The 288,358-nt window shown below is 36.9% G+C and overlaps 5 protein-coding genes across 6 annotated transcripts; 2 read left to right on the forward strand and 3 right to left on the reverse strand.

The window, feature by feature from the left end:
- Positions 1-29,561: 29,561 nt before the first annotated feature.
- LOC145671363 (uncharacterized) lies at positions 29,562-96,851 on the forward strand. Its single transcript, XM_081740425.1, has 6 exons — positions 29,562-29,640; positions 34,768-34,858; positions 45,402-45,511; positions 52,434-52,607; positions 73,806-74,790; positions 94,611-96,851. The coding sequence occupies exons 2-6, from the start codon at positions 34,794-34,796 to the stop codon at positions 94,711-94,713; spliced, it is 1,437 nt and encodes a 478-aa protein (XP_081596551.1). The 5' UTR covers positions 29,562-29,640; positions 34,768-34,793; the 3' UTR covers positions 94,714-96,851.
- A 4,229-nt stretch (positions 96,852-101,080) lies between these two features.
- Positions 101,081-168,518, reverse strand: LOC145671720 (neither inactivation nor afterpotential protein G-like). The gene is made up of 10 exons (XM_081740921.1): positions 168,431-168,518; positions 165,614-165,736; positions 162,063-162,265; positions 141,654-142,070; positions 136,552-136,728; positions 130,110-130,260; positions 126,556-126,680; positions 123,667-123,850; positions 106,273-106,492; positions 101,081-101,271 (listed from the first exon to the last, which is right to left on the reverse strand). Exons 1-10 carry the CDS (start codon positions 168,516-168,518, stop codon positions 101,130-101,132), a joined length of 1,830 nt encoding a protein of 609 aa, XP_081597047.1. The 3' UTR covers positions 101,081-101,129.
- Positions 168,519-204,458: 35,940 nt separating this feature from the next.
- Positions 204,459-206,063, reverse strand: LOC145671721 (putative glutamate receptor). The gene has a single exon (XM_081740923.1). It carries the CDS (start codon positions 206,061-206,063, stop codon positions 204,459-204,461), a length of 1,605 nt encoding a protein of 534 aa, XP_081597049.1.
- A 14,579-nt stretch (positions 206,064-220,642) lies between these two features.
- On the forward strand, positions 220,643-274,522 carry LOC145671957 (dnaJ homolog subfamily B member 3-like). Of its 2 annotated transcripts, none has more exons than XM_081741150.1 (6): positions 220,643-220,802; positions 228,018-228,107; positions 252,231-252,340; positions 254,985-255,143; positions 263,916-264,018; positions 273,896-274,522. In XM_081741150.1, exons 2-6 carry the CDS (start codon positions 228,043-228,045, stop codon positions 273,996-273,998), a joined length of 540 nt encoding a protein of 179 aa, XP_081597276.1. In that variant the 5' UTR covers positions 220,643-220,802; positions 228,018-228,042; the 3' UTR covers positions 273,999-274,522. The 2 variants fall into 2 exon arrangements, with proteins under 2 accessions (XP_081597276.1, XP_081597277.1); XM_081741151.1 differs by having other exon boundaries at positions 220,643-220,790; positions 228,019-228,107.
- A 12,493-nt stretch (positions 274,523-287,015) lies between these two features.
- Positions 287,016-288,107, reverse strand: LOC145671722 (glutamate receptor ionotropic, kainate glr-3-like). Its single transcript, XM_081740924.1, has one exon. It carries the CDS (start codon positions 288,105-288,107, stop codon positions 287,016-287,018), a length of 1,092 nt encoding a protein of 363 aa, XP_081597050.1.
- Positions 288,108-288,358: the final 251 nt, after the last annotated feature.

A 288,358-nucleotide genomic window follows, 5' to 3' on the forward strand; every position in this document is an offset into this window, starting at 1 on the left:
CCTAGACTTCGAGTTTGAGTTTGTTAAATCCAGTGAGAACATAAGTGATTACCACTCTAGATACCCTCCGCACGTGCAGGAAGACCTGAGTATGTGTAGGAAACCTGTCTTACAAGAATCCCTTATGGCAATTCTGACGGAGGTTCCATGCGAATTGCGTAATCTCATCGCAATTCTTCCAGAGATGCAATCCTCTGATCCAACTTACGGGAAGATTAAAAAGGGTCTAGAGGAAAACGTGGACTCACCGAAATTGAAAGGGGATCGTCATCGATACCAATTGTTAAATGGACGTCTCTGTAAACGAGACCGGGATGGAGTCAGAATTTGCATTCCAGAAGTGTTAGTAGCTCCGCTGCTTGACTATTACCATACAGATCGGGGGCACATGTCGGCCAGCAAGCTATTACCACTTCTGTCAGAGTATTTTGTATGGCCTAAAATGCGTGCATGTATAAGGAAGTTCTGTGGATCCTGCGTAATCTGTCAAAAGGCCAACCCACCACACTGTTACCTCCCAGGACCTCTTAATCCGGTAGTAGTTGACCGCCCAAACTATTTAGTGTGCATTGACTGGTGCGGGCCTTTGACTCGAGGAATTGGAGGCGTCAACTATATTTTGGTCTTCTATGATGCTTTTTCTAAGCTTGTGTCGTTGTATGCTTGCAGAAAAGCTAACGCTATCACGGCTCTTAGGAAACTAAAGCAATTTCTAAAACTGTGTCCCGGTGTGGAAGTCGTCCTCACGGACAAAGGCTCTCAGTTCACCTCGGAGCAGTGGAAGAGAGAAGTGTCAAGTTTGGGCATAAAGCATGTCATGTCAACGCCATATTATCCGCAAGGAGAAATGGCGGAAGTGGCAGTTAAGGCTACAGTTCGCATACTTCGCAAATATTGTCACGACAATCAAAAGACGTGGCCTAAATTTCTAGACAAAGTCGAGAGATGCCTTAATTCAGCGAAACACTTGTCGACTGGCGTCTCGTGATACGAATGCCATTTTGGTCAATCCATGTCTCGTGACATTGCCAGGATCTTCGATATTCCGGAGATTGAGAGACGCCATGACTTGCAGTATTACGTTCAAATTGCAGGTAGGAACCTTGCGAAGAATGCTGCTGCACGCAAGAAATACTTTGACAAACACCATCGTACAGTCGAGTACGAAGTCGGAGAACTAGTGTTGGCTAGAATATTTCCTAAATCTGATGCGTTAGCCGGTGTATCAAGGAAGTTAATGTTGTTATTTTCCGGTCCATCGCTTATAGTGGACAAGTCAGACAAAAACGTGTACACATTGGCTGATCCAGTTTCTAAAGAAACAAAAATGAAGAGAAATGGCTACTTAATTAAACGCTTCTTGCAAAGGGACAATTTAGCAGTGGATCGTGTGGAGGAAAACAATAAACACATGACAAGACAGTAATGTAATAGTAATTTACAGTGTGTTGAAGAAAACTAGGAGACATACCTGAAAGGAATTGGCAAGTCTAGGAATTATACAAAATATGTAAGCATATTTGCGTTAATGTATATACTTAGAATTTCAGTTTAGACATTTTAGGAAATTTATTGTGATTTTGTATATTGTTCAGCTATGTAAAAACCTAATGGAGTAATTTCACATACTATTATTGCTTGTTGAATCATTTAATTTCTATTCGATATTTTGTGGTACAGTCGTACAGGTGAAAACTCTGGAAATATGAACTGTTGTAGTTACAACCTTTCAAATTTCCAGGGGGGGAATTGTGAAGTGCAGGTCTTCACCCTATACTAATTTGCATTCCAATATGCGAATGATTGAATTTGCATATTAATATTTAAATGAAAATATAAGTAGTATTTATTTATCATATATTATTTTTTTAAGACTGATATTATTGGATAGGTTGTTTCATACGACTGCAACTATTTTGTGTAAATTGTTGTATATCTATTGTTATTAAGCCATAGTGACATAATTAAGTGCACAGAAACTGTATTGATTATTGTATGTTTCAGATCTATCTACCTCGATTCTTTAACATGAGAAGCCACATAGTGAATTATTAATCTTGATATTATTTTTTATGTAAAAAAAAGACTTCTTATATACTATTTTATTCAGCATTGGACTTGAAGAAATCTAAAAGGTTTTTTTTTCTTTCCTCGTTCACAGTTGGGCATCTAGAATACGAAACAAAATGAAGAAATAGTAGCCACCTACTCATGCTATAGCCCACTAAATAAGAGGGGAATTACTATAATATCGCATCTGAGTTAACATGGCTACAAATATGTGGAAAAGAGGGAAAGGTTAGCACTACTGCTACCAACTTGATGTAGGTTTCGGTAATATCCCACGCACGATGCCTGTTGCATTAGCACTTTTCGAAATATATAGCACCTCAAAGGAGCAATGGTTGGTTTTGTCAGCCGTCACTGTGGTTGTCAGTGGTCGAGGCTAGCTAATAGTTGCCATGATGCACGTGACTCTGAAATTTTGTAGCTGTTTACTCTGTTTTACTAAAATATGTAGAGGCAGTAGTGTGAAGCATAATTATTCTTGGAAACATATCACGCACGTGTATGTTGTATTTGTATTAACACGGGTCCCGTCGATAAGAATAGTTTATATTCTTTTCTATTTAAATAACGTTTTTGAAAGCTCTCCTCATGTCACCCTCTCCCAGAAGGTGGGCGGGGTCATTGAGCGGACGACAGTGAAGGCCTAGCGACTCAAGGAAAATATTTTTTTTCATAGTTTTTGTGTATGTCATATGTTGTTTTATATTTGTATACTTTATCCATATTCCAGAGATTATTTCTTGTTACCAATAACCATTAATTCTTTGTACAGATTTTAATTATTTCATAAATCCCATATAATGGGTATGTTTGGCATCACAGCAGATGACAGGGGTGGTTTAAAAACAACTGTCTTGTGGGGAGAGATGGCAGCACATACTTGGTTGACTTTGGTGCTGTGAGTTTGGACAATATTTTATATATTTTAAAATGTTTGCAGCGATTTTTAGTTACTGTATAGACACCAACATATGAGTGAAATATATTGCTGGATTCCACAAAGCTCAAGAAAGCAGGGTATATATAGACTTTTCTGTTATATACAACACTGGCAAAGATATTTGGGATAAAATAAATCCATTTGTATTATTGCTTGTCGAAAGCCTTTGTACTAGCCACCTAGGTAGAACGTGGCCTGAAGCATATTGCTTCTTGCAGAAATGACAGGACCAGGTCGAGGCTAGATCTTCCTATTGTGTGGAAAGTTAAAGATAGACGATTGCCGCGGGAAGGGGGAGAAAGTGAGTTTTTTTGGTTGGTGATGGTTCACAGTACTTGTGGTGCGAATTGTTTTTTTTCTCGGAAGTGGACGAGGGGAAAAAAAAAAGAGACAGACGGGCAGAGTGTGCTGGTTTTTGGAAGTGCTGTGGATAGCTTAAAGATTAAATCGGAGAGTTCTGGTGTTGTTTATTATGATGAGTGGCCAAACAATAATCGTAAAGAGAATACCAACAGTTCTTGCATCCGGTTTCAAATGAAGTGACGAGATGTTTTTAAAGGATTGCTAAGAAAAGTGTGGTTGTTATCGCTTGAATCTCTCTCTCTCTCTCTCTCTGCATTTACATGGATACAGTGGTATAGTTTGTCTTATTATATGTGTGGTATAGAGACACCTCATTCAGTAGTTCAAAAGGTTGAAAATGTTATCTCAGTTTCACCGTCAACAGCATAACTAGTGTTCGCCAGCGCAGGCGTTATCGGCACAATCCAAGACAACGGACTGAGCCAGAGCTGTTGTCTCGTCTCGGGACTAAGTCGACAGTGAGCCATACTCTTGGACAGCGTTATTCCAGTGACTTACACTTCACAGTCCCTGGAAGAGTTTGTGTTCTTCAGAGATCGGCGGTCTGGACTAAAATGTATCAGAACCCCCCCCCTTCCAAGACACCACAGACTAAACTTGGAGGTCTCATCTCATTAGCAGCAATTGATGAACGGTAGGATGCTACCATCTTTAGTAGAAAGAAGAAAATCTCAAGAAGAACTTTCACGACATCTTAAGGGGGTCTCGAAAATAAAGCAGTAAATGCCAGTGATTAAGGGAATCGTTGTGAACAATATTAAGCTTGTGGATTTTGGATTCATAAGTAAAGTACATATAATTATTGGGTGACCTTTAGATATATACATGTAAACATTTGAGAAAGAATATTATTATTATTATTTTAGTGGTCTCAAGTAGTGAAACGTTTTATGTGGCTTGTTTTGGGTTTCGTTGGATCCAGACCACGAGTGAATTAATATATATCTGTACCAGATGATTGGTGTGAGGCTGTGCACGGCGCAAAATAAAGAATAATAGGTGTAAAGTGTTTCTGAACTGCTTGTCAACATATTAAAGGTTTACATATATATAGCAGACATACTGGTGTTAGTTGCTGTTTTTCCTTCTACGAGTCCGTAAGTACCTTCAGTTTACTGCTCTATGATTGTGTTTTCCCTTTCAGGAGAGTCTACATGGGGAGAATTCCCTGTGTTTTCTGTATGCTGTAGAACTTCCCAAATTAGGCATGGGAAGAAAGGAAATAGAATCCAGTAGTACTGGAACAGGTAGTGGTGGTAAGAAGTAACAAATTGACACCATATATAAAATGTATGCACCTTTTAATTAAGAGATAGTGGAGTGGAGATTTTTTTTTCTTTCTTTCGTTTACCCCCCCCCTTTTTGGCTTCTTACTGAACTTCATCTAGACAGCTATCTGATTCATTTTAAAATGGTTTTGGTGTCACCAGTACTAGCCCTGAGTGTAGTAAATGTGGACTACAACAAGTATAGTGCATTATACTGAGTAGTGGCGGCTCTGAGGGAAGTCCCCAAGGTGCAGCTTCTTTCTCGTTTTACTATAAATCCCCACTACATGGTAGATGTTAAATTTGTGCCTACCTGGAAGAATGCACTACACAGACTGCAAATTAGTCTTCACAATCATCGCGTGCCAGTTTTCAAAGCGGCTATATTGAATTTATTATTTTTAAAATAGGAAAAGGATTGCCAACAATTGTTTCTTGAATTGGATGTCTAAACCTCAATCCTTTTCGGTTTTTTTTTTTTTTAATGGATCCCATACAGCCGCTTTCAAAACTGGCAGGCAACGATTATGAACACACTGATATCCAGTTTGAATCTCGTAAGTCACATAAGACACCCCAACATATATGCACGACGTGGCCACATACCAGTAGCACCAGTGGAACACCCAGAAACCATTTGTATAAATAAGATTTTGAGTAAAAAATAATGCTTAAAATTATGAGAACAAGCTAACATTATTGTAGTTACAATTTACACTCTTTATTATTATTACTATTATTATTATAATTTTTTATTTTATTTTTATTTATTTATTTATTTATTTATTGTCTGAGTCTGTGGGCCGCAATGGTTTTTCGTCATGAAGACAGAGTGAGGCAAAGGCGTCTAAGCAGGTAAAATTGGACAGAAGAATATTATGTTTTCTTCCAGCTGCTATGTCACAGTATGGCCGCCTTGTTTTCGACCCACTATTTGTTCCCAGCAAGAAGCCATTATATATACACAATGACGCAAAAGGCTGGAGCCCATAGGCCAACTCGATTACTATTGCAGATATGAAAACAAGGTAAGATATGTAAGGACACTTTTAAATTCCAGCAACACTTTTGTTTTTGTACTAGTGTACCGCTCAATAAAGAAAATGCGTTACCATACATCATGTTGGGCTACACGAATGAAATAATGTGTGGTTTAAAATTAGCTACACCGAGAAGAATTGAAAGGAGACACAGTGAAGAATAAACATGCAAATGCAATATCTACGCGAGTGGCGTAGCAACCACGGTGTTGGGGGGGGGGGGGAGGAAGAGCAGATACGAAGGACGCGAAATTGGGTCTTGCACTATATTTTTCATTGTGTCTTTCCGTTCCCTTTGGTCCAAATAATTTCAAACCACACTTTCTTTCATTCAGTGTTATTCAACAGTGGCAGCTTTGTACTTCTCGTTACTATTGGGCGGTATACTAATATAAATACAAAACTTGCTGCATTTTAAAAATGTCCTTCTATATCTTACCTTGTTTCCGTATCTGCAATGGTAACCGGGTTGGCCTATGGGCTTCGCGTTTTATCATGTACAGAAAATATTCTGTAAATATTTTGTCATGTACAGAAAATACTTGTCATGCACAGAAACTATTCTCTAAATATTTTCTGAGATGTACAAAAAATATTTACTAAATATATTTTGGCATATGTAAGAAAATATTGTCTCTGTTACTGGTAAATAATTTTAAAATACTCCATGAGAAACATTTTAAAAACCATTCCGTTAACATTGTATAAAACGTTTCAAATACATTTTCAGTAATGTTTGGAAATCGTACAGGAAACATTTTTTGGAAATCTTCTCTAACGGCGTATAAAATATTTCTACAACGTTTTTGAGTATATTCAGAGAATGTTTTCAGTATTATGTGGAATATATGGAATTTCAAAAACATATGGAATATATGTCCTTAAGGGAAGTAGGATACATTTTCTGAAGGAAAATGATGGCACGTTTTAGAAACGTTTTGAAAATATTTCATTGCTGTGTGGGACACGGGGAGAATACGTTTCATTTTGAACATAAAGGGGTGAATTTGGATTTAAACGGCATCGGAAGTGTCACTGTTCATCTCAGCAACCCCAAAAACTGTGGATTCGGCACTAATATTGGTCATTTTCGATCATTTTTCTGTCTGCCCCTCCCCAAGTTGCAGGGCTGAATTTGGATGTAAACGGCATCGGAAGTATTACTGTTCATCTCAGCGACTCTGAAAACTACGGATTCGGCACTAATATCGTTTATTTTCTATCACTTTTATGTCTTCCCCTCCCTAAGTTGCCTGGCCGAATTTTTATTTAAACAGAATCGGAAGTGTCACTATTCATCTCAGGGACCCCAAAATCTATGGATTCGACACTAATATCGATGATTTTTGATCATTTTTAAATGTTTCCCCCTCGTTTCAGTTGCACTGTCAAAGTGAAACGATAAAAAAACATCCCAGGCCCGAAATTCATCTGTATGTCAAATTCGATCGAGTAATTTAGCAAGTTTTATTAATTTTTATGTATCTCCGCCTTCCCCTCCCCTACGTTGTATCGTCAAAGTGAAATGATAACATTTCTCCCAGGCCCGAACTCATCTATGTTGAAAATTTAATCGAGATCGGTTGGGTGGTTCAAGAGTGATTATATCACAAACATAATTACTTTCGTTTTTATATGCAGTATATAGATATAAGCAAGGGGTTAAGCAAGTGGAGAGTGTATATGTAATATTAAAAAAAAAATCTTTTAGTGACTGTAATTTGTTACAGGAAAGAAGAAAGAAAGAAACGACACTGTAATATACAAATTTTAAATGTTATTGCATATATTTTAACGAAAGATAACAACGCACAATATTTGGTAGTTCACATGATCTTGTGAACTGCATATTAAGGCGAATATATTGATTATATGATAATAAAACAATATGTACTGCAAAATGATATTGTGCAGTCAGTGGTCTCCATATCACATTTTCAGAAAATTTCTCAAAAGTAGAAGAGCAATATAGATATACTTAGTTCATTATTTTTATTTTCGTTACTGACTTGCAATTATTATTAATTTCAATAACAAAAACGAAGCAAATTTATATACTTTCTAATTTATTAATATGTATTAGGATCAAAATTACAAACTGAAATATAATTAGTGTATACAACAATTAACAAGTAAAACCCTGAATTTTTAATTGAATTTAGATTGATTCATCTATTGTGTATATTGCTTTTTTTTTGTCTGTCTACTATTACTACTACTACAACTACGAGCATTAATACTACTTTTTTCTACTTGTTGGCACTCAAACATCGTAAAAATTTAACGTTGAGAAATGATGAGAAAGTTGTCCTTTCGTCCATTGTTCAATTAGCGAAAGAAAGTTCCATAATGCAGAGCCAAAATTATTCAAAGAATAGTCCAAAATTCAAGCCAATTTTCCAAAGAAAAATAAAGGAAAAAATGTATCCCTTAATGTCAGAAGATGGAAAGTAATGGTGCTGCTAATAAATCGGGATATAGAGTGGCACTGGAAAACTCATGTATAATACTCCCACCACAGCTTCAGCGCCTAAGATGTTTGTCTGCAGCAAAGTCTTGCGGTGAGGTTAACATCAGCCTTTATTATTTCCTTGTCTTATGTGTTTGCTCCTCCGTTTGTAAAAGTGTTCATTTGGATTTAAATCACTGTGTTATAACTTCATTTTATTCTCCTCAGAATATTTGCTGGTATAACACTGATTAACTTTCCATTACTCCATGACATTTAGATGTGTATTAGAAGTAATCGCTCCTCTCTATTTTGGCATAGTTCAAGATTGTTTCAGATACACAAAGACGATCTTCTTTGGTTCCTTATTCTGGTGGTTCAGCAACATTTGATAAATCGGCGGAAGAACCTCCGACACCTGTTTCTAAATCTTCTTCTGGAGCGTGGAACATTTTCTGTAGTGGAAACTTGACGTGGTTGCTCCCTTGCAGATAAATCAGAGTAGACTGTCGAACAGTCAACTCTGCCTTCTTGTTCTCCAGCTGGAATCGTCTTCTGTTCAGATGTTCCGAACGATTCGTTCTTAAACAACATAGTTGCCCAATTTCTAAATAACTTCGGCTTTTTTGCTAAGCCACACTTTAACAATCTGCTGGTTCTCAGGTCGAATAAAACAAGCAAAGCCGTCCAGTGACAAATGTCGTCTGATTCTCTGGTTATTGGATGTATTTTAATTCCCAGTAGGTGATCTCGTACAATCCATTGGACAAAGGAGAACAATGCAACTGGGCCGTAATCAATAATGGTACAACCAACAATAACTTTGTAATCAACAACTGTGGGAAGACACATTGTTCCACGCCAATCACTTCCAGCAACAATGACGAAATCTTTGGATAGGTCTAACAAAATGCTAATGCGGTCAGAGAAGGCATAAGGTAGTCCCTGGTCTCTGAATTGTTCTTCTGAAAAAGAAGGCAAGATGGAGAGCTGGCCCATACCTTTCAACAACGTTTCTCCTTTTATGATGAAAAGTGTGTTGATCGAGGAAACAGATCTATATGTGAAAGTCCATTGCATCCGATTGATGATCTTTCGGAATAGTGTTCTTCTTCTCTTTTTAAGTTGACATTTTGATATCTCGAATGCCTCATGTTCTTGAATGTTATCCAGAATATGAGACTTAAATCGTTTTCTCCATCTGCCTATCCATTTTCTGAATCGAGGAAACAATGCTCTCATAAACAATTGACTTTGATGCTTGTTCACAGATCTAGTCATCGAATCAATAGGGTGGTCTTTCTCAGTTTCCGACGTAATTTCTTCAGATGCTTCGAATGACAATAAGCTCACCCAATTCCTAAATAACTTAGGTTTCTTTATAATACCACATTTCAGCAGCCTTCTGGATTTCAGATCGAAAATAATAGCAGCAGCCGCCCAATGACAGATATTGTTAGATTCTCTAGTAATTGGGTGGATCTTAATTCCTAATAGATGGTTGCTTAAAGACCACTCTATGAAAGAAAACAGCATAAGAGGTCCGTAGTCGATTATGGAGCATCCAATAGTGACTTTGAAGTTTTCGACAGAAAAAAGGGACACTGTCCCACGCCAGTCACTGCCAAGAATTCTTACAAAATGCCTGCTCAAGTCGTAGAAAACGTGCAGCTGGTCACAGAAGGTATATGGGAGACCTTGGTCATCAAATTGATAAGGTGAGAATGTGCGTAAAACTGAAAGTTCTCCCATTCCAAGCATTAATGTTGTTCCCCGAATAGTCATCACATGTTGGGTTGAAGATAGACATCTATGAACAAATGAATATCTCAAATGATGGATAATCTTCTTAAGGGCTCGTCTTTTACTTTTCGTACAATTGTTGATTGAAAGATGGCTCTGTGATGTACTAGCTACTTCATGGCAATTTCTTACAGTCATAGCAGTAATAGGTTCAGCAGTGTTTCTCATTCGTATACGGGAAATCACTCTTTGCATCCACGCTGTGCACCTTGGTAACCAGCGGCGACAAGATAAGAACCGTCTTTGTGTTGTACAATCAGTTGTACTCGTATTCAGCAGGCCAGTAGAGGAGATAGTTTCTTCATGTTTTACCAGCGTTGGAGGTTGATTTAGTAGCAAACACATATCGGCTGATGTAGAAGAGACCAAGATGGTATTCGCTGGTCTCAAATTCACCGAAGTGAAAGAAGTAGATGTGCAGGAATTCATTATATTTCGCGCTCAAAAAATTTCACGTGTACTCTATAATATTCCTATCGCTCATCTGTTGCTTAGAGATTTTAATTCACAAATCTTATTTCTGGATTATTGTTGCAATAATTTAGTAATATGAATCTTTTATTCTGTATTGTTGTACAAATGTTTTATTTATTTATTTTTTTTTAATATGGCTTAACATGTTTTAACATCTTCTTTTAGCTGCGAAGCTGTATGATTGTGGACCTAGAGTTGTGGGGTACGAACCACATGAGCTTCCACAGGGAATCGAACCCATACTGTCCCGCTTCAATAGTGCTTGTACTAATCATATTGTAACATGATAAAAATCGCTTAAGAACAATACTTATTCTTTTGGTATATTTAGGATGATTTGTGAAATATCCTCATTTTGAATTTCATAATAAATTGTGGTCATCCACTGGTGCTACAGGTAAACTCTTACCAACAAGGTAACACTAATACACACACATACCGTCGGTTGGCTGACATAACGACGTGTCTAATTTTTTACGTAAATTTAGTTATTGGTCTCTGAGTATATATACGGGTACTCTACAACACCTGACGAGGCGACGTAACTCAAAACGCAAAAACACAGGAGTTACAGCACTTAACGCCCTATCTCAAGTTACGTCTCTTTGTCAGGCAGAGAAAATTTAAATTAAGTTTCAAGATAGGCATATCTCATAACATTGCGCCAGTAAAAGAAAGGAATACATCAATCGTAGCGCTTCTAGTAACAATAGTTCCGGTAAAAAAATAAATGTTTTATTTTCTCTTTGTCGGCAAGAAGAAATAATATTAATCTGGTTTTGGTGTAGGTGTAAGTCTTATACCAGTGGCGTATTTAGGGGGGCTTCCGGGCTTAAGCCCCCCCGAAATCTTACCTACTATAGTAAAGTATATGAAGTATCTTGCAGAATTTTCACATTTTGAGGCAAAGCTTCCCCCGAAAGTTAGCAAAGCCCCCCGCGAAACAAAATCGTAAATACGCCACTGGTGTATACAATAGCATAGCGGTGGTAACATAAAGGGATGTATCAATCGTGTCGCTTGAGAACTAACAATTGTTCTCATATACAAAAAGGAGCTTTATTTTTTACTACATTTTTTCTTTCTGTTTTCAATTTTGAGTACACATGTACTCTATCACATTGAACTTCATTTTGCGGTTGCTGTTTGCATCGTTACGATGGATGTCTTGGTGAAGTGGGAAGACGGCAGTGAAAACGTCGTTAGTTCTGAGGAACTTGCACCAATAGGAAGAGAAAAAGTCACACGACTTGGGGCAGAAGTTAAATTTTACTGGTCATAGGATAGCAAATTTTACAAAGGAACAGTTGTTGAAACAACATGTGAATCTGTATCATCTGATGAAGATGTACCTCTTTCTGTGATTGCAAACAAATTGGAGCGCCGACGGTGCGAAGCTCCGGACACGTCTACCAGCGATAGTTTCTCTGATGAGTCAATAAGTGATCCTGATGATCCTGATTACAATCCTACATCACGTAACCGTAACGTCTGCGAAAGTAGCAACTGCAAGGACGAGATATTTTCAAGTTGTACCCGCTGGGATCATTTCATTAATGATACAAACTGTAAACATCACACTAACAAGCATCGTGTGTTATTTAAAAAGAGAAGTAAATTTGGCAATGCAAACAAAAGTTTTTTTTTTTTTTTTTTTTTTAATGCAAACGTCAATACATGCATTCCAGTAACAACAGTTTCACCTGAACAGTTTCAAATAGTCGGTTCTCCAAAAGAAAATACGATCGCGGCTATTGTTCGAGGTTCGAAGAAGGAACGAAGCCAAAAGTTACGGAACGAAGGGCACGAATATGTCAGTTCGACTACAGGAAAAGTTGTTCCACAGAGAAGAGTACTAAGACCTTCATGCTCAGGTTGTACATCCTAAGAAAGAAAATGTTATTTTTTAACATCCAAAGAAATAAAATGTTATTTTTTAAAAGATAACCAAGAAACCAGAGAAAATATTTTGAATGCATATTACAACACCGGAAATCTGCAGGCTCAAGGAGAATATAAGCCGACATGTAGAAATTGTCGAAACTCTACAAAGAACTACAAAGAATATAGGATCTCGACGTACAAAAACCATGTTTTACTATCTTTCAGTAAAAGGTGAAAGAATAAAAGTTTACAGAAAGATGTTTTTGAACACACTTGGTATAAGTGAGCGCGTTGTTCGAACAACAATTAAGAATCTTCAAGAAACCGGCGTTTTGGAAGGCGAGAAGAAAGGAGGAAGATACGAACATTTGAAAGAAGAGGACAAGAAGAAACGATACAATAAAGGATCACATACATCGATTTCCGAGATTGGAGTCTCATTATTGCAGAAAGGATTCATCCAAGGAGTATCTGCATCTTGACCTAACGATTCTGAAGATGTGGGAAATGTACAAGAGAGACGAAACAGTTTCTAGAGTGTCACTGCGTACGTACACAAGAGTTTGGAAGGAAATGAACCTTGCATTTCGGAGTCCCAGAAAGGACCAATGCGGTCTTTGGAAGACCTATTTTGAAAGTACTGTGGAGGAGAAGGAAGGCCTTCAGAATATTTTTAACATGCACGTGGCGGAGAAAACTGAAGTAAGAAAACTCAAAGATGAAAGTAAGAAAAATGATTCCTGTGGACCTGTTGTCTTTGATTTACAGCAAGTAATTTCACTGCCAATTTCTGATCATTCATCCTTGTTCTACAAGCGATGTCTGTCAAATTACAATTTAACAATTTATAATTTACGTACAAAAGAATGTCATTGCTTTTTATGGCACGAGGGAATCAGTGGGCGTGGAGCATGCGAGATAGCGACTTGTCTTTATCCCTATCTCATTATTCTTGGTCAACAGAAGGAAAGCACAGTTCACCTCTACTCCGACAGTTGCATTGGTCAAAATAAGAATAGAATAGTGATTGATGCATTATTGTATGCAATCTTAAAATCTACAAATTTGTCTGAGATTGTATTGCGATTTTTTGAACCACACCATGAACAGAACGAGGGTGACTCTGCACATAGTGCTATAGAACAAGCAATGAAACGAACTGGGGAAGTGTTCGTCCCTGCCCAACTGGTACCAATCATACCCTTCGCACGACGCAAAAATCCCTATATTATTCACACATTAGAAACTGAAGACTTTCTGGATTTCAGAACCATAGCTGAAGAAATGCGTCTTTTCAGTATTAAAAATACGGATGATGATACAAAGCTCACATGGAAGGATATCCGTGAACTAAAATGTGTTAGAAGTTCGCTTAATGTAATTTATTTGAAAACAAATCATTTGTAAGAAGATTACAAGCAAATCTGTCTAAAACGTTTTGACATTCAGCATTTAGCTTCAAGAGAGCTGCAACCCTACACCAGTAAGAATTTCAAAGGAAAAATACGATGACCTGCTTTCATTATGTTCAGAACCTTTTCCTATAATCAGAAATGCTGAGTACAAGCAATTTTATGTTACTCTTCATCATTAATACAAATATGTTTCAATAATGATTGTAATGTTTATATTGAAGTATTATTATTTGTCACTCTATCCACTCCTGCAGTTCCAAACAATATTTCATTATCACAGCACCTCTTATGTTTTCAAATCTGATAGGTTTACATTATATAATAGTCATATTTTATTTTTGTAATGAATAATTAAATGTAATGTTTATTTGGGTACAGAATAAAAATAAAGTGTATCTGTACAAAATGAAACAATTTATGAAGAAGGAATGTAATCTTCTGTATTAGATGATCTTTAGGTGCTTCATTGCATTCGGTATTGTACTTATGTACATACTAGATATTCCACTCGGATAAATTTCGTTGATTTTCATGACTATTGACATTGTTTCAATTAGTTTTATATTGTTTCAAGTAATTCAGTAATTGTTTCAAGTTGACGTAATGAGTTTTTTTCTTGTTTATATATGTCTATAAATATGTTGTTGTAAGAATATAATTTGATAACGAATTCGCCCGGTATTTCTTATGATGTTAGTATGTGTATAATCAGCAAAGACATGTATGTGGCAAATTTCATGTCAAAAGAGCAACAAATAAGAACAACAAAATATATTTGTAGTAATCGTGAACCAAATACAAGATAAGTATAATAAAGGAAAGAAAAGAAATTTAAAAAAATGTAATTATAGTAGATGTTATCTATTAAATATAAAATGGAAACAAAGCATTTCTTTCTTTATATTATTATTGATGATGTATATATTTTTTGTTACTATTAAAGTCTCTTATTAAAGTTTCTCGTGAACTTTCCTAAACAAAATACGTACACATTTGATTTTCAGATTATATATGCTTATACGTATCTCATATTTATCGAATTCAAATGTAATAGGTCTAATTACGGGCAGACATAGTGACGTATCTCTCTGAAAATTATAAAATTACGGAAATCCAAATGTAGGTAGAAGAATGAAAAATACGACGGATATAAGGCTTATCATTATATTTTTTTTGGTACCAAATATAATTCTTATTGGTTAAGATCTATTTAAATTACAGCTTCTCAACGAGAGCTCAAAAACTACTTGTTTTGCTCTCCTGTAAAATCGACAAAATTGAGATACGTCGTTATGTCAGGTAACCGACAATATATTCTTCATACATAAGACATTTCTAATAAGGAAACAACAATGGCGGATATAGTCTGGGGCCGGCGGAGCCAGTTTTTTGAGCAACAAAAATAATTTTAGCTTATTAATTATATATTTTTGAAAGTTTATACTAAACTCATGATATACCTATCATAATCTGGGTTCTGACTGCCCCCCCCCCCTTAGTTTTTACCTTCTAGATCTGCCACTGGGAAACAATATGTAAACTTTCCTGATTCGAAGAAATATAACTGTCTTCCTGTAAGATTGTAAAATAGAAAATAAAACTTCGTTAGGTGGAAAAACACCAGGCCATCTATACCGGTGCGGAAGATTGGTGGATGCAGGCACGTAGGCAAGGGGGGATCCGCACCCCCTCACTTCGAGACCAAAAATGAAAAAAATAAGGAAGGATGAAACAAAATGAGATGAGAAAAAGAAGGATCAGCGTTAAAAAAAACTACAGGAAGCTTTTGGTTACTCTTTCTTATGACGAGATTTGTATTACTTGGAATACATGGTTGCGAGGTGAGCGAAATATCCTGGAAGAGTCAGGGAATTTGAAATTTCTAGAAAAGTTACAGAATTCTCAGAATTTCTGCTACTAACAGGCACGTAAATAGGATTTCGTGAAGAAGGGGGGTCCGTGACATGAAATACTGTGGTCATCACACCAGGGGCTCGATCATTCTAAACTATTTTACTGAAACATATATTGGTTCGTTTAGCCAGGATTCCGTAATGAGGGAGGGGAGGCGTTACATGAAATTCTGAAGGCTCAGGAGCTTGATCGATGTAAACTACTTTACTATCAACATATATTGGTTTGTTAGGACAATAAAATGAGAATATGTTGGTATGTACTTTAATAACGAACTATGAAGAAATCTCGAATAAAAAAAAAAGAATAAAAAAAGTATTGAAAAAGATTTTACAATATTTATGTTCCTTTCTTTGTTGATTCAAATATAACAATTTTCTTTTCATCTGAGTTTTTTTTTATCTGAGTGTCGAATTTCCCTCTTGAATTTGAGCCCAAAGTAAAAAATCGAGATTTTTCGAGTTTCGTATTTCCCTTTTAGTTTTTTTTTCAGTATAACTTCCTTCGTTTTAGAGAGATCTACTTAGGGCTTGTCAAGTATATACGTACCTCACATAGATACTAATTTTTAGACCAATTGGACCAACTCACAATCAGTGTTTCGAACTAGAAAAATTAAAATTTTCCTATTTTCCGGTCAAAAATTCGAAAATTTTCGAAATTTATATTTTTAAATTTGTACCTACACCTACGAAAGCAAGTCAACTTACACCAGTCGAACATCAGTCCTTACTGAACAAAAGCAAGTACAGATCGCAACAATTGGGTAATTAGGAGGCGTACGAAAAATTCGAATTTAGGTTCTAAATCTTGATTTTTTTACTTTTCTCTTTACCATAATCTATTTTTTTAAAAATTACAAGCTTCGTTTCTTAGATATCTACATGATACTTGTAAGATATGTTAGTGGTGTATGAAGTTTATTTTAAGATAGTTGCGTCTGTCTAGTAGCAGTGTTTCCAGGCACAGAAAATTTTGATTCTCTATTACAGGAAGTACAGTTGAGGTTTACAGTAGATCTTGTTCTTTAAGCGGAAAGATAATTGTGATTTTTTAGATCTTTTTTAATGACATGCTTAGTTTATAAGATATCATCGTGATACTTCTAGGATATATTAGGGGGTACCAACGTTTAAGATAGTTTGCGTCTGTCTGGTAGCAGTGTTTCCAGCCACGGAAAATTTAAATTCCCGAATACTCGAGTTTCACAAAAGTGTTTTATTCCTGGCGAAAAACGGAGAGACAGTGAAGGACAAAAAGTAATTGAAAGAGTCGAAGTGTCATTGATCTTTTAGCAGCAGAGGCCAAATGTAATCATAACAGTTACAATAGCTTCTTTATTGTCGAGAAAATCAGCAAAGTTGGGACACCTGCGGATGAAATTGGACTCCAAGCCTTCAATACACTCACTTAACATATTGATAGTAATGATGGATATCTGGTTACTCTGACAAGCAATTGAAGAAAAAGCCTATTCATCACTATGGAGAGGGATTGGTTGTAACAGAAGTTCATATTTAAAAAGTAATATTCACATTTAGAGACTATACCAATAAGTTGTTGCATGAAGCACGGTAGCCATAGACAAAAAGATAATAAATCGGAAAAACTTCGAATCATACCAAAAGCAGTAGAAATTATTAGAGAATACATCCGAATTCAACCGTACTACACATCTTTGGATGAATAAACAAGTCGTGATGAACTGGTTCCTAAATCCCTGAAACTTTTGATTCGTGAAATAACAAAGAAGAGGAACAACGATGACAGTTCAGATGCTAACTGTAAGCGTTCAGTGATAGCTCAGCTTATCATTTCAGGTTAGGCCTAGATCATTTAAATCTCCCCTGAAATTATAGTTATGTGTTCGCTGCTTGCGTCATTACGCATCTAGACAACTAATAGATATTTTGACTAGTCTTGAAATAAATGTCCCATACCAAGAGATAAGACGATACGAATATTCAAAAATAAATGCAAAGGAGTCAACAAAAAGTAAGTTCATTTATTCAATTCTCATTTGACACTGCAGATTTTAATACAAGGATATTTGACTGTCACAATACGTTTCATAGTATGGGAGGAATAAAAATATGCACACCTCCAGAAGTAGTTGAAAGAACTACAATTTTCAGAGTCACTGAAGTTCCCAAATCTGATCATGTTGCTAGTCTTTGTAAATAAATAATCAAAGTCTACAAAATGCCAGCTGAGTTAATGTGGGAATCAATAGTTCGATAATGAAGGATGTATTATCAGGGACATATGACAAACTTGATGTTAAAAACCTAGAGTTTCTAGACAATATATGGTTATGCACTCGTTTCTTAATTGTCTCCAACCCCTCTATGGAGTGGTTTTATGCATATCTTGAGAGAAAGTCTCTACAATTCACTGGATAAGGCACGTTTCATTGAAAAACTTACTCCATTGTTGCTGTCTCAGAACATTAACATTTTGCAAACGGAAGGAGATGCTGATGAAGGATTGTGTCGACAACTATTGATATGTGTGCTACACAGCTTGGTAACTATGATAGGACGCTCAAAACCAGAAAATCACCTGTTCTTCATAAAACCAAAATCTACCACGAGGGAAATTAAGTGTTACGATTTAGGATGATTAGTAAGAAAATGGAGCCTCTTTCTGCTTTGATATCTGCATTACACTCATTAACAGGCTGTGACTCAGCATCAGTTCTTTTCAAAAAGGACAAAATGTCTGCTCTCAAACTGATTGAAGCATATAACGAATTAGCTTATTCTCTAACTCTTTTTAATGGTAAAAATCAATACGTTGGACTTATAATGGCTACAGAAGAAAAAATCTTGGTGAGACTGTACGGTGGTAAGGAAGGCGAGGGTCTTGATTCCCTTTGATACAGATATACAAAAACACTCTTCGGTGACGGTCGTTCTTCTTCACCTTTGATCTTGCACACCTACCTCCAAAGTCTGCAACCGCCAAACAACATTTACTAAGAGCATACCTTCAAATCCTGTTTTGCTTTGGAAATAAGCTCGAACCCACAGAATGGGGTTGATATGTGAAAAATGAAAAATTGGTTCCAGTATTACGGTAACAACTTTTCCAGCGGTGCCTGGTGAGTTCTTGAATCAAATTAGTTGTCAATGTAAAATATCTCTTCGTAGTGATTGTTCCAGAAGATGTGAATGTCGAAAAAATAGACTGTTCTATACTAAATTTTGCAAAAACTGTAGTGGAATGACCTGCATTAATGCTCAAGAAGTTATTTCTGATGAACCAGATGAAGTTGTCGACGATGTCTTATAAACTACACTTGTAGCTCCTTGCAATTATGAACTATTACGTTAAATTGTTTCTAATACATCCTACGTTACTGTAAATACATCTATTCACATTAAGTATATCAAATTCTTTGAAAATTTAAAAGAACTTGAAATTACAATTTATTATTTACAATTTTGGGATGGCATTTATATTTATGAACAAAAAAAAGAAAGAAAGGAAAATAAAAGACTTTTACTCGATAAAAATTTCTTTTGAAAATTTATCTATCTAATAATTAACATCAAATATGCCATTTTACTTTGCGTATTTAGGCGTTTAGAAGAGGAAAATCCATGTATACTATATTTATTCAAGTTATAGGAATAAATGTAAGAGAGGGAAATTATAGAGAAAAAAATTGGATATTTTCTGAATTTTCCACCTGTAATAGAGAATCAAAATTTTCTGTGCCTGGAAACACTGCTACTACACAGATGCAACTATCTTAAAATAAACTTTGATGCACCACTAATATATCTTACAAGTATCATGTAGATGTCTAAGAAACGAAGCATGTAATTAAAAAAAGTAGATTATAGTAAAGACAAAAGTAAAAAAATCAAGGTTTAGAACATAAATTCGAATTTTTCGTACGCCTCCTAATTACCCAATTGTAACGATCTGTACTTGCTTTTGTTCAGCAAGGACTGATGTTCGACTGGTGTAAGTTGACTGGCAATCGTACGAACATAAAGTTCGAAAATTTCAATTTTTTGACCGGAAAATAGGAAAATTTTAATTCTCCTAGTTCGCAACACTGATTTGAGTTGGTCCAATTGGTCTAAAAATTAGGTATCTATGTGAGGTATATACTTGACAAGTCCTAAGTAGATCTCTCTAAAACGAAGGAAGTTATACTGATAAAAACTAAAAGGAAAATACAAAACTCGAAAAATCTCGATTTTTTTTTTACTTTGGGCTCAAATTCAAGAGGGAAATTCGACACTCAGATAAAAAAAAAACATCAAGATAAACTATGATCCAACCATATTTGGCATAGAAAAAATCATCTCGGTATCTTACTTAGTGTTCACACAGGAGAGGATTAAGAAGTGTCGCTACCGTTGGTGACACTTTGGCCATCCCGTCTTGAAAGGGTTAATCGAAAAATTCAATAAATCTTATCTTCCCGTGACGTGAGATCTTTATTTATAGTTAGAACGTAGACTTTAAAATTAAGAAAAAGAAAACGAAAAAAACATTTTATAAGATGAAAATCCATGTATTTTTGTTCAATATATAGAAACAAATGTACAAGAGTAACGACTTATTGTGCTACCATCTTTAGACGTCAGTTTGAAAGTAAATCTGGCGTGGAATCGATGGGGAATTTTAGTATGTATGGGGATATGTACCTTAAAACCGGACCTTAAAGTACCGGACGGTTGGCAACCCTGGTTGTATGTACTGCAAATTCATTGTGAGAAATCAAGGAATATTTACTTACCTAGTTAGACTTGAAGGAGAAATCATTAAGATTACAAATCATTCCAAAGAAAACAGAAAAATAACTACATGAATCAATTCGCTAACTTGGAAATATTGCGTTCCTTGTCAACAGTGTTAGCACCCTTACGACAACCTGGGGTCCGATGATTATGTTTCAATTTTTCTTCAATTTGTCTTCAATTTTTTTTTTTTTTTTTGAATCATAGGACATTTCTTTCTATGATGTTTCGAGCTCATTTTTTAAAATAATTTTTCTTATTATGCGTTGCTATTTACAAATTAGGCTGTTTGAAGATTTAGTAGCGAAAGCGTTTTTTGTCAGCCTGGGTTCCATTGTTTTTCTATATGGCCCGAAAATGAGAAACGACGAAAATTTACCTATTATTCTCCATATATTAACAGTTTACATGTTAGATTTTCCGCATTCAGCGATGAATTCATGTTTTTTCACAAGGAGAACTTCACAATTTCATGGATGTATGATATGTTTAGAAAATCAGGGATGCTAGCAATTACATCTGTACCAAAAAGGTATAACGTCGGATGTTACATAGTATATAAAATTCCAGAGAAAACAAAACATGATCCTTCTCACGTCAACACCCCTCAACACCCGACATTTTGTCAATCGCTACTTACACAATTATCCAGTTTCTGCTTTCAGTCTCTATACCACTGATAAAATAGCATAAACCATTAAAATATAATTTTTGAAAAAAAAAAAAAAATGGACACCCTACATTTTTACCTCTGAGCTACTGAGATTATATATGTATCAGTAGTGATCTATATTTTTATTTATTTATTTCTTCAGAACAGTTTAACTGCTAATTCAGGAATGTCAGAGCCTTGTCTATGACAAGCCTGGATTCAACTTGATATGTTTTTTGTTGAGAGACTGTCGCTACTGGGAAGGTAATAATAAACACAACTTTCCTATAGAATGTTGTTGACAGTAGTAGTTATTGGCAGCAGGTCATTTTGTTATTATATTACAACTAGGATGTTTTGTTTGTGGCTATGATTGATATTTACAAACCTTGTTTCACTACCATACAATGACTTTTTGGTGACATAATAACATCGAGGAAGTAGCATCTGGTGAGAAAATGTTCGAAGAAAGTATTTTGTACATGTTGGAAAATAGGGATAGCAAGACGATTGGGCTCGAAGAGAATGACAATGATGCTGAGTATAAAGGAGAAACTTCTGAAGAAATAGCTACTAGAATACCATGCACCTAGAAAAATGCCACTTATGCAAAAGGAAAACTGAGGATTTTACCTTGATTAGCAGGTTAAAAATCCTCGACTGTTCAAGTATTGGAACTATGGCCCTTTTCCATGGAAGTCACAGAACTTAATGTATTAAATTCCTATATGAATCTTGGATGTAGAAAAGTACATATAGTACTCTATTCGAACTAGTTGAAACAAAAATATGAGACCACAAACAAGAATATAATCACTGAAGTACGAACTGTTGCAAAAGGAAAATGTCGGACTAGTACCAAAAAGGGGAAAAAAAAAAATCACAGTACATAAGCTGAAATGATCCATACTCTTGGATGACTAAGTGGTCCTCAGGCTCGCTGGGAGCGCTTTATCAACAGCAACACTGACAAATTGAGTACCAATAATGTGTAAGGTGCTACAACATTACGTGCATCAGAAACGTGAGCCTGTTAATCAATTGTCAATCCAAGAGCATGCATCATTTCAGTTTTGTATGTGGTGTTCGATACTATTCTGATTTTCCACTTGGGGAAAACTGCTTCGACCCTTGTTTTCATACTTCATAGGTATCACTTCATCGTCAAGACTTCACATATATGCTTCTATTCCTAATTAGATTTTCTAGATGTTACAATTTCTATTTTGTGTCATTTAACAAAACTTCACTTTGTGCTGAGTTGGCAACACTGCATTACATATGACATTATTGAGCATGTCTGTGGGTACAATGGTTGCTTAGTATATTGTTGTGTTAATGTCATTTTGATTAACATTTTGAAGTCCTTTCTGTGTCAGTGTATCTTTTGCATTGCTATCTTCACATGATTCTAGATTCTTCTTTCCTCTGTATCCAAAGGCGCAAATCTGTCTTCAACATTGGGGGGGACGGGTAAGACGTTCCCATATATATATATATATATATATATATATATATATATATATATATATATATATAAGCGATGTTCAAAATATTTATGAAGTTGAAAAACAATGCTGTGAAGGATCAGGGGAGCAGAATTGTCTTCAGTGACGTATTTAGGAGACTATCGGGCTCATTCTCCCCTCGAAATAATTTGTTAGTTTTACGCATTCCACGTACAACAATAATCCTTCTTACCATTTCTAAGAATGTCATTGACTTTCCATTTTCTTATGCTTTTTGTTCAGAAATAATACTGTATTTGTCAAATTTCATTCCATGTAAGAACTGCGTCCTTAATTGTTCTTTCTGTCATCCTTTCTATTTTTCTGTTTCTTTTTCTTGACGTTACTACTTTCATTTCTCCTATCATACTTTATCGACCGTTGTCAGTTGTGATTCAAGTTGGCCGTCATCAGTAACACCAAAACTAAGAGGAGCTGATAAGCGAAACTAGTGCGCGGATTTCCACACCAACATGCGCGGATATCAACATGACAGGACTTTAGTTATTATAACAAAGAAACAATTATATCGTTTAGTTATTTTTAAAAGAAGGAAATGTTTGAATTAAAGAAAATCAAAACGGGGGAATAATTAGCCCGGGAAATTAGGACGGCCAAGAGGATGCTTTCTTTTTCTTGTATGAATAGAATAAAGGGTTAGATTCACTTCTAAATTTTTGTATCATATCACATAGGATTTATCGATCTGTGATTCTTGCCATTATAACTTCAATTTATGCATAAATTAAAATATATTTAATTCTCAAACTCAGGTGGGCAATTGCCCACTTCCTTCCATGTGTTGGGCATAGAAAGAAAATCCTAAATACGCCATTGGTTGTCTTCAACATTGGAAGGTGGGCAGATTTGAGGCTTATTCTAGATAAGGGAGATGAAACTCATATTACGGTAGATGAATCTGATCAACTGTTGCAGAGTATATTAGGTGATGTAGATGAAGTAGTAGTACATATCAGTATTACAAATCACTGCCGTGAAAACATTCTGAAAACTGAATACATGCATATTTATAATTGGTATGTTTCTAATTAGGCATCCACAAAGATCCACGTTAAAATTGTTTTATAGTAATATAATAATATAAATGACGACTTCCCCAAAACTATGAAGAAAGAATATCAATTATGTATGACGCAACAATACTCTTTGAGCAAAATTATTATAATCTTAATAACATTACAGGAATCGTTTCAGAAATCTGACGCATAACATACTTTTTACTTAACAGATGTAACCTTAAGATTATAGAGAAAAATATTCCAGCAATTGAATTCTTTTCTTTGCTTACGAAACATCCTCTCTCAAAAGAAAAAATGGGACACGCGGAAATACGTAGGAACAAACCATGGTTCGAACTAGCAGAGAAGAGAAAACAGGCAAAATTACGTTGGCTACAAAATCCGAATGAAATAACTACACAAAATTTCGTAGACATCAGACGAGGAACTTCCAAAACTTTTAGAACAAAGAAACGCGATATTTTGAAAGCTAAAATTTAGGAACTTGAAGATAATAGTAAAAATAAAAACATTCGGGACATGTATAAAGGGATCAACGAATTTAAGAAAGGCTATCAACCTCGTTCTTATATATGAAAGAAAGCTGATGGAACAGTTCTCACTGATACAGATAGCATTTTAAATAGATAGAAAGATTTCTTTGACGATTTGCTTAACACGCAACCAAAAACTAATGTGCGTGGAGAAAGGAAGATACACACCGCAGAACCATATATTCCAGAACCCAATCGAATAGAAGTAAAAATCGCTATAAAGAAATTAAAGAAACACAAATCTCGGGTGTAAACGAAATTCCAGCTGAGTTAGTTTTAGCTGGAGGCAAAAAATTGTGGAACAAGATACACAAACTCATTCTCCTTATCTACAACAAGGAAGAATTGCCACAAGAGTGGGAAGAATCAATCATTGTTCCAATCCACAAGAAAGGCGACAAAACTGACTGTAATAATTATCGAAGCATCTCTCTTCTGTTAACATCCTATAAAATCCTTTCAAACATTCTATTAGCAAGATTGACCCCATACGCAGATGAAATTTTTGGAGATTATCAGTGTGGATTTAGACGAAATCGATCAACTATCGACCAAATATTTACCATTCGCCAAATACTCGAAAACAAGCGGAAATACAGTAGTCCGGCACATCAACTATTTATTGATTTTAGAAAGGCTTATAACTCGGTTAGGAGAGAAACATTGTACAACGTTCTTACAGAATTTGGAATACCGAAAAAGCTAATTAGATCAATTAAGGCATGTTTAAATGAATCCCAAAGTAAAGTCCGGGCAGGAAAATTTTTGGCCACGAGCTTTCACGTTAAGAATGGCCTGAAACAAGAAGATGCGTTGTCGCCATTATTATTCAACTTTGTCCTGGAATACGCTATAAGGAAAATCAAAGATGGCAACCAGGGCCTAGAGCTGAACGGTGTTCACCAGGTTATGCGTACGCTGATTATGTAAATTTAGTAGGGGATGATAGGAGAAAACTAGAAAGAAATGCAGAGGTCTTATTAGATGCGCTTGCATGGACATGGGTTTAGAAGTAAATGCAGAGAAAACTAAATACATGGAAATGCGTCGGGACCGTAATACGGCAAATTATGTATGTGTTAAAATATTAAATAATACTTTTGATAAAGTGGATACTTTCAAATATCTAGGATCAATATTAACAGACGAAAATCATATTCACGAAGAAATTAAATGCCGACTAAAACAGGGAATTCGTGTTATTATTCAGTTCAAAACCTCTTGTCGTCGCGAATTCTGTCGAGGGATTTGAAGCTTAAAATGTATAAAACGATAATCATACCTGTTGTTCTGTATGGTTTAGAAGCATGGTCGCTTACTGAGTGCAGAGCATAGACTGAAAGTATTTGAGAACAAGATCCCGAGATAAATATTCGGACCAAGAGGAACGGGAATGGAGAATGGTGGAAACTTCATAACGACGAACTACGTAAATTATACGGCTTACCAAACATTGTTAAGGTCATCAAGTCTAGGAGGCTTAGGTGGGCAGGACATGTAGCCAGGATGGAAGAAAGTAGGAACGCTTTCAAAGTGTTAGGGGTAAGACCAATCGGAAAACGACTATTAAGAAGACTTAGGCGCAGATGAGAAGACAATATTAAGATGGATCTCGCAGAGATAGGAATACAAAGTAGAAACTGGATCCAGTTGGCCAAGAATAGAAGTCAGTAGAGAGCTTTTTTGAACGCAGCATTGAACCTCCGGGTTCCATAGGCTATAGAGTTAGTTAGCTTACGAAGCATGAGTAGATGCCTAGGCTGATACTACAAATAGATTAAATGCGCATTTACTGAAAAGATGGGTTCTATTGACATTGGATATTCTATATACTCTTCGTGTGCTAGGGCCTAGGGGAGAGGAGGAGATAAGATTTCATATCAGGTTACGTCACGCACAGTCGCACGCCTTCATTTTCATTAAAAATGGAAAAGCCAAGAGAAACAAATTTCATCTCACTTTCCTATGTGGCAGTCGGACACAACTCATCACAGTTATCTGCAAAAAGCACTTTTCAAGCACTATTGGGAGAGCCTCCAGTTCCAATGTTGGGGGGGACATGTCTCCCCTTTTCCCCGGAATTCGTGCCCGTACCTACAGCTGAGACAACTTTCCAGCATGAGGAGAGGGGCATATCCTCCTCTGGCATTTATTACAATTTGTGCCCAAATAGCGGAAGTGGAATTAATACATATTGATGAGACTACTAAACTCACTACAGCACGAAGTTCAGTTTGAAATACTACAGAATACGATTCTTTTTTTTAAAAAAATGGAAAAGCCAAGAGAAATCAATTTCATGTTACATTCCTTTCGGGCAGTCGGACACAAATCATGACACTTATCCGAAAAAGCACTTTTTAAATCAGATTATTGGGGGGGACAGTCCCCCCAGGTCCAAGATTGGGGGGACATGTCCCTCTCGTCCCCCCCGGGATTTGCGCCAGTGTCTGTATCTCCTGTGTTTCTGAGTGTCGGATCGTAAAAACTTTTCTTCACTCTTCTATTGACTGCGCATTGTTTGATTGGGCAATGCTACTATCAATAGTGATGTTCTTTTGTTAGAAAAAAACTGAGAAAGGCGTGAAGTAAACAATCTTCAGAATAGTGATATACGTATATTCATACAGAACTTTAATCATTGCACAAATCATTATCACACTGTGTGCAAATAGATCTAGCTATGAATGAAAAACACAAATTTTAACAACAGAATTCCTACAGTTCAATAATTGTGGACTTACCTTTGCACATTTCACGACAGTGTGTTCTCATCTCACACAGAAACAATGGCGATAACAAGCTTCGTAATACTGTTTGTGAATTGTGAATGGATATGTATGACTTCCTCCCTATCGCTAAATCCTATCCTACCCTCTGCCCCACTTCCTAACGGATAGAAACGTAAGACAGAGGGGGAATTAGCAAGGGAAAAATCGATGCAATTAAAACAAACAGGATATTATATCTTTTCTTTTCCTGAAATGATATGTTTTTAAAAATATTCTACCTAGCGAAACGGACCTTGTTAAGCGAATCTACCTAGCAAATTTTGTTAAGTTCACTAAAACTAAAGAATGTTTCTCGTCAGAAGGAAGATATTCTTAATGGAGAAATGAATGAAGAATAAACTCAATTTTTCAGGAGTTTAGTTTACCAACCAAAATTAGTTTATATTTACTATTTTACCATGTCCGTCCGTGTGTCCGGCCGGCCGGGAAACACAAAATCTCCGGAACTACTTAATAGATCACCATCAATTTTAGCAAAAGTGTGGAGTGTCAAAGAGTTAGGAGTTCAGTTCGTTGATGGAGGTGATCCGTTTACCGGAAGTGGTAAAAAGTCAACCATTTCCGGTTTCAAATGTGAATCACTTTAGAGCAAAAACGGTAATAGATAGCGGAAAGCGGTTTCTTGCAATCAAGTAACCGTCTTAAAAAATACATTTCAACTCCATCCTTAACTATTAAAATCCGTAGTGATATAAAATCCAGTGCAACTTCCTGTTTTGTTATTGATCTACATAGAGCAAAGACTATACGAGGTAGCGGGAAGGGTTTTTAAAATCAATTTCACCATTTTCTCTCGTAACTCAATATTCAGAATGGACCGCATTTCGGATTCGACGTTAATCAGAAGAACCCGTCTCATATAGCCTCGCCGCTGAAAGAAACGTTAAAATCAACTCAACTCTATGTTCAAACTGGAAGTGGACGTTGATCGCTATAGATCTAAAACAGTAATAGATAAGCGAGAAGCGGTTTTCTGCCGCTAATTACGCATCACAAGAATAAATTCCATCTCCTTTGTAATCTGACTCCACTAAAACCGGAAGTAGTAAAAATCGACTACCACTTGCGGTTTTCATATAAATTGAGAGAACACATCACTCCAGCTGTAAACTCTGTGCCGAATATGCGAGCTGTACACACAAAAAGTAGGAAGAATTTGTTCTCGCACGAAAAGAAAATTGACTCATATTGTTTCAAGGGCGAGGCTGTAGATTTTCATAGCATTATATTTGAATTAGGGTGTTCATATACAAAATACGATAAAGAAAAAAAATAAAATATTGTCTTAATGTATTATACAACTTTGGAATTCAGTATTGCTTTATGTATATTTTACGTAACTTTTTTTTCTTTCTTTTGCAAGTGTTTAGGGACTGAATACCGGTACATATTTTTGAACCATATTTTAAATTGAATTGCATCTGAAATGTTTGTGTGAAAGCATGTAGAAATATACTAAGCCGCAGACTAATATGTAAGTATTACAATTGTAATTAAAATAAATAGTTATAGAATGCCAATAAGTAGAAAATATCAAACTGACTGTGAATTTTTAAATGTTACCAGGATAACATAAACGTGAATTTGTGTCTCACGTTTTATTAGTCTGTAGGTCAGAATTATCGTACAATTGAGCACAGACTAGAATACATACAGACGAGCAACTTTCTATGTGGGCTATTGAAATCAGTTTGGATTATCTGCACAGCGAAAGAATCAATCAACGCTCTCGGTGGGCCGGATCTGTGTCGCCGTGTGTGGATGGCGTTGCCATCGGTCTTGGAACTTGACGTCATAGGTTGTCATAATAACCGGCAGATTATTTTGGTTTGCTTCGCATCTCAGTTTTAGTTGTAGTGCAGAAAGATCAGATAAGCTAATGTTCACTTTTTCTTGCACTGTCTCTGGACTGGACGTCCCTTTCCAGCTTTTTATATATATATATATATATATATATATATATTAATAGAATTTTCTTCCTTTTAAAAGAGTTCACTTTGAAATTATCTAAGTTCCGCGAACTACGTCAACAAAAAATGTTCCCCTAATGCAACTAAAAGAGCGAAAGAGTAATAGTTTGTAATAAAAATATAGATGTTCCTTCTGGAAATGTGATCTGATAAGTTCTTATCCAAACTTGTATCAGTATACACTTAATTCTATGTACATTGATTGACAAATATGAAAGATATATTTCATATTTAATTTTTTTTTTTTTAGCAGAAAGATTGTATACTGCATATCAAAAATATCTCACGGTTTTTGGTGCAAGCTGCAATTACAAAATATTGCGTCTGCGTTGTTGTTCAGAAACTTTTTGAAAGGCGAATACTACTATCCAATATTACGATTGTATACCAAAATAGAAGAAAAATAATAAGAAAAAATAACCTAGTCTGTGGTTGCTTACGAAATTTCCACGTATGTGACGTCAGTTCGACTGTTTAGTTCCGTCGTCGTGTGTTAGAGGCGCTACTGTCGCCAAGTTTCCAGTTTTTCGCTGAGTTTGCAGTCTGTATATTCTAGTCTGTGGATTTGAGTTAATTGTCAAGATTTGAGTTGATTGTTGTTAATCGTTATGTCGACGAATCATCATGTTTAAGATTGGAAATAAAATCGTGTGGCTATTTTTAAATTTCAAGTAGTGCGGTATTAACCCAGAAATTTTTGGAAATACAATTTGAAGAGAGCTGAGAAATCACATCTTTTCTTAAGTTTTCGGATTACAACAATTAGTAAGTAGAATCTTGACCATCTACATTTTTTTGTAACAAGGGAACTTATTACAAGTAACTAAAGTTCACTAGTAGTTATTGGATCAATCGTTCGTTCAGTGGTTTGTGCCAGTGCGGAAATGCAAATTAAACTGCATACTTAGCTGTGGCGCCGATTTCTGTATAAACATTTGAGGGAGGCCATTCAGGTTTGTCCGATGTCGGTTAACAAGACATCAGTGAGGATTTGAATACAAACATGGAAGTCGAAACAAACTTTAGGGTCAGGCTGCACCCACAGGGTTATCGCCTGTCAAGCCTAGATTATCTTAGTTCCTCGTCCCACAGAAGAAGATGGTTGTTACATGAGATCACTACACAATGTCCTAGAAATGTATAAATAAGTTATCAAAATATATTGATCATAATATAATATATCAAGGTAACAAAGAAAGTTCTGTCGCTTTTTGTGGAGGTTTGTGTTCAATTGGTCCTCACACCGTGAGTTAAATGCCAATGAAGGCGAAGGTAAGTTGTTGGTGTGGGTATATCGAACATATTACCTGGTGGTGGCTGTTCAAAATCATACAATAATCTTACTTAATGAACTTTCTGTAGAATTATAGTGATCGTGGTGAGTCGTGAAGCTTGACCTACATTTACCAATTTCAAGACACAATAGAACGCGAGCGTATATCCCAATCGTAAACCCTCACGCATGAAATTCTGCCAGCGTCGTCTCTCCGTCTCTCACGCTATATGGAGAACATCTCATGAGAGTACAGTGTTGTCGGATTGCCGCTATGTTTTCTTTTATTGTTATTGTTTGTCGTTCCGTATTTTTGCTATTATTATTGTTACCGTGTAATTCGAATAACTGTTAGTTTTCACATTATTGTTCTTTAAGTGATGTTTGTTTCTTCGCTAGTTTGCTATGTCTTCTAAGTTTGGCAACGTTGTTGTTGCATTTGTGTGTGTTGTTTCACATTTTTTCAAGTTCGAAGGCAGCTCTACAAATCGTACCGAATACTTCCGATGCATCAGGCGAAAGGGAAAGCAGTTCTATGATTCGTATGGAGGTCAAGCTTCACGAGTGACTATAGTGTGATATATATTGAAATAATATTTACAGCGGAAAGCACAGAATTTCTTAAAATGCATGGGTCAATAGTTGGTGTAAGTTGCTTTTGGTTAGAATTGATTTAATGTACGAGGTCTGTCCAAAAATTAATCGAACTTCCAACAAATACAACCAACGAAACTATTCTTGACATTCTGTTTGCCAGTGCCGCGTAGTGTGATTCTTCCCAAGCATTTTAATGGCAATTGCATTATCCTGTTACGTGTCATCGTGAAACTGCAAGCGTTTCGTGTTTCGTTAAATGGTGTTTCGTATTTGTAGTGATTTTGTGGTATTACGAAAATGAAGATTTTAGAAGAGCAGAGTGTGTTCATGAAAGTTTCTTTCAAATTGGGCAAGACATTTACAGAAACTTTGGAAACGTTGCATGAAGCATATGATGAAGAATGTGTGAGGTCAACTCTTGTTAAGAGTGACTTCAGCGTTTCAAAGCAGGAAGAACATTCATCGAAGACGAAGCAAAACTGAATGTCCATCAACTTCATGTGATGATGTTCACTTTCAGAAAGTTCATGATATTATATGGAAAACTGGTTGCTTGACCATTCGCGAAATAGGCGAGGAAGTAGAAATAAGTAAATAGTACTGTGATGTGCTCTTCGTTGAAAACCTGAATATGTATTGTGTTGCTCCAAATTCATTTCACGGATGCTAACAAACGAACAAAAAGAAACACGTGTAGAAATCTATGAGGGTCTTTTGAATCATGTAATCGAAAATGATTCCTTCTTGCAAAACATCATAACAGGTGTCCAGACTTCGATCTATGGCTATGACGTTGAAACATAAGACGAGTCATCCTAAAGGATGGGAAAATCTTCACTAAGAAAGGATGTCATAGTTGCTCAAACGGTAAAGCGGAACTTATTCTTTTCTTTGAGTTTCGTCTTGTTGTTAATTATGAATACGTCCCATGTGGTCAAATCACCAACAAAGAGTATTATTTAAAAGTGATGAGACGTTTGAGGGAGGCAAAGAGGAAGAAGAGACCGGAAGATCAAAAAAAAAAAAAAAAAAAAAAAATTACATGGATTCTCCACCATGACGATGCTCCTACCCATTTGACGCTCCTAATTAGAGAGTTTCTGGCGAAGAATAATACGACTGTTGTACTCGAACTACCCTTCCCATTTTACCTGGTTCCTGCAGACTTTTTACTATATTCCCTAAGTTAAAATCTACCTTAAGAGGTCGCCGTTTCCAGTTCATAGAGGAGATAACAAGAAATTCGCTACGAGACTTCCAGGTTATTCTTAAAGTGCATTCCAGCATGGAAGAAGCACTGGGAACGAACGCTATATTAATAGTGGAGAGAACTAGTTTGTGCAATGGAGTCTTTAGGTTTTATGATGAGAAATCTAAATTTACACATTTGTGCTGCCAACATATTTGTTCTTTTGATCCCTGCATTCATGAATCTTTGCAAAACTGTCTCATATTTGTTGATACTGTACAATTTCTTTGACCATTTATCGTCGTGTAGTGTGAACTCCGTACATTCGTAATCTTAAAGTACTTGTCTATAATCTCTGAAATTGCTTCGTGTACTGTGCAGTACTTGTGGCCTTGTCAAACCAAAGTAAAATGAACGTGCTGGGGATTCAGAATTGACAATCCATCCTAGGATTTTGTAAAGTAAAAATTCTAGAGAAGAGGTAATGAGTTCGTGATCTGGGTTGCTTTTACAATTCAAATTGAACACATTTTAATTGGAAACAGATTGTGATGTGAGAGGATGATGAAAGGGTAGAATGGAATAAGGATATATTTGGTAATGAAGTCTACACAGCATACACAGCACTTGCCGGGAACTCTTGGCGATTCTCCATCCATGACTTTCTCGGTAAGTTGTCTTCCTCCAAATATATAATGTCCAGGTGATGGGCGGCCAGAAGCTTGAATTGAAGCTCGCCACAGATTCAATGAAAATCGAATCAATTTATGGCGTTGAACAATTCGGAGTAGGACGCTCTCTTGACAATAATGTCATTCCTGTCGTAGACGCAAATGCATGTATTACCCTTAACAAACATGGGTAATATATCGATTTCAAAACCAAAATCGCGAATCGCTTTCATACATCCTCGTGGTAGGTCGACTTGGTCTACCACTCTTCTACGTGTCCTCTCCTCTTTGGTTTTGTTGGAAGGTGTCGGCCATTGAATTCTCCGTTCAATGAATCGGCAAGAGATTGATAAAATGCAATGTGTGTAGATTGAAGTCAGATAAGGTGGTCATTGAAATGTGAGCTAAGGAACAATCTGTGTGTTTATTCATTAAAAAATACATAAAAGAAAAAGAGAGAACACGAAATAGATTTTTTTTGTGTGTCTGAGGATGTAAATGAACTTTAACTTGCGCTGAAAGAAATAGAAATTAAAATATAGTTTTACGTCGTAATATTGATTTAATAATGAGAATTCACTGTCCATGATTTTAAATAAATAACGTTTATCGCAGAATTTTAGTCCAATATATTACATGTCCAAAACTTGATATAATTACTATTATGATTATTAATTCACATCATTCATCGCGTTGGACAGAATATTTTCACAATACTTTCCAAATACACTCGAAATACTTATAGGATTTTTTGTTGTTGTAATTATACCGTAGTCTAATTAGTATTGATTGCTAATCTGCTCGCATATATAGTGATTATTCATCTGGTCGTCTCTCTCTGCTGAAACAACTTGACACTGTTTATCACCTGGAAGTTTCACTAGCTATAGGTGCTTTGTGCATTTGTCCTGTTACTAGCCTTTACGTATAATCACATCTGTCTTATGGCTTGAGAGACTGCTTCAAAAAATAATATATAGTTTGAGGTTTGTACTATTGATTCCACGTAAACTTCTTCTGTGGAGACAACTATATGCATCGCAACATCGATGCAATGTGTATAGTACGTCCGACTCTACCACAATCTCATCGCGAGTGAATGTATGGTCGTCATGGGCGCCCGAAGGGGGCTAGAGCCCCCTGGCTCACGAAAACAACTTTATTTCTTAAGATTTTCTTAATACAACTAAAAATACCAAATGTGATATAGCGACCCCTCGTACAAAATTTTCTTCGGGCGCCCATGGTGGTCGGCTATACGTTTTTATACTTCTGTGCTGTTTCATTATGGCCATTCGCTCCGCCAAGGCTCGAGCTTCAATTATTGTCACATACCAAACATCAAACAATTACCCAAAATGATCGGACTTCTGCTAGATCACCGCTACAATTTTAGCGTGTTGTATGCAAATTGTTCTAATGATTTGAATTTTATTGGCTGACCTTTGGCATAGACGAAGCTTAGAATTTATTCTGCATCACCCGTGTTCAATATTGACTGCTGAATTAAGCTTGTCATATGCCAATGCCATACATTTTACTTCGATCGCGTACTCACGTATCTGCACTGGGTCACAAAACGTTCTTGGAAACTTGCAGAATGACGTTAGTAAACACCCTGTTGTGCAAGATCTTCTTGTTAAATGACTTCAGCTTCAGCAAAAGGTTGCGTTGTCATTGTTTGTTGGGTGACAAGACATGGCGGCATTCGTAGAAACGAGCAAGCCTACATATCAACCAAGCAAGGCGAGTTGGCAAGTATTTCGGTGGGGTTTCCTTTCTTCTGTTCTACTGTCAGTTTGAAACGGATTGGAATTAAGCCAACTATAATATCTAGATTCTTTCAAACCTATTTTGAGCAATTAGTGAGTGTCGTCTCGAACTGGTCACTGAGAGAGTGTTACTGTCCTCTTTCAACACCGTAATTTCACATATTCACATTTAGTTCCCTTTGTCTTGTAAAGGCTGCAACATACGCGTATCGCCTGGTACGCGGGAGATTATTGTAGAATATCCACTCGAATGGAATATTTACAATTATCATTACACTGCATTCTATCTTTGAAGAAAGAACCTTCTTATTTCCCACATAGTAAAAATGCAATATATTCGGTTATGTACGATTAGTTTTTATATTAATATTTTGTGTTTTTAATCTATAGGAAACTACAGCGAGCTTATCCGCATAATGAAGGATTTTTATGAAGTTCTTGAAGTGTCACGGAAAGCTGTCAAACAAGAAATAAAAAATGCGTAAGTATTTTGATTAACAGAATGTTTACTACCTTCACATGCAGGCACGTAGCCAGGATTTCGTAATAGGGGGGTCCGTGACATGAAATACTGTGGTTATCACACCACAGGATTTCGTAATGAGGAGGGGTGACATAAAATCACAAAGGGCTCGATCAATCTAAACTATTTTTCCTGGCAACTGATTTGTTAGAATAATAAAATAAGGATATGTTAGTATCTTAATAACAAACTCTTAAGACATCTCGAGTAAAAGGAATATTTAAAAAAGTATTGGAAAATATTTTATAACATCTACGTTCCTTCCTTTGTTCATTCAAAAATAATAATTTTCCTTTCATTATGATTTCAATTACTATATAATGTACATATTTGCTATTTTAAAAAGTACATATCCAGAAATGTTTTATAAAATATTTTACAATATCTGCATTCCTTTCTCTGTTGAAACAAATGTTAAGAGAACTTCCTCACAACATAAGTTTTTGTTTTTATTATTAAATCAACTACTGTCTGTTCCAAATGATAGGTTAAAGGAGCAGTAGAAAACTGTTTCTGAAATAACGTTTGATACTGCAGAGAAGGGATAACGAAAAATTATGATAAAAATGTCCTCATTATTACAGAACGAGACTATGTTTTCGAAAGCTTGAAATTTCCGTGACTTGTAGCAGAAATTCTGAGAATTCCGTAACTTTTATAGAAATTTCAAATTCCCTGACTTTTCCAGGATATCCCGCTCAATCGCCACATGTATTGCAAGTAATTCGGCCAATGCGTTCCTCGTAAGGCTGGAGTGGAGAGGGAACAATGAGAAAGGCACATGCTATTGTGCTGCCAAAATGTCTTGAGCCGTGGCAAAAATGCGAACTAAGGCTCACACCCCGACACCCACCCGCTGAGCCAATAAGGGTTCAGCAGCTGCTAAGCGAGAGAGCCTTAGCGAAAGAGAGTGGAATTCCTTCATCCGATAGCAGCGCCTGAAACGGAAGACTAGGTGTCAAGTCAATGTGGTATATTTATAACAACGCTGGGGTCAAATTTGCGTATCATTGGCTACTGCTTATTTAACTTGTCACTACTTGAAAATTTCTTTAGCAAGTGTAATTGGAAACTATGTTGCCAGGCTCATATTATTGGTGATTGTGGGCATTTCTTAAGATACCTGACAGTCTATCCGATAGAACCGGTTAGTGATGAGCAAATGCAAGACCAAGAGCAAGACCCGAGTTATCTCGGTCTTGGTTTTGCACTGGAACCTTTGGTCTTGGTCTTGCACACTCAGTTTTGGTCTTGTTTGCAAGAGTCTTGCATGTCTTGCTTTTAAGAAAGCTTATGCTTTTCATAGATAAATTTTACTCTAGATAGAAGGGATAGTAAAGTCTACAATGGGCCAATTGTAACGGAAATACATTGTATGTTTCTAAATGTAACATAATTTACCTTCGTGTAAGTATGATTATAGTGTACAAAATAGACGATGAGTGCCCACGCTTCACTACTTATAAGATAAATCACAACGTGTCGTACTCTTTTTACATTTTTTTTTTTTTACCAGATCCAATACTCCACTGGCTCCCAAACTGGGGAGGCTACCCCTCGGACGCATGCAAGAAAATCAGAGCGGCACTGATTACTGAAATACCATGAATTGGAAAATTATTTTTACACTCTAAAGGCATCAGATTTTTTGCTTAATTTTCAACCGCTATTAACTAATCTTTGTATTGAACAAACTGACAATTAAATATTGAAATTTTGTTTTAGTGATTTCAATATGTATTCTATGGGGCAGAAACATGGACATTACGCGAAAGCGATAAAATAAAATTGGAGACTTTTAAGACGTGGGTATGGAGAAAAAGAAGAGAATTAGCAGGGTTGAACGGAAAACGAGTGAGAAGTTATTAGAAATAGTAGCAATAGGGCAGAGAATAAAAAACGTAGATGTAATTAAGAGAAGGAAGAGGAACTGGTTGAGACCATGATAGAAAGACTACAAGGTGGGTGCAATGCGGTGCTAAATTCTTGTCGCTCTGGCGCATGACGTCATCTGGGTGGCAGATGGACTTTTAACTAGCGCTTGCTCGCTGGTGTCTCATACGCGAACTTCGCTTGTATTTGTATTGGTCTTCAACGGAGTGAAACTTTTAGTACAAACAGTAATTATATGAGCGTAATGTAATCAATGCTTCAGTTAAGTGAACTCAAAGGAATATATTTACAATAGCAAAAGAAACAGCAACATCAGTTCATATCAAACAACTTTGAAGCTTGAATAAACTAATATTGCTCACTACATTGTTTTCTTTCTCTCTATTTTCTTTTAGCATATGAAGTAATACACTCGAATATGTATAGGCCTGAATAGTCTAAAATACAGTGTGCCGTTAATGCACTTCATGTTTTTATATTTATGTACGCTCAAGTATATTCTCGCAACACATTGATCGGTTTCGATTTACTATTATTACTATTTTGCTTGAAAGAGAATTCTTTACAGATAAATTTTGAGAATATCCCAGGAGCAAATTCGTTTTTCGTAAACTGAGGTGCACATACGTATATTTTCGTTATGCTTGGACATTTTTTTTAAAAAGAGGTTGTTCCCATATAAGTTTCATCAGAATCTCAGGGGAGGTTAAAAATTTTATTGAGCAGGGACGCACGTTTGAGAATGAAGTACCGTATATTTACGCCACGACAAATTGTATTGTTCATCATTTGTACGAAATAGAACGTTATATATACAGCTTTTTAACGTGTTCTAAACATATATTGAAATAAAATATGTATATACAAAGCACCTCCAACAAAGAAATTGCAAGAACATAAGCGCTTATCTCATTTTGTAGTTAATTTATCTTCGTAGGACTGGGTAAAGGAGTTGATAGTGAGCAGATAGAGTGATCACACAGGACTTGACAGAATATTCACAATAAATTCGGGAAACAGTGATAAGCGCAGTTAGTACTGTTAGAGATGCTATAATGATACGTATATACTTATTGTACCGTTTTTCGATTGTACATAAAACTGAAATTATTAGTTTAGTGTTCCATGATTATGTCCCGTGGACTAACGGAGACAAACGATAAATGCAAGTGAAGGATTGTGGGAATTTTGTGGAGTATGAGAAACTCACGGACACGATGTTGTCCAGCACTAATTCACTTGACTGGGAAGCGAACCAATACCTCTTGCAACAGAGGTGAGCGTTCCGCCACTGACCCATCGTGCTTCCTTGATTGTTCGAGAATCTACCATATTTCTATATTTACTGCAATCATTCTTAATTTTGTAAATCTAAAGGGATCACCTAAATATGTACAAATAATTATCCAAAGTTATAATTAAAATAAATAAAAATTTCAAAATTTAAGTGTAAAAGTGTTCCGACAATGAGCCATGACATGCGAAATGGACACTTTATTCTGTTGGCCCCAATACATTGTTATATATTTTATAACCGTTAATCATTATTACGAACCTTCCATTCGTTAGTTAATTCTTGATATCGTTTAATCGAACACATTCTGAATATCACTTAAACGAACACAAAAGAATTTCCATTTGTCACTTCCAGCCGAGCATTTTCCCGTTGTCCCTTGTCACCAAGGTGACGTCACAGCTACGATAGCACTCAAGGCCACATGCGCGTGCAGCCACCTTGTAGTCTTTCCACCATGGTTGGACGTTGGCTGAAGAGGAACTGTATTATGAGGGACGTGCTAGAGAGTATGGTGGAAGGAAAGAGAGGGAGAGGGCGAAGGTGACTGTAGTTGAAGAAAGGTATTAAAACAGAAAATTGCTACATCAAGACGAAGATACCAGCTAAGGACCACCGTAAATCGAACTTCTCAGCTGCAGCAAATAACCTGCCAATAATGGCAGAATAGCTATGATAATGATGATGGTATGTTTAGCAATATTAGCCAAAACAGAGAGAGAAAAATTAAAATAATAATGATTATAACCAAACCTCTTAATATTTTAGAATAATTTGAGTGAAAACTGAAAACGACTCAACTGTAGGGTGACCATAATTTTAACAGCTGAACGAGGCAACTAAAAAGAAAGAAAGTAGTAGATCACTGTGTATATATATATTAGCATCCGGCTGACCAAAACTCAAAACTCGTTATACCACTCCACATAGGAATAAAACTATATAATGAATTACCAAAATCTGTGAAACAAATACCAAATTTGCAGTTTAAAATTCATTTTAAATTAATGTAACAGTATCAGCTATTTTGTACCATAGAGGAGTTGCTCAATCAAACATTTTTTTAAAAGATAAAATTTACTTCCTGTGTCGAGCAAACGTACAAACGGCAGTAATTGAAATGTTTTGTATCGCGTAACAAAAGTATAAACTCAAGAATTCCTAAGACGGATAATTAATTGAATACATAAATTATTCCAATCGTACTTGCTTGAAGTTCCTATTCCATTCAGTAAGTCAGGTTTACTAACTTTGGAGGACCAATGTTGCCATCTCATGAAGGTGCTCATTATGGAGGGGGGAATGAGCCAACTAATTCCGAGTGTACTAAGCATAAATTATTTATCAGAGTGTAGGAATAGCCAGAGATGATAGGAGAACAATAGAAAGAAATGCAGAGATCTTATTAAACGCTTGCAGGGACATGGGTTTAGAAGTAAATGCAGAGAAAACTAAATACATGGAAGTGCGTCGGGACCGGAATACAGCAAATTATGGACGCGTTAAAATACTAAATAATACTTTTGATAAAGTGGATACTTTCAAATATCTAGGATCAATATTAACAGAGGAAAATCATATTCACGGAGAAATTAAATGTCGACTAAAAGCAGGGAATTCGTGTTACTATTCGGTTCAAAATCTCTTGTCGTCGCGAATTCTGTCGAGAAATTTGAAACTTAAAATATATAAAACGATAATCATGCCTGTAGTTCTGTATGGCTGCGAAACATGGTCACTTACTCTGAGGGAAGAACATAGACTGAAAGTATTTGAGAACAAGATCCTGAGACGAATATTCGGACCCAAGAGGAACGGGAATGGGGAATGGCGGAAACTTCATAACGAGGAACTACATAATTTATATGGTTTACCCAACATTGTTAGGGTCGTCAAGTCTAGGAGGCTTAGATGGGCGGGTCATGTAGCTAGAATGGAAGAAAGTAGAGACGCTTTCAAAGTCTTGACTGGAAGACCAATCGGAAAACGACCATTAGGAAGACCTAGGCGCAGATGGGAGGACAATATTAAGATGGATCTCGCAGCGATTGGAATACAGAGTAGAAACTGGGTGCAGTTAACTAAGGATAGAAGTCAGTGGAGAGCTTTTGTGAACGCGGCATTGAACCTCCGGGTTCCATAGGCCATAGAGTTAGTTAGTTAGTTAGTAGGAATAGCCATAGCTAAGGATCACTAATTTAAAAATATCCACGTGTTGCCCTTCTTCCACACGTCTGGAAATATATACGATTCCTGTTTTCACACTTAAATTGCACAACAGACTCCTCGGACGCACACGATCCTTAGAAAAAAAAAAAAAAAAACTTCTGTAGTAGACAACGAACACGTTTTACTGACTTTTCCAGTGTTGCCAACACTCAACCAATACCCTCGCCGCCAGCTGCCAAGCTACCAGCATCTCTCGCCATGCCTGTAAGGTCTGGGTTTGTAATTTACTTCCTCCACTTCCATGAAACGGGACAAATACTACATTTTTCCTTCTACTGACGGGACGGCCGGGACACGCCCCGAAAACGGAACTGTCCCGGTCAAAACGGGACGTATGGTCGCCCCACTCAACTGTCTATGTCTTTTGTTTAAACTGAATTTATATAAATACTTTTGACCTATATCAGAAATACAAAAACACCGTGTGCGTGGGTTTTCTCGGGGTTCTCCCGTTTCCTCCCACTTTCTTCATTTCACCATTTCATTCATTACTCATTATCACCGTCTCCTTTAGCCTAACCGGCATAACCGTGGGACGTAAAACTCAAAATTTCATTTCATTACATTTCAGAAATACAAAATAACGGCATCAAACTCCAAGTTATTTGAAATAACTATAAAATCACTCTCAGTTGTGAATATGGATTATTCATTGTTGTGTAATGTTATATCACTCAATCCTCGATGTGCCGTATACCTAACAAAGGAACATTACGATTTGGTGAATTCAATGGCTGAAAATGATTGCTAGCACTGGATTCAACACCAAAAGGAACAGAGAAAAATGAGGTGTTTAGTGGCAGATAAATGAGGACAAAGTGCGAAGATATAATGTAGAGAATGTCTAGAAATGTCATGTTAATTTTGACAAGTAGAGAGATTGAGGTCAATTGATGGACATGAGCAATGCCTGTAGAGCTCCACTGAATAGGCGTAATGTGAATCATGAGGGACATCTGAAGAGACGCCATGTTGGAATTAGCGCAAGAAGAATACGTACACGTGGCCCCAGAATGTAAATGTACATCCCGGATTCCACGCATAGCACCGGCTGCGTGTCCACGGGTGGTACATGTGGCTCCCTCAAGTAAGTATGGTGTGACCACCGGTGGTACACGTGGCAGCGACAGTGTTAAAAATACACATTAGGTTCCTTACAAAAGGAGATTAGAAAGTACAAAATACCTCATCAGGGCATTCTTCTGACCATATTGGTTTTGAAGCTACCGAATTTCTGAATTAGTCCCAGAAGCGACAGTCCTATTAGCGACAGGAACTGTTATCTGTCCTATGAGTGACCGATTCATTCGCAGTGAGATGATTGAAGATGATATGATTCCCTCTCGTGAAATATGTTTCTCTGGCGTTATTAGCGCCCGAACAACCTTGCTACGAAAAATGTACGTGCCAGTAATACAGTTCATCAAATATATTTTTCCCTCTACAGTGAGTGCAAATAAAACTTATTTTAATTTTGAGTTAGATTTAATATTTTTTTTTTCAAATAACTTAGTGAGACAACAGGGATATTTCCATGAAAAGTATATTCCTATGTAATTATTGAAAATCCAGTTGTAATATCCCCTTTCTTCAAAAGCTCTGTTTTCTGTACTGAATTTGATTCAAATCTAATTACTCACTAAGCACAGTAATATATTTTATTTTGAAAAACTTAAACGTGTAACAGTTTCGCCAACTATCTACTTCTTAGACTTCCAAAGACACTGAATAAAATAAAAAAAAGTCAATGATAAAAGACAGCTTTTGAGATCCCTTACATCTGATTGGCTATTCTCAACCAATCTCGCCAATTACAATGCAATTCACTCTAAACAATCCAAAAGGTAAACAAACTCTTTAAACTACCTTCCTCCCTATTGTAAGCTACTAAAACGTAAACTAATTGCTTAATTTATTTGCCTTCCTCCCTTGTTTTGACTTATACATAAAAGCTTGCCGTATAGCAATCTAAAATAATCCCTTATAACTAAACGAACTGTTAAGTCCTGCGAGAGATTTGTTGTGTAATAATTTCTTCGAATACACCGTGCTTTCAGATTTCTTTGATATCCTCAAGTGAACACTCTCTTTCCATGGGCGCCCGATGGGAAGGCAGGGATCGCCTCCTGGCTCACGAAAATGTATACGTAATATAGCAAACCACGTATATTAAATGACAGATATACCAGACGTGATACAGTAACCATGAAGATGCCCTTCCCTAGAAAATTTTCTTCGGGCGCCCCTACCTCTTTCTCATTTCTTTCTTATGCCATAAACATATGCAATCTAAACTTAAGCTCCGCATCATTTTAGCATGAAATTTTTAATTATATTAGAATCATAGACAAAGTCGGAGCTACTCTAAATATTTAGTTAGTTTTCCCCTTGATATAGTCAGTGTATTCATAGAAATTAATTCAAAAATATAATATTAGGAAAAACGTATAAAATATCGTTAATGTAATGAGAGCAGTCTCACGTATTAAATTCAGGTAGAGCGAAATTTTTTATAGTACATTTTGTTAGGTTCTAAATCACATTAGCATGAAACAAGTTAAAGGAGAGAGAACCTTATCTTCTTCCATTATCTTAGTATGAACGAATCGGTGACTCATAGGGCAGTTAACAGATCGAATCGGTCGCTCATAGGACAGTTAACAGTTCCTGTCGCTAATAGGACTGTCGCAAGTGGGACGACACCGAATTTCAAAACGGATATTACGCCTCAATCCCGCTGCTAATCTAGAATTTGTCAATATTACAGAAAAATGTACATGTGTAATGTCGTTTTCTTCGTGATTAATCATTTCAGCAAATAGTGCTAACCTATATTCATTATGTTAGCAGCTGTTGTCATCAGAAATAGTTCATGATTTTTCCCTACCAACTTGCAAGAGTCCTGACGAATGCATAGTGAATTGATTTGCGTATTATGATGCACGTCACAACGTACATTAACAGACCGTTTTTTCGAAGACTAAGTCTGACTAATAAGGTGTTAACCAACATTTTAACAAAATACCACAAATAAAATCTTGTTTCTTACCTCAGAGTCAGTGCTTTTGCTGCTCGATACTCCAAACACATACTCTGGATAATCAAAGCTGTTGTCACCGAGTAGAAACGAGTAGAAGGACTCCTTTCCATCAAAATCAGTAATCTGTGCGGAGGTGCTCTGTAGATCTTTCTCGATAGCCACCATTTTCCTGCGGCTTCAAACTTTGTTCCATACAAAATTAAGCCATACCACGGTTATTCCGAAAATAATTTTTACCAAACGAAAGGAGCTTTTGTTGCTGACTGTACGTTCCTTTTGAAGAAGGGTACCACGTGACTGCGCGCGAAGGCGACGCAACATCAGCACCAACTGTTGGTGATTGAACCAAACGTTCAAGTCCCATGTACTACACTGTGTATCTAAATTTTGACAGAAGTGATGGTTAGCTCCTTATTGCACCGAATATATATATATATCTTGTGAACCTGGGTTTTCCGTTATCAAAATTGGGTAGAATGTTAACTCTTAGAGAGTCATAGGTAACCCAGTTTCCACTTGTTAATATCTGGAACTAACAGTACATTTTAACGCACCTATGATGTGCTGAGAGGTGTTGATAATTTAAGGATGTCCACCATTGTTTGTTTAACGGCCAAACAGAACCGTGATAAAATGAAAAACAAGCCATTGAATTTGTAAATGTGTATTCATAATAAATTGAATTTAATGTGTGTTGTGTTATTGTGTAGCATGTCTGAAAGATATTAATTCCAATATGTGTGTCAGGCTTTGGTTGATAGGTACATACCTTCACCCCGCGCCGTGTAAATCACCTGGTGACGGAAACAACGTATTCAGCTTCAGCTTTCTGCAGAGTATTAATCTCAAACTTTTAATAGGTTAAATATACTATTGAGTAAACGAAGTTTTCTCGTTAGTAGGGTGGTTGGAGAAATTTTTTGACTTACTGAGCCTGCGCAAACTATTCCGGTTCATGTTCCTGTTCCTGTTCCGAATCCTGTTCCAGTTCCGTTTCCTGTTCCGGTTCCCACTCCGGTTCATGTTCCAGTTCCAGCACCAGTTCCGATTACGCAACGAGTAGCCTTTTACGACCCCTTTTTTCAAGACTATGACCTATTATAGAAATTACACAAGAAAGGCTACAAGCAGCAACCCCTAGAGTGGGCTACAATGAACATATATTCCAACACCAACTCTAGAAAGACTATGAGCACATGCAGAAATTACACAGACTACAAAGGCTAGGCGTATTTCCCAACCCCTAGAGAGAGCTATGAACACATATTCCAACTCCTATTGAACATAGTAGAAATTACATTCAGTCTAGAAAGGCTATGACCACATGCAGAAAGGGTGTCTTTACGACCCCTAAAACACATACAATGTCTAGCAGTATTTGTGTGAAAAAAAAGACTATGGCAACATAATAGAGCAGAGATTGTTGTCCCGTTTCCCCCCACTTTCTTCATTCCATCATTTCATTCGTTTCTCATAATCACCGTCTCTTTTAGGCTAACCGGCATAACCGTGGGACGTAAAACTCAAAGATTTGATTTTCATTTCATTTAGAGCAAAGATTAAAAAATAACAACACCATTTAACAACATAGCATGTGTCTGGTTATTCACACACACATACACATGCATGATTTACGGAAAATTAATCTCGCTTCAGTGACCAACACACACACACACACACACTCATATACAGTGCCGGCGATTGGACGTTAAAAGTGGGGGGGCAAGACATGATTTGAATATTTGTATATCAATGTTAATATACAAATTTCTCTGGTTGAAACTATATACATTAATAGGCCATTTCAGAAAAATGGGGGGGCAACTGCCCCCTTTTGCCCCCCTAATCGCCGCCCATGCTCATATATATATATATATATATATATATATATATATATATATATATATATATATATATATATATATAATACGACCCGTCTCATAAAACCTGGCTACTGAAAGGAAGTTAAAAAATCAAATCAAATTAATACGAAAATGTTCACCAATAATTTTTGCTTTTCTGAAATATTAGTTATTTCATTGCAGGTACAGAAAACTGGCATTAAAATGGCATCCAGACAAAAATCCAGATAATCTAGACGAGGCAAACAAACGATTCAAGGAAATCTCACAAGCGTTTCAAGTCTTGTCAGACGGTATGCTTTGTTTAGGTTCTTTATTTTGGTAAATTTTTACTGTTTAGCTTAATTTACACTCACCAAATTGGTGTGCTTAATAATGTTATTTAATATTTAATAATAGTAGATGTTCGAAGGTGTGCTTGGATATACAGGGTGCGGCACGTAAAACCGGCCTGTCGTAATGTCATGGTATATTGCGTTTCTGGCGATAATTAACTTATTTTCAGCTTCCTACCAAGAGATAGCGTGTCAAGCCGGGGTCGAGGCACGTATCCTGTAGGTGCACGTGTAAAGCAGCTGCAGTCGCAGCCAGTAAAACGTGTCCAAACCAGTTGAGAAGTAGGTCTCGCTGTGTGAAGTCGGGTGAGTGTGTGGTAATGCCGTATCCTATAACCGAGCGTGTTGCCATTGCCTCCTCGGTCACCAGACTTATTCACTTGTGACTTTTACTTGTGGGGACTGTTAAAGGGAAGAGTAGAGCCTATATGATACAAATCCACAAACAATTGAAGAACTCAAGACCTCAATCCAGGATGTAATCAACTGACAAGTGTATGAATCTCTTCACATATGCTCAGAAGTGTGCTGAAGTGGGCGGAGGACAATTTCAGCACCTGAAAACATTTCATTTCATTTTATGTGTTGAATTTGTTTAATCATTGATTATGTTCATCATCTGATGTCTTATAAAGGGACGGGCCGGTTTTACGTGCCGCACCCTGTATATAAAGGTAACCAAGAACATTCTGTCGCTTTTTCACTCATCACCTTCGAACATCTATATGTCATCTAAGACGTACCTGGAAGATCAAAAATAGTCCCCATCAACATCAACGACCTTCTCCCAATGTTCTGGAAGGCCATGGATTTCATTGCGGTATAACTCGGTGGGCGTGAAGCGAAGAAGGTATCAAGTGCATTTTAGACATCTACTAGGGAATTGAACTATCATCATCAAAGATGATTGTCCAAGGAATGGAACAGGTGATAATCAGACGGTGCAATGTCCGGGGAGTGTGATGATGCATTAGTGTTTCCCATCCAAGGCGTAAAATAGTGTTCCGGGTCATTCTAGTCACGTGGGGCTTAGCGTTGTCCTGTAACAGGAGGACCCCTCCAGAGTTTAGAGTTTTCTTGAACACGGCTCAACTGCTGACAGTACACAGTTGCATTGATGCTCTGACCAGCTCGTAGCAGTTCCCGATGCATTATGCCGCGAACAGTCCACCAAACACACAGGAAGACTTTCTTCTGGTGCAGTGCTGGTTTTGGTTGTTTTGGAACCGGTTCATGGGATGCTAATCAATCATGACGGCGCCTTAGAGCTTCGTAAAGGACTCACTTCTCATCACATATCAACACCCTGTCCAGAAATGGCTCCTTCTTTAGACGAGACAACAACGAAACACAGGTGTCTGTTTGTGTTGCCTTCTGGCTCGGAGTCAAATCATGTGAGACTCATGGACACAACTTGTAGTGCTTCTCAAGTTGATGCGGGTGCCTCCGACTGGTTTCTCCACTCACACTGAATCGTAGTCCCATTTCCTCACATGTCTGGCCACTGGTCATCTCAATTGATGTCTGCAGATCTTCATTTTGTACATGTATTGGTGTTCCGGCACGGTGCGTCTTCGAGCGTTTCGTAATCGTCCTTAAACTTGTTAAACCACTGGTGCACTGTCCGCGTAGTCATGACACCCTCACCAAAGACCTGGCACATCTTCCTCCCTGTTGCAGCGTCGTTTGACTCCAGTTTGCACGCATATAACATACACACCCTTATGACGCTGGGTGACGGTCCCAAGTTTACTGTATCCTTACGCAAGTTCACGGTGTAACTGAACTGTCACAAGCAGACAGTATGTTGGATATACCCACACCAACTACTGGCCTTCGCCTTTCCTCCATTGGCACTCAACTCACGGTGTGAGGTCCAAATGAACACTGACCTCTACAGAAAGCGACAGAACTTGGCTGGTTACCTTTAGTTTTTATTTAATTGGTATAATAATAATTTACAATAACAACGTCACCGAAATGTCAATTACAATTACAAATACATTCGAATATTAAAATACAGAAATCAGTGTAAAATAATTGTCGTAAAGAGTCCGGTGGGCAGGAGGATAAAGCCCTCTGATCTGTGCTGATTTTGGTCGCCTCAAAACGAAAGTGGGCTTGGAGGAAGGAAATAGAATGACTCATAATTTCAAAGGCAACATAGCTTCGCAGTACGTTTTCGAGGAAAGATTGTATTTTCTTTACCACACTCGTATATAAATTATTGTGGAGAAAAAATAAAATACTTTCTTGATATAAAAAATACGAATTATTCTATTCAATTTCTTGTTGGTGTAAAAGAGAAAATAAATGTAGCCGATAATACATGGCATAAACTTCGGAAACACATTTTGCAAACTGCCAGTAAGCAATTGAGGTCTATTCCGGAAGAAGGGCACATGGATCGTTTTCGTGAATGCTGAAAAAGAGCCTTAAGGATTTTATTAGAATATATAACAATAACATAAGCTTGCAAATACTTGTTATAGGTTTCTTTAATATAAATTATCTTTTTGCCTAATAAATAGCTTGTATTAAATGAAAAATATATACTATTTTATGTGTTTTTAAACACATTTGTATAAAATGTTATGTGACCTTTTTTCGAAAACCCTTGTTGGTTGAAGAAATAGCACACTATTCATGTATCACAATAATGTCTTTGTTCTAAATAAAGCAAGTATATGCTATTACACATGGCAATATATGTGTTATGGATTTAATCCTGTTCATACTATTTCAATATAAATTCAGTCCAGTCGCTGTCTTCAGGTGACAAGAACTTCATTAAGGACGGAAGATCTTTCTGTTCGCTCACTTCAACAGAAGGGACAGGCTTAGGGTCAATATCTCTCAATTCTTCGATATTACTTTGTGGAAGATAAGAAAATGGGATATATGTTGGCATGTACATACTAGACTACAGCAGAACGCCTGATACAGTGTATTTCATCATTACATATTGCACAATGGTGTACTTTGAAGTTTTTGATGATGGGTTGGAACGAAAGAAAGGGGCAAGAGCTATGTTCCAATCCTTAATCAAATCTTTATCCATTGTCAGTTCAAAAGGAGATGGATTCTGTCGACAGGTAACGATTTATTTTGTTTCGAACAAACCCAAAGTTGTGGTCACACTGACTAAACGAGTGTCCACGCGCAGGATATAAACAAATTATTTCCACTTTATGAACTTTATGGAACCAAGAACAAAATTTTGTAATTGTAGTATTTCTGTTTTTTCCACCTGAAGCTTCTGACAACAATATTACTGTTCTTGTCTGGAAACTTTCTGAGGTTCTTTTTTGAACAGTCAAATAAGAAAGAAGCTACTGAATTTCCATTTTTACTTTAATGAGTTTCCATATGGCAATAGAAATATGATGTATTGTCGTTATATACATGTATATTGAATACATACAACCAAAGCATTCCTTTGCAGAATTGACTGTTAACATTAAGCCGAGGGATTGGATAGTTCTTACCGTAGTGAAACTCCAACACTAAACGAGATGGACTTCGTTTACCTTGACTATTAGTTGAAAGTGATTTAGAAATAAACTCGTCCTTTAAAGTTTTGCGTCTATCAACTTCCCTTTTATGAACTTGATAATGAACTTTACATGGGTCATTAGAATCGCTAGACAGTTTTTCGTCACATTCAGCACAAAAGTCACACTTGTCAGTTTTAGGTTATAAAAATCCATATCTAAACTGTTCCTGAATCATTTTAAAGTACTTCACATACGATCGTTTCAATGGTTCGTTGCTTTTGTTCCTATAGTATTCTTGAAACATTGTGTAAAATGTCATGATATTAAGATGTGGGTTCTCAAAATATTGACTAAAATTACTTGGAAATAACAGCAGGTGACTCTCCATCAGTTCTAAGATATTGTCTCTTAACTTGTGTGAACGATTACTATATGTACCTCGTCTTTCTTAGAAATCAGCTCCATCCAATATTTTGAACTGAAGAACTCGCGAACGTTTCACTGAAATATTAAATAAACTAAGGATAAATTTCTGACACACCACAGTAGCTATTCCACCATCCTTAACACAATACATCCATGTATGGAGCCGTGGTTTCTTTTGCTCATGAGCACATTTTGTGCTTTCTGACTTATGGGGCGTTTACACTTGGTCGATTTAGTCGCACGACTAAATCGACTCGGCTGCATTTGCCACTAAATCGAAGCAACTAGGCCGAATCAGATCGATGGATGTGTTCAATTATTTCAACCACAGAAAATAGAACGTCTTTTAATTTAGTTGCCAGTCGATTAGTCGCCTTCGATCAACAAGCGATTAAGTTGAAGTCCCGTTTACACGGTCGATTAAGTTGTAAGTGACGTCAATTCAACTGAATCGAACGCAAATCGACTAAGTGTAAACGCCCCATTACTCATGCACGAAGCTAGGAACGAATGTTGAAGAGGCTTTTCTTTGCCACTATAAAAGAAATGATACAAACTACACTGAGTTTGAAGGGTAATTTTCTCATAACACTTGTTTTTACAACACTCACAAGTAAACCTTACGTTTGGGTGAATCGAGTTGCTGACTGAGACACATATGAGAAAGTAGTACTAAATGTGGTCAGTATTTCAGTGAAGTTATAGGTGCGAAGCTCCAGGGGTTTAGGAGATACAGCTACCAGAACATCACATGGAAGTACAGAATAGTCTTCATACAGTTGGAAGTAAAAGCTCTGTAAGACATCTTGTAACGACAAAAGGTGAATAACAAATATATGGGTACATATTAGGACTAGGGGGAAATCATATAGTAAGGTTATACCTGACGGCGGCCATCTTGAAATCCGCCATTTTGAATTAAGGTTAAGTTTTTGAAATAGGAGTAGGGTCATATGATACATGATTTAAGGTGCAAATTTAATCAGAAGAACAATGGTGACGTTAATTTTGATTTACGCGCAATTGGTAAAAAGTTACAGGGAAATTAAATATTGTTGTAGCATATGTATTAGTCTTTTACCCCACCTTGTAAATTTTGTGTTAATGATAATAATTAAATAAAAAACAGGTGGATAAATATTAGGTCTATGGTAAAAGTTGCCTTGATGGCGGCCATGTTCAAATCCGCCATTTTGAATGAGACAAAAGTTTTAAACAAAACGCATAAGAGTGACACCTTATTAATGGCAATTTTTATCATAATTCCAACGGTATAACTTTTTTTGCTTTATCATTAACCAGCACAAAACTAAATGGATCGCTCCTTACGACTACTGCTTTGACGGAAATGTTAACGACAAATGTATCAAGTGTAACTCGATTGCCTTTGTCAGGTGTGCTCACTGTGAGCAGAGCATTTGTGCAAGTCATGCACTCTTTTCTGAACTACATATTGATTGTACTAATTGAGGATTTTTCTGGAAGAAAGACCCAAGTTCAATTATGACTCAATTCCACTTTGGTCATTTTTCTTTAAATTAGCAACTTGTTTATGCGATAACAAATGCTGGTTAATGGTAAAGCAACAATTGTTATATCGTTGGATTTATGGTAAAATTTGCTATTAATAAGGTGTCAATGTTATGCATTTTGTTTAAAACTTTTGTCTGATTCAAAATGGCGGATTTGAAGATGGCTGCTATCAAGGCAACTCTTACCATAGACCTAATATTTATCCACCTGCTTTTTATTTAATTATTATCATTAACACAAAATTTACAAGGTGGGGTAAAGGACTAATACATATGCTGCAACAATATTTAATTTCCCTGTAACTTTTTACCAATTGCGCGTAAATCAAAATTAACGTCACCATTGTTCTTCTGATTAAATTTGCGCCTTAAATCATGTATCACATGACCCTATTCCTATTTTAAAAACTTAACCTTAATTCAAAATGGCGGATTTCAAGATGGCCGCCGTCAGGTATACCCTTACTATATGACTTCCCCCTAGTCTTAATATGTACCCATATATTTTTTATTCACCTTTTGTCGTTACAAGAGGTCCTACAGAGCTTTTACCTCCAACTGTATGAAGACTATTCTGTACTTCCATGTGATATTCTGGTAGCTATATCTCCTAAACCCCTGGAGCTTCGCACCTATAACTTCACTGAAATACTGACCACCATTAGTACTACTTTCTCATATGTGTCTCAGTCAGCAACTCGATTCACCCAAACGTAAGGTTTACTTGTCAGTAACCAAGGGCAACACTTTAGCCGATACTTCATTCTTACTCGAGTTCAAGTATTTTTCACCACGAACCCTTTTAGTTTTTGATCACGTTACAAATTCGTGTTACTATAAACTACAGGCCTCTTCTTGTACACAGGTTTACTTTCAGTATCCATTTTACAGTATTGACACTTTTGTAGGTCAATAATATTGCAAGGAGCACAGTAATAACCTCTGCAAGAGTCTGAATGCAAGCTGTGCGCCTAAACAGTGGTGCAAAGGTTTACGAAAACAATATTGCCAGTCTGCCAAAAATAAAGATATCGAGGTGAAATTTTCACACCACCTACAGTATAACATAGCGGTTCGTTTTAAATAAATCCGCAAAAAGGGCACAAAGGTCTATGTGCTCTTCTTCCGGAATAGGCCTCAATTATTCTGTCATAGTTCGTCATCAACATTTTCATACTAAAGTTAGTGTTAGCCACGACTTTCATTTTAAATGGAATTGAAGTGATAATGTGTAAAAATCACTTTACACGTTCTTTACTGATTTACATCACATTTTACATATTCTGTTTTTATGTAATGTGATGTTTTCCTTTCTTTTCAACATGATTACAATTGTAATCATATCTATATAATATTGTTGAATTGTTGTGTTGGATAATTATTGTGAATACTGCATTTGTTTCGGAACTGTGTGTGTTCTTTCAGATGAGAAACGCAAAGTATATGATCAGAATATGAAAGATTTAGCGAGTGGCGGAAAGCCAAGATATTGCGACGGCCGCCATGATGAGGACTTGGAGTGCTTTGGCGGATTCCGAGATCCATACGACGTTTTCAGCGAGTGCTTTGGCAGTGAATTTGGTGATCAAGTTTTTGCTGGTATGTAAATATAATGAAATAAGTATGGCTAAACTGCCGCAGATGGCGTCCCCAGGTAAAACCCACATAAATCTGTTTTCAACGTTATATTACAACTTATCTGCTCTTACTTTCATATATCTTATCTACAATTTCATTTCTGGCCTTCACTATTCACTATTAATCACTAATATTTATTATTTTCACTCTTCTTTTGCTCTTTTCCACACCCGTATACATCAATATAGTACTACTGCGCAGAATTAGTATCTTGGAACTGTTAAGTGTTGCAAAGTACACACTATTCATTAATGACTAAAACAATGTGGCCGATTAAATATCATGTCTTCCCAAAGGGTGAAGTTAAATTTACATTCAAGTTGCACCATCCGAGCGTGACGTAATGTGACGTGGTATTTAGTCCACTTTGCGCACAGAACTTTATTGATAAAAAAGTGCATGCAGTTTTACTATACGGATCCATAATGTAAGTATTAGTAGTAGGAAAGGGTTTGAAGCCCCGGAGGGCTCGTTTGGTTCCACCTTGACCGCCATGAAAATACAGCAGGATAATATCCTAAGTTAGTTAATAAGTAGTAGTAGTAGTGGTAGTAGTAAAAGTAGTAGTAGTAGTAGGAACAGGTTAGATAGTAAAAGTAGTAGTAATAGTAGTAGGAACGGGTTAGAAGCCCCGCAGGGCTTGTTTTGTATGTAGTATGCAGTATGATAATACAGCAGCATACATATCCGAAGTAGTTAAGAAGTAGTAGTAGTAGCAGTAGCAGTAGAAGGAGTACGAATGGGTTAGAAGCCCCTCAGGGCTCGTTTTGTTCCACCTTGATCCCCATAATAATACAGCAGTATATTTCTACATATCCTAAGTAGCTAATAAGTAGTAGTAGTAGTAGGAGGAGGAGGAGGAGGAACGAGTTAGAAGTCTCGCAGGGCTCGTTTTGTTCCACTTTGACTCCCATGATGACACAGCAGCATACATATAGGATATCTAATAAGCTTATACAGTATAAATCTTCTATAGTAGCCTCGGTCTAAAGACAGCCACTTGCTCCGAGCTGTTTTTTAAGGGAAAGAAGGAAAGAAAAAGGATCATTGACAAAGATTAGACAACAGTTTGGGTTCAGTTTATTGCCTATCAGTTAGTTTTCAGGGGAGAGAGAAACCAAACAGGACAGTATGAAAAAAATCACACACGGTGGCGGCTTCCCTTTGTGAGCAAATGGTTGTCTTTAGACCGAGGCTACTATACCAATAATTTGTGGAAATTCCACTAACTGGTGTTTAAAATATGGATCTAAAACTTGTTGCAATCGTTCGAATCTACCTAATTAAGTTAGTAATATTGCATTATAGAAACTTTTTTACCACATTAATGTCAAACAATTGTGCTCTAAGGTTGAGGAAAAGGATGATGATAATAATAAGTTAAATGATGGAATAATGAAATTGGAAGAAAACGAGAGAATCACAAGGAAACCCACTAGTTTACAAACTGAGCTTTGAAATTAAGTATAAACTATCACAAGATAATAATCAGGAGATGATCAGGAAGGATTAGAACTTAATCAGTCATGATGTTATACAGGATGTCGCACTTCAAGGTAGTCCTATAAATTGTTGTGTAAGAAAAATAGGGGGATGAAATAAAACTTGTACATGACATACTTGTATCTGTGATAAATAAAATGAAATCAGAAGAGTTGCTGGAAATGTTCTCCCCAGCTAGTAAACACATTGGAATACGACGTTGCAAGTTTGTGAGTGTGGGTGCTAGAACATCAGGTGTCTGTCTGGATTTCAAGGCTTATGTTCCCCGTGATTTGACAGCAGATGCTTATAACAAACATGCTCTCTTGAACGGAATAGGGATATATAATCACTACGAGGTGAAAACAAACAAGAATATCACAGTGTCACTTAGCGCACTTTACTAAAAACACGAGCGCGCCAACAACAACGACTCTCGGAACTTGCCTATTGCCTCCCTTCCCGGAAGGCTTCGGAGTACAGTGTTGTCGCCTCATCTTTCTCATGGAATAATAATTTCTCTCAAAATATTCCGGTAAAATATTTATGCAATGCTGTGGCTCCTTTCGGGACTACTTTCCAGTGGGACACCCGTTATTTTAATATTAAAAGTTAAATGTTATGCATTTTAGAACATTTAAATGTTAGAAGTCATGAGATAACGTTTTGAATGATGCAATGTTCAGATAAAGATTTGAGAATACGTTACAACCTTTAATAGCTACGAAGTGTCACTTTGAGAGATAAATTAAACACTGGCCGGTCTAGCTACGAATTACAAAATTTATCGTAGTGTGAATTGGACATGACATGGAATTTTAAACTCATGGAAGATTTCCATTGCTGAAATTGTGATAATATTCAGTGTATTCAATCCATGTGTCACATATATTCAGAGAGTAATACATTACATTAAAGATTACAATCTACCAGAACAATCTGTCTGTTTAGAACTGACATACAGTAATAACAAGCAGTGGCGGCGTGAGGCAAACTGGTGCCCGGGGCCAGTGAAGTAGATCGGGGCCCCTTTTCGAACAATCGTGATTTATACACTTCTATTTTTGACATTCATTTACATAATCATTTTTCTGTTTACTCCTCCCCCTTTTCCGTTGGTATGTGTGTTTAGATCATTTTAATCTTATATATATATTAAACAAATGGGGTGACATTCAGCATCCCTAATTTTTTAATACTTAGAACCGCCTTCAGGCTGGTGTCTAAAACTAAAACTGGATCAGGACTATCATTGCATATTGTTTTCTTTTTTTTATTCATTTTTAAACAAAGGACACAATAGAAAATGGATCAAGGATAGAAGTGTAACGGAAACTACAACCACGACAGAAATAACAATCTTAAGAACAAACAAAACTTAACAATCAATAATTATATCCATAATATAATATCAATAATATAATCCAGAATTTATCCCACACTTATACCATCCTAGTATCAACGCGTACTGTAATTAGACGGAATAGTGGAAGTAATGCTCCTAATAATACATTTAGAAACAAATTTACCTACAAAATGCAACAATGAGCTGATATTGCAAAAATTGCAAATAATAATATAACCGATGCGATTTCTAAATGTAAGCTCTATGTTTTCTAGAAGTCTTTGTTCGGTTCTCGCCTTTGGTGTTTCTCCTGTGCAATTTCTCATATGAGTCAGTTTATTCATAGTTTCTCCCTGTCTGAATTTGCGCTACATGGGTTTTATTTGATTAGATTTTTCTTCTACAATTAGCCCCATTCACTTTAACATTAGGTTCCTCTCTAGTGATCATACACAATACTTAAAAACTTTTTTTTTTTTTTTTTTACCGAACTATCAATAAATAATGGCTAGAATAGATTTCTCTCCTGCGTGTCTTCTTCATTTATCTTTCACTTGGTTTCTCCAGTGATAATGTACGATCTATTTAGTCCCACTACTTTTGCCGAAGTATCAATGAATAGTTAAGCACTAGAATATTTCTTTCCTGCTTGTCTATTTTACTATTGTTTCCAGATTTCACACTTGTTTTATGATTATATTATTTTGTATTTAATAATTTAGTCATGTTTATATTCTGTCACTTATGACTATTTCCATTACCTCTTACTAACATAGTATTAGAATATAACAAAAAATCCTGAATGTATTGAATAATCTATATATATAAAAGAGAACGTACAAATCCTTTGTTCCCTCATCACGCTAATACGGCTGAACCAATTTCTTTCATTTTTGGGGGGTTATTAGGATTTGGACCCTAGATTGTTTTTATCATATCACTTTAATTTTTAATTACCAGTGTCTTGAGATAATTGACCATTCAAGTGTCCATAACGTACAAATCCTTTGTTAGTTCATCATAGGTAAAAATAAACGTATTTATATGCAACCCGCATGACCGTGTCACTCGGCGGGTTAACATAAATGACAGGCGATATAATGTTAACATTTACTGCAAGCATATTTCACGGGTATTAAACACATGAGATATGGAGTTGTGCATTTAAATTTTCATTTCAACCCAGCGAAGCGGGTAATATATGCTAGTTGGGGATATATTATAGATTAAATATGTAAGCACAGAATTCTACTACGGGTTATACCATCCCACTTTTCATTACCAGCTATCACCAGTCAATTGACAGGTCTTAACGGCTTTTTATTACTCTTTTAGTACTTTTGTATTTTTATTGCCTTTACTTGAAACATGAAACTACTTTCGACAGTAGTTCCACTTCCATATTAGCCTGTGTTCCACCAACACTCAGAATGATACCTTCCTTGCTTTCGTAGCAGCGAAAGTCTCAACTACATTATCAAAATCTTAAGTGGATGCTAGTTCACTTTCGATAGAAAGAATGTCCAGATTCGTGAATATTTCTTGACCCATTGTGGAACCCAAGTATGATTTTATCAATTTCATTTTGCTGAAAGACCTTTCACACGATGCGACAGATACGTGCAGTGGTATCAAAATCTGAAGAGCGGTTGGCAAACTTTAGTAAATTTCAAGCTCCATTGAAGATACTGTGAAGTATCTGTCTATTGGAAATGAAGTGACTATGTATTGGATATAAAGAAGCATGAACTTTTGGAAACTTATTGAAGAAAACTTTGACTAGAAGTGTACATTCTCAGACACCTGTTGTAAATGCATATTTGTTAAATAAACTTCGACTAGCTTCCTTCTTTCCTTTCCGCATACCTTCGAGCACAGCCTGATACTTCCCGATTAAGTCATCATTCTTGAGTTGGACAAAACTAGGAGGAACAGAACAACAAGGGGTATTCGACACGCGATCAAGAGAGGTGCAGGATCATCGGAGAGAAGCGGATCCCACCATTGGAGAACCACCGACTCCACAAGTCAAAGAGTACCATTCTGACGGTTCATCGCCGCAGACACCTTCAAGTTTGTCATCAGAGTAGTAGAATGAAGATGTAGAAGGACATTATCGTAAGACGCTTATCGACGCCCCTTGCAGACCAAAAGGATTAAGACTCAGATGTTGACTGTCACCAGCTAATCCAGACTTCTCCAGATATTCATCATTCCAGATGACCAGGACGACACCAGCTTCGTTGGATATGTCAGGCTAGTGCTCATTCCTATTCTTTAATTACAACCTTTCTCTTTCTCTCACCCTTTTCCCCAACTAGTCATTTTCTAAATTAAAAACATTTGAATTTTATTTAAATTCAACCACAATTTTACAGTTAAGTACCGTGTTGTGCATCAGTTCCATCCCCATTTGGTTGCATCTATTTATTGCGTATTCTGAGCTATAACTGATGACACAGCACCGGCACATGGTGGAGATGTTGTGAGGCTTACGCCTTTGTTACGATCCTAAAATTTCGATAAATTAAGATTCTAAATATTCGGTAGATGCTTTAAGATCCCAAATTTTGAGTAATTTGTACTGTGTAATTTTAGTTTGTCGTCAGAAATTAAGTAGAGTTATTTTTAACCCACCCGCCCACCCTCGCTACTTTATTCATTTGCTCTGTTAGAGTAATTTTTTTTTTCTGTTTCTTAATCGAATGATAAGTGGGTGAGAAGAGAAAATTTTGCTAAGTTATTATATTTTGTTTTTCTTTGTGTTAGTATATAGGAAGTGTTACTTACATTTTGGTGTTGGATATATATATATATAGTAGTATAAGATATTTCTCTCAAGTGTGATTTTGAAAATAGATATAATGGAGAATACTAGTGTTATGTCTTCTGCTATAGATCGTTTAGTAGAACCCCCCAAATTTTCCGGCAAATTGAACGAGTCAGTTCAATCATTTTTTAGTCACTTTGAGGATTTTTCTGTCCTTCATAACCTACGTGATGTACAGAAACGTCATTTGTTGCCGTATTGTTTAGAAAACGGGGCTCGTGCTTATCTGTTAGCTTTACAATCGACCGCAGAATATGATAATCTCATGTATGTTCAAATTAAGAAGAAATTAATAGAGGCTTATGAAGATAATATAGTTTCGCAAGTTTTAGAGCAAGAAATGAGAAATAGAGAACAGTTAGATTCTGAATCTGTCCTAGATTACATTTTTCATAAATGGAAATTAATACTTGAGTACGATCCGAAGATGCCAGTGACCGAACAAATTAACTTGATAATCGATGGGTTATTGCCTTCATTTTATTCTGTAGTTGTAAGAAAATCGTATAAGACTGTTATTGAGTTAGCAAAGTCCTTAGGTCTAGAGGAAAGAGTTAATTTTCTTGTCAGCATGCGTAGTCAGCAATCGAAGTCCTTGGCAATAACAAACGAATACAATATACATCCTGTTAGTAAGAATGCTATACAGCAAAAAGAAAATACTTTAGATGTTAATATTCAGAACGAAAATGAAATTGTAAGTCAGCCTGAAGAAAAAAATACATTGATAGCTCAGTTGGACGGTATCAAAGTCCAGTTACAAGATCTTGTGCAAAGAACAGCGCTCGCAAAAGTCTCTCACGCACACAAAGGAAAATCTGTGTGTATACAATCTTATGAGCATTCGCGTTTGGAGCGAAGAAATCCCATTCATGCATCCAACGCATCCTTTTACTCGTTGCCTCCTGTTTCCGTCAATGCAGGCAATGTAAATGAGAATGTTAAATCGAATAATAGGAATAAAGTAGACAATAATATGTGTAATAATGTTAGAAATAGTAAGCGATATTATGTTCCTATTCAATATGAAGCTGATTTGCCTCATGTTAAAGCATATATTGATAATAAGCCGCATTTATTTCTATTGGATTCAGGCAGTACTGTTAGCTTAATTTCTGGTAATAGTTTAAGCAATAAGCATAAAATACTCAAAGGAACGACTTTTATTCGTGGTATCACTGGAAATTCTCAAGGAAGTGATCAAATCGCTTTAGTGAAATTTAAATTAGGAGGACAGTATTTTACGCATCCTTTTCGAGTGTATAATAATTTTCCGTATAATAGCATAATTGGCCAAGATTTTTTGAAAAGTCATCTTGCAATGGTTGATCACAATAAGAATTCTTTTAGTTTTGTTAAATTTGGTATTCCTCCAAGAATTGAATTGCCGCCATACGTTTCTTTTGAAGAAATATCTAACCATATAGCAAAATTATATAAACCTCAATTTTTAGTGGCTCGCTCTGTTGTTTTGCCTCCAAATTCAAGTGTTCAAGTTACATTAAAAAAAGTAAATGATCTTGCAGGAACTCGCAATTTATTAGTTCCCAATGAGTTAATAGATACGCAGGCAGAAATTTTTGTGCGTAAATCAGTTGTAGACGAAATTCATCCGGTAATATCTGTGATTAATCCTACCAAAAGTAAACTTTACTTAAAAAAAGATGTTGTGTTGGGTTCTGCCGAACATGTTATCAGTGATACCAACTTCAAGAAACAAAATAGCACTAATAATAAGGTTCATCAAGTTAATGCAGCAGATACGAAATCTTTTCCTGAAGGTTATGATAAATATAGAGTAAATGTTAACCCTGAATTGTTGCCACATCAACAGCAGCAATTATATGATTTAGTAGAGGAATTTTATTCTAGTTTTTCTTGGAATGAATTTGATTATGGTTGTGCTAAAGGATATAAGCATAAAATTGAATTAGTAGACAATATCCCAGTAAATCGACCCCAATTTTCGATACCATTTCATCTACGGGATGAGATCAAAAAACAAGTAGATATTTTATTGAAAAGTAAGATCATTGAACCTAGTATTAGTCCGTACAATTCTCCAGTAATGCTTGTTAAAAAGAAGAATGGACAGTATAGATTTGTGCAAGACGCCCGTTATATTAACCGGAAAGTGGTTACTGACAGCTATCCGGTTCCTCCTATCCAGGATATTTTGACTAATTTGGCAGGACGCAAATATTTATGTTCTAGCGACGTTTTTGGAGCGTTCTTTAATATTCCGCTCACTGAAGAATCTAAACCTATTACAGCTTTTTCGATTCCGGGCGTGGGATCGTACCATTTTAATTTTTTGCCCCAGGGTGTCAAGACATCTACTAGCGGTATGAACAGATTAGTGAAACTCACCTTAGAAGGTCTTCCACAAGATAAAATATTTGCTTATGTTGACGATTATTTTTGGTCTAGTGATAGTTTTGATGAAATTTTGCAGTTAACTCGTATGTTGCTTCAAAGAATAAAAGAAATTGGTTTAAAGCTTTCCCCAGAAAAAACAAAATTGGGATATTTTTCATTAGATGTTTTAGGTCACACTGTTAGTAAAGATGGTTTGTCTATTTCGAAACGAATAATTAACTCAATTTCCAACTATCAACGTCCCAAAACAAAGAAACAAGTTAAAAGTTTTTTAGGATTGGCTTCTTTCGTTCGTTCGTATTTACCTAATTTTAGTCAATTAGCAGAAGCGTTACTTTCTTTGTTGAAAAAAGACGCTCCTTTTCGTTGGAAGGACGCACAGGAGACAGCATTCAATAATATTAAACAAGCCATCATTTCAGCACCTTGTCTCATGAGATACAAGCCTGATTATCCTCTGTATCTCTATTTTGATGCCAGCAAACTCGCTCTTTCTGGACTAATCAAACAACCACAAAATTCACCTGACGACACAAATCTAGTTCCTATTAGTTATTGTAGTCGTGCAACGTCTCCTAGCGAGAAAAAATTACACCCATATCAGCTTGAATTACTAGCATTATTGTACTCATTACGTTCATTTAGGTATTTTCTTTTGGGGCGTCATTTTTATTTGAAGACAGATTGTCATAGTTTAATTTATTTGAAGCAAACAAAGAATGTAAGTAAGATTTCTAGATGGTTGAGTGAAATCGAATCGTACAATTTTACTATTTCACATATCAGTGGCTCCAGTAACGTAGAGGCAGACGCCATTTCACGTTTTTCTAACCCCCCTAGAGATTTGGAAGACGAGAAAAAGAATCAAGAAGATCCGAAAATTTTGTATACTCAGACCACAAATTCATTTTCAATTTTAAATGAATCAAATCTGGCAACAGAACAGCGTAAAGATCCGTTTTTTAAAGATATTTTTTCTTGGTTGGAACAGAAAGAAAATAGAAATCCTAAAATAGAACGCCAAGCATTATATTTTACTATTAAGGATGGAATTTTGTATAGAAAGCAGAAAACTTCTCAAGGTATAAGATTTTTGGTTGCAGTTCATACTTCTTTGCGTTATAAAGTTTTTAATGCTTGTCACACGTCAGCATTGGGATCATCTCATTCTGGCTATTCTAAAACCTATGATATGTTAGTAAAAACAGTGTATTTTCCCAACATGAAGAAATATATATATCAGAAATGTAAAGAATGTACGATATGTCAAGTATCGAAATCAAAAATTGGTTCTCCATATGGCACATTGCTTACTTATCCCTCCGTACCCCCCTTCTATCGCATCCACATAGATGTAGCTGGGAATTATTCCCCCAATAATATGTTAAATCACAAATATATGATAGTTGTAGTAGACAGTTGTACTAGATACATAATTGCAGATTCCCTTCCTGATGTTACAGCAAGTACTTTGGCTTCATTTCTTTATCACAAAGTAATTTTAAAGTTTGGAATTTTCTATGAAATTGTCTTAGACAAAGGCAGTGCATTCACTAGTGGACTATTTAAAGAATTATGTGCTATGATTGGTGCTAACATGCGTTTTGTAAATGTACATGGGCATTATAGTAATGGTGTTTGTGAAGTTAGTATTAGGAACATAGAACAACGATTGAAATCAGCTTTATGTGACAAAGATTTAGGAGAATGGATTGACTTATTACAGCCCATAGTTTTTTCGCTTAACGTCACCAAGAATTTATCGTCTCAAATTTCACCATTTGAATGTCTTTTTGGCTTCAAACCTAGGTTACTTCATCAGGCAATTTTAAATACCCCGTGTCAATACGAAGAAAATGCCGTTCGTTTACAGCAATTACAAGAGATTAGAGATAAAGCGCAAGAAAATCTTTACAAACGTCATAAAACGGCGACAAAATTTTTTGACAAGAGACACACGAAACCTGCTTTTAAAGAAGGAGAAAAAGTTTGGATTTTAGACACCACAAGAAAGAAAGGTCACGCCAAAGCATTCAGCGGAAAGTTTATTGGTCCAGGCATAATTGAACGTGTGGAAAATCCAAATTCGTATTTTGTTAAGTATAAGACCGCCCGAGGATCATACAAGATAGACAGCATAGCAGTTCAGAGATTGAAGAAGTTTTATGAGAAGGAAAACCCGGAAGAGGAAGACCACCTTGAAGACTCTGATGAAGAGATGCCTATCAACGTCTGCACGGAAGACCATACGATGAAAAAGAAGAAGACGAGTCGCGAAGACCATCAAGGACCACCAACTGAAGAGATTTTCAACCCCAGGAAACAATGTTTGGAAGAAGAAGTTTTCATCCCTTCTCTTCATATTAAGGATGTTGTAATTGCCGAAAATCTACCAACGTGGGCAACTATAGGGAAGAATTCTACAGAAGAAAAACCGAAATTTGCTTGTAATACTGACATCAATCAGAAGATTAGTATTTATAAAGGTAACATAGTGGACATAAAAGCAGATGCCTTAGTAAATCCAACGAATGAAACCTTAACTCCTTTAGGTGGTGCAGACAAAGCCATTCAAGACGCAGCTGGATCTGAATTTTTAGAAGAATGTTTGACCATATCATCATTGAAGCCAGGAGAAGCGAAAATTGCCAATGGTTATCGTCTACCAGCTAATTATGTGATTATGACATGTGGACCACGGAATTCAGACAAGAAGATTTTACGAGAGACGTACAAAAATTGTTTTAAAGTGATGTTGGAGAATGACCTATCTACAATTGTATTACCTAATATTTCAACTGGAGCATTTAAATTTCCGAAGTTAGAAGCTGCCAAAATTGCCTTGGCTACAACAAGAATATTTTTAGAGGAACATCTTGATGACGTAAACCGTGTCGTATTTTGTGTTTATGATAGAGAGAATTGGGACATTTATCAGCGATTACTCCCCATATATTTTCCCATTGATGAAGAATCTGTTAGTCCGTCTGTCCGTACGTAACTTGTATGTGGATTACTTTTCTTGAAGATTAGATTGTGCATAGGAACACCTTGTAGATGGATGATGAACTTTCTTTTAGCACTGGCCACGCTTAGAAGTTAGTTTATCTTGGTTTTGATTTGTGCATCCAAATCCACCGGTGGTAAACTTCGAAAACTTAGAACACTTTGAAACTTGGAATACTTCGAATTTTGGAACATGTTAGTATCTTCAAGAATTGTACCATTTCATTTGGTTGGACAGCGTATCACTACAGAAGTTTCTTACTTTTATTTTTTTTCAAATGTGAGTATGTGAAGAATGAAGAAAATCAACGACACGTATATGGATAGATATTTCGATGGATATATTAAGAAGATGTAAGAAGATTGAAATCAAGATCGCAAGAACCATGCTCCATCCCTTCAGATGTCTAAGATTCGATGCCATGATTGATGTTCAGCATTCGATGCCAGAAGAGGACAAGATTCAAGAAGAAAGAAGATGAAGATAAGAAGAATTTATATGTTAGTTAGGGTTGTAGGTTATATGTGGTGAATAGTTCTCTCGTGCTGATTTCATATAGTTTGATTACAGCCAGTATATGGGGCTATAACCATATCTTGGAATTCTTTTCCAGTCTACGGACGCTTTAAGCTTAAATAACTTAAAGCTCATTTTTCTCAAACTGAAATCAGTACCCTTCTTGTGCAGTTTAACTTTACTATCTTTGGTTAGCTAGATAGTATTACACCGTTTTTTTTTCTTTTCGCGTATTAGTCACGTTTGATATTGAAGTTATTTTTTTTCTGCATTAGAGGAACATATATATATATATAGAGGTCTACATTGGATTATGAAATATTTATTTATTTGATTATGATTTTTTATTATACGCATCTAAGTTTTGATAATCTGTGTTAGTGATAATTAAATTTAGTATTATTCCTACCTTTCATTTCCCCTCCCTGAGCACTTAACGGAACTCCAAACTAACACATGTCACTCACAATGATATTATGCAAGCACTAATGTTTATTTTTCTTTTTCTTATTTTCCATTTTCCCAGAGACGCTGTCGTCATATCTTCAGGTTACCTAGTAAACTATATGAACTGTCTTAGGAACGCACACTCAGCATTTTGCAGTTTGTGGTCAAGGATTAATTCAAAACAAACAATATGTTACACAAAGAACTCTCTTACCTTTAACGAACAATTTTTTTTTTTTTGGACTTTCTTCAATATTTTTATTTTTTCTTTTTCTACTACGGAAAATTAAAATTTTCGTGTATTTTGATTTCGAGGAGGGGGTGTGAAGTATCTGTCTATTGGAAATGAAGTGACTATGTATTGGATATAAAGAAGCATGAACTTTTGGAAACTTATTGAAGAAAACTTTGACTAGAAGTGTACATTCTCAGACACCTGTTGTAAATGCATATTTGTTAAATAAACTTCGACTAGCTTCCTTCTTTCCTTTCCGCATACCTTCGAGCACAGCCTGATACTTCCCGATTAAGTCATCATTCTTGAGTTGGACAAAACTAGGAGGAACAGAACAACAAGGGGTATTCGACACGCGATCAAGAGAGGTGCAGGATCATCGGAGAGAAGCGGATCCCACCATTGGAGAACCACCGACTCCACAAGTCAAAGAGTACCATTCTGACGGTTCATCGCCGCAGACACCTTCAAGTTTGTCATCAGAGTAGTAGAATGAAGATGTAGAAGGACATTATCGTAAGACGCTTATCGACGCCCCTTGCAGACCAAAAGGATTAAGACTCAGATGTTGACTGTCACCAGCTAATCCAGACTTCTCCAGATATTCATCATTCCAGATGACCAGGACGACACCAGCTTCGTTGGATATGTCAGGCTAGTGCTCATTCCTATTCTTTAATTACAACCTTTCTCTTTCTCTCACCCTTTTCCCCAACTAGTCATTTTCTAAATTAAAAACATTTGAATTTTATTTAAATTCAACCACAATTTTACAGTTAAGTACCGTGTTGTGCATCAGTTCCATCCCCATTTGGTTGCATCTATTTATTGCGTATTCTGAGCTATAACTGATGACACAGCACCGGCATATTTCAGGATGCCTTGTGGGGAAAAGTCAAGTTGTTCTTTAGCTTTCTGAGCACACCTTAGTAAACGAATTATATCCTTACAATCCTGAAATAATTCTAAGCCATCCAGGTCATTCGGATAGAACAAAGCCAAATCAGAGCAACATGTTTTTAGCCTTTCCTCGCTCTCATCATCTAGCTGCTGCACAACGTTGGCCATAGAACACAAGAATCCAAATCTGTCGTTGAGGTCATCCATCTGAGTAAAATGATCATACATTTGTTGTCTCATCTCGTCTAGAATTTCGTTGATAGAGTGCTTCACTTTGGCCTGTGCAGTCAGGGGTTCATTCTTTGCTTCTCCAGGCATGCATTTATTTCTCCTGTGTGTATCCACAGTTATGTTCCATGCCCTGCAACTTCCTTCAGCCGCAGATATGATTTCCTTGCCCAGCTCAAGTCTCCAGGTATCAATGGTGTCAACCAGGCTCTGTAACTGAATAAGAGTTTGATTGAAACTCATATCCTGAGATTGAAGGCATTTTTGGATCCGATCAATATATGAGATATCTGCAGACCAGAAATATAGTAAAGCGATGAAGTTAAATGACTGAATGCTTGCAAGAAGAAGACCAGCATCTCCTCTAGATCAAGTGTTTCAGTCGAAGTATCACGCAGATCTTCCAACAGATCAATTACTTCATCCAATTGACAAGAAAATGCCTTCAAAGCTTCTGCTTTTGAACTCCATCTAGTGTCAGTTTTACGTTTCAGACCAATCTTTGCGTGATTTTGCAGCACATTCCATCGGTGAGTAGATCTAGAGAAGAATACCAAAAACGTTCCATTGCTCCAAATAAAGTGTTCGCCAAAACGTTAACGTGCGCAACATGTAAGCCAAAAGGTTCAATGAATTATTGTTACAAGGAACGAAAATGGCTAAAGGACTTATATTCCGTATCAAAGTTTGAACTCCAGAATATTGCCCGGTCATTATAGGCTGATTTTATCACAAGATTGGCCTCTGCAATCTTAATATCAAGCCTATCACGTTGTAGTTACTTCAGTCAGCAGAAATACTCTCAGCATTCTTTCCTTTGACAGAGATAAAATCAATAAATGCTTCCCAAACTTGAACAGAATCACGTTGTATGTCAACAAATCGAATGATTTGTGACAACTGTTCCACATGAGAACAATCAGGAATTGAATTAAATATAATGCTGAAGTATTTTGAATATTTGAACACTTGTTTCCTTATTGAACATTTTCTTCACTCTAAATTTGCGGGCTGAAATGAAAATTCATACGCCAAAAAGCAAGAGCAGAAATGGGGAAACCAGCTAATCAAAAGAGTTTCACTCGCTGAAAATTCGACTTGTAAAGGACAAAAGAAAAAGAAAGAAGAAAAACAAGTGAATCTGAGACTATAGCGTCTGCACCAAAGAGCTTTCAGTTAGCAACAGAATGCTAGTACCTTAATAAAGCATTACGTTCATTCCTTCTTTCCGAACTAATATGTAAGTAAATAAATAAACAGTGATGTTTTAGGAAGCAGGCTAGCAGATGGGGCCCCATTATTTGCATCATAAGACCTCAGAATGTAAACTACACAATATACTTTGACTTTCTTTTATTATATTTTAATCTACACAGCTTTTTCCTTTAAATTTGTCTGAGGTTATTGAACAAAGTGAAACTTTTATTTTATTCAGGGACATGCGCAGGGGGTGGGTCCTAGGGGTCCGGACCTGCCTCGAAATTCCAACTTTTGTGTAAATTTAGCCTAATTTTAGGGACAAGTTTAGGAATTCAATATAAAATACCCTGATATTGAGGTTGGACCCCTCCCGAAATAAATTCCTGCGTACGCTACTGATTTTATTCATATTTTAATCCACATACATTTTTTCCTTTAAATTTCTTTGGGGCCCCAAGAGAGTAAAACTTTTATTTTATTTATTTTTCACCTACATTCAACTTTTTTCTTTGATTTTCTTGGGGTCCCAAGAAAGTGAAACGTTTACTTTTTTTTATTTTTCACCTATATTCAGAACTTTTTCCTTTAAACTTCTTTGGAAGCCTCCAAGATAATGAAACTTTTATTTTATTTATTTTTAATCTACATTCAGTTTTTTTTCTTTAAATTTCTTTCGGGTCTCCAAGAGAGTGAGGCCTGAAGCTTATAGCTTGTATAGTTTATACGGAAATCCGGCACTGGTTAGCTTTATTAGACAGATATTTCTGTTGTTTCATCCGTCATTTGGTGTAATATTGATTGACAATTAATTGCGTTTCCTTTTAGGGAAGGTGTGGATAATAAACCTTGACAGCCCTTTTACAACTCATGCTAACAAAGTTCCTTTGTAATTATTTTTTACCTACCACCGGGGGCCCCAGAAAATGGAGCCCGGGGCGAGGGCACCGCTCGCCCCGCCCTTACGCCGCCACTGATAATAAGCATGTATACTCCTATATTGCTCAGCGCCTAACGCATGTAGTCCTTGGTTTGATTCTCAATGGAGATATTTGCCTTGGACACAAACCAGGCTCAGATTCCACATTGAACAATAAGTCCCGTCTCATATAGCCTCGCTACTGAAAAGAAGCGTCTCATATAGCCGCGGTTAATTCCCTGTAACAAATAAGCATCACAGGTCGCAACCACATGTAATGAAGGGGATAACAAATGTGAACAGTAACTCAATATAGTACCATAAAGTTAGTGTCTGCCTTTAATAGGAGATAAAGACCAATATTAAAAGATCTAGACAAATTAAGTAGCCAAGCTATATTCTTACATAATAATTGGATAACTTGGGCAAATATGCCCCACTTTTTCATTATTTCCCATTTTCCACTCCTCCAATTGAGGTGAACTTGTTGAATTTATGATCAATTAAAAGACTGATGTCTTGTTTGTAATATCTCGAAAGACCATCTTATTTCAGTAAATTTAAGAACTTAAAATAAACCATTTACAACAACCTTTCAGTGGGACATCTTCGGCATGCATGTGGGGTAAGATGCCCCAGTTTCACAAGTTTTTGAAATATGTTCCTAAATATCATAGAAGCAGGCAATTATGCTTTTATACTACTAACATTACTAACTTTAATTTCTACTATCTATCTATCTAATTATAAAGACAATTTTGAACAAAATGACAAATATTCTGCGTGTATATTTCCTAAATCCGTTTGTACACAATGGATAAAAATAAAAGAGAAAAAGTAATTGTGGACCTTACATGTTATTGTCATTTGTTCAATGTTTTCAAATTTGGATTCTTGCAACCACAATTAATGCAGTGACATGCAGTGAACCCACAGTTTAAATCCAAACCACCGTAATCGTTCAAATTTTCCAAGGCGTTCACACCATGAATCGAACCCGGGACTTTGTGTACCAAAGGGACACGTATTAGCCAGTAGACCAGAGGGGAGGACGGCTTTCTTTTAATATGTCAAAACCTGCCCTTTGTAAAAATAATGCCTTCCCTTATAACAACTTGCTGGCTACAACACTGGTACACCTATGATGATATCTGATAGGTTAGTGGAAATACTCTTTATTTTGCGATGAAGGCATATTTGATTCACCCAGAGATTTACGTTTTCAAAATAATTAAACCAGATAAAGGAAGTTGTGACAAATCAAGTGTGTCGCAGGATCCGTTAAACAAGGATACATTTTTTTAGTATTTTGAACACCCCTCATACATATTCAGCTCGCACAAATGGCTTAAAACTCAACCCATGCACATTCTTTTGATTCAGCTTGCTAACCAACTACTGTCATATACATTATGTGAAATTCATTCAGTCCAATATTGATCACGTAAGGAGCGAAAAGAAAGTTTATAAATGGAATATTACAACATTGAATGCAGCAACCCAGCCAGGAGACCAAATTCTTGCTACAAACGGGAATTTACCGTTTGCTTCTGAGTTAATAATTTATTACAGGTTATTACAGAACAATTAGTGTTTGATATTCAAACCAAACATTGATTAAAACATAACGAACGTACAAATCCTTGCAAAGAGGGGCATTTTTCTACGATTTCACTGGGGCAACTTTCCCAATTTTGAAGCAAGGACGTCCCAGTCGATCACGTGACATGCTCATGGACGCCGGAACACCACGAAGCATATTAACGTTTGTAAAAAACTGAATTTCTGAAGCAATTATGTTTTATTCATGTACTTCTATTTAACTACCGTCAAGGGTATTACTACGTTTCACTCTCTAAAATTATAGAGTGCTTGGGGTCCCGGGTTCAAACCCTGCTCCCGCCAAGTGAACTTTGTGGTGGACAAACACCGTGTGCGTGGGTTTTCTCGGGGTTCTCCCGTTTCCTCCCACTTTCTTCATTCCCCCATTTCACTCATCTCTCATTATCACCGTCTCCTTTAGCCTAACCGGCATAACCGTGGGACGTAAAACTCAAAAATTTCATTTCATTTCATTTTCTAAAATTATAGACACTGAAATAAGAGTAACTTAGCTTTGTGAACAGGCCTGAACAAAAGCAGCTTCTTTCTCCGATGCAACTTCCACATATATTTACTCAAGACTGTGTAGCCTTTCACGCGCATGGTAAGTGCTGTGACCACGAGTCACAGTCCTTGAGCAATTCGAGCAGGGGCGTCGTCTTCACTCAGTGGGACATCTTTACCCAAGTTATTATACCCCATATATATATATATATATATATATTAGAGTGTCCCTTATATAAGGTAATTTTGTGTTACGATATGCACACCCGCGAAATGTATTCTATGTGACTGTAAATATGCATTAGTGAAATAGCAACTTCTTACGAGAACGTTAACCCGTGCCGACTTGATGACAAACTCATGAAATGACGTTTTCCCACTATAATTTAGAATATCTAACCGTGATAACGGAGGAACTAAAAGAGACAGGGAAACGAAACTTTGCACGAAGCAACTAGGGAAAGGAGTACACCTGCCAGTGCATTGACGAACATCACCGGATGAATAGTGTTGCCAACTCAAGAGAAAGTTGTGTTTTTTAAAATCGAACTACCTAAATTCGATATCATCATTCGGAGCAACACTGATAATAAAGACGAAGGATATGGTAAACGCAAACCAATGTTGCAAACTTTTGGAGCAATAACGCGAAACATGTGTTAAATGCACACGCCGTTGACGCACATAGGGAGTGACATACTAACGTTTTGTCCACCTTAAATTAAATATTTACAATAACTGTTTACGCTGACTCCAAGTCTAGAAGTGTCCATTGAAGAGTGTTGCAATCAATAGAGGAGAAAAATTGAGTTTGGAAAAGGTACAATAACTCGGAAAAGGTTACTAGTGCAGTATTATTTATAATCTGTAATGCAAGGCGGTAGAACATGAGGAGCAGTACTGTGGTTATGTGAGATCGATGTCTCGTATTGAACAAGATATTCGGTATCTTGTTAAAGCTCAGAAGTATGTTTTGTAAAAGATGGCAATGCTGCGTGCGTCAACGGCGTTTATATTTAACAAATATTTCATGTTATTTCTCGAAAAGTTTGCAACACTGGTCTTCGTTTACCATCTGTTTAGTCTTTATGTTCGTTGTTGTTTCCAATCATCATATCCAATTTAGGTAATTCGATTTACAAAAAAAAACAAGTTTCTCTTGAGTTGGCAACATTGTTCATCCGGTGATGTTCGTCAATACACTGGCAGGTGTCCTCCTTTCCCTAGTTGCCTCGTGCAAAGTTTCGTTTCCCTGTCTCTTTTAGTTCCTCCGTTATCACGGTTAGACATTCTAAATTATAGTGGGAAAACGTCATTTCATGAGTTTGTCATCAAGTCGGCACGGGTTAACGTTCTCGTAGGGAGCTGCTATTTCACTAATGCATATTTACAGTCACATAGAATACATTTCGCGGGTGTGCGTATCGTAACACAAAATTACCTTATATAAGGGGCACTCTTCTTACTCGTTCACTCAAAGATTTACTCGTTCACTCAGAGACATTGTTTATAAAGAAAAGAATTAACATCTGCGTGTATTTTCCGTCGATATACAACGATGTACCCCTATTTGTGACAAAGTACCGTCTTTGGGAGAAGATTAAATGAAGGATTCTTTTTATAGCAATATTTTTGCATAGCTGGAAGGAGGAAGAGGGAGAAATTCGAAGATTAAAGTCAATATTCTTAGTTTAATAAGGATGGTATTTTATTTAGGGAACAAGGTAAATCCAATAACGTTTGAAATCTAAACTTTTCGATAAAAACATATGAACTAAATGTCTGCCATCAGTTATTCTGGCACACAATTTGACGGCCAATCTTTCCTCTGAATACTGTCCGTTTTAATTACTTCATGGTTTTCGAGCTAGAATGCTTCCCGGAGCTGTTTCAGAGACCTCATGTTAATTTGAAGAAAACTCCGAACGATTGCGACTTCAGGAAATTCGCGAGAAACCTCATGATAATGGTTTCTCAGACACGATTGACAAACTAAATTTTACGATAAACGTCATACTAAACGAGCTTTTAAAATTGGAGACAAAGTTTGGATTTTAGATAACATTATGAAAAAAGTGCACAAGAGCTTTTACCAGACGATATATTGGTCCAGGAATAATACAGCACGTTGATAAACAAAATTCGTATTTCGTCACCTCGAAAAATTCAAATTCATCACCGTACAATGTCTTAAAAAGTACTAGAAATGGAAAGAAAACGTAAGAAAGAAGAAAAACAAGGAGACATCGAAGACTTAGTTAAGAAGAAATTCCTACCAACAATGTATTGCGGAAAGAAAAACGAGAGAAGGCAACAAACAAGAGCGACGCTGGGATGTTCTTTTCAATCTTTCTTCTAAATTGATAGTCGTTTACGTGGAAATCCTTTCTCTTAGTATTCGGCAAGTTTTAGTTGCAGAAAACTTCCTACTTGCGCGAAATAGGATAAAATGATGCGAGATACAAACTGACGTTTGATATCAATACACCAATCAACGAGAAGATCAGTGTCTTTCAAGGAGACATTTTTACTATAAAACAACACGTTATAATAAACTCCACCAAGAATTTTTAATTTTTTAGAAGTTGCAGACATCAGTATTCACAATGCTGCAGGTGATGAATTTTGTAAAGATTGTTTAGACTATCTTCATTGAAACCCAGGATATGACCTTTCTGCTGATTATGTTTTGCATACATGTGGAACAAGAAATGGTAATAAGATGGAAAATTGTTACAACAATTATTTGAAAATTCAATTTACAAATATTATGTTTCCTTGAACTGTATTATGGCGCATTCGTTTTCAGCCATGAGGATGCCGTCCACATTGCACATTTGACCAGAAGAAATTTTTTGGAAGATCATTCGAATTATGTCGAACGAATTGTTTTTGCATGACAAAGATAATGAGAGATCTATCAGCGCTTGCTTCCGATATATATTATCTTTGATGAATAAGAGAGAAACACCATTGTTCGTACGTGGAGTATAAAAGAGTTACGTTTCTTGAAGGAAGAATATTGGATTAGGAACATCTTGGAGTTGGAGACGAATATAGTATTGGTACTGGCCACACTGATATTAAATGAGCCATGAATTAGAATTGTATCTACGTTTACGTGCGCATGGATAGAAAAAGAACATCTTCAAGTTCATGAAAGGGAAATTTATTTTTTCCCTGAAGAATTCTTAGAACACTGTTCGTTAGCTTTTAGAACATCTTTCTCTTGTTTTGTGTTGTCATTGTAATATCCATGGAGTTATCGAACATCTTTTATATATTTACGGTTCCGGATGAATATTCGTCAAGAAAGAGGTATACTTACATACTTCTTCTCTTTAATGCTTTTTAGAGAGATTCATCATGAAAACACCTTAAAAGATGGGAATTCCAGGATTTTTCTTGAAGATGCATCCTATCTAATACCTTTGCCAAACGACTGTCCATATTTTCTGGTTACTCCATCGTTGTGTCTGCTAATATTTTCGTATTTAAAAATATTTGTACTTCAGAATTATGCCTTGCTTCCTTCTTATAACCTAATAATGCTTTATTTTCCTTTCAGAAATGGATGGCCAAAGCAATGAGCGACAAGCTAACAGAAATACTGGCAGCAAAGTACCTCATTTTAGTGCTTCCAGACCCGGAGGAACATCAGTTAATATCTCTTCAATCAGCACAAAGGGAGAAAATATTTGTACCTCCTCAAATAGTGCAAATGGAACTGCAATTCAAGTAGGAAATCTTTGCATCAACTCTGGCGGTGGAGCTGGATCAAAAATTAGTGTTACTGGCACAAATGGAGGTCTTCGTATTGCCTCTGGTGGTGGATCTGGATCAAGCATTAGCGTTACTGGCTCAATTGGAGGAGACCTTCGTATCACCTCTGGCGGTGGAGCTGGATCAAAAATTAGTGTTATCGGCACAAATGGAGGAGGCTTTCGTATAGCGTCTGGCGGTGAAGCTGAATCAAATATTAGAGTTATCGGCACAAATGGAGGAAGCTTTCGTATTGCGTCTGGCGGTGGAGCTGGATCAAAGATTAGTGTTACTGGCTCAAATGGAGGAGGCTTTCGTATTGCGTCTGGCGGTGGAGCTGGATCAAAGATTAGTGTTACTGGCTCAAATGGAGGAGGCTTTCGTATTGCGTCTGGCGGTGGAGCTGGATCAAAGATTAGTGTTACTGGCTCAAATGGAGGAGGCTTTCGTATTGCATCTGGCGGTGGAGCTGGATCAAATATTAGTGTAACCGGCACAAATGGAGGAGGTCTTATTATTGACTCTGGCGGTGGATCTGGATCGAACATAAGCGTTACTGGGTCAATTGGAGGAGACCTTCATATCACCTCTGGCGGTGGAGCTGGATCAAAGATTAGTGTTATCGGCACAAATGGAGGAGGCCTCCGTATCGCGTCTGGCGGTGGAGCTGGTTCAAACATTAGTGTTACTGGCTCAAATGGAGGAGACCTTCGTATTGCCTCTAATGGCACCTCTATTAGCACCTCTATTTCCACTGAATTTATCAACGGAAAGAAGATTGTTACTAAAAGGTAAGTTTCTTACATAGTTTATCCTTAATGTAACCGTTGTAACGTTCCTATTTAGATAGGAGCTCGTTACTCGGTACGGGTCTCCCACCGGTGAAGTCCCGCCACATTTGAGAAACAATATATATATATATATATATATATATATATATATATTTTCAAATTAAGAATAGTTACTACAAATCCTAAGCACCTCCATATGTTCAGCTTAAATATAAATACCATATAACCTTCCCAAAAATTAGGACAATCGCAAATCCATAAATAGGTCAAGGATTTTAATATTTGTTTCGTTAAGTAATAAGTCAATGATTTAGGAAGCTCTTCTTTATAACAAAATCAATCGACATTACAAATTTCTTTACAAGTCATTAAACTCGCTGGTACTGATTGGACACATTAAATCAAATGCAAGTGAAATTAATATGAGTCCCAGCAAATCTCAACTTAATCGTGTTCTTCGACAACCAAAAAGATTTGGAAAATTGTATCGAGTTTTCAAATATACGTATATACATATATCGAATACAGGAAGTTATAAGTATGGTAAACACACAATTGTCTATATCCCATTTAATCAAACAGATTAGTTTCCATTAGAACATATATGAATTTGATTTAAATTTAAGAAAATTATTATACAACTCACCAGATTATTAAGTAAATAACAATCCACACTTTGGAATGTCCAAGTGAATTCACTTGTAATATACACACAACTCTAATAGAATAATTTACTAATTTTCGACAAATAGAGCTTACTATTTCAAGATTTTACCGAGTACATTTCCAGCACACATCTGATGAGCATAACTCAAGTGCTGGGTGAAGTATCAACAATCGCCACTAGAGGCGCTATATTCAAAATTTGACAAACGAAACAAGGTTATCGAAGGTTCGAAATAGAATGAATTTATATAATATCTTACAAGTTTTTTTTTGTAACTAACAGAGTGTCATGTTACACACTCGTCCTAGCCAGGAAAAATAAAAATAATGCTAATTATTTTTATTTTGAATTATAAATTATTTTGAAAACTTGTCCAGGTGTAAGTTAGTCTAAGTCTCTCTACTAATAACCTTCCGCTCAGGATTCATACCAACTAAACAAAACTAAACTAAAAATAAAAAAATCCCCCAAATAAAACATTCACCATCACTCATCCTTCTCATTCACCCGATTTAACACCATGATTAGCTGGTCTGAAGTCTGTAGTCCATATCCAAAATAATTTATAAGTTTACAATCTCTTGTATTGAAAGTGTGGATGCAAAAATAATTTAAATTTAACCATTCTTTACAAATGGGATTTTTTTTCTAAAATAAATAATAACAGTAGTAACACTTACAGTTTGACAATTCTTTTTGTGATACCTATGCGGGAATAGACTCCGTCCGGCAGATCTATTCTTCCATACAGCAAGTTTACATAGAGAAGTGAAGTCCAACCGATCACAATATTAAACATACATTTACGGACGAGCTACAATACCAGGAAACAACAAACATATATTAACATTCACATATAAAAGATACAAACATAAAAATTAAAACTTGTTCATTTTCATACATACATATATATTAATAAATTGAAATTTCAGAATAACTAGAGTGACGATAGTTCGGTTTAAAAAAAATGATTTATAGCAAAATATAAATTTAACTTTAAATGCAACCTTAAACCATGGATTGATTTTTTTCTTTGCCTTTTATTTGTTTACTGTACAATTATTTACATATTGTTCTCGTCTCTCCCTGTAAGGTTTTGTTAGAGCAACATGAGTCTTACGAACGTCATTCTCATTGCTTAGAGATTTTACTTGAATGCTATTTGCGTTCAAAAAGCGCAAGATCTGAAATGGTCCCTCCCAGCGATACATCAATGATTTGTTAAGCTTTTCGGCTAGAGAAGATTTATACTGGGATTTAATAAGTATTTTATCTCCAACTTCATAGGTGACAGGAATTCTACGCTGGTCGAATATTTGCTTACGCCTTCTCCAAGCCTTCGCCATGTTACTCATGGCATTGGCCAAAATATTGGGATCACGCTTACGTAAAAGTTCCTCTATTTTCCATTTAATATCCAATGGATCACAAACATTATAAGCTAATGTTAATTCCATCGGCGAACATTTTAATTCCTCATGTTCTGCACAATTTATGGAAAATTCCAATTCCGATAGTCCTTCATCCCAACGAGTTTGCTTATCATGGAAATATATTTTCAGGGCATCCTTCACCAAACGCCAGTACCTTTCCGAATTATTTGAGGCACTGTGATAAGGACTAATTCTTATGTCCCTAATACCCTGGCTATATAAGAAATCCTTAAAAACTTTTGACACAAATACGCTGTGGTTATCCCTCGATAAGCAATGTGGGAATCCGAATCTGCACATCAATTTGTACAGTTTATCAATTATAGTCTTGCTATTTAAAATCTTTATAGGTTCTAAAAATAATCGTTTGGAGCACGAATCCACCACTATAAGGCAATATCGACCAGAGCGTGTAGGACTAAGAGGACCAGCCAAATCTGTAAACCATACAGCATTAATCACTTTTTCATATTGAGAAACAAGTTGGCCCATCTGTTTAACATTGGAGCTCTTGCTTAATTGACAGTCCTTACAGGTAGAAACGAAATTTCGAATATCCTTCCACATACCATTCCAATGATACCTCGAACAAATTTTACTGGTAGTCTTGGTCACCCCTAGATGACTTCCCGGAAGTAAATAAGAATGATAATATTCAATAATTGAATTTGCCAAAGATTTAGGCAAACATACCTTATAGGGATTTCTAACTGCCCTAGTATGTTTACATAATATGCCCTTTACTAATTTATATCCTGGTAAATTTACCCCCGATTCAAGTTGCTGTATCAATTTACTTAATTCTACATCTTTTCTTTGATGTTCATACACTGAAACATTTGCAAATGGAAGACTCCATAAATTAACCTTACAATAATTTGTTACCTGCTCTGACCAAGGTTGTTCCAGTTCTACCGGTTCAAAATTTTCCGTATCATGGATTCTAGAAATAAAATCTGAAGGAAGATTTAAAATTCCAGGTACATGTTTTATCTCGAAATTAAATCCAAATAATCGATATAATAAGCTGCCATATTTATTTATCTTTCTAATATTTCTAATCGCATAAGCGAGACCTTGATTATCAACTCGTAACTCAAATTTAGAATGCAAGAATGGCTTAAATCTTTCCATCGATTCCACAGCCGCCTGAAGTTCGAGAACATTTATTGGTTTATTAAAATCATGATTTCTAAGCTTTCTCGAAAAATACATAATAGGTCTGAGAACCCCTGAATCATCATATTGTTCTAACGTCCCTCCTAAACTTCGAGTACAAGCATCAGACGACACAATGAACTTTTTATTTAAATCTGGCAAACGAAGAACTATATGAGTCTCGAATATTTCTTTAATTTTCTTAAGAGCCACCTCTTGCTCTAAATTCCATTCAAAATTTACCTTAGAAGACCTTAATCTACTAATAGGCTCAACAACTTCTTGAAAATTTGGAATAAATCGAGAATAATAATTCAAATATGATAACAGAGATAACACTCCCTTTCTAGACTTCGGTGGAGGTAACCGACGGATTATTTCCAAACGACTAGGATCCATATACATATCATTCCCTTCAATAATATAGCCCAGGTAAGATAATTTAGTTTGGAGTAATGTAGATTTACTAATAGATAAAGTTATACCAGCATCTCGAAATTTACTCAACACCTTTTCTAAAAGAATTTTATGCTGTTCAATTGTCGGCGTAGACAAGGCGACATCATCAAAAAAATATTGTACCCCTTCTGATTTTAACGGATACAAAATATCAGTCATTACCTTAGATAATACATGACTACCACTAGCTAAACCAAATGGTAAAACAGAAAACTCAAACAATCCACGGTGAGTAAGAAAGGCAGTGAATTTAGATGACCTCTCAGTCAATTTTACTTGTAGATAAGCTTTCCTGATATCTAAGGACGATATAATAGCACCATAAGACAATTCAGATAATAATTCTTCTATCCGAGGAGTATACTGTGGGCTAACGTGTAATCTTTCATTTATTTTTTGGAAATTAATAACTAAACGCTTATCTCCCGATTTATTGTTCACCAAAAAACAAGGTGATGCCCAAGCGGACGTACTAGGACGTATAATACCCTTCTCAAGCCAATCATCTAAAATAGCATCCATTTTAATTTGATCACTCCTAGAGAGAGGATATGCTTTTTGCTTAATCGGAGTTTCATCACTTAACCGTATATCATACATTACATTCTTAATACAACCTATTTTATTTGTCAATACATCGGAATACCCAGCCACTAAATTGTCTACATACCTTTGTAAGGAAGCATCTTGCTCCAAAAACTTGGAATCCACCATAAGCGGGTTAACAAAAGTCTTTGCCTCCTTCCCTGTACTCTCCAAACTCCCGTCAGTCGATTTTTGTGCTGGCTGACGTGCCTCAGAGCCGCCCTTATGTTGCCGTTGTCGGGTATATTTACGTTGCAGACTAGTACGTTGACTAACGCTACGCCGCTCCTCCGTCTCATTCCCTTCCTTTCGACCACTATGAAAAACAAAACTGGAAGCAGGATCACTTTCTTCATTTTGAGGGGGAGGAGTCTAAGTTAGTGGGATAAATTGTCTTCCTTCTAAAGTCAAAAATAATTTATGAGCTACTAGATCCAAATTGGCTTTCATCTGACGAAGCTCACGTATTCCTATTATAAACACTGGTTTTAAGTTTTCGACCAAAAAGAACTTTAAATGGTAAATCTTAAAACGAAATTTAATTGGAACTATTACAGTCTCACTAAACTCGATGGTTTTATTATCAACACCAATACCACTGAAATGTTCCTTTCTAATCTGCAATGGACGCGTCAGAGTTTCATTCCACTGAACAAATCGCTGTTTATGTAACATTGAAATAGAGGCACAAGAATCTACAGCCCCAAATTGCCTTTTTCCCATAATAAATCCGCACACAAAAACAGCAACAACATTTTTATCGCTCAATGCAGTATCAGGTAACTCACTATCAGTCTGTTTATTTACATTAATCGCTGACGATATCACTGGTCGCGTCGACTGCACTACTGACTGAGAGCGTCGAATCCCGGAATTAGGTTTATTCCAAGCTCGGCTCAGAATAGGTTCATTAGCTGTCGAAGCTCCTTTTACTTCATATTTTAAGGGACACTGTTTATAAAGATGATTTCCGAAACAACCATAACACTGTTTGGGTTTCTTTTCTACAACATTTACTGACGTAAGTCCAGCATACACTAATAGGTCCCGGCAATGTAGTTCATATCGTTCCACAACAGATAACAACTCATCTAAATCATTAGGTAAGTTCCCACGAAAAAGTTCGTAACGAACCTGAGGCCTCATCCCTCGAAGCACAACCCGCAGCACCTTTCTTTCATAATCAAACCTTCCAAACAACAATAAATATGCTTTCCTTACACCATGTATGTATTGCCAAGTATTTTCATGTGGCTGTTGTAATCTGTTAATAAACCTGTTCTCAATATCCATTTTTCCTAAATCTGACATTAATTCCTCTATAATATTGTTACTAATGAATACCCAGTCTGAACTTAACTCATACAATTTCAATATTTTAGCATGCAATCGAGTGGAAGACTTACCCAAAACCCCAACGATTACAGCATGGATCGGCTACACATCCTGATCTATGATATCAAACACCGCACACAAAAATTTAAACAAACTTAAATGATCATTTTCATCGCCAAATGGTATTCGTTTCAAAGCTTCATTAAAACCAACAGTAGCTGCATTCACAGTTATTTTGCTCAGATCGCAAAAGAATGGCTTACGAAAATCAGCTGTTCGCTGGCTGAAGTGTTCCCCCACTCTTTTTTCTTTTTCTTCGAAAGCAATGACCTCGTCAGGTGTACTAGTTTGTACAAACACAGAACAAGTTGGTTTGACATGCGTTTCTTTATCGCCTTCAATGCCACCTGCTCCTGCGACCTTGGTAGATAAAGATCGTGAATTTGCTATATCACGATATGCCGTAGTGTCCACAACCCGATCGTTTGTGTTAAACATTCTGGATTCAACATTTACGTCATGAACGGGACTACTCTCAAAAAATGACAAATCCAGCATAGAATAATCCACAGGATGTTTTATGATTCCAGTATCTCCATTTGGAAACGAGTTCAAAACTAACTGAGGCCTAATTGGGCTATCTCCCACACGTTGCATTTTGCTATTATACCCAAAAATTAACTCACAATTTAAATAACTGGATATTACAAAATACGTAACTATTAACATCTCACAACCTGTCATTAAAGAACAGTCTAATATACAGTACGACCAAAATAATTTATTTTAGTGCCACCAATATAACGTATCGTCACTAAGTCTGAAATTTGAAACGGTATATTTTTCTCCTAATCTAAAGAACGGAGCGAGATGTGTGCTGGAAAATTGTGTAACGTTCCTATTTAGATAGGAGCTCGTTACTCGGTACGGGTCTCCCACCGGTGAAGTCCCGCCACATTTGAGAAACAATATATATATATATATATATATATATATATATATATATATATATATATATATATATATATATATATATATATATTCAAATTAAGAATAGTTACTACAAATCCTAAGCACCTCCATATGTTCAGCTTAAATATAAATACCATATAACCTTCCCAAAAATTAGGACAATCGCAAATCCATAAATAGGTCAAGGATTTTAATATTTGTTTCGTTAAGTAATAAGTCAATGATTTAGGAAGCTCTTTTTATAACAAAATCAATCGACATTACAAATTTCTTTACAAGTCATTAAACTCGCTGGTACTGATTGGACACATTAAATCAAATGCAAGTGAAATTAATATGAGTCCCAGCAAATCTCAACTTAATCGTGTTCTTCGACAACCAAAAAGATTTGGAAAATTGTACCGAGTTTTCAAATATACGTATATACATATATCGAATACAGGAAGTTATAAGTATGGTTAACACACAACTGTCTATATCCCATTTAATCAAACAGATTAGTTTCCATTAGAACATATATGAATTTGATTTAAATTTAAGAAAATTATTATACAACTCACCAGATTATTAAGTAAATAACAATCCACACTTTGGAATGTCCAAGTGAATTCACTTGTAATATACACACAACTCTAATAGAATAATTTACTAATTTTCGACAAATAGAGCTTACTATTTCAAGATTTTACCGAGTACATTTCCAGCACACATCTGATGAGCATAACTCAAGTGCTGGGTGAAGTATCAACAATCGCCACTAGAGGCGCTATATTCAAACTTTTACAAACGAAACAAGGTTATCGAAGGTTCGAAATAGAATGAATTTATATAATATCTTACAAGTTTTTTTTGTAACTAACAGAGTGTCATGTTACACCGTGCAGAGAATATTTTCGTAAGACGATAAATACCAATCAATGCATTGACATTTAACACCCAACAAGACCATCGGCTGCTCTTAGTAGCATTCCGATAACTGATGAGTGGCTTTGGAATTGCAGCTCGTCCATATATATAGATATGTATGTATACATCCTGCTTGCAGTTCTGATAGCTTTTGTAAGGGTAGCATTTATTTCAGCAGCCATTCTTGCACTGTAGTCTTCTCATGTTCTGTCACAATCCTACATAATATTCCAATGTAAATCCCTCCACACACACATTTTCGTTCACTCTGGTGTTTCGTGGATGTAGGTTTTCCAGTGCTACTACAGCATATGTGATTGTACTCTTGTTGTACATCACAATACAGTAAATGCTTCCGGTACCTTAACAACGGAGGTACCCACAAATCGGGTAACAATACTTTACTTGCCTTCAATTCTTTTAGCTTTGACATGTTTCACTGGCAGTTGTAAAAAATGCTGTCTCGATTACAAATCAGGCTTGAACGTGTTGAAGATTTATTGCTTGAGTTGGGCGTAATTGCCATATACTATTTCTGCTATATTAATAATAATAATAATAATAATAATAATAATAATAATAATAATAATAATAATAATAATAATAATAATAATAATAATAATAATAAGAATCACATACATTTCACGAAGTGTCTACTTATTTTTGTTCACCCATATTTGTTATAAGCCCTGTCACTCATAGTCGTTAGATTTTCGTTACAGAAGAAAAGAAGAGAAAAATCAAATATAAAAGCAGAAGAGTATGAATGGGAATAAGAGAATCGTCTCAATTCAGCTTATACAGGGTGTCCCACAAAACAAGTACGCCTGACGTGCCGGTTAATCATCTGTAGTTAAATTGCTTGTGGGGTAACAACACTGCCTCGAAAGTTGGCTGCACTGCATTTTATCGGAAAGTTAACTGCAGCAGCAGTGTTGCCACACTTGGTACAATTGTACCAAATTCAGCCCTTTTGTCAATCATCTGCTCGTTGGTACCACGCTGGCATTTTCAGCCCCTTTTGTGAAAAATTTCTACCCAATTCAACACCATTTAACAAATACTTGTCACATTTTCAAAAGTGTCAGTAAGACTTTTCCTACATCTCACGTTACTCGTACTGTGTGTTGGACTCTTTAAGAAACAAAAATGCTGGTTAATATTCATTCTGTGACGTTGCACCGCATAACGCTACTTACTTTGTGTGGAAGATTTGTAATTTAACTATATCGGGAAACAAAATGACGCTAGATGGGCGCATCCCGTGTTATAGAGCCATTTATTACACTAGTTTAGCCGAAGAATCACTGATTGTATATGTTCTTCTTCTTCCAAGTTTAATTCTGGAAAAGATTCAGTATCTTCATCTCCTGCTTCTTCACGTGTATGATGAGATATAACTTCATCATTATCATCATCAGAAATATATATTATTTCTTCAGTGTCACTCCATGAAACATCGGAGTTCCACTCAAATTCGTTGGCTACTGCAATCTCACTTTGAATAATCGCTTCTTCAGGTGCCATACTTGCAACGATACTTTATATTTTTCAAAGCAAAGTATTTAAAGAAAAATCTAAGCTGACGAAATCAATCATTTGATGCGTTCACAATAATATTCTTTTCCACGGTCATCCGCCCGCGCCCGCATCGCGCACCCCGCGCAGTTTCCGGGACCGGCCGTCAGGGTGCGTGTTCAAAAAAGTTTTTCCCGCCTTCCGATAATGTTAACATACTATAAATCGTATAGTGTTTTCTGTGAACTCAAGGTATACGTATGGTAAGTAGACGCGCGGTTTTTCATATACATCAAAGGAATATAATATAATAGTAATCATTAATTTTATTACACATAATTTAATTCCCACTTAATTGTATATTAAGCAATTACTTAACTATAAAAATGTTTATAATAACAGCATTCCACTCATAATTAGTGCAATAAAAATATGTGTGTTCTTACTATGTATTCTTTTCTTTTGCATACGATAATTTTATTATTCTTATTATATACTTATCGAATAAACACAGTAAGGGTAATAATATTTTATAATAAACAAAAAACATGTATACGAGCTTGTTACCTATGCACCCTCCCTTTCTTTTTTATACAATATGTTTGATTTTTTGTGATTACCGCTTAATTATAACAAAGCTTTAAAATGTTATATATGTTTACATTAACATATTTCGTGTCGAAATAATTCGTCAATTCCATATATATTATTATTATTGCGTGAGTCCTTTCATTTCATATGGAATGCAGTTATTATTCTTTTTATCTTTACCGCTTAATTATATAAAAGCTTTAAATGTTATTTATAATTACATTAAATAATTTTCTTTCCAAAATTTCATACAAAGAAAACGCTTCCCTTTTTCTTTTACAATCACCTAAAGGCAAACAGCTGCGTTCTAACAAAATATATTTCCATCATAAACCAATTCCATTATTCCTTTATTTAAATACCATCAAAGCCTAACATATAAAATTCTTTCACCCCCTTATATTATTCTCTAACTATAAAAATATATATTTTGCAAACCTACAAAATTCGAAGTAATTTCAAAATGGCTGATGTAAAGATCGGCAGACAATCGTACATCTATGGTATTTCCTAATTGATATCGTCGATTTCCTGCCCTATACGAAGGCTGGATTTACCATTAAGCCCGGACGTACGGGTGTAATGCAGGGGTAAAAGTGAGGGGAAACGCGGTAGGATTCCATCCCTCCACATCCCAAAAATTTGTACGACGTCCTCCCAGTTCTTAAATAAATTACAACGGGCAAAGATAGGCAGGCAGACGGCGTGACCTCATGCCGCAACCTACAATCCCCCTACCTTTTCAGATTCACTTTTAACCCTACTTCAATGTTCCTAAGACGCATGTTGGACAATATTTAATTACTAGGATAGAAAATGCAAGAGTTTAATAATAGTAATAATAACATAATTAAATCCAGAGTAAACGTCCTCCAAATCAGTTATTCTTTTCACTGATAGCAGAGTGGTTAAATTTAATCCAATTTTTGTTTTAAAATCTGAAAAAGACAAAAATAGCATGACCTTAACTCTCATTAACAAGATTTTTCGTAAGGTTGATGTGGTTGATATTTATTCAAACACTGACATAATCATAAGAAAGTTCATTATCGCTCCTGACACCAACTACACAGGAGAGAAATCATTCTCCAGACTTCATCGAGTAAAGAATTAATTTAGGATCCTCAACAAGCCATGGTACACTCCGCATCAAAAAAAATTGCATCAGCTAACGCCGTGCAGTTAGGCTACCCAATATATACCTTCTTATCCCATAATCGTGTCAGGTAAAGACTCCCCTCTCTCTCCTACTTTCTTCTCTCCCATACTAAAATTAGCTAACAACATGAAGGCAATTCTTATTTCAAACTACACATGTATTAGCTTCGACAAAATGAAATTAAAAAACCGAGACGAAACAAGATTCATAGGTTGATGTAGATAGAAACTGAAATACACAATTAAAACTTGAAACCAATTAATGTCTACTACACAGAGATTCAGAAATGAGGCAGAGAGAGAGAGAGAGAGAGAGAAGAAGATAAAGGAAAAGGAAGAACAGATAAAATTGTGGAATTCAAACGTAGTAAGAAAATAACCTAACATTATAAAGTTCCGTTTCCAGAAATCCAACAGTAATGTATATTGTCTTTACATATTTTTCAGAACTATTCGAATATATAGAGAATGCTTTAAACATTCATTATGTCACTTTCATAATGGATAACATACTCAGTTTCCGGTAGAACTGTATATCTCCGAGACACATCTAGGATAATCTCAAAAGTTTAACACACACGCTTTGTTTCCACGTAGTTCGATTCTATAATTCGGTAGTGTTCATTGGGCGTACTGATCCAAAACACATTATCATACACCCATTAGATAGCGTTGGTCATATCATCCATTTCAGACTATTAATGCAAACTGAACAAAAGACAAAAACAAAACAGAGAAGAAAAGAAAAAGAAAGAAGGAAAGAGAAAATTGAAGAGTTCCATTTTACTGCAAAATTTCTATCAGAAATACCTTATATTAAAAGTCCAAACTGTATCATAATGAAAAGTTACAAATGTTCGAAAGGAAAAGTTTATGTTCCTCATAGATGTAGCATGTTTCAAATTTCAGCGTGAATAAAACACATTGAATTATAGGATGGGAACAAATTTTGTGTCGAACTAGTATAAATAAAATTTTGTTTTCAAATACCCAAAGAGGCTACCATTTTCTAATCTTTTCCGAAGGTGTATCTGTTCCGAACACTCAACATTGATTTCATCTCTTCCGGATATAACGTAATTTGCACAGATAGAATGAACACGTTAAGAGCTCAAACGGATCATTGTGTCAGTCGGATGATGTAGAGCACCACTGGGTCGAGGATTCACATCCGTAGTGACCCTGTAATTCGACGGAGACTCGATAACCCAGAGGAAAAAAGGAGATATTACTTATTTCCTTTCATTTAAACAGTATTTCTGTCAGAGGTGACCAGGACTGGGGATGTTATCCCCAGAGCACGAAAAACACGACGCCGAAGTTCCCAGTTAATTAGATTCTCCAGACCAGGTATATCGAGCTCTTGCTCCGTTTTAACTTTGGAACATGAAGTGCGTGTGTGTGTGAAAGACAAGGGGAGAAGTGAAAGATGCAAAGACAGGATAGGGAAACGTCAAGAAAGAGAGAGAGGGGGACGAATATAAATATGAAACATACCTATCATTCCAGTGTATGATGTAGAATTCACACACTGTTTACTCGAATTATCGTCAGTGATGCTTTGTAAGTTCTCCACCACAAGATGAATCTCTGTTCACAGCCATTATTTTATGCGAAAAAGATCATACTACTAGATGGGAATCGAACCTAGATTTTCAAGGTGGAAGTCTAACACGCTACCACTACACCACCGATTGCTGTAGCCAAACTTGGTTTAACAAATGGTGTAGTGTTTCTTTGTGAGAACGATAACACGAAAAGTGTATATTGCAGACCAACGATGTCTTTGGAATGACCTGGTAATTTCCTGCCCTTTCTCAACCAACATTCGTAAATCGTTTCTATCATGATACAGGTGTTTGCTTCCACATTCTTACGTTTTGTTTGTCCAGTATGATAAGTCGATTCTTCACAATCACTTTGTAAAAATTTAACTTTGGTGTGAATAGGATTTGGACCTATATTAGATATCTGTATTACTCATAAGGTCATTACGTTACTCCTACACTATCGTGCCATCTGCAATTTTAAGCCAAATATTACTTACTTTAGCCCTGATCTTTGGAACGAACCAGATTTTTCCTGTACTGTTATTTGCACGAAAGTGCACAACGAAATGTGTAAAAAATGAAAATGAAAGCGACTGTCTTTGTGGCTTCATCACTCTTGAACCACCCGGCCGATCTCAATTAAATTTTCAACACAGATGAGGTTCGGGACTAAGATGGTATTTATATATTTACTTTGACGATATAACTTAGAGATTAGGGGGGAGGAGTTAAAAAGAATAAATAAAACTTGATCACTCGTGAAGCAAAGGATAAACCTCGATCAAATTTTTAACACAGGTGAGGTTCGGACCTGAGATGATTTTTATCATTTCGTTTTCACGGGAGAACTTGGGGAAGGTAATGGGAGGACGAAATATATAAAAGTAAATAAAACGTAATGACTCTTGAACCACCACTCAAATGTCGATCAAATTTTCAACCTAGATGAAGTTCAAACTTGAGATGATTTCTGTCATATCACTTTGACGTTGTAACTTAAGAGATGGGGAGAGTAAGCGACATTTAAAAAAGAACGAAAAGGACAGGTATTAGTGGCGAATCTATAAGTTTTGGAGTCGCTGAGATTAACGCTGACACATCTGATCATGTTTAAATCGAAATTCAGTCCTGCAACTTGGAGCAGGAGGAGATATATAAAAATGATCGAAAAAACCAATATCAGTGTAGGATTCATAGTTTTCTGACTCGCTGAGATGAACAATGACGCTGCAGATGCCATGCCCCACAACATAAGCTGAGGAGGAGATATATAAAACACATCGAAAATGACCGATATCAAAGAGCGCTATAGTAATACTGAACTGACTGAGTAACGGAACATATGACTATTAAATTTAATCCAACGAAGCGGGTAATTGATAATAATAATAATAATAATAATAATAATAATAATAATAATAATAATAATAATAATAATAATAATAGAGAACTATACTGTGAATGTGAACATTTGTTGTTGTTATTATTATTACTACTATTAATTATAAAACTCATCGACATAAGGTCAGACATAAGGGTGGATCTTAATCTTACCCTTCTGTCTGACAGATGTCGGATCTTTGACCTGAAATTTTTTCATGTTATTCTGAATAGTGATTTTGTTCTGGAGAACTTTTTCCCTTTAAAAATTCCTTACAAAAACATTAGGAAATTTGTTCCGTTTATTATTAAATATCTAATTAGGTCTTCAATCTGTAAAAGTATAGAAGCAGATAATAATATTTTTTTCCGGTCTTTGACTTGTTCCATAAGAGTTTCAAGAAGGTGCGTGAATTATTTTTTTTTTAATTTTTTAAATAAACTATAAAATGTCTCAAAAAATTTTAGGCTTGAAACTGTTTTTTTCTTAATTTTGTTTTGTATTTTCATTAAATACTGTATGGATTTGTTTTTTTATATATATTGTACTTTTTTAAAATCAAATTGTAAGAACCTTTTTAATTCTGAACAGGCGTACACATGTTTGTTTCTTATTTTTATTATATTTCAGGGGTCATTTTATAAAGTTTGTAAGGTGCCATTTGAAGGATCTTTTTATTTTTGTTAGGTTATTTTTTATTTATTCTCTCGTCTTTTATTTTTCTATCATCTTTTCTGTTCTTCAATGCTTAATTCCTTCCTTACTACGTATACTGCACTTTTTCTTTAAAAAAAACAACATTGGTCATGGCTCTTTATTTGTATCATATGTAATTTCTTATGCTTATTTTATTTTCGTCATTATTACTAGCTTTACGAATCACCGTATTTTACTTGATGTTTTTAACTTAGAAATATTTATTTTCAATTTGTAATAGCAGCTACATAATGTCTTTTTGAACACTTTTCTTTCTTTTAATATTTTGCAAACTGCTACAACTACATGGTCAATAATAATCTATTTTTGAAGTTTACACTGTATACTTTTCCAATATGGTATACCTTTTCTATATGCATGTTAATCATGCTTATTTTTACTATTGTTATTTTTGTATTTCCCAGTTTGTAACAGATACTGCATGTTTTTATGTTATTTTTCTGAACTAATATTTTATCCATTTGATCTATTTTTGTATAATCAGTTGTATGTTGTTATTTCTATTTGCATGCGCCCTATGCTTGTAAAAATATTTCTTTCGGGGCACCTGTGGCTGTAATGCTATTTGCTTCCAATAAACATATTTCAAACATTATTATTATTATTGACGTACTTTTGAATTTGCACGACGAAATTACTGCAAAATATGTTTTATTTCTCTATTTTTTCCTGGATTGTATGTTTATCCTTTATTAGTGGGCATTAATTTCTCTCTAGGCCGTCGAATAAATTAATTTCGTTGTGTACTTCGGATCGTTCCAAAGATCAGGGCTAAGGTAAGTAATATTTGGCTTGAAATTGCAGGTGGCCCGATAGTGTAGGAGTAACGTAGTGGCGTTATGAATAATACAGCTATCTAACATAGGTTCAAATTCTGTTCACGTTAAAGTTAAATCTTTACAAAGTAATTGTGAAGAATCGACTTATCATACTGGACAAACAATATGTAAGAATGTGGAAGCAAAGACCTGTATCATGATAGAGACGATTCACGAATGTTGATTGGGAAAGGGCAAGAAAATTACCACGTCATTCCAAAGACACCATTGATCTGCAGTATACACTTTTCGTGTTATCGTTCTCACAAAGAAACACTACACCATTTGTTAAACCAAGATTGGCTACAGCAATCTGTGGTGTAGTGGTAGCGTGTTAGACTTCCACCTTGAAAATCTAGGTTCGATTCCCCATCAGGTAGTATGGTTTTTTCGCATAAAATAATTGCTGCAAACACAGATTCATCTTGTGGTGGAGAACATACAAAGCATCACTGACGATAATTCGAGTAAACAATGTGTGAATTCTACATCATACACTGAAATGATAGGTAGGTTTCATATTTATATTCGTCCCCCCTCTCTCTCTTTCTTGACGTTTCTCTATCCTGTCTTTGCATGTTTCACTTCTCCCACTCTCTTTCACACACACACACACGCACTTCATGTTCCAAAGATGAAACGAAGCAAGAGCGCGATATGCCTGCTCTGGATAATCTAATTAACTGGGAACTTCGGCGTCGTGTTTTTTGTGCTCTGGGGATAACATCCCAGTCCTGATCATCTCTGACAGAAATACTATTTAAATGCAAGGAAATAAGAAAAATCTCTTTTTTATCATCTGAGTTATCGAGTCTCAGTCGAATTACAGGGTCACTACGGATGTGAATCCTCGAAACAGTGGTGCTCTACATCATCCGACTGACACAATGATCCGTTTGAGCTCTTAGCGTGTTCATTCTATCTGTGCAAATTACGTTATATCCGGAAGAGATGAAATCAATGTTGAGTGTTCGGAACAGATACATCTTCGGAAAAGACTAGATAGTAGCCTTTTTGGGTATTTGAAAACAAAATTTTATTTATTCTAGTTCGACACAAAATTTGTTTCCATCCTATAATTCAGTGTGTTTTATTCACGTTGAAATTTGAAAGATGCTACATCTATGACGAACATAAACTTTCCATCATGATACAGTTTGGTATTTCTGATAGAAATTTTTCAGTAAAATGGAACTCTTCAATTTTCTCTTTCCTTCTTTCTTTTTCTTTTCTTCTCTGTTTTGTTTTTGTCTTTTGTTCAGTTTGCATTAATAGTCTGAAATGGATGATATGGCCAACGCTATCTAATGGGTGTATGATAATGCGTTTTGGATCAGTACGTCCAATGAACACTACCGAATTATAGAAACGAACCACGTGGAAACAAAGCGTGTGTGTTAAACTTTTGAGATTATCCTAGATGTGTCTCGGAGATATACAGTTCTACCTGAAATTGAGTATGTTATCCATTATAAAAGTGACATAATGAATGTTTAAAGCATCCTCTATATATTCAATTAGTTCTGAAAATATGTAAAAACAAACGTTATTTCTATATTACTGTTGGATTTCTGGAAACGGAACTTTATAATGTTAGGTCATTTTCTTACTACGTTTGAATTCCACAGTTTTATCTGTTTTCCTTTTCTTTTTCTTCTTCTCCTCTCTTCTTCTTCTTCTTCTTTCTGCCTCATTTCTGAATCTCTGTGTAATAGAGATTAATTGGTTTCAAGTTTTCATTGTGTGTTTAAGTTTCTATCTACATGAACTTATGAATCTTTTTTCGTCTCGGTTTTGTTATTTCATTTTATCGAAGCTAATACGTGTGTAGTTTGAAATAAGAATTGCCTTCATGTTGTTAGCTAATTTTAGTATGATAGAGGAGAAAGTAGGAGAGAGAGGGGAGTCTCTTTACCTGACACGATTATGGGATAAGAAGGTATGTATTGGGTGGCCTAACTGCACGGCGTTAGCTGATGCAATTTTTTGATGCGAAGTGTACCATGGCTTGTTGAGGATCCTAAATTAATTCTTTACTCGATGAAGTCTGGAGAATGATTTAGAATGATTTAGTCTGGAGAAGTGTAAAATTGCATTATCATATTCAATTATTTAAATCGAAGTGCCGAAATGTAATTTTATATATGTTTGTGTAGTTTCAGTGTTTTTCATTAAAGTGAAAAATTGAAATTTCGAATATTCTTTATCAAAATAATTATTATGATATAAATTTATGTTTTATAGTTTAAGAGAAATTAATCTACTTTTTTCTTTCCAGCTAAATAATTAATGCCTATACAACATAATAATTTTCGTATTATTAAATTGTATCGGCATTGAGAATACGATTAGAATTAGTCTTTATGTCAATTTCCCAAAATGTCCTGACCCGAACTCTGAACCGTACTGTCCAGTGGTTATATGATCAGTTTTGTTAAAATCTCCGAACCGCTTTTAAAGTCTAAAGGAGACGTTTAGTATTTAGAGGATCGAATCCCGGTCTATCATAAACGCCTAAGCCCTCATAAGAAACTGCAGGACTCGAACTACATACCGTTATAAGTTCACAAATAAATAATCCATTAATCATCTAACGATATGGCGTAACTCATTTGTTCTTAAAAATGTACGAGGGATAGTTTATTCTTGAGGTAACCCAGGCATTTTTTTTCATTTCATATGCCGATAATTAGCGATATTTTGGACGAATCAGGCAATTATGAAAGACAAAATAGAATAAATGTAACGTGGTTGCAGGGGCACTGTGGTTCAGCGGTAGTACGCTTATCTCTGCGATGTGGGCCCACTGGTTTGATCCCCGACCAAGTAAGCTTGTGGTGAGTAACATCGTGTTCATGGGTTTGCTCGAGATACTCTCGTTTCCTTCCCCATTGTCATTTCACTAATTCTTCCAACATCAGTCATTTGCTTTAAACATCATATCCTTTAGCCTGATGGGCATAACCGTGGGATGTTAAACTGAAAGTAACGTGGTTGCAATTTTGCTTTAAAATTTATGATCAAACATCTTAGCGTATTAACTGAAACGTACAAGTAATGAAGTGTTGAAAACTTACGAAAATATTATAGAATATCTGCACGGGAAGAATAGGTTTACGGAAAGATATTGAAAAATATGTTTGAATCTCCTTACCCCTCTTAGGATTGAATAGAAATGAAATTATGAAAACCCAGCTCCACCAAAGTACTAACCATGTTCAACATTCATTTCAAGTAATACAGCTCTTATTCATCGTAAAAAAAATTCAAATACTCTTCGCGAAAATTTTAAAAACGCTTATCAATCGACGTGTAATGATAGAAGCCCAGATACACTCAACTGATAATTGTTTAAACTGTTCAAACCTTTCCACATTCTCGTAATTTTATGAATACAAAATTACAAAAGTAAAATTTTATAGAAATTCGCCTCTGTTTTCTCTTTAGCGGAATTTTCAAAAACCGGAGAGGGAAAGGACAAGTGCCAACGTATTTCTTTAATGAGAAATTTATGCCAAGGTATATCGCATTTTTATCTCTCTTGCTTAAGGTGCCGTTCAGGTGCTTCATTTTTTTTAGAAAATAAAACTTTAATTTGATGTCCCACGATTATAATCTTAGGGAAACAGAAGATTATGAAAAATGAATAATTGTGAAGTAAATTTTTAGTCCTCCTCCACTGGAAATCGAACCCAGAAAGACGTGCACCAAAGGCGGAGGAGATACATTATTATTATTATTATTATTATTATTATTATTATTATTATTATTATTATTATTATTATTATTATTATTATTATTATTATTATTATTATTATTATTTTACATACATTTTGACTCCTTCCTCCCATTACGGTACTCACTTGATGAAAGTGACATGGTAAATATCCGGACCAAGCAAAGTGATTATTTAGGAATTTCAAATAACGAGGCGACATGGAGGACTTATGTAACGGACATACAGCAATATTTATTTAGCATATATATATATATATATATATATATATATATATATATATATATATATATATATATATTCAGCTTTATAAGATGTATTCCGTGCACAATACAATCAAGTATATTTTCAGTCATTTTGGTTCGTAGGTATTTCTTTTAGAGTTTAACTTCCCACGATTATGCAAAAGGCTAAAGGAAATGGTGATGATGAGACGATGATAATGGTGGATTGACAAAAGTAGGAGGAAACGGAAGAACCCTGAGCTGGGATCGATCTAGGGAACCCACACATTAGATGTGAATGCTCTTTACCGTGTATCCCGTTTAAAATATCCATATCCAGGTATTGTAAATATCCCCTATAATTAAAATAAGCTTGATGTTTCTTTTACTCATAACTTTGGCAATTGAACTTAATTCCCTTGTTCTCTGAACACCCCGTATATCAGATAAGATAAACATTAACTAAATAGATACTGAAATTACTCAAATAAGTAAGAGTACAAACACTAATCTACTGCAACAAATAATCAAAATAATGTCAGCATTAAAGGCGTGGTTTTATTATTATTGTATTTGTAAGTTAATAAATATTGATTTTTTTCTTTCTTCCAGAGTTCGTTCGAATGGCACAGAAACAGTGTGGATATATGAGAACGATGTTCTGACGAGAAACACTGTGAATGGCGTTGAGCAACCAATCAATAAGGACAGCTAAATGGAGCTTTCTTTTTAGTTCTTGTTATTTGTGGACAAATTTATTCACTATTTTCTGGACAACTCAGTGATTGTTTGAAAAAAAAAATACTTCAAATAGATTTAAAAAGCAAGACTGCATAACATGAAACTGAAAAAAAAAATCTGGGTCCTTTAAGCTGTGCCACCAACACATTCAGTTTCTGTCATTGTTTTTAGAAGGTGTTCTATTTCATGAATCTGACAAGAAACATCTCAATTATTTATGATCAATTTAAATTATGACGTTTCTAGTTATCTTACATTACATTTACACAAATGATTACACTTCAATAGTGTTGCTTCCTACTATAACTATATGTTAATTTGTAATATACTATTACCAATTATAAAAGATATTATATACTATTACCAATTATATGTGACACTAATTACTTGGTGTCTTTTTTTTATAAAAATGGAACAGTAGTGGTTATATTTTAATTTGACTATATCTCTAATCTTTCTGATTAGTGTCTGAAAACTGAGTCGTATATTAGTGGTGTAAGTAATTAGTTTGTATAAACGCTTTGCCATAAACATTTAATTGGTTCGTTTATAAGAAACTCACGGTAGCATTTGTTTTGGTTTAGATGCAGTAATCGTCAAAGCAATTGTTTCTGCTTGATTTACTTTTTAAAGTTCAGTCTGTGATTACAGCTATTTTGGTGTACAGGGTGGTCCGGAAGTGGTCGTATCCCCCGTTTAGTTCCAATAGTATAGTGTTAGTAATGGTAGAATGTCTGTACAGGGTTACCTTGAAGTCTTAAGAGTCATAAACATCGATATGATCACCATCCATGTCGTAACACAGCTGAATTCTGCGCCAAGTTCTCGCAGATGTTTTGCGGAAATACTCCGGAATCACGAGGGTGAAGGCGTGTTCCACTGTAATTCTGCGTTGTGTGATATCGAGTGTTTCTTACTTGTTGCTTCATAAATGCCCAGAGAGCATTGTCTGGTGTTGTCAGATCGTTACTTCTTGGAGGCCAGGCAAAGGGAGCTGGTGAAAATGCACAACCTCTTCCAATCCAGCGGCCAGGAAACGTCTGATTCAGGTAATTGCGCAAGTGAACCGCGAAGTGAGCTGGTGCTTCATCCTGCTGTATCACAACAGTGTCTTTGATACCATTTTCTCCCAGTTGAGGCACCAACCACTCATTAAGCATCTCCAGGTAAAACCCAAAACCGTCAGAAAACACAAATTAGGTGTACGCCCACTTCCGGACCACGCTGTATTTATTCTGGAATCAGAAGTTTTATTTTTAAACGTCCAATATTCATAGTAAAACATTGATTTATCTTAAGTTGTTCAAGTTTGTAAACATATACATATGAGCGGCTCAGGTGAACGCAATGGTAAGGATCAGTTAAGATAAAATAGATTTACTAGGTAGAATGGGTTGTGATCAAACCACAGAAGAGCATGTTGGTAGTTTAATTTCAGAAATATACCTGAAGATGGCAGGGGAGCTTGTTTGGTGTGTGTCACTGCATTGAATTGTATGAGAATGGTCAATCTTGTTTTCCAGTTTGCTGGAAAGTTAGCAAATGTGAAATACCATTATGTTCGTTCCAGCCGCTCATATATATTCCTTTTAGTGATTATTTCAATTATAGGAAACTCGATTGATATAGTGAAACTTGATCAAAATCAATGTTGCAGAAGCGATTTTCTTCTTTTAATATTCTAAATTCTGTCATAAATTCTAATTGAATTTCTTTCTAATTCTACTTATTGGTCACTTACTTGCGATTTCTGTAACAACCTCAACAGAATCCTTCAATTTGTGAAAGTTATCCCGGCGAATACATGTTATTATATCATAATTCATGTCCAAGCAAGTCTCAATATCAATGTTAATTTGAAACTTACTATTGCTTCTTCAAATAAAGTCCATCGTATATGGACAATCACGTAGCTAGATTTTTTTTCGGGGGGGGGAGGGCAACCAAGTTAAAAAGAATATATATATATATTCACTATCCTAATAATCGTCTCTTCTAACCTCTAACCATTTCACAGACTCTTATCATCTTACAAAGTTCTCGTTTGCCTAGATCCAGCCAACCTTAGAAGGAAAGTTGTTTCACGAAACAACAGCGATGTAGTACAAAAAGTAATTCTGGGGATTTTTCCTAATACATATTGCAGTGTAGGATATATATATATATATATATATACCATTACAGTAATAAATAGTTGGTTATTAATATTGCAGTGAAGGAACATGATTATCTGATTCACTGTAGATAATAAGAAGTACTTTTCCTGCTGTACTTTTTAATTAACTTTTACTTTGTATAAAATTCTTGATCATAGATTAACAATTAAATCTACTTTGGTAAAATTTGATAATAAACAAATTAATAGCCTGCTGAAATTAGTTTATTTCACATGGCCTTCTGAAAATCATGTTTTGTTTGACTTTCATGATTTGTGTGAGAATTCAAGAAGGGGAACAGACAGTCCTGTACCAAAGAAGGATGACGACAATGATGATGAACAGGGCAATGTTTGTGGTGATGCTGAGCGTCCGAAAGAATCTTTTTTCTCTGACGAAGATGATGATGACTCAAAGAAAAGAAGGAAGAAGCAGCAGGTTTGAATATGAATTTCTCGATATAATATCCTTTACAATGCAGATATAAAGCGGTTAGAAACTTATCTGTAGGCATCCTAAAAGCAAAAAAATTGTTTTGTTGAACCGCCATTGACTTCTTCAGCGTCATTGAAACGCTAAAGCTGCTTATTCCGTTATGTTGCATGATTACACCCAACTAAAAAAAAATGGAAAAATCTATAAAAATGTAATGGATAAATTCCTGATATACCTTATTCAGATAATCTATATCTTCTCGATATTAGAAGCTTTTCTGCAGTACATGCAACTTTTGTTCCCTTTTGCAGTGAATGCCCTTTATGATAGTTTGTTCATACTCCATTTTTACTCAGTTTAAGAAAACAATGTTTTCGTCCGTATGTAGTTTGTCAAAAATTCGTCGATTCTATTTGTATACTTTTTCATAATTTCTTTATTGGAGCCTACTATGCAATGTGACTAATTAACTCCTAACTGGCACATTTAGGTTCTAGAGACCCAAGGCGAATTTTATTTTTCACACTTGAAATCATAACTCGCTGCATTGATTTATCCATTATTTAAATTCTCCATTTCCAGTTTGGTTTCATTCGTCATTAAGAGCGGTCGCGTAGTGTTGTTAACGGATCTAGGTATCAGAGATGTTCACTTTCGCGAAGGTGGCATTCTGGAGGGCATCCTCACCTCAATTTCCCTCGCGAGGGCGAGGAGAAATTCCCAATACGAAGGCGAGGGCGATGGACAACTCCCTTCTCGAGGGCGAGCGCCAATTTTCACTGCGAGGGCAAGGACGAAAGAGGACGAATGCCAACTGTTACTGCGAGGGCGAGGAGAAGTTTCAGCACGAGTGTGAGGGCTATCAAGGGTAATGGACAACTCCTTTCGCGAGGGCGATGGTCAATTTCCACTGCGAGGTCGATGAGAAATTTCCAAACTCCCTTCGTGATGGCGAGGGTGAACAAGGGCGGGGCCAACTGCCACTGCGAGGGCGAGGGTACGCGAGGGCGAGGAACAATTTCCTTTGCGAGAACGAGGGCACGCTAGGGAGGATAAGCCTCCTTAACAATAACTATTTTGGAATTTGCTGTTTGACCATTTTTGGAGGAAGGTAGCTAACATTTAAAATAACATCCGCCATATCCCCTGGACAAAAAGTTGGTGTCATAGCAAGATTATAGATTGGTGATATTCTACCTTTTATTTAATTGCAGTAGACTATTTCTCTTGTGTACTTGTACATAATTATTAAAAAAATAATGCAAATGTAAATAATATTTGTGTATTTGCCATGAAAGTTTCTAGATAGAAATAGCACTACGTTAGAAGCGTAGACTGGAGACTTATTAAATAAAAAGTGTATACACTGTCATGTTTAAAGAGTGTTGGTAGACAGACAGTCACTCATGTCATTCAGCTGTAAATAACATAATCTTAAGAGTGCTGATGCACAAACACAATCAGTGAGAGAACCAACAGAATGCAGTAAATCAGATGGAAACAGACTTGGTAAAATGACTTTGGTTCATAGGTGCCATTTTGCACTGGGCTCGCTCGGGCTCTCGATTACTTCTTTTAACTGGGCTCTCACTCACTCGCGCTCGGGCTCAGTTCCCTCAGTTCCGCTCCTGCTCATTTATTTCATTGGGCTCGCGCTCGCTTGCGCTTGGGCTCACACTTAATTATTGTGCCCGAGACCGGTTGAGCGCGAGTGCCGAGCTAGTAAGCATTGGACTCGTGAGTTTGGATAACTGTGAAATGGGCTGATTAATGGCGTACTTCCCCCCTCCAATTTCCATTGCTGATTGAGTTGTTACAATTAATCGGAATTTTTAACTTTTCCTGTTTTTGTGACAGCCCAAACTGTTAATTGAATCGATATTTTTTAAAATAAGGGGCCGCGGTGGCTTAGTGGTAGAGCGTTCACCTCTGGTGCTTGGGTTCCCGGGTTCTATTCCAGCCTCCGCCATGTTAACTTTGTGGTGGACAAACACCGTGTTCGTGGGTTTCCTCGGGGTTCTCCCGTTTCCTTCCACTTTCTTCATTCCACCATTTCATTCATTACTCATCATCACCGTCTCCTTTAGCCTAACCGGCATAACCATGGGACGTAAAACTCAAAGGGCCTTATGCAGAGTCGTTTTGATGCGTGATTAGTGACATACTAAAGAGTTCGACTAACATATGTTTCCTGCAGTAGTCAGCTCTTTAGTATGACTCTAATCATATGTCAAAACGACTCTGCATAAGGCGGAAAGATTTCATTTCATTTTTTTCTTAAAATAACGTTAGTCATAATTGTATCGATTTTCATTGTTTCCGAGCTACCATTTAGTTACAAAATAACATGTTTTCTTATTCTTAACTTGAAATACCTGACACGTTAATACTAAAATTTTGTTAGAACAGCTGGATTAAGAAAATAAATTTAACCAGTTCAACAAGACATAGAAGGCCTTATGCAGAGTCGTTTTTACGTCTGATTAATGACCTACCGGTACTACGGGTTTGACTAATGGATGGTTATCAAAAGTGTATTCAGAGTCTCTGATTAGGACGTAGTAGTTAACGAAGTTAATCACATGTGACTAATTAACCTAGAGCAGAGAGTACGGTACCCTTTTAGCCACGGTTTAGCTTGTGTGACACATTTCGAATTTCGGATTTCATGTATTTTCATGTTTACAGACTACGCATGCGCACATCTTCTTTTCCGTAGTTGCCACATCTATTTTCTCACTCGATGCATTGAGGTTATATTAGTTAATCATACCCAAATCAATTTTTTAGTTGTATTCAAAGTAGACTGTGAATACCAAAAAGTACATCTTTCTTAATAAAGAGCTAGTATGCCACTAACTAGTCCGTGACTAACTCTTCATTAACAAATTCTCCCTGAATACCGCCCAGGTTGTTTATGAAATTTTAAATACTGTTGATTGATTATCGTTTAACGTCCTCTTCTATCGACAGGACTATATGACACGTGGACCTATAGTTTTAACGTGGTATTCGAACCACTGCCCTTTAATGCTCTTCCAGTAGGAATTGATCCCCAGGATCCCGTGCGCAAAGATTCGCATCCTAGCCATTTGACCAGGGGGGAGGGCTTGTAATACTGTTGTCCCAGGATTTTTAGTAGAAATAAATTCTAGGTGATTTTATTTTCGTTTAGTAAACATAAAGAAGACATTCAAATTACAGTGTGATACACTGATTGTAAATGTGATAACATATATAACAGAAAAAGCCGCATCAGCAAAATGAACAGGATTTTGGGTAAGCAGGTAAGCAGTTTAATCATATAATTATTAATATTCATAAATGTGCCACACATCATAGCACAAATACTGAACATATTTACCTCTTTCGGAATGCTTGTCCATCAGCAGATAATTATCCCGGACATAGCAGGAATCAAACATTACGCATGAATATCTCTTGTTTTAACTAAATAAAAACAAATAAAAACTTAGGGTTTGTTTGTGTGTGTGTGTTTTTTCTCTTCTCCCACCCAAAACCAAGTTTCATATGCTTACACACACACACACACACACTCACACACACACACACACACACACATATATATATATATATATATATATATATATATATATATATATATATATATATATATATATATATATATACAGAATTCAGTAACGAACTTTTCGAGTTCGTTGAAAATATGAAATAAAAACAATAAACTTAAAAATATAAAATAAAAAAATAAAAATGCATGAATACGAATAGGTTTATTAATTTTCTATTATTGAACAACAAAATATAAATCTAAGATCTAATGTTTTGCTCCATAGTGCTTGTTAATGAGATCTGCCGCTCTCTCAGCAATTGCAATAACCATTGCGTTTGGCGCCACTGACAACGGAGATGGTATTACGCTAGAATCGACTACCCGCAGGTTACTTATGTTCTTCACCCTGAAAAGAGAATTAATCTTAATAAGGCAGCATCATCATCATAAATATTCTGCCATTATTGGCAGGTAACTTGCAGCAATTGAGAAGCCTCCATGCACCACGGTCCTCAGCTACTAACAAGCAAGCACTCGCTGTAAGTATGTCAGCATTCAAAAGGTAGGAGACACTAATTTAGAATTATTTTTGTCACTTGTACGGCTTATGCTGATGATGTAAATTTAATAGGGAATGATAGGAAAACAACGAAAAGAAATGCAGAGGTCATATTAAACGCTTGCAGTGACTTGGGTTTAGAAGTAAATGTAGAGAAAACTAAATACTTGGAAGTGTGTCGGGACCGTAATACAGCAAACTATGGATGCATTAAAATATTAAATAATACTTTTGATAAAGTGGATAGTTTCAAATATCTAGGATCAGTATTAACAGAGGAAAATCATATTCACGAAGAAGGTAAATGTCGACTAAAAGCAGGGAATTCGTGTTATTATTCAGTTCAAAATCTCTTGTCGTCGCGAATTCTGTCGAGGAATTTGAATCTTAAAATATATAAAACGATAATCATGCCTGTTGTTCTATCTGGTTGCGAAACATGGTCGCTTACTCTGAGGGAAGAACATAGACTGAAAGTATTTGAGAACAAGATCCTGAGAAGAATATTCGGACCCAAGAAGAACGGAAATGGGCAATAGCGGAAACTTCATAACGAGGAATACATAATTTACACGGTTTACCAAACATTGTTAGGGTCATCAAGTCTAGGAGGCTTAGGTGGGCAGGTCATGTAGCTAGGATGGAAGAAAGTAGACGCACTTTCAAAGTCTTGACTAGAAGACAAATCGGAAAATGACCATTAGGAAGACTAAGGCACAGATGGGAGGATAATATTAAGATAGATCTCTCAGAAATAGAAAACAAAGTAGAGACTGGATCCAGTTGGCTAAGGATAGAAGTCAGTCGAGAGCTTTTCTGAACGCGGCATTGAACCTCCGGGTTCCATAGGCCATAGAGTTAGTTAGTTAGTTCTGGAAATCTAGAGTCTAAGCGGACACACCCACATTTTCGAGATACCACCGAAATATTTTTTAAACGATTCTTGCTTTTCAGAGCAAAGCAATAAAAATAATGCTCAATGAGTGTCTTCTAGCTTTTGAAGTGATTGTTTGTAAAAAAAAGCCCCAAAGCGGGCTGAAATATTGAAGATATGGATTCCTAAACAAAACGCAACAGGTTATATATATATATATATATATATATATATATATATATATATATATATATATATATATATATATATATATATATATATATATATATATCAACTATTTACCCAAGAACATTTACTAGTAATTATAGAAACAATGAACTTGTTACTCTCTACCTGAAGAGCCTTTTTTCTCCTATAGTGTGGCCGACCCAGGCGACAGCTCTGTGTATTCGTAATTAATCTACACTTTTGCAAGAAATATTGAAGTTGCATAAGAATTAAATCAAAATATTTCCAATATTTGGAATAAACAATGCAGGTCTATATATGAACTATATAAGGTGAATATAAAGTCACTTAACATTTTCCATTCACACAAGATTTATTTACATAATTACAAGCGAAGCATACTGAAAGGTACATTTGCTATGAACATCAATCAGTACTTTTTAACAAGGTTGCCTCACAACTGTAATTAATTCACACATGAACTTTAAGAAACCAGTAAATTTCAACGTAATGACCTTGTAAATCCGTACAGGTTTCGCAGTGCTGTTTTGTGGCTCAAAACACTAGTTCGAGCGTATCTGGCGTCACTGTGGCTTTGCTGACAAGTTGTGAAGCTTTTCCTCGCTTAGACCACGATCTTTCTAGCACATTGTCATAGTTATTACCTTTTCATCAGTCTTGATAACCTCTCTAGAAATGGTTTACCTGTTTATGGGCAAGATACGTTATCAAAAACAACTGCTAAAGGATGATTCAATTGCTTTCGTTCCGACAATTTCAGTGACCAAGATGTCGACCTCGCTGTGGACGATCAATTACAGCAAAAGTGGATGATATTTTGGCAAAAGTTTACCAAGACCGGTATGGATGTAGTTAATGATATCGCCAATGACTTAAAGAATCATCACCAAACAGTGTTAAACCTTTTCGAGAAAGTTGCTTACAAAAAGAATCTCGGTGTTTGGATGCCACATGATCTGACTCGAAAACATTTACTCTATCGTATTTCTATCTGCGAATCTCTACTGAAACGTAACAATGGGTCATTGCTGCAGTGGTTGATCACAAGTGATTAAAAATGGATAACCTACAACAATAATGTACGAAAAAGATCGTGTCGAAAGGAGGGCAAGCTCCATACTCTGTGACAAAGCCCACAGTGACACTCAAGAAGGTTATGCTGTTCATTTGGTGAGATTGGAAGAGCATCATGTCTCATGAGCTGCTGCCACCGGGAAAAATGGTAGATTCGGACCTGTACTGTCGACAATACGCACACCACCTAGCAATTTGAAAGAAACGACGGAAACTGGTCAACAGAGAGAGTATTGTATACTAAACTGAAAACATCAGATCGCATATATATTTAAACACTCGTCAGAAATTGAGAGAACGTGACTACGAAGATTTAATGCATCTCCACCGTATAGATTGGAGCTGGAACCGTCAGACTCATTTGTTTCGGTCTCTGCATGGTGTTAAGTTAGTTTCGAAAGAGGCCTGTTGAAACCAAGTGCCCCTTTTTTCTTTCTTTTCTTTTCTTTTTCTTTTTTCTTTTTTAACTAAAGGTTCTGTAGCGACGAGATTAGGGTGAAGTCGGAAGAATGGCAGGTCATCGAACAAAATGGTGCATATGTGGCTCATCACAATCATAATGTTATTCTCAAATAACATTAAAAATGTATTTTCAATTTTGACCTATAAGATTCCTAATATCAGTAGTAGGAAGTTGCTTAAGAACAGAGTAAACTGAAGTTGGATTATTAATTTCCTATTCTCACTGCTGACGTAATCAGTCAATCAACCAATGAATCTCCTACGCCAATGGAACGAAATCAACTCAATCCACAACCAGAATCTTTGCAAAAGAAAGAAGAGTGGAAATAAGGAAGCAAGGGAAGGAAATAGTGAATTGTCAGAAGAGACAAATGTTGTCATGAAAGATATTGTCAATCCAGTAAGGGTGGAAAGGTTAAGTCGCTTAGTGAGCATTGAACAGGAGATATTACCAAATATTTAGAGAAGTCTCTAAGTTTAGTTGTGGGAAAATGTGTAGGTAGAAAGAAATGGAACTTTGCATTATTTATGTTTTCAATATCGCTTCCATGTCAATAAATATAATTTCTTGGGATTAAAGATCACGATAGAGATTATAAAAATAATAATAATTTAATATGAGGACTTTCCAAACAGCTACTGTAATGTAAACTTAGCAAGTATTTTATGTAAGTTAGAAACATAAGAGCTTTGCAATTATTTTACATTTTCACAAAAAATCTTTGTTTAATTCAGATGCGGGTAATCTTAACAAATTATGAAAAGAAAATATTAAGAATTAAAAAAAATAGGTACAAAAATAACAACATTTTCGATTATCGCCACAAATGCATCCAAATTTCACCTTCCAATATTGATATGAAAAAGTCTGACAAGATAGTGCATAAAATACAAATATCTTTGTGTTTAATTTTTGTAATGACTTGGGTAAGTTTTCCTTTTCAGTTCTATTAAGTTTTCCTTTTAAATTCTATTCTGAGCCTATTTTCTATCTCACCTAGCTTGGAAATAGTCTCTGTTTAAGAGAGCAGACAAATATCAAAATCTGGAGTTTATAAATTTACAAGCGTTTACAAGATATGAGTTAATCTTATAAAGTATTTAGTTTTGTCTTTGCATAGCTTCACAAATATTTATTTATTCTCTGAGATTCTCCACACCAGTGACGTAACCAGGATTTTATTTCGGGAAGGGGCCAAGACTACCTAGTACAGTAGTATAATAGTCCAAACGATGTGCTGGACCATCTGATATGGACAAAATTGAAAGTTTGAATTCTCACCATTACAAGAAATTTAGTTATCCATTTTATCAACTTGCTAAAAGGCCTTAAAATAAAAATTCAAATTCGCAAATTCCCTATTATTAGAAGTTACAATTTTTAAAACTTGCACTAGAATTATTATTTTGTATATCTTTATTTTTTCATATGATCACACACTCTTTACTAACGTTTATTACTCCAAAAAAATAATTTAGGGATTTTCTTTTGTACAGTGCTTCGACTTAATTCAATATTCATTGATCTAAGCTTTATTGATACATTGATTTGCCTATTGAATACATTGATCTATTCTAAGTTTATTGATACATTACAAACTTTGCAATACTACTGAATAAAATGTGTTAAAAAATACACTTTACATTTTATAACGACAGACTTTTAAATGTAGTCGTGAACTAATCGAAATTTTCAAACCCTATGATACAGGTGCAGGTGCTTTCCAAGATCAAACACTTTAATAGCGCTGTATCAAAATTTATCTACGTGCTGCTGTATAAGATAGGCCAAGTTAATTTCGGAGGGGGCTCGCGGTGGCTCAGTGGTAGAGCGTTCACCTGTGGTGTTTGAGGTCCCGGGTTCGATCCCAGCCCCCGCTAAGTGAACTTTGTGGTGGACAAACACCGTGTGCGTGGGTTTCCTCGGGGTTCTACCGTTTCCTCCCACTTTTTTCATTCCACCATTTCATTCATTACCCATCATCACCGTCTCCTTTAGCCTAACCGGCATAACCGTGGGACGTACAACTCAAAGATTTCATTTCATTTTCATTTTTAATTTCGAAGGGGGCCTGAGACCCCCAAGCTTACAACTGGTTGTGCCACTGCTCAAGACACGTCTCGTCAGAAGTCTCCTTTTACTAGAGTGAAAATAAACAAAAGATTAGAATATTACATTATCATTATGACTGCAATGCTAGATCTACTAGTGTTGATAAAATACCAACCTGAGATCCCAACCCACTACAGCACTTGTGTCATTATTTTCGCCCATTTTGCAGGTGCCTCCAGGGTGATAACTGGTGATGGCTGCCGTTCGAATAAAGCACTCTATCTGTGGTAAATCGTTTCCTTTGTCATCACATTCTTGAAATTGTGGAACATGGAAACTCGCACCTAGTTTTTGGAAAGCTTCACTTGATCCCACTTCTGAAGCAATCTTAATGGCTAGAACGGTAGAAAAATAGGTTTTAGAAAGATCTACACTTAAAATGGTAATCGTAAACTCATCTGAAACATTGCGTTGATTATAGTTTTATTCATATCAAACAGGAGTAAAAGTGACGGGGAACGCGGGGGATGCCGTCCCCCGCCTCCTTTAAATATGTACGACGTCCCCTCAGTTCCTAAAAAAAATATAATGGGCAAAGATAGGCAGGGGACCGCGTGACGTCATAGCGCTACCCACCGTTCCCCTACCTTTTCAGATCCACTTTTACCCCTGGTATCAAATTTACTATGAGATTTAATGACAGCATGTAGTTAGGTTCTTAGTAAAAACTCTGCTAATTGTACCTTAAATGTTAGAATAAACAATATCAAAACATTCTAAATTAATACTTATTTCTGGTTTGCACTAAGAACACGGTTTGAACCTAAAGTACGTAATCTTTGTAGTGGATAAACATTTTGTGTGTGGGTATATCTGGTGTGTTTACATTTTTACACACTTTGTCATCTTTAGATGAGTTTTATCACCCTTCACTTAGACATCATAGTCTCCTTTAGTCCAAAGACATTAAACCAAAATTTTCATTTCAATTATATCCATGATAATACTTATTGAAGATAATATAAGAAATTAAAAATGAACTGTGTGTACTTTCGGTTATCGATACGTCGTTATCAGAAAATAATGGAATATCGTTTTCAGAATGAAAAATCCTCATTCAATAGGCGACATTCACTATCGTATTGTCTCAAGCGCTATGATATATACAAGCAGGTAAATTATAAGTATGTAGTTTTTTTCTTGCAGTATTGAATGCACCGTCCTAGCAATCGTGGCGAAACCAACTTTGTCCCCCTCTCCCCACCGAGCTAAAACCAAACCATACACAAATTCAGTTTCAGAACTTGGTAATGCACCAAACCGCCCCTCCCCTCTTCCTTCCCTTCCGCAAACCGTTATCAGTGCCACTGAGTCCTAGGAAATCTTTAAACAAGATTAAGAAGCTAAAACTACTTTATTTTTTAATACTGAGTGAATAAGTATGTTCTCGCGCCATGCAAATATTTAACACTAGTAAAATATAGTAAACTCTAGTAAAAGAACAATCATGAGAACATACAAAAGAATAGGAAAGAAAACCTGCTATCGGCACCCAATCTAACTTTTGAATGTTCCACCACAGAAAAACATAAACAGTCTACTATTCCGGTAGCTGGGATTCTTCTAATCTCATTTAAACTTTAAGTCCTTATCATCCTGCCTTCTATGATATGTAGGCGTCAGTTTAACTCCTTTGATCCACACCAACGATATTCTTCAGTTACCAGCGAAACTAACTACTCTTTCGATCTACATGAACAATATCGATATTGCTTCAGCTTCCGAATTCCGCATTCATCTGTCCAAGAACACAGAAATCGCGTCAATTCTATCCAAATACACAATTAGATCTATTCTTTCACCCTCTCTGTCGATACATATTCTACCTCATTACGCTCATTTCGCCTTCCATCTCTATTTTACTCTTTACCATTATTTTATATTTTATTATTTTCACTGCTATTTTTTTTTTTACAAAATTTGAATTTTTATTGTTCCTTCCTTCAATATTACTATAATCCATGGATGTGTTATATTCATTTCAGAGAAAAAACTTTTGGTGAGTCCTAGTACTAAAAATAAATTCTGAAAATTTGCTTCTTTTAAATATCTATATATATATAAAAGAGAACGTACAAATCCTTTGTCCGCTCATCACGCTAATACGGCTGAACAAATTTCTTTTATTTTTGGGGGGTTATTAGGATTTGGACCCTAGATGGTTTTTATCATATCACTTTAATTTTCAATTACCAGTGTCTTGAGATAATTGACCATTCAGGTGTCCATTACGTACAAATCCTTTGTTAGTTCATCATAGGTATAAAAATAAACGTATGTATATGCAACCCGCATGACCGTGTCACTCGGCGGGTTAACATAAATGACAGGCGTTATAATGGTTTTTATCATATCACTTGAAAGCGAAAAAGTAAAAATTATCTAAGTAACAAAGTTTATTGCGTTCGGGGGTGACCGCAGCGAAGCGGGGCGGGTTAACATAAATGACAGGCGATATAACGTTAACATTTACTGCAATCTTCTATGGTTTTTATCATATCACTTGAAAGCGAAAAAGTAAAAATTATCTAAGTAACAAAGTTTATTGCGTTCCGGGGTGACCGCAGCGAAGCGGGGTGAACGCTGCTAGTACTTATATATACGTTTGGTAGTGAGAGATTGTTGGCTTTGCTGAACATTGTGTTTGACTCCTTCACTTCTCTTTATTTGGCGATAAAGAAAGAAAGAACCTCACCGACGCCTCTCAACTAGTGAAATGTATGAATTACGTCAGTGGTTCAGTTATTCTGCTCACATTATGAGCTAAATCGGGAATTCTTCTTTATTGAAAACTTAAATTATTTCTACAATTATTGACTATTTTAAGTAATTAATTGTGTGGTAATAAATTGTGATTAAAAGTGAACATTATTTCATGGAAAGTAAAGACAGTTTCATGGCGGAAGATAAAACTAACGGGACGTGTTGGCCAACAAGAATATTGGAAAAAGAAGGAGTAATAAATGACGACAGAAATTTAAATTATTTATGTTTTTAAAGGGAGGGAAATATATTGTAATCAAAAATATAACAGTGATAGGTAACAAAAATAAAATACAGTGAAACTTCTATATAGCGGACAGTAATGGGGAACGTAAAACTGTCCGTTATTTGGAAGTGTCCGCTATTCGGAAAAAGCTTAGGTTTCTATACAAGAAAAATTACTGCAATGTACACACAAACTTAGGCAACGTTATCTTGCTGTTTATTTTCATACGTAATGTGCACTAATGTAGTTTTCTAATTACAGTAAAAGGAAATTTCAGTACAGATCCTACCTTTATACTGTACTGCACTCGATGCCTGCGTCTTGTAAATGGATCACTTGTAGCCAGACGAAAATAAAATGCACAAGACATCATTCCATTATTTAAACTATGCTGGAACTTGCTACTAAGCAATTGTTTGGAAGTTTTACATAGGCGCTTGGGTTTAATTTTCACTGTCCGATATTGAGAATGTCCGCTATTCAGAAGTAACTTTCCCATTGTACCGAATGATATTCTGCCGAGGAATTGAAAAGTGGCCGTTACTGAGAAGTGTACGCTTTTTAGAGGTGTCTGTTAGGAGAAGTTTCACTGTATATGAATTAATTAAAAAAAAAAGTACTGAAAATAATAAGAGAGAATACAGTAATAAAAGTAAGAGTAACGAAGAAGAAAGAAACTAATAAAGATTAAAATTGTATTTTTATCTTTTGATCTTCGTTAATTTCTTTTCCATTTCTTTTTATTACTTTTCGTTCTATGTTATTTTCCATTATTTTTATTACTTAATAAAGTTTCCTTTATTTTAAATTACATCTGTACATTCCTGTATATTTTAATCAATCACTCCCAGTAGTTTTAGCTGCATCCACAAAACTGTCTCCGCGCGTCACAGCTGTTCTTTAGCTGTCTGTTCTTTAATTTCCTTTTTTTTCTGGTTTTCCTTTCTATCTGATGAAGTATTAATGAAATCACTTTTTAGTGATCTTTTAAATGCCATGTGCTTTACCTGTATATATATATTTAGCCCAAGCCCATAGTATTGCTTGAAATGTAAGTTATTAAGTTCTACAACAAGTTGTATCTTGAGCGTGTACATCATCTAATTCTAAGCATGTTTTTCATTATTAGAGTACGTTAAAGATATTCACAGAAACAATGAAACGTTTTTAATTGAATCTGTGATTTATGATTATTAAGTAGCCTAATTAATATGATCTTGAAGCTTTGCTGGCGTCTACTATTAATCCAATGTTCTCGGGATTGCTGCCAGAGTAGGTGTTGCTGTGCTGAGCTTTCGTTACCATACAGCGGCAACATCTTCAGAGCTATGTGTTGAAGTGTGCTGGTCGTACAGATTATATAGTGGTCTATAAGAATCGCTGTGTTCCTATTGGTTGTTTATGTTGGCCAATGGCATGCTCTGATTTTGCTGGTGGAAACTGCTCTCTGATTGGCTGATGGTTCTTTTCGTACTGAGAAGCTGGAACCAGATGTCAGGTAGATGATAACCTTCGTCTCTGTTGATGGATGGCTTGTATGTACGGATGAATAAAGATTCATGTATTTTCCTGTCCCAGAACTGTTTACATTTCTTTAGTACTTCAATTTGGTCCCACATGGCCGTATGATTGTATTGTATGCAGTGTTCGGCTATTGCAGATTTTTCGGGTTGTTTAAGTCTGGTGTGTCGCTGGTGTTCTTTCATTCTGTCTTCAATATTCCTTCCTGTTTCACCTATGTAAGTGGCGTTGCATTCACAGGTGATCCTATAGATGCCTGGTGTCTTTAATCCCAATGAGTCTTTTGCACTTGGTAGTAAACTCCTGATCTTCGGTGGAGGGCAGTGTACAGTCTTGATGTTGAATTTCTTCAATAGTCTAGCTAGTTGGTTGGAGGTTTTTCCCATATATGGAATAAGTGCAATGTTTTCCTTGTCTGCCGTGTTGTCCTCTTTTGTGGTGCAATCTCTGCTGCTGTATTTTCTCATGGCTGTGTTGATCTGTTTCGACGAATATCCGTTGAATTTGAATACTGTTTCCAGGTGAGACAGTTCTGTGCTTATATTATCTGGATCTGCTATTTGGTATGCTCTGTGTATTAGAGTATTTAACACCCCCATCTTCTGTGCAGGATGATGAAAACTGGTCGCATCGAGGTAGAGATCAGTGTGTGTGGGTTTCCTGTAGATTGAATGGCCTAGACTTCCATCTGGCTTCTTGTATACGATTACGTCCAGGAACGGGAGTCTTCCTTCTGTTTCTGTTTCCATTGTGAACTGGATGTTGCGGTGTATAGAATTCAGATGCTGCAGGAATTCGTCGAGTTTCTGTTTGCCATGGGGCCATATGACGAATGTGTCGTCTACATATCTGTAGAATACTGTAGGTTTGTATGTTGCTGTTTCTAGCGCTTTGTGTTCAAAATACTCCATATAGAAGTTCGCTATTACTGGAGAGAGTGGAGAGCCCATTGCTACACCATCACTTTGTTCAAAGAAATTGTCTTGGTAACTGAAGTAGGTAGACGTTAGGGTGTGTCTGAAGAGATGTACTATATCCTTGCTGAAGTGCGATTCCAGGAGTTTAATAGAATCTTCCAGTGGTACCCTCGTAAAGAGAGAAACCACATCAAAGCTGACGAGTATGTCATCTGCGTTTGTCTTGATGCTCTGTAGCAGCTGTACGAAATGGCTGGAGTTTCTGATATGGTGTGTACACTCTCCTGTTAGTGGCTGTAGCAGTCCTGTTAATTTCTTGGCCAGGCTGTACGTGGGGCCTCCTATGGTGTTAACTATGGGTCGTAATGGAACTTCTTTCTTGTGTATCTTCGGAAGGCCATAAATCCTTGGTGGTATTGAACCGGAAGGTTTAAGCCTTTTCTTTTCTTCTTCATTCAGACTGGAACTTTGTATTAATCTGGAGGTTTTCTTTTCGATGGCCTTGGTTGGATCTCTGTCAATTTTTCTATATGCTGGATCTTCCAGTAGGTTTGTTAATTTGGAGTGGTAGTCTTCCCTGTTGAGAATGACGGTCGCATTCCCCTTGTCTGCTGGTAATATTATGATGCTGTCATCAGCTCGTAGGTCACTGAGGGCTTTCCTTTCTTCTCTGGATAGGTTGTATTTCAGCTTCTGCTGCTTGGCCCTCATAAGGACCGTAACGGCTTGTGTGCGTATGTGGTCTGCTGCTTGTTGGTCTAAGTGTTTTATTGCTTGTTCAATACCGCTTACAGTTTCCGTGATGGGAATGTGTTTAGGTGTTGGAGCGAATTTCAGGCCTTTGCATAGAAGACTTGTAGCTGCTTCACTCAGTCTTTTGCTGGAGAGATTCACCACTGCAGAGAAAAAGCAGTGGTGAATTCTCTCAGCAAAAGACTGAGTGAAGCAGGTTTTGTCTTCGGTAATCTTCTTCTATGAAAGACCTGGAATTCTGCTGCCTGCACCATATGCATACGTGATGGAACACCATTCCCAGTCCCAGGTGTGGAGCACTGTTGATAGATACAGAAGTAGATGTTTCATTTCCCTGTCGTGCTGGTCTAGTGTTCTGTGAAGTTCCTGTATTTGTTCCCTGACTAGAGCGTGGCTGGCCCTGATAAGGACCCGTTGTGCCTTCTGTGACTTGATGTGACTGATTACCTTGGCGAAATCTGGAATGATACTTTGGTCTCTGCATCGTAGTAGGAAGGCCAATCGAGATAACAACTTCCCTTTTGTTCGGCGGAGTGTTTGGAATCTGTTTATCTTCCTGTAAATATCCTCCCCGTAGAGGTTTGTCAATATGATCTTGAAGCTTTGCTGGCGTCTACTATTAATCCAATGTTCTCGGGATTGCCGCCAGAGTAGGTGTTGCTGTGCTGAGCTTTCGTTACCATACAGCGGCAACATCTTCAGAGCTATGTGTTGAAGTGTGCTGGTCGTACAGATTATATAGTGGTCTATAAGAATCGCTGTGTTCCTATTGGTTGTTTATGTTGGCCAATGGCATGCTCTGATTTTGCTGGTGGAAACTGCTCTCTGATTGGCTGATGGTTCTTTTCGTACTGAGAAGCTGGAACCAGATGTCAGGTAGATGATAACCTTCGTCTCTGTTGATGGATGGCTTGTATGTACGGATGAATAAAGATTCATGTATTTTCCTGTCCCAGAACTGTTTACATTTCTTTAGTACTTCAATTTGGTCCCACATGGCCGTATGATTGTATTGTATGCAGTGTTCGGCTATTGCAGATTTTTCGGGTTGTTTAAGTCTGGTGTGTCGCTGGTGTTCTTTCATTCTGTCTTCAATATTCCTTCCTGTTTCACCTATGTAAGTGGCGTTGCATTCACAGGTGATCCTATAGATGCCTGGTGTCTTTAATCCCAATGAGTCTTTCGCACTTGGTAGTAAACTCCTGATCTTCGGTGGAGGGCAGTGTACAGTCTTGATGTTGAATTTCTTCAATAGTCTAGCTAGTTGGTTGGAGGTTTTTCCCATATATGGAATAAGTGCAATGTTTTCCTTGTCTGCCGTGTTGTCCTCTTTTGTGGTGCAATCTCTGCTGCTGTATTTTCTCATGGCTGTGTTGATCTGTTTCGACGAATATCCGTTGAATTTGAATACTGTTTCCAGGTGAGACAGTTCTGTGCTTATATTATCTGGATCTGCTATTTGGTATGCTCTGTGTATTAGAGTATTTAACACCCCCATCTTCTGTGCAGGATGATGAAAACTGGTCGCATCGAGGTAGAGATCAGTGTGTGTGGGTTTCCTGTAGATTGAATGGCCTAGACTTCCATCTGGCTTCTTGTATACGATTACGTCCAGGAACGGGAGTCTTCCTTCTGTTTCTGTTTCCATTGTGAACTGGATGTTGCGGTGTATAGAATTCAGATGCTGCAGGAATTCGTCGAGTTTCTGTTTGCCATGGGGCCATATGACGAATGTGTCGTCTACATATCTGTAGAATACTGTAGGTTTGTATGTTGCTGTTTCTAGCGCTTTGTGTTCAAAATACTCCATATAGAAGTTCGCTATTACTGGAGAGAGTGGAGAGCCCATTGCTACACCATCACTTTGTTCAAAGAAATTGTCTTGGTAACTGAAGTAGGTAGACGTTAGGGTGTGTCTGAAGAGATGTACTATATCCTTGCTGAAGTGCGATTCCAGGAGTTTAATAGAATCTTCCAGTGGTACCCTCGTAAAGAGAGAAACCACATCAAAGCTGACGAGTATGTCATCTGCGTTTGTCTTGATGCTCTGTAGCAGCTGTACGAAATGGCTGGAGTTTCTGATATGGTGTGTACACTCTCCTGTTAGTGGCTGTAGCAGTCCTGTTAATTTCTTGGCCAGGCTGTACGTGGGGCCTCCTATGGTGTTAACTATGGGTCGTAATGGAACTTCTTTCTTGTGTATCTTCGGAAGGCCATAAATCCTTGGTGGTATTGAACCGGAAGGTTTAAGCCTTTTCTTTTCTTCTTCATTCAGACTGGAACTTTGTATTAATCTGGAGGTTTTCTTTTCGATGGCCTTGGTTGGATCTCTGTCAATTTTTCTATATGCTGGATCTTCCAGTAGGTTTGTTAATTTGGAGTGGTAGTCTTCCCTGTTGAGAATGACGGTCGCATTCCCCTTGTCTGCTGGTAATATTATGATGCTGTCATCAGCTCGTAGGTCACTGAGGGCTTTCCTTTCTTCTCTGGATAGGTTGTATTTCAGCTTCTGCTGCTTGGCCCTCATAAGGACCGTAACGGCTTGTGTGCGTATGTGGTCTGCTGCTTGTTGGTCTAAGTGTTTTATTGCTTGTTCAATACCGCTTACAGTTTCCGTGATGGGAATGTGTTTAGGTGTTGGAGCGAATTTCAGGCCTTTGCATAGAAGACTTGTAGCTGCTTCACTCAGTCTTTTGCTGGAGAGATTCACCACTGCTTTTTCTCTGCTCGGATGAGACGGTTCAGGGTTTTGTCTTCGGTTAAGCTTTTCGAATTTCTTCTTAAGATGACCTGTGTGTAATTCATGCTGCCTGCTACCATATGCATACGTGATGGAATCTACCCATTCCCAGTCCCAGGTGTGGAGCACTGTTGATAGATACAGAAGTAGATGTTTCATTTCCCTGTCGTGCTGGTCTAGTGTTCTGTGAAGTTCCTGTATTTGTTCCCTGACTAGAGCGTGGCTGGCCCTGATAAGGACCCGTTGTGCCTTCTGTGACTTGATGTGACTGGTTACCTTGGCGAAATCTGGAATGATACTTTGGTCTCTGCATCGTAGTAGGAAGGCCAATCGAGATAACAACTTCCCTTTTGTTCGGCGGAGTGTTTGGAGTCTGTTTATCTTCCTGTAAATATCCTCCCCGTAGAGGTTTGTCAATATGATCTTGAAGCTTTGCTGGCGTCTACTATTAATCCAATGTTCTCGGGATTGCTGCCAGAGTAGGTGTTGCTGTGCTGAGCTTTCGTTACCATACAGCGGCAACATCTTCAGAGCTATGTGTTGAAGTGTGCTGGTCGTACAGATTATATAGTGGTCTATAAGAATCGCTGTGTTCCTATTGGTTGTTTATGTTGGCCAACGGCATAGGAGGCCCCACGTACAGCCTGGCCAAGAAATTAACAGGACTGCTACAGCCACTAACAGGAGAGTGTACACACCATATCAGAAACTCCAGCCATTTCGTACAGCTGCTACAGAGCATCAAGACAAACGCAGATGACATACTCGTCAGCTTTGATGTGGTTTCTCTCTTTACGAGGGTACCACTGGAAGATTCTATTAAACTCCTGGAATCGCACTTCAGCAAGGATATAGTACATCTCTTCAGACACACCCTAACGTCTACCTACTTCAGTTACCAAGACAATTTCTTTGAACAAAATGATGGTGTAGCAATGGGCTCTCCGCTCTCTCCAGTAATAGCGAACTTCTATATGGAGTATTTTGAACACAAAGCGCTAGAAACAGCAACATACAAACCTACAGTATTCTACAGATATGTAGACGACACATTCGTCATATGGCCCCATGGCAAACAGAAACTCGACGAATTCCTGCAGCATCTGAATTCTATACACCGCAACATCCAGTTCACAATGGAAACAGAAACAGAAGGAAGACTCCCGTTCCTGGACGTAATCGTATACAAGAAGCCAGATGGAAGTCTAGGCCATTCAATCTACAGGAAACCCACACACACTGATCTCTACCTCGATGCGACCAGTTTTCATCATCCTGCACAGAAGATGGGGGTGTTAAATACTCTAATACACAGAGCATACCAAATAGCAGATCCAGATAATATAAGCACAGAACTGTCTCACCTGGAAACAGTATTCAAATTCAACGGATATTCGTCGAAACAGATCAACACAGCCATGAGAAAATACAGCAGCAGAGATTGCACCACAAAAGAGGACAACACGGCAGACAAGGAAAACATTGCACTTATTCCATATATGGGAAAAACCTCCAACCAACTAGCTAGACTATTGAAGAAATTCAACATCAAGACTGTACACTGCCCTCCACCGAAGATCAGGAGTTTACTACCAAGTGCAAAAGACTCATTGGGATTAAAGACACCAGGCATCTATAGGATCACCTGTGAATGCAACGCCACTTACATAGGTGAAACAGGAAGGAATATTGAAGACAGAATGAAAGAACACCAGCGACACACCAGACTTAAACAACCCGAAAAATCTGCAATAGCCGAACACTGCATACAATACAATCATACGGCCATGTGGGACCAAATTGAAGTACTAAAGAAATGTAAACAGTTCTGGGACAGGAAAATACATGAATCTTTATTCATCCGTACATACAAGCCATCCATCAACAGAGACGAAGGTTATCATCTACCTGACATCTGGTTCCAGCTTCTCAGTACGAAAAGAACCATCAGCCAATCAGAGAGCAGTTTCCACCAGCAAAATCAGAGCATGCCATTGGCCAACATAAACAACCAATAGGAACACAGCGATTCTTATAGACCACTATATAATCTGTACGACCAGCACACTTCAACACATAGCTCTGAAGATGTTGCCGCTGTATGGTAACGAAAGCTCAGCACAGCAACACCTACTCTGGCAGCAATCCCGAGAACATTGGATTAATAGTAGACGCCAGCAAAGCTTCAAGATCATATTGACAAACCTCTACGGGGAGGATATTTACAGGAAGATAAACAGACTCCAAACACTCCGCCGAACAAAAGGGAAGTTGTTATCTCGATTGGCCTTCCTACTACGATGCAGAGACCAAAGTATCATTCCAGATTTCGCCAAGGTAACCAGTCACATCAAGTCACAGAAGGCACAACGGGTCCTTATCAGGGCCAGCCACGCTCTAGTCAGGGAACAAATACAGGAACTTCACAGAACACTAGACCAGCACGACAGGGAAATGAAACATCTACTTCTGTATCTATCAACAGTGCTCCACACCTGGGACTGGGAATGGGTAGATTCCATCACGTATGCATATGGTAGCAGGCAGCATGAATTACACACAGGTCATCTTAAGAAGAAATTCGAAAAGCTTAACCGAAGACAAAACCCTGAACCGTCTCATCCGAGCAGAGAAAAAGCAGTGGTGAATCTCTCCAGCAAAAGACTGAGTGAAGCAGCTACAAGTCTTCTATGCAAAGGCCTGAAATTCGCTCCAACACCTAAACACATTCCCATCACGGAAACTGTAAGCGGTATTGAACAAGCAATAAAACACTTAGACCAACAAGCAGCAGACCACATACGCACACAAGCCGTTACGGTCCTTATGAGGGCCAAGCAGCAGAAGCTGAAATACAACCTATCCAGAGAAGAAAGGAAAGCCCTCAGTGACCTACGAGCTGATGACAGCATCATAATATTACCAGCAGACAAGGGGAATGCGACCGTCATTCTCATCAGGGAAGACTACCACTCCAAATTAACAAACCTACTGGAAGATCCAGCATATAGAAAAATTGACAGAGATCCAACCAAGGCCATCGAAAAGAAAACCTCCAGATTAATACAAAGTTCCAGTCTGAATGAAGAAGAAAAGAAAAGGCTTAAACCTTCCGGTTCAATACCACCAAGGATTTATGGCCTTCCGAAGATACACAAGAAAGAAGTTCCATTACGACCCATAGTTAACACCATAGGAGGCCCCACGTACAGCCTGGCCAAGAAATTAACAGGACTGCTACAGCCACTAACAGGAGAGTGTACACACCATATCAGAAACTCCAGCCATTTCGTACAGCTGCTACAGAGCATCAAGACAAACGCAGATGACATACTCGTCAGCTTTGATGTGGTTTCTCTCTTTACGAGGGTACCACTGGAAGATTCTATTAAACTCCTGGAATCGCACTTCAGCAAGGATATAGTACATCTCTTCAGACACACCCTAACGTCTACCTACTTCAGTTACCAAGACAATTTCTTTGAACAAAGTGATGGTGTAGCAATGGGCTCTCCACTCTCTCCAGTAATAGCGAACTTCTATATGGAGTATTTTGAACACAAAGCGCTAGAAACAGCAACATACAAACCTACAGTATTCTACAGATATGTAGACGACACATTCGTCATATGGCCCCATGGCAAACAGAAACTCGACGAATTCCTGCAGCATCTGAATTCTATACACCGCAACATCCAGTTCACAATGGAAACAGAAACAGAAGGAAGACTCCCGTTCCTGGACGTAATCGTATACAAGAAGCCAGATGGAAGTCTAGGCCATTCAATCTACAGGAAACCCACACACACTGATCTCTACCTCGATGCGACCAGTTTTCATCATCCTGCACAGAAGATGGGGGTGTTAAATACTCTAATACACAGAGCATACCAAATAGCAGATCCAGATAATATAAGCACAGAACTGTCTCACCTGGAAACAGTATTCAAATTCAACGGATATTCGTCGAAACAGATCAACACAGCCATGAGAAAATACAGCAGCAGAGATTGCACCACAAAAGAGGACAACACGGCAGACAAGGAAAACATTGCACTTATTCCATATATGGGAAAAACCTCCAACCAACTAGCTAGACTATTGAAGAAATTCAACATCAAGACTGTACACTGCCCTCCACCGAAGATCAGGAGTTTACTACCAAGTGCAAAAGACTCATTGGGATTAAAGACACCAGGCATCTATAGGATCACCTGTGAATGCAACGCCACTTACATAGGTGAAACAGGAAGGAATATTGAAGACAGAATGAAAGAACACCAGCGACACACCAGACTTAAACAACCCGAAAAATCTGCAATAGCCGAACACTGCATACAATACAATCATACGGCCATGTGGGACCAAATTGAAGTACTAAAGAAATGTAAACAGTTCTGGGACAGGAAAATACATGAATCTTTATTCATCCGTACATACAAGCCATCCATCAACAGAGACGAAGGTTATCATCTACCTGACATCTGGTTCCAGCTTCTCAGTACGAAAAGAACCATCAGCCAATCAGAGAGCAGTTTCCACCAGCAAAATCAGAGCATGCCATTGGCCAACATAAACAACCAATAGGAACACAGCGATTCTTATAGACCACTATATAATCTGTACGACCAGCACACTTCAACACATAGCTCTGAAGATGTTGCCGCTGTATGGTAACGAAAGCTCAGCACAGCAACACCTACTCTGGCAGCAATCCCGAGAACATTGGATTAATAGTAGACGCCAGCAAAGCTTCAAGATCATATTGACAAACCTCTACGGGGAGGATATTTACAGGAAGATAAACAGACTCCAAACACTCCGCCGAACAAAAGGGAAGTTGTTATCTCGATTGGCCTTCCTACTACGATGCAGAGACCAAAGTATCATTCCAGATTTCGCCAAGGTAACCAGTCACATCAAGTCACAGAAGGCACAACGGGTCCTTATCAGGGCCAGCCACGCTCTAGTCAGGGAACAAATACAGGAACTTCACAGAACACTAGACCAGCACGACAGGGAAATGAAACATCTACTTCTGTATCTATCAACAGTGCTCCACACCTGGGACTGGGAATGGGTAGATTCCATCACGTATGCATATGGTAGCAGGCAGCATGAATTACACACAGGTCATCTTAAGAAGAAATTCGAAAAGCTTAACCGAAGACAAAACCCTGAACCGTCTCATCCGAGCAGAGAAAAAGCAGTGGTGAATCTCTCCAGCAAAAGACTGAGTGAAGCAGCTACAAGTCTTCTATGCAAAGGCCTGAAATTCGCTCCAACACCTAAACACATTCCCATCACGGAAACTGTAAGCGGTATTGAACAAGCAATAAAACACTTAGACCAACAAGCAGCAGACCACATACGCACACAAGCCGTTACGGTCCTTATGAGGGCCAAGCAGCAGAAGCTGAAATACAACCTATCCAGAGAAGAAAGGAAAGCCCTCAGTGACCTACGAGCTGATGACAGCATCATAATATTACCAGCAGACAAGGGGAATGCGACCGTCATTCTCAACAGGGAAGACTATCACTCCAAATTAACAAACCTACTGGAAGATCCAGCATATAGAAAAATTGACAGAGATCCAACCAAGGCCATCGAAAAGAAAACCTCCAGATTAATACAAAGTTCCAGTCTGAATGAAGAAGAAAAGAAAAGGCTTAAACCTTCCGGTTCAATACCACCAAGGATTTATGGCCTTCCGAAGATACACAAGAAAGAAGTTCCATTACGATCCATAGTTAACACCATAGGAGGCCCCACGTACAGCCTGGCCAAGAAATTAACAGGACTGCTACAGCCACTAACAGGAGAGTGTACACACCATATCAGAAACTCCAGCCATTTCGTACAGCTGCTACAGAGCATCAAGACAAACGCAGATGACATACTCGTCAGCTTTGATGTGGTTTCTCTCTTTACGAGGGTACCACTGGAAGATTCTATTAAACTCCTGGAATCGCACTTCAGCAAGGATATAGTACATCTCTTCAGACACACCCTAACGTCTACCTACTTCAGTTACCAAGACAATTTCTTTGAACAAAGTGATGGTGTAGCAATGGGCTCTCCACTCTCTCCAGTAATAGCGAACTTCTATATGGAGTATTTTGAACACAAAGCGCTAGAAACAGCAACATACAAACCTACAGTATTCTACAGATATGTAGACGACACATTCGTCATATGGCCCCATGGCAAACAGAAACTCGACGAATTCCTGCAGCATCTGAATTCTATACACCGCAACATCCAGTTCACAATGGAAACAGAAACAGAAGGAAGACTCCCGTTCCTGGACGTAATCGTATACAAGAAGCCAGATGGAAGTCTAGGCCATTCAATCTACAGGAAACCCACACACACTGATCTCTACCTCGATGCGACCAGTTTTCATCATCCTGCACAGAAGATGGGGGTGTTAAATACTCTAATACACAGAGCATACCAAATAGCAGATCCAGATAATATAAGCACAGAACTGTCTCACCTGGAAACAGTATTCAAATTCAACGGATATTCGTCGAAACAGATCAACACAGCCATGAGAAAATACAGCAGCAGAGATTGCACCACAAAAGAGGACAACACGGCAGACAAGGAAAACATTGCACTTATTCCATATATGGGAAAAACCTCCAACCAACTAGCTAGACTATTGAAGAAATTCAACATCAAGACTGTACACTGCCCTCCACCGAAGATCAGGAGTTTACTACCAAGTGCAAAAGACTCATTGGGATTAAAGACACCAGGCATCTATAGGATCACCTGTGAATGCAACGCCACTTACATAGGTGAAACAGGAAGGAATATTGAAGACAGAATGAAAGAACACCAGCGACACACCAGACTTAAACAACCCGAAAAATCTGCAATAGCCGAACACTGCATACAATACAATCATACGGCCATGTGGGACCAAATTGAAGTACTAAAGAAATGTAAACAGTTCTGGGACAGGAAAATACATGAATCTTTATTCATCCGTACATACAAGCCATCCATCAACAGAGACGAAGGTTATCATCTACCTGACATCTGGTTCCAGCTTCTCAGTACGAAAAGAACCATCAGCCAATCAGAGAGCAGTTTCCACCAGCAAAATCAGAGCATGCCATTGGCCAACATAAACAACCAATAGGAACACAGCGATTCTTATAGACCACTATATAATCTGTACGACCAGCACACTTCAACACATAGCTCTGAAGATGTTGCCGCTGTATGGTAACGAAAGCTCAGCACAGCAACACCTACTCTGGCAGCAATCCCGAGAAGATTGGATTAATAAGCCTAATTAATCTTACATCAGTATGAAAATATATAACTAGCATAGCCTAATTAGCTATGAGAAAACATTTTATAGGTGTGAGGATTAAAGGTAATAGAGCGTTAACCTTTTGTTGGAAGTTACCTGAGGCTATGGTCTTTGCCAGCTTATTGTCTAATTGCATTTGGTTTAGGAAAGAAGTTCAGCAAGTGCCAAGCATTAGAATGCACTATTCTCAAGATTCGAGAGACAGAGTTATAGATTCTTTTTTTTTCCTATTGTTTTCAGCCTTATCACATCCGACTAAGATATTGCTTGAATTTAATTCTAAATTTATACTGAATCTACATTAGCTCTAGACTGACTCTGAATCTTAGCTGACTCCATATTGAATTGTAGATATAAAAATCCAAGAGATTTCGTGGAAATTTGTGTGCCGAGCTTTTAAATCTTAAAATAGCGCACAGATGTCATTAGTTTCAGAGATTTCCTTGTAATCCAATTTTGGTTTCAAAATTTGTTTGCGAGAGGCAATGGCGTATTTACGATTTTGTTTCGGGGAGGGCTTTGCTAACTTTCGTGGGGAGGCTTTGCCTGAGTATATGAAAATTCTGCAAGATATTTCATATACTTTACTATAGTAAGTAAGATTTCGGGAGGGGGGCTTAAGTCCGGAAGCCCCCTTCCCCCTAAATACGCCAAAGCGAGAGGATTGATGAAGTTATTACATAACGCAACAACCTCCTTACATAAAGCAGTTGTAGCAACTACCATTCTAAATTCTCACCTACCTATAAAAGATCTTTCTCGCCTCCTTTTCTCACATACGTATAAAATACTCTTCTCACTTACATATAAAATACCCTTCTTACCTACATATAAAATACCCTTCTCACCTACATATAATATACCCTTCTTACCTATATATAAAGTACCCTTTTCACCTTCTTTCCGAACTCATTATATAGTTTTTTAACCATGTGGTTTCGTGATTAAGGCTGACGTAGGAGAAATATAGAATTTGAAATGTAATAATTAACTTTAAGACATATTTCTTGTTAACGTTTTCCAATCTTCAATGCTTCTGAGTAGATACACTTCGCTTGATGTCTTTTCTTTAAATTTTTCTCTGTTCCATTTCTTTATTATTATTTTATGTTATGATAATGATGTAAGTACCTTATGTTTTGCTGTTCATATTTACATGCTGAGATTTCTTTGTTTTTGTCATAGAACTTGAGTCCGACAAAACAATTAATATAATAATAACTTTTTCTTTGTTGTGTACAAAGGATAAAACGCACCTTGTTCCATGCATTTGATGTCTTCTGGATGAGTCAAGTATTGTGGATCAATTATTGGACTTGCTTTCGTGTTGGAGCTGGAGAGCCTTACAACGCCTCGACTTTTGGGTTTTAAACAAGAAGCCAACAACAGGAAACCATGTTCGGACGTAGTATCATAGTTTGGAAATATAGCTCGAAATGTCTGGAAGAAAATCGAAGAAATAACATACATGGTATTATATACCACAAATCTGAAATCCTCTATTTTCCGTGTAACTTACAAGGGACGTATGCGAACTGTGATAGCTAGATATTTATGAAAATTGGTACGCTGATTAATTGTAGATCGCTAATCATCGTGGTAATAGTCACTCTGTGCAGAAATGCCTTGTTTACCCGCTATATATAATAATATACCAAGCAGTGACGGTATACGGTTACCTGCACACATTCTTCATTTTTTTTTTGCCTTTTTCCGGTGTTTTTGGGGGTATAGCTCGGCACAGCCTCACTCGTCACTGCCTGGTATATGTATTATATGTAGCGGGTAAACAAGGCAATTCCACACAGAGTGACTATCACTACGATCATTAGCGATCCACAATTAGTCAGGGTACTAATTTTCATAAATATCTAGCTGTCGGTTGGCATACGTCCCTTGTTAGAAGGATGTGTAACAATCAGAATAATTTAGAAAACAAGATTAATAATATCCCTCCCTCTCTTTCTTTCTTTCGGTTTTTTTAACATCTCTTTGATTTCAATATTTCAACGTACGAATTGTTATACGCCAAGTTGTTAAATAATGGAAAAATATTTTTCGAGTCGAAAGTACTGTTTAAGATGAACAAAATATTCTACCGACTATAGATATCAAATTTCATTTCAGATATTGCTGTGTTAAATCGTATAAACAAATGAATAAACAATAAAATGAAATGAACGAAGTCAAATTTGTAGTTTAATGCTCCATGATTATGCCCTGTAGACTAAAGGAGACGGGCGATTAACGAAAGCGAGGTTTATGGAAAATTGGTGAAATGAGAACATGGAAAGAAACGAGAGAACCCCAATAAAACTCACGGTCCCAACGTTATCCACCACAGATTTACTTGGACCTGGGACCGAATTAAGAATCAATCGCACCAGCGGCAAGAGGTCCACCACTGAGCCACTGTGGTCCCCCAAAATTAAATTCAAAAATAATAAATTGGAGAACGAATACAGTGTAAGATTACAGAATCGTACATGTCATTTTCGAAACTATTAGTATTACTAAAATATTAATAATGGCTACACAAGGAAGCCGCTTACAAATCAAGTAAAAATAAGATACTTTATAACATGTAGTAAACTTCCAATATAAAAACAAACACAATTAGAAACCTTGTATTTTGGCTTATACCGCAAGGTAGTCTACTATGGTTAAAATGGCAAGAAAGAGATGGTGTCGAAGAGGGAAAGCAAGGATGGCTCTTATGTTCATAATGGAGTCCCGCAGAGTATGGATGAGTATGGTTCGTGAGCCAGTCTCTGAATATGAGACACATCAAGATAGACAAACTGGCGATCCACAGTCTAAACACTGCACTATATAGATTAAATAAGCCGTTTGTGTTATCCTTTAAACCCGTATTCTTGCCTTTATAACAACATATACTGTTTATATGCACCAATAACTATCTGACAATACAAAACGAAATGTAAGGATTTTAATTGTAGTCTTTTTAATGTTGGAAACATTCTAGGTAAAGAGTTTTAATTTTACTACTATTATGATGATTAACGGGTCTGTAATACGAATTTACCTCTTCATGATTTGAATGCTGATGGCTATTCCATAATTGATAAAATTCTGAAACCTGTTTTGTGAGAGTTTTGCTTGTCTTATACAGTAAATTTGGCTCTGGAAATATCTTACTATTATTCAATAGTTTCCTTTATATAAGCATGAGAAATACGGTCTCGTGAAATTAGCAGGATAGAGTTACCACGAAATTTCAGTGTTACAAAGCCTATAACTTCTCAGTGAGATTATATGCTGGGGTATTAGCAGAATATCTGCTCAGTGATAAAGTACTCAGTTCCTATACAAAAGATTCAAGGGAGTGATTCCAGACCAACAGCGTCGTATTTAGGACTAGGTGAACATGGTAAGTTGACTAGGACCGCAGAGCTCAGAGGAGCCGCAAAAGAAACAAATCCATATTTGGAACTCTTTTTTACTTTTTAATTTAAAAAAAAAATACTTTTATACTAAAATGTAAGTGTACTGTAAAACAATCTGGAGCTAAAGCAAAACTGTCAAAGTTATGTTGGGACAATTTCATTAATGGACAGCTTTTTTACGGGGTAGGTGATTCTCCTTGACTATTAATTGTTTATGGCAGCGAGATGCCTAAATCCGTTACTGCAGGCCAAATAAGCTTATAGTCTGTGAGCACAGAAGTTGCCTCAACAATTTTCCAAGGACTTCATTGGTTCCAAACACTGGGCCAACGATCTGTGCTACTGGGGGAGGGGGGATTTCTTTTGATTCATAATTTCTTGTTCCACTAATTCTTTTATGTCATTTACTTGCCTGTGTCATTATTCTCCTCTAGGTAAGAATGCATAAGCGTAGAACGCAAGATTCCGTCTCATGTTCAATTACGAATTAAAATCCAAACATTTAAGTTGCGTCACTGTGAGACTTAAGAGCATGACATATATTTTTTAGTATATGAAACAATTTTCAGAAGATTTCTAGACGTTATGTGGTAGTTACCTTGTCATCGTTCTAGCCCACTGTCTAATTTACAGTACAAGTATTGGCTTTTCATTATTTAATAAATTTTAACTTTTTTTTAAAGCACTGTTGAAAACATGTTTAAAATTCACAGGAAATCAGAACATGGAATCACCTACCTCTTTCTTAAAATTGGCAATCTCTCTAAACGCTGTTTCGTCGATTGAACCTACACCAAAGAGCACTAAACCTGTAGATGGCGGAACGAAACCTACTCCAAGAACACCAGACTCTGCTAACAGACCTGTAACATTATAATATCATCTTACACAATATTTTCAGCTTTAGTGTAGCAAATGACTCCTTAAAAGGCAGCATATAGTGCATGTGACTCCAAAGGCAACACACACCACTTTTCAATAATCTGTATTACTGATCTGACTTATTAAGACTTTAATATTAAAAGTATTAGCTTCCATTTTGTTTATCCACTCTTACTTGTGTGTGACTTATGTTGCCTTTTAAGTATCGTTAATAATAACTAATAACCAAACATTGCTATGCTCCTTGAAGTGACATATTGTGGGAAGTTTTAGAATTATTGTTGACTTCCTTTGCTTCTATAACATTATAGAAATTGTTTTAGTAGTTGCAATTTCTCACAATTTCATACTTTTGGGCAGTGTTCCAAAGTTTACCCATAATTAACGTATTTTCGGAACAGTTTGATATATCAAATTGCTCTAAATGCTATTATGATATTGAAGTGTACTGAAAACCATCGATTTGATATTTATTTAAACAATTTCTCGAAATAAAATATTTTGAGAAAAATTAAAATTTCAATTCCTTCTAACTTTTTTCCTATTTATTTGAAATGAGTTATACAGGGTGTCCCACATAGAACCGGTACGCCTCCACGTACTGGTTAATCATCTCTAGTTAAATTGTTTGTGGGGATAACAACACTGTCTCGAAAAGGTTGGCTACACTGCATTTTATCGGAAAATTGATTGCAGGAATGTGTTCGTCTGCCAATTGCTGTGAGAAGCTCGTATTGTTAACTTGTTGCAATGTGTTATGTGATGAATCAGTGCTTGTGGTAACAAGGAACATTTGTGACAGAAATCGGACATCGTGTGATTTTTATTTATGAGGCACACTGGAAAGCAAAGCGTATGCTGACAATCCTCACACAATAGACAATCTTAAACGGAACGTTACTAGAGAAATTAACAACATCACGCTCTCAGAATTACAGCGTATTGCTGGTAACGCCATCAAATAAGGTCAGCGATGCCTGGATGCCCATGGCCACCACTTCCAGCATCTCTTATAAACAGATAACTGTTTAACGTTACTATTATCTATTCATAGTTAGTTTATTGTAGCTGTTAAAATGTTACTTGAATCTCGTGCGTGAGGCGTACCGGTTTTATGTGGGATACTCCATATTTTAATTAGAAGATTTAACATTAATGTACTTTAGATGCAGGGGTGGATCCGGAGGGGGCGATCGGGGCGATCGCCCCCCCAAAAGAAGAAACAGTTTTATTTTAAATATAAATAAAATATATAGTTCATTTTTGACGCTCTTAAAAGTAGCTCTAAGTAGCAGTATTACAACCCACCACCCCCCCAGAAGTCCGTCCTGGATCCGCCCCTGTGTGCATTACCCCGTCTCTCTCACATGCGTTGTTACTGTTGTGGAGGCCTCGAAACTTGGATGTTTATGGTACTGTAGCATCTTTAGGTTAATACTGAATAATAAATATATACACGTATATTACATACATATGCTCGCAGAGGTAAGAAACTTGATAAAACATTTTGCTTGAACTGTTCGTAAAGTACGTTTCATATTCTATTATGTATTTCTCTAAATTTTTCAGTAGTTCTACGGGCGCATCTGAACCGAATCTTTTGATCTTCTTCTTAACATTTAATATTTACGGATTGATTATTATTATTATTATTATTTTTTCATTTTGTTCCTTAATTTGTAGGAGATACAGTTCCTAGTTTCCTGTAACTATTTCTGAAGTAACTTTATAGAATAACTGTTTTTCTTTCCGATTTCAAAAGTATATTTTATCGCATTTTGCATTTCTCTTTTTCAGGTCATGATAAAAAAAGCCCTAGGAGAGAATTCTTCCAGAGGTTCACTCTCATGTTAAAGGAGTACACACACGAATTGATTATATATATAATATAAGCCAATTGTTTTCTATGGATTCTGTGTGAAAATTGTTATCGTTTCTGTACATTAATAATAATTAAAGAAAACTAAACTAGTTTTTTCTTCCTTTTCTAATGTAATCTTAATTTTAAAGTTAAAATTTTTTTTCAAAAAGAAAAGTTTAGTTTTATTTAATATAGATAAAGAGAACATCATCCATGAAAATATCTAGTAAATTTCGAAAGATTGTAAAAAAAAAAAAAAAAAAAAAAAATTAAACTGTTGAAGGACAATATTGACTGGAAATGCAGACTACTACTACTACTACTACTACTACTACTACTACTACTACTACTACTAATAATAATAATAATAATAATAATAGCCATGTGTAGGATTGGCAGAAATTGCTCTAGAGTTGACTTTTTTTTTCGCCGTATCCAAGTTAAAAGTGATAATATCCAGGAACCTTTCGATGAGTGACGAATGACTTTATAGACTAAGTACCGGTACGCGAGAAGTAATTGTACTTAAAAAGAAAAGCCTTACAGAATAGGCTAGAGTAACCGTATATCGAGACAGAGACAACTTAAATTTTGTTTTCTTAAAAAACAATTCAGAGAAGGAAACTTATCCTTGCTACAACTATGATGATGATGATGACGACGACGACGACGACGATTATTATTATTATTATTATTATTATTTTATGGAATCATTCGAATAACAGGTGGCTACCCTAATAATAATAATAATAATAATAATAATAATAATAATAATAATAATAATGATAATATGTATGTCTAGAACTTCTTGATATCTATGGTCGTACAATCAGCATTTAGGTTTCTTCGATAAAAAAAAAAAAAAAACAAAAACAATATAATATCTTAAAAGTACTCTCTCAAGTAGTTTTCGTAAATTTTTAATAATAAGATCTCATCTTTCAGTAGTAAGCTGTATAGCTTGGTCCTTGCATAATTGATGTCTGTTTGATACATCTTTCTCCTGTGGGCGTTTCTGTACCCTTATTTTGACGTTGGTATTATATACTTTTTTTCTTAAAAAAATATCAATTGCCTTAATATCCTTTCATGTGATATATCATCTGAAATAAATAGAAACATGGTAGTGTGAACATGTGTAGTTTTTTAGATTACGTATTGAATTGACAGTACCCATCTCCCATAGATTTAAAAGTGTTTTTCAAAAATGTTAGATCAGTGTTTTCTAACACAAGTACACCAATCACGAATGCAGCACATTTTTGTTCTTAGTCGAGAGTCTGATGATAAGCTAATACTGTTTTTTGTCAAATATTTTATTAGGCTGATAGTGAGATAGTATAGTAAATTTAGTAGGTTCTAGACGTAGTGAATTTTTACCTTTTTTTATCCAAATTTAAATCAACCTTTTCATTGCCAGTAAGCGAATTTACTAGGTTCTAGGCGTACTGAATTGTTACATTGTTTACTATCCAAATTTAAATCGGCTTTTTTTTATTATTGCAAGTAGAAGATTTATTTGATTATATGCTTGGGCGTGTCCACTCACCTTCACCTTTGACGATGTAGTTCCAAATTGTGCGAAAGCTCTTGAGTTCATCTATTGTGAAGCTGACTGGTTGTTGTACAGTAAAGTAAAGAGGCATATTGATATGGTCATACAAGTTATTCCCCACAGGAAGATCAACAACTGAAGAAATCTAGAAAGGAAATAGCTGAAAATCGTATGAAAGAAATCTTAAAGGAAATGCAAATTAATACAGTTTTTGTGTAATAACTATTTTGTAATGAAAACATCTTTGGATCATTGAGATTTCTGTATTGAATATTTTCTTTCTTCTTTCTACACGCTTTTACATCATTTCTGACCGGTGAGAAATATTTGGAAAGAGAATGATTACTTTATTACTGTAAAAACTCAGAAAATAGCAAAATGTTTTTAAAACAAAATAATAGCTGAAGTTTTGTCGAAGAACGGCATAATTGTAATCTTTGAATAAAAAAATGAAGAATTTAATTTAGCGTCCCATTGTTATGTTCTGTATGCTAAAGAAAGCAACCGAGTAAATAAAATGAATGATTGTGAAAGAAACAATAGAATGAGAATGTTAGAGGAAACGGAAGAACCCCAAGAAAAAGCATGGATAAGACGTTATCTACCACAAATTCACATGTTGAAACGAATAATTATTCGTTTCTGCCTGCTCAAATAATTTTATCGGTCTGTCATCTTTGAAAGGTTAACCCTATCGTTTACAGCAAATGCTTTTTGCCATGTTTTTCTTTTTCTACGAGAGGTACCGGGATCGGTACCTGACGCCCCCAGTATGTAAAGTTATGTTTGTGAAGATGTAGGTAGAGCAAATCATAGTCCGGAATCATTTTCCCACTACCGCTTTTTATTACAAACTTCACTAAACAGTGTGCTACAAAAATACTACTCTAATGTAAATTCTCTAATACTTGGTAAAGAGAGGTCACCCAAGGCCCGAGCAGCTTAGGGTAGGATCTCCGCAGTGCTCTGAAGCAAGCTAGGTGCAATGGATTTTAGAATCCCCAATGTTTCTGCAAGCAATGAGGGGTTTAAGAGTCACGGAGTTCCGAAGCAAGCTAGGTGACTGAGGTTAGGGTGTCCAACAGAGCTCCGAGAATTAAGGTGGCAGATGGGAAACCTAGAGTTCCGAAGCAAACTAGAGGTTTTGGGATAGGTGTCTCCTAGAGCTCCAGAGCAAGCTAGAGGAGGAATGACCAGTCGCAGACTGATGTCTTTCCTTGGAATCCTATCGAATATATAGGTGCCCCAGATGAGGCGGTGGCGCTGCTGTTCCCTTGTCATGTGACCAATGGTGTCACTGTCGTCTCTGGCGTCTATAGTCATAATAATCCATAGTAAGACTCACATAGTTAATGTTTGTAAATAGAAACACAAGTTGCATGTTTGTAAACACAACCATGCAGGTTATTACAATATGATTACTACTACTCTTGAAAATTTGTTAATTCGTTTACAGTGAAAGTTACTTTTCCCCCTAACATTTTCATTTTAATTCTCAAAATTATGAGAAAGTAATAAAAAGAAAGGTGATCGGGATTGTTTGTAAGTAAATAAGGATATATTCTTACTTTGAAGTCATCCAGATATCTTCTTTGTTACAGAGTTAAATCCGTAACAATATGGTAGACCTCCAAAGTATTGAGAAGAGTTTAATAACCAAACAAGAATTTTAAGAATGATCAAAAAAATATGGATTAAAAGATTGCGATCTTGACCAGAAATTTTAGGAATAATAATAAAAAAAATGTATCAAAATATTGCTATTTTGGCCCATAATTAGTTTGTGGGTCAGGGCCGACAAAACTCTTGAACGGCCGCTAAATCGAATTTTCGTATCTTTTACGGAATAAGCACATCATACTGAGTTAACTGATAGTTTGGGTTTAGCTACATTATATGTAGTTCCGCAAATATAAGACCTATAGGAAAATTTTTGATTAAAATACAATGGATCTTTTGATGCAAAATTGGATCAGAGGCCACAAAATTTTTGAATGCCCCTAAATCGAGTTTTCGTATTTTTTACGGAATAAGCACATCATGCTGAGTTAAGCGGTAGTTTGGGTTTGGCTACACTATAGGTAGTTCTCCAGATATAAGGCGTACAAGAAAATTTTTGCCTGAATTATATTGGATCTTTTGATCCAAAAAAGAATGAAACTTCTTGCCTATATATTGTGAAAAAATTAATTGATCATTGAGGGAATATTTTGGCTGACTATTTTACAACCATTTGCAGGCTAATTTCTTATAATGTAGATTAAACTATCTTGTTATATCTTAACTGATTATCTTCTTTCCTTTAAACTATTAAGTCTTCTTTATTTATAGATAACCTGAAGAAAACTAGTTTCCCTTACTAGCATTTACTATCAAGTGTTTGAGAAGTAATGTTTGTATCACACTTTTCATATTAACAAACAATTGTCACCATCTTACCGCTTGGTTCTAGTTTTTCGTGTTTCTAACATGTTCTCTTAATCTAGTGTCTGTATTCCGTTTTTGTCATACTAATATACGATTGTTGCAATCACATATGACCTCGTATACGCTCGAATTCACCGGATCTTTTACATTGTATTTTTTTAAACCTGCTAATAACTACTGAATATTCTTCGGAGATTTATATGTGATTTTGAATCCATATTTTTGTGAAGTTTTTTGAAGATTAAATGATAGTCCTGGCTATAGTAGGAAAGAAATAATTTGTCTTTTCTATTTGTCTTTTCAACGAACTTAAAAAGTTCGTTACTGAATTCTCTATTTTCATTGCGAATTTTTCAATTTTGAGCCCTCAATTCGATAGAGTATCAAAAACTATCTGAGAAAGTGATGGAGAGATGATATTTTGCGAATTGTTCAATTTTGAGCCCTCCATTTTGAGCATATGCCTTCGTAAAACAGCATATCGTAGAATGTTTTAACAGGTTTCCTCCTTCGTATAAACTAACACTTTCTAATTACTCCCAATTACGCGGTTCCAGAAGTCTTTTGGCTTGTTGGTGTGCGTCCTTGCGAACTCTAAGCAAGCATATATATGTGTCTGTTAGTTTCACCTGCAAAGCAGAACAAATAAAATGAGTACAGTTACATGTCTCTGCATTGCATTCCAGACCTAAAGTTGTTTTCGGGTTTGTTGCAACAGCCAACGGGTTTGCTGTGTTAACTTCAATATTCGAAACATTTTCGTCTTCCGTTGTCACTTGCGGTCTACTCAATTTCGCTTTAGTTTGTAATCCCTGTTTCCCTTCTGTTTCGAATTGTTCAATTCAATATCTTACTGTTTTAATATCCAGGCTCATGGCTCGAGCAACTTACTTTTTAGGCATTCCAATTTCCCATATGGAATTATTCTTCCTCTAGTTAAAAACAGTATTTATTTTTTATGATACCAGCTTGTAGACTCTTAAAAATACAAACAATTGATTTTACCCTGTAGGAATAAGTGATTTTTTATTCACGTAGAAGTTACACGCATTTGATTTCCTACAAATATTAATGTTGAAATTATTGCCAAGTATTCAAATCATAATGTCTAGGAAATTAATTCTATTATTTTCTTCCAACAACTGAGGAATAAGTTTAATTTTATGTTAAATGTTATTTATCCCGAAAAGAAGCTTCTGTAAATCTCTCTTTTCAAAAAATGAATCATCTAGAAACCTGTAGTATTTTACCTATTTGAATTGTTGTAGCTATAAAGTCTATCTTCAGAACGGTTCATTATTATGTTAGCGAGTGGCAGGGAGAGAAGGGTGCCCTAGATAGTCCCTCATATCCACTTGTTTAAAGAATTTATTTCCAACGTGAAATAATTTCTTTGCAGGCTCAGTTTCAATATTTTCGTGATTTCATATTCTTCCTGGTCATTAAAATTATCTTTCAACGATTTGGTGATTGCACTGAATTGTTAATCATAAAGAAATGAAAAAAGATCTACTTTGTATACTGTAAATTATTCACTCTAGCTTTGGAAAATTCAAGATTGGTGATAAAACTCCAAGTGACCAAAGCAGTATATATATTTTAATAGTATATATATCTGTGTTACAGTTTCGCCTATGTAACATAGCCTTCCTCAAGCACATTATGAGAAAAATATCCAATTTTAACAGCTTATATACAATCTGAATGCAAGGCATGCCTCTTTCTCTTTACAAAACATAAAACTTCTAATTGGTTCTAAAAAGTAAATTTTTAATTAGATGTTGTTACTTTCGTTTTCTCTATTATGAAACTTTTAAGAACTAAGCTCTTAATTAGCTGTTTGTCACTTACACTTTATGTTCACTATTATGCACATGCTATTCTCCATTATCACACCTGTCCTAATAGCTCGTAGCTAATCCTTTCAATTCTTTCAATCATCTTTTCCCATAATTCATGTATCACAAGTCCACTAGACCAATTCATCAATTTCTCCTTCCCATTTTTCTTAATCCACTGGGCTTCTTTCCACTTTCTTATCACTCCTTTTTTCTAATTTTAATAGTTTTACTCCTTCCCAATCTATCTCATGTTCCGTTTCGTTAATGTGTTTACATATTGCGTTGTTCTATCTTTTTAGACTGGCATCGTCCTTGTGTTGCTTTGTCCTTTGTTCTAATCTCTTTCCTGTTTCCCCTACGTACTTCACATCACACTCTTTACAATTAACTTGGTACTCCACTCTTTCCTCTTCTGATCTTATCTCCTTTTCTTTCTTGTTTCTTTTCACTCTCACTAAGTCTGTTATACTCTTTCCTCCTTTTCTGTAAGTTTCAATCCCTTTCTTCCTCAACAGGTTCTTCAGGACCTCTGTTTTATCGCCTAAGCTTTGAATTCCAAACCACCTTTTTCCTTGTTTCATGTTGCATAGCCGAAACTGTAACACAGATATATATACTCTTAAAATATATATACTGCTTTTGTCAGTTGGAGTTTTATTAGCAATTTGTATACTGATGTCAATTCCACACTTTCAGCATTAATCGTATATGTACATCCCGTTTTAATTCGGTGTATTTGAAAATTTTTTATATTATGGATAATATATTGTTCCAGCGCTTAGCTATTTTATATGTAGGATAATTATTATCAGATATTATAGAACTAATTCGGATTCCTGTATAATGTAAGATTGGCAATCATCATATGCCCGGTAATGAAGGGTATCGATGGATAGATTATTCGGTAATAAGTCTTCAACTAGCCAAGATTCATCTAAAAGTTTATCAACTTTCCGAACAACTTCTGGTAATGTATATGGTAAATGTAAAATATACAATAAATTCGGGCATACATGAGACCATATACTACAACACATTAGGGACAACAAAGTAAAAAAAAAATCAATAAGTGTAGGGATTATCATAATACTTAAAAATCCTAAGCATCCTAACAACGTGTAGCGTAAAATGTCTTCATTGGTGGAAAGATTAGCATATGAATCTTATTTCATTGAAACGAAAGATTCAAAACTAAATTTAGATAAAGACAACCTAGAAAAACGACGAGACTGTCTAAAATTTCCGTACATACAATTTGGCTGTGAGTGACGTTAAGATTTAGTAATAATAATAGCTAGAAAAAAATCTTACAAATCTCAAGATGTAACAGCATTGGATGCTAGTTTGAATTAAGGTGATGGCCACAGTTTGAAAACATTTATACTATTTCTCCTTAGATGGCAGCATCTTACTGACAGAAAAGACAAGAAAAAAATTGTTGTCTCAGTTGATGGCAGAGCTAAGGTATTATTCAATTACAACACATATGTGTTTGTTTTGATAATAAACAATTAACAACTTCAAGATCTATTTCCGGATCGGAAAGGGAAAACCTCTGTCTTTGATCTCTGATCAGTGTTGGCAAGCATAAAATCCTTTCAGAACATAAGAATTTTTCTTTTTCAGTCCAAATGTTCCACAACGCAAAAAATTGCTTTTATCAGTAATGTGAATGCTCTGCTCATACACGGAAATAAATATGCCATATATAACAGTAAATGAAAACTGGTATTACAACATGCACATAGGAAAATGACACCTGGAATGCAAGGAATTAATATGATTTTTTTTAACATAAAGTCTAAAAAGTTGTTATAAATTAAACAAATTTTGTTGTTCAACTCAAAAATATATATAGCGAGTCATATTTACACATAAATTTTATAGGTCCATTTAAGTGAGTATGTTAAATGAATATTTTAACATTATTTTTAACCTCATTAAATACAGTGTTTTTTAATACATGTTTGTATATTTACATCAATCATTCAATCAACCTGTTTATATATATCTACGAGTATCTATCTACCCAACTAAATTTAGAATATTTGAGTTTGAGAATTTTAGAGGGGAGCTTATCATCTAATCTTACTACGCACAATCCCTAATGCTTACTATTCTTGTCGTGTCTCTCAAGTGTAGTTGAAAACTACATAGTTAGAACTTACGCCAACTTCTTGTAAATGTTCTCGTGGACCAACTCCAGACAGAAGTAATAATTTCGGAGTTTCAATTGCACCAGCACAAAGTATTACTTCTTTCCTAGCGACTACTGTTTTCGGTTGTGAGCGTTTGTCAATTTCAACTCCCAGAGCTTTTATTGAGTTCCCCTTCGATAATAGAACCTGTAAGGATAAAATAATATTATTTTTCTTTAAAAGAAAATAAGCTTTTTTTCCAGTTCAGCTTAAAAACATTCAATAATTGAATAGCTCCGCCGAACAACGTTGCAAGTGACAATAACCCAACTTTACAGAAATCGAAAAAAACAAACGATATGTTGATTATATAGGCTTTAAATTTACTTTCTCAGTTTCAAACTATGTCATTCTATGAAAAAGACGTAACCCATGTGGTGGGGAATGTCGTTTGCCATGTTGGTTTGTTAAAACCTCAATGTGACAGAAATTGTCGTTTGCAACGTTGTACGGCGGAGCTATTGAATTATTTCAAAATATCTCTATTTTATGTATTACTTTGCGTTATATCTATATCACGTAATCTATATTATAAAATTGAAAGTGTCTATGTTTGAGACTCCTAATCTCTTGAACCACTCGACCGATCTTGATCAAATTTTCAACATAGATGAGGATAGAGCCTGGAAGTATTTCTATCATTTCACTATGATGGTAAAACTTAGGAGTGGGGGACGAGGGGGAGTTATAAAAAAATAAATAACACTTAATAACTCTTGAACCAAACTACCAATCTCGATCAAATTTTTTAATATAGATGAGATTCAAGCTTAGAATATCTTTTATCGTATCACTTTGACGGAGTAGCGTAGGGGAGAAGAAGGAGAGGGAGATAAACAAAAATTAATATTGTAAAACTTTGTCTCATATAGATTGCAGGTAGAGCATTTAATAAAAAGAGCGTCCGGAATCGACTCCCATTACCACTTTTATAGCTTCCACTATAAAAAGTATCTTTACAAAATACTATACAAGATAATCTCTCTAATATGAAAGGTTAGTTGTAGGTGGTCTCTGACCGTAAGGTCGCAGACAGGGTCTCCAACAGAGCCCCGAAGCAGGCTAAGCGGCTGAGGTTAGGATTCCCAGTCAGAGCCCCGAGCAGGCTAAGCCAGCAGGAAATATAGGCGTAGTCCCGAAGCAGACTAGAGGCCCTGGAGTTAAGTTACTCCTAAAGTCCCGAAGCAGACTAGAGGAGGGTCACCAGAAAACTGGTACTGAATTGCCTTTGTCCATCCAATTTATATGGTTCCTTGGGTAGCGGTGGCGCTGCTGCTCCGATGTCGTCTTCTGCTCCGTGGGAGGGGCCAGAAGCCGTCGTCTGCATGTGACTGTAGATCATCTGGTGGGAGATCCTCTTGCCGAACCACGTGGTGGTGTTTGTAAACACTGATGCGTGGAATTGCTTGTTTACAACATCACATAGGATATTACAACATAAATAACAATAAAAGTGACTAGGTTTGTGACTTAACAACTCTTGAATCATTCAACCGATCTCAATCAAATTTTCAATATAGAAGTTTCGGATTTGCAATGGTTTTTGTTATATCACTTTGACGGTAGAGCTTAGGGGATGGGTAGATAATTATATAAAAATAAAAGTTAATAACTCTTATAAAAATAAATAAAACCCGCTTATCTGACGCTTGCTTGCCTGACGCTAATAGATATCGCTACCTGCTTATCTGATGCTTGCTTGCATTAAGCTAATAGATTATGTTACCCGCTTATCTGACGCTTGCTTGCCTGATGCTAATAGATATCGCTACCTGCTTATCTGATGCTTGCTTGCATTAAGCTAATAGATGATATTACCCGCTTATCTGACGCTTGCTTGCCTGACGCTAATAGATATCGCTACCTGCTTATCTGACGCTTGCTTGCATTAGGCTAATAGATTACTTTACCTGCTTATCTAACGCTTGCTTGCCTGATGCTAATAGAGTCGCTGGTCGCTTATCCGTCATCTGTTTTCTATGGGAATGAAGCGCTTCACGGCGGAACAGCGTGCTGTCATATTGAAAACTTATTACAAATGTAGTGAGCGCTCCATTCCTACCCGTACAGAAAACAAATGACGATCATTCGCTATTCGGTGCACCGTGACTACTAACCACGAAGACAACAGATGAAAATTGTGTAACGTTCAGTGTTGCCAACTTACTAGAACAGAAATGGCGGGCTTTTCAAAAGTTGCGTTCCTTATGGGTAGTTAGACATTTCGGGTCCCTCCGCAAGAAAATTTGAAAGCACCCTTCTATATTCAATATATTTTTTTAAATAGTACATTTTAATGAAATAATCCTAGTGTTCTATGGAATAGAGATTCAAGTACTTACATTTTACAAGAAATACTTCCTCCTCGACTTCATCTCCGCAAACTTCCGTCTAAGATCTCTCTTTTCAATGGTCAAAGCTCTCTCATGGTTGATTGTCAACATTCCCAAGTCGCTTATTTTCTCCTGTGTCCTTGAACACCTTAAATACCACTTGATTCTCTTTAAGACTGAGAATGACCTTTCAGCGGAAGCCACAGTCATGAGTGAAGTCAGGAATAAAGAAGCAAAAATAGTCAAAATTTCAGGATTACTTGGGGCAACAGTATTAAACTCGATGTATTGTAATACCCCCAACTCAAGAACAGTGTTGATCTTTGAAATATGTTTTTTTAAGTCCAGTGGGAAGGAAAATTAATTCCAATGGTAGCGACAGACCAATGTCTTGCTAGTACTTCTTTTGTAGTTTTTCAGCTTTAACTATATTTCTTCGTCTGAAAGTTTCGGGAATATGATTGAAAATTCATCAAGAATTGTCTGTAACGATGTAAAACGGTTCTCTATTTCATTGTACGCGATATCTAGAAGTCTATTGTAAACATTAATCCTGAAGCAAGCCTCTATGTTTGAAAACCGATGATCTACCAGTTCATCGGAGTGTTTTTTCACTTTGGGTTGACTTTCCACTTCACAACAACAGCTGTGGCCTCTTGGTATTCTTCCCTCATTTTCTGCACTTCCTGTCGTCTCTCTTGAAAAATGTGTAAGGCTTTCTCAATGTTAATTTGTTTAGTTTGTGAATATCGTTCTTTTTCAAGTGTTTTAAAAATTAGTATTTACAGGCAAGGTGCGGGGGAACCTTTAAAATCACTTGGGTCCGTTAGGGTCCGGGCCTCCTCCCGCACCTGAGGGGTTTATAGATCCGGCACTGCTTTGGGACATTTTTAAAATATTGTCCAAATTTCACACATATATCAATGAATAGCTGGACAAAATAACATCCCTAAAGGTAAAAATTCTGATGAGTAGCTTTAGAGAAAATCTAAAAAAACAAAAAAAAAAAAAACGAATTTTTATGGCGTTCCACGTTCCAAAGTATATCCTTATTTTAGAGTTTAACGCCCCACGATTAGGCTATACACAGAGGCTAAGGGGAAACGTGATGATGAGAAGAATGGTAATGGTGGAATGAAGGAAGTAGGTTGAAACGGGAGAACCTGAGAAATCCCTCGTACACAGTGTTTGTGCAATACCAAATTTACTTGGCGAGAGCTGGGATCGAACCAGTGACCCCACGCGCCAGAAATGAATACTGTAATATTGAGTCCCTAAAAAATATGAAGGTTATTTGCCAATTTATTGGAGCTTATATGTTTAATTCTGTTAATTCTGTTAGAATATATTTTTAATTCTGGTAATCCCACAAGTAGCCAAACAAATAAAGAAAAACAAATAATGGGAAAAACTAACTTCATTTCTCAACATAGTCTCCTTTTAATTCGATACACTTTCCCAGCGATGTTCAATAACTTCGAGTATGAACTATCGAGCTCCTTAAAATAGTCATTAACCGCAGACACCACCTCTTCATTGTTCGGAAATCTTTTACCGCTGAGTCATTGTTTTCAAGTTTGGAAGGAGAAAATAACCGGTGGGGACTAAATCTAGCGAATAGAATGCGTCAGGAAGCAATTCAAACTTTAACTCACTGATTTTGACCATCGCAATGACTGCTGTGTGAACTGGTGGATTTTCTTCATGACACAACACATTTGTTTTTGTCAAACGTAGCCGTATTTTCTTGATTTCATCACGCAAACGTTGCAATAAGTTTGCATAATACTCGCTGTTTATTGTTTTTTCCCCTTTTTGAAGATAATGAAAATTATCCTACGCACATCCCCCCTCCCCGCCCAAAAAACTGACTACATGATCTTGTCAGCAGATGGAACTGTCCTCGCCTTCTTTGAAGCCGATTTATCCCTTTCAGTCCATTGTTTTGACTATCAGGTGTGACGTAATGGACCCATGTTTCATCCATGGTTATAAATCGACGCAAAAACTCAGCTTTATCGCTGTGAAACATCGCCAAACATTCCATTCAAACATTTGCACGACGTTGTCTTTTATTTTCATTGTGAGCAAACGCGGCACCTATCTTGCGCACAGCATGCGATGTAAAGAACTTTTTGAAATGCCTATTATGTGTGCTAGCTGACGCACTATCAATCGACGGTAATACAATACCATTTTTTGGATTTTCTTCACCATATTTGGTATGGTCACCTCATTTGGTCGACCATGGCCTCGTTTAAACTCTGCCACTAAATATTTTACTGTTTTGAACGAAGGAGCAGCTCGGCTTTGATATTCGTATGACTGGGACCTTTCAAATGAAAGCATTGTACCAAATAACGATAACTCATTTTTTCTATGTTTACAAATTTAATGAGAGCGTTCACTATTGATGGCTGCCAAACAAAACTTCAAACTTAAGCTTTGTAAGGTTGGTACTTTCGACGATAGTATTGTTTTAAAACAACAACCCCTATCTATAATTCAGGTTGGATACTTCTAGGACTACCCACGTAGATGGATTATTTATTTATTATCTGTATATGAAAAATATGTATTATATACCAAATTGTATTTATTGGTTTGATTTTTCTTCATAGTGAACTTATACTACCTGTGAATACATTATAAATATTTGTAGATCTTCATAAATGGTTATGTTTTTTATGGATGCATCTAATCAGGAAATAGTGTATATCAGTTTATTATTAAGTTTACCTTGGAAACTGAAGTCTTCAGAAGAATATGAAGATTGGAGCGTCCCATAACAGGCTGAAGATACCCATTAAATGCAGTCCAACGTTGTCCCTTGGAAATAGTGCTCTCAACGGCTTCAAGATTAGCATCTTTTGCTGCCCCTAGAACGTTCCTCGATTCAATAAACGCTTGTGCAAGTGGGAACTTTGTTGTGTCGACTTTTGATATGCGTAACAATGATTCATTGCACTGTTGATTGGTGGATGATTGAACTGAACAGGTTGCTCTCTCGTGGTAGAACCGAAGGCTTTGATAATCCCATCCGTTTGCGACTGCATTGCCCCAGGAGTCGAAATCAGACTGTTTACCCATTTGGTGAATCATGTAGTTGATCATTCCGCTGCCACCCAATCCACGACCTCGAGGCCAGAAAGAAACCTAGAAGCAAAGTATTCAATGAAAAATATAGCTGCTCTTGAAGTAGTTCTACCACATTAAATACATGCCATATATACACAAATACATCAGAAAAATATTCCTGAAACATTTTTATATTTCAGTAATACTGTATTTGAATATCTTCTAAAACTACTAGAGCATTACAGGAACAGGGTCGTCATTGGGGAAGGGCAGAGGGGGAAATTACCCTACCCTGAGATTGAGAAATATATATATACGAACAAGCAAAAGACATGAACCTGTCATCCGGACATCCGAATCAAACCTAGTCCATTCGATAAACATAACCAAGATCTGTTCATACACACACACACACACACACACACACAAAAAAAAAAAAAAAAAAAAAAATAGGTGACATGGACGACAGAGCAAGGCCCTGGGGTCCATTAACCCTGTTAGTATAAAGAAAATCTTAGATTCGCAGTGAAATAGCTATTGCATCAACACTTTCATTGGAAATTCATGGTTTATAGTTCATTCTCTTCAGCATGAAACAAGTTTTTCAGAGGTGCTATGTATTGGGGCCCATAACGTACTTGAACAAGGAAAATTAGGAGAATGTCGGGAAAAGTCCCTCCAGAATTCGCTCCCATGACCTTTGGGTCCTATGGAGTGGCCCCGGGAAAGCACAAAATCCAAATGTATGTCAAAAAATAGTATAGGGGATAAGAAATGTATATACCAAGTTTTTTGATAGATGGAATAAATATGAGGGAAAAGCTTGCATATTAGTACACGCTTTTCCCTCATAACTATTGTATCAATACGGTGTGTCAAATACGTGTCTCAACGTGTCAAATACACTCTCCAGGCTAAAATAAGTTACGCCGAATATATTAGCGCGTCTTTATTCTCACAAGTGTTACAGCTGAACGTATGTTACTACAGATAACAATATGCGTTTCTTCCTATTTCACGTATGTTAAAGCAGAATGTTGAAATAAGAAAACCAATTACGAGATTTCCTTTAGGTTCTCACTATGCAGAAGGTAACATTTCATCTTTGTAGCGATGTTACAAAGTATAGCATTATTTTCATAAGATTCAATTTTCTTCCGTATTTTCAATTTTATTTGCACAGGAAAGCCGTATCCGAAAGAAAACTCGAAGTTTATATATTTTTTAAAAAAAAAAGTCTGAAAAAATAGTGTAAATTTTACCCTCCGTTAAGTTGAGAATCTCGGGAAAAGAGTTTTAAAGCTATACATTCTCCTCGACACGGCTTGGAAAGCTGAAATTTTGTTTTTCCCAATAATTTATTTTTATTATTAGAAATTAGTAATAATAGCAATTCTTATTTTTAGTTGCAAAAGAAGTTTTCTTTCCTACTGTATAAAGTGTCACATTACGAGAAATTAGTCAACAACAGTTGTCAACACTGCATGTTCAAATCTTTTTTTGAACGTCGGGTGACCGAAGTTCATCCGTCTCGCTTACTTTCTGTACTACCCCAGAGTTGGCGTGGGTCAATGAAAACTTGACCCACGACCCACTGACCCACCACCCACCATGACCCACAACCCACGGTGACCCATTCTTACCCACCACCCACCATGAACCACTCTCATCCACTTTGACCTTCTCTGACTCACCAAAATCCATCGTCATCAACTCTGAACACGATCCACGGCCTCTTCTAAACTGACTAAGGAGTTTACACTTGTAATAAAACAAGACTGTGAAATTGTCACTAATCGGAGTTTGAATTTCTAGTCAATCGCTCAAGCACCACTCTGTTACGATAACAGTGGATCTGACCTTTACGATATAAAATGGTAAAGTGTTTGTCAGTGAGGAAATTGAAACAGTTCGAGGTAGTGGGAAATTAGTGTGTGCCTAAAATATACTTGTACTAAGAGAGTATTCTTTCAAGTGTTAAATTCTGAACGCATTCCACAAGAAACTTCTATTCGCAGGAAAATACCCCTGTACAATATGGAAAAGGTTATGGTTTCTCAGTTCACAGTATTTTTCTCACAAAAGACTTGAAAAATCAGTTGTTCATAGGGTATAAAGGTGCTCGGTTACCCTCTGTGAGAGCATCTCCATAAAGTATGCTCGTAATTGTAATTTGTGTAATCACTAAAACACCATGTTAAATTTAAGTTACAAATATGCATAATTGCAATTATTATGAATATTTATTCTAAAGTAGTTTACCTAAAGCAAAGAAGAGACTTACTAAAAATTAGGTACAAAGTTGAATAACACAAATAAGAAATTAGTAATACAAGTATACATTTTCCGTAACACGTAATTTTCCACCTTAAAACAAATCTGAAATCGGATTTATTTCCTGTTGGTAACTATTTGGCGGTAAATCATCCGCAGTGGAATGATGTCCATCCTTCAGCCAAGAAATAACTAGCTCGTCTACTTTGAGCTTGTCTAGCGGTGGACCATTAACATTGATGAGCAACAAGTTAGACAATGTTTGAGCACTTAGTGTATTTCTAATATTAGTCATCTGTAAATTCATAAGGGGAAATTCCCGTTCGCACTCTGTCGTGGAAATTGATAACTTCTACCAGATTTCAGCAACTCCTCATCGACAATTTGCTTGTTAGACTTAAGTCTGATAACGATTTTTCTTGGTTAGGTTTGAAGTACTCAGCAAGAAGTATCATCTCTCTATCACCACACAACATCTTTTCCATATCGACCATGTCAGTTGGTAATGTCGACCCACGTAGAACAGAAACTTCATCTACCACGCCTTTGATAGGGAATCTTGTGAATAAATTATCAATTAAAGCCTGATAAACTGATGATTTCTTATTTGTTTATAAATTTAATTTTTGTAATTACACATGAAGGTTTGATACCATTACCAAGTTCCCTCCCCCGTCTAGAAAGTGAAAGGTAACGAGGTTCCTGGAAAGTGTTCAGAGTTGAATGGGAATTTCCCTCCTTCTTCAACTTCAATTACCTCACTGCTGTTTGCCATGTGCCAAATTACGGGTGAATTTCAATTAAATTATCATAGTATAATTATTTCCTTGTTGAATTATCAATACTTTTCAGTGGAAAAAAGGATGAAATTTCAAAGTTCCAAATCAAAGTAAGTAGACCAACGTAAAGGGAGAAAAAGTGTAAAATTTTCCATACAATTATGCGTACAATCCAAACTTCAAATTTCCGTGTAATTAAGCTTACAGTACAAATTTTATGCCTATTTTTCTCACAACTTTATGGGTTGATTTCCTTGTGCTGTAAGCGCTCCAAATAATAAACATAAGCATCAGCAATAGCAGAAAGCAATGGATATATGAAGCCAAGCACTGTATTTTTTGTTTCTAACTTTTTTCTTAAATAACATCGATCGTTTTCGATCATTTTTGCACACCAACTCACTACCAATTTTCCATATATAGAAAGTCCCCCCCCCACATAAAGGAGAATTTTAAAAAATGCTAGGACACACACTGTTTATTTTCAATAAAGAGTTAATACACTGAATTTCATCTCTGTAAGTTTAACGACTTGCGAGATACTCATTTTTTTTCGCAAAAATTCGGATCCCCACTACCTCCTTAGGATATTATGCATTATAATAAAAGCAATATAACATCCCAATTTGGATTAAGGCCTAACTATATACCAAAAGTAATTTCATTTGACTTTGCAATTTGACCGTGATGATCAGGCACACATAGTTACATTCATTTTTTATATAATAATTTATATATTACAGTGATTCAAAAATGTATTTTTTCCAGTAGTTAGCTCTAAAAACTCACAGGTCTCGAAAGCCAAGTAGTAGTGTAAGTCCTATTGCTATTGTTACTATTAAAAATATCAATATCCAAAAGTGCCTGAAGTTCTTTTCTCACTTGGTTAGATATACTCACCTCAGGTAAGTAGACAGAAACAAGTGGAAAAGAAAGGGAAATGAAGGTCTTGAAAGTAAAACGGAGACAAATTTACCAGTTTTCAGAAGATACTGTCTACAGTGCAGTGAGCAGAGAGGGTCGGTAGATCATATTGAGTCGGTGGGTTGCAGTGGGTCACGGTGGTTGGTGGGTCACAGTGGGTCACATGCTGTTGACCCACGACCTACTGACCCACCCAGAAAACTTTACCCCTTGACCCACTCACCCACTCCATCTCTGTACTACACACACAGTAGCCCTATCCCGTTCGCAGTCCTGTTGTGAAAGTGGCGTGATAATGGAAAATACATTATATAAATGTATAAGCAAGGAGTTAAGCAAGCGAAGTGTATATGCGTTAGATGTAAAGAAACTTCTAGTGATTATAATTTGTTACAGGAAAGAAGAAAGAAAAGAAAAAGAAACGACACTTTATTATAAAAATTTAAATATTATTATACGTACATTTTAAGGAAAAATAAAAGCACAATATTTGGTGGTTCACGTGATCTTGTAAACTGGATAAGACGATGCTATTGATTACAGGATAATAAAATATGTATTGCAAAATGATATTGTAGTGGTCTGCAAAATCACACTTTCAGAAAACTTCTCAGAAGTAGTGCAATAAGGACTTAAATCATTATTTTTATTCTTGTTACTAACCTTAAATTATTATTATTATTATTATTATTATTATTATTATTATTATTATTATTATTATTATTATTATTATTATTATTATTATTTATTATTATTATTATTATTATTATTATTATTATTATTATTATTATTATTATTATTATTATTATTATTATTATTACTAATTATAGTAACAAAAACGAAGCAAGTTTAAATAAATACTTTCTAATTTATTAATATGCGTTAAGATCAAAGTACAAACTGAAATATAATTAGTACATACAACAATTAACAAGTAACACCCTTAATTTTTAAGTGAATTTAGATGAGTTCATCTATTGTGTATATTGCTTTTTTTGTCTGTCTACTATTACTACCACTACAACTACGAGCATTAATACTACTTTTCTTCTACTTTTTGACACTCAAACATCGTAAAAATTTAACGTTAAGAAAGGATGAGAAAGTTGTCCTTTCGTTCATTGTTCAATTGGCGAAATAAAGCTTCGGAATGCAGCCCAAAATTCAAGCCAATTCACCAAATTAGGAAAGTAAGAAAAATAAAGGAAAAATGTATCCCTTAATGTCAGAAGATGGAAACTAATGGTGCTGCTAATAAATCGGGATATAGAGTGGCACTGGAAAACTCATGTATAATACTCCCACCACAGCTTCAGCGCCTAAGATGTTTGTTTGCAGCAAAGTCTTGCGGTGAGGATAACAACATCAGCCTTTATTATTTCCTTGTCTTATGTGTTTGCTCCTCAATCTGTAAGGGTGTTCTTTAGGATGTAGACCACTGTTTTATTAACTTCTCTTTATTCTCGTCCGTATGTTAGCTGACATAATTTTCATTATCTTTCCATTACTCCATGAAGTTGAGATGTATCAATATTAAAGTGCATTAAGAGTAATCGCTCATCTCTATTTTGGTATCAGTTGAAGATTGTTCTAGATACACAAAGACGATCTTCTTTGGTTCCTGATTCTGGTGGTTCAGCAACATTTGATAAATCGGCGGAAGAACCTCCGACACCTGTTTCTAAATCTTCTTCTGGGGCGTGAAACATTTTCTGTTGTTGAAACTTGACGTGGTTGCTCCCTTGATGAAAAATCAGAGTAGCGTGTCGAACAGTCAACTCTGCCATCTTGTTCTCCAGCTGGTATCTTCTTCTGTTCAGATGTTCCGAACGATTCGTTCCTAAACAACATAGTTGTCCAATTTCTAAATAACTTCGGCTTTTTTGCTAAGCCACACTTTAACAATCTGCTAGTTCTCAGGTCGAATAAAACAAGCACAGCCGTCCAGTGACAAATGTCGTCTGATTCTCTGGTTATTGGATGAATTTTAATTCCCAGTAGGTGATCTCGTACAATCCATTGGACAAAGGAGAACAATGCAACTGGGCCGTAATCAATAATGGTGCAACCAACAATAACTTTGTAATCAACAACTGTGGGAAGACACATTGTTCCACGCCAATCACTTCCAACAACAATCACGCAATTGTTGGATAGGTCTAACAAAATGCTAATGCGGTCAGAGAAGGCATAAGGCAGTTCCTGGTCTCTGAATTGATCTTCTGAAAAAGGAGGCAAGATGGAGAGCTGGCCCATACCTTTCAACAACGTTTTTCCTTTTATGGTGAAAAGTATGCTGATCGAGGAAACAGATCTATATGTGAAAGTCCATTGCATCCGATTGATGATCTTTCGGAATAGTATTCTTCTTCTCTTTATAAGCTGACATTTCGATATATCGGATGCTTCATGTTCTTGAATGTTATCTACAATATGAGACTTAAATCCTTTCCTCCACCTGCCTATCCATTTTCTGAATCGAGGAAACAATGCTCTCATAAACAATCGACTTTGATGCTTGTTCACAGATCTAGTCATAGAATCAATAGAATGGTCTTTTTCAATTTCCGATGTAATCTCTTCAGATGCTTCGAATGACAATAAGCTTACCCAATTCCTAAATAACGTAGGTTTCTTTACTATACCACATTTCAGCAGCCTTCTGGATCTCAGATCGAAAATAATAGCAGCAGCAGCCCAATGACAGATATCGTTAGATTCTCTAGTAATTGGGTGGATCTTAACTCCTAATAGATGGTTGCTTATAGACCACTCTATGAAAGAAAACAGCGTAACAGGTCCGTAGTCGATTATGGAGCATCCAATAGTGACTTTGAAGTTTTCGACAGAAAAAAGGGACACTGTCCCACGCAGGGAAGTACGCAGGAATTTATTTCGGGAGGGGTCTAAAGCGTTTTGAGTGTCCAAATACATTTTGAGGCTAAATTATATGAAAATTTCTAAAATTGCTCCTAAAACTAGACTACATTTACAAAAAATTCGGGATTTCTGGAGGGGTCCGGACCCCCAGGACCCACCCCCTGCGTACGCCCCTGGTCCCACGCCAGTCACTGCCAAGAATTGTCACAAAATGCCTGCTCAAGTCGTAGAAAACGTGCAGCTGGTTACAGAAGGTATATGGGAGACCTTGGTCATCAAATTGATCCGGTGAGAATGTGGGCAAAACTGAAAGTTCTCCCATTCCAAGCATTAATGTTGTTCCTCGAATAGTCATCACATGTTGGGTTGAAGATAAACATCTATGAACAAATGAATATTTCAAATGATGGATAATCTTCTTAAGGGTTCGTCTTTTACTTTTCATATAATTGTTGATTGAAAGATGGCGCTGTGATGTACTAGCTACTTCATGACAATTTCTTACAGTCATAGTAGTGGTAGGTTCAGCAGTGTTTCTCATTCGTAGACGGGAAGTCACTCTTCGCATCCAAGCTGTGCACCTTGGTAACCAGCGGCGACAAGAGAAGAACCGTCTTAGCATTGTATACTCAGTTATACTCGTATCATGCTGGCGAGTAGGGGAGATTGTTTCGTCATATTTTATCAGTGGTGTAGGCTGATTTAGTAGCAAACATATATTAGCTGATGTAGAAGAGACCAAGATGGTCTTCGCTGGTCTCAAATTCACCGAAGTGAAAGAAGGAGATGTGCAGGAAATCATTATATTTCGCGCTCAAAAAATTTCACGTGTTCTCTATAATATTCCTATCGCTCATCTGTTGCTTAAAGATTTTAATTCACAAATCTTATTTCTGGATTATTGTTGCAATAATTTAGTAATATGAATCTTTTATTCTGTATTGTTATACAAGTGTTTTGATTAAAAAATACTGCTTAACATTTTTTAACATCTTTTAACTGCGAAGCTGTATGATTGTGGACCTAGAGCTGTGGGGTACAAACCACATGAGCTTCCACCGGGAATCGAACTCATATTATCCCGCTTGAATAGTGCTTGTACTAACCATATTGTAACATAATAAAAATCTCTCGAGAATAATATTTATTATTTGGTATATTTAAGATGATTTGTGAAATATTCTCATTTTGAATTTCATAATAAATCGTGGTCATCCACTGGTGCTGCAGGTCAACGCTTGTCAGCAAATAAACACTAATACACACACACATATTTTTTTCATACATAAGACATTTCTAACAAGGAAACAACAGTGGCGGATATAGCCTGGGGCCAGGGGGCCTAAACCCCAAGTTTTCTGAGTAACAAAAATAATTTTAGCTTATTATTTATATATTTTTGAAAGCTTATAGTAAACTTATGACATGCCTATCATACTCTGGGTTCTGGTTGCCCCCCCCAGTTTTTACCTTCTAGATCCGCCACTGGGAAACAATACGTAAACTTTGCCGAGTCGAAGAAATACAACTGTCTTATTGTAAGACTGAGAAATAGAAAATAAAATTGCATTACTCGGAAGAAAACATTAGGCCATCTATGCCGAAACGGAAGATTCGTGGACGCAGTAGTAAGGAAGCACACACAGAGAGCGTTTTGTTCAATTTCTAATAACAACAACATCAATTTCCCGGCTTACAGCAATTTCTAAGCTTGTGGCGAGTACGAATTTCCGTTGGTTAACAAATGCGTATATATTGCGTATATATAGTCTATGTAAATGTGTAGTAATCCATATTCATATTTTTTAGTTTTGTAAAATTCTTGTATTCAATTTAGTGAAATTCCTATAGTTGGAAACACTTCTTAGGGGAACGTGAATCGTAGTTGAATTAGGAGACGACTTTTTTTTTTTTTTTTTTTAGGTAAACTCATCGTCCCCGCTACCCGCAAAAGATTCCTGTGACCGAAATTTGCCGAACAGCCATAAAAAGAGGCGGATTTTTAAGTTAAGTCATTCTGAAAGGAATCCTCCTGAGTAATGGAGCCGGGCTTTAGAGTATATATTGGGAAATTATTTTCTAACTTAGAAATGTTGGTTTTGATTTCGATAGAGGATAGGATTCGTGAATTAAAGAAATAATTGAATTGGATAACTCGGAATTAAGATGTTTTTGGAAGGGATCGCGAAAGTAACTATCGTGTGAATTCTGGCTAATTGAAAATGGGATTTTGTATAATTAAGGCGCGAGGAGAAGTGTGTAGGGAAATTAAAGAATATTTTATTCAGGACTAAAGATTTAATTGTTGGACATTTTATTCTCTCGTTTATCACAGAACGACGAGATAATTGAGTTTGAGTGAACTAAGAGGTGTTCACAGTGTAATTAAATGGGTGCCCGGCTATTAATTGAGCTAAGATTCTTTTAAGGATCTTAAACTTATTTTGAAGCGGAGTCTTGAAACATAGACGAAGCTGATAGAGTCTCCTACCACTTAATTTATCCTTGGATTCAGTTTATGGGTCCAAAATACCTTACCAAACCCTATACAAACCTTAATTATTAGCTAGTCTTTTTCCCAGTGAAGCAGTTCACATAAGAAGTTGTTTCACGCTTAGGGCAACTAGGTGAAACATACTATAAGCAATTAGTATAGCTGATAGAAAGAATTAAGGAGTAGATTTGTCAGCTTGTAAGAGGACGCGAGGCAAATTACTCCACAGGCCAATCCCTTATTAGAGATTACTATATATATATATATTCTAGAGCAGTTCAATTAAGAATTTAGATAGGAATGTTCTTGAGTGGGAGCATTTTAGAGAAGAAGTAGACAACTTATTATTATCGAACCAATTAAACTTTCTTAATAATTTATCCAATAAAAGGTTAATTATAAAAAGAAAGACTATGTTTTCTAATTTTTAAAAAAATCGTTCCCGGGAAGGGAAAATTTCTCAAGTATTCTTACCCTAGACAAGACTAAATAAAATTAGAATCGGGCTAATCTATATGCAACCTCGCTTTCTCAATTAGTTAAAGGAAAGAGAAAGGAGGACACCCAGGTTAAGGGTTGATAGAAATCTCCTTTTTTAGCATTAATATAGAATAATATTTATTTTTCCTGTAGTATGTAAATGGGAGGAAGGAAAAATAGGGAGAGTAAGAAGGAGCGATTGCACACTGTGCAAAAGTGGTAGGAGGTAAAGCAATTTGATGTAACTTTGGACGAAGGACATAAGTTTTGCTTCCTCGTACGCCTTTCTCGTTTTTATCAAAAATTCTTTCATAGCCTCTTCTATATAGACGTTGAACAGGAAAGGTGAAAATCCACATCCTTGCCTCACTCCTTTACTTATTCTTGCTTCCTTCTGATCTCTTTCCTATAAAGTTGGTATATTATTCTTCTGTATCAGTATCCACTTTCAGATTCTTCAACACTCTGAACATGATATTCCAATCTACGTTGTCAAAAGCTTTCTCTATACCTACAAATGCTATCACAACTGCTTTCTTTATTCTGATGTGCTGTTCCATGATCAACTGTGGACTCAGTATTGCTTCCCTTGCTCCACTTTTCCTCCTGAATCCAAACTGGTCCTCTGATAGCCGTTCTTCGATGTTCCCGTCTATTCGTTGTGCGATAATTTTGCACAGTATTTTTGATGCATGGGAAAGCAAACTTTACGTTCTGTGTTCTTCGCATTTCCGTGTGTTTGCATTGGGCTCTTCGGGATAGGTACCAATTTATGCTTTTCTCGAAGTCTCTTGGTATTTTTCCTGAGATGTACATTTCATTAATAAGATTAAATAGTTTCTTCTTTGTTGCTATTACGAGATTCTTAATCACTTCCGTTGTTATTTGATCTATTCCCGGGGCTTTACTATGTTGCATTTTCTCCAAAGCATTGTTAAATTCACACTGTAAAATTGATGGCCGTAATTTATTTTCACGTCTTCTTCCTTCGCTATCTCTTCTTCGTTCACTCTGTCTCCTTTGTGGAGTTCTTCAATGTATTCCTTCCATATCTTGGTATCCACTCCTCTTTTATTAGCGTTGTCCCATCGTTGTCTATGATAATGTCTGTGCGTTTCTTTTTCTCATCGAACTATTTTCTAACTTTTCTATATGCTGTTTCTGTATTGCCTTTGACTATATTTTCCTCAATTTCTTTGCACAAGTTGTTTATCCAGTTTTGTCTGGTCTTCTTTACTTCTCTGTTGATGTGATTTCTACAGTTTTTGTATTCCTCTTCTTTGTTTATCTTGAACTGCCTTCTTTGCTCCATCATTTCCAATATTTCTGCTGTTATCCAGGGTTTATATCGGGTTCTCATTTCTCTTCCTATGTGCTCGTCGGCAGTTTTTGTAATCCCTGCTTTCATAGCTTCCCATTTCGAGTCGATGTCATCACCTACTAAAGCTACCTTAGACATTTTTTTGCCTGTCGCATTTGTAAATTCCCTGTTCATGTTTTAATCTCTTCTTAGCTTGATTGTTCCATCTTTTGTTTGATGCTACCACTTGTTTCTTCTTTAGCCGAAGTTCGCTCGTCATCAAAACTAAGTTATGGTGTGAGCCAACGTCTGTTCCTGGGTAACTCTTACTGTTCTTCACTTGATTTCTAAATACTTGTCGGACCAGTATATAGTCTATTTGGCATCTTTCTTTGTCTACTAGTCTTGTCCATGTTTATCTTCTTCTTAGTGGTTGTTCGAAGAGAGTGTTCGTTACAGTCAGATTATGGCTTTTGCAGAACTCAACTAATCGTGCATCTCTAGCATTCCTTTCTCCTAAGCCGAAATTCCCAGCTACATTCTCTTCTTTGTCTTTGCCGACTACTGCGTTCCAGTAGCCCATGATGATTAAATTGTCCTGATCTTCAACTTTCATTAATACTTCTTCTATTTGCTCATAGGTTTCTTCTACTTCCTCATTTAAGTAGCTTGATGTAGGCATATATAATTAGATTATCGTCATATTCCTCGGTTCGGTTGCTATCTTCAACATTACTATCTTTTCATTGTATCTCCAGCTGCCTATAACTTTCTGCCCTATCTTCTTAATCAAGACAAAACCGACTCCTACTGTACCGTTTACAGCTCCTGAGTAAATCATTATGAAGTCCCCGATCCACATGTCTCCTCCATCAGGCCACCTAACTTCGCTGATTCCTAAGATATCTATCTTCATGCGTTCCATTTCTTTCTTCAGGTTTTCCCGTTTTCCACACTGTAATAGCGATCATACATTCCAGTTACCTATCCTGCAAGGGATTCGTTTAATGACGACCGAGGAGGCCCTGCTGTGTTTCCCTCTACTGCCGGGACGACCCTCTGTGAAACAGTAGTGTTGTATTCTCTAATATTACATTCTCTTATTTCTCTTTCGATGTTGTTTTATAGGGTCTGAGTAAAGTGGTGGTGTCCCAGGTCCTTCCACCTCGCAGTGAAAGAGCCATAGAGGACATCCTGTCCCTGCCTATTTTTGTCCACATCTGAGCCTTGCCGATGTCAATCATCTTCAGCCTCAGTGTGGTAATGGTAGAGCTGCTGCCCACTATCATAATATATCTTTCTTCTGACTCCTACCCCTAAAGACCTATCCGGCATGGGAAGCCTTCTGATAGCGAAGCTATCTCCGGCATAACTCTTGGGATCATTAGAGCACGCAAGCCCTCCCCCCTCCGCGGCAAGGCGGAGATATTGAGAGAGGGTCTTCTCATGTAAACACCTCTTAACACAGTTCTTGTCCACATCTACACACGATTGCAATCTTTGTGTCCCACGATCAAAAGCGCCTAAGAAGTCTTTTCGGAGGGCACGTTTTAGACACTGGAAAATGACACTTCTGAGTGCCCTTCTTGATTCAAAATGTTTGCGTCGCAATGAATCCTTCAGTTTTATAATCACTTAAAGGTCACTGGAAGATAGTTCTTGGGTGCAGAATGGATGAGGGATCACTTCGATATTCTTAGCTTGCATAAAGTCTTCTTCTTATCAGGAGACGTTCTTCTCTTCATTCAGCTTTCGAGGACCTAACCTGACCCGACCTTGAACTTCAAGTGGTTTGTTAAAATTCTGAGTATTATTTAATTTCTCCTCCAAATCACTTGTGGGTGATTCTGACTTACTTGGTAGTGATTGCGATTCGTTAATTGTAACTGTGATGAGTATAAATACAGTGTGGACATATGACATATAAAAACTACAGTGCATAAAATGCGAACCAACTTATGCTAACGAGGAAGGTCCATAAACCGTGAGAGTTGAATTTTGATGAAAATTTGTGACAAGATTCAGTTCGAGTTAGTAAGTAACGTAGTAATAGTCGCTCGATGCGCAAATGCTTCGTTGAGCTGCTACACCGACGCCATCTTGAAATCCTGTAGGCAGTGTCCAAGAATACCCTTTTAGCACAAAAATGAAAAAGCTTTTGATATATCTGACTTCAGTATTGTAAACCAAGGTAAATCATCTATATGTGAGAGTACTTCCAGTGCATGACCGCCATCTTGAAAGGCGCCATATTGAATTGCCGTCAAATATGATAAATGGCAAGGGGGTCATATGGGGTAACTGGAATTTACTCCTGAATTCATTTCCGTAACCAAAATTTAGATATTTGTTTTCACTTCAGAGTTAAGAGCCCTCTTACCCACAGGAACATATAAAAACTGTGCGAGTTAAGCTTGTGTCATGAAACACGGTCGTGCGAGCACTTGCATGATTTTAACTAATGCAGTAGTTAATGCAGTACAATAGCAACTATACCAATCAGATCTTGAGACTAGTAAGAGAAATCGTTAATTTAATTGAAATTTCTGTAGTGAAAAATGGAATATCAGCATGCTACAAGTTATACCTATTTCAAAGTGCGATGGAATAGACTGTTGGTCGATAAAACACATCCCTAATAGTACTGACAAGCAGAGAATACCAAAGGGATTGTTCGGATATATATTAGAAAAATTATATAAACTGGTACATATTAGTTGAACGACCAAAATGGTTCGGATTCCACTATAATCAGTAGGTCCACGTGTCCTTTAGCGTAGCAGGCGTGTGGGACGTTGAATTGTATCAAACCAAAAATCTCTTTTAGGCAATTTTACGTGGTCCATTACAACTGCTAAGAATATGTGGCAGTAAAGATTATTACAAGATTCAATTCCAAGTTGCAATCCATGAAACAAGCCTCTTTCTTCCTTTTCTCTTCAATATAAAATAATTAAATATCTGCAGCTTTCCACCTTTAACGATAAAACACTTGCTTATAATAAGGGCAAGACTAGTTTTCATATCAAAACTGTGATAAATAACTGATTGTAGCAGGTGTTCACTTGTTCGGTGTACAAGTTATATGGCATAATTTTCATAAAGAAAATGCATTCTGGTGTGTATCATCAATTTTGTGCGCCAGTCCTAAAGGACATGCTTGCTTATGCATGGCAGAAATGTGAGTACGTAACAGGAGCAATAGTTGGTTCATTTACAAATGTTCTGAAGACTAGTAGAAAATAGTGTCTGTGGTCATGAAGATTGTGACGAAAGTGCATTTGTTAAGTGTTTGCACTACGTTTTGGATCTCCATCATCACAATTCAAGAGCAAAAGGTTAGTAGGTTAATATTTGCTTATGTGCAATAGTTTATATTATTTTTCTAATATTTTTGGTATTAATTTTCTAATAACTTCAAGACAGATTCTTTAAAACCATATGCTCCGTTACACCTAACTTATATTACAGCATTTAAATGCTATGCATAATCGCAACACAGACAGACTCATATATATATAGCGATTTTGAAATAGGTATAATTTGTTACAGTGCTGCTATTCCATTTTTCACTACAGGCATTTCAATTTAATTAACGATATCTCTCACTAGTCTCAAGATCTGATTGGTATAGTGGCTATTGTAGATCAAATAACTACTATTGCATTGGTTAAAATCATGCAAGTGTTTGCACGACCGCATTTCATATCACAAATTTTACTTGCTCAGTTTTTGTATGTTCCTGTGAGCGAGAGAGCTCTTAACTCTGAAGTGAAAACAGATATCTGAACTTTGATTACGGAAATGAATTCAGGAGTAAATTCCAGTGCTATTTGATACCCCACATGCCCCCCTTGCCGTTTACCATATTTAACACCTATTCAATATGGCGCCTTTCAAGATAGCGGTCATGCACTGGAAGTACTCTCACATATAGATGATTTACCTTGGTTTACAATACTGAAGTCAGATCTATCAAAAGCTTTTTCATTTTTGTGCTAAAAGAATATTCTTGGACATTGCCTACAGGATTTCAAGATGGCGTCGGTGTAGCATCTCAACGAAGCATTTGCGCATCGAGTGACTATTACTACGTTACTTAGCAACTCGAACTGAATCTTGTCACAAATTTTCATCAAAATTCAACTCTCACGGTTTATGGACCTTATTCGTAAGTGGCCAATAAAAAGTATGAATGCTATCTAACCGAGTTAGAACAGGAGCGCAGTAGTAAGGCCCGAGAGGGAGCGAGGAGATGCGTCCTTAAGGACCAGGCGAGTCACCGACGGTGAGTATACGCATAAAGGAGGTCCTTTACAACGGCTCAGTATAAGTCCGTTTCGTCCGGAGCCGTCGATGGATTTGAGGGATATACTAAATGCCATCCAAATTCTTTCCACGACGCATTGAGAGAATTCTGTAAATTAACAGATATCGTCAACAGTTAGCCTTCTATTCTCCATGACCAGGACTTGAAAAGGAAAGATGAGTTTGCGTTGCTTTCACTAATTAAGCTTAATCCTCAGCAGATCTTTAGTTGACATTCGCCACCTCCCAGAAATTCACTCATACACTTCTCAAATGTCTAGATATAAAAATGAAATGAGTTTTTTTTTTCAGTTTAACGTCTCACAATTATGTCCTTTAGGCTAATGGAGACGGATGATTAACGCAAGTTAACGATCATGGAAGAATTAGTGGAAGGAAACAGTCGTACCCCGAGAAAACCCACCGACACAATGTTGCTCACCACAAACTTACTTGGCCGGGGATCGAACCAGGAGTACCAGACGTAAGTGCTCTACCACTTTTATAATTACCGAAAGTTCTTCAGTAACTTAATTTGCCTATATATCACTGTCTTTTTTTTTTTTTTTACTTCGTTTCACTCTTTCCATTAGCATTTTAAGAACAGGGATACAAACACAGAAACATCGAGGACAGTTAAAATTCTAAAGACTCTCCCACCGGGAATCTAACCCGGGATCACGTACTCCCAAGGCGCATGCGCTAACTTCTAGACCAGCAGAGAGGGCTTACTGAGGCACTGGGCTCCCATTCTAGACATTAAGTGTAGAACTTATTATTGTATTCACATGATCATGGAAGATACTTGATATCAAGCTTGTGTCTTTTGGCGTGGGGCAGTATTGAAATCTGAAAATATAAAGCGTGAAAACTCATAACCGGTATCTTTTTCTTATCCGAGAGGAGTTAATCACTGCAACGACTGACTTGAATCCTCACATGTTGAACGGATTCCAAAAGAAGGTGAAATGTTTGAGGATTGCACCTGAGAATGATAACGAGCAAGTGATGGAAGTTTTTATTGAGGTAATATGTTATTGCCTGTCCCGTTGATTCAAGACTTTAATAGGTACCCTGAGGTAATAAAATATCAACTAATGGTAGCATGCATTGCACAATAGAATCAGTGTTGCCAACAAACGATGAAAATTTATCGCTGGATCAAAAACTGAACTAATATCACAGTAAAAGCAGTGTTGGCAACGCGCCATGGGAATATGTTACCAGATGTGGGTTGAAAAGTCACCATAACTTAAAGATTAGCTTCTATCATAATTTCTATAACAAGAAATAAGGCTTTTATTTATTTTCCTCTTCGGGTTTTTATTACACAGTGTTAATTAAAAATACAACTAGACTTCCCTCATGACTAAGTGGTAAGTGTACGCGCCTTTGGCGTGGAAGACCGGGGTTCGATCTTCGACGGGAGCTCATGTGGTTCGGATTCCACATTAAGTTGTAGGTCTACGTCTTATATAACCTCGCTGTTGATAGGGACACTAAACTCAAATTAAATCACCAGCCCCCGCCAAGTGAACTTTGTGGTGGACAAATACCGTGTGCGTGGGTTTTCTCGGGGTTCTCCCGTTTCCTCCCACTTTCTTCATTCCACCATTTCATTCATTACTCATCATCACCGTCTCCTTTAGCCTAACCTGCATAAGCGTGGGACGTAAAACTCAAAGATTTCATTTCATTTCTTTTCAAATTAATTCAAATCAAAGAGAATAACTGAGTATGAGGGACCATAGTTGAATTCAAGGTTTAGTCACATTGTGGTAAAGAACGTCGCTCAATAACTGCTAGATAGAAATTTATTTACTTATTGGTAAGTTCTTTTAAATGGCGAAGCTAAATCTATGCTGCTTCTAGAACCACTTAACCATGTACAGTACATGCATAAGCTTCTATTGTTATCAGAATGCATGAAATATACAAAGAATAGAAATTATTACAAAAGGATACTCACATATTATTCATATAAAATGATCTTGAATCCAAGTTTTTCTCATGTTTATATATGTAGCATCAGTGTTTCCACTATCCGCTCAGGAGAGTAATACTCCCGAAAGTGTTTTTTTTTCGCGCGCTACCCTAGCCAGCTGTTTTACGCGCCACCCTAGCCAAATGTTTTAAGTTGGTCACAAAATTTATATAATGGGAATCAAGGTGGAACAACACTTGCTCTGCGGGACTTCTAACCAGTTTCTCCTCCTCCTCCTCCTCCTACTACTACTACTTATCTGCACAAAAGTAAGTAAATCACTTTTTTGAGTATTATTTTCATGTTATTTTAATGAAAAAGATTATGAAATTTTTAAAAACAAATTTAAGAAACTTTCCTTGGTCCGAGTTTGAACCCATGCCAAAAGCGATTTCTATTACTATCCCATAGTGCTAGCGCTAGCACCAATCAGAAGCGTGTATTTAGTTCCTACTTCCGGGAGTATTACTCTCCCGAACTAGTCCTATGTTTCCATCTTGAATTCTTTTCACGTGCGTCTCTGCGGGGGGAAACGAGGGGGACGAGTCCCCCAATATTTTGAGGTACAAATTATTCAATATTTTATTCTAATGTAATTTATATACTAACGACAGAAAAACATATAAATAATAATAATTATATTTGGACATAATATTCAGGCTGTGAAACGATTATAACAGAGTTCTTGATATACCTCAGAGCGTTCGTGAAGGTAAGCAGAAAGGTAAGAAATGCAATCGAAGATAATACACGAGTTGGGCTAGGTTACCATTTAAATCACTTTCTTTGATGTCCCCCCCACCCAAATTTTACATGCCAAAGATGCCAGTGATTCTTTTCCTCCTCTGTCTACATGTACCACCTCTAATTTCCATCCCTTCTCCCATAAATTATCTTCTATTTTGTCTTTCCATCTCATGTAAAATAACATGTACTGCATAAGGGAATATAATATTAACTAAGTAAAATAGGAAACTATGCAAGAAAATAGAAATTTCCACGGAGAGAAAATACAAACCAAAATAACAATTAAGTTTTTGTGTTTGCGTCGTTGTGTAGTTATAGAAGACGAAACTTACAGGGTGAGCCAAAAGACTCGTTACACCTAATGTATGTTTCACATATGAATGTTGAAAGGGGATCTTTAAGTTTTACGTCATATGATTATGGTGTGTTGTGTAGGCTAAAAGAGACGGTGGTGATGAGAATGAATGAAATGGTGGAATGAAGAAAGTGCAAGGAAAGGGAAGAACCCTGACAAAACACCCACACACGATATTTGTACACTACAAAGCCCACTTGGCGCGAAATGGAACCAATCAAGACTCATTACACTATACCACTAAGCTACCGCGGACACTGAATATAAACGATGACCGGTGTGAAGTTAATAGAATATAATAGCAGAAGATGCACATTAATGTGACGATAATACTTTATTCTAGAGTATGCACAATCACTTTCGTAGCAGATAATTATTCGCCTACAGGCACGGAGTAAAATTCTAGGCAGCACTGTTGCAGTGATCGAAGTAAATGTATTTCTCATGGTTTCTGTAAATTCGTCAGTTGTATGGTAACGAGTACTGTTAACTTTTTGGTTGACATATTTCCACAATGCATTATCACACGATGACAGATCGGGACTTCTGGGAAGCCAACCCAGAGGTGCTAGTAACTGTTGAGAACTTTGGCCAATCCATCTGTTCAGATAACCTCATATTTATAAGTGGTAATGAGTAGAGACGGGATGTTAGGCAGAATACCTATTCTTTAATATTAAAGATATGATAAAAAATCACGGGTTATAGTTTCAATGTAAGCAAATTTTATTTTGCCTATTTCACCCTTTCTTGCTTAAATAATCGCTTTAGAGCTTAATGTTGCCTATGCATTTTCTTCAATATAAGACTTTATTGAGAAAAATATATAATTTAGTATTTCAAGAAAAAAATCTGCCTCTTTCGAGAAATAATAAATGCTGTTTGTAGTGAAAAGATGCCGTAAAACTTTGGACTGTTATGGGCACTGATAAAGTACTGTGTATAAAATTTTGACTGTGTAGTGATAAAGTGCTGTATAGAATGAATTTATCAAATATACATGGAATACATGTCAAGCTTCGTTTTTATATATACTGTAAATACAGTAAAATAAGATATTACCAAACAGATATGTTTCTATGTTCTTTGAACATTATCTATGACTTGAATTTATTTTTTAATTGTATTGAGTATTTATCTTCATTACTTCGAGTTACATTTTAGTGCCTATTTTTAAGTTTTAAGTGCCTATTTGCCTAGGTTTTTTAATGCCTAAACATCCGGTCTCTATTAATGAGACTCACCCTATTTATTAACGTGGGGTCCGAGCCATGACAGGGGTTTCACTGCAGTGCTGTTGGCGGGAGCCACAAACCATATTGATGGGGAGGAAATATTCGGGATTGCACCGTCACCATGAGACGATTGGAAGGCACTTAATTGTACTTTTTTTTTCATGAAGGTAATTTACTTTCATCAGTTCCTCTCTCTTGATGGGACATTTTATTGTTATTGAATTTTCACTTAGAACACGGTCCTTGACATCACTCTCTATATTTTCTTGTACTGAAATAGTAATAATATTAATGAAGTAAATGTACTTACATTATTGTAAAGACCCCACGAAGAGTTGACTTGAGGCTCCGTGCGATATTTCCAATCATTTTCAGATCCTTGTAAAAGTGGTGCAGCGAATGGTACTTTAGATAACCAACCAAATTCTCCTCCAGCTTCTATCAGAAGGACGCTGTTTTCAGGGTTTTCACTCAACCTCGCAGCTAACACACATCCTGCTGTCCCTGCTCCCACTACATTAAAAATAAATAAATTGACACGTTTATAGTTAGATTCTATTCTAGATCAGAAGTATTAAACGTTCTGCATTAGGTAGCTACATTCAAAGACTTAACTTTCTAATACAGTAAAGCCTGTCAACTTGGCCACCTGTTCATCTTGGCCTGGTGCGTCTTGAACCTGAATTTTCCCATAAGAGATTCGTTACTTATTACTCTGTAAGCTGGCCACCTGTCTATTTTGAAAGTTGGCCCCATTAAAGCAATGTTTACTCTATGATGATAATGATAAATTTACCTGTGTATCTTGGCCACGCAAAATACCGTTTAGTTATTTTTTAAAAACTCTTTTGTATCCCCATATGAGAGGCAAATATTCTGTATTTGTGACTGGAAACAAAGAAGTATGGATTCCCACGATTTGTTCTTGGAGGTCAATGGCCAGAACACTACCCTGATAAACGGGTGGTGAAGAAAGATGTGAATAAGAAAAAGCACGTACAGGAATTCAGGAAGGGTTGTAAGTATTTGTTTATCCTGTCTGTTTTGGTAAAACCATTAGCTATGTCGACTCCTTTCATTAGTGAGGAGCTTTAGAAATTCCGGAAAATTCTCAAGGCTAAAAAGCTAATCATTTCAATTGTCAACTATTGGTACCTAACGACTTGGCGAAAGGTAGCGGAGGTTTTGAGATATGAATCCCCTTAAGATTTTCTCAAAACATATTTTGCCCCAAGAGAGACACTTGTAGTTTCTTTTAATGAACTGCGTATATATGTTCCTATTTTATGGTTGATTGTGCTATTGTGTTTTGAATCCGAATAAATTAGTGTACCAGACTAGTTTTCAGAAAGAGAAAAGTCCTGGTACTGTATATCGTTATGACTACTCTATAAATATTAGCTGTCGTGCCATTGCTTATTAAAATTTTACAATTAAGTAATACTCGTACTAGAAATCCTATTCTAAAGAGAGACCAATCACATTTATTTTCTGTAAGTTGGACACCTGTCTAAGTTGACCACTTTTCGATGGAGCAATTGGTGGCCAACATACACAGGTTTCACTGTATTTAACTAATGGTTTGTTCATGATTAAATGAAAACTAAAACCCAGGTTTCGAGATACCAATGAAGACATTTTGTCGTGTGTATTGCAAGGAATTTCCATCCATTTCCTCTGTTATTTATCACCTTTCTCTGCCAAGTCATTTCATCTAGGATCGAAGCTGTATGAAGGAAAGAAAAATCCTTTACTTAGTGTCTGTCTCTCTCTCTTTCCTTCTCCCACCTTTACTTTCCTCTCTGTCTACTTCCTTCGAATCTTTCTTTCATCCTTTGCAACTGTAATAGTGGGTCCTTCCCCTTTTGTAACTATGAGCATTCTATGAATCCTGAGCTTTTCGTATCCTGGTTGAATTAAGGTGAGGATACTTGTACTTCCATCCGATACAAACCTAAATAGTGTTTTGGATCACACTCCGGATAGTACGAGGGTATTTTCAAAAGTTTCGGTCTGATACAGAAATATCATGCAACTTGTAATAAGCCGTTCATGACATATAGTGCTATGTATAAAGGAAATTATATATGAGTTTTAACTGTCTAGCTGCGTTAGTTCGTTGGAGGCAGACGCTTGAATCCGTCGCTTTACGTTGAGCTTGATTACTGCATGGCAATGCTCCAGTTCACACGACTGTTGTTGCCAAGGCTGCGATGAAAGACTGTGGCTTCGAGTAAATTCGGCATCCACCCTACAGCCCAGATTTAGGACTGCAGCTTTAGCAACAGCAGTCGTGTAGACTGGAGCATTGTCATGCAGTATGCGATCTCATTCCACACAGCTGCTTCAAATAACTGCCTCCAACGAACTGACGTAACTACACAGTTGAAGTTGAAACTTATACATTATTTCTTTTATAAATGACACTACATGAGGTGTGTTCCAAAGAAACCGATCTTTTCTATAACGTCTTTATTGATCATTGTACAACATTTTAAGCACTGTTACCAACCAAGTAGTCTCTTCTACTGGCAATACACCGTTCCCAACGTTTTTTCCATTTTTGGAAAGCCTCCTGGGAACCACTTTCTGGGATGGTGCACAAGTCTCTTGTCGCAATGTCCTGAATGTCCTCTATGGTTTGAAAACGACGTCCTTTCAAGGTGATTTTAAGTTTGGGAAACAGGAAAAACTCTATTTGGACTAGGTCCGTATAATAGGGTGAATGGGGCACAATGAGGTCTGATGTTCTGTGTGATTAGGCACATTGGCACGGTGCAACACCCAAGTCTGGTTTTCCCACAATTCAGGATTCTCCCTGCGCACACCATCCCTAAACCACGCTAGAATGTCATGGTAAAATTGCTTGTTTACCATCTGATCATGTGATACAAATTCACGATGGACAATGTTTCTCGAATCAAATAATACAACCAACATTACCTTGATCTTTGACCGACACATGTGTGCTTATTTGCACAATGAGAACCTGAATGAATTGAAAAGCAATTGAAATGTCACTGTAAATGTTTCGCCAAGTTTGTAGCAAAATTTCACACATGCATGCTATTCTTCAAGCTCTTTCATTGTCACTATATGGTTAATCCGATGAACAGTTTGGGTAAATGCTCACTTCAGCGCCTGTAGCTCGGCGACTAATGGTCGTAACGAAGCGAGGCAATTGACAATTTGTTGTCCAAACTTCGCGGTAGGTGAGTTCTGTACCCGCAGCGCGCTCCCTCTGCCGATTGGGGCGCTATTTCAAAAATCCAGTTTCTTTTTTAATACATTTTGTGTGCCATGAACGACTTATTATTAGTACGATAGCTCAATGTCAGTGCGAAAACTTAGAAATACTCTTTTAGTCCAGTCTCATACAGCTTTGGTTCTGAAAAGAAATACATTTTCAAATGAATCCACTCTCACAGTATATTAATCCCATATTTCGCTAATGTCCTTGGTTTTCCCAGGCAAAAGTAGTTTTAAAAATATCTACGGTGAAGTAAATCAGATTGTTTGTTTCATTTAAAGAGAACTGAATAAAAATCAGCCCATTCATTCAGAAGTCAATTCACAACACAAGAAATATTTTCCAAGAATTACACCATTTTTGAATCAGGAGCGTCATTTCAGATGTTGCTTGGGGGAGGGGCAAGACCCCTTGATATAAGTAAAATTTCGCGTTTTTCACTGACTTACTACTATTCTATGGATAAAATCTATATAAATCTCAAACTCAAGGGACAAATGCTCCCCTCCTTCCCCCCTAAATGACGCCCCTGTTTTGAATAGTACAGTATAATTTCATATCATCACGCAATGAAATAAACAATTATAAACCAAATGCAATTGTTAACTTACCAATTACGAAATCATAGGAAGCGTTTGGCCTGTGGATAATGCTAGGTCGAAGGAGAAGCCATTCATAAAAGATTGCTAGAATCACACACAATGTAGCCAGGAGTCCTAAGGGCAATAGTATGGCTGAAAGAAACAAAAGGAAATAATTAGTTTAACACCATTCTGCATTTATGTTATAGGATAAAGCGACGGGTGATAGCAAGAGGCATGGACGTTCGCAGGATTTTTCGCAGGACTTTATAGTTAAAGAGTTTTTAACTTATTAGAATTTATGATTGCCTTTCCTTTTACGACTTCCATTGGGATAGGGGAGGAGTAAGAATCTCGAGAGGAGTACCCAGGGCAAAATTCGTGTGATATAATCACGATATTCGCATGATGTGACCAGTGGCGTAGCCAGGGGGTGGGTCCGGGGGTTCTGAAAGTTATTAAAATAAAACCTAAAATCGGTATTGAGGCAAAAATTTTCCACCATCGGACCTCCCCCCCCCCCGAAACACCTCGGACCCTTCCCGAAATGAAATTCTGGCTACGCCACTAGATATGACTGAAAAAAAGAACTAGTCACATGGTTTGAGCTCACTACTTCTCGAATGTAAAATGAAATTAAATCTTCAGGTTTTACGTCCCATGGTCATGCCAGGTAGGCTAAAGGTGATAGTGGTGATGAAAAATAATGAAATAGTGGAATGAAGAAAGGGGGAGAAAACAATATAACCCTGAGCAACCCTACACACGGTGTTTGTGCATCACAAAACCTACTTGGCGCGAGTTGCGATTGAACCAGGGATCCCACGCACCAGATGCAAACGCTCTACCACTATGACATATGAAGAGAGGTCATTTATCTCTATTAAATATTCTAAAAGATATAAAACTAAACAATAGAAAAGACACGGCGATATAAGTGCTCAAGGATAGTATCTCAGATGAACGTATCACGCGTAATTTTAAAAAGAAGCAACGTTTTTTATATATAGACAAATACTTCAAGACATACAATTACAATAAAATTCGAATTACTGTGAAATGGTTTGATGTTTCTTACGTTGGTCTCGAAAGGGAAACTGAAGTCTTCTTAGAGCCTCTCTAGCAAAAGCAGTTATTACGTATGTAACAAAAGTTTCGCTGTCTTCTGCGATCTTGTTTGAATGAACACTCATCATAACAGAGACCATCGAGTCTGTCGTCGCACATCGTAGAGCGCAACCAAGTTTTCACCCGACGTAATGTACTAAATGTCCGTTCTATTGTACAGGTTGTAGCTGGCAACGACAAAGCAATGTTTGCGGCTGTTGAAACAGCAGGGAAGAAAGGCTTAGTATGTTCCAAAATGTCTATGAAACTCATTTCATTTTGAGTACTTTCATGGTCTTGGTCGTACTTATTTCGCCAATAATCGTACCAACACTTTGCTTCACTCACAAAGGTTTCTAACCCATAAAATTCCTGGATTTTCGTGATGACTTTTTCGAATTCAAGGCTAAATAAACGTTTCATGCTTTGCGGGTGTAGCTGTAGGTTATATAACTTACATCATTCCTATCTGAAAATCGTGTGTGTAAAGACGAGATGAGGGAATCCAAATAAGGAATATAACTTGCTAACCGGTAATAATCTTCTGGAGATGATGCTTGGTAATTTGGTCTATGCGCTTGCCGAACTGCCTGCCGTGGAATAATTACATCAACATTGACGCTGGCAGCCACCAGGTTCACTCGTTTCGTTATATTTCCAAACTGCTGCTCTGCCTGCCGTCTGAGCTTCAGAAAGCTTCAATGAGCTCTCTTACATGATTCCCCACCGCATTGATATCAATGAAGACACTTTGAAGGATATTTGCGACCGGCTCCAGAATTCCACTGTACATTGCCACAATCTCCAATGCAACAGTGAAAGCAGGTGTTGTTGCAGCACTCAATAGGTGATTTCCTCTTCTCCTTGCTTTGCAGTTCCCAGTTGCACTTAATTGTTCAAGAGCTCAATAATTACGACATAGCTTCAGCAAAAAGACGAATACTTGTATTTTGCTGACCACCTAGTATCACATAACATAGGTACTTTTGGAACCAAATTGCGACGTAAGATGCTTTCACGGAAGAAATAAATGATTTATTTTATAGTTCCGCATGCATTTTGTATTTCAATCACATCATTAAGATCATTAACTACAAGATTAAGTCTATGAAAAGCACAGTGAAAATACAATACTTGAGTATACGGCTGCTGAATAATCTTGTTTACGCCATTTATCTTTCCCGCCATAACAGAGAAGCCATCGAAACCTAAACCTACACACTTGGACATATCTACACCCCACTTACATACATAAGATAGAATGACCTTCGCCATAGCCCTCGCATGAAGTTCACTTAGGGGCACGAAACCAATAAACTCTTCACAAACTTTCATATTCTTGAGGACCACAAATCTAATGCCCAGAGACAATTGCTGCGTTCCAGAAATGTCCGTTGTTTCGTCTGCTAAAAGAGAAAAGGCGCAAGAATCACGAACATCTCTGAGTAGTTGTTCTCTTAGTACCTAGCCTCCAACTCGTATAATTTCATTTTGCGTACGCACGGAAGTATATTTTGTGTTTGCAGTTTCTGTTCGCAAATGGTTGCTAAGAACATCACCACACTCGACTCTAAGATCTAGTAAATCATGAAAAACACCAGAGAAAGAAAAATTCCCTCGCAAAATTGTGAGTTGCACAAAACACAATTGAAGACACAATTGGGAACAATTTGTTTTTGTTGGCTGTAATTTGTTCATGAAGGGCAGAATCAATTTGTTCAATAACACTATTATGTCTACCTTCCATTGTACTCTTGAAATTCTTCGAGCGTTCTATTGTTTCTTTATGCCACCCAGACGAAACATGATTCTTGCATGCTTCATGCATATCTTTATATTTAATAAATGGTCTTACAATGAAAGCACCTTGCGTAACTCTCTGAACATTCGGTTTAAACAGAACACAATGTCGACACGAAGCTCCTTTGACTTTTGCTGAATACACCAGCAACAATACTGCTCGAGCCACTTAAACAAAAAAAGACACTTTTGTCCCTCTGATAAATAACCGCGAAAATCATACAATGAACTTGGTTGCCACGGGTCGTCTATCATTTTTAACTTGTCGTTGTCACTTAACACGCTAATAGATGATATTTGCAAATATTGTCCTATATCGTAAACATTACAACATATAGGGAAGCCACTTTGGTCTGCGGAAACTGAAGCAGATCATTCGTTGACTTCAGTGTGCTTATATACATCTTCACTATGTCTCTTAAACCCTAGATTACTAGACTGGGTGAAAATTCACCCATAGTTTGCTTTCGTAGCGTGTTACTAGAGGGTACCACCATCTAATATCATGTGGTTCCTGGTATTCTCTTTTTCTGTGCAGTGTGTGACCGAGTGTTGAAAGTAGTGTTTTGAGATTTAGTTCAGCGTCAAATACAGGCAGGTGGGTGAATTTTCACCCAGTCTAGTGTTTTCGTTACTATTGAATAAGCAACTCTTGCTAACAAAAATTGAATTCACACAACATATTAGTGAGTGCATAACATGAAATCACAGAACTGGCCACCTCGAATCTCTAACCAGGTAAAAAAAATAGGGTATCCGTAGCTGACGGAGAAAAATAAACAAGTCATTTAGTGTGTCCATCCCCATTGATTGAATCGCGAACTTCATTAATACGGTTGGATTACTTGCCTCTTTGAGGCTGAGGAAACAACCGTCGAATTGATTATAAGCCTCCACGGAGGCTACCACCAACTTGATCTTACGCTGTTGACGACCTTGCTATTTCTTTTGGTTTCTCGATTTGTTTTGTTACTCTCCTCTTCGGAGGAAGAGACAAGCGAATATAGTTGACGACTTAGGCATCTCTACTGGTTATCGATTACTTTTTGTGCTTCCTCTTCGGAGGAAGCAGATTAGTAACTTACAAACTTAGAGCCTTGCTCTAAGAACAACTCATTTAAAAGGCACACCGCTACCCTCCTTTCTGGTAAGCTGGCGCCATCTCCTACTTTAAGTATTAAGATGGTCTCTCAGAAGACACCAGTCAAATCTGAGAAAAAGGCCCAATCATCCAAAATTCCTAATAACAGGGGCAAAATAATACGATCATCATATAAACCAGAAGACTTCCTTGTGCCTTTAGGTAAAGACAAGCAAACGACCGCTCCAGCGAAGTCAAAATTTAAAACACCTGCAGTTAAACAGACAAGTATTTCGCAGCCATCAACGTCGAAAAACACAGAAGATATGGATTTCACAGTAGTGGGAACACTTAAACGGCGTAGGTCTTCTTTGGAAAATCTCAACAAAGCTGAAAAACAATTTAACAGCACCCAAGAATATCCACCTCTTCCCACTAGCAATAAGTTCGCTGTTTTGTCACCCGAACAAACAGAGAATACTAGTGCCAGTAACAATCCTGCGTCGAATAACAAGCCCTTTAGTTTCAAGCCGCCTCCGATTTTCATATATGGGATTACCAACACATATACGTTTATAAAGACCCTGTCACGTGCATTGAAGGAGCATCCCTTAGCACAGCCCAATAAAGAGCGAATTCGACTTCAAGCGGCTAACAAAGACGACTATAACTCTATCAAGACTTATTGTGAACAAACGAAGACTCAATATGCCACAGGAGTAGCAAAAACTGAAAGGCCCATTAAGGTAGTTGTCCGAAAACTGCCTATTGACACCGACTTAGATGACCTGAAAGAAGAACTTATAAGATTGGGCTACAAACCGACAAGCGTCCATCAAATGTCTCGCAAAAGCAAGACGGATGACAAGAAAGTACTGATGCCACTGTTCTTGGTTGCTTTGGAGAGAACTGCAGCTGTTAAAGAGATCTATGTAATTAACACATTGCTACATTACAAGGTCCAAATCGAACCCTATAAGCCTCCGTCCGTGCTGCAATGTTACAGATGCCAACGGTTGGGGCATTCGCAAGATACCTGTCAAGCCCACCCGCGGTGTCTCAAATGTGGGCAGCTGCATTTCACACAGACTTGCAGTAAATCAGATACATCCACACCTGCCACTTGTGCAAATTGTCAGGGAGATCACCCGGCAAACTACCGTGGCTGTCCGGTATTCAAGTCCTATTCTGAGGCTCTTAAATTGCCAGCACAGCAACCCAAGAAACACCCAGACAAAACCAAGAAAAATACCCAAAACCCACCAGATAAGGAACTTTCCATTCCCACTACTTTCAATGTCCAACCTGTGGCTACAGATGGTGACGACGCTGAAGCTTCCACTTCATCCCACACCAATACAGCTTCTACTCAACAACAGGAAAGCCCTAAAGAAGATCTGGACCTCAAGTCCGTTCTTTCATTCCTCAAGGGCTTAAATTTCCGTAAAATCATAACCCATATCAAACGTGGTATTACACGTTTCCGACAAGCTGCAGACTCAGCTTCCAAGGCTGCAGCAGTCATCGAAACAATAGCGGAAATGGTTGACGATGGCTGTTTCTAACTCCAGCGTCCTAAATCACACACTTGTCCTCGCTACATGGAATGCAGATGGTCTCGAGGGGCAGAAACATACGCTGATTAGATTTCTCACACACCACAGAGTTGATGTCATGTTTATACAAGAAACACACTTTACTGCTCGTATCCCTACTTGGCGACTACCCAATTACATTGTGTACCGACAGGATAGAGTGGGCAGACAGAAAGGAGGATTACTACTTATCATCAAAAAGGCATTCCCAGTCAAGTTGATTACAATACCACCCCTACTTACTTTGGAGGCACTTGCTGTTCAATTAATAACTCCAGGCGTTCCATTAATATTGGTTACCGGGTACAGGTCCCCGGCCACACAACTAGAGCCCACAGACTTCGATGTCATTGCTAACCTAGGGCCAAAAGTCATCTTAGCTGGAGATCTCAATGCTAAACATGGAGAATGGAACTCGATTACTCCAAACACTGCTGGAGATGATTTACATGAATATCTACTTACCTCCAACTTCATCATCAGTGCTCCACCTGACCCAACTCATTATCCAAAATTCGGCGGACAACCCGATGTTCTTGACGTCGCTCTTTGCAAAGATGTATCATTTAGTGTTCATCCTTATGTCATTTCGGATTTAGATTCTGACCACGATCCAGTCATTTTTCACGTCTCGCACCGCAGCATCGCTCATTCTGCCCCTATCTTCAAGCAAATAGAAACTGACTGGCATCTTTTCAAACAAGAACTGAACACTATGATCGATCTACGAGATCGGCCCGCCACCATCGAGGACATCGACCAAGCGGTCTCTCACATCACGTTAGCACTTCGCACAGCAGAGGCAGCGAGCTCCATCTCCATAATCTCTCCAACGCAAACCGGGCAATGTGACAGTTTCCACCTACAACTCTATATTCATCTAAAACGTTGGCTAGACGTCGATGGCAGCATACACTACATCCAGCATACAAAACGCTGTGGAACAAACTATGTGCAAAGCTCAAGTTGCTGACAACGCGACAAAATCAACAATACTGGGAAGACACTTTTCAAAATGTCACAGTAAATGACCGAAAAATTTGGACATACTCCAAATCATTCCAACGAGCTACAAATGCTTCCAAAGCTAGAGTCATACAAGGACCTCAAGGTTTGACACAAGATCCTCAGACGCAAGCGAACATTTTCGCTGACTCTCTAGAAGAACAGTTCCAGCCTAACAGAGCACGCCTCGATCCCTACCTCAAACAGCACATCCGAACCACACTATATAGCATAAGGACACAAAACCCAACACATGACATCACCATAGTAACACCTCGGGAAATAGAAAAACATATCAAATGTCTGCTAGGAAAGACAGCATCTGGGCCCGATGGGATTCGATCTGAGATCCTTAAACATCCAACTAGAAAACTACTGGTCTTTTTAACCTATTTATTTAACGCCATATTTCAATTATGCTACTACCCCAAGACCTGGAAGGAAGCTCGTGTCATCACCATCCCCAAACCTGGAAAGAACCCACTGCTCCCGGAAAACTATAGACCGATAAGTCTTCTGTCGCATTTGAGTAAACTCTTTGAACGTGTGTTACTCTCGAGGCTGAAAGAACATGTAGTTAATAGAGATCTCCTACCTTTCCATCAGTTTGGGTTTCGTGCTCAACATAGCACTACTGCACTACTACACAACTCGTCCGCGTAGTGGATCACTTAACAGCGGCTTTTAACAGGAAACAACACACTCTTGGAGTCTACCTAGATGTCTCAAAAGCCTTTGATAAAGTCTGGTTAGCAGGACTATTATATAAGTTATACACCCAAGGTTTTCCGGATCGTCTTCTACATTTACTTCGTTCATACCTCATTGACAGAAAATTTCATGTGTCTGTTGACGGTGTCAAATCCACGTCTAGATCTATCAAAGCAGGTGTTCCACAGGGTGCTGTACTTTCACCACTCTTATATAATCTATACACGGCAGATCTCCCAACTTTACCGCATTGCTTTTTCGCAACATATGCTGATGATACTGCCTTTTTCACGACCAGTAGCTCACTTGCACAGTGTTACATCTACATGCAACGACAACTAAACGGTTTTCAGGAATGGGCACGGCGTTGGAGGATTAAAATCAATCCAGACAAAAGCTGTGCTGTCATTCACAGTAAGAGACGCATCCGTGCTCCACGAAATTTAACCTATGAGAACGCTCGTAATCCTCACGCTATTCACGCCAAATATTTGGGTGTAACCTTAGACCGTGGTTTAACGTTCGCCGCTCACATCAGGGACATAAAGCAAAAGGGCCTTACGAAAAATTTCAGCGTTATATTCCATCTTTCGCTACAGTTCACTTTCCCATGAGGTTCGAGCTCACATCTTCAAGATGATAGTCCTGTCTACAATCTCTTATGCATGCCCTGCCTGGCAACATGCTTCACCCAGTCATATACAAACACTCGAAAGTGTACGAACTCGAGCTGGTCGTATAATCACTGGTCACGACAGATACACACGAAACAGTCAGATTCTGGAAGATTTAGAGCTACCCAGTGTTAGAGAAGTTCTACGGCATTCGCACAGTAAGTTCTGGCGCACTTTACCCAGACATATTAATCCCGCCATAGCTAACATCGGCACTGAATGCACTCTCCGGAACGTCCATCGCACGCCACGTCTTTAATATCTTTCCAGAACTCGTAATGCACTCATAATCAGCTACTCTGCGACAGTTGCAGATGTAGACTTCCATCCATAACAAAACAATAGTAATTTCCAACTAACTACCAACATATCTTTATATATTTTTATACAGTCCTACTCATGGAGTCAGGGGCTTTGGCCCGATACTCTGTAGAAAACTACAACATTACCGTGACCGTGACCGTGACCGTGAGAAATCACATAATCACTCAGAATTCCGAATCGTTCATCGATTTACAGGTCTGAGTTCGATTTCTAACGCTCTACGAGCATTCACTAGCATTTTTGATCATTTAGGGAGGATTGTTCTGTAACAGACAATCGACATCCCCTTGCAGTCCGTATTGCTGACTCAAGTGGGAGCCCGTGGCCATCATCATATTCGTCTTCTCATTTCTTTTGTGGAGGGCCAGTGCTTGCACTGACCGACATCTCTGCGAGGACGTATTGCTGCCTCAAGTGAGAGCCACAGTGGGCTTCCTCTCGATCATCCTCTTCGCCGAAGTATTTTGCGCCCATCTGGATGGCGTCGGGTGGTCATCCGGGACTATCACAACAACCTCCTGGGCCGTCTCTGAACCCCACGTCAGTGGGCCAGGGGACTGACCGAAGACATACATCTGCTTCCCAAGGCAAAAATTCTGGTAGATCCCGATCACGCACACCGGACAAACATCTCACTTCTTCAACCGCCTAAGCGTCATCATACTGTTAGTGAATCCGAAGTCTATTTCATCCATGAACCTCGTCGACGCTAATGAATTTCCGACACTACTGGATTCTACCAAACCTCGCCTTCATTCATTCTTACTTACCAACTTTGATCCCAAATATGAGAATACCAAACTGGCTTTTCAACAACTCATAAAATATCTACCACGCGCCTCAGTCGCTCAAATTGTTCATACACGGAATGGGATAATCTTCAAGTCATACGATTCATCATTCTTGACCACTGTACGAAACAAATGCAGTTTCGAAATTTTTAGCAAACATGCTGAAATGAAGCGACTTGAATCAAAGGCTTTCAAACAGGCACCACCCAAACGAAGACCCCCGGCTCTTTCAGTTGTCATTAGGGGGGTGGATCCTACCCTGACAGACGATGAGATTCAGGAAGAACTCACTCAAGAGGGGCACCCTATATTTAAGTGCATACGCATTAAAAACGACCATGGAGCCACATACATGGTACGAGTCCTTACTAATTCCGAAACCACCATCGATGACTTGCTAACTTATGGCGCCTTCATTTATAAAAGGAAGCATCGCGTCGAGCCATCAAAATCACCTCCGCCTTTACCATTGCGATGCGAATGCTGTCAAGCGTGCAACTCCCACCCGACTTCAAAATGTACGCAACCTAGCAAATGTGGATACTGTAGCGGTGCCCACGATACTAAGGCATGCACCAACTTAGCTAAACCACCTAAATGCTCTACATGTCCAGAGCAGCATCCGACGTACAGTTATCGATGCAAAGCGAAACCTACAGCTGAGCCCTCAGCCCGGAACTAACGGTTCCTTTGCGACCTGTTTTACCGCCAACCCAGCAAGCTCTACCACCACCAGCTACCGATGAACCTATTACTCTCCAACAATTACTATCTTTTTTCACTATCGCTATGCAAAACATTCATCCTTTTCTTCGCCAACACATTCTCGGGGTGGTCAATCACTCTGCTCGCCTGATCTTTAAATGTTCCTTTCAAGCTACCTACTCTGGTCCACACGTATATTTTCATGTCACTCCACTCGAAGAACATGCCTCCGCAGAAACTTCCAACCCTTCTACTGCACCGTAATCATGGGTATTTCGCTCTTATTTGTTAATATTCCATCCCTCGCTACTCACTATACCCTTTTCGAACAGCTCCTCTTAGAAGAATCTATTCAAGCCTTTGGGCCGCGGTGGCTCAGTGGTAGAGCGTTCACCTCTGGTGCTAGGGGTTTCGGGTTCAAACCCTGCTCCCGCCAAGTGAACTTTGTGGTGGACAAACACCGTGTGCGTGGGTTTTCTCGGGGTTCTCCCGTTTCCTCCCACTTTCTTCATTCCACCATTTCATTCATTACTCATTATCACCGTCTCCTTTAGCATAACCGGCATAACCGTGGGACGTAAAACTTAAAATTTCATTTCATTTCATTTCATATTCAAGCCTTCCTCATTAACGAAACTCACCTCACACCAGCTATGTCTTCTAAAATACCTAGATATACATTACTACGTTGTGACTCTACGGTAGCAGCACGCCGACTAAATGGGGGAGTGGCTGTTGGCTTTCATCCTTCCATTAGTCATCGCCAATACCACCCTGCCTTACATAACATACGGAGCACCTCATTATCACCCTCTATTTTCACTCACTTTATGTCACTATAGCCACCATATATGTGCGCCCTGGACACCCAATCCCCCTCTCCTTTTTTCAGTATATCTCTAATAACTTTAAATATTATATCATTATGGCAGATATTAATATTCATAGCTGTTCAGATAACCAGAAACAACGTTTCCTTAACTTCATCACCAGTCATACCACAGGCCATATCTTTGACATACCAAAACCTACCCGACCTATCACTGAAACCACACCAGACGTAGTGATTTCATCTGTCAACCTTTCCCAACGATGTACTCTCGAGGTACTAGATTCCATTGGTAGCGATCATCTACCCATCAAACTTCACATTGATCAACCACAGCCTCATACTCCTCGAACCTTACCAGAATCTCGGCGTGTCCCACGTTTTGACCAAGCAAAATGGGAACATTATCGCTCAACAATCACTGCCGATTTAGCCAATCTTGAGCCGCCTACCACAGAAGATGATCTGTATAATTGCATTTCTGATATCACCTACTCTATCCGTCATGCGTCCGAACTTCATATACCAACCACTGAAATCTCCCGGTTCCAACCACGCCTACCACCAAGTTATTTACCTCTTATACACCGCTCCCGCGCATTTTTCCGAGAGTTTCAGCGCACTGGGAACTTGGAAGCTCTGCAACATCATCGCAAACTCCAGCGCACAGTCCGAAACTATGTTAAGGAATATAAACTCCGGACCTGGGTAAAGACTTGCAACACCTTGGCAGAAATTTCGCACCCAACTAAGTGCTGGTAACGCTTTAATCTGCTGGCGGGCAAGCTTACCAGGACGCCTTATCCATTGCTTATTAATGACTGTCCGCTACAAACAGATGAAGATAAAGCGAACGCTTTTGCCGACCACCTGCAAACTACATTCACTCCCTTTTCGCCAGATTTTCCCCGGAGGCATCCCACGGACATCTTGAACCTATCAGCACCTTACTTACAACCGAGTGAAACTCATAGTCTTCCCGACAATAATCCTCTCACCGCTCCTATCTCTACTGACGATATTTCGTCTGTCGTGAATCGCAAGCGTAATACAGCTCCTGGTTTGGATCGGATAACTTATTGCCACATCAAAGAAGCACCATACTGTCTTCTTCTTCTTCTTTCTTATGTCTATACATTTATACTTCGTAGCGGCTACTTCCCCTCAGACTTGAAAACATCCTCTACTTTAATGTTTCTGAAACCTAACAAACCTCCAGATTCTGTTGCATCTTACCGACTAATACAGCTAACCTCCGTATTAGGAAGATTCTCGAGCGCATCATCGTCGCCAGACTTCATCTCCATCTATCTACCCATAATTTGCTTCCTGTGCATCAGGCTGGATTTAGACCTAATTTTAGCATCAATGATCAACTGCTCAGACTCTTAAATCTAATTATCAATCATTATAATTCTGCTCGACCGTCTTGTCTCATCCTTTTCGATCTCGAAAAAGCTTTTGATAAAGTTTGGCATTTAGCTCTCCTGTTCAAACTACACCGCTTCCGCCTTCCGCTTTCTTATCTCCGATTCATATTTCACTTTCTTTCTAACCGCCTCTCTTATGTAACCATCAATAGCTCCTTCTCTCATCCGATTTTTATTCACTCTGGTGTACCCCAAGGCTCTGCTCTCTCACCCCTACTATATCTTCTGTTTGTATCTGACATGCCGGCACTTCCTCTCAATGTGCACACTTTTCAATATGCTGATGACACTGCTTTTCTCTGTACAGCCCGAACCATTCAACAGATTAATTCCTCTCTCAGCATAGCGATTGACTCCTTCTTTCGATGGTGCAATAAGTGGCGACTCCACATAAACTCCACTAAGACGTAGGCAATTGTCTTTATTCCACCTCGCAAGCGCTCTCGAGTACAGAAAAATCCGAATCTCCTTAACATCAGTGTCGACGGTACATGAATTCAACCCACTAAACAGGTCACTTACCTCGGTCTCACTATCGACCATCATCTAACTTGGCGCCCACATCTTAAAGAAATCACTCGCAAGGCCTATAATCGTTTAAACCTTCTTAAACGTCTTATTGGTACCACATGGGGATTACAGCCTTCTACAGTACTCAATACCTACAAGGTATTTTTGCGCCCCGTCTTAACATATGGACATCCCGCCTGGGTTAGTACATTACCTTACTTCTACAACAAATTAAAAGTGCTCGGACGACATGCTTTTCGTCTAGCCTACCGAATCAAGCTTCCGAGTCCAACGCAGGAGTTGTATGACCGCATAACGTTTCCTACCCTACTTCATCACATCGAAAAACTAAGGCTCAGGTTCATTACTACCCGTTTTCAGCAACGGCACCCTCTACTTGTGGACACGATGGATATCGATCGCAACTACGATCTGGGTTATAATTTCATCACCTGTCCTTTATCTCTGCTCTTCTCCCTTTATCTCAAAACTCTTCCACCTGATCACCCCGACCATTTTGTCGCATCTGCCTATTCTTCCGATCATCTTCCCCATCATGTTTCACCCACATTTACTGCACTGTAAATCCATTATACTAACAGGGCTTCACATGTCTTCATCACTGTCCAGAGTAGCCCCTGGACAAGAAGATAACCAGCATTCGTCCTTTTAACAAATTGTTTGTTTGTGTTTGTCCTGTGAAGTGCAACTCACCATCATCTTTTTTCCCTGCCCTAATGATTATGATCACAAGATTATAATGTCCAAATGGATACCGCAATATTATGCAATAAAGATGTAATATAATAAAGTGCTATCCGTATAAAAGATATTCCAGATTTCCTCAGCATCCCATAGACCGGCTCCAATCTCCTTTCTGCACCAGTACTTTCACCTCTCACCCCGAATAGAGGGCGTAACCCTCGCAAGGAAGCTAGCCAAAAAACATGAAATCACAGGCATTGTGTTCGATTCCAAGCTTACTTGGACACCCCACCTTCTCACTGTCATCGAAAAAGCCAAAAACAGACTTAATTTACTGAAACGACTAGTTGGTACCACGTGGGGTCTACATTCAAATCTCCTCCTAAACACTTACAAAGTGTTCATGCGCCCGGTCTTAACTTATGGCCACACAGCTTGGTTGCCAGCTCCTCCTAAGTACTATCGAAAGCTAGCAATACTCGAACGTCATGCATTTCGTTTAGCCTTTCGTATCCAGCTCCCCCACCCAACTCGTCTACTCTACGACCGTATTCATTTTCCACCGCTCTTATCCCATCTTGAGGCTATCCGCTTAAAATACATTAAGAAACGCATTGAAACTGCTCATCCAGTATTTCTGAACATTCTCCGCTATGATAGAGACTTTGGTACCCCTGCTGTTTATTATCCGACACGTTTACAACATCTGATGATCCTGTATCATTTGAACATCGGCCGCGAGAATGTCGATCCGGAAGTTTTCGACATTTATCATCCTGGCACAGTTTCACCGCTCATCTATCCATCTCATGCACAGTAAATCATCCACTAACAGGGCTGCCTTTGTATTCATTAGTTCCTGAGTCGCCCCAGGAACAGAAGCTAACAGCATTCGTCTTACTAACAATACCCATGTGTTGTGGCGTCATAGCACTTCACCCTCATGACATCTACCACTCCTCCTGTCTTGACTGCCATCTATTTCTGTGATTGCACCGTATGCTTTATAGCTGCTGATGAACCTGAATCGCCGCAACTGTGTTTTGGTATTTTCTCTTCATTTCAGGCACCGCAGTTAAGGAACGACTACGACTTAAATGTCAGCCAGACGATCTTCCTTAGCATCCATGGCACATGAAAATTGCCCTCACTTAATTGATGCCCATCCCTCAAGTACACTAAATAAAATGTTAAATAAAGATGACTAAACAACACATAGACCCTCTCATGATACAATTGATGCTCCTATACCATTCGACCTCTTCCCGAAGAAAGGGCGCAACCCTTTAAGCGGGTAAACGTAAAAATAATAAAATAAAAAATGAAAGTTGTGTGCTGTAATAGTAAGTGCTCAAGAAGTGTTGTGTGGATTAATTTGCTCTTTGCTTTCGGGAGGAAATTCGTTGGTGACTGTGAAGGATATCATGGATAAAAGACGTATTTTGAGAGATCGGGAAATTGCTAGTGCACTTTTGAAAGAACTTGATAAAGACAATTTTGATGCAGTTGAAGAAGAATTTGTGGACAGTGAATCTGACCAATTAGAAGTAGATGAAGTTGAGGATTATGTTATTGATTGTGACGATAGTGATTTCGATCCCGATTTTAATCCTAACGAGTGTGTTTTTTCATCCGACTCCGAAGGAAATAGCTTTTCGAAACAACGTTCCAAAAAGAGAGAAGCCGATTCACTCTCAGTAAAACATCCTTCAAAACAAAGGCGTAGAACTGAAAAAGTACCGAAGAATTAAGAAGTTTACCCTGGAAACCTAATTCTCAAAATTCACATCATCTTCTTCTGAAGGAACCAGTTATCAAAGGAAGAAAACATGTAATGTGGTCAACTGTTGAACCTCGAAATAAATCGAGAGTATCTGCGAAAAATATAATACGTAACATTCCTGGTCCTATAGGGGATGCAAGAAAAATAACTTCTGAAATGGACTGCTGGTCTTTGTTCATGGATGACGAACTGCTTAGTAAAATTATACTTTACACAAATCTTGAGATGTCATATCAAAGACCAGCTTATACTCGAAACCCAGGCTGGGTAAATGATCTCAGTGTTGAGGAACTCAAGGCGTATATTGGTATTCTGTTCATTTCAGGCGCTAGACAAGACAAGCACATGTCAACTAAAGTCTCATGGGGAGAGCTTGGTTCGCAAGTGTACCCAAGTGTGATGTCTCATGAAAGATTTGTATTTATTTCAATCTGCCTTCGGTTTGATGATAAAACAGATAGAGCTGAAAGACAAACTAAAGATCCATTTACCCACATACGCTGGGTGTGCGAGAAATTTATTTCTCATTGTAAGAAGCACTATCAACCATCGTGTGAAGTGACCATTGACGAGCAACTCTTAGCATTCAGAGGAAATTGCAGATTTAGAATGTATATAACAAGCAAGCCTGACAAATATGGTATTAAGATAGTTCTTATGGTCGATTCTAACTCATTTTACCTCGTAAGCGGAATTCCTTATATCGGGAAGGAAACACCAAATGGTAACAAAGGACTGGCTGAATATTTTGTGGAGGAACTATCACAACCAATTCATGGATCTAATAGTAACATAACAACAGATAATTGGTTTACCAGCTTCCCCTTGATGACAAAGATGCTCAAGGAACACGATTTGACTATGGTAGGAACTGTGAGATCAAATAAACCAGAAATACCACCAGAGTTGTTATGTACGAAGAATCGTGAGCCGGAAACTTCTATTTTCGTTTTTGATACCCATAATCAATTGCAACTTGTGTCATTTAGTCCAAAGAAAGACAAAGTTGTGCTGGTTGCTTCTTCCACGCACAATTCAGCCACCATATCAGAAGAAAGTATCAAACCGGAGGTCAGAGAATATTATAAAAGAACAAAAGGTGGAGTAGATGTTTTTGACAAGCTGTGCAAACAGTATTCGTGCAGCAGAAAAACACGAGATGGCCCCAGGCAGTTTTCTTAATGAAAGTGCCATTAATGCAAACATCATTCACAAATTCAACATGGCATCAAGTGGATTAAAAGGATTGAACCGCCAAGAATTTAACCTTAATCTTGGACTGAAATTAGCACAAACGCATATGATGACAAGACTACAGTCTTCAACATTGCAGTTGTCTGTGAGATCAAAAATTAAGAGTATTCTGAAGATAAATTATGATGAAGGAAATTCATATTCAGATTCTGTGTCAGCACTTCGTACGAAATGCCCGTCAAGGACGATGTCGCTTTTGCCCTTCTCGTGTAGACAGAAAGTATGCTGTGAAATGCTTCAAATGTGCTTCTTTCGTGTGTAATGAGCACAGAGACACTTTCTGTAAAGCTTGTCAGTAAGGGTTCAGTTAAAGGACTTGTGGAATGAAAATGTAGCGAAGTTTTGAGAGGACTATTTGAGTAAAATCGTGTGTTCTAAGAATAGTAGACTTTCAGTAATAAACATTCCCTTAATACGCACTTTACATTAAAAAAAGAAATGGTTGAATTTTTACCCAGTCTAGTATTGAATGTATAGATAATCTCTCTCAATTGTCTGATACGCACATTTTCTCGTATTGTCCAAAAAGAGTGTATTTTAATATATGCCGAAAGAAATAAAATACACACAATGAAAACTTATGGAAATGTTTGTTTTAGTTTTGTGAACATTTTGGGTAAAGCATAAAAGTTTAATTAAAGGTGATTAAACAAATGCTGACTAATATTTTATTGGTGAAAGTGGGATTTTAGTTCATTTAAGTTTTGCACAGGTTTCCTTTCGTATTATTTACCGAAACATTGTGCAAGAGAAGCATAAGTGTATCTACTTTAAAATATAATTGTAAGCTTCAAATCAAATAAATCACACATAGAGGAAAAACAATTAAAAATATGTGGGTAAATTTCCACCCAGTCTAGTATTAGAAGACGAAAATAAATAAATAAATAAATAAATAAATAAATAAATAAAATAAGTCTAGAAATCTAGGGTTAAACTTGATCTCTCAGGAATAGGAACACAAAGTAGAAACTGGATCGAGTTGACTAAGAAGTCGGTGGAGAGCTTTTGAGAACCTCAGGGTTCCATATTCCACAGAGTTAGTTCAGCGTTTCCCAACCTTTTTCAACTTGCGGCACACTACGGGTCTAACTTGAATTCTCGCGGCACACTCATAGGTATTATTATTATATTATTATTATTATTATTATTTGTAAATAGAAAATACCGTCGTATTTGTTTTCTTTGATTACTGACCTCCTTCTCACAAAGAATAAAGCTCGATCACTGGTTTTTCCTCAATCATAAATCATTATACTTACTTTTTATTCAAATTAGAAAATAGAAAACAATTCCAATGAAATATAGAACTCAGTCTTTTAAAAAATGCACTTTCTTTTTCGAAGAATGTATCCAACCTTTCACAAGGAAGATTACTAAATTAGGAACGAACAAACAAATATCTTGTACTTTTAAAACATAATTGCGGTAATTTGTATGAGTGTTTGCTTTGTCGAAAGGATAGAATGAGATTTTAAAATTTCAAATTACGAAATAATCTGTAACAATAAAGAAACAATAATGGTCATAACAATGATAATTAATACTTTTTTCAACATTAAAAATGAACAGATAAGTAACACAGTGTGAAAACTATAATTTATTAACATGGTTAATACACGTCACAATTTTAAATATTAATAAAATTCTGTTTTCGAAATACAATCTATGTAGTAGTAATGTATGTACAATAATATATTACAATTACAGTATTTTTTCGTTGTAGAGGTTCATAGTAATGTGAAATTTAAATAAACATATTTCCTGTCTTGCAATTAGGTTCCTATATAATTAATAATTTAGTTTTCATTTCCTCGCGGCACACCAGCGGCCCATTCGCGGCACACCAGTGTGCCGCGGCACACCGGTTGGGAAACGCTGAGTTAGTTAGTTGATTGGTTAGTTAGTTACTTAGGGAGAGCAAGTCGACCGAATTCATTAGTGGAGTCAGTTTATATCATCTTCACGCATAACGGCGACTTAAATTAGTGCGTTATTTCACACGATAACACTTCAATGTAAGTGAGTTTCATCATGTGTGTATCCTAGGGTACATAAGTAGGAGTTAAGTTACGTAGCAAGTATATGTTCGCAGTCTCAAACATGATAAATCACCAATTCTGCATATAGTACTAAAGCTGTCTACATTGACTACCAGCAATTACACTAGAATTGAAATTTGTGAACTAAAGAGGTAATGGCGTCTCAAAAATAAGTTCATTTTAAAGCAAAAACTTATACATAGTCCACTTCGTATTAGAGGAACTTAGTTCTTCCCATAATACTTCTATTATTATTATTATTATTATTATATAAGTTGCTAATTTTAATATCGTGGATTCATTAAAGTAAGTTTTTCTCACGCAGCGTATAGATAATTGCTTTTGTATTAGTTAGTGTCATTTTACGTTTCGGCAGCAAGATTGTTCACCGATATAAAAGTTTCATGTTTTTGATTAGTATACTATTTGTTAAAAAAAAAGTTCCTTAACTATAGAGCAATCGTCCTCCCCAAAGTAACGCACTTGCTTCGTATTTATATCTAAAACATTAAACTGTGCTATCGAGAGTATTATTTTGTGTTATACGTATTTGTTGTATTGGAAGATTCACACTGATATACTTAAAAGAAAATTTAGAGGATATCATAAATACAAGAGGTGATGATATTATTTATCGTGTTTTTGTATGTAACAATCTACCGACGCAGTTTAATTTTTCCATTCACACTCTAGAATTTCAAAACAGTTGGTACTTCACTGCAGATGGATTTCTTCAACTATATCAATGTGCTTGTTTTCTAGATTCACTCTTCTGCAGCACTTTAAACCTGAACATTTGTTCACGAAGCAAATGCTTCTAAATAGCATTTAATTTCATGGTGTAAAGAAGCAAATAGAGAAAAAACATAATACTTAAAGTCTTTATCAATCTTAAGAAATTACTGTCCAACTTTCATTAACATGAGAATGAAACTGGTTGTTATTCACAAGCAATGTTACAGATGCAGACAGGGATGGGGCAGCATGAACGTTTCGCGGAAGATGATATCTGCATTCATTGTTATTCCAAAACTAAATCCAGAATAAAATGAACACCATAGCGTTTCGTGGAAGACTCTATTAGAATTATGAAACATTTTATTAAAGGGGCAAATGGTGACATAAGTATTTTTATAATGTAAAAATAACTTTAAATACAATATAATTGTATATTATTGTAATATTCTAACTGGTATGTAGATAAATATTTATAGTACAAGGGTGAATCAAAAACTAAGGTGAATTGTTGATTTACAGAAAAGCGTACAGAGATACGTCGATGAAGCTTTACTATGTTTGAAGTATGGTATCACACTAATATTCGAAGAAGGAACCGTAGTTGTCTAAATATTTATTCCAACGTGGCACCAAATCATCCATGCCCTGTTCAAAGAAATGTGGTTCCAGATTTCCTAACCAGGTACGTGTAGCCTGTTGTGCCTCTGTCAGTGTCTGGAAACGCTGCCCACGGAGATGTTGCTTCAGGGGGCCGAACAAATGGTAATCCGACGGGGCTAAATCAGGGCTATACGAAGGGTGATCGAGAATTTCCCACTTGAACCCGCGGAGGTGTGTACGGTTCGTTCGGCTGTATGTGGACGTGCGTTATCATGCAGTAACAACACGCCCTCTCGGTGTGCCCCCCGCCGTTTCTGCCGTATGGCTGCTTTCAGCCTGTCCAGGGTTTGGCAGTAGGTGTCTGCATTAATGGTCGTACCCTTTTCCAGAAATTCAACATGAATAACACCGAAGACGGTCCCAAAAGACAGTAGCCATTGTTTTCTTGGCAGATGCTATTGTCTTGTATTTCTTGGCTTGTGATGACGATGGATGTTTCCATGTCATGCTCTGACGTTTGGATTCAGGTGTCCATAGAGGTATCGGAGTTTCATCGCCCGTTATGATGCGATGAAGGAATGAATTTCCTTCGTCGGCATAACGTGTGAGGTGGCTCAGGGAAATGCCCATTCGCTGGTTTTTGTGTTCGTTACTCAGAATCTTGGGTACCCAGCGCACACACACTTTTGTGAAGCCCAGTTGGTCATGGACGATACCGCTTACGGAACCATAAGAGATATTCAATTCATTGGCAATGTCCTGCAACCGCACTCTTCTGTCTTCACGAATTATGGCATCGACGACAGCCACATTCGTGTCGGTGATGGACGTTGATGGTCTGCCACTTCTGCCATCATCTGTGACAGTACTCCTACCACTTGCAAATGCGTTATACCACACGTACACTTGTTGCAGCGACATAACACTATCTCCGTAGACCTGCACCAATTCTCTATGAATATCACATGGTTTTGTTGCCTTGGCCCAGAAAAAACGAATGACACCGCGCACTTCCTCCTTGGTGTAATGTTCCAGTCGTTGCGCCATCTTTGAGTTGCTCTCAGCACCAGACGGGTGGACATAGAATGTTGTACAAGCCGTCACACTTCTATTACCAGATTACCTGTAACATGGAAAAGAATTAATTAGCTACACACAATACTATGGGTTTGACAGGCAATTTCACCTTACTTTTTGATTTATCCTTGTATATTAGAAATGCGTATAATGCTATAGCATGAAGTTTTAATTACAGCTCCCTCTACTTCATATTTAAGTAAATTTTAATAAATTTTTCACATAAACATAATTTATTGTTTTCTAAGAATATTTCACATTGTGCGGAATCAAATTGCTGTAAACGGAATTAATTAATGTCCTTACGTTTACTGGAAACCAGATGTATAATTCGGTACGATAATTAGCTAAACATTCTTTTTAAACAAAGCCTTTTCAAACTTTGAAAATTTTACTCTCTTGTAACTTTGTTCCTAGTTATTCGAAATATGTTATATCATCATTGTAGTACTCGACATTGCGTTACTTTGGATGTGAATTGTCATGTCCGTTTTATTTGTATTATTGTTGACGTAACCTAATGCGATACTGCGGTTTCGCAGTTGAATCTTTGCGACACTGTAGTTACCTTAATTTCTGGTGTGGCTAATTGTCGTTTCACATGTAGATTTAAAACGTATAATAATGCGGTTATGCTATGTGTTATTTATGATTCACATAGAATGGGATGTATGCGAGAGATATTGTAGTTATAGAAATAACCAACTTGTTTTTTTATAAATTTAATTATTGACTGAGGGATTGGCTGAAGGCCTCAGTAAATAGGAAGAAATAATAATAATAATAATAATAAATATAAATAAATAAATAAAAATAAAAAAGTACAACAATAACTATACATATGTCTGTTAAAAGATTTTAAACTTTTTTCATAATAATGACTATATATATGACGGTTAAATAATTTAAACTTTGTTATAACAACATTTATATATATGTCTGTATTTTCATTTATTTTCGATAGTGTCTGAAGAAGGATATGAAAGATATCCGAAACAGTTACAAATTATAATTTAAAATAAAGTGGGTTTTAAGCTTTGGTCAGTCTCTCTTTTGTTAAAATGACAATTTTTATATTAATATTTATGAACATATTGTTTATCATGAAATGAAAGAATAGTTTTGAGGAAATGATTTTAGTGAGTGTAAATTTTATTTGCCTTGAATCATGACTAGACATTGACAAATATAAAACGAGTAGGTATATACCTTAGACTTATAGATTTTGGTCTAATAGAAGTCCAGTAGATGATACATTTTTTTAAATGTTCAGATTGGATTTCCAGTTTGATACGGATATTTTCCTTAATTGAATTTTACATTGCAATTACTACCGACTTAGGAAAGCGAAATAGTTTTTTTTTTTTTGACTCATGCTAAGATCATACCTTTACTGAACTCCTTGTAACATAGTAAGTACGTGTACTTGTGAATATATTTTTTCATTATTTTTGTTAATGCATGAACTTACATGATGGTTTGTGTAAGGTAAATGACTTCAGTACTTGGAAATAAATTTAAAGACAGAAATACATAGCACTTTTTACAGATAAAGAATTTATAAGTTAACTAGAAATTAGTTTTGAAATATTCAAAGTTTCTTTTTTATTTTTATTTTTTCGTAAGTAATTAGAAGTGTAATGAACTAAAAATACATTTGTGGATAAAAGTGTAATAATTGCGTTCAACAGAGTCTGTACGTCTACTGGACGTCTACTGTGACAATAATCTCAAATAACGCTATTTGAAAAAAAAAATAAATAAATTGATATGTTACATGAAAACACGATACATCTAATGCGTTACAGAGCATGTTAAACGGTTTCTGCTTTCGTTATTTGCATTAAAGAGTTTTTTAGATGGTCCACACTATATGTGGAATGTATGGAAGTAACATCAAGTCTGGAAAATGAATTATAACACGAAAACAGGGAAAATTATAGACCAACATGGTTGGGCAAACCCGTCATTTTTGGCCAAGCTAAAAAATAAAGTTTGTAACTCAAGAATGAAATGTCCTATCAACTCATCATAAAATAACGTAATGGGACAGGTGCCGTAATACTGTTAGCGTCGAAAGAGAATGAAATTCATGTGTTCTACAAAGGAAAACTAATAATTCAGTAACTTTATTTTTGCGTAACTTTTCAATTCGACTGGTACATTAATAGACTCTAGGTTCAAAATAATCAGTATTGCCTCTACCCGCGTTAATCGAATATTTCATTCTCGATTTATGGCTCTCTGTATATCATTCTTATCAATTTCTTGCGGACAAATAAAAAACCGAAATGAAGCACTTGTGTATCCATGTTGGTCCATCACATTTTTCATGTTTCGGTGTGAGGATGATTTCGTCAAACTTGTTTGGTATTGTTTCTAAACACTTTGTATACAGCTAATTTTATCACATACGCATCTAATATTGCTATTTTCACTTTGTAAAATAAGTTATATTTTAACCTTTGTGTGAAGAAACAGAGAAGCAGGTAATTGGATTTGTGTATAATCATTTTCGTTGATGCAAAAATGTGTAACGTTCTATAACTAAACAACTTCGTAACAAAAAAAAAAAAAAAATAATAATAATAATAATTCTAGATGAGAAATTACATGCTTCTTTATATTAAAATGGCAAATAGAGGAAATAATAACAATAGTTGCACTCGTACACATTATTACCGATAACGCTTCAATGTTTACACTTTCTTATGTTTAACTTGTTATAAACAACAATTATTAACAATAAACATTTAATTATTTCTAGTGCCTTTATTCGAATGGCTTCACGACTAAGATTCTATATGGTTCTTGCATATGTTTTCTGCGCGAGTCTCTCCTTCAGAAATGTAAATTATACTTCCATATTTAATTTCCGTACTGAACTCTGTCGCCTCTATATATTATAAAGGTTCTCACTTGATTGTTTTCGCTAAGAATCTATGTGTCAACAGCAACCCTTTAATGTTTACATACAACACAATTCTAGAACTACGTTTTCAAGTATATTTTTACCTTGATTTATTTTATATTGTTCGGAAATATTTGTTCGAGTAGTTACATATATTTCTTAATAGTTTGTATTTGCTCATGCACTGCGCGTTAATACTTGATACATGCATCACCTAAGTGTTCAAATTTTTCGTCAATTCAATACTCCAGAATAGTTGTTGATCATGGTTGTATAGCATTATAGTTGTCGTCACTTCGGGCAGAAACACATATGATTCGGATCCCATGTTCGAATCTACACCCCACATAGGCTTTCTGCTAAAGGGAATGCTAGACTCCAACGCAATCAACTAATATTCACATTCAGAGAGACTTAATTGTGCAAACTCAAGAATAAATACTTTTTACCGTAATGACTCCATCGTCTTATGCCGTTCATTCAATCTACGTTTCAAATTGTTCGCTTTAATTAAAAATATAATCTGATCAAAGAAAAACACTATTATTTATTAAAAGTATTTTGCTTTGATCAGATATTGTTTTTAATTAATCCATCGCCTTGTATGAATCATGTGCCTTCTGATGGCAAAGTGATCAGATACTCAATTCAACGCTAGTTATTTGCTCCTATTTTTAACTTTCCTTTTCAGTGTTTTTAATTGAAGTAATAAAGTAACGTACATACTACGTAACCTTGCTTTGGTCCTCCATAAATTAGCTACGAATCAGGCTTTTCTTTCTATTCATACGTGTTTCATCAGTACATGTGTCCAATCTTCTTGACCGTGTGCGCGGGTTTCCTCAGGATTCTCCCGTTTCATTCCATTTTTTTCATTCCACCATTTCATTCATTACTCATCATCACCGCCTCCTTTAACCTAACCGGCATAAACGTGGGACGTAAAACTCAAAGATTTCATTTTTTTCAATCTTCTTGGTTACTCAACATTGTTCGAAGGGTATTTCTTTAAACGTATCATTCTTTTCTTAAAATATATGAACAGTTTCCAATCTTGTTGGTTACACAACATTGTTCGAAGGGTATTTCTTTAAACGTATCATTCTTTTCTTAAAATATATGAACTGTTTCCAATCTTGTTGGTTACACAACATTGTTCGAAGGGTATTTCTTTAAACGTATCACTCTTTTCTTAAAATATATAAACTGTTTCCAATCTTGTTGGTTACACAACATTGTTCGAAGGGTATTTCTTTAAACGTATCATTCTTTTCTTAAAATATATGAACTGTTTATAATCTTGTTGGTTACACAACATTGTTCGAAGGGTATTTCTTTAAACGTATCATTCTTTCCTTAAAATATATGAACTGTTTCCGATCTTGTTGGTAACACGACATTGTTCGAAGGGTATTTCTTTAAACGTATCATTCTTTTCTTAAAATATATGAACTGTTTCCAATCTTGCTGGTTACACAACATTGTTCGAAGGGTATTTCTTTAAACGTATCATTCTTTTCTTAAAATATATGAACTGTTTCCAATCTTGCTGGTTACACAACATTGTTCGAAGGGTATTTCTTTAAACGTATCATTCTTTTCTTAACCCCTTCACATATGACTTTTTTCGGAATTTTTTTGCAATGCTTAAACATCTATGCCTCTTCTGGCGTTTACCTAAACTAACAGATGTTCACAAAGCACAGGAAGCCTGTAAGCTTCTGCCTCCTATTGACAGCAAGCGGGATACAGCCGCTCAAACATAGAAAAGTGTGACACGCGTCAAAATACGGAAGTGAAAAGTGAAAAGCAACGCGTCCAGCGCGTCAAAATATGGTAAGGGGTTAAAATATATGAACTGTTTCCAATCTTGTTGGTTACACAACATTGTTCGAAGGGTATTTCTTTAAACGTATCATTCTTTTCTTAAAATATATGAACTGTTTCCAATCTTGTTGGTTACACAACATTGTTCGAAGGGTATTTCTTTAAACGTATCACTCTTTTCTTAAAATATATGAACTGTTGGAGAATAATACCAGAAATGTATCTTGCCTTCTTCCCCACCATATCACTCGTCATTAACACATCTCATAAGATCATCTCGTGTTAATCTATGAAACACTATAAGTTTAAGGGGGGATGTCCGTGTTTTGGCCCCTTACAAGAAATTTACCAATCCACGCTTTGCTATTGCTTGCAGAAGTTCAATTGGTCGGTAGATATGTATAAAATATCAGCATCTCTATGTTAATTTCCCCTCCCCCTTTATTTTGCCTTTTACGCATATGACATGGGCTCAAATTTTTAGTACAGCTCTAAAATTGTTTGTACCTTTTTCTTGGAAACTACTCAAGGTATTCGTTTAATTTTTACAACATGCACTCTACATTAGCTGGTAATGCTACCGAATTAGGATTATTTTCCTAGGTTGCATACAAAGCCAGTATTTATTTTTTTAAATTTCGAAGAATTTTAATAACGCGATTTTTTTTATATTCACCAAAGAGTAATTGATAGAAATAAAGAAAATATGCTATAATTCTAGTTCAGTAAATAGAGGTGCATATAAGTAAGATTTGTGCAAAACTTGGCTACTTTGGCATTTATAGTTTGTGAGAAAATGGTACGTGTATGTTCAAAAATGCAAATTTGAGAAATTTAAAACTTAAAATTTACAATGGATTTTCATCAATAAGGCGAATCATAACATTCAGAAAACACCATAACTATATTTTTCGTGTTCGTCTGTGCCTTCATCCTAACCATTATTAAAACACAGAACAGCATCATACACTACAATGTGTATGATTTTAGAACCCGTAAATTTAGTTTTTAGGCACTGTTGCCATATCAGTGCATTGAAACTTTCATTGGGGTTCTGTGTTTTCCCATGGAAACATTTTCCCCCAAGAGCTCTGTAGGTAGGTTTGACGCATCCATCACTGTAGCAGGCAATCAATGCTTATGTTCATAATCATCTCCAGTTGCTTGAGATCTGTTATATTACCCACACTAGGAATTTTCTCCTTTGGAACAAAGCATATGCATTTGTTTCTCGTCAGTTGAATATTTATGGAAAAAAGGAACCTACAATGCTTTCTTCATCTCCTGAAGGTGGTCAACGTTTTCCCTGATTGCTTTCCCATAATATACCTGTAAGTTATCAGTTTCTTTAGCACTAAGTTTACTAACACAGACTAATAAGGGAAACAAAGAACTGTGAAAGCAGAATAGTAAACAATAGTAATCAAAATGATGTGCGTATTTTTTTGGAAACTACAAAACAAAACAAAAATATATTTAGTACGTCATTACAGAAGAGGCAGATGATCAAACAATCTCGAATGAACACACAGAGAAAAATCCGTTCTCCGGACAGCGGTATATTGTACAAATATACGGTATCCTCTTGCTCACTATAGAAATAAGTACGGAGCATAAGTTATCCGTATGCTACATAGGAACTGCCCTTAGATGTTACATCATGCCATTGCAGGATGTCTGACATCTAACAGTTTTCCGTATATCACATGCATATACTTATGTTTCCTTCGTCAGCTATATGTTATATACGTCCACTTGTATGTGAGATCCTGACCGCCTATATTGTTTCATACGTAAAGTACGTATAGATGGAACACTTATACAGAAAGTATTATAAAACATGCGTTTTCAGTTATACGTCTAGTGTACGTTAAGTCCAAAAACTACAGGAATTACGCATGTAACCTATCTTTTTAAGTATGCCACCTACATTTTTTTTTTCTCAGTGCATCAAAATTGGAAACAGATATATTTAAGCCTGAAAATACAACGGAAGTACACAATAATTTACATTTCTCGAAGGGAATCTTATGTCGTACGAACATGATATATATATATATATATATATATATATATATATATATATATATATATATATATATATATATATCATTGATTTACTATATAATGTCTTTATAGCCTATGTACGACTATAGAATGCGAATGTTTTGCAAAACATAGATGATTATTGTAAAATCTGATATATTGTTAGGGATTTAGGATTTAGATTTTTGACCTTCCAGTATCAATGGCCATTTAGCCCATCAAGTTTGAGGATGGCGTCCCTTGGCAAGCACAGTACCTGGGGAAAGGAAAGGAAGGAAAGATTGGGGAAAGAAGGAAGCTTACTTTGTTATAAGTTAGGTACCAACCCTTCATTTGCCTGGTGTGAATGAGGAAAATACAGGAAAACCTCATTCAGACGGCTAACCTGGAAAAACGATTACATATTTCCGACCGAGTTCTCCCGCCGGGAATCGAATCCGGGACCGCTCGCACCGAAGGCGAGAACGTTAGTGACTACGCTACGCGGGTCCACTTTAATATTTTTTTATCCTTCAGTATTTTCATGTGCTCTTCACTTTGTGTTGTACTTTCACTTCAGTACTTCATGTGTTGTACCTTCAAAGTGTGAATAATTGATTTTATTTCATGGGATATGAATTAAATTGTATTTTATAATTTGTGTTACATATTGAAGTGTGAATATAATGTTACATAATTTATAAATTTGAAATAATTGCTAATCACTTTACATAGCATAAGTTTGTTATGTTACATAATAAAAAGACATAAGTAGAAATACCCTGAACGAAAGTCTCGTTTTAATGTATCCCTACCTTTATGCACAAAAATGTTTCTACAGTCATGATCCTTTTCTTCTTAGGACTTACATAGCGTTCCAGCTTTTATTAGACTTTGCAGGGACGAACACCTAAGTAGAAAGCCACTTCACTTCCATCTTGTAATAAATACTTCCTTAGACAGTTCAAAGTTTCTACTAGACTTTTAGTTTCTCATTCGCAGAGCTGAAGAGCATAAGGGAATACCGCTGGAGGATACATTTTCTGAAGACTTTTTGTTAAAGAACAAGTTGGAATCTTCCATTGTTTGTGCAGTCAGGACCTTTTCAAGTTCCTTCGGCAAGTATTGAAGTATCTTATATCTTAAAACGAAGAATCTTTATTATTTTTCTTGCATTGACAGTTTCGAAAATGATAGAGATGTTTTTTGTAAGCATATAAACCTACACTGACAAAAATCCATTATCCAGACAGCAGTATATTCTACAAATATATGTAATCCTTATTTTTACTACGGAAATCAGTACGGAGCATATGAAATTCATATGCTACATGCATACTGTCCTTTTTCCCGCTTAGATGTTATACGCCGTTGTATGATGTCTGACATCTAACAGTCTTCCTTATATTGCATACGTAGTATATGTATGTTACATACGTCAGTTATGGGCGACCAGGGCAAGAGTGAACACTTTTTGTGAATCAAAGAATTGCGGTGTAATGGTGACAGCAAAAGACGGAATATCTCTTTGATGTGAAAGCCTGTTATCTCTAATAGCATATACAGTCTAATTGCGACAAAGCAAGCAGAAGACACAGAGGAATAACATAGTTTTGGAGAAGGAAAAAATTTCTACTCTTGCCCCATGTGGTGGGGTAAGAGTGAACAACGGTTGGAGAAACACTGTACAGTCGAATGAAAACATAGAAGCGTAGACATAAACGCCAAGAAACACGTTGAATCATAGATGTGTATGTACTGGTTATATGGAACTACAGGAAGTTATAAAATACCAAACATATTAGTGTCAAATGGAAATGCCAACAAAAGTTACAGTAATATATCATATATGTTATAATGACAAAATATGTAAATAGGAGGAATCAGTTCAACATTCGTCACAAAAATGTTACGTGCGGTGCAACATACGTACACAGTGGTCACACACGTACACAGACTTCCTTTGTTTTAAATTGGAATATTGTTCGTGAGACCACTCATTGGATATGATAACAGGTAGGAAATCTACATTTCAACATTTGGGATATCTGAAAAAACAGTTCCCTACAGAATTGGCAAGGCATATTGTCCGGTACAGGTATATTTGACTGATGAATGATGCTTTGTGGTTGTTTGGATCACTTTATTGGGAATTTCTTCCTAGCTTCCTAGCTTCTTTTGTGTTCCTAGCTTCTTTTGTGAGAAGCTGTTCCTAGCCTCTTTTGTGTTCCAGCTCAACTTTGCCAGTCGACATTCCCATGCGGTATGGCATGTGCTCAGGCTGTGAAATTCTAAACGATAATGCAAACGTTTTGTTAGTAGTCTATGTCTCGGTTCAGACGTGCAGAAAAGTCTGTTGCGGACCCGCGCGAGTCGGAAATACATTGGTTCTAATCATTCATGCCACACGTGCAAACTTTCCCGCACGACTCTGCTGCGGACCCGCAGCGGGCAAAAATTGAGTTGCGGGGACTGCTGGCTCACAGCGAGTCCGCACAGGTGTAGCGGGTCGGAAAACCATTGCTGGCAATTAGTCAAGCCACACTTGCAGACTTTCCCGCGCCCGCAGAAATGGAAAGCGAAGAACTGAATAAAGAACTATTCATTAACGAAATACAAACATATCACGAGATATGAAATTTAAAGTGCAAAATGTATAGAGATAGAAATAAAATAAAATAAAATAAAATAAAAAAACAAACGGGATGCATGGAATAAGGCGTGTGAAACCTTATGTGAGAAATTTAATGAGAAAACAGAAGAAGAAAAAAGAGCATTGGTATGTATTATTATTACTTTTCAATGTAAAAATTTAATATTCATGTTGTATTTACATTTGATTTTCGTTTAGCGTCCCTTTTCAGCAGCGAGGCTATGAATACTTTTTTGTGATAACAATAGACAACAAATACGCTTGAAGAACAAGCCTTTATTCTTAATGCAGTTTCTTTGATGAGATTTCTTGTCACTCACTCCGGAATGAACCGACTGTTTATAACGTACGTTGCATTATACTTTAGGTCGAGGTCACGTATTATATAGTCTCTGTGCTCAAAACGGACGCTGAAGTCCAAAACAACCATCAACATAATAGCAAACAGAAAAGAAAGAAAAAAAAACATAATTTTTCGGCTGACAATTGCTGTCTTTATTTGTTAATGTACTAATTTTTTTAAAAAAATAGAGTTAACACGAAAATTGTTGAACATCAGGGCACTCATGTGGTTAACAAATAAAAAGCATGCTCGAGATGTAACAGAAATATTTTTGTTTCTCGTACAATTGATAATATTGTGCACGTCCTTGCTATTCTAGAGATAACAACTGAATGTTTTCTTACATAAAGAACAACTTAAACAAAGTTATCTTGCCATGGAACTCTACCTATGTCGCTTACAAAATATTGAGCCCATCGGTTTCTGCTTCCGTTTGCTGCATTGTCTCCTTGTGGTGTGCTACACGTATTGGGGATTTCCTCAAAACCTTCTATCGTTAAATGTCACAATTATAAAAATATTTCTTTTTCTTACCTTAGAAATGGATTATTCGGAAACACTAAATCCATTATTTTTATTTAAGAGTTTACATTAAGAATTTCACATCTCCAATCTAAGCGAGTGTTCATATTGAACACTTTCTCAATATATAACGGGAAATGTCACTACTATAGGAATGAAATGAAATCCTTGAGTTTTACGTCGCACGATTATACCAGGTAGGCTAGAAGAAATAATGATGATGATGATAAATGAATGAAATGGTGGAATGAATAAAGTGGGAGGAAACGGAAGAACCTCGAGAAAACTCACGCACACTGTGCTTCTCGCACCACAAAGCCCACTTGACGCAAGCTGGGATCGAACCAGAGGTGAACACTCTATCACTGAGCCACCGGATCCCACTACTATAGAAATCCCCCATCTCCCCTTCAAGAGAAAATTTTCAAAGACGCTGAAACCTGTGCTCCATTATTTTTAATATGAGTTTACATGCCGAATTTTACATCTCTAACTGAAGCGAATCCTCACATTCGGTAATTTGTGAATAAATAAAGGGAAATTTTACTACTATTGAAACGCCCCTCTTGAGCGGGATATTCGGGAAGTCTCAAATAAATGGCTCATTTTTAATTTAAAGCCACCAACTATGTTAAAAAATCGAAATTATTCGCAATTGTTAAACTACGCCAGTGGCAGTTAATAACATCTGAAAATGTCTATGAATAGGTCTCCGAATGTTTAACTTTCTGTGCTCTTACAAACGATAATTACTTAACATAATTAACTTACCTTACTGTAACAGCCAGAGCTCCTCCGTGGCTAAGCGGTTAGCGCACACGCCTTTGGCGTGTGAGGCGCGGGTTCGATTCCCGTCGGGAGCTCATGTGGTTCGGATTCCACGTTAATCAGTAGGTCCACGTCTCATATAGCCTCGCTGCTGAACGGGACATTAAACTCAAGATCAACTCATTAATGTAACAGCCAACATTTCAATTGGTGGTATCGCATGTCTCATGAAAGTATCTTCTGCTTTAATTTTATCACTTATTTTCGATAAGAGTTCATCAAATGAAGTGATGCTCATGCGAAAATTATTAAAGAACTTTTCTTCATCATTGCGCAAATCAATAAACATGGAAGAAAATTCACCTTTAAGCAGTCGTGAGCTTACGTACGAGTGAACCCAGTAACGTCTCTGTTTCTTCCTTAGGATTTTACTGACTAAGTATACAAAAACAGCACATTTTTTTCTTTCAATTTCCATCTTCATTCAACTGCAGCTGAAAATAAAATGAGCTGTTTTCTATGTCTATGCGAAGTGGTTGGGCTTAGACGCCCACACGAGTCTGCTGCGGGCCCGCTGCAGAGTTTTCTGCTCTTCTGAACTGGTTGATCTTTGACGCCCGCACGAGTCTGCTGCGAGTCTGTTACGGGCCCGCAACAGACTTTTCTGCACGTCTGAACCGAGCCTATGACCGTCAATTTCTCTTACCTCTGCAAATGTCTTTTACTCAATGTTACATTTTGGCTCCTATATTTTCTTTACACAATTATACCACAAAGGGCAAGAGTGAACATTCACGCTTGCCCCGTACACTCTTGCCCTGCCTCAGGCATCTTCCAATCATTGCCAGCCATCCCCCGTCTAAGCACTTTTTCTTCTTGCGTACTGCTGATAAGATATACGAACCGATACAGCTTTTCCATGAAATATTTCCAGTCCTTTACCTTCAACTGAAACTACATTACATACTGTGACACGACCTACGAGTCTTTTACTTCTTTCCTTCTAAAACAAATTTTCCACTCTATTGCTCTTCACACTGCACGTACAAAGCTACCCTCTTTTTCACACTGCAGGCACACGGCTCCTTTCCTTTTCCGTTCTGACATGTGCCATGCCGAACTAGTTTTCAATATTCGCTTATTTACCGACGTTGCCACTTCTCCGTAAATAGTATTTTCACTCTTGCCCCGGCGTTCACTCTTGCCCTGGTTACCTATTTATATTAGATACGTCCATCTGTATGTGCGACCCTGACCGCCTACATGCAGTTCTTTCGTTCGTACGGAAAGTATGTTTATTCGGAACACTTATACGGGAAGTACGTATAAGATATACAGGGTGCGGCACGTAAAACCGGCCCGTAAACTGAACACAAAATGAAATGTAATGTATTGAATATGATTAACTACAACACATAAATGAAATGTAATGTATTGAATATGACTATTCACCTTCACAGCAGCCTTCACAGCAGGCGCTGAAAGTGTCCTCCGCCCACTTCAACACACATGTGAGCACGATTGAGGAGATTCATATATACCCTTGTCAGTTCTTGTGTTGTAATGCTATTGGTGACATCCTGGATCCTGGTCTTGAGTTCTTCAATTGTGTGTGGATTTGTTTCGTATACTCTTCCCTTTAACAGTCCCCATAAGTAAAAGTCACACGTGGACAAGTCTGGTGACCGAGGAGGCCACAAGCCTTTGCTGATTGTCCTCTCTGGTGTAAACATCTCATGCACAAGGGACAATGATGCAGCTGATGTGTGGCATGTTGCACCGCCCTGCTGAAAGTAACATAACTGACGCTCCTCTTCGGTCAAGTGTGTATAAAACTCCTCCAGGATTCCCATATACACGTCATTGTTCACTGTCGTCTCAAAGAATATGGGCCCAATAACGCATGTGGCGGAAATGGCACACCAAACACCAATCTTCTCATCATGCAAGGGTACCTGGTGGATTGCGTGCGGATTTTCTGTCGACCAATACCGGTTGTTTTGGGAATTTACGTACCCAGACAGGTGGAACCACGCCTCGTCACTCATGATGAGCATTAGTGGATCCAAGAAACCACTGGAGACATTGCTCAACAGCCATGAACAGAAATGCATTCTCTTCTGCAGGTCAGGCTCCTTCAGTTCTTGCACAACACTTATCCGGTACGGTTTTAACTTCAGTCCCCTTAAAACACGTCTGCAACTTCTCTCACTCGCATGAACCTGTTGACTCAATCTCCTGGTTGACTTTCGAGGACTTCTTGTCATTATCTCCTCCACCTGCATCTTTAATTCAGGTGTGCAGACAGATGGTCGTCTGTTCTTGGGAGCATTTTGAGCCGATCCTGTACGCCGCCATTTTTCAATCAATTCCTGAATGGTGCTTTTTGCTGGCACAGAACGTCCTGGAAATTTCTCCCGAAACAAATTCTTTGTTTTCACAAAAGATCCAGTGAGAATGAACCCTTCAACAATGGCAACACGCTCGAGTATCGAATACGGCATTATCACACACTGACACTCACCCGGCTTAACACGAGGCCTTTTTCTCAACTGGTTTCGACAAGTTTGACTGGCTGCGGCTGCACGTGACTGCTGCAGGTCACGTAAGTCGACCCGACCTCGACACGCCATCTCTTGGTAGGAAGGTAGATTATTTAAGTGTTGCCAAAAACACAATATACCAGAATATTACGACGGGCCGGTTTTACGTGCCGCACCCTGTACTTTTCCAGTTATACGTTTGCTGTACGTTAAGTCCAAACACTACTGGATTTACACACGTAACATACGTTGTTAGTACTCCACATACGTTTTTTTCCCCCAGTGTGTGCAGTTCATGTGGATAACACCGTAATTAGTTTATTTGCCATTTTTGTCTTCTTAAGAGTTGCTACTTTTTCTTTCTTCTTTTTAGGGATGGGCAAAACCGGTTTTTATAAAAACCGAAAACCGGTTTCTATAAAAACCTAATCCCGAAAAACCGACATTTCGGTTTTCTCCAAAACCGGTTCGGTTTTCCCCGAAACTGGTTTCGGTGAAAACTTTTCGAAAACACATAAAACTATTTCTGTGGAAATGGATTCGGTTTCCGGAGAACAACGAAACACCATTCTGGTCAGAAATAGAACAAATTTTGAAAAAAAAACGGAATCGGTTTTGAAGAAAATTGAAACCGGACCAGGTAAAAACCGAACCGGTTTTGTAGAAAACCGATAACCGGTTTCGGGGAAAATCCGAACCGGTTTTGAAGAAACCCGAAACCGGTTTTTTGAAAATTTTCAAAAGCCGGTTTCGGTTTTTCTAAAAACCGAAAACAGAGAAACCGGTTTTGGTGCCCACCACTACTTCTTTTATATATGTTTGTTTTCTATTTATGCGAAGTTTGCTTCACATGACAAAGAACTGTCGCCTTGTATGGTCGTATACAAGTGTTGGTAGACGTATAGAAATTTTGATGAATAAATTACTGCTGGTAGGTACTAAACCATTTATTAAACGTCTATGAGGCGACTAATTTTGGATCTTGTTTGCAACTAAGGTCAATTGAAGAATTGGAGCTGAATATTATTTTTCAGTTATTGGAAATTTTCCACTGCAGCAATGTGATTCACCTGAATGAAAAATACTCTAAATCCGTCAATTAAATTGAATAACATGCCAACTCTTTAGATTTCGGATATTATTCTGTTGTACAGGAATTATTCTCTATTTAAAACCGATTTTGAGTTAGAATTAGCATTTTATAGCCTTTGAAACATTGAAGTCGACGCATAACAAAACAATATACAAAAAAATGTGGACTTTTACTCAATTGCAGAACCGAATTATCTTTCGTAGTGCAAAGAGGGATTTTGCATTAGAAATCGTTGTTAATTTAATTATTTTCGTAAGATTTTGATTAAAATAAATCGTTTGTACTGGAAGCAGAAATTAGGATGAACACAAAGTTTGGTCAATTTAAATTTTATCGATTTTATCAGAACATTTTATTCACGGAAGTTGTATATTTATTTATTTAACAATCACCAGATACAGTTCCGAGGCCATTTTACACTGGATATCCAACAACAACAATAACAATGGAAAGGATTTGGGAAGGTATCGGCCAGGGCCTGTTTACTAGGTACCATCCCGGCATTTGCCTGGTAGGACTGAGGGAAACCCTGGAAAACCTCAGTCAGGATGGTCGGCAGCGGGATTCGAATCCACGACCTCCCGAATGCGAAGCCACTACCACTACCGCTCTACCACTTGAGCTACTTCGCTCGGTATATGAATAACTCAGTCTTTAGGATACCACGAGTACACTGTTATAATATCGCAGAGCAACAAATGCTAATATAAATTCAATAAGCTTTATTTCAAATATACTTCGGAGTTCTGAGTTTGATTGTACGAGCACTTAAATATCTTTTGGCAGATAAACCTGTGGTTTACCAAAGTTTTCGAAGGTACAGACGAGAGAAGACATTTAGTTGATTTTAATTTTATTTTAAACTTGTTAGACAGTATTTCATAATATAAAATTTAAGATTAGGCTTCTTGAAACTTTTCTTAAGATCGGTAAGTCTCAATGTTTCACTTGCTGTGTACATTGCGTAAAGGTGAGGTACAGAAAAGGCAAAGGTAAGCCTTGACAGCAGCAAATTCGAATGCCTTAGACGAAAGTTTAGTGTTACGGAATACCAAATCCGTGGTTCCTTGTACTCGTAATAACTAGTCATGATATGTCTTATGCGAGTAAAAGATTTAAAATATACCGTGAAACAATACATTAGAACAGGCGTTATTCTGAACACAAGGAACCGTTGAATCGGCATTACATAACAGTCATGATTTTCCGCTGAGGTATTCTGTACCCACTGTTCTTAAGGTTCACCTTTTGCCTTCTTTGGGCTCACCTTTAAATAAGAGCAAATCTCGGAATTCTGTTGAGACCGTTTCTGGAAGTTGTTCAATACTAAGAATCCGTTGCGTACACATTACGCATGTGTAATATGCAGTTTTTGATGCCACATGTGTGATTTCATTATGCTGATATTGACGACCGTTGAACGGCTTCTCATGTTCGCAATAACAAATGCTGAAATGTATCATATCCAGCTTTTTTCCATAGGCATACACTAGTTATATAGATTATATTGGTACCAGCAACGCCCCTCTCCCAAACATTGTTCTATCACATATCAAACGTCGTTTTAGCATTTCCAGACAGAAAATGTCATTCAATTATTTATACTATTTATTTACAATATACTACACAACAGAACATAAAAATGTAAGTAAATCAGAATCAGACATTAATGATTTTTCGTTTTTCTTTTACGCTATTTTCTCATGAATACGTTCTTACACGAACAACATACCAGATAGATTAACATTAATCTATTTGTTAATTTTATTGTATGTAGCCCTAAGTAGCTTAAATTTCTTCATTTTCTACTTGTAACTATCACTGAGACAGTGGGTGGGCAACGGATGCCCATGTTCAAGACGTAGGCGGATCGACCGCCAACTGAAGTCGAAAATTTGGCGGGCCAATGGCGGCTAAGGCGGCGGTACCCTTACGAAATTACATGAATGCAGCAATTTTGCTACCATCTCGGTAATAAGACGGCATCCGCCATTACCGCTAGTGCCGCCTTAAACAGATTTCCGGTCTCTATTTAACTGCCAGAACCGCCACGTGGCCTCTTCGTAACCGCCAGTGCCGCCTTGAAACCGCCAGTAGCGCCATTAACCCGCCACACATTCTATTCGTTGCCGCCATTAATCCTCTACTCTCAGTTTTGTCCTACCGTAATTGCATTGATATTTATACTCTGAGTAGCTTTATACCAATACATGGCAAAGCTTTGGTACTTGAATGATTTCCCTACCCACAAATATACGAGTCAGATCACCCCAAAGGGTTATTCCATGAATTGTAGAGACGCTGCTATCTTATTGGAAATCAACTACACAGTAATTTATGCACATGTTGTGCGCCTAAACTTCTACCTTGGTAGGCTCTAAATTTCACAATCATTTTTTGCTTTTCTTTCTTCTGAACCATAAATGGTATAAATAATGAGGCAGTAATTCCGTCAAGTACTCTGTTAAATAATAAAAATTGTAAGTCACTAGATGGCCCAATTCAGTCGATTTAAATTGGCCTGCACTTTGAAACTTGGTTGCTATCTTCGCTAAACCCTCCTCGGAATAAACAACTGCATATCGCGTCGCCAGTGCTGCCAACAACATGAACAGTAATGTTGCTAAACATAACTCGAAAACCCGCTAAAAAAATCTTAATTTTAATGGCTATAATGCTACTTTAGTCTCTATACGGACATTTAAAAAGTCGCTAGTTTCCTATTCGAACAATCATAAATGAACAAAATTTATCGCTAAAATATATTATTAAATCCCTGGATCTAGGGACAGAGTCGCTTACTATGCAACACTGCGCTTAACAAACGCGATCTTAATAACCAGCGGACGTTGCCGGGTTCGCACGATCACTCAGCCATCATTTGTTCCAAAAGTCTCTATAACACCACCTGGCGGAAAGCGACAACTGCCATCTAATTTTACGACGACGACAGCCACTTCTCTTTCGCTTCGCTTGCTTTTCGCCAAAACGGGACAGCGAACCGATTATAGTTGGCGGCAATTTGCGTACGGGCTAAAGAATGTATTAGTATTGATCTACATAGATTACAATCGAAAATTTTCATCACATTTTCATCCAATAATGTTACTTATTTACATCTACAAACCATCTTTTATGTTTCTTAAGACATTCTTTTATTCCTACCAGAAAAAAGAAGACATGTTAAACGAATTACGTTTTGCTTTTCGTATCAGATAAGAACAGCATTCAAAGCATTTGGAAACTGGACTGAAATTGTAATTATAATTTTCCTTCGTCTCCAGCATTGCAGAAAATAATTTCGATACGTATCACTGTTACTCAGTTTCTGCAGTATGACAATAATTTTCACAATAACATTCATTTTCATTTTTCTCTTACATTTCTTTTGATTCATGTTTGTGAATGGGATATGCGTATTCTTTTTGATCATAAAAGTTTAATGGAAAACAACTCTGCACAAAACACAAATATTCCTAAAACATTACCTATCAGAAGTAACAGAAAACAAACATACACATGCTGTAAAGTTAAAATATGTACAATTGTCGACGAACAAGGTTCTTTGAACTTCTTTAAGTCAGCCTTCCACATATTTTGCTGCAACCACAAATCCACCAACCCTGCCTCTCGCGCTCTGTTTATTAAAGTATTAATTCTACCTAAAAATGGAGAGTGTTTTGATAAGCAAAATGACTGCATAACTTGTGAAATACTATCTGGAATTTCAAAGTAAGTGTCTTTGCATTTAGCAATACTTTTTATGTAGTAGTGAAGGAACGGGGGGAAGAATATTACACCAATAGAGCTGTTTCTCCCAACCTCTATTAGAGCATGTGTTATGTTAGATTCAACAACTGCTTTTGTATAAAGTGCACGAAGATATGCATTGTCACTGTTTTCGAGCAGAGACATTATAGGCTTCTTTGTGTAGACATAAATTCCTGCGTTAAAAACATCCTCAAAGTTACTAACCTGAGCAAAGTGTCGTGGCATCGTTAAGAAGGATAAGATAGATCCTTGGTACATTGTAGCTATAAGAAGTGTGAAGTACACCCACAATATAAAGAACAAACGTTCCGTTCTCTTGTGCGGTTGTTTAACAGATATCTGAAGAAAAGCACTAAATATGTTTAGATATACCTTCAGAGGATGAATATTGATTTTGTTCAGTTTCCGAGATATTATAATAAAGACTCCCTTTAACACTAATATTGTCAGTATAAGTAACCAAGTTTGTGGCAGAAATGGCAGGAAAACACACATCCACTTAGGCAGATGTTCTGCTTTCTGAACTACTATTACAAAACTAGTATAAAACACCGGAGTAGTATAAGCAAAATCTTGATATCTGTCCTGCTTGTGCATTACAGGACGAAGCGCTATTTCAGCACGCCTTGCCTCAACATCTCCCAAAAGGTTTGACCAAGAGCCATTGTTAAGACGCATTCCAGAATTTGGATAATTTAACAGAGGTGTTACCAAAACTGGGGTAAAATTCATGTATTTCACAAGGCATTCAAACATGGTTCCAAATAAACCTTCAGTAACAAAACCAGAATTGTTCGGTTTTAAGGTGATTTTTAGCAAAGGCATTAGATCTCTACCTGCGGACACTCTGAAGGGATAACCATGCAAATTATGTACAGAAATTTGCAAGTTATTTCTAGGAAACACTGTTCTGTCTTTCAGAAAACTAGAAAGAGGTGTTTTTTGAACGCTCTTCAAGAAAGGATTGTATTTTGCAACAATGAAATCGTCGGTAAAATTACTATATTTCTTGTAGGATCCTTTCTTCCCTAGCATCACATTATTGAGCATTTCTGCATTCCAACAGATATTAAACACTTTTTCGAAATCCAAGTCAACTTCTACATAATAAGATGTAAGAACAACAGCAATCACTGGTTGACGACAGTTGAAGTAGAGCATTGAACGTATTTGCTTCAAAATATTTTTAAGTGAATAGGGATTTTCTGTTATTATAACGATTACACCATTTTCTCCGAGGGACTGAGAATACTGAGATGCCATATCCCTAAGCGTGGAAACTCCTTCTACTGTTGTGTTTAGTGTTAAGACTTTAGTAGCCTTTGGCAAGGAATAGAAGATCTTTGGACGTAAAGGCCACTTACTGTCTGTGACAATTATTAATTCTTGCAAATTAGAAATATAATTGCTGGTTATGACTTCCAAGAATTTTGAAATTGCTAGTATATCTGGTTTCGTAAGTAATTCAAATTGTTTCTCAGTAAGTTTGTTACTTTGGATACCGCAAAATCCACTGCTAAATAAAAAGTAGTATTTCCAAAGTGACCACCACATCGTATTCCGTTTCCACATATGTACCTGTAAAGAAAAGTGTTTATAATACTTTGTCATATTTTAATGTCACTAAAGATCATACGTTTTACGAAGAAAAATGAAGTAAGCGTGTCCTTAATTGTATTCGTATAACTCATTTCCTCACTTTCTGTTGTACAAAGGTTCTACTATATATGTTTTCATTATATCCTCAATGTATAAATTTGCCATATTAACACATAATTATCCATTTTTAATATTTACCTTCTATTTAAATGGATTTTATTCTGATCGTATTTAGCTTATATTTTCCTGTATACGTCTTGTATATGTTTAAAAAGCTATAGTCTATTATTGACTAAACTAAATCCGAACATTCTAATCTAAGCTATTTTAACAGGCCTCCCTTCTTTTGGACTTCTTTCGAGGAAGTTCTTAGACAAATTTTGTTGTGTGACTAAATTTATTTGTTCTCAGAAAAAAAAGTAAAGTCTTAGCAGAAGTAAGCCTCTGGGATAGGCAACTATCCAAGGAGTTTACGAGCTGGCTACCTTGTCTCATGACTGTTCAGTGGAAGGTGCTGCCCTCTACGAGCTTTCGTGGTTGTACAGCAAACCTCCCCTCTTCACTTATGATAGTTAAGGGAAGAAATACCTACTTTTTCGTTTGTAGGCTATTTTCATTACAAAGCATGTTAACTCATCGATTTCTATATTATTTGGTGCTGCGTGTAAATTTGAAAGTGAATAGTGATTTAAATTCGTTAAATGAGAATTATACGAAAGTTAAGTTTTGAGAAAAATGAATTTGGAAACGAAAATTGTTACGCAACCTGTTTGATTTACCAAAATCTGAATTGAATAGGACTTTAGATGTTAAGACAAGAGGACATTTGTTATGTATTCATATTTTTTCTACTTTTGGCATGCAGACTAAGAAGGAACATTAATTTTGAATATAAATTATCCAATGAGATAGATATTTATTTTACAAATTGTTGTTTAATTGACTTTGCGGATAGTCCACTTTGTTTGATATTTAACCTGAAATTGCTTGAGTTATTAATATCTTTTTTGAGAAGTTGTTTTCAAGTTTGTTTTCGATTTTTGAATTCTAATAAAATTTGTTATATTCCTTTAGTTGAAAATCTCATCTTTGCTTCTATCTATAACCTGAGAAAACACCACAAAACGTACTATCCGAGCGGTTTAGTATTAATTTACTTAGATACCGCAACAATTTCAAGATGATTTGGCAATCAATTGAAATTCTTATTAGATATAATAAAATGAAAAATGCGTAGGATGGCCACAGCACCTCATCAGAGTGTTCGTAGGAAGACCTAAAATTACTCTTGTAGTAATAGCACAGATATAGTTGTCTGAAGGATCAATGTGAGAGTGACGTGGCCAAGTAGACTCAGAAGAGTACCAAACCACCATTCCCTTCAATAAATACATACGGCTTATGAATGAAAGCAAAATATACTGGCCACCACATTAAAAGTTTCTAGCTGCAGTTCCTTAAACTAAATATTATTTTGCTGCAGTTACTAATGAAACATTTTATATTACAAATACCAACTAAACTATAAACCGTTTTAGGAAAATTTCACCCAACATAAATTCAACACCAAAACTAAGCTACCCTGATAGAATTTCCGTAAGAACATGACTTAAGCCATTGTTAGGGTATTTAATGAAATATTTGTTAATAATACAGCAAAACAGCGAAGTCGTATTTCAGAAATCTATATACGAGGGTTGGAACTTAAATAGTGGCAACACTGCTGTGGAGACACTATGCAATGAAATGTACTAGTGGCGCTGATAGCGCACGCTGTTGACATACCTACCTAACCTTCGAGCAAATAGACTCGCCCGTCGCATGTCACCGGCAGGCGCACAAGCGAGGGAAGCACAGTCACTTGTGAGCGAGCGGTCTAACGTAAAGGTGTCACTATGTTTTCGAAACAGGAACAACGGAGTTGGATCAAGATTGAATGTGCCAGAGGTCGTACAGCACGACAGTGTCATCAAGGGTAGAAGAGGCGTGTGGGGAATCGGCATTGCCGTACAGAACAGTGGCACGGTGGGTAAAAGCCTTCAACGAAGGTCGGCAAACTGTGGCAGGCATGCATCGTGCAGGTCGTCCTGGCGTCTCTGAAGGAGTGCAAGCTGTTGCCGCGTTAGTGGACAGTTATCGACGACTGACGATTCGTGAGCTCGCCCACGAAACCGGATTAGCGCATACGACTGTGCTTCGCATCCTGAAGGAACGCCTGGGCATGCGCGAAATTGCATCACGATGGTTCTTAGACCGCTCGCTCACAAGTGACTGTGCTTCCTTCGCTTGTGCGCCTGCCGATGACGTGCGACGGGCGAGTCTACGTGCTCGGAGGTTAGGTAGATATGTCAACAACCTGCGCTATCAGCGTCACTAGTACATTTCATTCCATAGTGTATCCACAGCAGTGTTGCCACTATTTAAGTACCAACCCTCGTATATATATAAACAAGACTAAACTATCCCTTGTGGACATTCTCATCAGAACTGATTTATGCAACATTATAAGAATAGGGTTATTAATGAAATATTTTTTTTTATGAAATATGAACAAAATCCATTCAGTCCTTTTGAAAAATCTGAAAAGAAACTCACTCCCAGTAATGAATTACTATTTTTTTTTTTTTTGGGTAAACAACAATTTACACAATATTATTATAGAGTTACTCATGTAATATATATTTATGAAATATGAATAAATTCGCTAGTCATTTTGGAAAATATAGTCCGGAAAAAGAAAACCCGAAGAATAAACTATCCATCAGTGGCGTATTTAAGGGGGGCTTCCGGGCTTAAGAAACTTCTATTTTAAAGTAATTGAAATATCTTGGAAATGTTCATATTCGGAGGAATAAAGTTAGCAAAGCCCCACCAAACAAAATTGTAAATACGCCACTGCTATCCATCTAATATTTTTTTTTTAGAACAAATGAGTTATACCTTACTATTAGGTTATTAATGGAATACATATTTATCAAACATGAATAAATCGACTGAGTATTTTCTCATAAAATCTTCCGACAATAAGCAGGTCAAGAATAAAATATCTCTTGTACGTTTTTTCACAAGTGAGTTATGTTATATTGTTAGGATATTCGTCTAATGAAATACAAACAAAGTTACCTGAGTAGTTTCTTTTCTTTTCTTTTCTTTTTCTTTTCTTTTTTTCTTTTTTTTTTGAGAAAGTTCAGAAAACTCATCCGCAATAATAAACTACCTCATGTATATTTTTTCAGGACAAATGTGTAATGACGTATTATCAGCTTATAAACAAACTATTTATTTCCAAAATATAATCAAACTTTCTTGAGTCGTATTTGAGAAAACTGTTCGAAGAAAACCACTCCTTCTCGATTTTTTTCGGAGAAATTGCTTACCTGCAGTATGGAGTTTTTATACAAAAATGTATTTATGAAATAGAAACAAAATTATTAGAACCTTTTCGAGAAATCCTATGTTGTTTAATTTTAACACTGCAATAAACTACCTATAATTTTAGGGGTAGGAAAAAATAAAAAAAAAACAGGAGAATCACATTAAAATACTAAGTTTTAAAATTTGCTTAAGATACGTTGCACAATATGGCGCCTAGGCAGTGTACGAGGGGCGTAGTATAGTCATTTACACTTTCTTTTCTCGTTCCAGCTGACCACTGAATATGGGAAGGTAATCACAGGCACCTAAGACCTCTAACGATCATCCCCTTGTAAGACTCTCACCAAAACTCCGCGAATCCGGCAATGTATTCGTAGCTGAGAGGTCAGGTAAGAACACAGTGATTAAATAAATGATACATGAAGCTGCCTTCACAGCCCTTCCCCTTTCCTTACGACGATGGGTCCCTGCGTTAACAAGGTATCCGAAACATGTTCAACGAGCATTATAATTTTCATTCGTAAACATTAGTATTCCGAAATTGCACACTTTTAAAATCATGCCGGTTTGCTCGCTTCCTTTCTCGCCAAACGTCTTTCTCAAACTCGATCTGCATAGTAGAAACAAATTGATACATCTGAACAATATTAGAAGTCGAATTATCAGATTTTTACTACATTCGATTCATTTGATATTGGTTGTGATTATCAAATAATAATAGTAAGAATTACTGCACCTTATAAATATCCTTTTAATCTCCTTATATATTTCCTCCTTATTTGTTATAATACAGTATATGAGGTTTCTCGCGGAAATTGAAACGATATGAGAATGTACTGTCCTGTGATTCTAACTAAATTAAAATTTCAGCAGTATAACAACATCAACTTTTGCAAGACTAACTTACTAGGTACTAGGCAGGGGTAAAAGTAAGGCGAAACGCAGGTGGACACCGTTATCCAACTTCTAAAAAATATGTATGGTGTCCCCCATTTACTTAAAAAAAAACTGAAAAGGGGCAAAGATAGGCAAAGAGGACTGCTTGACGTCATCTTAAATTTTCAGATCCACTTTTAACCCTGCTACTAGGATACATAATTTTGCTGATAGTTACATTGTTGGTGAAAAATCTCTGCTAAAACTTTAATAAAGGTACAAGATATTTCATTCTCTAATAATTGTAGGTACATCTCTAATATACCCTCGGTGCTGAAGGAGAAGTAAAACGCCAATTAAACTGGTCGATATTTATCAGCTACCATTATGTGGTGATCAACGTTTAAGCCAGAAATAATAATTGCTTATCGTTTCAGGTTGAAATACAGGTTTGAGATAGAAGGTAGTGACTACACATGCGACACTGAATTTATCTACCAGAGGAAACAAATCGTTCTCTTTTACCGGTTTACCTGTGATATACCCTCGACAGACTGATGAACTGTCTGCTATTTTATGATATTTCCCATAGTTACATGTAACATATACTGGAATTCAAAAATGAAACAATCACGAGGTAGGCAAGAATCGAGAAAAACCTTTGAGCATAGTTCTATAGATATTCAAAGACTGTTTTTAAGTAATTATCATCTCCCTTTACCTGGTTGTATTAAAAAATAATTTTGAGAACTTATATTCTTCCACCTAGCGTAGCGATAGCACTGTTCTGAAATACATTACGAAATTATGCTAGAAGATTGTTGACTGTACGTTCGAAACAGAGAAAAAAAATTTAGAATTGTCATGCAACTATATTCCTTTTAACGCACACAATGGTATTATCAAGATAAATAAAAACATAGCCTATTGGTAAACATTTACGTAAAACATACAAAACCAAGAAAACGAAGACAAAAAACGTTCTTGCTAGACACGTACGTTGACGTGTTGACGTATATTGCCATTTTCATTGTTTACAAGCCCATTTTTGTACTATTTGAAAAATGAAATCGTCGCTATCGTAATATGGCAAATTATGGATGTGTTAAAATATCAAATAACACCCTTGATAAAGTAGATAATTCAAATACCTAGGATCAATATTAACTGACTAAACCAATATTCACGAAAAAATTAATTGTCGACTAAAAGCAGGAAATTCGTGTTATTATTCAGTTCAAAATCTTTTGTCGTCACAAATTCTGTTGAGGAATTTGAAGCTTAATATATATAAGCGAAGGATATATTAATATGGTTGCGAAGTATAGTCGCTTACTTTGAAGGAAGAACGTAGACTGAAAGTATTTGAGAACAAGATTCTGAGACGTATATTCGGACCCAAGAGGAACGGGAATGGGGTCATGGCGGAAATTTCATAACGAGAACTACATAATTTACACCGTTTACCAAACATTGTTAGTGTCATCAAATCTCTGAGGCTCAGGTGAGCAGGTCATGTAGCCAAAATGGAAGAAAGTAGGAATGCTTTCAATGTTTTAACTAGAAATTCAATCGAAAAACGAGCAAGGAAGAATTAGGTGAAGATAGGAGGACAATATTAATAATACTTGCTTCTTTGTCATTATTGCTTTCATTATTACGTTCTAGTGAATCACTAGCTGTTCTTTGACATTTCATGTATTTTCTAATATCCATTTTGAAATTAGCAACTACACTGAATTCAGAACACTCACATATTTCCCGAACAGCACAATAAGATTGTGACGAGAAAACTCGAAATAGAGGGTAGACGGAATAAACAGTAGAGGAAAGGTCAAGTCTATTTGCAGAATTTGGGGATGGAAAATGGTTTATGATCGGCCTTTCTGTTTGGGAGGGATGAGGTGGATGGGCGTCAACCCTCAATCTGTTTTGAAAACATGTTCATAACCCAATGCCTGGCCCGAATGAACCGTTATCCCCTCAGTGAAATCCGCAGCACGGACACATGTGATACAACTGTGTCACATATTTTCTCGAGGCGAGTGGAGTGCACCTCTGTTTCAAGCAGGGGTGAATTCAGGACGCACTTCTGGGGGACTTGTAATATGCTACTTAAGAGCTACTTTTAAAAGCTCCAAACTCTAGGAAGGATTTATTTATATATAAAATAAAAGAAAAAGTTTCCTCTTCTATGGGAACAATCGCCCCGATCGCCCCCCTGGATCCGCCACTGGTTAAGCTAAAATGAAAGAAGGAAAAGTAAAGTTATAACATATCTATCAGGCCACTTCCACGTCAAAATTACAATTGCTATCGAAGTAAAGCATTTTTCGCTTCCCTCAACAAGGAAGTTAACAGCATATTCTTATCGATGTTGCTTTCTTTTTATAACAAAAACAGCATCCTGCCTTCTTCGAAGTTGCATACCGTCATTCTCAGATTAGGAAATACAGTGGTGCGCACCCCCTCATGTCTATGACGCACCCCTCCTCAATTGTCTATCCGTAGGTGTTCTTCCATGAAAAAAAAATCTTTTCGATTAATTTTTACACCCCCTCAAACATATTTATATAGATTTTTACCCCCCCAAATATTTCAATGACGCAGTTTGCGTCATAGCCCCCCTCCTTGTGGGCACCCCTGGGAAAAATATATGTACGCTTATACTTTAAAACAAGAATTTTATGAATGATCCAAAAATTACATCAAAAGATTGCGATCTTGGCCAATAATTAGTTTTTGAATCAAGGGCCACAAAAGTTTGGAACGGCTCCTAAATCGTCCTAAATCGGGTTTTCGTAATTTTTACAGATGGCTACACTATATGTAGTTCTCCAAATATAAGGCGTACAAGAAAATGCTTGACTGAATGAAATATATATTGAATTTTTTGGATCAGAGGCCACAAAATTTTTAAACGGCCCGTAAATCCAATTTTCATATTTTTTACGGAATAAGCACACCATACTGAGTAAATTGTTAGTTTCGGTTTGGCTACACTGTATGTACTTCGCAAAATATGGGGCGTACAAGGAAATGTTTGATTGTATGTAATATATTGAATTTTGTGGATTTTGGTTTGGCTACTCTATATGTAGTTCGCAAAATATGGGGCGTACAAGAAAATGTTTGACTGTATGAAATATATTGAATTTTTTGGAGCCACAAAATTTTTGAATGGTTCTTAAATCGAGTTTTTGTATTTCTTACGGAATTAGGACATCATACGAGTAAATTGTTAATTTTGGTTTGGCTACACTATATGTAGTTCTCGTGATATAAGGCGTACAGGAAAAATTTTGCCTGAAATATATTGGATCTTTTGATCCAAAAAGGAAAGAAAATCTGCCTGAACAAAGGAATTATTTTGCCTCAAGCCCAAATATAGAAAGTAGTAATGTGCACTCATGTCCAAAATTATGGTCGCATGTCTATAAATATGTTGTTGTAGGAATATAATTTGATTACGAATTCACTCGGTATTTCTTATAATGTTAGTATGTATACAATCGGCAAAGACATGTATGTGGCAAATTTCATGTCAAAATAGCAGTAAATAAGAACAGTAAAATGAAAATAAATCTTTCTTGTTTATTTAGCAACATTTTGTTTTACTCATTCTAATTTTCGTATTTATAATTATTTTCCTATGAAATTTACCACAAATATACTTTTTCCGATTGTACACATAATATCAGTACTAAAAGTACCAAGCAAAATCATTATTATATTATATTCTTACAAGAAGATAGTTACGGATATGCGACAATCATTTTGGACATAAGTTAAGTGTACCTAGGTAGGGAAGGAAAGGTGTTCCACATGGCTGAAATCTCTCGAGTAATATAGTAAAGCAATAACAAATTTAAATTAGATGTATGAAAATTTTCTTCAAGCTCGGTTATCAGTGGTGTATTTAGGAGAAGCTATTGGGAAGCAAGCCCCCCCCGAAATGAATTCATTATTTTGTCGAATTGTACATATAACACAAATGCTTCTTAATGTTTCCCAAGCCCACTCCTCCGAAACAAGATCCTAAGTGCGCCATTGTCGGTTATTATAAAAACTCTCTACGAGCCAAAGAACATTCTTTGATTTCTCTCTTATAAACTTCGCACTTCGCGGAAAAAAAATATAGAAAATTAGAGTTTGAAAATTAAATTTAGGAAATGAATAGAGGGAAGGAAAACGAAATGTCGCTTTTTGGTCCAAATTGATATCAATGTGGATGCCTACTGAACTACTTTAAAAGAAAATAAACCATATTCTATCATTACAATTTTTTCTGATCCTGCTATACATTACGTAGCATGCAGTTTCAAAGTGTAACAGTCAATTTGCTCAGATCGAAGAAAAAAAAATTACATTTCGCCTTTCTTTCCTGTAGCCTCAAATATTATTGCTCAGGCCGGTAAACTTCATACACCAAATTCCAGGAGGGGGGCTACGGCCCCCCTTGCCACTACTGCGGACGTCCATGGCAAGAGGTGAATGTTAATGGAAGAATTGATGGAACGAAGAAAGAGGGATAAAGTAGGAGAACTCGGGAAAACATACGGATTCAATATTGTTCACCACAATCTCACATGGTCTAGGATCGAACATATGATCTCTCACATCATCTCTGCCATCATATTTACAGTAGGAAAATGAAATGAAATCTTTAAGTTTTACGTCCCACGGTTATACCGGTTAGGCTAAAGGAGACTGTGATTATGAATAATGAATGAAATGGTGGAATGAAGAAAGTGGGAGGAAACGGGAAAACCCCGAGAAAACCCACGCACACGGTATCTACAATAGGAGAAGTGAATGGTGATGCAATAGACTTAGCCAAGGAGCTGAAACTGCAGCTGAACAATTTAATGCTTGTCCCGTTCTTTTTCATCGTCTTTCATTGAATTTTTTCAAAGGAAAAATCAATATCAGAAGGATAGTATGTATTGTTCACAGTCGATGGGACTCTTGCCATCTTCACCAAAATTAGAATGGTGATAGAATTCTAGTATCTTAGTGCATTTTTGATGTACAGACTTTTAGTTCCAGGGGCGGCTTTAGAACTTTAATTTTGGGTAGACTCGCTCCCTCGATTATGGATACATATACACATTTGATTGATTAATGACAGTAAGAAATTACTTTTACAGTAGTGGTTGATTCTGTTTGTTAAACAATTATCTACCATTAATATAAATAGTGGAAAAAATATTTACTCTTTATTGTATCTTTTAGCATTTAAATATTTTTCAAAATTTTTGGGTAGACCCGTGCCTACCCTGCCTACCCGTTAAAACCACCATTATTTAGTTCGTACTTATTCGCTATTAAATTGAGGGTTCGACATACTTAACTTGAGAAGCTAAAATTTGAAAAATGATAATATATCAGTTTACCCTCCCACGATTATATCCTTTAGGCTAAGGAAGACGGATGATTAGGGCAAGTGAATGATGATAAAAGAATTGGTGGAATGAGAAAGTAGAAGGAAACGAGAGTACCTCGAGAAAACCCACGGACACGATGCTGTCCACCGCAAACTTACTTAGTGGGGGATAGAACCAGGGATTCCACACACCAGAGCTAAGCACTCTACAATTGTTAGACATATTCCACCTTATGCAGAGTCGTTTTGGCGTATGATTAGAGTCATACTAAAGGCCTGACTACTGCAGGAAACATACCGTATGTTAGTCGAACTCTTTAGTATGGCACTAATCACGGTCACAACGACTCTGCATAAGGCCCATTTTCTCTTTCTAGCACTGATCATACTGGACTCGACACAAGGACACGAACAAAGAAACCTCGAGGACAGTTAAAATTCCAGCTTTGCTGCTACAGAGGGACTCGAAACTCCTAATGGGCTTCACCTCACGATTGTTAGTCTAACTTTCCAGACCGCTCGCTACGTACACCCACCGGCTACTACTAAGCCAACAAACCTTCTATTTCTCAGGGGCGGATCTCGGGGGGGTGATCGGGGCGATCGCCCCCCCAGAAGAGGAATCTTTCTTATTTTATATATATAAATAAAACCCATCCCAAAATTTAGAGCCCTTAAAAGTAGCAGTATCACAACCCCCCGCCCCCCCAGAAGTCGGTCCTGGATCCGCCCCTGCTATTTCTATACCCTTATTGGGAATCGAACTTGATGTCACGTGTTACAAAAGTACATCAGCTTATCAATGTATTACAAGGCTTTCAAGATTTGTCGTAACGCTCGTCAAATAACTGAGAAAGGCGTGAAGTGTGTACCGTAAACGTTCTTCAAGAATAGCGATATAGTACCTAGGTATGTCATCACGCACTACTATAATCACACTATTTGTAACTAGATCTAGCTATGAATTAAAAATAAATACCTTTTTAACAACAAAATTCCTACAGAACAACAGTTGTGGACCTACCTTTGCACATTTCACGACAGAATGTTCTCATTTCACACAGGATTAATGGCGATAACAAGCTTCGTAATGCTGTTTCCGATTGGATTATATATGGCTTCCTCCCTAATACTGAATCCTACCCTACGCCCTGTCCCCGCTACACAACTAATAGAAATGTAAGACAGAGAGCAACCACATGAATTAACAAGGGAAAGATCGATCCAATTAAAACAAACAAGGTATCATTTGTTTTCTTTTCTTGAAATGGTATATTAAAAATATATATTCTATCTAGCGAAACGACCAAATATTTAGTTAAATTCACCAAAACCAATGAATGTTTTTAAGAGAGAATTGAAGCAAGTACAAGAATAAACTCAATTTTTTCCGAGTTCGATTTAACAACCAAAACTTCTTTATATATCATCGCATGAGAACCAGAGGATCGTAACTACATTTTTGTAGGTTGACAGGTGAGAGAACAAAAATAGTATTTTCTTAAAAGGACGTGTTTTTAATAAGATGGTAATTGAGCTCCATTACAACAGATGGTCAACAAGGAGAACAGATGGCGTTACGTACCATTTACACCAAGTGGGGCTATCAAAATTATGAAATGAAATGAAATGAAATCTTTGAGTTTTACGTCCCACGATTATGCCGGTTAGGCTAAAGAAGACGGTGATGATGAGTAATGAATGAAATGATGGAATGAAGAAAGTGGGAGGAAACGGGAGAACCCCGAGAACACCCATGTACACGGTGTTTGTCCACCACAAAGTTCACTTGGCGGGGGCTGTGATCGAACGCGGGACCCCTAAGCACCAGAGGTGAACGCTCTACCACTGAGCCACCGCGGCCCACTATCAAAATTATGTCCAAACCTGAAGAAAATGAAAACCGCATTTTTTGAGTTAAGTTCCTCTGGTTCTCATGCGACGATATATATTTATCACTTCACCCTGTCTGTCCGTCCGTCCGGCACACAAAAATATCTTGAGAAAGAAACTTGATGGATCACCATCAATTGTACCCAAAATGAAGAGGGTCGAAAGTTAAGAATTGAGTTCGACGATTGAAATAATCCTTCAACCGGAAGTGGTAAAATCAAGCGTTTCCGGTTTTAAAAATGGCTCACTATAGAGCAAAAACGCTACTAGGTAGCCGGACGCGATTTTCTGCAATCAATTAACTGTCCTAAGAATACATTTCAACTTCATCTTTAACTATATTAAGATCACAAGTGATATAAAATCCACTACGACTTCCGGTTTCAATATTGATCTACACAGAGCGAAAACGACAATAGATAACTGGAAGTTTTTTTAAAAAAACTCTATTTTATCATTTTCCCTCGTAATTCTATATTCAAATTGGAAGTGGACTAAATCAACCACTTTCGGTTTCAACGTTGATCGCTACATAGCAAAAACAGTAATAGATAGCGAGAAGCGGTTTTCTGCCATTGATTATGCATCGCAAAAATAAATTCTATCTTTATTGTAATCTGAATCTCTACTAAACCCAGAATCTACTACCATTTCCGGTTTTCGTATAAATTGAGAACACATCATTCCAACTCTAGAAGCTCTGTACCGGATATGCGCGCTGTACACACAAAAAAAAGTATGAAGAATTTGTTCTGCTTCTCGCAGGAAAGGAAAATTGACTCATATTGTTTCAAGGGCGAGACGTTATATTTTAGAAGCATTATATTTGCATTAAGATGTTCGTATACGAAATACTATGAAGGAAAAATAAAATATTTTCTTAACATATTACACATTTTTGGAATTCAAAATTATCTTATCTATTTTTACGTAACTTTTGTTTCTTTCTTCCGCAAGTATTTAGGGAAAGATATTCTTGAATCATATTTTAAATTAAATTGCGTCTGACATCATATCAAGCACAGTAACTCCTCTGTCATCTAACAGGGTCTCCTCTGTCTACATTGGCCTAGCGTCGCCCCTAGGTAGAAGATAACCTGCATTTGTCTTTTTATTAATCCTAGCTATGTGTTGTGGCGGAACTGCACATCATTTCATACCTCATTCTCATGTAGAAAGACTTGAATTCTCTCCCACTACATTATTTTGCATAAACGTTACCATGTCATAACTATACTACTTACAGCTATAAGGGTCGATCAACTGAAACCCGGGGGCCGCGGTGGCTCAGTGGTAGAGCGTTCACCTCTGGTGCTAGGGGTCTCGGGTTCAAACCCTGCTCCCGCCAAGTGAACTTTGTGGTGGACAAACACCGTGTGCGTGGGTTTTCTCGGGGTTCTCCCGTTTCCTCCCACTTTCTTCATTCCACCATTTCATTCATTACTCATAATCACCGTCTCCTTTAGCCTAACCGGCATAACCGTGGGACGTAAAACTCCAAAATTTCATTTCATTTCATTTCAACTGAAACCCGTTTGTTCCATGTATTATTGGTATAATGTATAGAAGGATTTGTTTGTTTAATAATGTGTAATGGCTAATGTTCCTGTGTGTTGGATGTAGGAAAGTTGTTGATACGTGTTTCCGTTTTGCAGGTATAACGAGTGAAAGATAGCATTCAAGATCTCCAATCCGTCCAAACAGAACCAGCGTGCTATCATCCAGTTTCTGAGTGCCGAAGGTTGTCAACCAGCTGAAGTGTTCCGGCGTATGAAAGACGTGTATGATGATGCATGCGTCTTCAAAACAACAGTGGTGGACTGGGCCAGAATGTTTCGGAAGGGGCGTGAACAAACCACTGATTATCCCCGTGTAGGTCAAGCCCATGTTGTTGCCACAGAAGACACGCGTGAAAAGGTGAATGCGGCTATAGCTGCGGAAAGTCGCATTAGAATTCAATCCATAGCGAACGGGTTAAAAAGAGTTATGGTACTGCTCAGAGATTTCAGTCTGACGCTGAGGATCAGGACGCTGTGCGTGATTGGTTTGATAGTCAGCCGTCCAAATTTTACATGGACGGCATTTGTAAGTTAGTGACACAGTGGGACAAGTGTCTCAACGCTCATGGTGAATTCTTCTGAACAATATTTTTACTGCACGCTAACCATAGACGCCTCTAGGTAGTGTACAAGTTTTCGCTGGAAATAAAATTTATTTCATGAATTATGACGGGTTTCAGTTGATCGCTCCTTATATATATGTTTTGTCAATTACCTCATCTGTAAAATGATTATAGTTACAAAGACTATACTGACTATACTGACTCAACTTATAAAGTAATAAATCTATAACCATAAATCTATAAATCTATAACCTCCTATAACCATAAATTCCTTCATTTCCATTACAACTCTTTCCGAAAAGAGGGTGTAGCCCTCTACAGGGTAGCTAGCCCAACGGCTAGCAATTAAAAAAAAATGAGTCTGAAATGTTAATGTAGAAGCATTCATGGGAAGCTAGAGACAAATATGTAAGTATTACAATTGTAATTTTTAAATAATAATTATAAAGTGCTAATAGATTCAAAATATCAAAATGAGACTGTAAAATTTTATATTTTACCAAGGAATACATTAACCTTGAACTTGTATTGTTTTTATTAATTTGTAGGCAAGAAATTATCGTAGATTTGAGTTAATTGTCAAAAGTTGAGTTAATTGTTAATTGTCATGACAAGGAATCATAATGTTTAAGGTTGAAATTAAAATCGTCTGGCTAGTTTTTAAAATTTCAAGTAGACACTTTTAGAGCTACGATTCGGATGACAGCTGAGAAATCACATCTTTTCGTTAGATTTCAGATCAGAACAATTAGTAAGTATATTCTTAACCATCTAAAAAAATTTTCTAAAGCTCCTTCGTGGCTAAGCGGTTAACGTACGCGCCTTTGGCGTGGGAGACCCGGGTTCGATTTCCGGCGGGAGTTCATGTGGTTCGGATTCCACGTTAATCAGAGGGTCCTATCTCATATAGCCTCACTGCTGAAAAGGACGTTAAACTCAAAATCAAATCAAATTTTCTTCTGTAACTTAGGTATCTAAGGTAAACTAGGATAAGAGACCATACTTCACAAGTAGTTATTGGATCAATTGTTCGTTCAGTGATTTTGAAAATTTTGTGCCAGTGCAGAAATGCAAATTAAATTGCATGTTTAGCAGTGGCGCTGATTTCTGTATAACCATTTGAGGGAGGCTCATTCAGGTTTTATCAGATGTCGGTTAACAAGACATCAATGATTGTTTTAATTCAAACACGGAAGCCCAAGAAAACTTTAAGAGGATGCGGGCCCATCATGGTCGTGCCTAGATTATCTTAGTTCCTCCTCCTACAGAAGGAGATGACTGTTACTTGCGCTCACTACACAATGTTCTAGAAATATCTAAATCCTTTATCAAAATGTATTGGTCATAATATGATATATATTATTTCGACTTCTGTTCGACATACTTTCAGGTGCGGTTTTTAGTTAGTATTCGGTCTCATATCACTGTAAATACTATATGTGTGATTGAAAATCGTATGTGAAGGATATTACAGTCCATTTGGTACAACTTGTGCTTTCTGACAGCTGCTTTCCTCTTATTTTTCCTTCCTGCAGGTGCTCATAATAATCAGGCAAAAAGAATTAATTCTATGGCAACAGCACGTTCAGCCAATTATAGTGGTTCATTTCTCTCGCTCTGCAGTGATAAACATTCCACCCTCTCCGCACGTTGCCAATTTGAATATAAACAAATTCACATTGTTTTAGTCTAATGCCAACTTGAGAAGTGGACTTACTGGTTATTGAGAGCATTCTATTTAATTCTCTTTGTGTCATTTAATTTTATAAAACAGATTTACTTGCACTGAATAACTTCATGTTTCAATACAATTGCTGGTAAAGCTGCTACAAAGCTGGCAACACAGCATTGAGCACTACGTGCGCGCAGCGGTGGAACAGGTGATAATTGGACGGTGCAATGTCCGAATAGTATGGTGGATGCAATAGTATTTCCCCATCCAATTGGTAGAATAGTGTTCCGGGTCATCCTAGCCACATGGGACTTAGCGTTGTCTTGTAATAGGAGGATCCCTTTGCTATTCAGAAGTGCTGGCTCTAGAGTTTTGAGTTTTACTTGAACATGGCTCAACTACTGACAGAACGCAGTTGCTTTGATGCTCTGACCAGGTGGTAGCAGTTCCCGATGCACGATACTGCAAGCAGTCCACCAAACACACGGGAGAACCTTCTTCTGATGCTTTGCTGGTTTCAGCTGTTTTAAGCCGGTTCATGGGATGCTAACCAATGATGGCGGCGCCATGGAGCTTCGAACAGTACACACTTCTAATCACATGTCAACAGCCTGTCCAGAAATAGCTCCTTCCTCAGACAAAACAGCAAAGAAACACAGGTGTCTGCTCGCGTTTCCTTCTGGCCCTTACTCAAATTACGTGGGACCCATCAGCCCAGCATTTAGTGCTTCCCAATTTGATAGAGGTGCTGCCGTATGGTTTTTGTACACTCTGAATTGTAGTCCTAGTTCCTCACATGTCTGGTCACTGTTTGCCACCTAGTTCCTCACATATCTGGCCACTGTTTGCCACAATTACTGCCTGAAGATCTTCATTTTGTACATGTGTTGGTCTTGCGACAAATGGTGCATCTTCATGTATTTCGTCACCGTTCTTACACTTCTTAAACCACCGCTGCACTGTCCGCGTAGTCACGACACCCTCCCCAAAGGTTTGACATATCTTCGTCCCGCTGCAACGGTGTTTGACCCCAGTTTTAGCTCGGTACATTATACACGCCTTATGGCGCTCTGTGAAGGTTCAATGTTCACTCTGTATTTAGACAAATTCACTTTGTAACTGAACTGCCACAACCATATAGTATATTCGATATACCCACACTAACACCTGACCTTCACCTTATATCCATTCGCATTCAACTCACTGTGTGAGGGCCAATTGAACACAGACCTCCACAAAAAAAATAATAAAAAAAATAATAATAATAAAATAAAAAATAAAAAAACGACAAAACTTTCTTGGTTACCTTTATAATGATGAAGGAACCTATTTTGAAGAATATAAATCTGAATAACTTTCATAAATGGTAAAGTACCAATTATTTATAAAATTAATGTATATATATATAATTTCATCAACAGAAGGATTAAGAAGAAAGAACATGTAATTTGAAATAGTTTTCATATGTGAAGTGAATTAATCTGTGAGCAAAGTATTTAAGCGAACATTTTCTTCCTTCAAAGATAACGAAGTATGTGATGATCGACTACAGCGACAACTAGTAACAACAAATTGTTTTAAAATATGATCATCATAATAATAGGTATTCTGCCAGTATTGGCATGTCACTTGTTGCAGCTTAGAAGCTTCCATGCTCCACTGTCTTTCGTTAACCTCTTCGTCTTCACGCACACGATTTCTCTATTTTGATATTGTCCATTAATTGTAGTCTTCTTCGCCCTGTTCCTCTTTGTCCTGCCACCGTACCCTCTAGCACGTCACTCATGATACAGTTCCTTCTTATCCAATGTTCCAACCTGTTTCTCTTCCTCTTCTTTAATAATATCTAAAAGTGTTCTTTTCTCCTCCAAAATTTCTAACACCCTCTCATTCGTTTTCCGCTCGATCCAGCCAATTCTTTCTATTCTTCTCCACACTCACATTTCGAAAGCTTCCAATAGTTTGTCATTATTTTGCGTAATGTCCATGTTTCTGCCCCATACAGCACAATACTCCACTCAAAGCATTTTATAAATCTTTTTCTCAACTTTTTATTCAAGAACCCACAGTATTTTCTTCCTCCTAAAGACTTCTTTCGCCATTCCTATTCTTGCTTTTATTACACGTTCGGACTTCATATCATCGCTAATAATATTACCCAGGTATCGAAAAGTAGTCATCTGTTCTATTTTCTCCTCCTGTACTTTTCTATATTTGACACCGACCGCTTCGTTCCAGTCACCATGGCTTTTGTCTTTCTAACATTTATTTTCATCCCATATTCTTCAAAGCCTTTCCTCAAGTTCTCTAACATCTTATTCATTTTCTCTTCCGATTCTACAGCAAGCACCATATCATCTGCAAACCCTATACACCTAATAATTATACCTCCGACTGAAATGTCGTCTTCATTTTGTAGGATATTTTTCACTGTCTATTCTAGATAGATAATAAATAATATTAGCGAGACATAGTAACCCTATAGAACTTCCAATTGCATTCTCCTCTGTCATCCCCCCTATTCTAACACTAATTTGTTCTTTCATACATAGCTTCTTATGAGTTTTCGATCTTTCCATTCCAACCCAACCTTCTTTAAATCTTCCAACAACAACTCCCAATTCACGCTTTCTGAAGCCTTTTCTAGGTCAATAAATACAATATACACCGCTTTCCCTTTTCCTTTAAACCTTTCACCGAACACCTTAATAATCCAATTATATCTCTTGTGTCCTTACCTTACCTGAACCCGAACTGTTCCTCCTCAACTTTTTCATTTGATCTTCTATACAACCTTCTGTTCAAAATTCCTAGCAAAATTTTTGCTGCATGCGATATGAGTCTAATAGTTCTATAATTCTCACATCTCTTTAGGTTCATTTTTTAAAGCCATCGGTATCATGATCGGTATTTTAAAATATCAGTTGTTATAAAATTTTCTTCTTTTGGAATTGTACAGAATAAAAATGGTTAAATAAGTCACTTCAATTCTTTGTCAGCTCAACATTTAACTAAACAATTTACGCGTATTACAACTATTTCTTTGCTTTTGATGTTTGAAATACTTGAAATGATATGGTAATAGGGGTCATTGAGAGAACAAAAACGAATCTCTAATTTTATATACATTAATATAATTTCTTGATTAAAGTTGCAATATTTAGTTGTTTTTTTTTTTTCAAAATAATGGATCGGTAAATCTTCGAAATAAAAAATCGCATACAGATTTAGAAGTACAAATAGATCAAAACGAAAATTTAATTAGTGTTACATTTTTATAAATGTAATATGTTACGGTGCTTTATTTATTTATTTTTTTTTTTTAAATATTATTGCCCTACGTTGTTTTGTGGTCGAATGGAAGAGGCTTTAAGTTGTGTTATGAGAAATCTAAATGTTTACGTTTGTGCTGCCAACACACCTGCCCTTTTGATCCGTACACGAATCTTTGTAACATTGTATCATATTTATTGCTACTGTTCACTTTCTTTGATCATTTATCGCCGTATAATATGAACACTGTACGTTCGTAATCTAAACTACTTGTATGTGTGATCTCTGAAATTACTTCATGTACTTTCCAACCACGATTGTTGTGCTTATCCAATTTTTCTGTTATAATTATACCGTAGTCTAATCCATATTAATCGCTAATCTACTCGCATATATGGTGATTACTCATGCGACCATCCCTGTCTGCTGAAGGAACTAGACGCTGTTTATAATCTGGGAGTTCCACTAGCTATAGGTGCTTTCCGCACTTGTTCTGTCACTAGCCTTCACGTAGAATCAACGAACTACCATTAGCTTATGGCTTGAGAGACTTCTTTATAAAAATATGAAAACTTTGAGATTTGTATTATTGATTCCATGAGTGGAGGCTGCGTCTTATGTATATCGGAGCACTGGCTGAATAAAGAAGAAATAGAAACAGTTTCACTCACAGATTTTAAACTATCTGCATACTATTATAGAAAAAATATATCCCATAGCGGTATTGCCATATTCATCAAAGAGTACCTTCGGATCAAAATGCTAACAAGGGAGGGTCACGAAGTTCTCCGTGAGATCCGAACGAGACAATGTGTTTGCATTTGATATTACTAGACGAATCCCATAGTTATACGCGCCACCGGCGGGATATCATGAGTTACAACATATTTTGTAATGGAAAAGCTACAAAGCTGGCAGAATAGTTTGAATAGATTCATTTGTTCTCAAACGGTTAGGTAAATGGAAAACTTGGCGAACACATATCCCATCATTTTCAAGGAGACACTTTTTGGGGTTAAAAACTTTGCCCCAGAGTCCCTCGCAGGATCCCAGACGGAGTCCAACTCAAAATTTTCAAATAGAAAGGTGGGTTACATAGCATATTGTTTGAAAGCTGTTGTAAAATGAAAGAAAATGGAGCAAGTCTCGACTCTGTACGACAACCCTGTGCAAAATGGCGGCAGGTCAAAATGTAAAGAAAAACAATTGAAAAGTCCATTGACACCACTATAGATCGGAAACGATGAGACAAATGTGAAAACAGGAAAGGAAGTGTGGGATTATTTTCAAAGTGCAACGATTTAAGTTAAAATGTCTTGTCTCAGCCCCCCACCCCAGGTCCCTGTGGGGTCCAATTAAAAAGTTTCAAATGGCAAGAGGGGTTAAGTAGCACATTGCTTGAAAGCTGTTGTTAAATGAAAGAAGATGGAGCAAGTCTTGACTTTCTACGACAATCCTGTGCAAAATGTCGGCCGGTCAAAATGTAAACAGAAGCTTAATAGAAAATCTATGGCCACTATGTACACAATCGCTTAGAAAAAGAAGCAATAAATGCATCAAATGTGGGAAATGAAATTTTGCGTATACCTGCATTTGTTTAAGTATTTCTTTCTACTGTGTTTGTCTGTAGCTTCAATTCATAAGCCTTTATAATTACATGCCCAACATATTTGGCAATCACGCAGAAAACAACACCGAAGATTCTACACTTGTGTTAATTTAAGAAACAGGTTGTGTGTCATTTCAACTACCGGCATTTGACACAAAATTCCAAATGGAGAGTGAGTTGTTCTAACCACTTGTTTGTGTTATATTTTAACACAATCGTGTTACACATAGGCATGTCGTTGAAATAACACAACGATTTTTTACAGTGTACAGACGAGATTTACATAAGGTCATAAAACAGGCGAAAATGATAGAAAATGATACTTACATTGGGAAAGCTTCCAATAAAATGAAAGCTACATGGGAAATTATTCGGAACGAATCCGGGGAACGAAAACCCTCCTCTAAGATAACTAGCGTTTCTTGTCAAAATAAAATTATTAGAAAATCGACTGAAATTGCAATTGCTTTTAACGATTACTTCACGAATGAAGTGAAAAAGATTATCACTAATAACGTGAACAATAAACTATCTAGCAAACAATACATAAGTAAACACAATGATAATACTTTCGAAAAATCATTGTTCTTGCACCCAGTAACTAGTCAGGAAATCTTAAATACTACACTGAAAATGAAAAATAAGAATTCTTCAGGATATGATGAAGTTCCTGATAAAATTCTAAAGCAATGCTCTTATGAGATTGCTGATATCTTATGCTTCATAGTAAATAACTCATTTAGTAGTGGCGTTTTTCCTCAAGCATTGAAGTTAGTAGTTGTTAAACCCCTATATAAAAGTAGCAAGAAAGATCTTACATCGATCTACAGACCAATATCGTGTCTGTCTACCTTCTCTAAACTTTTTTGAAAAACTTATGTATATAAGATTAGTTAGCTTTCTAATAATTATATGCGTACAAATACTTCAGTTTTGGCCGGACGAATACTTATTTTGCTCACTGTATGTCTATTTGGTTCCTTTTGTCTTGTAAAGGCTGCATCATACCGCCTGGTACTCGGAAGAATTTTGTAGAATATCCAGGTTACTCAGACCTTATGGAATGTTTACAATTGTAATTGCACTGCTTTTTTTATCTTTGAAACAAGAACCTTATTATCATCTACATAGTGAAAATACAATATATGGTTATGTACAGTCCGCAGCAAAAAAACTGCAACATGATCATGTAAGTTTATTGTGAAACGACGAAGTCTTTTGCACCAAAATAAGTGTACAGGGGAGGACGCCGAGGTTTCTTCTGGCGTGATTCGTGCCACTTAGACGTTATGTTGATTCCCTGCGCTGTTGGGCGTAGTTTCACAATCAACTTACATGCTCATGTTACAAGTTTTTTACTGCGGACTGTACAATTACTTTGTATATTAATATTTTTTTCTTTTAACCTGTAGGAAACTACAGCGAGCGTTGCTCACAATGATTGATTATTATAAAATCCTTGAAGTGTCGCGGAAAGCTAGTGAAGAAGAAATCAAGAAGGCGTAAGTATTTTGATTAGTAGAATATTTACTTCTATTATAGTTTGTTGTTTCATCTAGGAATAGACAACGGTAGATGGTTCTATCATATTGAGATTTAACCTTTATTTACAAACTACTAGCGTCAATTACCAGCTTCGTTGAGTTAAAAAAAATAAATCCATAAAAACAAAGAAAATAAAATGAAAAATCAGAAAATAATAATGTATATGTTACCGTCAGAACCCGAAATTAGGTAAAACTAGAATTTCCTAGTTAAAACTAGTTTTCTCAAAGTCGCTTCGAAAGAACTAGTATTAACTAGTCAATACTAGAATTTACGATGTTAGTTAGGTAGTTCTAGTTTTTACTATTTTTCCTTCTAGTTGAAACGTGTTACTACTAGTCGAAACTAGTATTAACTGAAATGTGTTACCGTCAAAACCCGAAATATGTTGAAACCAGAATACTCTAGTTAAAACTAGTTTCGTCAGCCTTTCGTATTAACTCAGTATTAACTAGTGAATTGTAAAATTGACAACGCTTACTAAGAATGCATAGTTTAGTATTATTTTTTCATTAAAATACAATATTGCTAGTGAAACCTGAAGAAATGTAGTTATTAAGACACTTACAAATAACTTTTCTTTTGCACAAACATCATAAATGTTTCTATATACACAAGTACTACGGCACTCACAATATCATAGAAATCCTTTGTTTTTGCAGTACCTTGCGAAATATAAGACCCCTTGCATGCATAACATGTGAATCTTTGTCGTTCAAATACAATTCTATAGAAACACTTATTTATTAAGAAATACACAGAAAAGACTTCCGTTTTGCAGAAATATCTGAAATGCTTTTGTATGTTAGCACAGGGTAAAATACACACTACTATTGCACTACTACTTATTCAATTCGGTGGTGCCAAAACCAATATATTGACGTAATATTGTATATTTATTATGAAATACAAAGAAAAACGTTTTTATTGCTAAAACATCTGAAATGTTTCTATTTGTTACCACAAGGTAAACTATCATGGCATTTTGAGTTGCAGAGAAAACCTTTCTTCTTGCACAAGTATCTTTTCGAAATACATGCTTTCTTGCACACACAACGAGTGAACCCTTGTGGGGTTAATGCTGCTTTCCTGGCTGCAGTTCTCAACGAAATTTCAGTATCTGGTACTTCGACTGGTGTCAGGAACTGCTCGTGGCAAATGTCGAATTCAGACCTACAACAGACACATTTTGTTTAATCACATGGTTGGGAATCCTGAATCACTTATATAAAAAATAATAATGACTTCAAAACAATAATGTATTTTAACGCACAATTTCCACACTCGTCATAATTAGTATTTCAGAGAAACACCGGTAGTTAATCTGCGTATTTCGTACAAAAACGCCTATGCACTAAAGCACATTTCACGAGTACCGGTTTCACAAGCTAAACAACAGTCTTTTACCGGGATCAAGTTCGTGACATGTTAGCAATCTACTGGTGAGTACACAGCAGACAACAATAGATGGATTACACATTATTAAATCGGTTCCGGAAAAACATAATGGACATTATAACAGAAAATTATTTTGACATAAAATGATGTGAAGAATCCATCGTTATTTCGGTTAATAATAATATTACAGATACGTATAAAACACTAACATCTATGGTTAAGGGTGTTGACCAAGCTCCTCCCCATTATTTTTTCCAGTTTTTGAAGATTGTGAGAAGTTGTAGGTCACTATCACCATTTTGGAAAGCAAGCAAGACAGAATTTAAGTATTTATAATTCTATGATCTGAAAGGATCAGCGCTGTAAACAATTTACTTTCTGTATAGAAATTTGAATAGCTGTGAATAATGATGTCACACGCTGACTACTCAAAAATCTAAACAAAAAATAAGTTGTTTACAGGAATAATCCTTTCAGATCACAGACTTATTAAATTCTATCTTGCTTGCTATCCAAAATTGTGATAGTGACCTACAACTTCCCACAATCTTAAGGAAAAGAAAGAAAGAAAGAAAAGAAAGTGGTGGGGAGCTTAGTCAACAGCGTTAACATGTACAATATAGCTCTTAATTACCGAGCGGCCATAGATCAGTTGGTAAAGTGCTGGCTTCGCATTCGGAAGGTCGCAAGTTCGCGTCCAGCGGCCTACCATCCTGACTGAGGATTTCCAGCTTTTATCCCTCTCATACCAATCAAAGAATGTGATAGTACCTATAAAACTAGGCCTTAACCAACTTCCTTCCCATATGCTATCTCGTACCCCATCCCGGCGTGTACCAGAGATGCTTAAAGGCCTTAAATGTAAATGCTTAAGGCCTTCTGCGGGCGTGGTCGCGGGCTCTAAATCCCGCTGGGAGCCCTCCGCCTCGGATACAAACCGAGCAATGGTTCGGATCCCACTTTAACCTGTAGGTCCCGTCGGTAGAAGCTCCTTAGCTTGTTTAGGACGTTAATACAAATTCTATCAATAAGGAGCACATAAAAGACAGAAAACTTACCTGCAATATAATTTATCCAGTTTTCCATCCTTGGTTCCCAATCTTGTGCAGATCTTCATTTTTTTCTAGAACAACTCCAATGACATTCCGAAAATCCGCCTTTGCTCTGTCCACATCCGGGATTGGTATTATGACATTATCTCCCACTTCAACAGGTGGATGGGTGCCATCAGAGATACGTTTCATTTTCTTGGCCTGCTTTGACAAATTTTCACGTGCTTCTGTCCTGGATGATGTGATATCAACCGCACTAGGACCAGCCTCATTTTCTCCTTCATCAAATGTTTCATGTTCACTAAGGCGCCCATTTATGTCCTCAATAATACTCATGTCGTCCTCATCGTTTATGTTTTGGAGAACATCTGATGACAGTGCTGAAGTCGTAAGTCCTGCTCTTGGCTCAATGCCGAACATCGCACGGTATGGAGACTGTTTTATTCCTGAATGATAAGCTCGATTTTTCATAAACTGAACAAAGCGGAGACCATTTGACCAGTTTGTTGTTTTATTATCATGCATCCACGAGGCAAGCATATTTTCTATATCTTGATTTGCCCGTTCTACTGACCCTTGGCTTTGGCTGTGCCTGGGCTTTACGTTGACTAACTTTAACTCAGGCCAGAGTGTCGTTAGTTCCTTCATGACAGAATTAACAAACTCTCTGCCATTATCAGAATGTAAAATGCAGGGGGCACCAAATGTGAAAAATATGTCTGTCAGTTGGTAGGCTACTTCTTCAGCTCTTTTGGTTTCCAGCGCTCGCAGTAAGACAAACTTCGTCAGATGATCCTGGTATACCATGATAAACTTGAACTTACGATCAGAGTGTGCTTGCATGTCTATCAGGTCCACTTGACATCGGCTGTTCATTTCTGTGTGAATTATTGGCTTAGAAACAAAGCCCTTCTTTTTCATACTTTTTTTCCATTGACATGTTTCACACATTGACAGAAAAATATTTATCACTTGAGTCGAAACGTTGGCATATTTCCTAGAAGTTTCAGCTTTCATTCTATCTCGACCTCCGTGTCCCACAGCAACATGTGATGCTTCAATAACATCAAAGATATCCTCGGCAGGTAAGTAGTACCTCACAGGCTCACTATTCGACACCAGTTTTTTTTGTTTCACCAATTTCCAAAACATTAAACCGTTTCAAACGTCTGTACTGTAAAGGTGTTTTCTTTGCAGCAGATTTTGCCTCTTCAACTTCAGTTAAAATTTATTGTAAACGTCCTTGGTCATTGCATTATAGTGACTGTCTTTTTCATTTTGCAAACGAATAATTTCTTTGAAGAATCTTTCCTTCAAAATTGTTTCTTTATCGGACTGACTCATTACAACGAATAATCACCTCACACTTCCCGAAACACTAACACACGCGTAGCCACGACAAGAGAGACGCACCTGCACACTTTACAAAGGCTCCGAACAGACTGAGAGAAAACCAAACAATACTTTCCCAGTAGGAGCAAGTCAGAACTTGCAGAAACACCGTTAACTGATCCATTTTGGTCAGAACTAGTTTTAACTAGTAAAAACTGTATACGATTCGCATTATATAGTATTTTTCGTTAATTCCAGAATTACCTAACTAACATAGTAAATTCTAGTATTGACTAGTTAATACTAGTTCTTTCGGAACGGGTTTGAGAAAACTAGTTTTAACTAGGAAATTCTAGTTTTACCTAATTTCGGGTTCTGACGGTAACATATATAAATAAAAATTAAATATTGCTATTGTGGTCTGAATTTATATTTAAACAGCATAGGAAGTGACACTCTGTTCATCTCAGCGACTCCGAAAACTATGGATTCGACACTAATCTCAATCATTTTCAATCATTATATTCCCCTCGTCCAAGTTGCGGGGCTGAATTTGGATTTAAACGGCATCAGAAGAGTGGCTGTTCTCCTCTCCCAAGTTACCCCGTCAGAGTAAAATTATATATATATATATATATATATATATATATATATATATATATATATATATATATACAGGGTGCGGCACGTAAAACCGGTCCGTCGTAATATTCTGGTATATTGTATTTTTGGCAACACTTAAATAATCTACCTTCCTACCAAGAGATGGCGTGTCGAGGTCGGGTCGACTTACGTGACCTGCAGCAGTCACGTGCAGCCGCAGCCAGTGAAACTTGTCGAAACCAGTTGAGAAAAAGACCTCGTTGTGTTAAGCCGGGTGAGTGTCAGTGTGTGATAATGCCGTATTCGATACCCAAGCCTGTTGCCATTGTTGAAGGGTTCATTCTCACTGGATCTTTTGTGAAAACAAAGAATTTGTTTCGGGAGAAATTTCCAGGACGTTCTGTGCCAGCAAAAAGCACCATTCAGGAATTGATTGAAAAATGGCGGCGTACAGGATCGGTTCAAAATGCTCCCAGGAACAAACGACCATCTGTCTGCACACCTGAATTAAAGATGCAGGTGGAGGAGATAATGACAAGAAGTCCTCGAAAGTCAACCAGGAGATTGAGTCAACAGGTTCATGCGAGGGAGAGAAGTTGCAGACGTGTTTTAAGGGGACTGAAGTTAAAACCGTACCGGATAAGTGTTGTGCAAGAACTGAAGGAGCCTGACCTGCAGAAGAGGGTGCATTTCTGTTCATGGCTGTTGAGCAATGTTGCCAGTGGTTTCTTGGATCCACTAATGCTCATCATGAGTGACGAGGCGTAGTTCCACCTGTCTGGGTACATAAATTCCCAAAACAACCGGTATTGGTCGACAGAAAATCCACACGCAATCCACCAGGTACCCTTGCATGATGAGAAGATTGGTGTTTGGTGTGCCATTTCCGCCACACGCGTTATTGGGCCCATATTCTTTGAGACGACAGTGAACAGTGACGTGTATATGGGAATCCTGGAGGAGTTTTATACACACTTGACCGAAGAGGAGCGTCAGTTATGTTACTTTCAGCAGGACAGTGTAACATGCCACACATCAGCTGCATCATTGTCTCTTGTTCATGAGATGTTTACACCAGAGAGGACAATCAGCAAAGGCTTGTGGCCTCCTCGGTCACCAGACTTGTCCACGTGTGACTTTTACTTATGGGGACTGTTAAAGGGAAGAGTATACGAAACAAATCCACACACAATTGAAGAATTCAAGACCAGGATCCAGGATGTCACCAATAGCATTACAACACAAGAACTGACAAGGGTATATATGAATCTCCTCAATCGTGCTCACATGTGTGTTGAAGTGGGCGGAGGACACTTTCAGCACCTGCTGTGAAGGTGAGTAGTCATATTCAATACATTACATTTCATTTTATGTGTTCACTTTACGGGCCGGTTTTACGTATATATATATATATATATATATATATATATATATATATATATATATATATATATATATATATATCACATTCTAGGCCCGACCCTCATCTATATTGAAAATTTGATCGAGATCGGTTGGGTGGTTCAAGGGTTATTACGTCAAAAATAAAGTCCCTTCTATTTATATTTATATAATTTAGAATCGTTGTTCCAAATGGATTAACAATTTGATGTATTTATTTTATTTATTTATACATTTTCTTAGCATTACCGGCACGTATGGCCTTAAGCCCATCACTTATCAAGGATGACGTCCCTCGGCAAGCATACTAATCTGGAAAGGATGAAAGAAATGGGGAAGGAAGAACATGGCCTGGAACCTGCATGTTAGGTGTCATCTTGGCATTTGCCTCAGCCGAATAACGAAAGCCCAGGAGAAAACCTTATTCTGGATAGCTGGCCTAAAAAAGCTGTTACGCTTTTCGAATGAATGTCCCCACCATGAATCGAACCCGTAACCCCTCACACCACAGGCAAGAGCTTTAGTGACTACGTTATGTGGCCACAAGTTGATAATGTTGATTGGCGATATATAAGATTTGAAATTTGTATCTAAAATACACTTTGTTGTAAAATTGATCATTAAAACTTCGTAACAGAACGTGAATTATAGCATCCACCTGCATCATTGTCAGCATGGTTGTTTATCGTGGAGATGCTCCTTTGTGTCTTTCTCTGTTCACGATAAAACATCAGGAGATGGTTGCAATAGTGAGTTACTGTAGCACAATCGTGAAAGCTGTACCAGGGGGGAGAGATTACGGACCTTCTCTCAAATGGTGATCTACACGTATCATTGAGTCCGAAAGGACATACATGGTATCTGCACTTGTCCGTAGTACATCAACATATAAAAGAGAAGAAGTCTCGTATTTCTTGGACAATCCTATTGGGGAAGCCTCATTTTTGAATGGGAAGAGGCCAATCAGATACTGGGGAAAGCTGGCAATCCCAGATATTTGGGTAATGATTTCCGATCCCAGAGGAAGAAAGGACTCCGACCAGATAAAGAGCAAATCTTAAACCCAAAAGGTGATGTGACACTTACTGTTGGATCCTAGAATCTCAATATGTTTGCGGTATGTCTACATAATGGACGATTGCCTTTGAATGATATTAGGCAGGAGCGGAAATTAGCAATCGTATCCGGGCTCGAATAGGACTCTCGGAACTCGGTTGGACTGTGGTTATGCCGTGGGATATGATAGCTAGTACTCGTACTGATGAACGTCAGCTTCTCTTATAACAATCGGACAAAATGCTTGCAGAATATGGTAGTCCCTGACTTGCTAGCGGGGTTGCCTCGACCAGTAGATTAACTGTTAGGCCTGCAGGACTTAGTCCAAAAATACAGTAGGCGTATCCCGCTTTTTAAATGCGGAATAGTCACATGCCTACAGGAAAATGATCGAGGATAAACACTGGAGGTGCACGGAGTGCACGAGGACTTGGCAGTCATGATCGAAGAAACATTGCAAATAATGAAGCGTCACAAGAATGTATTCTATCTCCACTCCAATCTCTCTACTAAAACCGAAAGTGGTAGAGATCTACTACACTTCCATTGTCAATATTACTCCATATATACCAAACTCCTTGACGTGGTGTACATGTGACACTGATACTTATAAAACTCTTCTCACTTTAAGGTTAACTATTTATACGATAATAATTGTGAGCGATAAATCAAGTTTTAGAGACCAGGTAGAAAAAGTCGTTTAAAGATATGATATTGGCAAAGAATGTTTAATGCAATCTTCTTACGCTACGTATCTGCAAGAAGAACATTTTGTCAGAGGAGTTAAATTTTTATACCTTTAAACTGAGAAATAACTAAAAAATTACATTTGAGTGAAGTAAATTATGTTACTTGAGGGAAGATATATAAATGACCGAATATACGTATTTGAAGAATAGATGCATTTACTGCATTTGGTAAAGAAAGCATATGTCGGTAAATTACGGAGTAAGCGATGTGGTCCCAGAGACGGATCGAGAAGGTAAAAATAAGGGGAGGGGTAGCCAGAACCCAAACTATGATAGGCATATCATGAGTTTACTATAAACTTTCAAAAATATATAATAATAGTTTAAATTATTTTTGTCGTTCAAAAAACTGAGAGTCCTAGACCTTCCCCGGCCTCGGGCTAGGGCCGCCACTGTGTGGTCCAAGAAGCTCTATAACTCTCAGTAGTACTGCCAGTTTTTGTACATAACAATAGAAGCTGTCAAATTTGATATATGAACTTGTTGTGGTTAGATGGTTGAGTAGGTGATGTAGCATATATTACCAGACCGTTAGGTGTTTGGACAGGTTCTTGGAAGGTTAACCATTTATTGCCACGCAGTTAGGAGGGTTGGAGTGGTTCATGAAAAGGTTGAATGTCATGTATCATGTGATTTCTTTAACCGGATAATATCTTTTATTCTTTCGCATTATTTTAATTCGATCCGTCAGAATGAGATCATTTTTAATACAATAATATTATTTATATTAAGAACTATGAACCCTGTAACGGTGTAAAGAATGTCCCTGTTGAAACTTGATCCATATGGCTCCTGTGTCCCCTGTGAAGAATGTCCCTGTAGAAACAGAGAATGGTCCTTGTAGTACCTGTAGATACAGGGAATGGCCCCCAGAAGAAGAGAATGTCCTTATAGAAGAAGTTTTAATTCTAGCATATATTTTTAATTCGATCCATCAGAATAACGTCGTTCTTTTTAATTTAATTCCATGATATTATTTATAATAATATTGATTGTTATATTTGATTGTGAACCAATAATTTTGCACAGTTCGTTCGTTAAACAAACTCGTTAGAAACTTTGTTTCGAAGTACTAAAAAATTGGGAGGGAATAAACTTTATTCATGCGGGACTTTTCTAATTTTTAATTAGATCATTTGTTTTGCAAATTCAGAACACACTTTAAGTGTGAACATATTAAGAACTCGTTTTTACGGAGTACGTATACTTTTGCATGATAGGCTATGCTGTATACAGAACATGGTCTTCGTATGTCTTTCTCGGCTAAACTCAGGAGACTAACTGAGCTTTTGCGCGCTCTTGGAAACCGGTTGTGTGGAAGTGAAAGTTAGCGTTGTAGGGTAATGACCTTACAGGGACGTGGTGAAACATGAACACAAACAAAGACCAGTACAGCAATGGGCGGATATCATAGAAAGCTGACGGGGTAATAAAAAACAAGTTTGATGCCTCGCTGGGTGGACATGGCACAATGATGACAGGGAATACAAAATAAGATTGGGGTCGCGATGGGTGAACATGTTGAAACAAGCCCCTATGCTAATTGGCAATAGAAAAGAAGTTTGGCGCCACGGATGGTGAACACATGATTACCTTGCGGGTATGAAAATACTTTAAACGCGGGTTATAGGGAGAATATATATATATATATATATATATATATATATATATATATATATATATATATATATATATATATACATCATGCAGTCCTTTGAGAAAGAGGAACCTTGCTACGTTAACACTGAAGAATTATCTCATGTCGAAAACGAAAATTACGAATCATCGTCAGACGAAGAATTTGATATTGATGCAATAGAATCACCAATGTTAACAATTTCAGAAACCCCACCAATATCTAAAGCTATATTACCAAGAACATCGAGATTTTGGAGTTTAGACTGTTGTTGTAATGGTCAAAAAGTGGATCGTGAATGTATAAGGAAGGCTATTGAAAAATGGGATTTCAACGATACATTAATATGCGACGGTTGTAGAGAAGGATCTTATCAAGACTTTGCTCATGATTGTGTGAATGTAGCCCCAAAGTCATTGGAAACCCGTGCCTGGAGTATTATAGCAAGTCCTAGTGTTGAAGAAGATGTGTTTTACCAATATGCAAACACACATATTATTGGAATATTAACAAGAGAAAAATTCTATGAAACATATACGGAATGATTAAGTGATACAGTGTACACAAACTAACCCAGAACTCACCACGGGGAGGTGGTTGCGCATCGAGTTCCGATTACCCACCCACCCAGTAGGTATACGTTGACATTTGACCTTAGGTCGCGGAGTTCTTCTTAGTCTCGAAGCGGGGTATTCTTGTTCTAGACTTCAGTTTGGCTCTAACGTAGATATCTCTTGCGTTCTGGGTGCACTTTTTCGACGCTGCCTCGGACGCCAGCTTCACTGTGCATTCCACAGCTTGACTATGGCAAGGGAATGTTGTTAGAGTAGCTGAAGTTCGAATGTTTTCTTCAATCTGCTGATCCGTTATCTTTCGTGCGATTAGCGGCTCTGTTAGACATTTAGGCCAATTAATCATGTGGTAGTAATTTTCAGATATAAAGTTCAATTTCAGAACAATGAAGTCATGTCTGTGGCTCGATCTCGGAGTCATCTGGCTGCGGCACTTTTTTAACCTTCTCCTGCCTAAGGTTCGAATATTTTCATCTTGTGTCGTTGCTATCAACAGGTTTTCATGATGAGCGTGATATCCGTTTGTTTATAGAACAGAATGAACTATGTGTTGTAGATTTTCTTTTAAAAAAAAACGTGATAGCTTAACTATGCTAAAGAGATGCATAGTGCCCATTTCGCACGAAGAATTTCGCTGTATTGAAAACCAGAGGGAAGTGTATACTTTAACAATGTAGTAGCAAAGTAGACATAAACTTGAACTAGGTTTATCAGTACTGATGTAGTGGCGAAGCATCCTACAGGCCAATGTAAGCCATCGTGAATGTGATGATGGTCCTGGTTTTCTGTTTGTTAGATCGGTAGTACACATTCCTGTAGCAAAAGCCTTACAAATTTGAAAGAGATAATTGTGGTCGCTGCTTAAACCATCTGGTGTTTCCATTTCAGACACCCATTTAACGGGAATGGGTGTAAAGAAGGCGATCGGTGAACGTTCACAATCCTTTAATTTCTTTCCGATGGGGCCGTCGCCCCACCATCCAATTCGGTAACCTGGTGTCGAAATGGCAACTCGTTGCTAAGATGCAGGCAAATGAGATGCTGCAGTTCCTTTCCTAGGGATCTTTGTATCTAACTTCTCACGCCGTTATCTCATCCTGCGTTTCTGACTTCACCATCGCTGCCGACTGCCTCAAGACTTGACACGTCGTACTGGTTCCTCTCTAAAAGCTCCAATATGGAGACAGCAATATCCTTGTCAGTGCTTTACTTAGGTATAGCATGACCTAAGTACGAGGGGGAGTCAAATGAAAACCAAAATTATTTCTTTTATATATTATTTATTGGTCACACAGATACAGAAGTAAATCACTTTTCAACATAGTCCCCTCCTCGTTCAATGCAAGTCCGCCAGCGCTTTGGAAGAGCCTGAATACCTGCAGAAAAAAGGTGTTTTGGGCGACGGCGCAACCACTCGTGCACCGCGTTGCATACCTCTTCATCGGAGTGGAACTTCCTACCGCCACTCCTTGCTCGCTCGCTTTGTTTCAGGCTGATGGTAATGCACCCATGTTTCGTCACCAGTGACGATTCGTGACAGGAAGGCATTACCGTCACGTTCAGTACGCCACAAAAGGTCTTCGCACGCATCAACACGTCGCTGTTTCAGTTCAGGCGTCAGTTGTCGGGGCACCCATCTTGCAGACACCTTATGAAACTGGAGAACATCATTCACAATATGATGTGCCGATCCATGACTCATGTGTACACATGCTGCAATTTCGTCTATTGTCACACGGCGGTTTTCCAAAACGATGGCTTGAACGGTGCATGTGGCTAGTGGGGCTGCCATTTTGTAACTTGTTGCGCCGGTGTTTGTGCATCTGCCGGCTGCTGCTACCTAGGAGACATCCGACATACTATCGTAAACAGGCATGCCAACTTACAGCTCACTGGCGCCATATGCGGATTTTTATTTCTACTTTTATGGTTTTCAGTTGACTTACCCTCGTATTCTGAACCGGGCTCCGTTAGAACTGTGATATGCTTTCCTGTAACCTCTCATCTTCATAGTTTGCCATTAATTTTTCTTTGCACAAGAGTTGCATCATTTTTCCCGTCTAAGTAGATACTTGTAATCACCCGGCCTAGGTGAGCCTTTCAATTTGGATCTTCTCACCCTGTTCATCTTTTCCTCTTCGTACCTTAGATCTGTCAACAACAAGATTTTTGTCCTCTGGCGTTATGAGTCTCGCATCCTGAATTACGGCAGATGCGATCTAAGCAACCTGTCTGTCTGAAGCTCCTGTTCTAAACGCTGCATCGCTGTATTTTGAAGACAGATACGCTTTAGGCTATGTTTCCTTCTTGGTCGCGCCACGAAGTCAGATCACGACGTTTTCCCGATTCAACAGCTTTGCTAGATTTCCCTGACCATGCCAGTATATTTGATCTGTGCCTATGCCTAATCCCACTAGTTGATGTACTTGTTTCAACACTTCCAGCGTCTTTCTTGGTTGTCTGCCCCTTAAATCTGCTCACTTTACGGGAAAAATCTTTGACAGAGATTGGTTTGTTCGGACGTCAATGTTACCAATTATCATTTTCCGTAATGTTCTCTGGTCCAAAAGAAACTTGAATTCTCGTTTTGGAATCTTGCGTGTCTTCTCACAGTTGGCATCTTCGACAGTTTTACATTTGCAAGACGCAATATCAAAAAGAGAATTTTCCGCTTGTGCAACAAAACCTGCACCAAGTGTTGCTTCTTGTCCTTGTCGACGGAAATGTTTTTCCTTTCTGCGACACTTATTACAAAATGTTTTCATCATGTCAAAAACTCTTTTCTCAAGCCACATGAATGCTTGCTTTACGCCAAATTTGTACAACCCCTTGTTCAACTAGTTTACAAATATCAGTCACTGGTAACTTATTTACACTTTCGTCACCACTTAAACCACTTCGAAACCAATGATAATGTCGCACAACGTAGGCGTATGTGTGTAACTGCACTTCACTCATTTCACTTGGGGGGCCAAATAAGCCTCGTTCCATACTTTTCCATGTTGGTCTGCTATGAGGCTTTTTCTTCATCTTGCTTTCCATTGCGTCCGAACTTGGAAATCAAAGTATACAAAATGTCTCTGAATCGTGTCGCACTATGAATACTGTAACTTTAGGTACAATGCACAAACTCTTTGTCTTAAGGGAAATAGTAGTGAACTAAAACTGTTAAAGCTTAACTGCAATAAACTGGTCTGTTGGATTGGTTGGCCGAAGTACTTAATATTTATATCACCGCCGAACTTCGAGCGAGAATATTCTAGAAACGTTGGCGTAGGTTCTGGAGCCAACTAGTCGAGCAGGAGGTGCGCGAATCTTCTGGTCGGAGCCGGACGTTGCGACGACGCTCGAAAAGCTTCGCCAAAGTAAGCAACCACGAAGTTGTGTAGCCTGCCGCTAGATAGCATTTGCTGTAGGTGTACATAACAAGCGAAGAATTGCCAAAAACAAATCGTGTTATATCAAGAGCTATGCCTCGTGGCATTCCAAACAAAATTTGGACATTAATTTCAACAATTGAGTTAATATGGCTGTACTTTGACTCATAAACATTTTAAAATTATTTACTGGCATTGCTACAAGTTCTTTTTAATAGAATAATTGTTCTATGATCATCACGTAACACCAATGACCACAAGTAGCTTTTCTGTCATTGGTGTTGTGCGTGTTGCCTAACCAAACACTTAAAAAAGTTTAAGTCCGTTGGGGCAGGGTAAGGGGTTTTCCAAAAAATTAAAAAATCAGTAAGTTCGGTGTTACTAGTGGCACATTTTCCGCACCAACCGTCATCGAGTTTCCAACAAAAGTGCAAAACGCTTCATCCTAACACCCAAGGGTAAAGACTAGTTACGTCGGCATATGCGATTCGTTCATCACTCTTATAATCGACATAGGAACGAAACCCCTCCGTGCGGCCACCATTGTAACAATTTTTGTGAATAAAGAAATCAGGCAGATTAGTACAATGTTCTTGAATAAACATTTGTACTTTATATCTCTCTTTACCATATTGTCCCAAGAACATTCCCATATTTGGTATAAGTTTACACGAGTACTTTCCAGGTACCTACGCCGCAGCATATTTTGCTCATATCGTTTCTTCATTGTATTATACTGTATTGTAGTCATGAGCGTCGTGCAAAATGGCGTCACGGTTAAAAGGAAAAGAGTTACAAAAATGGAAGTAACAGCCATAGAAGTCGAAGGCAGCGTTGAGTCCTTCATGCCATTCATCGACCTTGTACTTAGCAATACACTTTTCCACTCCTCTTCTTGCATGTTGGATTTCTATCCCTAATTGGTCTTCCATACATATAAGCCATTGCATAGCTTTAGTACTATACTAGGTTTTATGATGAAAACACAACGCGGGAATTACAGGAGTAGTATTTTCAGGTAAGTGCAAGGTACGATATGTCCGCATCACAAGACTTGCAATAGTGGATGAGGCGATAAAACGTAAACCCTCCGTTTTCTCTTCAATAATATCGCTAAATTTGATGACCGCTTCTGTTAAAATTCTAATATCATTTTCACAATAAGAGAGCATTTCCTTCTGCAGGTTGAACTCCTAGCCACTTACCGCACGTTCTTGTTGCGAGGCTTTCAATTGTTAATTTTCATCATTTGAACGCGACTCAGGGTCATAGAACTCAAGCGCAGGATAGGGACTGACATAATCTTGATTTCTTCAATATTAAACAAATATGGGAAATTTCCCTTTTTAATATTTTGACTAAGGCCTAAAGTTTTCGGTAATTTTGATAATTTTACACAAAGAAAAAGAAAAGAATCACGGAAGAAGATACGATTACCAATGCTGATATTAAAAATCTTCCGACCCTGGATAAGAACTCTAGGAATAATATAGTGCTCTTCTATTAGAAATTTAATTCAGAAGAGGCCATGGTAGCGAGCACTATTATGTGCGAAGGACGCTCTACTAGCACATGATTAATAAAGTCCCTCACCGTCTTAAAATAAAACGAATGATTGCCAACATTATCACCGCACGTTTTACAAGGCTTATCAATGCCTTTCCTTATACAGGCGTGACAGATGTGGTCACAACAGACTAGCACAACTTCATGTTCCCTTTCACCGCGGTCATTTGGGGCCTTCAACATCGTCTCTACATCATAGGTTATGTACATAAACCTATTAGTATGTACAGGCCTTTGTCTCTGTACAAAACATGTGATTTATATCAACATGTGCGCGACACGTCGAACAGAAATGTTCACCACACACGTGATCAGATTTTCTAATTCTTTTATCAAACACGGTACCACAATCGATGCAGACCTTTACATTATCACATACAGATCTACCCACTTTATTATGCTTGATATGGTTATCAAAACACACCCTGAGCAAAGTCTCTGTTGCATGCATTGCGTTTAATTTTGTTAGCAGCGTAATCGCGTTCGTGCCTATGTTCGCAGAAAAAACACAGAGTCTCACACTTGTGTTTACGTGACCTTTCATCATAAGCTTCAAAACAATAATAACAATACTTTTGTGCATTGAGGAAAGTTCTAATGTTGCGAATATTTTCGAAATGGCCAACAGTCTTACCTATTTGAGAGTGGATAAAGACCTTATTTTCTGCAGGGTCTCCCGGATAACGAACTATTTATTCCCAATTATTTTTCTCATGCTCCTCTTAAATTACGATTGGATACTCTCCTTTCAAATAAGATTGGAAAGCATCAACATATCTAAAGTCACAGTCTCCCTTACTTTGAACGTTAACTCCTGCTATCTCCAAGAGAATTTCTGCTTTAAGAATCCACGTATCCTGGTGCCTTGTTCTTAAATTACACAAAATTTGTCTACTTGATATATGTTTGTTTATTCAGTAAACAATCGCAAGAACAAATATTCTTATTTTCTATGGATATTAAACGCTTTTCCATATAGTCTTGGTATTTTGAATATTTGTCAACAGCATTCGTTTTATTAGTTCTTCCACGACCAAACATTCTGTCGGCAACGTGGAATCGAAACAGTACTTCGTGCCCCCAAAAAGTACTTCATTCGAATTTAGTACATGTTCGATTGAAGTGAGGACCGTTCAAGCAGAGAAATTGCCTTTTCTTCTCCAAGGATGTACACGGGATTATTATTTCTTCTGTTGCCACTATCTATGTATAGCCCGATATAATCCGTGGGGCGTGCATTGGAGATCACCTGTTTCAACGCAAAGTCGATTAAACTTTCGATATGGGCCTCTGGGTTGTCAATATTTGTTTCCTTACTCACAGGTCTAACGGTAATTTCCTGGCCGTAAGATGAAACTTACGAAACCTTTTTTGCTTTCTCTTACAACTTTGAAGTTACTATTTCTTTGATTTTGCCCATCATTATTTTTATCACTACTACTACCACGTGTACTAGTACTGCTAGTTATACTAGTACAACTTGTACTATTACTGTTGTTGGTGCCATGTCCAACCATTTTTGGAACATAATTATATGACGGGTCAGGCTGAGGAGAAAACAATTGGTTCCCATAGTCATGCTCAACCTGTACACAATGTTAACGGGCATTATATACAGGATTTTCTCCCTGGATCTGTTCCGTGGGTATAACCACAGCGTTATCCTCATTTTGAACCATTCTCCGCATTTCTTCTACTGGTATCTCATCGGAATTTAGATTGCCAATCCTATCTAATTCATCGAAGAAAGCTAAATCTTCATCATTTATTTCATTTATATTATTAGGGAACAAGTTATGATTTTCGTGATGGGTCATGACTATGGCATTATTATTTTCAGATGGGATTAAGCATTGTCCCGGAACAAACTTCGTTCCAAAATTAAAAAATTTGAAAGCTCTGTATCTTTTATTCTGTCCACCTGACCTTCCTCACAGGATAATAAATACATAAGTTTTTGCTGAGCCTGATCATAACTTTCTTGTATACGGAAAAATACGTGGGCAAATAAATTCAATGTCAGCAATGGATATACAGTGCTGGAGAATTAATATGTCATTACCTTCAAAGGCACGAAGGGGGCGTAGTAGTGCGTCAGACCTCTCCGACCTCCGATGTCCCAGCCCCTGCATCTCCATGATACACTTCCGCGAACGGAAGACCCTCGGGTAGTCGTTTAGACCGCGAACCAACTCTTGGAGGTAGATCTCATCGACCATATTAAATCCCTCGGATTGTCAGAAGAAATCCGTCTAAAACAGATAAAACAAAGAATTACTTTGAGTTATCAAGTTCACTTTTATATATCAGTTAAATAGTAATATGTAAAAAGAGAGGGAGATCAAACAATTATTTTCAAGCTTCAGTTAAATAATAATATGTAAAAGAAGAGAAAATATCAATTATTTTCAAGCTTCAGTTAAATAATAATATGTAAAAAGAGAGCAATCAGATTACTGAATGAACAAGCATAATTAAGGATTCACTTTATATCAAGTTGTAAACTATTTTTTAAACTGGGCATAAAATAATCTCTCTGTATTCAAAATAATGATAAAAACGAGCGAGGAGAATTAGAATATGCATGATTTCTTTCTTTTAAAAATTCAATAACTATAAAAATACAAAAATACACACCTCTGAATCCTTATTTCATATTTAGCAAATCTCTTTAAAGAAGAAGAAATGAGGTACCCAACGTTTGTACTCCTGCCGCTGGTTAAAAAGCGAGATGGCTATCTCTCCTTAAAAGGATTTCTCTTTATTGCTACTGCTGCTACTTTCTCAACATAGCCTAGTTAGTCGGATTAATATGTTGCTGTAATACAATAGGTTTCAATGAATATCTTTATTTCTCTTTAAAACTAATATATATATATATATATATATATATATATATATATATATATATATATATATATATATATATTCAACCAATATCGTGTCGTGCCTATTAGCTGGGCTGGGATGTAGTAACCTATTGACACGATATAAGCTGCTTCTGCCTATTATCCAAAATAGACAGGAATGCGATAATGATCATATCTCCACCAACCTACAATGTAGGATTTTATGCTTAACATGCGAAGGTAATAAAGTAATGAATATCTGAGCATTTAAACTTTAATTAGACATTTATTATCTTTAATTTATAGAGCTAGGTGTATTATGTTTGTGATGTTTAGTTAAGTGAAATTGCTCGATCACAGTCGTCAAACTGTTGGTGATTCGATCAGGTGAGAGTAACCAGAGACGTATTACCACATACCTTTGATGTTTTACTGGAATCGAACTCCTGGACTCGGAGTTCGTAGTCGATGACAACCACAGTGGATGGGTTTCCACTGGAACTCGGTGTAGTTCGTCTACAGACTGGTTTCCTAGAACTGATCTCCATGTACGGATTCCCTGGAACTGATCCTTGGCAACTGATCTCCATGTACGGATCTCAGGAACTCATCCCTATTCAGTTCGACATAACCTTTTTATGTCAATTTGCTTCATGATGAATTTGTAGTTTCTTTCTTACCAAATTTCGTAGTTGATACATCTCTGTGCTGAAACCGTAGTTTCTGCATTTTCTCTCAGTGACCAAATCTCCAGACAGTTTACGTCTGCGATTTTCACAATTTTACCTAATTTTTAGAATGTGTTGTTGTGAACATAATTTATACAAAGGTTTACATTTTCTCCTTGCTTCAGTGTTTGTTTATACTGTTATGACACGTGCAGTATATATAATTTTAAGAAACAACTGCTTAGCAGGCAAGGGGAAGTCCTGTACGATCTTTTACGCGTGACAGCGTAAACGGAAATGATACCAATGCAGGCTAGATACTCATTATGTCATGCCCCCACATGTATGCCGCCACCACTGCTACTAGTGACAACTGGTGTCAAAATTTTAAATTAAAGATTAGTTCCGTGTTGGCTGTTGAGCACTTCAGATCTGCATGATATAGTTGTCAGTCTCAGGTAAGCAAAAATATACACATACATACAGTATATGCCAAATTCAGAAAGTGCTCATGCCCCCATAATGTTTTAGAACCATCACTATACCAATGTACTATGTAAAAGCCCAACACTACATTGTATGATTTATCATGACTAAATGAGCATTTAAAACCAATTACACGAATTTATTGTAGCTAAATGAGCATTTTTATAAACAGGGGAAACTCACTGGTGCGGGCATATCTCCCGTACTGAAAGTATAACAATGCATAAAGGCAAAAATCTGCGTCGGGAATCATCTAGCGGTTATATATCCACCTGAGGTGCGGGAATGTCCGAGTCAGAAATCATAGAAGACTATATGTTCCTCACTGGTGCGGCAATTGCAAAAACCAAGAGTCGAAATTGTATGCAGGTATATGCGTTCCTCCATGTTTTTGTCTTTATTTTTTAACGTAAAGTGCAGTTATAAGATATTGACGAATGCTAGCAAAAAAAACAAAAAAACCGGAGTGAATGCTCCTTGGTAAGAGAAAAAAGCGCAGGGGAAATTTGCTACCTACAGGCGGGCATAAACGCCTCTCCTCAGTGGGGAAGAAGCACTCGCTTGGGGGAACCTGCTAGCAAAGACGGACCTGAGCGCCTCTCCCTGGTGAAGCAAGAAGCGCTCGCTTGTAGAAACCTGCTAGCAAAGACGGGCCTGAACGCCTCTCCTTGGTGAAGGAAGAAGCGCTCGCTTGTGGAAACGTGCTATCAAAGACGGTTCTCGATGCTTCCACTATCAAGAAGCATAGGGGAACAATTTTCGGAAACCAGGAATAAAAAAGCTAAAGGTATAAGTTTGCCTGGACCCCTCCAAATTTTAGTACGAACACATAGTGTTCATCGAGAAATTAGTATGAGGGAAGTAATTTTACTACTTCGGATTATTTTCGAGTTCGCAATTTTAACAACGAGCTTCTATGTATGAAGCAATTTAATAAATAAAATTGAAAACGAACTGTGAAAAGGAGGGAAATAATTTTAACACTTCATAGACTTCCTTCATGACTAATCGGTTAGTGTACGCATGTGTAGTGTGGGACACCCGGGCTCAACTCCAAGCGGGAGTTCATGTGATTCTCCCTTTTGGCGTGGGACACCAGTTCGATCCCGGCGGGAGCTCATGTGTTTCGGATTGTCGGTAAACTCTTCCCCACAAACAAACTTTCTTGTAAATATAGCTTTGGTACTAAAATAATTAACGTTAACAATAACTTTCTTACGCAAGTAATCTCAAGTTCAATACTATCTCTCTCTCTCTTTCGCTCACTGGGCTTACTTTCACTTATGGTGTGCGTGCTTTTCCTTCCCCACTAGTTTCTTATTATTATATTTTAACAATTTTTAAAACGAATTAGCTAACTAGTAATAAGTTCAAATTGTCCAACAAAAACTGTAGATCCACCTTTCGCAGTGCCAGGGCGATGAACTACAGAAACTTCATCTTTACTACTACATATGACTATGGTTTAACCCCCGGTCATAGGTCGTCTCCTCAATTATGCATTAAACTTATAAAACAAAAGAGCTACTTCAACTCGAGACGAGACAAGACATGCAGATCAAAAATAATATTGAAAACTAAGAAATGTCTTGGTTTTATATATATTTATTAAATACAGAAGAAGGACGAAGGAGGTACGGAACCATTTTTCACATTACTCTAAAGAGAAACCGGGAAAAGCACCATCAATTTCATTGTGTACAAAGATCTTTGTGTAAAAGTATTTTTATTAGCATGAATATATAACCATCAAAACTTGATAAATGCGATTTCAATTGCTCAGACAGTTCATTGTATTCATAGTTCAATACCTATTGGTTTTTTCAAAGTTTGATAAATAAAATTTTAATGTCTGCTTTTACAATGCACTTAAATTAGCGTCAACACGACGGTATGGTACTTATCGTTTCTTGTATTTGTATTTGTAAAAAGAGACGGAAGTAACGAGCGGCCGGGGTTGTAATTTTCATTGAAAATAAGAAACGGAATCTTTTCCCGCTGTTCCGATACGTATCAAAGCGGCTTTTAATGCGAATAAATTTTGAGGGTTTCATTCAACCATACATTCCAATGAGAGAAACACTTTAATAAATTGTTGAAATAAGAAAGATGGAACCCGTTGTCGGTTTCATACTAATTTATATTTATTGGCTTCATTCATCGTATATCTCAATAAGGAAAAACATAAAATGAATTGCCATAATAAAGAATCTTATATTACTGCCGAAAGAAAAAAAAAACAATAAAACAGGTCCCAATGCTCACTACAACAAGAGAGTTAGAAAGTACCTATCATTTATTGTTCAAATAACTTGTAATTGGCAGGGAACAAAGGGAGACGCAGAAACTTCGGGTTAGCGTGAGGTATTAAATACTGCGCAGACAAAGGGTGCCATTCCCAATAAAGGGAATCGCACATTTTCATCTCTTCCCTTTCCCATTCCAGTTATCGCCAAACAGGTCAGATGGAAAAAGAGCAGTGGGTAGAGACAATGCAGCCACTCAGTCCGTTCAAGGATAGAAAGGTGGCCACTCAGGGATGCAAGGAGGAAAAGTGTGTATGTGGCTATCTACATGGATGGTGCAGAAAAAGTTGGTATCAGGTGAGGGGGCGGGTCTAAGAACCTGCCCGTGAAGCAACACCCACTCTTTCGGTCTTTGGGAAAAGCCTAGCATTCGTAAGAGAGACGCTGTACAGGAAAAAAGGTCCACATCGAAGTTTCTGAAATACGTGTGTCCTACAGTATTGCAGCGAAAAGTTGAAAAAATGAAAAATAAATAAATATTCATTTCTTCCTTTCCTACCATCATCCCCTGAGAATATTATCATGAAGACACACATTTAATATTCAATTTTTCCATGAAACGAGCCATTAAAACAATTTTTAATATTTTCGGAATATAATTTCTCTGAGTTTTCATAAATGAAAACAGCCCCTTAAATAATACGTTCTTACATATTTTCTATTTGACTTTCCATAGGAAAAGGAGATGGGAGAAGACACAAAGTGTTCGAGTAATCACTACCAGCGGGTAATCATTACGAGGAGGTAAAAGATACAATCCAACACATATTCCGAGTTTCCTGTGGGAAGTGATTCATTAAAAATCATTGGCAAGCATTCTCTACAGGCAAAAAGCTTCTGCATGATACGGGAGGCTGGGGCAATGTTTCAGGGGATCCTTGGATCCCGTGAAAGGCAAGGCCACATTTTAACAACTAATTTTTAATATAAATAATACGAATAAATTAAAAGTTCATTGGAAACCATTGGGAAGAGCGCAGTGGGTATGTTTCATTGCTTATAGGAGATTTCTGATGGCCAGAGACACTTTTTAATTTTATTATATCGTAATTATTATAAAAATTGTTCATCGATTAAATTATGATAAAAGAAGCTTGTGGGATCATGTTTCAAACACCAAAAGAGAACAAAAAGCTCAAACCAAGCTTCTACGAACCAGTCCAACCCTTCTAATGGTGGGGCAATAAATAATCATCCTTCCCGGAACCAGGCCAGGTACACCTGGCTTATAAATAAGATAATAAACAGGGTTATAAAGCAAACAACAATGTTCTATTTTCGTGTACAAAAACTGGCAGTACTACTACTCTCTAATTAGTCATTTTATTAGTCTAAATCATTTTTCTTAAAATTATCTACTAAATGTAATGACCATTAACAATATAATTATAGAATATTCTTGAGTAAAAGGGAATTAAATAGGAAAATTCACGCAGATCGATAGAAGAAGGTATTTTGAACATGGACTATCAAGCTTTATCGATCACGCCGAATTAACACGGCTTAGAAAGTGTTGTCATATATCGAAGAACGAATACGTCGAAAATAATTTTTAAAAATCTTAGGCTCATGAACATAATTGTAACATACTCCATTCTAAGACATATATACATTGAAAGGTCAAGCAACGGAATGTTATTTCTTTGCTGTCTCAAAATTTAACAGCAATTCGGCAGGCGGATAGTATAAACAAATTTGGATTGAAATGTTTTTCGGTAGAGTCAATAAATAGTCCAATTTTAAGCCTTTCACCAATTTTATTATAAAAATAACCTTCTATAAACAGATTAGAAAGTCGTTCGTAAATACAAGATAAAAGTGTTTCCAAATGTATCCTTAGCACGTAAAAGTGGCTTCGGATAATGGTTTTAAGTTAGGTACTTACGGAAACCCCTTTGCTTATTGCAGCCTCCGGGGTGTGTTTGTTAAAGGAGTCTCCACCGTCCGATTGAGGATTGAGGTCTGAACGGGCCGAAATTTTTAGCCCGGGCCTGGCTCGCCCGTGAATTTATCATGTGAGACCCGACCCAAGTCAGAAATATGTTTTAGGATTTAAGCCTGAGCTTGTGTGATAATCAAATGAGCCCGAAATTAGCTCGAATTACAGAAACTTAATAATTAAAGCAAAATTGTATTTTTATTTGTATTGTATTTTTAATTAGAGGTTTAATTTTGCAGTTGTGCTTTAAAAGTTCTCCAGAAAGAACGGTGCAATAAATATCGTTGTATAGTATATTCACAAAGTTAGGCCCGAAAAGACCCGAGACATATGGTTGTAAATTTAAAAATATACGACCCGAGCCCTGCCCGCACCTGAAGTGATATATGCTTTGTAGGCCCGAGTCCGACCTGTGGTCCGGGTCGAAATTAAGCCCGGGGTCTCGGTCCAAACCCATGCAGAAATTTACCTCGGAAGACGGTTTGTAAGGAACCTTCTTTGCCCACTGCAGCCTCGAGAGAAAGGTTGTAATAAAGGATGTCTCCCTTTCCCACGGCGGCCTCCAGAGATAAGGTAGGATTAGGAACTGTTTTTTCCACAGCGACATCAGGAGTAGGTATTGTAAGGTTAGCGATCAGTCGTGAACTGATACTCTGGACCTCTGGTGGTCTTCTTTTATGGGCGTCCTCTGGGAGGTTCGTCCATGTTTCGTGTCTTCCTGTATTGTTCTATCATCGTAAGCTCTTTCGTGGGTAAGCGGTTAGCGTACGCGCCATTGGTGTGGGAGATCCGGGTTCTATTCTCATCGGGAGCTCGCGTGGTTCGGATTCCACGTTAATCAGTACGTCCTGTCTCATATAGCCTCGCTGCTGAAAAGGACGCTAAACTTGAAATGAAGTCAACCTTCTACTATCGTATGCTTGTAAATGTGTTGATAAACAATAACACGCATTAACACTTATGAAGTATATCTGTAAAAGCAACACACACTGGCATATGGGGATCCTTACAAAATTATCTTTATTTTTTTTAAAATGAAAATGTTCATCAATAATTTTGCTTTTCTAAAGTATTAAGTATTTCTTTGCAGGTACAGAAAACTAGCGTTAAAATGGCATCCAGACAAAAACCCAGATAAATCGGAAGAAGCAGATAAAAGATTCAAAGAGATCTCACAAGCTTACCAAGTCTTGTCAGATGGTAAGCTTTGTTTAGGTTCTTTATTTTCGTAAATATGTACAGTTTAGCATGATTTACTCTAATCAATTTTGTGTGCTTGTGTAGTTTCTCTATTTTTCACGTTTACTACTTCTGTTGTTGTAAAAATATATATTATGTCCAGGTATTCTGAACAATCCCAACATCCCTAACACTCCCACAAATTTCTTTACACACCACCTGGGCGTAAAAACATTGTTTTCTTTGACTTTGCGTAAAAATGAATATCAATGTTCTGGGTGCACATCCCCTTTTATTTTGAACTTACTGATTATGTCATGTGATACTATCGTGAATACCGAGAGGGTATCAAATAAAGCAACCTGAGTGCGACTCCCTTGCATATTCTTTCACTTATTATGGCTATATTAAAAATACAAAACCAGAGGACAAACTTCGCACTCTCTTGCGAAAAATCCCGTGGATTTATTTTTTTAAATCAAGTTAGGAAAACGGAATGTATACTAGTGCGTACTGAATAGGAGGCTGATTATGAAGGTTTGTCTTCTAACTCAAATAATCAAATGGCAAATATGTCATCCATCTTCCATCAGTTCCTTAAGGTTTGTGATCGTCTCATCACCCTTTCACTTTGTCTGGAGTCGATAACGAATTTCAAACTGATTATACCTTTCATAAGTAGCTACTTACGATGTTTTCACTAGCGTACATTAGGTTTTCCTGTCTTCAATTCTTTCCAAAAAGATACAACTGTTAAGAAATCTTTGAGCCAACGAATTCATATCAAAGTACATTTACAAGATACAAAATGACCGATTTCAAGATGACAGCCATGATAAGCATATTCTCAAATAGATGTCTGCTTCCTCCAGGTATCGGTTAATGTCTTGTTTTTGCTCTCTTTACCCGTTTTACAAATAAAATGAAAATATCAAACTTGGAACACATTGCAATGGCTTATTCTGATCAATCAGATTTTTGGGCACCGCTGCCGTCTTTAGGGACGGAACCACTTTAAATTTTGCTTACGCTCGTTTCTTGAAATTCCACACTTCTCTACCAAATTTGGTTAAGAAACTAGGTTTTGACATCGAAAGGTTGTCGATGTCGAAATAAGAGAAGAAAACTATGAAATACTAGTACAGAAAAATTCACCATAGACTATTTTTCACCATAGACAATTTTGTTGGCGTCAATGGAGGCGTATTTAGGAGAGGCTATCGGGCTCAAGCCTGCCTTCGAAATAAATTTGTTAATTTTTCGCATTCCACGTACAACAGTAATCCTACTCACCAATTCTAAGTATTTCATTGAATTTCCACTTTCTTATGCTCTTTGATCACAAATAATACTGTATTCTATTTGTCAAATTTCATTCGCTTTCTTTCGTCCATTCTACTCTTCTGTTTCTTTTTCTTAGATGTTACTTTCTTTTGTTCCTCATATCGTACTTTCGACCAACGGGTCGCGGTGGCTCAATGGTAGAGCGTTCACCTCCGGTGCTTGGGGTCCTGGGTTCGATCCCAGCCCCCGCCAAGTGAACTTTGTGGTGGACAAACACCGCATGCGTGGGTTTTCTCGGGGCTATCCCGTTTCCTTCCACTTTCTTCATTCCACCATTTCATTCATTACTCATCATCACCGTCTTCTTTAGCCTAACCGGCATAACCATGGGACGTAAAACTCAAAGATTTCATTTCATTTACTTTCGACCATTGTTAGCTGTGATTCAATCGACCGACGTCAGTAACACCAAAACTGAGAGGAGCTGATAAGCGAAACTGGTCTTCCACACCAACTTGCACAGATATCAACATAACGGGACTTCAATTATTTTAGCAAAGGAATATTTCGTCAACAATTTCACCAAGGGTCATATCTGAAAATCACACTTTCTCTGACATAAAGAAAGAAATAATAATTACGTAGACATTAAAGCACTGTGGAATTATTGATCAATTATTGCATATTTAAATTTTCCCTCCTCTCTGGAATTATATTCCTTTCTTTACGTCTGGAAAAGTGAGATTTTGAGATACGACCTTTCGTCAAATTGTTGACGTTACATCGTTTAGTTATTTAAAAAAAAAAGTAAATGTTTGAATTAAAGGAAATCAAGAAGGGGAGTAAGTAGTAGGGGAAATTACGTAGTCCAAGAGAATGCTTTGTTTTCCTTCTATGAATAGAATAAAAGGTTAGGTTCACTGCTAAATTTTGTATCATATCACTTAATATTCACCTGTCTGCAATTCTTGCCATTAATACTTTAACTTGTGCATAAATTAAAATATATATTTAATTCTCACATTCAGTTGGGCAATTGTCCCCTGCATCCCCGTGTTGGCATAGCCCCCCGAAACAAAATCCCAAATAGGCCAGTGGGAATAAATATATAAAGAAAAATCCCATAAATCCTGCCAATTTTTACGAAAATTCCCATGATCTGATTTAAAGAAATTGTCCAAAAAAATCACACAATATGGGTTTTTCCCACGACTTGGCATAACTGCTTTACAAGTTTTTTTTTTAAATGATTTACATATTTTATGTGATGTGATTTTTTACTTTCCTATACAATGTACACACCTTGTTGAATTATCGTATTGGATAAATTATTGTGATTATTGTATTTGTGTATTGTATTATATTTCTGTATTCCTTTCAGAAGAGAAACGCAAAGAGTATGACAAAAGTTTCAAGACCGGCGGAAAGCCTACAAATTGTGATACCCGCCATGATGGGGACTTCGAATTCTCCTTTGGCGGATTCCGAGATCCAAATGATGTATTTCAAGATGTTTTTGGCAATGTATTTGTTTTTAATGGTATGTAAATAAGATGAAATAAGTTTGCCTTATAGGCCTATTCTTTATATGAAGTGTGCGAGATCTAACAAGCTTATACAGTAGTTAAGGAAACAAATCTCCCACGACTGATTTGTTGAAGTTCCAGTATTTCAGCAAGATAACTGATGTTTACAATATGGATCTAAAATTTGTTTAAATAAAACGCAAACGTTCGATTCTACCAAATTAAGTTAATAATATTGCAGTTTACAAACTTTTTATTTAGTTTAATGTACCACGATTATTCTCCGATGCTAAGGAAAAGGGTGATGACAACAAGTGCATTGAGAAAAATTCTTTATCCGGATAATGGTATGTTGTACAAATACTTTATACGGAATCCATACGTTTACTACAGAAATCTGTACGGAGCATACGTTATCCATATGCTACAATCGTACTGCATTTTCCCACTTATATGTTACATCATGCCACTGCAGGATGTTTGACATTTAACAATCTTCTGTATATTACATATGTATACGTATGTTGAGTTGATTTTAACACCCCTTTCAGCATCGAGGCTATATGAGACGGGACCTACTGATTAACCTACAATCCGAACCACATGAGCTCTCGCCATGAATCGAACCCAGGTCTCCCACGCCAAAAGCGTACGTATACGTATGTTACGTACGTCAGGTATATGTTGTATACGTCCATCTGTATGTGAAATCCTTGCCGTCTATATACATTTTATTCGTTTGTACGGAAAATACGTTAATTCGGTTACACGGAAAGTATTACAAAACATATTTCAGTTATACGTTTGCGGCAGTATGTTACATAGGGTTGCACGTGAAGTCCAAAAACTACAGGATTTACACATGCACAGGGTTATCGTAGAGAGTTGAGATTTGTTCTATCTTCTTTTATTTAACAATAGCTTTCATACAATATGATACTTCACCCCCGGTTCCATTTGCAAATTTTGAGTTGGACCCCACCATGGACCCTGCGAATGCCCCGAGGACGCAAATTTTTCATTCAAAAGGTGCTGGGCTTCCCACACTAATTTGATATGTATTCGCTGAGTTTCCTTACTCGACCGTTTCCGAAAAATCTGACCCAGAATCTCACTTTGTAAAGTATAGTATGGAGCTCAATTTCTAACTTTTCACGCTTATATCTCCGCAACGGTTGAGATCGAGGATGTGTCCCTTTTCGTGTTATGTTCTTTTGGGACATGGTATCCAACGGGCATAGTCTCGACTCGAAGTCAGGGTTACACTTGGATAGGTTCCCTCGTAAGAGATATTGAGAAGCGGTTTTTTTACAGTCGATTCGTAATCCAAAGAATATGTTTCATTTCCTCTATTAACCCTCTATTTAAACCAGAAGTGATTCAAATGAGCTATTTCCCATTTTAACGTTTATTGTCATAGTACGAAAACTGCAGAAGATAGGAAGAAGTGATTTTCTGCAAATGATTAAGCGCTTCAAGACATGTCCATCCACAAGACTATCAAAACCACGAGTGGTTCTAATTTACTCTTACTTCCGGTTTCAGTACTGGTTTCAATTTTATTGCTATATAACGAAAACGGTAATAGCCAGCGAAAAGAGTTTTTATTTTGCAAAAGATTCAGCGTCTCAAGACAACATATCATTACTATCCCAACACATTTCCAAGACCGGAAGTGATTTAAATTTACTATTATTTCCGGTTTCAATACTGAATTCCAAGAGCAAAAACGGTTAAAGCGGCTTTTTGCAATCGATTCAGCATCCCAAGAATAGGTTGTATCTTCTGTTGAAGCTGCATCCAAACTAGATGTGGCTAAAATTGGCCACTTCCGGTTGTCAACGTCTATTGCCATGGATCGAAAACTTAACAGATACTGCTGAAAAAGAAATCAGAAGCATATATATTTATTTTGGATGTGCGACATATTAAATTCCGAACAATGTAACTCTGTTTTATACAACCAGAAGAGCAAATAAAAGATCTTTTTTACATTCATAATTTTGAACAGCTGGGAGGCAGTAGAGGAAGAAATCCGAAAATTGAGTGTCAAGCTTTTTTTTATTTTCAGAAGGTTAAATTTTATATAGGAAACAAAAAAAACAAACAAACAAACAAAAAAATAACGATACGATAAAAATCAAGGTATATGGGTCAAACGCCTGCCATCAGTTGTTCTAGCATACAATTTGACCGTCATTCTTTCCTTTGAATACTGTCCGTTTGAATTGCTTCATGGTTTTCAAGCTAGAATGCTTCACGAAGCTATTTCTGACATCCCATTTCAATTTGAAGAAAATTCTGAACGATTGGGACAACTTGAGGAAGTTTGCGAGAAAGCTAATGATGAATGGTTTGCTAGACACGAAACGGAAACTAAATTTTACGTTGAACGCTGTACTAACCCAGCTTTTAAGTAGGATACAAAGTTCGGATTTTAGACAAAGGTACAAGAGCTTTCAGCTGAAGATACATCCTATCTTTGCAGGAATAATACAGCACATTGATAACCTAAATTCTTATTTGAAGTTCAAGGCTGCCCGACTATGATACAAAATCGCTTTCAACGCTGTGCAATGTCTTAAAAGGTACTACGAATGGAAGGAAAACTAGGGAGGCGAAGAAAAAGAAGATAACATCAAAAACTTAGTTGCAGAAGAAATTCCTACCAACAATGTACTGCTAAAAGAAAGAAGTCAATAAAGAAAAGCGACGTTATTTTTCAGTTTTGATGGTTGAAGACGTGGAAATTTCCTGTCTTAGTATTCGGCAAATTTTTGTTGCAGAACAATTTCCTATTTGGGCGAAAATACGGTAAAATGATGCGAGAGAAAAATTGAAGTTTGGTGTCAATACAGCAATCAACGAGAAGCGTAATGTCTTTCCAGGATACATTGTTACTATAAAAACACACACTACAATAAACTCTACCAAGAACTACTACACGCTATAATAAATTCTACCAAGAACTACTACACGGTATAGTAAACTCTACCAAGAACTACTCAAGAGAAACTACAGGCAAAATAAACCCTACCAAGAACCACTTATTCCTTTAGGAGGCACAGACGTTAGTATTCAAAATGCTGCAGGTGATGAATTTAGTACAGATTGTTCAAGCTTTCTTCATTGAAATTCAGGATACGACCTTTCTGTGAACTATGTGTTATTTATATATGTGGACCGAGAGGGTAACAAGATTTTGGAAAATTGTTGCATTAAATGTTTGAAAGTCAAATTTACAACGATTGTTTTTCCTTGCATTGTATCCGGTGCATTTGGTTTTCGCCATGAGGATGCTATTTGCATTGCACTTTTGACCAGAAGAGAATTTTTGGAAGATCATTTGGATGATGTCCAATGAATTTTTTACATCTATGATAACGATAATGGGAGATATATCAGCACTTGCTTCCGATATATTTTTCCTTGGATGAAGAAGAGACGAATACTACTGTTCGTTCGTGAGGTATAAAAGAGTTACTTTCTCAAAGGAAAAGTGATGGATTAGGAACATATTTGGAGTTGGAGACGAATTTAGTATTGGTAGTGGCCACATTGGTATTAAATGAGCCATGAATTCAAATTCTATCTACGCTTACGTGCGCCTGGATGAAACATATGAGAACATCTTTATAAGTTTTTTTCTGAAGAATTCTTACTTTTAGAACCTTCTTCGTTAACTTTGAGAACGTCTTTCTCTTGTTTTGTGTTGTTGTTGTAATATCCATGGGGTTATTGAACATCTTTTATATATTTACGGTACCGGATGTATATTCGTCAAAAAAAAAAAAAAAAAAAAAAAGAAGATATATCTACATGTTTCTATGGTTTGGAGCGCAAGAGTCTTGCACAAGTACCGCTAATACTTGATTTCTTTTAATAAAATGTAAGAAGGAAGCGGAAGAAATCATTACATCTTTAACTTGAATTTCTTGGCTTCACTAAAAAATGCCGCTGGAGTGAATGTGTTCCCAGTAGTTTATGCAATCGGTGGTGTGAGTCGATCTGCCCCTGTAGCATATAGCTACAGTATGTCGTTTTCTGAATCGGTTGTTCTCGTTTTGTGTAGTTATTAGTCGTTTTCAAGCCATACAGATGTCATTCTAATCAAAGCCTGTTGTCAGTGGCGTATTTAGGGGGGGTGGCTTCCAGGCTTAAGCCCCCCCGAAATCTTACTTAGTATAGTAAAGTAAATTAAATATCTTGCAGAATTTTCACATTTCCAGGCAAAGCCCCCCCCCCCCCGAAAGTTAGCAGAGCCCCTCCCGAAACAAAATCGTAAATACGCCACTGCCTGTTGTACACAAAAATTACACAATTTCATTCATTTCTCATCATCACCGTCTCCCTTAGCCTCGGTGCATTATCGTGGGACGTTAAACTAGATATTTCATTTCATTTGAAAACATATTAGTGGTGTTCTTCCTCCAAAACTAAAGAGAAATGTAGTATTGAACATCGGTAATTCCGTACACCATATGTGTCGACTACATGGGTATGGCTTTGGCTCCGAGACTCAAGCATCCGTTGGAAATTTTTTTAATGCTTGTTCATAATATAAACATTTTCATGACATTGACAAAAATTTAGTGCATGTTACCGCAAGTTTGATTTCATGTCCGAATGCATATACCTTGAATAATTCTTTATCAGTATAACTTTTAACCTCCTTAGGTATACGGCACATCGAAGATTGAGCGGTATACATTATATAACAATAACATTCAAAAGTGAGAGTAATTTTGTACAGTTATTTCAAATAACTTGGAGATTGATGCCGTTATTTGGTACTTCTAATATACGTTAAAAGTATTATATAAATTGAATTTACACAAAAGTCATAGACAGTTGAGTCGTTTTCAGTTTTCATTCAAATTATTCTAAAATATTAAGAAGATTGATTATAATCATTATTATTTTAATTTTCTCTCTTTTCTTGGCCAATATTGCTAAACATATCATCATCGTCATCATAGCTATTCTGTCATTATTGACAGGCACTTGCTGCACCTGAGAAGCTTCGATGTACAATGGTCCTCCTCAGCTAGTCTTTTCGTCTTAACGTAGCAATTTTATGTTTCAACCCTCTCTTTCCTTCCACAATACCCTCTAGCATGTCCCTCATAATACAGTTCCTCCTCAGCCAATGTCCCAACCAGTTCCTCTTCCTCCTCTTAATTACTTATAAAATTCTTCTTTTCTCCCTTACTGCTACTATTTCTAGCACCTTCTCATTCGTTTCCCGTTCAACACAGCTAATTCTCTCCTTTTTTCTCCATGGCCCACGTTTCGAAAGCTACCGATTTTTTCCACCGCTTTTATGTAATGTCCATGTATCTGCCCTATGGAGTACATATTGGAATCAGTAAAAAAAAATATATTTTTTTAATTGGAAGTTTGTTCAATAGAAAGTTTAGCTAATCGTGGTTGAAAAGAAAACAGTTAACGCCTTTAGAGTGTAAAACTAATTTTACAATTTATGGTATTTCAGTAATCTGTGACATCTTGATTTTCTTTCATGTGTCTCAGGGGTAGCCTCCTCAGTTTGAGAACCATTGGAGTATTGGATCTGTTACTATATATATATATTTGGTCTAGGAATTAATTCGTGCGGGTGGACAAGAGATGGCGCAACGAACGGAGCGTCCCACAGTTCCGTGTATCCACACATGTGTTGCAAACCCCTGTCATCGCGTATCGTTCGTAGTATAGGGCAGTGGATTAAAGCGTCAACAACACCAGTTTGTAGTTAAGTGAACATGGAGCAATTTGTGCCTGATAAAGTGTTTTTGCGGGGTGTCCTGCTGCATTACTTTAACATGCAGAAAAGTGCGACTGAAAGTCATCGTATTTTGGTGGAAGTGTATGGAGACCATGCTCTAGCTGAGCGAACGTGTCAGAAGTGGTTTGCACGGTTTAGAAGTGGTGATTTCGGCTTGGCAGACCAAGAGCGAGCTGGACAGCCAAAAAAATTTCAAGACGAAGAATTTACAGCATTGCTCGAGCAGGATTCGTGTCAAACGCAGGAACAACTTGCAGCAGCATTAGGCGTTGATCAAACAACAGTCTCCAAACGCTTGAAAGCCATGGGAATGATTCAAAAGATGTCACATTGGTTCCACATGAATTGAAAGACAGAGACGTTGAAAGACGAAAAACCATTTGCGAATTGCTGCTTCAATGACAGAGCAGAAAGGGGTTTCTGCATCGAATTATTACGGGTGATGAGAAGTGGATCCATTACGAGAACCCTAAACGAAAAAAGGCCTGGGTGAAACCAGGTGAACCAGGTCCATCACAACCAAAACGAGATATTCACTCTACAAAGGTTATGCTGTGCATATGGTGGGATATGAAAGGTGTGGTGTACTATGAGCTGCTGAAACCGGGTGAAACTATGAATGGAGACTGTTATCGACGACAATTAATGCGTTTGAAGCAAGCTCTGGCCAGAACACGACCAGATTCGGAGAACAGACATGATAAACTTATTGTTCAACATGATAACGCTCGCCCACATGTCGCAAAACCGGTCAAAACCTATTTAGAATATGTCGGATGGGAAGTTTTACCCCACCCGCCGTATTCACCAGACGTTGCTCCTTCGGACTACTACTTGTTCGATTGCATGAACAACGATTTGATTGGACAGCGGTTTACTTCTTCAGAAGATAGCGAAACATGGGTCTCTGACTGGATCGCTTCCAAGGATGAGAACTTCTTTCGCCACGGAATCCGTACATTGCCTGACAGATGGGCGAAAGTGGTGGCTAGCGATGGAAAATATTTTTCTTAAGGTATGTATGTATTTTGTGTTTGTACTACAGCTTCAATGTGTGCGTACCAACCGCACGAATTAATTCCTAGACCAAATATATATATAAAGATTACGAAACGTTGTGGTTTATTTTATAAGTAGTGAAGCGTGGGCACCCATTGAAGAAAAAAATAAAGGCCATCGCCTTTGTTGTACATTATCATCATATCTACACGAAGGTATATTATATGTTGTAGAAACATATATTGTATTTCCGTTACTATTGGCGCATTGTAGAATTTATTATTCGTTATATCGAAGGTAAAATTTACGTATGAAAAATATAAGATTTCTTAAAAGCAAGACTTGTAAGACACTTGCAAGGAAGACCAAAAACAAGACCAAGACTGGGTGTGCAAGACTAAGACTAAGACCAAGACCACTCAGGTCTAGGTCTTGGTCTTGCATTTGCTTATCACTACTTTAACACTAGAACGCATATGTGGGGTGTGACAGACCCCAAATAGATAACTAAAGTGCTTTGTAGTACAATAAATACATATCAAATCTTCATCTTTCGTGACATGGTTTTTTTTTTTTATCTTACGTAATTTTAACCTTGTCCAAACAACAAGTTCCGAGATTTCTGCTATTTTGTTCCATTACTCCAAGTTTCCATACTCCGGTTGTCTCAGACCCCAATAAGAAATAACATTTTATTGTAGTGCTATGTATGAACGTTGTTAGACAAATGCATTTTATTGTCATATAAATTTAGACTCAACCTTTTACAAATGTTTCATAGAAGACATTGTAGAATTAACTTCATTCTAGATCATAATACCTAGGTACTCATCTATCAAATGAAAACTCATCTATCTACTTGACTATAAAAATAATCCATGTATTTGTTTTGTCATTTGATCTCTGTAACTCTTTTGCTGTAAATTTCCGAGATTATGAACCTTTTAGCTAAACGGCGTGACAAACATCTCGGCATTTGAAGGTGGCGCTCCAAGTTCCCTTTAAATGCTGCTAGCAAATAAGAGGCCAGCGGTATTGCCACCTTTATTTTGTACACATCCACGTCTATCCTCTGCCACCTGATCGCGCTGTAGTTTGTCTGCTTAAGCATAGCCACACCCCTTAGCACTCGGCAACGTCGCGTCAGAGCTTGCGTTTTATTCGTTTCGCTGAAATGCCAAGATGTTTGTCACAGGCTTTAATAATAAACCTCTTTTATTCACAATATTATGAAATGAAATGAAATCTTGGAGTTTTACGTCCCACAGTTATGCCGGTTAGGCTAAAGGAGACGTTGACGACGAGAAATGAATGAAAGGGTGGAATGAAGAAAGTGGGAGAATCCTGAGGAAACCCACGCTCACGTATTCACAATATTAATAACATGAGGAGGTACTCTATTTTGTGGCAAGTTAATGTTACATTATTACGTGTGAGCATAATTTGGTGTTAGCTTCAAGATACTCAGACTAGCCAGTGAAAATGAGTTCAAAAAAAGGAAGCCAGAAGGTTCAGTGAATCCAGAAGATAGTAACTCATCAATACACCTTGAAAGAGGAGGGGGGAATTCTCTATATTTTTGTTGAAGATGCGTCTTATCTTATACCGTTGCCAAACGACTGCTCATATTTTCCTGTTACTCCATCGTTGTGAATCCTGATATTTTCACATTTAGAAATATTTCGACGGTACTATGCAGCTACCTCGTACTTAAAAATAAAAATAAAAACTTTACAGGAGAAAAAAGTTTAAAAAGGATGAAATTAGTTAAAAGCAAGCGATATTTTTTATGGAATAGTTAATTTGTTATCGTCATTGACTTCTCCATCAGAGAAGTAGCTGACTTGCTATTTATCTCCAACTTTTTTCAAAATTTTCTTTTTTTCTGTAAAGTTGTGTTTTGTTTTTGAGATACGAGGTAGCTGCAAAGAACCATCGATTTGTGCTTGAGAATTATACCTTGTGTCCTTATTAACCTAATGATACTTTATTTTCCTTTCAGGAGCGGGTGGCACAGGTGAAGTTACAATCACAACTAATACCACCACTACTAGTACTTCTGTGTCTACGAAATTTGTCAAAGGAAAGAAAATCGTAACAAAGAAGTGAGTCTCTTACTTAGTTTCTCCTTCATGTCACCGTGCAGAGGATATTTTCATAAGATGCTGAATGCCATTTAATTTATTGACACTCGTAGGAGATAGACAAAAATATAGAAACATCTAACAAAAACATCGGCTGCTCTTGGTAGCATTACGATTACTGATGAGTGACTCTGGAATTGGATAGGATTTTAGATTTCTGGGCTTTCGGCATCTAAGGCCATTTAACCCATCACGTTTTTGAGGGATGACGTCCCTCGGCGAGTACACAATCCGGGGAAAAGGAAGGAAGAAAGGATTGGGGAAGGAAGGAAGCGACCTGTGTGAGCGTGTGTCCTCCCTCACTCCCATTCCATTTGTTTAAATTCTCCAGTCAGCCCCACCTGAAGTGGAATAAGGCTCTATGCACAATACGTTGACGCAAACCTTGTATAATGGTGCTGTTCTTTAACGTGTTGGGCAACACTTTACCGTGATGACTTGCCTTACGTGCTCAGAAAACAAAGGGATGTGAAGTGGCTATGATCTTTTTTAAAAAAAGTAGTTTCGTAAAACTTATTGTCATCGACATTTATTTCTATTGTTTTTGGTACTTTGATTACTTTATTTAAATGGTAAATTGGTATAAAACTTAATAGTACATATATTATCTACAAATGAATGTTTTCTAATAATATTTTAATATTACTCACTGCCATTAATAGGCATAGGAAGACGAACACTTTGTGTCGAAGGCGCGAAAGGTGGCATTGCGACGCCATCAACAGAAAGAAGAACAAACATGTAGTTTGAATGTAAAGAAAATACGTGGTTAAACCAGTCATCCCCCACGGTGATGTGAAATTAACCATATAAATATTTTCTATAGTTAACGCAGTTTCACGACGTAAATATTGTGGTGAGAGTTAGTGAATATAGGGTAAGTGTGCCTAAAGTCAGCCGTCTCCAGTAGTCAGCCATTTTTCAGTAAAAAGCATATTAAATAAACATACAGTAGCTTGTTATCAAACAAATAATCAACTACAACTTAAATCAGAGCTCCAGTATTCAACCTCATTTGTTCTGGCCTGGTGTGATTCCTCGTGGCAGAAAAGAAAAATTATCATTTGAGGTCTGCTGATGCAAGTGAGCAAAGTGCGCATTTTGTTAATAAAAAAAATAAGGAAGAAGCTTTACTTCAAAGTTAAGTTAAAATTATATTATTGTAAAATAGTACGAGTTATTGCTTTCTTCTATGCATGAATGTATCGTAGCTTATTAAAAATTCGTGGTTTATGATACAAAACAAGATACTGCGTAGAAATAAGGGGGGCTGACTACAAGTTGCATTTTTGATAACGTTTTCCGGTAGTCAGCCATTAGGGGCTGACTACTGGAAATGACTCTTCACTTCAATTTCAAATGGTCAGTCCCCCATTACTTTCAACGGACGACTACTGGATACATATACTCCAGTAGTCATCCACTTATCATTCATTCAATTTAAATGACACATGACATACAACTAAGACACTTAACTAATACGTAGAAGACTTTTCTAACGATTTAATGAAAAAGTAACTGTTATGATGTCACTAATTGCATCATACAAGTATAATACAGTTATAAAGTACGGGACAAAATTAAACGATCGAAAATGCCATTAAAACTTATGACGATGTTGGTCGTTTATTTTTGTCCCGTACTTTAATATCAGTCTGGTATTGTAACCATTTCAATTCTTGTATTTTTCTAGAACTGAGGGAGAAAAGGTTAAGGATTTATGGCTGGTCTGAATTATTTCTCTAAAATTTAAAAAGGACAGGTAATGAGTATTTATTTTACCCTAATCAAGGGCGCCGATTTCCCTGTAAATTTGGGGGTCATTCGGATGCGGAAGGTTAGGATGTTAAGACAAATTGCATTCAAATTATGCCAAATATTGTATATTCATAAATACAATAGGGGTCCACATAAGCTTTGGGGGGCCGGGCCCCCCTGCCCTAGCAGGATCGACGCCTTTGACCCTGATCATAGCTCAGTCTTTTAATCTAAGGTAGCTATGAGGAAGTAAGGGTTATCAATATCTAATTGATTTATTTTTTTAAATTACTCCGCACAATGTCGCGTTTCTGCACGTTTTTAATTCCAAGGCTGCAATTGCTCTTCAGCTATTATTATTATTATTATTATTATTATTATTATTATTATTATTATTATTATTATTATTATTATTATTATTATTATTATTATTATTATTATTATTATTATTATTATCTGTTCTTATCTGCTCTGTTCCTAGAGTTGCCTGATTGCCGAAACAATACAGAATAATCATAAATATTTACATTCTAACTCACTGTGAGCGTGAGGAAAATATGTCTAACAGTTTAAGAACGCGTGATTTAGCGTTTCTTTCAACCAGTCCAAAGACATCTACTGGAATAGACTCAGTGTCAGATGTTTTTGCAATCAGGTGCGTTGAGGATACTCTATCCAAAGAGTCTTCTTATTCTACACTAATGAACACATATAAGACTATTGTTCTGTCCGAAGCGGATCGATCTGCTATCAGTAGATACTTGCTAGTGAAATGTTCGATATCTTAGTCCTGGAACATACCAAATTTTAGCAATTGGCCGTCTAGAGCCTACAAATATATCTTCGATATCAGAAATAGACGTTACGTCTGACTCAAACCAGGAAAACAACATATCCGTTATGGCATCTTGTACTGAAGCGACGCAAGGTGAAAGGTCTGCTTCTGTTTCTACAGTCAGTAGAGCCAGAAATAACTCCATATGATCTCAGAAGAAATTCAAAGAAAACCTTCGTAAAATACTTCCATATCATCTGGCTTTGATTAGCATCTTTTCTGGCTAGCTCCAATCAAAAACAAAACTACCAAACATGTGCCCAGAGAAAAAGTTCAAAGTGCAGTATCCTCCCAAGCATGGAGAAATTATCAGATGGTAAAGAATGAAAAGAAAAGAAAACTAGAAGAGGAACGTCTAAAATGAAAAAGGGAGAGAATACAAAAGAAAGGAAAATTTTTAAGTCAAACAAAAAGAAAAGGACTGTCAAGCCAAGTAGCACTAGTAGTTAAAAAGACGAGACGCAAGAAGTTGTTGAAATTCCGTCTAAGGCCTGAAGAAGAATTCATAAGTAATATTGAGAACGATACACTTAAATATATTGGGTGTCACTTTTGTGATCACTGGTACCACTTAAAATGCACGTGCCTCAGTGAATTATCGTACGAGGAACCTGCTAAACAAGTGCTTATGTGTTCTGAATGTGCTTAATGAACTTCATATTAAAGGGTTAATGTCATAGCTAAATATAAATATCAATGTAAATATAAATGTAAATATAAATAGGCCTATATATTAGTTTTAAATAGGCTAGTCTAGGCCGAGGCACATTTTTCTTAGTTTATGGTAAATATCATACAAGAAGTCTTTTTTCCTGTATCGCAATATATTTTCCACCAGGCCTGCTTCTAGCCACAGAGGTTTGGGGGGGCATAGATATGTTAGGGAGGGGGCAACTCATTAAAAATCTCTTACACATATCTAAATTGTGTTTTTTGTGTTGAGGTCTGGAGGGGCCACGAAAAGTTTAGGAGGGCCAGGCCTCCTAGCTCCCTCTAGTTGCGGGCCTGTTTTCCACGTAGTTTTTCTTTGTAGGAACTCTGAGTGCAATATATTTGTCCCTTAATATGCTACTGAGGAGTTGATCTCTAAAATTCCATTAAAAAAGTCAATTCTATAGTGTGGCTGAGTACTGGTTAAAGTAATGGCTGACCTTTGGTTTTCATAGGCCGACTACTGTTTTTTTTTTCAGGGTTTCTGGTATTTTCTTTTTCCTGTGTAATTATTTATAAAAGATTTCCTATGCGAGCTACACAAACGTAAAATTTAAACACTGTTCTTTCTAATGACATATGCAGTAAAAGTTATTAGTAAAAAATGATTTTTTTATACTTTAACAAAGTTGAAAATCTCCTTAAATGGTCGACTACTGGCACATTTACCCTATATGAAATGATACAACTTTGTTAGAACCAAGTGAACACACATCGTGAAAATCTATTGCGTACCTGTTTGGTCAATGAACAAATTCAATCTTCGCAGTTAATCACGTCAATGTTAATGGTAAGATAGCAAAATATATGTGAAAAGACAAATTCGTTTGTCGTACTATCAATTTATCGTATATCAAATAATTTAACCGTAAATCGTACAATAAGAAGGTGCAAGTTGAAGTAACCTGAATGGAGCCTTAAATTCATCGTCGGAATAAGAAGACAAAACTAAAAAAATTTATCTTCTATGGAATTACACTAAATCCCTCCCAAAACCCCGTGTGATCAATGTGAAAAGTGGTGAAGTGTTCAACGAACTAACGTGTGCTAAGTGGTCGTGCACCACTAATCTTAATATAGACCAGCAATGAAAATATAATTCCATTTTAAATTAATTCTTCGTCTTTTTTTATTTTTTCTCTATATTAAATGGGCTAGAAGGTTCTGAAGATATATTGAAATACATGTATCAATAAAAGTATACTAGTGAAAGATACACGTAAGTGTGAAATGTAAATTACCTACTGATCAAGTAAAATTTATCCTATGCATTTATTTTCTTTTCAGTTGTTTCCCACGTTTCTTACATAAATCAGTACAGGAATTCTTAGCATTTTGGGTGGTATTCAGACATACTCTGTACACCTCAACGATTGACGCGTCAGGGATGGTGGGTAGGTACGAAAGCAACCTCCGCATGAGTTCATCTTGGTTTACGATTCGATTAAGAGCTGCATTTAACTTTTCTTCTAACCACTGCCACCTGCAGAGTTAAGTATTTGTTCTTACTGACCATTAAGTCCATTTTTGGATATAAAAATTAACAGCTCGAACATGGGAAATCGAACCTTGCCGGTCATACCTGGTACCTATAAGTTAGGTACCACCCCGGCATTTGCCTGGTGTGAATGAGGAAAACCCAGGGAAAACCTCATTCAGGGTGGCTGGCCTGAAAAAGCGTTTTAAACTTTTTCGACCGAGCGGCCCCAGCGGGAATCCAACCCGGGACCACTCGCTCTGGAATTGGAGCTCGTTCATATATATATAAAGATCCAATTCCTAGAAGAACTAGAACAGATTTTTCTGTTATTATTTCTGAGGGCGAATTTATGTTTTCTTACGATACCAACTAGAATCTAATACAACATTGGTTCTGAATTAGTAATTGGAATGTTTCCAGAGTATATATATATATATATATATATATATATATATATATATATATATATATATATATATATATATATATATATATATATATATATATATATGTACAAAAATATTTTTTATATTTTTTTAGATACGAGTATTTCTGACATTATCAGAGGTCGAATGTTTCTTTCTGTGAAATGATTATAAGTCAAACTTCCATAGAAAACAAATTGGATTATCTAAAACTAAAATCGAATACGTAAAAAGAATTCCTTTTCGCGATTCTGAAAAACTAACGTTTTGCAGATACGTAACTTTGAGTCGCCAAATTATTATATCACATTAATAATTGAAATGAATGCATTTTTTTAAAATCTAATTTCTCTGATACTTTATTTCTTCGAATGTTTTAAGGTAGCTGTTCACAAGGGGTTGAATTTTTATGAAAAATGAGAATCGTAACCGATTTTTCCTTGCATCATATTTCCCAGAGATGAGAATCCACCTGATCACCGATATCAGTGTGAAGAGTGTCTTACTCATCATGGAACGAGCTGAGTAACGTGCTGATTAGCGCAACGGAACGTTAAGGTGTAGATCAGGGATTTATATCCAGTGTTTTCCAACTCTAAATTTCGATTGAATTTACTTCTGTAGATATTAAATACCGCCAAAAATATCGATCAAAGTAGTTTTAATATTTACCTTTTAATTTCAATTGTTCTTTGCTAAATCATTAAATATAAGATTTTAATGAAACAACGACAAGAACAAGTACCATCAACTTTCGAATACTTACCTGCAAGAATCAATTGTTTCCTCAGAAGATGCTGCTAATTAGCAATGCTTTTGATGAATCATGCGATTATGAAAGATATGACAGAATAGCCAAATACTTATAACTTTTTTTAATAAAAAAGTAATGATATTGCAGTAAAATAATGTTAAGATCTTTATTGAGACTTACATTTTGTATCATCATCCATAGATACATCACTGCCATCATCGCCACACCTCCAGCTGAGCTCCGTTGACATCCATACATTCCTGCAACCTCCGAAATCCGTGAACGCTGTTTCGTCTGGCGTCGTCAGAAATGCCATGGATAACTTTCCTAATCTTAGCTTTCAGGTTTTGCAAGTCCTTTGGCTTTTCCGCATATGCCTCTGACTTAACGCTATCCCATAACCAAAAATCACAGTGTTAAGTAGGGGAACTTGGGAAGGGGGGGCAAGGAATTCATTATAACTAAATGGCAGGGTGTTGTTGACAGGCTGGCGTACGTTATTCAGTGTTACTAAACGCCTAGTGTTACCAACACAACTTTCAAAATTACCCGTTCACATTATATATTAGGTATACGACTTATTTTCAAATTGAAAAGCCTGGGTTGGCAAACAATGAACATTTGCCTGCAAATCTCAAATATGTCTTCGATTTTGTTTAATTGTGAAAAAAGCTCCCGCACCTACATTGATGTTGTTTTAGCATTAAAAGAAAATTCGTCTACTTACACAGTCTGCATTTCGCACTGAATATTCTATACAGTACATTTAAATTTATACAGCAAAAGGGTTTTAAATTTGTGAATTACTTTTAATGATCTTGCTGTTGAGATATTTGTCACTTTTGCAAGTGATGTGATGCTCTTGCATCACTTTCATAGCTCGCCGGGCCACCATATTTGAGTAAGGCACATCCAACACAGAACGTTCTTTTACCAGTGAGCGGAAAAACACTTTAAAGCTTTAGAACACTTTTGGTCGGATATAGCAGCATGCAGTTCATTGTATTTGTCCTCTGTATATTGCTGATTTGAAACCATACCTTTGCCCATGTAGTTGCGATGAAGTCGCAAGTACGTTGTAACTGATCTCTCCATTTTGGAAGGAGAAAAAAAGGCAACCAGTGCATAGAGTGCACGTAAATTTCACCTAGCATTGTTGAGGGAAGGTAGCTTCTGCCAGTTCAACTGAGGCTACTTGTTCTCCTTCCGGTAGAAATTATATCCTTCACAAAGTTCAAATAGAAACCAGAAATAATTTGTCCATCCTGTGTTTTCACGTGGCTGTACCTTTCTTGTGCTAGAGTAGTTTTCTTGTAAATCCTCACACCCAGCCAAAACATCTTCAATGAATTGATAGTTGAAGCTGGGTGAGCGAGATTTTATGGGGAACACTGAATCCATCCAGTTTCGCAAAACCAGGTCAAGAATATAGTGAAGACATCCTATAAACTGAGGCACATCAAGACCCATTTGTGTAAAATATCTCTGGAGTCTAACAACAAAACCACTTTTGTGCCCTATATTCACTGCTGTGGCGTCAGAAATGATCATTTAAGTACTTCTTCATGCATTATACTCACCCAACAAGGCTTGTAGTAAGATAAAGATGTCCTCTGCGAATCCGCTTTCACAAACCAAAACTACAAGGCGAAAACTTCTTGCACAATTCTGCAGATAGACTACTTGATAATCTCTACTTCCTATTCTCTTCCCATCAAAATTGCTAACAGAATTTCTCTTTACCGATAATTTCGTTCAACCGGTTCTTCATGTTTTAAGCTTTCTTGATCACTCGACGCCAAATCCCCGATAGTGAAGATTTGGGTACATTTATTTCTTCCTCAGCCAAGTTCTGAAGAACTTCCGCTGCTTTTCCTGGCTGCAGATTTTGTTGCTTGATACTTGCGTTTCATGGAGGAGACTCTTCTGAAAATTGAGAGTCACTGCTGATTTTACGTTCTTCAGTATCACTGATACTCACATGTTGCACTTGGCTTGTACACGGACCAATTGAGCTACTTCGCCTTTTTGAAGGATGGATGGTTAATATAGAGGCAACTTTGTCTTTAGTGTATCCGACTCGGCCTCCAGATTCAAGTTGTTTTCTACACAATGTTTTGTCTTCACTGCAAATTCAGTTTCCTTTTACTTTTGTAATATCGAAGACACTAGTGAAAGATTTTTCAAATATCTCATTCCCCCTTTTTTTATATTTTATGAACAACTGTATCAACTTGTCAACTTTTGCTGAAATTTGCTGCATGGAAAATAAAGGTAAGTTCAGCTTCTCCCAAAGTCTACACAGTTCTTGAGATATCTTTTTTATTCTGTCCGACTGCCCTTTCAGTTCATCGCACAACCCCAAATATCTGCCTATTATGTCTCTGTTTGTAGGCATTTTACACATTTCACTCATTTCCGTTTTCATTTCTGGTATGCTAGGACGGCGTTTTCTACATGTTGTCAAATTCTGTGTCCACTTTTTTCCTGCTGATTCAACTGCTGATTTTGATATTTTGGTTTTGAATGACATTTTTCAATCTGAAAATAGAAAAGATTGCAATTAGAAAGACAATTGAGGGAAGCACTGTTGCAAATACATATAAAAGCAGAGAATACTAAAGTTTTATCACCGACAACTAGGCTCGCAACACAATAAAAGTGATTTGCAAAAGTGTTTAATGTGCATAGTATAAATTAAAATTTGGAAAATAGCTTGTATCTATGTTGCTTACTTACAACTTACAACAAAACACAATGTGTTATTTACATAAGAATCTTTGAGTTTCTGCATGTCTGATAGGTTGATGAACAGACAAAGATCTGTACATTTTGATTGTAAATATACGATAAATAGATTACATTACCACAATTTATATTATACCAATGTCTATTAAACCTTTCCTAGATGCCAGACTTCTGTTCATTATCATGTTTAGCGAATCAAAAATTCTTATCACATATTGTTTTTTTTTTTCATTTACCTCGCATATGACAATAAATTAGGTGCGGGACATTTTTCCAACCCCGAACGAAAATAACGCCAGAGAAGTAACGCATAGCCAAAAGTTCATTACATACATCAGGAAAATTAAAATTTTGTAAAAAGAATAAAATTCATATCCCTGTTCTAGTTTATATGGAGCGTTCAGTTCACTAAGGAATCTAGTTTATTTTTCATCTCTATTGAATTTCATATCTAAGATCTCTGTCTGAAGCTTCTTTCAGAGTTTAAAAGATGCATTTTATAGAGTTTAACGTCCCACGACTATACACCAAGCTAAGGGAGATGGTAATAATGAAACGAATAATAACGGTAGAATGAAGGAAATGAGAGGAAATGGGAGAACCCCGACCTGGAATCGAACTAGAAAACCCACGCACCATAGGTGAACGGTCTACCAACGAGCCACCATGGACCCCGTTTAAAATTGTCGATGTATTCTCTAATTAAATTAACTTTGTGTTTTCTTTTCTCACAACATAAGATAAGATGAACATTAACTAAAGCCTGTGACAAACATATTGGCATTTCAGCTAAGCGAATAAAACGCATACTCTGATGCGACGTTGCCAAGTGGTGCGACTATGAATCGGCTAAGCAGATGAACTACAGCGCGATCAGGTGGCAGGGAATAGAATGAAGTGAATGTGTACAAAATAAATGTGGCAATACCGCAGGCCTCTGATTTGCTAGCAGCATTTAAAGGGAACTTGGAGCGCAGCGTTCAAATGCCAAGATGTTTGTCACGCCGTTTAAACAAAGACTGAAATCACTCAAATATGTTAGAGTAAGAACTCTAATCTACTATAACAAATAATCAAGAATGTCAAAGGTTAATTAACGAGTTAATTAATATTTGTTTTTCTTTCAGGGTGTGTGTCAATGGCCAAGAAACAGTGTGGATTTATGAAGATGGTGTCTTGACGAAAAAAACCGTGAATGGAGTTGAGCAGCCAATCAATAATGAAAATTAAATGAAACTTCCTATAGTCCTTGTTAATTTTGAAGGAATTTAGTCACTTTTCTTCTGGACAGCTCAGTGATTTAATAGTATCAGTTTGATAAAAAAATATTGTTTAAAAACAAATTTTGTTTTAAATAAAACCCAAGACTGCACAACAACATGAAAGTGAAAAAAAAGTTATGTGACGTTTAAACTGTGCCACCAACAAATTCAGTTTCTCTCATTGTTCTTACGAGGTGCTCTATTCCATGAAACTGACAAAAAAATCTCAATTATTTATGATCAATTTAAATTATGAAGTTTCTAATTATCATGCATTGCATTTATACAAATGATTATACTTTCAAATAATGCTGCTTTCTAATAGAACTCTGTTAATTTCTAATACAACATTACTACAGTTCTAAAAAATATATATATATAAAGTGACACTAATTACTTGGTGTTTTTTCTTGATAAACATGGAGTAGGAGTAGTTGTAACTTAATATTATCTCTAATCTTTGCTTTTTCTTATCGTATTTATGTGAAAACTGAGACATATTAGTGTAAGTAATTAGTTTGTATAAATGTATTGCAATCAGAGCCGTAGTTAGAGATTTCGGCGCCCGAGGCGAAGTAGAATTCGGCGCCCCCTACACTCACGTTACCAATCATTATATATATATTACATAGATAGATAGATAGATATAGATATAGATATAGATATAAACAGATATAGATATAGGTGGATATATAAGAAAAATAGCTTTTGTTGTTATGCTACGCTGAATTTTTATTAATCTTCGTGGAAGACCATTGCAACAACCAAAAACGATCATTACATATCGTTTTTCAAATTAGAGCTGCTTTCAGGAGTCTTATTTTGGACTTCTTGTTAAACTTTACAAAGCTACCTTTGGTTGTATACAGATTCACTAGGAGAACAGTTATGGAAAGTTACTACTATTTACAAAATGTCATACTATCGATAAGAAATGAAATTTCAATACATTAAAAACTATGTGTTTTTAAATTGTTCGAAATGGGTGAAAGTATTATTTTCCCGTAATAATTTTAAAATTTTAAATTTGATTCTGTATGTGACCACATCAATAGCATTTTAATTTCGATTTTTTTTAATGGTAAATATTTTGTGAAATGTAATGGAAATTCAGAAGGAGCCTTCTCTGTGAATTTCTAAATATTGATCGATGAAGGTGAAGAATATGATCAATGTTTCTACTTAAAATCTAAAACACACTTTGACCATTACGTATGTCTGAAATTATAGTAATTACTTAATTTCTTAATCAATGAACGTTCCAAATTTAAGGTACTTATTATTAATTAACATATTAAAATACACTAACACGTACATATATAAAGAGTGTGTGTACTTATGTTTTGTATATATGTAGATAGATAAAAACATCACACAAGTAGACACTTATGCACAAAATAATATGCTGCCGATACAAAAGGTTGATGAAAAAATGACCCCAATAAATTCCTCCAAATTGGAAGCATTTGATATGTCAATGGAATTTAAAAGTAAATAATTGATAGTGATTAGTGTCTGAAAAAGTCGAATTTCGTTGGGCTAAGTTCTGATCCCTTAAGCCCCTATTCTACAACTGCTTGAAGTGCGAAAATGTTATTGTTCCCCTCGTTTACCTTTATTTTTAATATTCCCGCGCAAACAGCAGCTTGAATATGTCTCTTCACTCTTCTCACTTTCATACCTTCATTCTCACCGTCGCACAGTAGGGCCAATCCAGGCGATTCTTAGCAAAAACTCGAAAAATGAAGTAAAAGGTTGACTCGATATAATTTGTTATAATGAAAACTTAATAGTGTACACATTAGATAGTGTACATGAAAAGAAGTGATAGCAGTTTACAATGAACTCATGGGATGTGCAAATTTGGTTATCCGCCGAAGTCGGAGAGGCGCTGCTTAGTGACAGAGGGTAGGAAATTGAATTTGAATGCGACTATTCCTGGTAAACATGGTGACACGACCGACAGGTATATATCGTTTTGTATATTTAGAATGTTGATGTGATGAGTAGTCAATTATCATATTTGGAATGATGCTAATATCATTATCATATCCCTATGATAATCCCCTACTTAATATCATATTTGGAAAATGCTGTGGTACTGAAAGCATATAAACTATGGTCAAACTATAGAATGGCATTTTACTAGAAAATGTGGCATAATATGTCTGATTTTTTAATATGTCGTAGCGGAGATATTGTTCTTAGTGTATGCAAAGAGAAAACCTGCTCATATTTGTACTTTTGGGAAATATAGCGCATGAAAATGTATGAGGAAACCGCATTCTGGATGCAATGCTGCTTTCGAATTGATCTGGGATGAGTGTGAAAACAAGTGTTAGATTATTAGACGTGTGATCCCTAGTGACAAAGTTGAATATAGATCGATTCTGGGAATTTTGTCCCAGGCGTCGTTGGGGGCTTCGCCCCCAGGACCCATCTTGTTTCCAACATCTAGTCATACTTCTCTGGTATTTACCAAAGAACTAAACTCTAGTCAAACATATTTGATTAATGATGGCGACATTTTGAAACGCCAATGTTTGCTAAACAATTTGTGGATAAGGTAGAACCATATTAAAATGGTGTTGATCAATTCAGTATTGTGTTTTCTGTGATGCGTGCACAGAAGTGACATTGGAATCAACTGTAATTGGCCTCCGCTCGCTCCAGCTCAGATTGTTCCAATCAAGCCCTGAAATAAGCTCACGTAATGCACGAGGCAATATATGAAACAACCTGAACAGGTTACTGATGCTTGTAAATCATAATATGTTTAATATATCTGATAATATATTCATATCGAGAACTTGTGATGAGATAATTTTTATATTGAAGCGTCCTTGCATCATTGTCATAACGAATGTGCAAGTGTCCCCACAACTTTGAAATAATTTTGAAAAGCAAAAACTTTTCTTCAATTGTATTACTCTTCAGTTGTAAAATGAATAAGTACACTTTTTCCTTTCATGCGTAAGAATATAAGCCAATCGTAAATTGCCAAATCAAAGCATATTGCCCACGCGTTTGTTTATGCCAATCATATAATCTGCTATATAATTTAGGCGCGAATATAAGGAATATTTCCTTTTATGATGTAAAACTCTATGTTTTTGATGAAATAATGTCGAAGTAACATTATTGTAGTCACTACACACACCGAGCTAATTGGTTTTCTTTCAATTTTCTGCTTCATATTGCTAATTCTTACTTTTGTCAAGAATTCAGTGCTTTGGCCCCACTGTGCGTCGTGATTAATCCGATTGGGTAGAAAAACGTTTAGAACTGAACAAACTCATCGCTGTCAAAACGCCGAACACAACTTTGCTCGTTTCTGATTTTGGAAATGCTCCTGCGTATACTATAAGTCATTACTCGGCAACTTATATACCACTTGTCATTAAGAAATCATCTATAATAACTCTTTAAGTAGTAAGTAAATTTTTTTAGTGACTTATTTAAACTTTTGGATTGCGAGCGAAGCGAGCAAGAAATTTTTAAGAAAACTACGTATTTCATTGATAACCGACAGCAATATTGATCTAATAGGGCGCCAATGCTTTCTGGGGTCGACTCATGTTTTACTCATGTCCAACACCACATTTTCTTTCTCCTTGCTCGTTCGGCGCCCCTTGCTATCAGCGCCTGGGGCGTGCGCCCCGCTGCCCCCCCCTTAGCTACGGCTCTGATTGCAATAAGGAATTAATTGGTCCCTTTGTAAGAGGTTTACTTTGACACTGGTTTCGGTTTAGATACAGTAATTGTTGAAGCAATTGTTTCTAACTGGTTTACTTTTTAAAAGACCAGTCTGTGCTTACAGCTACTTTGGGGTATTTATTTTGGAATCGAAAGTGTTATTTTTAAACTTAATTGTCTCCAATATTCATAGTAATACATTGATTTTTCTTAAGTTGTTGGAGTTAGTATAAGTTATCTATCTGGACAGGAAGGAAAAGGCGGAGTATAATGACGACTGATACACACGCCAAGGCCACTGTGGGCAACCCCGCTGGGCAATTTGAGATCAGTGAGAGCAACGCAGTGCTGTGAGCAGAGTGTTTGTGTTACGCCGCGTAGTGAATGTTAGTGTGACGCCGCGAACAATGGATTTGCAGAAGTTGGAGCACCGCTCCGTCATCAAGTTTCTCACTAAAGAAGGGAAGGAACCAAAGGAGATCCACGAGCGACTGGTGAAAGTGTACCGGAATGCAGTACCGTCAGAATTCCAGGTTAAATACTGGTAAAAACAATTCAAGAGAGGACGGGAGTTCATTGAGTATTGCCCCACTCCGGGTAACTCGCGGATGCTATGATCACGGAAATGTGCCGCAAAGTTGAGGCCATGGTCCTGCAGAATCGCTGTATGAAAGTGGCCGAGATTGCAGCCGTGTGTGGCATATCCAAAAGATCTCTCCTGATGATTCTACATGACTGCTTGGGCATGTCCAAGGTCTGTGCTCGTTGGGTCCTCAGAATGCTCATGACTGCACAAAAGAAGTGCAGGATCCAACTGTCCTAAGATTTGTTGGACTTCTTTGAAAAGGACCAGGAAAAATTCCTGGCTCAACTGTTGACAGGAAAAGAAACCTAGATCCAACATTGGGATCCTGAGAGCACGCAGGAGTCCATTCAGTGGAAAGACGACGATTCCCCGCCCCCGGAGAAGTTCCGCACACAGCTTTCTGTGGGGAAGATCATGGTGACCATCGTCTGGGATTCTGACCTCACATGGTGATAATCACAGATAAAGTCTATGCTGCCTCCCTGTATCGTTTGAGAGATGCCATTGCAGACCAACGTCCGGGAAAATTGGTCAACGGGATCCTCTTGCTCGACGACAATGTGCCAGTGCACACGGTCCAGAATGTTCAGGATGTCATTGCTGAATATGGTTTACAAGTGTTGAATAATTTTCCCAACAGTCTGGACATGGCTCCTAGTGACTATTTCCTCTTTCAATACCTGAAGAAATCGCGGGGACAACGTTTCTCGTCGGACAACGAGGTCCAACAGGCTGTTTCCCAGTGTTCTGCAGGTCATAATAAAGACTAATTTTTTTCTGGGATTTCTTCGCTGCCTACAAAGTGGCGACGGTGCATAGACCTCCATGGGAACTACATCGTAAACCATTGATGACCAGGTGAGCCTATCTGCATTCCTTCCTGTCTTAAGATAGATAGATAACTTATTGTATGTAGGTAGTTTAATTTCAGAAATCTACCTGTAGATGACAGGGGAAGCTTGTTTGGTGTATACTACTGCATTGTATTGATTGGGAATGGTCAATCTTCTTCTCCAGTTTACTCGAAAGTTAGGAAATGGGACATACCATTATGTTTGCCCAAGCCACTCATATATATTCTTTCCAGTGATTATTTCAGTTAAAGGAAACTCGATTGATAGAATGAAACTTGATCAAAATGAAAGCGAATGTTGCAGAAGCGATTTTCGTCTTTTAATGTCGCCTAAATTCTTATTGGCATTTCATTCAAATCCTAGATATTGATCACTTACTTGCGATTTGTGTACAAGTTCAACAGAATCCTTAAATTTGTGAAAAGTATGCCGGTGAATCCATGTTATTAGGATCATAAGCCTTGTCGTAACAAGGCTGAACATTAATGATAGTTTCAGATCTATGGTGGCTTCTTGAAACAGTATAATGAAGGTCCTTCGTATATGAAAGAGCTGTTAAGTACGTAGTTTAGTTTTTATATAGATCTTTTCAACTATACAAACGCCTTCAGGCGAACACTCTCAATAAATCAAGATTAAAGAGTCAGAAACACTTTCAGGGTTGTTTTCAAAGGGGGCAGGAGGCAAAAGACAAGCAAGGTCGCGAAGCAATTGTTGTTGACATACATAACATAACTTTGTTAACTATGGTAAATATATTAGATGGTGTAGTGGGTGAGTAAGCAAATCTAATTTGTTTTCACGTGCATTTCAAACAATCGGACCATTTTCGAATATTCAGGTAGGAGGGCAATTATCCTCTTTTGCTCAACGCTGAAGGTATCCATGCAAACAGCTATATTTTCTTCATACATACATCACTAGGTAACGCTGTACACTACACAACTCAAAACGACAGTGCACTGCATAGAAAACTTTCCTGGAATAAAGGATTCACTTTAGTTCATAACAATGACAATATTAAGTTATATGGAATATACCTCCCATAACCGAATTTTAACTTTTCTGCTAATATTATGTGCTTTTCTATAACTCCATCTAAGACTTTAAGTACATCCTTTTCGTCGTAAAGGTACAACTGTGTTAGCTAACTATATCTTCCTGCAAAGGATCATGGGAAGGCGGGAAACACCAATTAGATAATTGGTTCAAAGACCAAAGGAATCTGCATACCAATCTCTTAAACATCTAATCGAAAAAAAACACAAAGGTTTTGATTGGCTGACAATAGAAGAAAATAAGCTTCAAGAATTCTTCAAAAATAGCAAATTTGAGATTGAAATAACAAATGAATGAAATTATGTTGATAAATTTAGTGAATTCTTGAAACACTAATTTAGTTCAATAGTTTAAAGTAGAAAATTCAGTATAAGTATTAAAAAAAACACTTAAAATGACTAGATTATCAACTGGAAACACAGAATAAACATGGAATCAACGAAATCTGAGAAATTATTATTGGCAACGTTGGAAACAATGAGACATTAATAAAATAACCTGAATAAAACATTAAAATACACTAACAGAAGATAGTATAGTACCTTAAACCTAAAATTAGTAAAAATAAAAGAGTTTTGAGATTTTTAATGGAAGAATATTATACAAATGTTACGGGATTCGCATCATGTAACGAATTTTGCTCTTTTTAGTTACAAAGTCGCAATTTGCATTGTCTATCATTATGATGATGTGCTGGTAATTTGGTAGAGGGTTTGCTATCTAGTATATGTTTGTGGAGCATATTCACCAAGATAGTGTTGTTGGGATATTAAATACTAAGTTCTACGTTGAACTAAGATTATCAGTTAATGACTTTATAATGACAACAGGTGATTCATAGAAGAAAAATAATTTTAAAAAGATATTATTCGCTGTATGGTGATTACGGAATCGTGAAACAGTAGTTGGAATTTTAGTTACGAGATATCACAATATTAAGAGTTACAGAATCAATGAATAAAATGTATAGAAAAGATTATAATGTGTTTGTGAAAACAATACAATACAATAAAATACACAAAGACAAGCACGTTAAACCTAAAATTAGTAATAATAAAAGTTATTATAGATTTGAGATTATTAATGGAAGAATGTTGTATTAATGTTAGAGGATTAGCATCACGAAACACATTTCGCGATAGTAAGACGTTCGAAAGTTCGTGCTAGTTTGAATCCGGTAATAATAGCTATCGAAAGTTGGTGACCAACTACTAATAGCAAACAAATAATACTTCCCATTCTTTTCTTATAATATCAGGTATATCATACATCAAAGGAATATCTAATGATCAATAGTGACTTGAACTACAATTATATGAACAAATTGAGAAAGAAATTTGGTCTGAAAATTGTCTTGTAAACGATTGTGCTACTCAGCCGTTGTGATTGTCCTTTCTAGGTATAATTGTTTAAAAGTTAGAAATATACTAAATCGACGAGATGGATGCCAAAAACTCAGAAATCATTACAATATGTAGTGTGTAGAAGAGGATACAATAACTTCAGTTTTCATGAAATATGAAATAAGACATTGTATATTCAAATGAAAAGCATTCACATTGCGTTCAAGCAATTTGCATGTATGGTCGCATAGGAAGAACTGCAAAAGAAAGCAGACAAAAGTCATTGCTATTGTCTTTATTTCAAATACTATATTTCCAAAAGATAATATAGTTCAATATTACTGAATACAATATTTATATCAATTCCTTCTCAATACCTGTATCCAAAGTAATCAATATATTTAGTTACTACAATATTCACTGCATTTAAAGAAAGGACGAAGCACTCTCAGAAAAACTGTAGGAACAGATATATGTAAAACAAAGCGTTTTCTGCCATAACTGGACCAGATATACATGTATACACAATATATGCATGACTCATAGACAGGATACTATAAGGTCTAAATACAAGATACATAAGCGAGTTCAACAAAACAACACGTTAACACAAAAATTATTTGCTGTTCTTTGTACGAGTTCAACAAACAACACATTAACTCAAGCATTATTTGCTGTCTTTTGTATGAGTTCAACAAAACAATACGTAAACTCAAAGATTATTAGCTGTTCTTTGTACGAGTTCAACAAACAACACGTTAACTCGAGCATTATTTCCGTTCTTTTTATGAGTTCAACAAAGCACACGTTAACTCAAGCATTTGCTGTTCTTTGTACGAGTTCAACAAAACAAAACGTTAATTCAAGCATTATTTGCCGTTCTTTGTATGAGTTCAACAAAACAACACGTTAACACAAAGATTATTTGCTACGAGTTCAATGAAACAACACATTAACTCAAGCATTATTGGCTGTTTATTGTACGAGTTCAACAAAACAACACGTTAACTCAAGCATTATTTGCTGTCCTTTGAACGTGTTCAACAAAACACGTTATCTCAAGCATTATTAGCTGTTCTTTGTACGAGTTCAACAAACAACACATTAACTTAAGCATTATTTGCTGTATTTTGTACGAGTTCCACAAAACAATACGTAAACTCAAAGATTATTTGGTGTTCTTTCTACGAGTTCAACAAACAACACGTTAACTCGAGCATTATTTCCGTTCTTTGTATGAGTTCAACAAAGCACACGTTAACTCAAGCATTTGCTGTTCTTTGTACGAGTTCAACAAAACAAAACGTTAACTTAAGCATTATTTGCTGTTCTTTGTATGCTCTTTGTAAATCAAAAAGGAGAGTACACACGAATGGAATACGTACGTGGATATAAATTTTAAATACACTGAACTAATAAAATTACAGGGGGGACACAATAGTAATATATATATATATAAGAAATTATATTAACATACGTGTTGCAAAAGATTGTCTATAATTACATTGGTCTCAGAGTGCACTATGAGGTTTTAGCATTTTGTTATCCATCTGTACACATTAGTAACAATTTATATATAATGTGTATTTTGCACTTTTTATTTTTCACTACAATTTATCCACCTGAGTTTAAGTGTTATTTTAGCCAAAACTAGGAAATACTGCCATTGAGAGCTACAAGATCTGAGAAAACGAATTCTCACAAATTGTAATGTTCTTTTCCTGTAGTTAGTTACATTTTATAATTAGTTTCGGTCTCACAGCAAATTTAACAATGAATATAGTACAGTAGGATGTCGATAATCCGAACGCAGTCCATAGAAGGTTTTTACATTTTGTCTTAGCGCTAGCGATAAACAAATAATAGGGTTGTCCGTCGGCGTTGTGTGAAGTCAGTGTTTTTACAAAAGCTCATTCATATATAAATGTTTATCATACGTAGGCTATTTTTATTTTTACTTTCCCTTAGGCCTATACAAGTTAAGTTCTAAATGTGAGATACAAGAACAGTGTAATTTAGTGTACGAGAAGTCTTTTTTTTTTTTTGAAACATTAAGTGTAAGTAGCCTTACATATGGTATTCCAATTAGTTTAGGGTACTACATAACCATTGTATCGATAAAAGAGCACTAGCAGGCTTAAGTACAGTATATTTAAGCCTAAATGAAATTTTCTTGGTCATTTTCGAAAATCCGAACAATTTGAAAATCCGAATAACCTGTGGACACAATTAGTTCAGATTTTCAACTTCCTACTGCATATACATTTTTTGCCTAAGGAATCAGGGCCAATGTTGTGGTAACACAACTTCCTTTAGAATATGTTCGATAGGCTTTTTCACCGGAAATCAGTGTCATTATTGTATTTGAAACGATGTATTTTTCTATTCACATCAACCCGGCGGGAGCTCATGTGGTTCGGATTCCACGTTAATCAGTAGGTCCACGTCTCATATAGCCTCGCTGCTGAAAGGGATGCTAAACTAAAATCAACTCAACTCTATTCAAATCAAAATTATTTTAAAATCTTAAAGACACAGGAACCCCTTATTACCAATGCATTGCACGTATAAGAAAATCATTTTTTTAAAAAAAATATGAACATTAAAATGATGTTTAGATTTTAAAAGAATCTTATTTTGTAGGAAGTTTCATTTCGAGTACTCGGTAGTGAGACATTGGTGACATAAACCTGTTTTTAATAAAAAAGTAAATTAAAAAGGAACGTTATTTTCAAAATTCTAACTGCTTTCGTTCTATATACAAGAACATATTATCATAATCTGTTATTTAGCAGATATTATTTATGATAAGAAATCAAATACGAGGACCACTATTTATATTTTGAGCCTTGGCAACACTGGTTGTAGTTAGGTGCCATTTTTCCTTTGCATAGAAACGTTTGACATTGTTGACCATAACGTACTTCAAATGTTTTGTCAATAGCTTTATTTGTGTTGTTTACGTTGACTTGAAGATTGTGTGACAACAGAAAAGTGGAATTAACTCCTGAAAATTGTCGTGCGATGATTTATTACGATTTTCGACGTAGATTATCAAGACAAGAATGCATCGATCAACTTACTTCCACATTTCACGATGAAGCCCTATCCTTTGCCACTGGGAAACGCTAGTATACGATTTTACTCGTGGCCGCCATTCGCTCACTGATGAAATTCGCGAAGGTCGCCCAAAATCAGTTGTTATTCAAGGAACATTGATGCTGTGCAAAACCTAATGCTGCAAGACCGTCATGTGACATACTGTGAGATTGAGGCAACCCTAGGCATTAGTTCCACCAGCATATATAAAATATGACATGATCATTTAGCTGTGAGAAGGGTTTGTTCTCGTTGAATACCACATAATTTGACAAAAACTCAAAAAGAAGCTCGCGTTTATTGGTGCACACAAATGCTCAATAAATACAATTGCGGTGCTTCAAAAGACGTATGTAAGATTGTAAGAGGTGACGAATCATGAGTATATGCATATGAGCCGGAACGAAACAGCGGTCGACTGTATGGATGTTTCAAGATGAACCAAATCCAACAAAAGTTGTTCGCGCTCGAAGCACACCGAAACAAATGGTGGCCTGTTTTTTTTTCTTTCTTCAGAAAACTGGTCATGTGGCAACTGTGACTTTAGAGGAACGTAGAATGGTCAACTCTGAATAAATTGCGTGGACAACGATTTTCGTCGGCTGAAGAAGCCGTTCATGCATTCAAAAAATATATGGAGGTGTCTCAAGAAGATTGGAAAAATGCTTAGACAAATGTTTCGAACGAGTGCAATAGTGTACTGATCCTAAAGGGGAATATTCCGAAAAGCAATAAATCAATTTTCAATGACAAATTACTGTTTTTTCATTGTTAGGCTCAAAATATAAATAGTGACCCTAGTAGTGTTGCCTTTCATTTATATATATTTAGCTTTTGCTCTGGATATTAAAATAAAACTCTCAACGAGAAAGTTGTAGAAAAGACATTGATATTAGGTACTTTACTTTAAAATAATTATTCAATGTTGAAAAATGGTATTTATAAATTCGTCTTTAATCCAAATTTGCCTTGTTCAGCCCAATGAGATTTATCAATTGTTATTAGAGTGCAACAATAATTTAACAGTGAGAAAGACAGGCTTAATTCTTTTCATTCTTTCCTACAAATTATTATACAGAGCTTACATTTGGCAGTTAGTATAATGAAACTCTCATACAATGCGATGCACTGTAGATTTATAGTGGGAGTTCAGGTTTATGTTCCAAATTGACTTGTTGGGTGTCTAGGTTGGTTAGACCGCTATTGCACCTAGGTTGGTTAGACCACCATTTCACTTAAGTTTGTTAGATCACTATTGCACCTAGGTTGGTTAGACCACTATTGCACCTAGGTTGGTTAGACCACCATTTCACTTAAGTTTGTTAGATCAATATTGCACCTAGGTTGGTTAGACAAATATTGCGTATAGGTTGGTGAGACCACTATTGTACCTAGGTTGGTTAGATCACTATTGCACCTAGGTTGGTTAGACAAATATTGCATCTAGGTTGTCAGAGCACTATTACACCTATGTTGGTTACACCACTATTGCACCTAGATTAGTTATACCACTATTGCATCTCGGTTGGTTAGACTACTATTGCATCTAGATTGGGTAGACCACTATTGCACCTAAGTTGGTTAGACCGCTATTGCATCTAGGTTCGTTAGATCACTATTGCATCTCGGTTGGTTAGACTATTATTGTATCTAGGTTGTTAGAGAACTATTACACCTATGTTGGTACACCACTATTGCACCTAGGTTGGATACTCAAATATTGCATCTAGGTTATTAGATCACTACTGCACCTAGGTTGGTTAGACCACTATTGTACCTACGTCCATAATTAATGGCTCACCTTCGGATATTTTTCCATTTTCACTAATTATATTATAGAATTTAGTACTATATAGGTTAGTGGAAAACATCAGAAATATTGGAGAAGTAATTTCCCCTTCTGCGACTGATTTGAGTACTTACTACTAGATTTTGTAATAATAATCATATATTGATTTCAGACGGAATGACTAATTATACGTGTGTGTTTGCATTCTAAGAACCGAAAGTAATTTACGTGGTTTCTCCATCATTGGAATGATATGAGAGGGAACTGTTTAGTGTTAGTACCGCGTATCTTATCTTATAATGTATCCAAAATAATTTCTAAAATAAATGCTAAAACACTCATACATAAAAATATTAAAATACAGTAGAATGCTGTTTGTAGGTGATCCAGAGATAGAGGTATAACTGTATCACTACTAGTATAAATATGTTCAAATATTGGTCCTTCATGCGATGATTCACGAGTCCATTTGTCAATAAATCCAGCTTCTATTAGTCTTTTGATGATCATATTTACCCTCGGCAAGTAAGGAGAGTGCTTTGGTAGGATAAGAAGATGCCTAAAAGCGTCCTATATTTTCTTTAGAAACATGTAACAGACTATGTCCTTTGTTCGTCTTATAACGTTGTTGTTCATACTTTACACCATAGGAATATGAAAACCATATCGTGTTTCTTTTGTATGCTATATTATTCAACACAGCCGGTACTGTGTTTCCTGCGACAGATCTGATTTTCAGTCTTTTTATGATTGGCGATTCATAAGATTTGAGTAAGGGTAGAAGGAGTGGGGCTGTGGTGATTACTAACTTTGACTTTTCTATATCTTCTAAAGTGTCCAACTCTTTTTCATATTGTGAGGTTACCATATACCCTACTAAAGAGCCTTGATATAGTGTGTTTACAATAATTGCCCCAACAAGAGACAATATTAACACGGTCTTCAGAGCTCGGTTTCTGGGTACTCTAGAGACACCCCCTTGCAAATATATGGATATCACATACAAAAGAGATGTTCCAATATTCCGTAATGAATATTCTCGTAAAATCAAACGGCGAATAAACATTTCAGATACACAGCTAGAAGTCACCATAGACACTATTAAGAACCATAGATCTATGTTAAATGGAAGAAACAATCGCATCCATTGTGATAGTTCCCTTGCTTTGGGACAAAGAAATTCAAATGTATCAAAAAAGAATATTTTAGCATAATCAACTACTTGGTATCTATCATACAGCATCATCATTATCATGGGACAGATGTCTGAATATGAAGAAACTATTTCTCCGAGTGGGCCTGTCCATGTACCATTTGGCAGACGAATGTTGTCAGCTCTTGGTTGGTTTCTTTCAACAAGAACAGGTGTCACGTTCATAGTATTAACAATGGATTCCATTATTTTGCCACAAACAAAAAAGTATTGAACTGTTCCATTTTCAGTTTGATTCAATAGCGAATAAGGTACAGCGTTGAACTTACTTATAATAAATCTGTACCCATGGATATCTTTAGTATCTACTTCCATCAAAACATTGTCCAGTTTCTTTAGAGGTAGTGTTATATACTTCTGTGCAAATGGGTTATAAGACAGAAGGCACAAAGAAGAGTCATCACCCTGGCCTTTCAGAACAATTTTTACTTTTAGCATTTTTTCTGACCAAAACAAGTTAAGTACATTTTCTAACTCTCTATAATTATTAACTTCCATTTTGAGAAATATAATGAAAATGTTTGCTCTTCCATTCCAACTAGAAAGTGTTTTGACCATAGAAATTGTTTGAATAAGATTTCTTGAATCATCCAACAAGAATAGAAGATGAGACGTTTTTACGTATTGGTTGTCATTAACAACGTATGGTGCAGGTCCCTCGAGATCTTGGATTGTGATTGGGAAATTAC

The sequence above is a fragment of the Thermobia domestica genome, chromosome 15 (assembly GCF_964235325.1).
Source record: "Thermobia domestica chromosome 15, izTheDome1.hap1.1, whole genome shotgun sequence".
Lineage (NCBI taxonomy): Eukaryota > Metazoa > Arthropoda > Insecta > Zygentoma > Lepismatidae > Thermobia > Thermobia domestica.

What these genes read in the sequence shown, in the direction of transcription:
- LOC145671363 (XM_081740425.1), top strand. Translation starts at nt 34,794, where the DNA reads ATGAAGGATTTTTATGAAGTTCTTGAAGTGTCACGGAAAGCTGTCAAA. An exon ending in AAACAAGAAATAAAAAATGC is followed by an intron (nt 34,859 to 45,401) that starts GTAAGTATTTTG and finishes ATTTCATTGCAG; the next exon opens with GTACAGAAAACTGGCATTAA. An exon ending in AAGAAGATTGTTACTAAAAG is followed by an intron (nt 74,791 to 94,610) that starts GTAAGTTTCTTA and finishes TCTTTCTTCCAG; the next exon opens with AGTTCGTTCGAATGGCACAG.
- LOC145671720 (XM_081740921.1), bottom strand. Translation starts at nt 168,518, where the DNA reads ATGCATGAAGCATGCAAGAATCATGTTTCGTCTGGGTGGCATAAAGAA. An exon ending in AACATTTACAAGAAGTTGGC is followed by an intron (nt 130,261 to 136,551) that starts GTAAGTTCTAAC and finishes TTTCCTTTCTAG; the next exon opens with ATTTCTTCAGTTGTTGATCT. An exon ending in GTAGTGGGTTGGGATCTCAG is followed by an intron (nt 101,272 to 106,272) that starts GTTGGTATTTTA and finishes TTCTCTTTTCAG; the next exon opens with GGTGAAGAACATAAGTAACC.
- LOC145671721 (XM_081740923.1), bottom strand. Translation starts at nt 206,063, where the DNA reads ATGGCATCTCAGTATTCTCAGTCCCTCGGAGAAAATGGTGTAATCGTT.
- LOC145671957 (XM_081741150.1), top strand. Translation starts at nt 228,043, where the DNA reads ATGATTGATTATTATAAAATCCTTGAAGTGTCGCGGAAAGCTAGTGAA. An exon ending in TTACCAAGTCTTGTCAGATG is followed by an intron (nt 252,341 to 254,984) that starts GTAAGCTTTGTT and finishes TATTCCTTTCAG; the next exon opens with AAGAGAAACGCAAAGAGTAT. An exon ending in CAATGTATTTGTTTTTAATG is followed by an intron (nt 255,144 to 263,915) that starts GTATGTAAATAA and finishes TTTTCCTTTCAG; the next exon opens with GAGCGGGTGGCACAGGTGAA.
- LOC145671722 (XM_081740924.1), bottom strand. Translation starts at nt 288,107, where the DNA reads ATGCTAAAAGTAAAAATTGTTCTGAAAGGCCAGGGTGATGACTCTTCT.